Source organism: Nycticebus coucang, chromosome 18, assembly GCF_027406575.1.
Source record: "Nycticebus coucang isolate mNycCou1 chromosome 18, mNycCou1.pri, whole genome shotgun sequence".
Taxonomy (NCBI): Eukaryota; Metazoa; Chordata; class Mammalia; order Primates; family Lorisidae; genus Nycticebus; species Nycticebus coucang.
Window position 1 is genome coordinate 54,545,426 of NC_069797.1, and position 214,668 is coordinate 54,760,093.

Sequence of the window (214,668 nt, forward strand, 5' to 3'; positions counted from 1 at the left end):
TATGTCCTCCCCAGCCCCATCCCTTGGCCACCCCATCCCAGCGCAGAAACCAAGATAAGCAGCCAGAAACTGGCGTCACCATCCCCAGTCCTGCAGACGCTCGTCCCACCGCCACCACCTGTGAGCAACCATTCCGGGGCCTGACATTCTGTCGGCTTCACACCACCTCCCGGAGCCCCAGCCAGAAGCACTTCCTGGATAAACTATTAAACATGCAAATCTGAGACAGTGCCTTAACGAGCGACAGACTGCACGACCACAGCCTGGCAAACGAGACGCACGACGTCCGGGGGTGGGGGGTGAGAGGTATATATAGATATAGACTTTGGATCTATCTGCGCGATGCATGTGTAAGGCAGAAAACAGCAGGGATGGAAAACTACCGCAGCATCCTCCAGCTGGGGTGGCCTGGGGTGGCCTGGGGTGGCAGGTGGGAAGCAGGTGGGAGGCAGGTGGGGAGGGAGTGTCTGGAGGAGCCCCAAAGCCTGCCTTAAGCTGGGGATGACAAAACCCCAAGCATTTTGTGCTTGGATTCAATGTGCAGGGAGCCAGAGATACATGGCAGGGGAGTGGGCACTTGGTTTTGGAAAAGGAAGTTGTTTACAGGCAAGGCCTCAGAGTGGAAGCAAAGAAAGGGAGAGACAGAGGAAGCAGAGACTTGGGGGGTCACAGGGAGGTCGGGTGGGGCCTCTATAATAGGACACCAGTTTGCCCCAGCTGCCATGAAGCTCATGTGGAATTGGGTGAATAAGCTTCCTGCCTTGGTCCAGGTTGGCATGAAGGTGACCATGGTGCCTCTGAAACTTAAATGTGCACGGTCACCAGGGATCTTGCTGGTAATGCATGTTCTGCTTTAGGAGGTCTGGCGTGGGGCCTGAGAGTCTGCATTTCTAGCAAGTCTCAAGTGACACCAGTGCTGCTGTCAGTGATGCCAGTCAAGTGTTGAGGGCCTACAAGGAATAAGATCAACAAGAAGCTGGCATTGGCTGAGGAGGACATAGCAGTGAAACGTGTCTTGAAACCCAAAGGCATTGGCCTAATGAGAGGTTCACAGGATGCTGAAGAAAACGGTGGCTGTCCATGGTGTCCAGTGAGTCAAGGAATTAGGACCATATAGCACCTGCCTTGGCCCAAACTGACCCAGACCCCCAGCCCAGAGTATTGAGGAGCCTACAGTGGTCCACACTAAAACAGGACCCACAGGGCCCTGACATGGAGCCCAAGACACTGGGCCTGATGGACAGGGCACCCCTGTTGCTTCAGAGGGATTGTCCACAAGAGATTCGACTGAAGCTCACAGTGGCCACAGGACTCTGGACTGACTCAAACCACACGAACCACCAACCAAAATGATGCCCACACGGGCTCAGGGTGACATAGAGTTCACCAGGACTTGGACTGCTGAGGCTCCAGAACAGCCCCAGGCGGCAGCAGGGCTCTCTGTGGAAGCTTCAGGATGCAGAGACAGGAAGGGAGGGGCAGGAGGCTGCTGGGAGAAGGGAGGGGCAGGCGCCAGGGAGCTCACCAGCTCCGGGGCTGCTGTGAGCCTGCTCTGCTCATCGTGGGCTGGGTGCTACTTGGCTGGGCCCCGGGTTGGAAGGTGCGGAGAGAGAAGGTGCTGTTGCTGCCACACAGCTCAGGCAGAGGAGGAAGTGGGAAGCTGGAGGCGGGCGGGCACAGGGCCCAGCATGGAAGAATACATCCTCCGGGGTGAAGCTTGGCACTGGGGAGGCCCCACTACCCTACCTGGGACCCTAGCATTTAGACTCTTTGTTGCCATTATCCACAGGGACACAGGGGTTATAGGGTCAGGGCTATGGACCCCAGGTCAAGGAGTATCCAGCATTGGGGGAACAAACAAGCATCTCCCTGGTTGGAGGACTCAGGGTGCAGAGGACTAAGGATTCTCACTCATTGGGGTTGGAGGTTCTTTCCATGCAGCCAGGTCTCTGGGCGGGGTGCTCTGAACCTACTGTGTCCTTCCTCGGGGAAAAGAACAAAAACAATGCAGGGTGCCCTTGTCCACATCCCTGGCAAAGACCCCACCAGTATCTGGAGATAGGTGCCCGTATCTCTGTCCTGACTAAATCCAGCACTTCCTCCCCCGTCTGATCAGATCCTCTTCCTCACGAGGAGAGAAGCCCCTCAGATCCACCCGCAGCTGTTTTTGCCCAAGTGGATGTAGAGGAGGCTGGGAGGGAGGGATATGTTGCTATGGAATATTGGTACAGCAGGTGTGGTGGTATCAGGCAGGAGGAATATCAGTCCCTTTTCCAAGGAAAAAAGCATTTTTTGTGGCCAAAGCCACAGACAGCTATTCTAGGCAGCAGCTGGTCCCCCACTCTGTTAGCCCCAGGTCAGGATACCCCCTCTCTGCCTGCCTTCCCCACCCTGAATTCCTGGTGTGATAAGGTTCTCTCCTCCTATCCCCCTCTTTCCTGGCCCCTCCCCCCAGGGCAGGTGTCAAGAAGAGACTAAGGGGCTTCCAGGTCCAGGGGTCCCTTCCCTGCCACCTTTCCCCATCCAGCTGGATACTGCTGGAGAATCGATCCTAATTCATTCCTGCCTGCACAGCTCCAGGCTGACCTACTTTCCACTTCAATGCAGAGGGACACATGCCTACACACTCCTAGACACAGAGCTGTGCATAGCCAAGAGATGAACACTCAATGCACAGGGAACAGAGGATACAAGCGCTGACACACTCAGGCTTGTGCACCCACACACGCATGTCCAGAGACACCTCCCCAACTAAGCAACATGCCCAAGGACTCCCTCATGAATACACACACAGCGCTCCCTGTTCACATAGACACACGTGGACAGTCGTGCAGGCCCCCATAAACCACAGATCGGATTCCCCACAGGGGCCTCCTACTCTCTCCTGTTCCCAGGTCTCCATCCCCTAGGCCAAAGATTTCCAACCAGTGTGCAGTGAAAGGATCTTAGGTGTGCCACCAATTTATTTTTAAGATTACTAATTAAATTATTTTCAAAGAAATTCAAAGCACAGTAAATATATATATATATATATATTTTTTTTTTAATGGTAACATGGGTTTCTTTATTTGATTTTTTCTTTCTTTCTTTCTTTCTTTCTTTTTTTTTGCAGTTTTTGGCCAGGGCCAAGTTTGAACCCATCACCTCTGGTATATGGGGCCAGTGCCCTACTCCTTGAGCTACAGGTGCCACCCCGCAGTAAGTATATTCTTGTTTTTGACTCTTTTTTTTTTTTTTTATCAACATCATTTAAGTGTGCCGTGGAAGTTTAACTATAGGTTCAAGTGTGTCATGAGATAAAAAAAAAAGGTTTAAAAACACTGCTCTAGGCCATGAAAACACCAGAGGAGGCCCTGCTGTCATGCTGTGGGATCAGGGATCACCCCAAATCCAGGGATGGGCCCCAGTTTCCCCTCCTCCTTCCACTGTGCTGCCTTACAGAAATGCAGGTGGGCTACTTACCCACAACCCTCTACCTCCATGGGAGAGACCAAGAGTAGGGGACGCATTCCTTATGCTTTCATAGCAACCAAAGGCTTGTGGCCACAGTCTGTGGAGCTCACAGGATGCCAAGACAACACCGTGGGACTGTCCTCCTCAACCTCTCTCAGCTGTACCTTGATTCAAATGACTACTTAGCCAGGCACAATGGGTCATGCCTGTAATCCTATCGCTCTGGGAGGACGAAGAGGGTGAATCACCTGAGTTCAGGAGTTCAAGACCAATCTGAGCAAGAGGGAGACCCCATCTCTACCAAAAATAGAAAAGTTAGCCAGATGTTGTGGATAGCACCTGTAGTCCCAGCTACTCAGGAGGCTGAGGCATGAGGATCACTTTCCTTGAGCCCAGTTTTCTTTTCTTTCCTTTGCTTTTTTTTTTTTTTTGAGACAAAGTCTCAGTATGTCACCCTTGGTAGAATGTGTGGCATCATAGTTCACAGCAACCTCAAATTCTTGGGCTCAAGTGATCCTCCTGCCTCAGCCTCCTAAGGAGCTGAGACTACAAGCACCTGCCACAGTGCCCACCTGTCTTTCAGAGATGGGGTCTCACTCTTTTTTTTTTTTGCAGTTTCTGGCTGGGGCTGGGTTTGAACCCGCCACCTCTGGCATATGGGGCCGGTGTCCTACTCCTTTGAGCCACAGGCGCCGCCCTGGGGTCTCACTCTTGGTCAGGCTGATCTGGAACTCCTGAGCTCAAGCAATCCACCCCGCCTCCCAGAGGGCTAGGATTACAGGCGTGTGCCACTGAACCCAGGTGTTTGAGATTGCTATGAACTAGGCTGATGCCACAGCCGTCTAGCCTGGGCCACAGAGTAAAACTCTGTCTTTTTTTTTTTTTTTTTTTTGTAGAGACAGAGTCTCACTGTACCGCCCTCGGTAGAGTGCCGTGACGTCACACGGCTCACAGCAACCTCTAACTCTTGGGCTTACGCGATTCTCCTGCCTCAGCCTCCAGAGCAGCTGGGACTACAGGCGCCCGCCACAATGCCCGGCTATTTTTTTGTTGCAGTTTGGCCGGGGCTGGGTTTGAACCCGCCACCCTCAGCATATGGGGCCGGTGCCCTACTCACTGAGCCACAGGCACCGCCCCGTAAAACTCTGTCTTAAAAACAAAACAAAACAACCTAAAAAAATTACTTCCTTAATTTCTGAACGTGAAAACCCTCCGTAAACAGTCAATCTTTTCTTCTTTTTTTTTTTTTTAATAATTTAAAGAGGCTTATTTATTTATTTATTTTTGCAGTTTTTGGCCGGGGCTGGTCTTGAACCCACCACCTCCAGCATATGGGGCTGGCGCCCTACCCCTTTGAGCCACAGGCACCACCCAACAGTCAATCTTTTCAATCATCATTTATTCTTCTGCGGATGTGTGTGGAAGGAAGTCATTCAGTCCAGGGGGAAGATGGGGACTGAGACCCAGCAAAGATAGGCCTGGGGCAGAGGGAAGGGGGAAAATCACCCTAGGAGGCTACTGTCACTATTCACCTGTTTTCTCAGACACACCATTCATACTTCAAAGACACTGGCTCATGACTCCCAGAAAGCCACCCTAACCCAAGCCCTGCTGCTATCCTAGGCAGATTTGTAGTCCCTACAAAACTGAAAAAAGCAGCAGCACCAGCACGCCTGCCAAGCCTCTGCCCTTCCCCCTCCTTCCCTGCACTTTTCAACTTTCCATTGAAGTTTTGGTCCCTCCCACCAGTCCCCTAACCCTGGCTTTAGCTTCCTTCCTTGACCAACCCAGACCCCTGAGGCCATCACTTCATGTCCTCACTCTCCTGGCCCTTGACCTCCCCACCCTGGCCAACCCAACTGCCTGCTGTGCTCCCCCATGCCCAGATAGTGCTTCCACTAATTCCAGGTTTCCGAAGGTCTATGTATGGTCAGTAGATTCCCTCTGTCAACCTCATACTTTCTCCCAGCTCCTCTGTCTTCTAACCCCGTGGTCCCCAACATTTTCAGCACCAGGGAAGAATTTCACGAAAGACAATTTCTTCACAGACCAAGGGGTGGGGTGGGAGGATAGTTTAGGGATAATCCAAGCACACGACATCTCCACCTCGGATCATCAGGCATTAGATTCTCATAAGGAGTGCGCCACCTACATCCCTCCCATGCGCCATTGACAGTAGGGTTCGCACTCCCATGAGAATCTAATGCTGCTGCTGATCTAACAGGAGGCAAGAGCTCGGGCGGTGATGGGAGCATTGGGGAGCTGCTGGAAAGGAAGATGAAGTTGCATTCACAGCCTGCTGTGCAGCCCAGTTCCTAACAGGCCACAGACTGAGGTTTGGGGACCACAGTTCTAACCTACCCATGTTCCTCCTGCACCAAAGAAAGCCCATTTTCTCAGGAAAAATGGAAGCTATCTAGAGCTATCTACACGCTATTTCTTATCTCCCTGTACCTGCAGCTGCCAACTTGCCCGTTTGTTCCTGGCATCTCCCAGTTCTTTGATCCTCAAGGTCCTTCCCCAGGCCCACTGTTTCCTCTTCCTGAAACACTTCGTTCTCCTTTCCTTGTTGTTAAGTCCTAGTCATCCTCCCAAGCTTGTCTCACTTCTCTAAAGATGCCCCTTCTGCTCTCCCTGACCGGGGCAAATCCTGCTGCATGGCCCCTGGCCCTTCATGCTCCTCTCCTTTGCAGTACTTGTCACAGCCCAAGATTATCAACTACGAGCTGTGCCCCCCACTGCAAGACTGAGAGGGCCAGGACTCCAGGCTCATTGCTCTTATCTCATGCAGGTGTGCACGTGTGTGCCCATGCACATATTCATGGGTGTGCATGCACGCACAGGAGCAGGAGTCTCAGCCTGTTCAGGAACACAATTCCCCTCATTCCCCTGCTGTCCATCCAAGCCCTGGGCCCCAGCCCCTGCCCTCCATAGACACCTCTCTCCCTCACTCTCTCTTTCTAAGTGTCCTCAACCCCTCCCTCCCACTTAATCCTTCTGGAGCCTTCCCCATCTGTGCAACATGCAACACTGTACCCGCACTATCTCCTTCTCCATATGCTCCTTCTTTGGCTCCTGTATTAGTCAGGATAAGTTATGTTATATTAAGCTAATGTTATGTTTTAATCTTCTATTGTGTTAGGCTCATTAGTTATATTAGCTGAGTTGTGCTAAACTGTATTCACTTAGTTAGGCTAAGTTGTATTAGTTAGGTTAAACTCCTAGAACAAAGAGATCCAAAAAAGGATGGGGCCTCAGGATATAAAGTGTATTTCTTTCTCATATTCTCAGGGATCAGTGGAGAGCTCTCACTGGGAGAATCCAGGTTCTGTCTTGTGCTGCCCCCAAGAGCACTGTCCTCCTTGCTGGGCTCTAGCCAGCAGGAAGGGGCAAGGGAGTGTGGAGAGGGCATGTCTCGAGTCTTAGAGCCCACGCCAGGAAAGGACACACACTTTCCCCCAGTGTTTTCAACCTTTTTATCTCATGGCATACTTGAACATAAACTACTGTGGCTCACTTAAATTATGTGGATCAAAAATAGAGAGAGAGAGAAAAGAATATACTTACTGTCCTTTGAACTTCTTCTGAAAATAATTTAATTAGTGATCTTTAAAAATTTTGCAGCACACCTAAGATCCCCTCACAGCACACCAGTGTGCCACAGCACACTGGTTGAAAATCATTGCTTCACCCCTTCGTAGCCCACCGGCAGGAGTGAAATCACATGGCCATACCTGACTGCAAGGGAAAGGAGTCTACCTGGGCAGCCATGGGGAGCACAGATTTTGGCGGGCAACTAGCAGCGGTTGACAGAACTTCCTTGGTGTCCCTTCTTGCCCCACCCATTCCTCTCACTTTCCTTAATGTCTCTCAAGGTGCTATCCTTGGCCCTCTTCTCAGCCCACACACTTCCCTGGTCATTCTTGTCCAATCCTGTGCTGATGACTTCAACCAAATGCTTCTACCTACAGCCCAGGTCTTTCTTTCCAGTGAGGAGCAGACCTGCCCAGGCACCAGGGCTGAAATCTGCGACTCAAGCCAGACTCCTCCTCTGCCTCACTCCACACTTAATCTGTCACCAAGGCTGGTGATCCTACTTTGCAAAGGCCTCTCCACTGAGGCTCCCCTCTCCTCTTCCCTGCTGACCTCGCCTGTTCTCATAGCCTCCCTCTCTCCTCTCCATGCCACCCGACCCTCCCCGCAAAGTGAGCAGCAGGTGTTCACCCGGCCCCGTTCTGAGCCCTCCTTGCATCTCTCTTCCCCTTTCAGTCTTTCCCTGGGCCATGATATCCGCCTCCTGGCTTTCATTCCCACAGACACTCAGGTGACTCATACAAGTAGCTCTCTGGCCCTCACATCTTCCCTGAGCACCAGACTCAAATATCCACTTGACATTTTCACTTGGATGCCTCAAAGGCACCTGACTCTACATGTCCAAATCTGAGCTCAGGATGTCCCCTATATCTTGTCTCTATCTTTTTTTTTGAGACACAGTGTCACTTTGTCTCCCTGGGTAAAGTGCTGTGGCATCATAGCTCACAGTAACCTCAAACTCTTGGGCTCAAGTGATTCTTTTGCCTCAGCCTCCCAAGTAGCTGGGATTACAGGCACCTGCCATAATCCCCAGCTATTTTTAGACATGGGGTCTCCCTCTGGCTCAAGCTGGTCTCGAACTCCTGAGCTCAGGCAATCCACCTGCCTCAGCCTCCCAGAGTGTCAGGATTACAACTGTGAGCCACTGTACCCAGCCTTATCTTGTCTCTATCATTGTCATCTCTGGTTTTTAAAGCCAGAACCTGAGACTCTTGTCATCCCCTCATCTTCACCATATTAGGTCAGTTGTACCTGTGTCCGTACCCTGTCCCCATCCCCCTGGCCCAAGCCACCATCACTATGACAGTGGCCTTCTAGTCAATCTCCCCACATCTCCTTTTGTCTCCAAGGTCCATGTTAATGTCATAGTGATCCTCTCCAAACACAAATCTGACTGTTACTGCCCTATATCCCAGTGCTCTCAGAATAAGCCAAAATCCTTACCTCGGCCTTAAGGCCCTGCCACAGCCTCCCCCTCCCCTGCTCTCAGCTCAGGCCATACTGGTACCTCCCAGTTCTTTGATCCTCAAGGTCCTTCCCCAGGCACACTGTTCCCTCTTCCTGAAACACTTCGTTCTCCTTTCCTTGTTGTTAACTCCTAGTCATCCTCCCAAGCTTGTCTCACTTCTCTAAAGATGCCCCTTCTGCTCTCCCTGACAGGGCAAATCCTGCTGCATGGCCCCTGGCCCTTCATGCTCCTCTCCTTCCAGGTACTTGTCACAGCCCAAGATCATCAACTACAAGCTGTGCCCCCCGCCCACACTGCAAGATTGAGAGGGCCAGCACCCTGCCTGTTTTGCTCACCATAATTTCCCAGTGTCTAGCACAATACCCAGTACATAGTAAATGCTCGAACTAATATTTATTGAACAAAGAATAAGTAAGGCATATGGCTACTTCAGTCTGATAGAGTCACCACTCCGGGGCTCCTTGTTGCCTTCAGAATGAACTTCTTGTCTTGACAGACAGACCTTTGTGATCTGACTCCCGTCTACCTATCTCTTGTCACATATACCCTGTGCTATAGTCTTAAGAGTCTCACACACTCAAATCTCAGCCTTTGCATATGCTCTGTCCTCAGCCCCACCTGGGCCTCCTTCACTTCATAAATTCCTACATATCCTTCAAGACTCAATTAAGATATCTCCCCCTCTGAGAAGCCCCGGCGGGCCTCCTGGTATAATACTACACAGTGATGAAATGAATTAACTACTGCTTCACACAACAGCATGGACGAATCCCACACACACGATGCTGAACAAAAAAAAAGGCAGAACCAAAAAAGCACCTTCCATTTCCATGCGGGTCAAAAACAGGCAGAATGGATCTGCGGTGACAGAGGCCAGTATGGTGACCATCTCTGGGTGGGGGTATCAACTGGGAGCGGGGCCCACAGAGCCTCCCAGAAGCTGGAAATGCTGCTTCTCTAGATCTGGGTGGTGATCCAACGGGTATGTATACGTAGAACATTCATCAAGCTGGATTTTTGGTGCACTTTAGAGTAGGTAACTTCACCTCTACTTTTAAAGTGCTAAAATTTTGGGTGGCGCCTGTGGCTCAAGGAGTAGGGCGCCAGTCCCATATGCCGGAGGTGGTGGGTTCAAACCCAGCCCCGGCCAAAAAAAAAATAAATAAATAAAGTGCTAAAATTTTGTAATAAATCACCATGGATGACTGATCTCCTGTGTTGGAGAGTCACTTACTGCTATAGAGTTCCTGGATTTTAGGTGGTGATGCTGAGGCTCAGAGAGGGTAAACCATTTTCAGCTAGAGTTGCTCCGCACATCTCCAGAGAGTCCACCCTCAGGAAGAGACTGCCTTGTTTTCCCTCATGCCACTGTAAGCGCCTCAGAGGCAGGCTGTGTGTCGTTGGGTTTCTGGCACAGAGCTCTGTGACCTCCAAATATTGATGGGGGCTGCTCTGCCCCATGACTGGTTGTTGCTGGAGCAGTAAAACATGGTAGCCCTTGGTTAAGAGCCCGAACTCAAAGGGCACAATTCCGTAACTGTAGGGGCTTATCCTCTGTGTACCACAGTTTCTTCATCTGCAAAAATGATAGTACCCACTTCATAGCATTAAATAGTATTAAGTAATTAAGCACAAAGCACTTAGAACAATGCCTGGCTCCAAGTAAGTGCCATTCCCGCTCTTAGGGGAAAACCTGGTCACACAGAACAGACCTAAACTTTGCCCCTCCACTGGCTGTGTGACCTGAGGCAAGTCAATTAACTTCCCTGAGCCCCATTTCCTCATCTGTTAAATAGGTAATAATATCTATCTATCTTATGAAAGCCAAATAATGCACTCAAAACACCTGACACCTGCCTGAAGTTGCCCATGTCAGGGGACCACATTTTGCACAGTCCCCCTCAAGCCTTTAGCACAGGGCCCAGCACCAAAAGGCGTTCAATTGCTTGGGAAAATTAATCCCTTCCCCACCCACCCTTCACGGCTGATCTTCCTCCTCTGGTGCGAGCAGACAGCAGCATCTAGTGGACAAGCTCCAGAACTGCATTCTGGCCAAGGGTCACTCTCCACGCTGCTGTGCAGTACTTCAAAATAAGCCTTTTTAAATATGCACTCCGCCTTGGACAAGTATTCATTACGTTACTGCTGTGCACAGGGCACTGATCCAGGACCTTAAAAATGAAGTAAGAGATACAGTTTTGAGAAAAAATCAACAAATAATTATAACTTTGTTATTAATACCCTAACTTTCTATCTTAAATTAAACAAAATATAAATATTTTGTAGGAGGACTTGGCACACTGGACAGGGTCTTCTCAGGAATAAGACAATTACGGGAGTGATTTCGAAGTGGCTATCATGTGTCAAAGACTCTTGGTCAACTCTGAGGCCATAAAACAAAGGCTTAGGTCAGACAAATTCTGCCATGTGCACACTGATGGCACTTTCCATAGAGGGGAGCGGGAGTGTTTAGCTCCAGGGCCACACTCTCCCTCCATGTTCCACATTCTTTCCTTCCCAGACACAGAGGAGAGAAGAGGGACTAGAGGTGGTACCTCCAGCTGGAGAAATCAAAGAAGATTTCATGGAAGAGATGGCATTTCAAATGAGCTTTGGAGAATGAAGGTAAAGATGGAGAGGCTGGGAGAAGCAGTGCATTCCAACATGGCAGGCCACAGGGTGTATAAAGTAAGGAAAGAGGGATGAGGTCTGATCTCAGAGGGCCCCAAAAGACAGACCAAGGAGGTTGCATTTAATAAAATCAGGGGACCCACTGAACAAGAAGGCAACTTGATCTGAGGGGATCAGGGGAAAACCAGAAATTGATTAGGTGGCTTCTGCAGTAAGGAGACTAGAGGTAGTGAGCACTGCACTAGGAGGCAGAGCAGGTAATGGATGCTAGAGATACTGGGGAGGGGAGAGGCATGGGAGGTTTGAAACTAGATAGCTGTGGGTCAAATGGGAGGACCCAGCCGAAAACTCAGGGTGCTCAGGTGCTGAATCTGAATCTCCAGATGGTAATGGAGAGAAAAGCAGAGCTGTGACCAGAATGTAGAATTGACCAGGGAGACCGATATGGGCAGGGGGTGGGGTGGGGTTGGGCAGGGACAATGAGTTTGGTCTTCAACACAGAGCTATGAGTTGCCGGCATCCATGTGGAGATATGGGATCAAAATGCAGGAGAGGCATTGGAGAGAAAAAGAGACAGGACCCTGAGGATGCAAGAGGCAGACCTGGGAGAGGAAAATAAAGGGAGGCCAGGGGGAGATGGGGCAGAGGGCAGGTGTCACCTGGACTTCATTGGGCTCCCTCTGTTTAAAGTTTCTTGAAGACAGAATGAAGAAGAGGAGACAGAAGACAAAGGAAGGATCTTTGGGGAGAGAAGACTAAGAGACCTTCAGGAGTGCCCAACAGTGTCACAGGCCACAGAGAAGTACAGGGGCGGATGGTGCAGTGGGGGGGGGGGAGACTGCAGTTGAATTTGTGTTTGGAAGCTGTCAGTTTCAGAGGCAGAGATCAGGCTATAAAGAGTTAAGGGTCAAGAGGCAGAGGGGCTGAGGCTCCCAGGAGGAGGGAGGACATGGTAAGTGGGCTGGACTTGGGCGAGCAAGTGAGCTCACCCTCAGAGTCCTGTAAGAGACCCTGATGAGGATGGGCAGAAACTCAGAAGCCAATGAGAAAGAGACTCTCTGAGACTAAAGGAAAAGAGATAACCCAGTAAGAGAACTTAGAGACCCAGCCAAAAACTAAGACCCTGCAACCCCTGCATCCTTAACAAATAGCAGTGGTTGGTGGATGGAGGGGAGGGGAGGGGTGTAAGCAGGGCCCTTTCCAGGTCCTAGAGAAATCAGGAAAGCCTATGAAGGCTGGGAGAGGAGCTTCCACAGACACTCTTGGGGGCTCTAGTGCATTGAGGGGTTACAGCTTCCTCAGAGTGAGCCAGGGAGAAGCAAGGGTCAGATTCTCCCCTTCCCCAGGTTTTTCCCTTTTGAGGACAACTTGCCCTGGCTCTAGAGCAGCGGTTCTCAACCTGTGGGTCACAACCCACAGGAACTGTATTAAAGAGCTGCAGCATTAGGAAGGTTGAGAACCACTGCCCTAGAGGGACCAACCCTGAACACTCAGAAAAGTCTAGGTAAGTTTCTTCTTTCTGGGATTTAGTTTCTGTGTTGGGCTAATGGTGAAAGCCAAAAAGATCCGTCCATGTCCAGATCCCCACTCCCACCACCCCCCAAGAACTGTAAATATGACCTTATTTGGAAAAAGGATTTTTGTAAATGTAATTAATGAAGTCAAGAAGAGAGCATCCTGAATTATTAGGTGGGCCCTAAAGCCATAAGTGTCCTTCCAAGAAACAGACAAGAAGGCCACATGAAGACATAGGCAGAGATTGGAAATCTGTAGCCACAAGCCAAGAAGCTGGAAGAGATAAGTAAGGAAACTTCCCATAGAGCCTTCCAAGCAAGCACAGCCCTTAATTTTGGACTTGTGGCCTTCACAATTGTGAGGGAATAAATTCCCTATTTTCTTAAACCACTAAGTTTGTGGTAATCTGTTGAGGTGGTCCTAGGAAAAGAACATAGTTCCCCGTACCTGACTAGGAAGTTTCTTGGGATGCTCACAGTCCTGAGAGTGCCCGGAACTAAACTTCACTTAGCAAGGAGAGTTCTAAGTCTGGCCAAGAGGTATGTTTTTTAACTCACTGCCCCATCTCCTTCCACGTTGAGGTTTAACCCTTTCACTTGTACAGGGGTGTGGGAGTGGTACAGGGAGGAAGGAAGCATCATCTCCTGCTCCACAGAGAAGAGTCTGCTGAAAGAAAGCACTTCAAGCCCACCTCCCCTTCCTCCTCTGACTGGCACTCAAATCATCATCCCGTGCCCCAGCTGCAGGCAGGTTGAAAGGGCCAAAGTTGACATGGAGCATATTACTAAAAGCAGGGGGCTTTTTAAAAACAGGGAGTCTGTCTGCCTTTCCCAATTTCTACTGGAAAACATCACCCCATCACGATCCTCTCCCCACCTCTTGTTGACTTTCTTCTTCCCCTTCTCTATTCTTGGGGGAGTAAGATAAGACTGATACCCCTGAGCACAGGATGGAAGGCTCTCTCATCCCTCCTTCCTCCTCCCCTCAACACAGCTGGAGGGGGGAGGGGAGGTCAGCAGGGTTCACAAAGGCCAGATGTTAAGGAAAAAGAGAGCATAGCCCACCTCACGCCCACCCACCCCACCCCCACCCTCACTCCCAGAGAAAGAAAAATGAAAGGAGACAGTTTTTAAAACAAACAAAACTTTTGTGGTCCAAAACAGTTTTTCTCAAGAATCTGCTCTATGCAAACAATAACAACTTTTTACAAGGCATTTTCACAGAAAAGGAGACAAGTCCTTCCCCAGCATAGTATGTGGGAATTGTTCCTCCCTCACCCCGTTTTAAGGGAAAGAGGGGATGCTATTCACTAGTGCACACAGAAGGGTCACTGGGTCCCTCAAACCCCCCCCCCCAGCTTCCCTTCACACCTCAACTTGGAACTTCCCTAAGACCTAACCTCCCCAGACCTCACCTGGGTGGAAGAGAAAGTGATTGCATCCCTCTCTGACTCAAGGGGATCCTCCTAGCCTGAGGGGCTGAGGGTGTGATCCAGGCCTCTCTCCCCTTCCCTAGAAAACAGAATCTCTGACCCCAAACCTAAACTCCTGGCCCTGCCCCCTTCCAATCGGTCAGATCCTGACAACTCCCGCAATGCCTAAAGTTGGGGGGTGGGGGAGAAGATGAAGGTACTTCTACCCAGGTCTCATCCCAACCCAAACTTTGCCTCTTCAAACCCCAGTGGACCCTTTGCAGTAGGGCCAAGAGCCTTTTCATTTTCTCTCTCTGCAAAGAACAGCTTGTTTTGTCTCCATCCTTTAAGGGAGTTGAGTTTGGGTATCCAAAGAATGGACTTAGGCCTGCCGTCTACCTCCATCCCCTCCTATCCATAAATCGGTGGAGAGGACCTCGAAAGGCGACTCGTTTGGTCTGATTTTATTGATTTCTTCTACCTTCCACTACTTTCCCTGGGACAGTTTCTTGTCCCTTCCCCAGGCAAAGTCTGCACTTTCAGGGCAGAAGGTCTTTAACAGTGAGGAGTAAACTGGAGGAGGGGGGTCTCTTTTACCCACCAAACCTTATAAAATGAAAGCAAACAGGGAAAATCGAAGGGCTTCTGATACTGGACAAAAAGGAAAGGTTAGTGACTGAGACTGAAGATCTCACCAATTAGAGGTCACTTGAACTGGGGGGCCTAGGAAGGGAACAAGAAAGGGTTGATCTTTCCCTTGCTCAAACTGCTCCCTCCCCCATTAAGACTCAGGTGGTGCTAAGAGCAATAGGGAAGGCCTAAGGACAGTGAAGGGTTAAAGGCCTGGACGTTGGGGGTGGGGATACCCCCAGGGAGCTGCCAATCACCTCCCTATCTCCACCACAGCCCCCACATCCCCAGCCTTCCATAGACACAGAAACAACCGGTTTGTCCATCACAGAGGTCTCTCCTCTCCCCCCCTACTTTGGTCTTTGAGTGGTAGCCTCCTTTACTACCACTGGGGTGAAGGCCCTGCCCCCAGATATCCAAGTTGGAAGAGGGGAGGGAATGGAATCTGCGTCATTCAACTTTTTTTTTCCGGTTAAGCCTTCTCCCATCTCCAGCCCTAGGTTCCTCTGCAAAGGATGAGGGGTAGAGAATGTCACCCCCAACCAATTAGGTGCTTGAAGATCACTGTCATTTGAGGGCCCTCTATCCACAGCCCATAAAACATAAAGGAAGGGGACAAGCAAATGTGAGGAACGGGGCTCTCTCCTTGAGCCTACAGTTTGGCCACGGCCCCAATTTTTCCCCCTTAAGGAAGAGGTCCCAAGCTCAGATTTCCTCCATGTTGATCCCCCAGAATTTGAGGCCAGGGGGCTCAGGGACAGCAGGACCCCCGATCTGCCACCTCCACAGCGGGTGGGCAGGCGGAGGCTTTGAGTCTCCCTGGAGGCGAAGCGAGGATGCTGGCCCTAAGTCTCCATCCTCTCCCACCACCAGGGCTGGGGGGCAGGGGAAGCAGTCGAGGAGGCTGAAGGTGCTCGAGGTGGGGAGCGTCGGTGCAGGACGGCGGATCTGCGCGCTGCGCTGAGGAGGCGCTGGCCGCCGACGTTTCTTGGCTGCTCCCCGGGGCGGTCCTTTAGCTAATGGCCTCTCAGGCCCCCGGCGCAAGCTAGGAGTGTCCAAGGCAAAGCCCTTCGCATAACACCAAAGTTTCGACCGGCGGATCAGACGATCGAAATGTTCCTGGCGGAGATCGCCCGGCGTGGCCGGAGCTGTGCTGGCCGTCGAGGGGCTGGCGGCCGGTGCCTCGGGGGCGGCTGACGAGGGGTTTCCATCCACTGCGACTGTCTCGTTCGGCAGAGACCGCTCCGGCGGCACCCCGGGATCCGCGGGCTCAGTGGAGAGGCCCACAGGTGGCGACTGAGGCCGGGAACTGGGCTCCTGAGGCGGACTGGCAGCTGGGCCAGGCTGGAACTCAAGCCCCGGGGTTGGCCTAGGCGGGGCCGAGGCGAAGCTGGTCGTTGATTCCCGTGGGCGCCGGGGCGCGGGGCAGCGGTCCGGAGATGCACAGGAGCGAACGCCGAAGTGAGAGAAACTGCCTCTGCCCTCTTCCTCCTCTCCCGCACTCGGGTACACTGCGACATCGGCATCCTTGCTGGCTGGGGACTTTGGATCGCTGGACGGCCCAGCCTGTCCCCCAGTGCGCTTCAAGCCATCCGGGGCCCAGCCACCAGTGCACAGGGGGGCACGAGGGCCCAGCAGCACCGGGGCCCGCGCCTCCACCTCCCCAGGCCCCAGGCCCAGAGAGGACGCCCGGGGTTTGGCGAGGGCACAGAAGGCAAGGGCACGCAAGCATAGCGGAGAGAACTCCTGGGTCCCCCGACGCGGCTTCCGGGGTGTGGGGGAGCAGGGCGACCCTCGTGGGGACGTCGGCACTGCCAGGCGGGGAGCGGGGCACAGAGTCTCCATGGAGCAGCCTGAGGTGATGCCCACTGAGGGGGCCCCGGTCCCAACGGCGGAATGCCCTGGCTGCCCGAAAAGCCCACGGGCGAGAGGAACATCGCCCCCCCTCGACGGGGAGGTCTCTGCTCACAGGCGCCCCCGACCCGCAACCCAGGGCCGCAGAGCTCTGACTCCCTCTTCGATCTCGTCACGCGGCCCTCCCGGCGGCCGGACTCCTGGGTCCCTGCGTGTCCCGGCTCGGTCGGCCGTCCTTCTTGCCGCCGCGTTCCCCTGCGAAGCGCCAGCAGGAGCCCCTCTCGAGTCGCCCGAAACGCAAAGGCGGGGAAAACAAAGCGGCCGGCAGCTGCGGGAGGCGGGAAGGACCCAGGGCCCGGCACCCGGTGCCCGGGCCCAGGCGGCGGGGAGGGCGCCTTCCGCCCGCTCGGCTTCTTTCTTCCCCGCTGGCTCCCAGAGACCGCGTTATAGAGAACTGCCCCCTAGCTGCCCCAATACCAGCGCCCGGGCCGCGAGCCCGCCGCTGATTGGGCAGCGCTGCCGGTGACGTTGGCCCGGACCCCACCCCTCCGGCGGCACCGCCCCCGTCCCCATTCCGCACACAGACACACACACGTGGACCCGGAGCAGCGGTGGCTGGGAGGTAGCTAGGGAGGGAGTGTGCGCGGGTGGGATCACTAGGGGCCGAATGCGCGGCTGCACGTGGCCCGGTAGCGTGTTGAGATTTAGTGTTTGCAGAGCACATTTTTCACTGAGCAGTCAGTTTTTGCATCTGTAAAATGGGACTGTTCATATCTGCCCTCTTGGAGCTAAAAGAGCCGCGTGAATCAACATAGATGAATCTCAAAAACGATGTTGAGGGCAAAAATAAAATGAATCGATGGCTGTTGACAGGCTTTGCGAAACAGGGACTCCTGCGGGCCGAAAAATTTCCTTCCCTATCTGTTCCCTGCCCCTAGAAGAGTGCCTGGCCACAGCCGGCTCAAAAAATGTCAGTAGAATAAGTACTTAAGAATTCAGTGCAAGAAGAACAAAGGAAAAAAACAATTTGGGGGGGAGGAGTATTATTACACTCACGGAAGGCGACAAATAGGCTTTCTCAGTGCCTATTTTCATTTCTCTGATGTACTAAACACCCCACGTCCGTAACTAAATTCTGAGGGGCTGGCTGTGCAGCTGTTCCCACCCCCAAACTCCAGGACTCTGCCCTCTGAGGCTTGAGGTGCCAAAATGGGTTAAAGAGGCCAGAGGAGAGGACCCACAGACCGTCACTTTTATCTTCCCCAGAGAAAGCAAAGAAAAAGTGAATTCCCAATTAAAATCCTAATAATGCAGCACACACCCCTCCAGCACCTTCTATCACCTCACCCTTCTTTAGTGTCTGCATAGGTTATTTTACTGGGAAGTCAGTGGATGCAGCTTTATTCTTGAGTGTCTGGCTCTCCCATTGTTCTGTAAATGAGTTAATGAGGACTTTGTCTTTTTTTATTTAGAAGCTAATCTGATTTTATTTCTTACAGTGTGTTTGAAGTGCTTCAGATTTCTTAGACCTCAGTTTTCCCTTTCGGAGAACCCATGGAGAAACGGGAAGCTAAATATCCCGAATAATTGCTCTCCACATGCACTGGTGTGTTGGAGGAGGCTTGTACTGGCTTGTAAGACCCTATTTTTAATTTTCAGGAAATTTGTGATCCAAGAAACTTCACATTGGTAGCTTCAAATTTGTCCAGGGTGGGAGTATTTATACCATGGAAATAGGCTATGCTACAAATCAGAGTTGATTGTTAAACATCTACCAGCATACCACTGTATGTGAAGTATTTGTAAAGGACTTTGTCTTGATCATTACTGCATCACCCCTGCCTGGGACAGTGACCAAAGCATAATAGGTGCTCAATTAGGATTTGTGAATGAATGCATCCCTGGGATATTTTTCTCATGATAAAAATCAGGTTTTGGAATATGGCTGTTTCCCATCTGTAGAAATATAGAGATTGTCAGTGGCATGGAGTAAAGGCATAGGAGGTTGCTAGGAGGGCCATAGAGAAAAATATCTCATTCTGAGGTCAGGGACAAGTGGTCAGGGACAGCTTGCATGCTGGCTCTCTGGACAGTGATAATAGAGGCATTGTTTTCCTATAAGTCATCAGATAACATCTGGAAGGAAAGGGATAAGGAGGGTCTGCCTCACCCACTCACAGAGACCACAGCTAGAGCCCTGAGGGGAGGCTAGAGAAGAGGGCGTGCTGTCCTATTGCTCAAAACACTCCCTAAGAAATTCTGCAGAAGAGCTCTTCAGCGCAGTTGTTATGGAGTTGGGGCAGGACAGTCCTGAGGTGCTGCCAACTCCCCAGATCATAATTGCCCCAAGAGCCTTGATCCCATCACACACACACACACACACACACACACACACACACCTGTGAGGAAAGTTTTGGAAAGACTGTCTCTTCTAGGGGATGGTGCTGAGGACTCTAACCCTCAGACAGCATTGCCAGATTTCTTTTGCTGTGGGCTGAAGGGTATCTTCTTCAATCCATCCTCTTCGCAGCTGAGATGCCTGAAGAGAGAGGTTGGGCCCCCTCTTCAGGGATGTGGGCTCCTTTTATGCCCTCGAGCAGTGTTTTTCAACCTGTTTTAACTCACAGCACACTTGAATCTATAGTTAAACTTCTGCGAACACTTAAATGATGTTAATTTTTAAAAAAAGAGTAGAAAAAAGAATATACTTAGTGTGTGTGAAACTTCTTTCAAAAATAATTTAATCGATGATCTTAAAAGTTTCCAGGCACACCAGTTGAAAAATCACTGCCCTGGAGTTGAATTCCTATTTGCATTCCCCTGCTGAGGACAGTGTCAATACAAGGAGTGAAAGCCCATGAAACTTTCAGAATGAATAAATGAATGAATATCACAAAACAGTGATCCAAAAGCTTCCGTTCCCTACCCTGCATGTGAGTTGGGGGGATTTATTGAGGAGTCATTAGTATTGAGGATCTTTCCTTCTGCCTCCCATTTTCTCTTCTTCCCCTCCTCTAACCAGGTACCCCAGAATATAGATAGCCAGTGGGATGAACTTCACAAACAGTAGGGGTTAGTCTGAATATCTCTCCAGATGAAAGGACCCACAGTCACTCCACCACCTTTTCGGAAGCCCTGGACTGGGCATGCCAGATGTGCAACCCTGGGCAGGTCACCTAGACCCTCTGAGTCTCACTGTCCCTCTCAGTGAAAAGCAGACAACAGTGACTTCATCACAACATTTGTCAAGAAGGTTGACATACGATGTGAGTGGTCACCATTACTCATGTGGGTTGGCCCAGTTGTTGCAATCCCCATTGCCTACAGCAGAGGACACTCAACCCCATCCTCAGTTTAAGAGATGAGGGCGGCAACATCCTTCTCAGGAACCTCTCCTCTTCCCCATTGGAGGAAAAGAGGGACAAAGCTAGATCCAATAAAAGCTAGATCCAATAATGCTGGAATAAAGGATAGAAAGGGCCCCTCAGGACCAGCCCTTCCCCTTCCTTGGCCTATTCAAATCTCGCCCATGGCAGTAAGGACTACATTCAAGGATTTTGAAGCAGGGAAACTGCCCAACTGCCCATTTCCCCAGGAAAGATCACAGGGAACTATGCTCCATATGTCCAGCCCTGTAATAACCTTTGTAACGTTTACCCCAAGCCAATCTCTGTTCCAACCCTATGTCACTTTATCCCCATAACAATCCTATGAGAGATATACTATATTTTTAAATGTACACACCACACATAACCCATTTAAGTATCCAATCCAATGATCTTTAATAAATTTACAAAGTTATACAACCATCATCATAATCTAAATTTAGATTTAGATTTTCTTTTCTTTTCTTTTCTTTTCTTTTTTCTCTTTCTTTTTTTTTTTTTTTTTTTTTTTTTTTGAGACAGAGACACACTCTGTCAACCAGGCTGGAGTGCCATGATGTCATCACAGCTCACAGCAACCTCAAACTCTGTGCTCAAGTGATCCTCTTGCCTCAGCCTCCCGAGTAGTTAGGACTATAGGTGTGCACCACAATGCCTGGCTAGTTTTTTCTGTTTTTGGTAGAGATAGGGTCTCCCTCTTGCTCAAGCTGGTCTCTGACTCCTGAGCTCAGGCAATCCACCCACTTCAGCCTCCCAGAGTGCTGGAATTACAGGCGTGAGCCACCACACTGGGGCCAGAACATTTCTTATCCCCACTTGCCTAACCCTTGGTGACGAATCTACTTCCTGTTGTAGCATATTAACAAGTCTGTTTTCTTTTTTTTTTTGAGACAGAGTCTCACTTTGTCACCCTCACTAAAGTGCCATGGCATCTCACAGCAATCTAAAACTCTTGGGCTCAAATGATTCTTTTGCCTCAGCCTCTCAAGGAGATGGGACTACAGGCCATAGTGCCCAGCTATTTTCAGAGACAGGGTCTCACTCTGGCTCAGGCTGGTCTGGAACTCCTGAGCTCAAACAATCCACCTGCCTTTGTCTTCCAGAATGCGAGGGTTATAGGCATGAGCCACTGAGCCCAGCAGCAATCTGTTCCTTTTTTTTTAATTAATTATTATTATTTTGTAGAGACAGAGTCTTACTTTGTCACCCTCAGTAGAGTGCCATGGCGTCACACTGCTCACAGCAATGTCCAACTCCTGGGCTTAGGCAATTCTCTTGCCTCAGCCCTCCGAGTAGCTGGGACTACAGGCGCCCGCCAGAACACCTGGCTATTTTTTTGTCGCAGTTTGGCCGGGCCGGGTTTGAACCCACCACCCTCGGTATATGGGGCCAGCGCCCTACTGACTGAGCCACAGGCGCCACCCTTTAATTAATTATTATTTTATTAAATCATAACTTCATTATTTTATTAAATCATAACTTCAATGTACATTGATGCATTTATGGGGTTCAGGGTACTACTTCGATATACAGTGTGAAATGTTTACATTGAACTAAGTAACACATCCATCATAATTATACTCATTTCTTAATAGTTTTGAAATGTACCATTGCATCATGCACATTAGGTGAGGTCTCCCCAAATACCCTCCCTCCTCCCATATCCCCCTCCCCTCCCCTCTCTCTCCTCTTCCCTGTTCCTTTTTATTGCTGAGTTAAGTATACCACATTTTGTTTATCCAATCATGTTTGGGATTTTTGTTGTTGTTGTTGTTGTTGTTTTTGCTGTTTGGTTACTATGAATAATACTCTTACATGAACTCTGGTGTATAAGCTTTTTGTAGACATATTTTCTTTGGTTGTTGGGGTTTTTGTAAGAGATAGGGTTGTGCAGGTTGTACTTGAACTCCTGACTCCCAAGTCAGCCTCCTGAATAGCTGGGACTATATGTGCACATCACTGAGCTGACATATGTTTTTATGTTATATTTTAAAGTAGACAGTTAAAAGTGGAATTGCCAGGTCATGTGGAACATTCATGTTTAATTAATTTATTTATTTTTCAGACAGAGCCTCAAGCTGTCGTCCTGGGTAGAGTCCCATGGCATCACAGCTCATAGCAACCTCCAACTCCTGGGTTCAAGTGATTCTTTTGCCTCTGCCTCTCAAGTACCTGTGACTACAGGCGCCTGACACAATGCCTGGCTATTTTTTGGTTGCAGCCGTCACTGTTGTTTGACGGACCCGGGCTGGATTTGAAATCACCAGCTCAGGTGTATGTAGCTGGCGCCTTAGCTTCTTGAGCCATAGGGGCCAAGCCATGTTTAATTTTTTAAAAAACTGCCAAGCTGTTTTCCAAACTGGCTATACCATTTTATATTCCTATTAATAGCCATGTTATAAATGAGGAGATTGAGGGAGAGAAGTTATGTGATTTGCCCAAGTCATGCTGCTAGAAAGTGGCATAGCCAGGACTCAAACCTAGCTAGTGGGCTCACAAGCCTATACAGGGCTCATAACCATAAGCCTAACCCTCAGTGACAATGAATCAAAGAGGGAAACCCTTTCTTTTTCTTTCTTTCTTTCTTTCTTTCTTTCTTTCTTTCTTTCTTTCTTTCTTTCTTTCTTTCTTTCTTTCTTTCTTTCTTTCTTTCTTTCTTTCTCTCTCTCTCTCTCTCTCTCTCTCTCTCTTTCACTTTTTCTTTCTTTCTCTCTCTTTCTTCTTTCCTTCTTTTCTTTCTTTCCTTTCTTGCCCTTCCTTCCTTCCTTCCTTCCTTCCTTTCCTTCCTCCCTCCCTTTTTCTTTCTTAGAGTCTCACTTTGTCATCCTCAGTAGAGTCCTGTGGTGTCACAGCTCACAGCAACCTCAAATTCTTGGACTCAAGAGATTCTCTTGCTTCAGTATCCTGAGTAGCTAAGACAACAGGCACCTGCCACAATGCCTGGATATTTTTTTATAGATGGTTTTCACGCTTAGTCAGGCTGGTCTCCAACTCCTTAGCTCAAGCAATTCACTGGCCTCAGCCTCCCAGAGTGCTAGGAATTACAGGCATGAGCCACTGCGCTGGCCCCTCAGCCCCTTGGCCCCTCTAGAAGCCATTTCTTGACCCTACCACACCCTGGTCCAGCCTCCATTTTAGTCCTTTTTGCTTTCAGAATTTCCTAAATTGGCAGGGAAGGCTACATCACTCCCTAGAATACATCCACTGGAAATTTGCACCTAAGGTTAACAGCTTAAATTCTGACTCAAATGAGTCTGTTTACATTCCAGGCTCATCATTTTATCAGCCGTGTAACTTTGGGGCAAGTTACTTAACCTCGGGAAGCTTTAGTTTCCCCATCTATAAAATAGGAATAGCATCTTCCCTCATGCAATCAAAAAAGTGTTATATTTTGGAAATTTTCAAACCTAGACAAAAGTAAACAGAAGAATATAAATTAACCTCCATATACCTAATACTTGGCTTTAACATTTATCAACTCATGGCCAGTCTTTTTCATTATTATCCCACTGATTTCCTCCTCTACTCCAATTTTTAAAAAATCAACTTTACTGAACGATGATTTACATACAACAAAATGCATATTTTCAGTATATTTTAAGTGTATCGTTCAAATGGTTTTGACAAAGGACTACACTCCGGGCTCAGTGGATCACGCCTATAATCCTAGCACTCTGGGAAGTTGAGGCAGAGAATCCCTTGAGCTCAGGAGTTTGAGACCAACCTGAGCAAGAGCAATATAAATATAAATTCCCCCTTTAACTCTTTTTCCCCCCTCCCTGCAACTCAGTCATTGAAGATACTAGATTGCCTTCTAGACCTCCCAGTTTGGAATTTACTAATTGCATCCCCACAGTGCCATTAAAATATAAGGGGGAAAAAAACAGATTAGCGAGCGTTATGGTGAGTGCCCATAGTCCCAGCTACTCAGGAGGCTGAGGCAAGAGGATCACTTGAGCCAAGGAGTTTAAGGTTGCTGTAAATTATGTTGACACCATAGCACTCTACGTAGGGCAATAGAGTGAGACTCTGTCTAAAAAAGAAAAAAAAGAAAGAAAGAAAAGAAACAAGAAAGAAATATGTATTGAAATATTTAGGTGTGTGGGAGGGTGAGGCAGGTGGATTGCTTGAGCTCAGGGGTTCTAGACCAGCCTGAGCAAGAGTGAGATCCCATCTCTACTTTAAATAGAAAAACTAGCTGAGCATTGTGGCGGCCACCTGTAGCCCCAGTGACTCGGGAAACTGAGGCAAGAGGATCGCTTGAGCCCAGGAGTTTGAGGTTGCTGTGAGCTATGATGACACCACAGCACTCTAGCCTGGGTGACAGAGTGAGACTCTGTCTCAAAAAAAAAAGAAAAGAAAAGATAGAAAAAAATAAATATTTAGGAATGAAATTATAGGATGTCTGAGATATGCTTCAATATAATATGAGGTATATTCTATATCTGAATTGTGGTAACATGGGTGTATTCCTTTGTCCAGGGGTTTTGTTTTTGTCTGAGACAAAGTCTTACTGTTACCCAAGCTAGAGTGCCATGGCATCAGTGTAGTTCACAGCAACCTCAAACCCTTAGACTAAAGAAATCCTCTTGCCTGGGGCGGCGCCTGTGGCTCAAGGAGTAGGGCGCCGGTCCCATATGCCGGAGGTGGTGGGTTTCAAACCCAGCCCCGGCCAAAAAAAGAAATCCTCTTGCCTCAGCCTCCCAAATAATTGGGACTACAGGCACTGGCCACAGTGCCTGGCCATTTTTTGTTGTTGTTGTTGTTCCAATTGTCATTGTTGTTTAGCTGGCCTGGGCAGGGTTCGAACCCGCCAGCCTTGGTGCATAACCACCGTGCTACAAGCACCACGCCTTTTATCATTTTTTTCTTCACAATTTGTTTACTTTATTTGAATTAGGATCCAAAGAAGTATTTCAAACTGTTAATATGTCTCTTAAACTCTCTTTTAATCTATAAATTCCCCCTTTAACTCTTTTTCCCCCCTCCCTGCAACTTAGTTATTGAAGATACTAGATTACCTTCTAGACCTCCCAGTCTGGAATCTACTATTTGCATCCCCACAGTGCCATTAATCAAGCAATACTTATTTGACAGTATTTATTAAGCACCCTACTATGGATACGATTGCCATATTTAGCACAAAATGTACAAAACATACTTGTACTTCAAAATATTATTTGTTGTTTATCTCTAACTCCAATTTGAGTGGACATCCTGTTTTATCTGGCAGCCCTCTGTGCCAAATGCTATTCTAGAATTAGAGGCACAGTAGTAAGCAAGACAGACAACCCCACCCCTGGGAGTTTACATTCTGGTAAACTTGGGGAGCCACATAATACACAAGCGGACAATATTCCTTCTGGACATACTGTAAGGATTAAATGGTTTTATAAAACTCCACAGTACCTGGTCCACAGAAGCCCTTGGTCACCGTAAACGCTCTTGGCAGTAGCGCCCCCCACCTTCTGTCCTCCCCCTCTTTCCTTCTTTGTTCCCTGCTCCATATTCCTGCTGTACATATGTCCATGATTAGTTCATTCATCTCTTCACCCCACAGTTGCTGAGCACCCAACACGTGGCAGGCTCCAGGCCAGCCCCTGGGCACTCAGAGATGATGAAACACAGTCTGGTAGGGGAGATGGACGTTACAGGCTGATTTGAGAAGTAGCAACAGTGGCATGACCAGGGCCCGTGGAACCTTAGAGGACTGGCGACCCTACAGGAAGAGGAAGGACGTTTTTTTAAAGAAGGTAACCTTCCACCTGATCTAAAGGAGCCTGGAGAGACAGATTCCACCCGCAGAACAGAATGAGCAAGGAACTGAGGCAAGCAAGTGCCTGTCCCGTGTGCTGCCAAGAGGCAGCCATCCCTACCTCGGCCTCCTTTTAAGTAGAGGGGTGTCCTGGCTTGGTCCTCCCCTCTGCCATCCCAGAGCCATCTCATCTCTCTTGCATGTGTCCCTCCGCAACTGCGTGTCTCCCGCATTAAGAAGCCAAATCTTCCTTGACCCTGGAGGCTCCAGGCCCCTCCCTCTCTCCCCTTCAGAGCCAAACTCCCCGGAGCGCTGTCTACACACGTCGCCTTCCTTTTCTCACTTCCCACTTACTCCTCAACCCACTTCCATCTGCTTCCACCCCCATCCGCCACCAAAATAGCTCCTGCTGAGGTCTCTGTGGCCTCTATCTCATCGAAACTGGCAGGCTCCGTGACCTCTTGAAGTAGCCCACATGATTGGCCACTTCCTCCTAGAAACGCCCCAGTCCTCTGCCCCTGGGCGCTGCGTTCGCGCTGTCCTTCTGCCGACTGGCTGTTCCCTCTTGGTCTTCAGCGCAGGCTTGTTCTCCCCTTCTCAGCCCAAAATGTTGGCATTCCTCAAGCGTCTGTCTAGAACTTTCTTTTCTCTCCCGACACTCTTTAGTGTCCATTTTGCAATGGCTGTTGGTCCCTAGGACTGGGCCTGTACCTATCTCCTCAGCTCCGCTTCCAGGGTAACCTGTCCCGAAGTATGGCTCCTCTGTCCATCCATTGCCATGGCCAGGCACCCAGGCCTCATCCTGACAATTCCAAGCCCCTGCCTTAGCAAGCCTCCTCATCCTTACACCTGAGTCATCTTTCCAAAGCCACAAATTAGATTGTGTTACACTCTTACTCAAAACCTTTTAATGGTATCCTGTTTTCAGGAGAAACGCTAAAATCCTTAACTAGGCTCACAGTAGCATTACCTAAGTCTGACACCCCTCCACACAGGTCCTGCTCAAGAGGGGAACAGGGTCCCTTACCTTCCACCCCTACTGCTATGTCCTCTTTCCCTTCATCCACCAGGCCTCCGTTAGGCCTAAAGGAACAAGTTCCCTCCTCTCCCTCCTTGGGCACTTGCTGTTCTTTCTGACTGTAAACCTTTCCTTCACCTCCCTTCTCCTGGCCAACATCTGCTCCTATTCAGGGCAGCAAGTGAGTCATCCCTTCCTCTGAGAAAACCTTTCCCAACCCTTCCAGACCATGACCAGGACAGTTTCCACTGTTACCCTCCCTTCCACAACAGGGAGTCTGTCTTTCAAAGCATTTCCAAGCACTCATCACTATTCATTAGTGTATTTATTAGTATATCTGATTGATCACCTCTTCCCTGACACACTCTATTTCATGGGGACAAGAATCACATTGAATTTTATCTTAGCTCAGTGACTGGCATACAGCTAGCACTCAAATACATTTCTTTAAAATCCTTTTAAAGCTGGCAGAGTGGCTCATGCCTATAATCCTAGCACTCTGGGAGGCCAAGGCAGGAGGATCACTTGAGCTCAAGAGTTCGAGAACAACCTGAACTAGAGTGAGATCCTGTCCATCATTATTAAAGACAGAAAAATTAGCTGAGTGAGGTGGCTCAGACCTGTAATTCCAGCACTTGGGAGGTGGGTGGATTGCCTGAGCTCACAGGTTCAAGACTAGCATGAGCCAGAGTGAAACCTCGTCTCTAAACAATAGCCGAGCATTGTGGCAGGTGCCTGTACTCCCAGCTACTTGGGAGGCTGAGGCAAGAGAAGTGCTTGAGCCCAAGAGTTTGAGGTTGCTATGAGCTGTGATGCCATGGCACTTTACTGAGGGTGACAAAGTGAGACTTTGTTGCAAAAAATAAATAAATAAATAAAATATAAAAAAATAAAAATAGGCTCAGCATCTGTAGCACAGTGGTTACAGCATGAGCCACATGCACCGAGGCTGATGGGTTCATCCTGGCCAGCTAAACAACAATGACAATTGCAACAACAAAAAAAAATAGCCAGGCAGGGCGGCTCCTGTGGCTCAAAGGAGTAGGGCGCTGGCCCCATTAGCCAGAGGTGGTGGGTTCAAACCCAGCCCCAGCCAAAAACTGAAAAAAAAAAAAAAAAAAAAAAATAGCTAGGCATTGTGGAGGGCACCTGTGGTCCCAGCTACTTGGGAGGCTGAGGAAGGAGAATCGCTTGAACCCAGGAGTTGGAGGTTGCTGTGAGCTGTGACGCCACAGCATTTTACCAAGGGTGACATGGTGAGACTCTGTTTCAAAAAATAATAATAATTAATATTATTTATTATTATATTAATAAATATAAAACGTAAAAATAAATAAAAACAGAAAAATTAGCTGGGTATCATAGTGGATGCTTATAGTCTCAGCAACTTGAGAGGCTAAGAGAGGATGACGTCTTGAACCCAAGAGTTTGAGGTTGCTGTGAGTTAGGCTGATGCCAGGGCACTCTAACCTGGGCAACAGGTTAGACTGTTTCTCAAAAACAAACAAACAAAACTTTAAAACAGACTCTTTCTCAAAAACAAACAAACAAAACTTTTTAATATGCACATTCTTACACTTAAAAATATAGTAAAATGAGCCCCCATATACTCATCACCTAGATTCAATAATTAACATTTTAGTATATTTATCATTTTTGCAGAAATTTTTTTTTTCAGGGGAAAGTGCAAATGCAGTCCCCCACTACCATAAATTATGCGGTCAAGTTTCCCACATTTGGGGAAATCACTGGGGTCTGGAGTGCAATGGATGAGCCTCGCCCTGGGAAAACCCTTCGTGATCATGGCATCTCCCCTGCCAGGTAAGTACAGAAATATTTTTAAATGATTTGGAGTTTGCATTGCAGCTCACCCCTAAACACTTCAGGAAGTTTTCTTACTACAATATTATCACACCTTACAAAATTAACAATAATTCCTTAATATCGACTAACACCCAGCCCATATTCAAATTTACCTACTTGCCACTTCGAAATGCTTTCTTTTCATTTGATTTGTTCTAATCAAGATCTAAATAAGTTTTTCACACTGTGTTTGGCTATGTCTTCTTTTTTTTTTTTTTTTTTTGAGACAGAGTCTCACTTTGTTGACCTGGGTAGAGTGCCGTAGCATCATAGCTCACAGCAACCTCATACTCTTGGGCTCAAGCGATCCTCTGCCTCAGCCTCTCAAGTAGTTGGGACTACAGGTGCCCACCACAATGCCCAACTATTTTTAGAGATGGGCCTCACTCTTGCTCAGCCTGGTCTCAAACTTGTGAGCTCAAGAATCCACCCATCTCAGCCTCCCAAAGTACTGTCTCTTAAATCTCATTTAAATCTAGAATAAATTGGGCTTGGTGGCTCATGCCTGTAATCCCAGTGATTTGGGAAGCTGAGGTGGGAGAGGAACTGCTTAATACCAAGAACCTAACACCATCCTGGGTAACAGAACCAGAGAAACTTTATCTCTAAAAATTAGCCAGGCACATGCCATAGTCCCAGTTCCTCAAAAGATCACTTGAGCCAAGGAGTTCAAGGCTGCCCTTGAGTTGTGATCAAGCCACTGCACTCCAGCCTGGGTAACACAGTGTGATTCCATCACTAATAAAATAAAGTAAAATAAAATAAATAAAGCTAGAATAATTTATTTCCTCCATGCTATTGACTTGTTGAATTGTAAAGGTATTTTTTTTTTTTTGAGGCAGAGCCTCAAGCGTCGCCCTCGGTAGAGTGCTGTGGCATCACAGCTCACAGCAACCTCAAACTCTTGGGCTTAAGTGATTCTCTTGCCTCAGCCTCCCAAGTAGCTGGGACTACAGGCATCCACCACAACACCCAGCTATTTTTTGATTGTAGTTGCCATTGTTGTTTGGCGGGCCGGGCTGGATTCGAACCCGCCAGCTCTGGTGTATTTGGTTGGCAGCCTAGCCGCTTGAGCTACAGACGCTGAGCCTGTTAAAGTATTTTAAGTAAATTACACATATCATGTCCCACCTTCTAGATTTCTCTGATTGCTTCCTAGTGGTGTTGTTTATCCTGTATTTTCTATAAACTGAAAATTAGATCACAGGCTTGATTAGATTCAGGTTGACTATACCAACAAGAACGCTTCACGGATAATGCTTCCTACTATTTACTGCACTACATCAGCATGTCCTCAATGCCTGAGTTCCACTGTTAGCGATGTAAGGTTGATTGGTTGGTCCCCTGGGTAACAGCTGATCCCTGTATGAAAACACTGCATTTTCTCCTTTACGGCCAGCAAGTAATCTGTGGGATGATACTTTGGAATGATTGCATTTTTAATAAATAAATAAAGGTGGGTGGATTGCCTGAGCAAAAGCAAGACCCCGTCTCTAAAAATAGCTGGGCATTGTGGCGAGCACCTGTAGTCCCAGTTACTTGGGAGGCTGAGGCAAGAGGACCACTTGAGCCCAAGAGTTTGAGTTTGCTGTGAGCCATGACGCCATGGCACTCTACCGAGGGTGACGAAGTGAGACCGTCTCAAAAATGGATGAATGGGGCGGCACCTGTGGCTCTAAGGAGTAGAGTGCCAGTCCCATATACCAGAGGTGGTGGTTCAAACCCCTCCAAAAATTGCAGCCCCAGCCAAAAATTGCAAAAAAAAAAAAAATGAATGAATAATACATGCATGAAGTAGGTCATTATGGGTAAACAGTAGGGAGAGCAGTGGATAGGAACCAGAACTCAAAGTGCCAAATGCTTTCATAAGAAATTTGCACTTTGGTGGCACCTGTAGCTCAAGCGGCTAAGGCACCAGCCACATACACTAGAGCTGGTGGGTTCAAATCCAGCCCGGATCTCCCAAACAATGACAACCACAACCAAAAAATAGCCGGGCGTTGTGGCGGGCACCTGTAGTCCCAGCTACTTGGGAGGCTGAGGCAAGAGAATCACTTAAGCCCAAGAGTTTGAGGTTGCTGTGAGTTGTGATGCCAGGGCACTCTACCCAGGGTGATAGCTTGAGGCTCTGCCTCAAAAAAAAAAAAAGGAATTTGCACTTTATCCTGTGGAGTGGGGAATTATATACCAGTTTTAAGCCAGAGAAGTCATGTGATCAGACTTGGCAAGGGGGAGGGATGGAAGCATGTAGGAACCAACATTTTCTGATGCTCAGGTTGAACCCAACTATATGCTAGATATTTGACATTCTTGATCTAAACCCTTCACTGTGCTTAAAAGAAAAATCCTTTTTTTACAGATGAGGAAATGAAGGCTCTGCCTTATTTAGTTACTCGCCCAAGGTTATGGTAAGAAATGGTGAAGACCTAAAGAAAGGCAGTGACCACGGGAACAGACAGGTATTTGAAGGAGAATCAGCAGTATCTGTAACCATCTGGCTGTCGGAACGAGGGAACTAGTGCCCTGGCCAAAGCTGAGTCTTCCCTCACATCTCTGGTGGGGCAGGAGACCCAGCAGGTAGGAAGGGAAGAAAATGAGCTCAGGCTCCCAGCTGCCCAGATGTCTCCAAGTGGCTCTCTTGAGAAATTGGTGTTTATAACATGACAATGTCGTAATTTGGCTTCTGCCATGACTTGATAATTAGCTTAAGTTATCCCTCATTGGCATTTCATTCAAAGCAAGACATTCTTTCATTCATTCTGATGAGGCCTGTTGTCTGTGAAGGTTACAGGGTAAGTATGAATCAGGAGTTGGGCTGTCTCTCCGTTTCAGCTGACATGAGCCAGAGACCAAAGTCAGAGGGTGGGTGAACTGCCTGCTGTCTTGGCTAGAATCTGTCTCTGGGACCTGGGCATGGGCTCCCCCTTGGAAAGGAGTTGGCTGAGGGTGGGATGCAGGGACCTGCATATTCCTCAAGGCTCTGTCTAGAACTTTGTTCTGTCTCTGGACACTCAATTAGAGATTGATTTCTAAGCACTGCAGTGATGAAGGACCACAGTTCACTTGGGAGGCAGCTACAAAAGGCTGTGTTTAGGGGAAATGGGAATGCTTTCAGACTTAAGAGTAATTGACAAGGTAGATTCTGTGGGACTTAATGGCTAATTCAGAGAGTGAGGCTCAGCCTGTAATCCTAGCACTCTGGGAGGGTGAGGAGAGTAGATCACCTGAGCTCAGGAATCTGAGACCAGCCTGAGAAAGAACCAGACCCGTCTCTACTAAAAACAGAAAAACTAGCTGGGTGGAGTTGCATGTACCTGGAGTCCCAGGTACTCGGGAGGCTGAGACAAGAGGATCACTGGAGTCCAAGAGTTTGAGGTTGACATAAGCTATGATGCCACAGTACTCTACCCAGGGCAACAGAGTGAGACTGAGTGAGATTCTGTCTCAAAAAAAAAAAAAAAGGAAAAGAAAGAAAGAAAAAGACAAAAACTGCATTTTCTCCTTTAGGGCCAGCAAGTAATATGTGGGCTGATACTTCAGAATGATTCCGTTTATTTTATTTTAATTTTTATTTTTTGGCCAGGGCTGGGATTGAACCTGCCACCTCCAGCATATGGGGCTGGCACCCTACTCCTTTGAGCCACAAGCACCATCCATGATTGCATTTTTATTTTATTTATTTATTTATTTATTTTTGTAGAGACAGAGTCTCACTGTACCACCCTCGGGTAGAGTGCCATGACGTCACATGGCTCACAGCAACCTCCAACTTCTGGGCTTAAGCGATTCTCTTGCCTCAGCCTCACAAGCAGCTGGGACTACAGGCACCCGCCACAAGACCCGGCTATTTTTTTGTTGCAGTTTGGCTGGGGCTGGGTTTGAACCCGCCACCCTCAGCATATGGGGCTGGCGCCCTACTCACTGAGCCACAGGTGCCGCCCCATGATTGCGTTTTTAATAAATGAATAAAGTAGATCACTATGGCTAACCAGTAGGGAGGGCAGTGGACAGGATCCACTCCAAAAAGAAAGAAAAATAAAAAGAAAAGAAAAAAGTTAGCCAGGCTTGGTGGTACATGGCTGTAGTCTCGGCTACTTGGGAGGCTAAAGCAGAAGGATCACTGGAGTCCAAGAGTTTGAGGCTGCAGTGAGCTATGATGATGACACTGCAAACTAGCCTGGGTGACAGAGAGAGACCCTGGCTTCTTCCGTGTCTTGTGACAGAGAGGAATCACATACAGTCACAGCCCCATGAGCCAGGAAGCAGAAAGTACAACTGTCTCTCAGCAGGAGTAGGACACAGGAAACAGTAGGGCATGAGCCAAGCCATCAAGAGTGTCCCTAGCCTCTATTCTGATCACTTGTTCCCCAAAGCAGAGCATGAAGGTTATGAGGCTGGCACAGTTTGGGCCACATCTCCATACCTTGGGTGCCCAGAAGACAGAGGCTTAGAATTCCTTCAGTTCTTTCTGTAAATATTTATTGAGAACCTAGTATGTGGCAGGCACAGTTTTAGGCCCTAGGATACAGCAACAAAATTCACAAAGATCCCTGTCTTCATGGCACTTACATTAGAGGGGAAAGAATGACAACAAACAATAGATGTAAATACATGAATAATGTAAAAGGTTAAGCACAAAGCATAAGGTGGATCGGGAGAATGGGGTGGGGTGAGAACAACACGCAGCTTTAAATAGGGTGGTCCAGGAAAGCCCAACTGAGAAGGCAAGCGCTTGCCAGGATCAAGGAAGCCAGAGGCTATTGGGAGACAGGGGAGGGGTGGAATGGAGATGAGGCCAGAGGGACAGAGAGATTGGGGTAGCAGATCATATAGGACTTTGTAGGCCCCTTTAAGGCTTAGGTTTCCTTCTAAATGCAATGCGAACCTGAGGAGGACTCTGTGCTCAGGGATGACCTGACCATCTTAGAGTCTAATAGGATCACTCTGGGGCCAGGTGCAGTGGCTCACACCTGTAATCCTAGCACTCTGGGAGGCCGAGGCAGGTGGATTGCCTGAGCTCAAAGGTTCGAGACCAGCCTGAGCTAGAGCGAAACCCTGTCTCTAAAAAAAAAGCTGGGCATTGTGGCGGGGGCCTGTAGTCCTAGCTACTTGGGAGTCTGAGGCAAGAGAATCGCTTGAGCCCAAGATTTTGAGGTTGCTGTGAGCTATGAGGCTACAGCACTCTATTGAGGGTGACAAAGTGACACTTTGTCTCAAAAAAAAATTAGGATTGTTCTGGCTACTGTGCAGGGAACAGATGGCAGTTGCAGGGAGATCAGTTAGGAGGTGACCACAATACTCTAGGGTAGAGAAGGATGGTGAAGATGGTGGGAAGGTATCAGATTCTGCACATATTTTGAAGGTACAGCTGACAGGATTTGCTGACAGAGTGGCTGTTGGAGAGCAGTCAGGGATGATTCCAAGGTTTTTGGCCTGAATAATTGGAAAGGTGGAGCTGCCAGCAATCGGGATGGAGCAGGCTGCTGGAGGGTGGCAGAGGGAGGCAAAAGTAGACATAGGAGGGGGGATGCTGGACAACCACAGTCTCCTGGAAGGATCCATTGCAGTGTTACTGGTGACCTGTAGCAGAACAAGTTCAGAGGGGTGAGGAGGAGCCGGAGAGTGGATGGGAGCTGAGTGTGCAGAGGCAGTGCTCCTGAGTCAGAGAGATCTGGAGAGAAGGCCCAGGGGCTGGTGGCCTGGTCCCACTGGGAACTGAGGGACAGGCGAGAGCGTAGATTAGGATAAAGAGGCTGCACCTGGGAGAGGAGAGACGGATTCTGGCCGAGGCTGGAAGGCAGTGGGTCAAGCTCACAGCACTGAGGGCCTGGACGGGCCTCAGAGAACAGGGGGAGGGACATCAGAGACATCAGAGGTGGCCAGACTAAAGAGTGGGAGGAGTCAGGCACAAGTCCAGGATTTTAATCTCAACTCCTGCCAGCATCCTGAAGGCCTCTGTGCACCTCTGAGTCCAGCCCTCCTCATCTCCACACCACTTCAGCCCCAGGCCCTGCCCCACCCCTGCCGTGACCGAGGCCTGTTGCACCCTGGAGTCCTCAGCTCTCTGAGCACAGCCTCACACCTGATCCCAAATGCCCACAGCTGCTTTCTCTGCTTTTGTGACAGGCCACAATCAGGGAATACTGTTTGCTGGCCCCCAAGCCTGTCTGGCCCCTCTAACCCACAGACCCCTAAGGTTACCTCATCTGCCCTCCACTAGAACCCCCTTCTCAGCTTTACTTCCTGTTTCAAAGAGAAAATAGTGCTGAGCACACAAAGCTGAACATGGAAGAGTACATATTAAATACTTTCATGAAGTTTTCGGACAAGCAAAACGAACCTTGTGATCTAAAGTGACAGAAATCCCAGATTAGTGTTGCATAGGGCTGAGGGACTGATGCCAATGGGATATGAAGGAACTTTCCAGAGAGATGGAAATATTCTATATCTCTCTATTGGGCTGGTGATTACATGGCTGTATACATCAGTCAAAAGTCATCACCTGTACATTGAAAATGCGTGCATTTTATCATAAATAAATTATACCATGATAAAGTTGATTTAAACAAATAGAAAACTAAAACTTTTTTAAAAGAGAAAGTATATGCTATTGAGCAGAAAAGTCCTACACATACACACTCATCTGCTCCCATCCTTCACTTCCTCCCTTCTCTTTGGGAAAGCAGAGTGCCCCTATGGTCCATGCAAGCCCTCATAGCCCAGACTGTCCCACTAAAAATGCACACCACCCTTCCTCTGAACTTGTATCCCTCTTAACTACTGTCTTGTCTCCCCATAGCTCACAGCCCAGCTCCTAGTATTGTCTGTGCTCCCCCTTCACCATGCTGGGTCAGTCACCTCTCCCTGGAATAACTATACTGAGGGCCCACTATCTCTCCCATTGCTCTCTCCTGTCAGATTCCCAGGACTCCACTTTCTCTGGGGTTCCTCCCCTGGTTACTCCTCAATCGACTCCTCTCCTTCTTCCCCCTCTTAAGTGCCCATGTTCCCTGGACCTCTGGCCTTGGCCTTCTGCTCTCTTCTCTGCACCTGCACAGCCTCCTGGCATGACCTCATGCACTGCAGGGCTTCAGTTACCATCTACTGCTGACTACACTCAATGATGCCTCCAAATATTTTTTTCATAGTACCAAGGATGTGACAGAAGAGGTCACAGAGCATTATATATGCTTCCAAAGCATTTTACAGTTTTGTTTTTTGGGGATACCATCTCACTCTGTCACCCCAACTGGAGTGCAGTAACGTCATTATAGCTCGCTGCAACCTCAAACTCCTGGGTTCAAGGGATCCTCCTGCTTCAACCTCCTGAGTAGCTGGGACTGCAAGTGCTTGCCACTGCACACAGCTGATATTTTCTATTTTCTGTAGAAACGGGGCTCACCCTTGCTCAGGCTGGTCTCAAATTCCTAGCTTCAAGCAATCCTCCTGAATAGCTGAGACTAGAGGGGTGCACCCCTACACCTGGCTACATTTTCCTATTTTTTTGTAGAGACAGGGTCCCACTCTTGCTCAAGCTGGTCTCAAATTCCTGGCTTAAGTGATCCTCCCACCTTCGCCTCCCAAAGTGCTAGGACTATAGGCATGAGCCACCCCATCTGGCCTACATTTTACAATTTTTAAGAAGATTTATTAAGTCTTCTGGCATAGTCCACTAGACCTCAAACTTACCAAGCCCCAACCTGAACTCATCAACTCTCTGCCAATCCTGCTCTTCCTTCCCTCTTCAGGATTCCAGTTGTTTAAGACAGAAACCTGGGAGTCACCCTCACGCTCCATGACCACCAACTGTCAATTAACCCCTTCTCCTGATTTCACCTATAAATCCCCTCTCTCCATTCCTACAGACACTCCCAGAGTCCAGATCCTTTTCCTCACACCCAGAGATGCTTTTCCATTCCTCCAACAAACATAAACTGAGCACCTACTATGTGCCAGACACTGATCCAGGTGCTGTAACACAACACATAAAAATCACTGCTCTATGGAACTTCCATTCTAGCACTTGAAATAATTTCAAAAGTCACTCCACCTTTCACCCTAACTGCTCTGATTTTTTTTTTTTTTTTGCTTGGGTTTTTATTTATTTTTTTTTTTGTGGAGACAGAGTCTCACTTTATGGCCCTCGGTAGAGTGCCGTGGCTTCACACAGCTCACAGCAACCTCCAACTCCTGGGCTTAAGCGATTCTCTTGCCTCAGCCTCCCGAGTAGCTGGGACTACAGGCGCCCGCCTCAACGCCCAGCTATTTTTTGGTTGCAGTTTGGCCGGGGCCGGGTTTGAACCCGTCACCCTCGGTATATGGGGTCGGCGCCCTACCGACTGAGCCACAGGCGCCGCCCTAACTGCTCTGATTGCCACCTCTGTTGCAACTACAGTGAACTTCAAAACACAGCAAATAGTGATTGATTCAATAAATGACAGTGAATTAACATTATTGACACAAAGAGGGACAGGCTTGGGGAGGAGGAGATAATGAGTTCTGAATTAGCCCCAGAACAGCCCCCTTATTGATAATATGAACCAACCCATGGACACATGGTTAAAAGTAAGGCACAGGCCAGGCATGGTGGCTCATGCCCGTAATCCTAGCACTTTGGGAGTCTAAGGTGGGAGGATTACTTGAGACCAGGAATTCAGGACCAGCCTGAGAAACTGGGAGACCTCATCTCTACAACACATTTTTTCAAAAAATTAGCTGGGCAGAGTGGTGCGTGCCTATAGTCTCAGCTACTCTGGAGACTGAAGCATGAGGATCTCTTGAGCCCAGGAATTTGGGGTTGCAGTGAGCTATAGCAACAGCACTGAATTCTGGCCTAAGCAACAGAGTGAGACCCTGTTAAATAAATAAGTAAGTAAATAAATAAATAAGTAAATCAATAAAAGCAGGGTACAAATCCTGCTTCTATACCCACTAGCTACTGTGCCCTACTGTGCCCTAGGTGCTCTTTGGGGCTTTCTGAAATTGTTTCCTTCCCTGTAAAATGGGAACAAGAATGCACATAGAACCTACCTTAACGTTGCTGTAGGGAGCATGTTACATGCTTAGGACAGTGCCTGGCACACAATAAACTCTCATCAACAAGGAGCTATTGCTGTTACCATTACTATTGTCACTATCACCACATCACCATAACCATGTGTCCATCCTGGCCTCCTGATCCTCCCATCCCCCTAGTGCTGTTCTCTACTATTTCCTCCCTTCTCACCTCCCAACTCACACTTAGCCCCCTGTGGTCAGCTTTCACCCTCACCAATGTTTGGAACTTTCTAAACTGAGGTCACTAGGGACCTTCTCCTTGCAGAACCCTTCCTCCCCCTCACATGTTCCATGGCATATGACCCTGGCACTGCTTCCTCCTTGTTAAATGTCCCTCTTTCTTGACTTCCATGAACTCTCCCGCCAGTCAGGATGGCCTGCCTGCTCTGGACCCAAATAGTTAACTGACTACTGAGCATCACCACTTCTTGTGCCATAGATTCCCAAAGTCAGCATGTCCAAAGTGGTTAGTTACCAGCTCCATCACCTCACTCCACTCCTGGGTTCTACTGGTGAGTGCACAGATAATCCCCACCCACCAAATCTGCTAGGCTGCACCCCTGGGAGTCCTCCCTCAGTCCTGCTTTAGCAAGTTTTCCCAGTCTCACCTTCTTAACATCCTCCCTTTCTCCCCTCCCCTCTGCTGCTGCCAGAGTTAAGCTGTCATCTCTCACCTGGACCCTAACAAGTCTCCTTACGCCACCAAGTGTGCTCTTTGGACCAGCAAGACAGCATTATGTAAAAATGTTTTTTAAAAATGCTGGATCTAAGAATCTACCCCAGACCCAGAATCTGCATTTGAACAAGACCCCCCAAGAGAGTCACATGCACTTTAAAGGTTGAGAATTGCTGTTCTAACCAATCTCCCAACCTCCAGCCATCCCCTAACCCTGACTTGACAACCACTGTGTAAATATGCTGGTGCCCCTTTTACTTAAAAGCCCACAGGCTTCCCACTGCCCTTAGCATTAAGTCCAAACTCCTTAGGGAGCTATCCAAGGTTCCTTAATCAACTTTTGCCTTATTGCCTCCTATCCCTCTAACACTTGCTCCTGCTCTCCTATCACACATACCACTGTATGGTTGCCACAATGCACAACTTCAACACACACTTCATTGGTTCCTACCTCTGTGCCTTTGAACATGTTGTTGCCCCCACCTAAAATGCTCTTTTGCCCCATACCTGCCCACAAAGCCTCTCTTACTGTTTGGGTGCCATCTCAGGCCTTCCCTTACCCTTTATACACAGTTACTTCCTCCTTGCAGTGGTGGCATTGTTCATGGCACCATCATAGCCTTTTTCATCTTGAATTGAAGTTACTTCTATGTCTGTCAGCCCCACCAGCCTGGGTGATATCTCTGTATCTCCCAAGGCTGGCCCATGATTCAGTGAGTTTCTGCTGAAAGACTAAATAATAAAACTTCTTTAGAATCTATCCTAATGATAACTATAGCAGGAGAGATAAAGATTAGATTTAAGAGGAACTGGTAAAGAGGAACATAGCAGGCAAATGTGCTAGTCATCTGTCATCCCTCAGCCGGGAAACTTCCCCAGGAGTAGCATCATCAATCTACAGAGTGTTAACTCCAAGGGGATTTTCATGAGCTTGTCACCCAACCAACCACCAGAGAGTAACTGGTTTGCCCAAGGTCACACTGCTGCTTAGAAGCAGGGCTGCACCTAGACTCCAAGTAGCTCTGGGAAAAGTTTGAGCAGATGGCCACCTTATCCCATGAATTTCTTCTCTTTTTACCTATCCTAACTCCCTAAAGGATGTCCCTGATTTCTAACATGGTCAGGGGAACTACTTGGGCCTACTCATGACTCTTGTGGGAACTTGGTTAGCTGGAGTTGTCAAAATCCTGCAGGTTGGAGGAAGGGATTTAATTATCATTATTTCAGAGATTAGCAAACTAAGGCTGCTAATGGCAGAGGCAAGATTTGACATTAAGTAATGTTCTTCTTGTAGAAGAATCTGAAAAGCCAAAAACCCCACATGTGCAGTCACTATTTACAATATCATGACTGCTGATTTCCTAATGCTGGGGGAATCCCCTAACTCCCACCAGTTCCTCCTTAAATGGAACCTCCATCCATCTCAAATGGGGTGTCTAATTTAGGAAAGAACCTGAATATCCATCTTTGCAAACTAACCAGGCCTACCAGACTATGGCCACATCATTACCTTTAATGGGGAAATCACCCTTCCCTGTGCCGGGCTCTTGACAGTGTCACTGCTCACATCAACCCTGAGGTGGGGTACTCTGGTCTGAGGTGAAACTGAGGATCCCAGATAAAGCACTACTAACCCATGGTCAAAGCCAGTAAATGGCAAGGCTGAGACTCGAACCCAGCTGTCTGACTCTAGCGTCCCCAACCCCCACCGTGCTTTCTACTCGACTATGCCAGTCATTCCCACCAAGCAGATAGACCACTTGAAACCTTTCACTGGCTGGGTTACTTTGACAGAAGTAACAATCTCTCCCAACGTCGCCAAGGTCAGAAGCTTTGCTTTGGGGGTCTGGAGGTTGAAGAGGAGAAAACGGTGCGAAAACGAAAAGCAAAAGCAACGCGAAGCCCAGGGCGCCGACGCAGCCTTTTTTCTGAGCCTGAGACTGTCTAATAGCCAAGAGGAGTGATCGCACCCCTGACCCCTGGCACCTGCGAAACCATGCGCCGGGTTGGCTAGCAGAAGCGAAACCTCAACACCCTCCAGCCTCCCCCGCTCGGTTCCGGGAACCGGCGAGCCAGGGTTCACGGAAACTTGCCCGGCGGCAGCCGCCTCCGGCCCTGGGACCGCCCCGACCACAACCCGCAGCCCGGGGCTGGGAGGTGCGGGGGCCGGCGCGGTCGGGCCCGAGCAGCAGCGCTACGCGCGCTTCCGCCCCGCTCGGCTCCAGCCGCGGCCGCGGCGGCCCCACAATCCCCTTCTGGCTCCGGGGACGGGCGGGGCGGGGTGGGGCGGGGCGAACGGGCGGAAATAATTTTCTGTTTGGTCGTCTCTGCCCTAGTCTTTTAGCCGCGGGACGCGCGAGACGGGCGAAGATGCGGGAGGCGGGAGGCGAGAGGCGGGAAGCGGGAGCGGGAACGCGCTGCTCTGTTAAGCTTAAGGCGGCAGTGAGAGAACTAGCAAGATTGAGCGCCTACTGTATGTTTCTGCGCTTTACAAAAGAATTTTCGTTCGGTCTTAACCACAGCTCTTGCCAGAGGGTATTAACAACCCATTTATGGAGGGACAAGCTGAGCTTCGAAGAGGTGAAGTCATTCGCCGAGAGTCACGGAGCCAGGACCTGGGTGACACCTCAAATCAGTGTTCATTTACGCCACGGAGAGTACGAGGAACTTGAACCACTTGTTGGCCGAGTCCCGCTCTTGCTCGTTTTTTTTGCAGATAGGCTCTTGGTGGGCGTTCAGGAGAATAAATGTTGGAAACCTGAGAATTAGCCTGACAGCTCAGCCTTGGGTACCCCTGCGAATTCAGCCCAGCACTCGGGGCACCGGGTTTCCCCAACCTTGGAAGAGAACATTTTATGGATGCGCACTTAGAGGAGACACATCCCAGTTCCCCCACAAGCACACGACGAACACGTGGTTGCGGAGCGGAAGGGAGGAAAGATTGGGTTCAAATCATGACTTTGCTGCTTTCAAGTTGTGTGACTTTGGGCAAGTCATTTCTTCCATCAGAACCTTAGTTGCTTTATCCACAAAATGAGGCATTTTAACCCCACTCTAACGCGTTTCGGAGAATTAAACGAAACAATGTTCCTAGAACAGTAAACACACAAGTGTTGTCACCCGATCATTCCACTAGCTTCAAGGGGCGCAGCAGACGCCAGGTGACCCGCGACAAAGGCTTCCCGGCTCCTGCCTCCAGGTCGTCCACTCCTGGGAGCAGGGACCAACGGGCCTTCCAGTGACCTCTGTCCAGCGAAACCAGAAACTGGCCCCTTGGCGGTAGTCGGTCCGCAAAGCAAATATTCAAATATTCTTAAACTGCGCAAGGCTAGGGCTGACATCTTTGAGTTTATTTTTCTTGCAGTTTTATTCTTGCTGGTAAAAGTAATTCGTTAGAAACTCTTAAGTGAGGTTCTCCTTTGTGTCTTGTTTAACTTTTCGCATAAGTGAAATCCACAAATCCGACCAAGAAACTAGAGCGTGGCAGTCCTCCCCGGAATCCTGGCCCTTGGCAATAACCTAGCTCCCAGTATCTCACCCCCAGGCACGAGGCTGCATTCTCAGGCTTCTCCAGCTCCACCCGCTTAGACTGATCCTTTTACGTCTCAGCAACCCTCCGGGATTCCGCGTGTCCACACTGAAGCGAGGGGAGGCGGAGGGCTGGAGCCCAGAACTCGGCTTTCCCGACCTCCCCAAACTCCCGCCTCACCAGGATTAAGAGAATAAATCCCCGACGCCACAGACCAGGTCAAGGACAAGTTCTCCCCCTCCTTACTCCCCCCTCCTGGGCGGGCGATTCACTCTCCCTAACCGGATGAAAGGTACTAAAGACAGGAGGTGAAGGGGGGCATGGCGGCGGGCCCCGGCCCTTGATGTTCCGGTCGAACAGGTGCTGGTGAAAAGGAGGCGGACCCAGCGGAAGAGTCTGCTAGGGGGGCAGTGGGCTGAAGGTGGGCCGGGCCTCCTCTACCCCTAGTACCTCTACGGGTCTTCCCCTCTTCTGTCTACCCCTCCCCCGCAGGAAGCGTTCTCGGCGCTAGGTCTTTGAAGTGCAGCTGAAGCCCCTAGGGCTGCCTTCTCCCCTCTGGCACCCCACCTCCCGCTGGGGGATGACCTTTGGTCCCCGCAGGCGTCGAAACCCTTCCTTTAGGAAACGTGTATGGGTCACATCTCGCCCCCCCCCATCGGTCTTGGAGAAGCTGATGCCCCTTTCTTCTCCCCCAGACATTAATCCTTTGGAGTGCTGCGTGTGAGTTCTACTGTGTTTGCGGTTTTGCCTAGAGGTCAAGTGTAACTTGTTCATGAGCACCTCCGTTGTTTCGAGTCCCTAACTTGCGTGGTCTCTAAGCGCTCCTGTGGGACTGGAACTGGGGTTTGTGTCTCTGGGAGGGTCAGGTGGTGTGGCTGTATGAAGCTGGGCGTGAGTTTCCCTGTCTGTGGGTGCCTAGGTGTGGTTGGAGTTTGAGTCCCTGTGCGTGCGTGTCTGTAAACTCGACGAGAAGCTCCCCGAGGGCAGCAATATCTATTTTGTTCACTATATCCTAGCTGGGGGCACATAGTAAATTATGTTAAGTAAATATTTGTCGAATGAATAAATGTCTGCCTGTTAGTGTCTATCCTCCAGAGTGGAGTCCAAGGAAAGGGCCCATGAGCGGCCATCCAAAATGACCACCCCCCGACACGGAGGGGCTAACGGCCCACGTCACTACTGTTCCTTCTAGCACCCCTTCCCCTTGTCTCCACCCCTAAGTTTCCCCGAGGTTGAAGAACAGACCTAGAGACCAAGACCTGCGTGTAGGGGGTCGGAGAGTCTGAGCCGCGGGGCCCAAAACGGAAGGACAGGCAGAGGGAGGGCTTGGGAGCAACAACCGAGAGCTATAAAGCGAAAAAGAAAGAAGGAAAAGATGAACCGAGCGAACAAGCGAAAAGCTCCCTACCAAGCCAGGCTTTGTTCCCTGAACCTAAGACTTTACCCGGCGGCGGGCGGCGGGCCGGGAGCGAGCGGAGGCGCGCGGCCATGGCTGCCGCGGCCGGGCAGGGGGGCCGGGGGGGCGGCGCGTGAGCGGGCGGCGCGGGGCGGCGCGGGGCGGGCGGGCGCCCGCGATGTGCCACTCGGCGCCTCCCCCGCCGGGCCCGGGCTGCGCGGCGGCGGGGCGGCCCTAGTAGCCGGGCGAGCGGCGCGGAAGGGGCAAGCCCGGCGTGCGAGTCTCATTGTTGGGGGGGGGGGCCCGCCGGGGCATGAGGGCGAGAGCACGGCGGGGGGGGCGGCCAGACAGAGCGAGCAAGGAAGAGGAGGAGGAGGACGCGGAGGAGGAGGAAGGAGGAGGCAAAGAAAAGAAGCGGCGGCGGCGGAGGAAGAGGAGGAGGGGGCGAGGAGGCGCGCGGCCCCCCCGCTCCCTCCCTCCCCCCTGACCCCCGACCCCCGCCGGCCGGCCCCCAGCCCCAGCCCCGGAGGGAGCTCATGGGAGTATGAAGGAGATGGTAGGAGGCTGCTGCGTATGTTCGGACGAGAGGGGCTGGGCCGAGAACCCGCTGGTCTACTGCGATGGGCACGCGTGCAGCGTGGCCGTCCACCAAGGTACGGTGGTGGCCCGCGGGGGGCGGCGGGACCCTGGGGGCGGCGTGCGCGGGGCGACCGGGGCCGCGCCCTCCGGAGACCTCCCGGGGCTCGCGCGCCCCTCCCCCACCCCACCTGAAGGGAAGGGAGGCGTGGGGGCTCCCCCCGCCGGGTCCTGGAGGACCAGGTCAGGCATTGTTTTCTTGCCTATTGTTCCAGTCCTGCGCCCCCCACCCCAAGTTGAGGGAGTTTGGGGAGAGTCTAGGGAGCATTGAGTGAACTCCCCACGCCCCATTCCGCCAGTGTCTGGGCTGCTGGGGGAATGTTTACCTGCGAGGTGTCCCCTCCCGCTCGTTTATTTTGGTCCTAGCTCCGGGAGGAAGAGGTCAAGGGGGGGGTCATTCCCCCCTCGCTTCCGGATACTGGGAGGAGCGGAATTGGGAAGGGAGGAGAAGGGTCCCAAGGACGAGGGGACTCCTACAATTCTCCAGGGAAGAGCTGAGGATGGGAGAGAGGTTGTGCAGGGGGCCAGAAATCGAGAAGAGAGAGGTTTGGAGTTTCCCCCAGCAGCACATGGTTCGAGAGTTAACTCCTTGAGGAATCTTGCCGAGGGCGCAGGCTGGCATCTCCCGCCAGTCTGGCACACGCAGCTGGGCACCCCTCTTCCTGGGACAGCCCTTAATGCTGTGGCTGCGGGATCTTCCCGCCACTCTCCTCTTGGTTACCAGCACTGCACCTGCCCCCAGCTTCAACTTTTGACCTGTACCTGTTATAGTTAGAGGCAGAAAAGAGGTCCCTAAACTCCTTACTTCCCCGCCTTGTCCCTTACTGGCCCTTTAAGGAATCCCCCCCCCCCATAACAACAAACCGTGTTTGCGTTTCTTGACTGTTGTCCCCACTGGTTTTCTCTGTTCCCATGCTGAGGACTAGTCCCAGGCAGGAGCTGCGATACAAGTCCAGAAAGGGCATGAGGGGAGGATCTTCTAGAAGTTTAAGGTCAAGGACTCAGATTTCCCCCGCTCCTGTTTGGAGTGCTTAGTTTAGTGGTTAAAGGCTGAGGTTGTGCTGTTGGTCATTGCTGAAGTCCTGCTGATTAGTGAATGACTCCCCCCTGCCAGAATTGGCTCTGGTCCTTTAGAGGCATTCCCTTCCCCTGTTACTCTGGGAAAGTGCCACTGGCTGACAGCTTTGCTCAGTGGCTCAGTAACTCTCCTTCCCTACCCTAGCTTGCTATGGCATTGTTCAAGTGCCAACGGGACCCTGGTTCTGTCGGAAGTGTGAATCTCAGGAGCGAGCAGCCAGGGTGGTGAGTTTGAGGCTGCCTCTCACTGCTCCCCTCATCCCCCACCCCCAAACATCTCCTATTGAGCTAGGGGAGGCTAAGGCTAGGGTGGGACTTAGCTCTGTCACATGGACTTCCTGTTTTCTGCGAGTCTACCGCTAACCCCTCTCTCCCTTAGCCCTTCCCTCACTCTGCCTCACCTCAGGTATGGGGTCTTTGGTTTTTATTTGTTTGAATTTTTTATTATGGAAAGTTATCAGAGCATGTGAAAGTAGAGGGAATACTATAATGAACCTCATGTCCCCATCCTCATATCAACTAATTATCAACTTATAGCCAATCCTGTTTCTGCTATATCCCCACCCACTTGCCCTAGATCTTATCGTTTCATCCCGGGGCCCTTTGAATGTGTTCAGGGAGGGCCCAGCTCAGCAGATCACCCACCCCTGTGCCCCCTTGCATTGGCAGAGGTGTGAGCTGTGCCCACACAAAGACGGGGCATTGAAGAGGACTGATAATGGAGGTGAGGTGGGCTCATCTGCTGAGGTCCGCAAGACCCCCAGGCAGGGTCTAGGAAGGCAGGTGTGGACTGGGGTTGGTGGAGGCTGAATTTCCTTTCCTGGCTAACTCTGGGATCAAATGGGAAGACTATGGAGAAGGGGACAATCTGTAGCATGGGGTTGTGAGGGGTAGGGTCTCGGGCTTGCCATCCGCAGCTGAGGCTGGCTCCACACTGCCCCAGGCTGGGCCCATGTGGTGTGTGCCCTCTACATACCCGAGGTGCAGTTTGCCAACGTGCTCACCATGGAGCCCATCGTGCTGCAGTACGTGCCTCATGATCGCTTCAACAAGGTCAGCAGCCCCTGCCATCCCCCACCAGTCCCCTTCCTGGCCAACCATCCTTGGGTCCCTCTAGCACTTTCTTCATCTAGTATAATTTGATTCTGTCCACCCAACACTTCCAGGGGACTCAGGAGGTAGGTAGTCATCCTTCTATTGACAGACACACACTCATGCTCTGGAACTCGAGGATAGACCTTCGAAAGTAATTCAAACATTAATTTTACTGGTACATTTTATTGAGTGCCTACTATGTGTCATGCCTGCCCAGTGGAACTCACATTCTCCTGTGGGCAGACTAAGTATCAATAAATAGGCAAATGGGGCGGTGCCTGTGGTTCAAGGATTAGAGTGCTGGACCCATATACCAGAGGTGGCGGGTTCAAACTCAGCCCCAGCCAAAAACTGCAAAAAAAAAAAAAAACAAAATAAAGAAATAGGCAAATAAATTAAACACAATTTGTGATAAGTGCTGTGAAGAAAATAAGGCACTGAAATAAAGAATACATGGTAGAGGGCTTACTTTAGATCCAGTACTCAGCTGAGCTCTGGAGCAGGAAAATGAGCTAGCCTTGAGGAGGGTGAGGTCCTGGGTTCTAGGCAGAAGAAAGCAGAGCAGAGGCCCAAACGTGGGAAAAAGCTCCCCAGTGAGCAAGAAAGATATAGTCCCTGGCCTTTTAAAGCTTACTATCCAAACCTGGCCCCAGCGAAAACTGCAAGAAAAAAAAAAAAACTTGGGTGGCTGCTGTGGCTCAAAGTGGTAGGGTGCCAGCCCCATATGCCAGAGGTGGTGGGTTCAAGCCCAGCCCCGGCCAAAAACTGCAAGAAAAAAAAAGAAAACTTACCATCCAAGGACTGTGCTGTCTAATACAGTAGCCGCTGGTCATATGTAGCTATGTAAATTAATTAAAATTAAATACAATTTAGAATCTAGTTCCTCAGGCACACTAGCCACATTTCAAGTGCCAATAGCTCATATGACTAGTGGCTGCTGTGTTAGTGTAGATTATAGAACATTCCATCATTGCAGAAAGTTCTATTGGGTAACATTGATCTGAGATTATGGGGAGAGGATGGAATAAAGGGGGGAGGACAAAGGATCCATCAGGTAGAGAAGGACAGGGGCTCCCTGGAGGAGGGGACAATTGCACTGTGTCCTTCAGACATGCTACATCTGCGAGGAGCAGGGCCGGGAAAGCAAGGCAGCCTCAGGAGCCTGCATGACCTGTAACCGCCATGGATGTCGACAGGCTTTCCATGTCACCTGGTGAGACCCTGCCCCGCCTCCCTGCCCACCAAGGTTTGTCATGGATGGCCACCAGTTGGGCTCATCCAACTGCTATCTCTCTGGTGTGGTGGCAATGCTTCCCTTGGATGGTCTTGGCTTCACCTCAGCAGGGGTCCAGAAGGGTAGGAGGAAGGTGGCTGGTCTGGTCTGTGGCCACCGCTGTCTCAGGCTGACCTCTCCCGGTTAGTGCCCAGATGGCAGGCCTGCTGTGTGAGGAAGAAGTGCTGGAGGTCGACAACGTCAAGTACTGTGGCTACTGCAAATACCACTTCAGCAAGATGGTGAGTCCTGGCTATCAGTGTACAAGCCAGTTAGTCATGGTTTAGAGGGCGTGGGCTCTTTGCCAGGCCAGTGCCTGGTGCTAGAAGGGCAGAGAGGGAAAGAACCCAGTCATTGGGGAATAAATTCAGGGGTATGAACCAGAGCTGAAGTAAGCAGCCCATCACAGAAGACAGAGTTCAGACCCTGCTTGTCAGAATCTATGAGGCTTCAAGGAAAAGCTAGCATTTAAGCTGAGTAGAGGTGAGAATAAACCAACAATTGTGTGGGAATCAATATTTACTATCCCCTACCCTCTGTGTGATCCTGCCACCAACCCTAAGAACTAGGAGTACAGTATTTTCCCCACTTTACAGATGAGTAAATTAAGGCTCACTGAGGATGTGAAACTTTATCTCGAAGCTGGTGAATGGGATTCAGTAGCCTGTTTTGAAAGCTCCTTAGGAGTCTGCCAAGAGAAAAAGGAGTCACCCCTCTCCCCAACCCAGCAGAAGCACTGGTGTGAAAACTGGCATGCAGGAATGGCAGGAGAACAGGGTGTTTGGTGGTTTGGTGGGGAAGATGCAGGAGGTGAGAGGAGAAAGCCTAAGCAGTGCCAGAGCTGGGCTTGCTTCTGCCCCAGGCTTCAGGGGCCTGTGGAGAGGCTGGAAAGTGCATTCTGCGTGATTTGCATATCCCAAAAGCTGTAGGTGTCCTACAGCTTAGACTCCCCCACTCCACCCCCTACAGGCCACAGGCTCCTAAGGCTTGTAAGCAGGAGAGTAACATGATCAGATTTGTTTTTTAGGAAGATTACCCTGGCAGCCTCTGTGAAGCTGGATTGGAAGGGCCAGGCTGGCAGCCTGAGAGACAGCTGCGAGATGGGGGGATGGAGGGGTGAGGTTGGATGCTTGAACCGTTCTAGGTGAACTTGCCTAAATGTGCCTGTGGCTGGGAAGCACAACTTTAGGTTACTGTATAAGATCCAGGTTCCAGTCATTGACTGGGTTGTTGGAGCTTGAACACCCAGGGGTTTGCTGAAAGGAAGGTGTGACTGGGCTTTCATAGAGTGAGCTTCCTGGTTTCTGCCTGTTGCCTGGTATAATGACCAATAGCTTCCCTCTTCATTTTCAAAGTGTCCTGGTTTGGATCGTAAATTATATCACCTTGATTTTAGAGTTCCATGACAACTTAAGAGAAGGTAGGGAGGTTGGTTTGGTTCACAGGAGGTGCCACGTAGACATTCAGATTTTATGGAGATGGCAGTGGCAGCACCAGGCTTATAAGACTGGGGATGGAATCCCCAGGGTGTCTACAAGGAGAAGGTGGGCCCCAGTGGATGAGAGGGGAGGCAGGAAAGAGACCAGTGTCCAATACTGGGGAGCCATTGAGCTAGACAAGGCCTGAAATTAGCCCTTGGATTTGGCAGTTGGGAGGTAGTTGGTGACCTTAGAGGGAGCAGCTACAAGCCTGGGGTGAGTGAAGCCATGAGACTGGGCCCAGGAGAGTGCCTGAGTAGTGAGAGGAGTGGAGGAGGAGGCATAAAAGTTGGGTTTCTATTGCTGTTGATACTCGCTTCAGGTAACCACTTCAGGTTAAAGGCAGCATATCCTTTGGGACAGGAGCAACCAGTGGAGGGGAAAAGCCAGGAACAAGGGAGAAGCAGGTGATGGCTGGAGCAGAGTGTCTGGAGGGGGTGCTGGGATGTGGAATGCAGGAGAGCATGGGCTCCCCCTGAGGGTCCCTTGCACATCCTATAGCCCAGAGAAAGAGGTAGGAGTGGGCCATAGTTCAGTCTGCCCAAGATAGGCCAAGAGATCACTATGGAAAGAGCAAAAATCTTGTGCCTTGCTGAGGCACAAGACATGTTCCTGCCTCTTCTGGGCCTCATTGTTGAATCTGTACATTGGATAAGCCAGATGAGTAAGTTTTAGGATTTTCAGACTAGAGAATGTCCTTCTACTGTGCAGGACATCGTGGAGGACATGAGTATTGAATGGTCAGGGCACATGGGACTGGCTCCCAGGATCATTTGACCTTCAGGAAGCTTTCCCTAAGCTAGTGAGAGGAGGATTTGGCAACTTCTTTCACTTCTCTTCCCTAGAAGACATCCCGGCACACCAGCGGGGGAGGAGGAGGAGGAAGCAGCAGCAGCAGTGGCACAGGGGGAGGTGGCAGTGGCTTCATCTCTGGCAGGAGAAGCCGGTCAACCTCACCATCCACCCAGCAGGAGAAGCACCCCACCCATCATGACAGGGGCCAGAAGAAGGTAGAACCCTTCTGCCCATCTCTCCTGCCCATACTCTCACACATATCCATCTCAAAAAGCCACCATGAGGTACCCCAAAAATCTTGGCACTGCCCCTTCCTTCCTTTGAGGTCAGGAGTGGCTAAGGAAGTGGAATGATGAAAATCCTGGAGGGGATCTGGGGGCCTGACTTCCCAGTGGCTTTCTGTGGATCCTCTGGGTCCTCTCTATGACATGACAGTGTCCCTAAACTCCAGACACATGGCCTTGCACTGCACACACCGTCCCACAATCTAGTTTGTACCTGCACATGCCTGTGTACCCTCCCGCCACACAACACATATGCCCTGCTCCCATCCCCCTGCACAGCTGTCCCAGGTGGACACCCTTGCAGGTGTGTGCTCACGTGTGTGGTGCTCTATGTCACTGGTGTAATAATGGGACAGGCTATTTTTAGTAAGCAATGAGCGTGGGGGGAGGAGCTGTTGGTTCAAGCTGAGGAACTTGCTGGAGCTACTTCTTCCAGCCATCCCTGCCCATGGGGACATGACACCACAGAGCCTTATCCTTGAGAGGGGTTAGTTCCCCACATCCACACTTCATGTTTGTCCTTGCCGAAACAGCCCCCAAAATATTATATGGTCACCTCTCCCTCCTAGAGTCGAAAGGACAAAGAACGCCTTAAACAGAAGCACAAGAAGCGGCCTGAGTCACCTCCCAGCATCCTCACCTCACCTGTGGTCCCTGCTGCTGACAAGGTATTACTATCACATTCAGGAGGGATGGGGTGCTGGTCTGCGATGGCAGTAGAAGGGAGGAGCAGTGTGGAGGTCAGGAGCCAGAGACCTGGGTGCCCTTCCCAAAGCTCGAGATTAGTGGGATGCCCTTTTGCTGCCTGGAGGGGCCTGTACTCTTCAATCCTGCCACTCACTCAGCCACTTGCTACCAAATATTGACGTATGCCTCAGTCTGTCCAGAAAGGGCCTCAGCACTGGTCTCTTGTCTGCAGAGAGTGAGGGTACAGCACTCAGGCCTGTTCTCCAAACTCCTAGGACTGAGGAACCTCCCCCCACCCCCAAAACCTGTCACTTAACCAAAATCCCATTCCATGCAAATTGGAGAGGCTGAAAGTTCTAACCAAGAGGATATAGAGGGCAGGCTCCTGTATAACACTCCAAACCCCTACTCTACCCTTCCCAGCAGGGGTGTGGCATGTTAGGGCTGTCTCCTGAAATGGGCAACATCTGGATGAGCCATGAGCAGACTCAGAGTCTCTAATCCAAGCCACAGCAACTCTACCTGCTTCTTTCTGTAACCTGCTGTCCACATAGAAGGAAAACCCTGGGGGCCTAGGGAAACTCTTTGCCATTCTTGCCTCTTCACTTCCATTCTGTCTTAGATGGTTGGCAGAGCTCTGGGCATCTGAGCAGGAGGCTCAGGTATCAGGTTTCCAGGGTGGTGTTGCTGTGGCAACTGCCCCAGTAACCCTCTCCCTGCTCTGCTTCCCAGAGTTCACCTGGAAAGCTTGTTATTCATGCCCTCTGACCTTCTAGGGACCTGCAGACAAGTAACAAGAAGGGCCAGAGATCTGAGAGGTACCCCAGTAACTGGGTGTCCTTTGGACATGCCAGAGAATTTTGCCCATCTCCCTCCACCCACCCCAGCATTTCAGCTACCCTTCCCCCCAGTCCCTCTCTTCCCCTACTCTCAGAACCACATCTGGCTCCCTTCAGAACTCCAGCTGTTGAAAAGAACAAAGAGGAAGACAGAGATGAGGGCTCCGCCCCAGAGGGGCAGTGCAAGGGTGGCTCTCATTTCCCCCATCCATTCTCCCTCCAGCATTTGTTTGTTCAACTCAGCACAATTTACTGAATACCTGTTCCCTACCAGGAGGAAAAGTGCTGTCTCTGGCAGTAACATGAAGCACGAACTCACTTACCACATGCAGGCTTCCCCCTAGAATCAGGGGATGGAAAGGGTGTGTAGGAATTAGTTCATTTAGTGCTCCAAATAATCCAATGAAATAGGTATTTTATTAACCCATAGAGTAAACAAAGAAGCCGAGGCACAAAGAGGTTAAGTAACTTGCCTGAAAGCACATAGCTAGTAAGTGGTAGAGTGGAGATTTGAACACAGACAGTCTGGTTTGAAGGCCACATAGCCCCTGGCACTGTGGAACATTAATCGCAGCTTCTGCTGTCAGAGTTATCATCATTATTGACCCCATACCATGTATCTGGCATTATGTTCCTTAAAACTCTCCAGATATGCATAATTCACCCCGCAAGGACAGTGAAACTCAGTGAAGTTGAGAGGCTGCACAACATAACATGGTGGTGAAGGGCACCAGCCCATGCTCCTTCAGCTACCACCATGCTGCCCTTAGAGGGCTTCAGACAAAGGGACAGTATGTTTCAATGCAGAGCACCAACTGTTGACGGGCAGATGAGTTAACATGGTGCTCTGGAAATAAGAGGACAGAGTGTCTTGTTCCACTCCATGCATCTAGGGAAGCTTCATGGAAGAGGGACTTCCCAGCTGGATTTTCAAGGATGAGAAGTGTCCCAGGAAGAGTAAGGATAGGTTCTAACTGCATGCACGCTTAGTTGATCTAGGAAGAGTACCGAGTGGTCAGTGAGTGGGCTGGGAGCCGGGTGGCTGCAGCTTGCAGGAGCAGGGAAGGTTGGGGGCCCCTGGAGGGCCAAGGTAGGGACAGAGAAGCCCATTCCTCTGTGGTTGCCCTCCACTGCCCACGTGACTTCCCACCTCCAGCTCTGAGGCCTCTCAAGTATGTAAATGGATGAATGACCAGATGAGTAAAGCAATAGAAATTCTGGGACTGTTTTTCTCTCTCCCTCACCCTTCCTTGTTCCTGCCTGAGTCAAAGAACAGACACCTTCTTGGGTTGAGTGCACTCCCCTCTGCCTTACATGTAGAAATCCCTCAGCTGCCTCCCTGTCTCCCTGGTCTAGGAGGAATCCCCACTCTCTCTCTCTCCCTGAAGCTCACTCCAGGCTCTTCCTATGCCCTCCTCCACTCCCAAGTCAGGGTGAGCCCAGGCCCAGACACCTGATGTTGAGCCTTCCTCTCTCCTCTCTTCCCTCAGGTCTCCTCCTCGGCTTCTTCTTCCTCCCACCATGAGGCCAGCACGCAAGAGACCTCTGAGAGCAGCAGAGACTCAAAGGGGAAAAAGTCTTCCAGCCATAGCCTGAGTCATAAGGGGAAGAAACTGAGCAGTGGGAAGGGTGTGAGCAGTTTTACCTCCACCTCTTCCTCCTCATCCTCCTCCTCATCCTCCTCCTCTGGGGGGCCCTTCCAGCCTATAGGTGAATGTTGGCATCCGGAAGAGACTGGGAGCAGGGATAGACTTTTGTCCTGAGCTTTGCTATAAGGGCCTTTGTATCTCATTTACTTTTAAGTGGGTTCAGGAGAAAGGGAATTCCCCACCAAGTGACTCCTCCCCAAGCCCTCCCCTTAACCCTTCCTTCTTGAGTCAACCAATCCTATAACAATACTCATTGTCCCCTACACTTGTGCTTCAAGTTGCCAATTTTAAAGCTTCCACATTACTGTTATCTCCTATATAATCTGTACAGTCCTGCAGTGAGGTCAGTACAGTGGGAGTTACTCTATTCCCATTTTATGGCAAGTGGGGAAGCTGGAGGGGTGAAATACTCATCCCAGGACACAGAGACAGTGGCAGAGCTGAGACAGGAAAGCAGAGTGTTCTTTCCCCAGTGCACGTGGGAATGGGAGAGGAGTTAGGGGATCTGGGATAAAGCTGTAATTCTGTTCTCTTCTGTGCACAGTCTCATCCCTGCAGAACTCCCCTGACTTTTCTGCATTCCCCAAGCTGGAGCAGCCAGAGGAGGACAAGTACTCCAAGCCTTCAGCCCCGACCCCTTCAGCCCCTTCCTCTCCCTCAGCCCCTGAGCCCCCCAAGGCTGACCTTTTTGAGCAGAAGGTGGTCTTCTCTGGCTTTGGGCCCATCATGCGCTTTTCCACTACCACGTCCAGCTCGGGCCGGGCCCGGGCCCCCTCCCCTGGGGACTATAAGTCTCCCCACATCACAGGATCTGGGACCTCAGCTAGCACACACAAGCGGATGCCCTCACTAAGCGCCACCCCTGCACCTGCCGATGAGACCCCTGAAACGAGCCTGAAGGAGAAGAAGCACAAAGCCAGCAAAAGGAGCCGACATGGGCCAGGCCGTCCCAAGGGCAGCCGGAACAAGGAAGGCACTGGGGGCTCGGCTGCCCCCTCCCTGCCCAGTGCACAGCTGGCTGGCTTTACTGCTACTGCTGCCTCACCCTTCTCTGGTGGTTCCCTGGTCAGCTCTGGCCTGGGTGGTCTGGCCTCCCGCACCTTTGGACCTTCTGGGAGCTTACCTAGCCTGAGCCTAGAGTCCCCCCTGCTGGGAGCAGGTTTGTGACCCCCTCAGTATGGAGGGCATTTTGGGGCCCAGCCAGTCTAGTGAGGGGACAGGCACATACATGTAGTTAGAAGGAAATGTGATAGAAACTCCCTGAAAGGACAGAGGTAAAGGATGGAGGTGACATTTACCTCCAAGACACATCCCTGTAGCAGCCTTCTAGATGGCTGTAGGGGGAAAGATTGGGGTAGATTGCCAGCAGGACTTACTAAGTTTTGAGAAGGGGATTAGAAAAGCTAGGAATTCAGGCAGTGCCCATAGCTCAGTGGGTAGGGCACTGGCCACATACACCAGGGGCTGGCAGGTTCAAACCCGGCCTGGGCCAGCTAAAACAATAATGACAACTGCAAAAAATAGCTGGACATTGTGGCAGACGCCTGTAGTCCCAGCTAGTTGGGAGGCTGAGCCCAGTAGTTTTAGGTTGCTGTGAGCTATGCGGCCACAGAATTCTACCCAAGGCGACAGTTTGAGACTCTATCTCAAAAAAAAAAAAAAAAAAGCTAGGAATTCCCCAGCCCTCAACAGAGCAGTTAGATAAGCAGGCACATCAAGCAAATGTCACCCAGGCAAAAAGCAAATCCTTGCAGTGAAAGGATAAGACTGGTATGTTTAGCTAGATCCCTGGGTATATACTCCCTGGGGAGGGGCTGTCCCAGCTGCCTGACTGAGAAGGAGTCTGGGGTGGAAGGTGACTGAGCTTCCCTGTGTGTCCTTGTGCCTGTAGGCATCTACACCAGTAATAAGGACCCCATCTCCCATGGTGGTGGGATGCTGCGGGCTGTCTGCAGTACCCCCCTCTCCTCCAGCCTGTTGGGACCCCCAGGGACCTCAGCCCTACCCCGACTAAGTCGCTCCCCATTCACCAGCACCCTCACCTCCTCCTCTGCTTCTATCTCCACCACTCAGGTGAGACTTTGCATCTGGGCTCCTCCTTCCCTGGGTAGGTTGGGGACAGACTTTGGAGAACCCCAGTTCTGCCTGTGAATTGGAGAGATTGGACTCAATTGCCACCAGAACACCCCAACCCGGTCTTCTCTCCTCCCCAGCATGCCTAGTGCCCCACACCTCAGTCACACAGTTGTGCCCTAGATCCAAGAATAACCACCAGGCTGCATTCTACCTCCCTTCCCTCAGGTGTTTTCTCTGGCTGGCTCTACCTTTAGCCTCCCTTCTACTCACATCTTTGGAACCCCTATGGGTGCCGTTAACCCCCTCCTCACCCAAGCTGAGAGCAGCCACACAGGTATGTGAGTCTCTTGACCCTGTTCAAAGGCCTGAGTGACACCTATCATTTGCATGTGACCTCAGAAAGGATGGGAGGGCTTTCTGGCTGCCCTCTCCCTCTGGCCATTGGCATGGAATGGGGTGGGAAATTTATACACAACAAACCAGGGTACACACTTTCAAGTTAACGCTGTCAGTGGGTAGGCAGGGCAGAATTACTGCTATATCTCACAGAAGAAAAAAAGCAGAGGAGGCCAGGTGCGGTGGCTCATGCCTGTAATCCCAGCACTTTGGGAGGCGGAGGTGGGCGGATCACCTGAGCTCATGAGTTTGAGACCAGCCTGAGCTAGAGCAAGACCCCATTTCTAAAAATAGCTGGGCGTTGTGACGGGCGCTTGTAGTCTCTGCTACTTGAGAGGCTGAGGCAAGAGAATCGCTTGAGCCCAAGAGTTAGAGGTTTCTGTGAACTATGACGTCGGGGCACTCTACCGGGGCTGACAAAATGAGATTCTGTCTCAAAAAAAAAAAAAATGGCAGAGGGATAAATGACTTGTTGAGGGCGGTTGAGGTAGGGAATGGCAGAGCCAGATCTCAGATTCTGGTCTCCTTCCTTACTCCTGGCTGCCTCTTTTTGTGTCCTCGGTGTTTGAGATCAACAGTTGGGAAGACCAGTTGAGCAATCTGCTCTCCAGGTATTTAGGAGTTAAGGGGGCGTGCCATAAACTCCCCGCCCACTCCCTGGAGAGTCGACCCAGCCCCAGAGAGCTGATTGGTGCATACGCACCAGCGGTCCGGTAGGGGGTGGGGCTTACTGCCTTGCGAGTAAAAGTTAACCTTAAAGGAGCCAAAATAACAATTGTAGGTAAAAGACCCAGCAGGTAGGGTGACTACATTTTCTTAACTGAAGTTGGGATTCTGTGGCCCAACAAAGGGTTTTGCCTTTTACCTTTTATATGAATATAAAAATTCCCCAGGAGTTTGAGATTGCTGTGAGTTATGCGGACCCCATAGCATTAGAGCCTGAGCAACAGAGTGGGAGTGTCTCAAAAAAAATAATAAAATAGGGCGGCGCCTGTGGCTCAGCGGGTAGGGCGCTGGCCCCATATGCCGAGGGTGGTGGGTTCAAACCCTGCCCGGGCCAAACTGCAACCAAAAGATAGCCGGGCGTTGTGGCGGGCGCCTGTGGTCCCAGCTACTTGGGAGGCTGAGGCAGGAGAATCGCCTAAGCCCAGGAGTTGGAGGTTGCTGTGAGCTGTGTGAGGCCACGGCACTCTACCGAGGGCAATGGGGTGGGACTCTGTCTCTACAAAAAAAAAAGAAAATAAAAAATAATAATAATAATAAAATAAAAAGTCATGCAAAGATAATTATGATAATAGCTACAGTTATTAAGGGCTTTCTGCATACCAGCTTAAACCCTTAAGCTAAACACATTTATTATCTTCTGTTAATCCTAATAATGGTCACTTCAGAGAGGCTAGTTACAAATCCAAGGTCACACAGCAAGTTAATGTCAGGTTCAGGTTCAGTCCAGATATGTCTTGACCTCAAATTTCTATAACTCTGAAGCTATTGGGGAAAGAAATTGGGAGGTGGAGCTGAAGGTGGCCAAATAGTGAGAGCCTTTCTGTCCAGAGAAAAGGAAAGAGAGCAGATGCCAAGGCTTTGCCTCCCATGGGGCAGAGTTTCCAAGCCAGAGCCCTAACGCCTTGGCATCGAACTGCCAGGCTGGGTTAGGAGGGTCCTGGGGGAGGGAATCTGCAATGAGGTTCCAGATCCTTTACTCTCCCCCTCACTAATAGCTGCTTTATCTTCTCCTTTCAAGAGCCAGACCTGGAGGACTGCAGCTTCAGATGTCGGGGGACCTCCCCCCAGGAGAGTCTGTCTTCCATGTGAGGGAGGAAGCGGTGGCTTGGGGAAGGGCTGGGAGCCGGGCAGGAGGGACACTCAAGGGAGGACAGAGAAGAGACTGGAACTCCTGAGTAGGGAGGAGGGGGGAATCCTGGAGTGGTCAGGTCAGCCTGCAGTCTGGTTTTCCCTCTGACTGCAGGTCCCCCATCAGCAGTCTCCCGGCACTCTTCGACCAGACAGCCACTGCACCCTGTGGAGGCGTCCAATTAGACTCTTCTGCCCAAGGGACAACTAACATGGAGCAGCTGCTGGAGAAGCAGGGCGATGGGGAAGCCGGTGTCAACAGTGAGGAGGGGTGGTGCGGGGGCAGGGAGACCTGCCCCAGGGCCCCCTTTCTCCCCGTGGTCCCCTTACGTCTTTGAAGTTCCTCCAACAGGCACCGCCTCAGCCTTGATTCCTGCTGACCCCTAGCCTCACCTTTAATTAACGCTTGCTAGGCCTTCCTCTTGGTCCCACCCCTCAGCACCCCACCCCCATTTTGGCCCTCTTGGCCTCCTGGTCCAGACCTAACAAACCCCAAAGTCTTACTTCCACATACCTTTTTTCCAATCTCATGGTTTCGCCACCCGAACCGCAGTCCCTACCCGTGGCCTCACACGTCTGGCTCCCAGGTCCCACATCACCCCTCCGAGCTTACCTGTGCCCGTCATTATTAGGCTGGCGCCTTTTTTCGAGGTCTGAGTGGGCTTTCCCTCCCAGACCCCGCCCCCTCCTCTGGCCCCGCCCCACCTAGCGCTCACTTCTCAGGCGCCTTGGCTCTCTCTGCAGTTGTGGAGATGTTGAAGGCGCTGCATGCGCTGCAGAAGGAAAACCAGCGGCTGCAAGAGCAGATCCTGAGCCTGACCGCTAAGAAGGAACGGCTGCAGATTCTCAACGTGCAACTCTCTGTGCCCTTCCCCGCCCTGCCTGCCGCCTTGCCTGCTGCCAATGGCCCGGTCCCTGGGCCCTATGGCCTGCCTCCCCAAGGTGAGGGGATCCTTCTCAGCCCGGGAATAGTCCATGCTGGCAGTTCGAACTGGCCTTGACTGAACCCCCTGACCTCCCTCCTTCAGCCGGCAGCAGCGACTCCTTGAGCACCAGCAAGAGCCCTCCAGGAAAGAGCAGTCTAGGCCTGGACAATTCGCTGTCCACGTCTTCCGAGGTGGGTGCTGGGAGGAGTGGAGGCAGGGAGGAGGGAGGAGAGGGAGAGTAGGTCGCCAGGTCCCATCTTTACCCTACAACTGGCTGAGCGATTGTTTGACTGATTCATTGGTTCATCCCTCAATCAAGTAATATTTATGAGGTGCCTACTTAGTGCCAGGCACTGGCTAAGCAATCAGAGGCCAGCGTAATCCTGCTCCTGAAGATAGGCTAAATCCAAGAAAACCATAAATAATTACAAACTGTGAGAAGTGCTAGGTGGAAGTAAGTTTAGGACTATGAGAGAATGGAGGAGGGGACTTTCCTGTGGATACAAAGTGGTCAAGGAAGGTCTTCTTGAGAGTATTTGGGAAGGGTTTATTATAGCACCTCACACAAAATAATACCTGTGTGATTGGTGGTGGTTAGAATAGCATTTGCTATTGTTGTGTTGTGGTTATTTTGGGAATTCAGCAAACTGGGTTCTTATTTTCTTTTTGCCATTTATTAACTGTGTGACTTGGACAGTAATAATCATAACAATAACTAGCATTAATTGTATAGTTGCCCTTTGTTATGCCCTGTGCTAAGATTTTAAAGGGTTGATTTAGTTTTTCTGATAACCTAAAGAATAGGTACTACTGTTACTCCCAGATTATGACTGAGTAAACTAAGAAGGGAGGTTGAACCCAGCTAATACCACTCGAGCCACTGGATTGTGGAGATAGTATTTTAACCTGAGCCTTTCACTCCAGCTATAGTGCTCTTGCCTACAGTTACTTAACCTTTCTGAGAATCAGAGGCTTTGCCCATAAAATGGGAATAACAAGATAGCACAGGCTGAGAACTAAACCCTGCATCTGCTTCACCAGATGGTCGCTATTATCATCATCATTGTTCGTTATTAAATAAGGATGATGAGGGATGCTGGGGCCCCAGGAAGGGGTCAGGAAACGCGATCTCTGAAGCCCATTTGGATCTTAGCCTTCATCCCTGGGCCTTGCTTCTTCTTCCAGGATGCCTGGGGGTGAGGTGGGGATGACTGTGCTCTGTGAGAATGCTGGTGGGTGTTGGGCCAGGGGACAGAAATGTCCTGCTGACCCCTCCTCTCCCCCTCCCCAGGACCCACACTCAGGCTGCCCCAGCCGCAGCAGCTCGTCGCTATCCTTCCACAGCACGCCCCCACCGCTGCCCCTGCTCCAGCAGAGCCCTGCCACTCTTCCCTTGGCCCTGCCTGGGGGCCCTGCCCCGCTCCCACCCCAGCCGCAAAATGGGTTGGGCCGGGCACCGGGGGCTGCAGGGCTGGGGGCCATGCCCATGGCTGAGGGGCTGTTGGGGGGGTTGGCAAGCAGTGGGGGCCTGCCCCTCAATGGGCTCCTGGGGGGGTTGAATGGGGCCGCTGCCTCCAACCCTGCGGGCTTGAGCCAGGCTGGTGGGGCCCCCACGCTGCAGCTACCTGGTTGTCTCAACAGGTGAGGGAGAGTTCAGCCCTGGGGAAGGGAACAGGGAGGATGGCTTCGGGAGGGGCTCCCCTCACAAACATCCATACTCCCCCAAAAGGAAAATGTCCTCCCCTCTCACAGGGTGTATAATCCTAGTCATCTGCTGACTAGACTATTAGCCATGAATGTCTAGGTGATAGCTAGATTTCCCCTCTGGGGAAAGTTCTCCCATCTCTCTCTTATCCCTCCTGCTGCACCCTCTGAGCTCAGGGTTCTGAGATCACACATCTCTGCTTCTCCTCACCTGGGCTCAGGGAATCTGTGGGCTTGTGGGAGTGGGAGAAGGATGTTTCCTTAGCCATTCCCCATGGTCTGTGTGTTGTTCCCCACCTCAGCCTAACCGAGCAGCAGAGACACCTCCTTCAGCAGCAAGAGCAGCAGCTCCAGCAACTGCAGCAGCTCCTCGCTTCTCCACAGCTGACCCCGGTAATGCCCTCCCTTCCCTGGCTGCCTCAGGTGCACCTTGCTCTTCCGGTTCACCAGCTCTGCCTGGAAGGGCTGATCTCAGAGGACCTGGGCTGGCCCAGGGAGAGCAGGAGCAGAAAGGAAGGAGGGAAGCTCCAGGCTGGACTGAGACTGAGTCTGTGGGACTGGGACTGGCCCCCATGGAACATCGTGCAGGCTAAGGGGATAAAGATTGTTCTTAGGATAGGGCTGTGATAGTGGCCCTCACGAGTGAGAGGACCCAGGGAACAAGTCCTCTGTTAACTGAGTATTTTAATCCCCAAAGATCTTCTAGGGTAACTCTTAGGTCTGTGTGGAGAGGTGGTTGAGCAGATGACACCCCCTCAACCAGAGCACCTTCTTTTGGGTCTGACTTAGACGTTGGGTTCTGCTTTGATTGCCTTTGGAGAAAAGGAATTTTGCCTTTTAATGTTGAGGGTCTTTGAACCTATTCTGGTTTGGGGGACTACCCAATCTACCAATGAAAAAGAAAAATAGGAAAAAGAAACATTAGAAAGACAAGAAACCAATTCAACTGGTTACCTATAGAGGCCAGATGGGAATAAGCATAGGAGCAAGAGCCAAGCAAGGTGGCTCATGTTTGTAATCCCAGCATTGTAGAAGGCCAAGGCGGGAGGATCCCTTGCGCTCAGGAGTTTGAGACCAGCCTGAGCAAAAAGGAGACACCGTCTCTACTAAAAGCAGAAAAATTAGCTGGGTGTTGTGGCGCGTACCTGTACTCCCAGCTTACTCAGGAGGCTGAGGCAAGAGGATTGTGAGCTAATATGATGCCAAGCACTTTACCCAGGTGGACAGAGTGAGATTCTGGCTCCAAAAAGAAAAAAAGAGTAGGAACAAGTTTTCTTAAGGTTTAAAGTTTGATATATTATTTTGGTTTTTAGGATACTGACAATGTTTAGCCTATTCAAAGCAAAATAATTTTTTTTTTTTGAGACAGAGTCTTACTCTGTCACCCTAACTAGAGTGCTGTGGCATTATAGCTCACAGCAACCTTAAGTTCTTGAGCTCAAGTGATCCTCTTGCCTCAACTTTTCTATTTTTAGTAGGGACAGAGTCTTGCTATTGCTCAGGGTGGTCTTGAACTCCTGAGCTCAAGTGATCCACCTGCCTCAGTTTCCCAGAATACTAGGATTACAGTTGTGAGCCACTGCACCTGCCCCCAAAATGAATGATGTTAAATGATTTAAAAAAAAAAAAAACAAGAAAGGAAATTGAAAACTATTGACCTAGTTTAGTGTTTTTCAACTTGGGTTGATGTCACTCTTTGGGGCATTTGTAGTTGTCTTAGCAACTGAGGAACTGATCAAGTGGGCAGAGAGGGGATGTTAAATATCCCACACCTGGCCGGCCACGCTCCAGCTGACACACACTGATGGAATGTGGCCATTTTCTTGTCTGTATGAGCAAACTGAGGCCCGGAGTGGAAGGTGAGAGACAGAACCTTGACTGTCTCACAGGTCTCCTGCCTCGTGGTTCCTTGTGCTGGGATGGGACCCAGGTCAAGCAGGGGAGGCAGACAGTGGGGAAGAAACGTTGGGGACCAGTGGCCAATGAGCAGTCTGGCCCCCTTGCAGGAACACCAGACTGTGGTCTACCAGATGATCCAGCAGATCCAACAGAAGCGGGAGCTGCAGCGCCTACAGATGGCCGGGGGCTCCCAGCTGCCTATGGCCAGTCTGCTGGCAGGAAGCTCCACCCCGCTGCTGTCTGCGGGCACCCCTGGCCTGCTGCCCACAGCATCTGCCCCACCCCTGCTGCCTGCTGGAGCCCTAGTGGCTCCCTCACTTGGCAACAACACAAGTCTCATGGCTGCAGCAGCTGCGGCTGCAGCAGTAGCAGCAGCAGGCGGACCTCCAGTCCTCACTGCCCAGACCAACCCTTTCCTCAGCCTGTCAGGGGCCGATGGCAGTGGCAGTGGCCCCAAAGGAGGGGTGAGTAAGGGGTCTGAGGCCTTCCTATCTCTCTTCTGAGGGATGGGCAGAGATCGACTGTCAGAGGTATATCTTCAGATGCATGAGCAGGGGAAGGAAGTAAGCCCTAGGTCGGCAAAATGCGGGGCCCAAGCCCCCAGGGCCTCTGCTTGTCTATGGGTGCCCTCCTGCAGGGCTAAGAAAGATCCAGTCTGAACATAGGCTAATAAGTAAAGGACCAATTAGAAACAGCCTTCAAAAAAAAAAACATGCAAACTAGAAAATAAGCCTTCTGGGAAGACCCATTAGAAAAGGCCATTTCCTTTGTGAGCAGACCAGTCAGGAAAAGATGACTCTCTGGGTGATCAGTGTGAAAAAGGCCTTGGCTGGCTCACGGCCACTCAGCTGGGTTCCCTTTGGCAGGGCAGTATCCCCACCCCCACACATTGACCCTGGTGTGCACCACCAGCACCCAGGCTGGAGGCTTCAGCCAGTCCCCCTCAGCCTACCTCATTATTCTTGGCCCAGGAAGCTGTTCTCAAGTAGATGTTAGGGCCAGACACCTCTAAACCTCTCACCTCATTCAAACCGCCAGCCTCCCTTCCTCTCTTTGCAGTCTGCTGACAAAGGAACTTCAGCCAACCAGGAAAAAGGTTAAATCTACCCACACCCCTGCTGACCCCCCAGTGGAGGGGGTAGATCCTGGCCTGAGAGGTTCTGGCCTGGACCAGATACCTGCGCCCAGAGCCTGTGTGGAGGTCCAGGGAGTGTACAGAGCTCCTGGTGCCAGTGATGAGGACTGAGACTGAGAGAAGAGCCCCTTCCATCTGGGCTCCTTCCCTCTGTGCACCTGCCCCTCTGTGGGGAGCTCATAGGAAGGACAGGCTCTGAGCCCACCTAGGCGCGCCCACCCTCATAAAATGTTTTGGGGTCCCCCAGAAAGCATAAGTAGGGCGCTGGTTGAACCTGTCACATAATATGGATCAGCACTTGAATGGGAAGAAGTAAAGGGACAGGCCCTGGGCCTGCATGGAAATCTTGTATGGAAAAAGGGCTGGCCCGACTTTACCTGTGGTTCCTTCCCAATTTGGGCAGATGGCAGAAGGGATCCCATGGACTGTTTCTCACCATCCTTCCCCAACAAGGGTCACAAGCTGAGCTTGTAAAAGCCCACAGGCGGAGGTGGCTGAGGAAGGGGCAGGATAGCATCATACTCAGTCCCAGCCTCCCTGTCTTAGGGCCCCAGTGATGGGGAGGGGAGGAGAGGGCTGGTGGGGGAGGCCTCAGCCTTCCTTGGTACCCTGCGCCCTGTTTGCACTATTGGATTAGGAGTGCCGAGGGTGGGAAGATGGAGCTGCCCAACTCAGAGTGTGAGTGATGGCGTGCATGTGTGTATGTGTGTGTGTGTGTGTCTGTCTGTCTGTCTGCCTGCCTGCCTGCCTGTCTCTCTCCCCTGGACCTGGGTCAGCCACAGGCAGGGATAGGAGCAATGGTCAGATGATGCAGCACCACAGGGGGGAGCTTCCAGCTCTCATTTGCACCCTCACCACCTCACCAACTTTGGTCCCTTTCTAGGGCACTAATGGTTAACAAAAACCAGAACAGTACTCCAATACTGGAGAGTAACAGGGCTGGGGGCTTTGAATCAGGGTAAAATCCTGCCTTCTTTCCCCCAGGTCTCACATGATCTCAGGGCCCCCTTAGGGCCCCCCATCTCTATTTATAATTTGGTCCTTCCCTGGCACAAGGGGAGCCCCAGGACTGGGGGGAGGGGGCAAAGGGGGGTAAAGTGCCACTTGTTTTAGCAAAATTCTCCCTCCCAAGAATTAGCCAGCCTGCCTCCAGCACCCCACCACCAACCAGGGGAGCTGCTTAAGCTGACCTATCAACTATCCCCTCACCCACCAGCTATTTCCCTAGGGTGTAGTGGGTAATTCTCATCCTAAAAGAACCCCCACCTGCCCAGGGCCTTCAAGGCAGAGACCAAGTGGGGTGGCCAGGAGAGCGGCCAGGCCAGGCCTATGTTCCCATTCAGTTGCACTGGGTCGGAGTGGAGGGTGGGCGTTCCTGCTTTCCTGATGCTCCTGTCTTGTCAGTCTCTTTGCATGTGTGGTTTTTTTTGTGTGTGTGCGTTTCTGTTTGGGTTTTTGTTGTTGGGGTTTATTTTTTTGTTTGTTTGATTTTTTTTTTTAAATAAAGAAAGAAGATGTGTATATTTTTGGCAACGACAGAAATGTAGTGCAGATATATTTTTGCCTGTGCTGCTCAGCTGTTTTTTTTTTTTCTGATACTGAAAATAATATTAATATTCCTGTTGATAAGACTTTGTAAGATGTTAGGGAGCTGATAATGGAAGGGGTGGGTGGGAGTCTTTCAGAGGCAATTTCTTAGGCACTTGCAAGGGCTTGGGGGAGGGGGAGGCAGTTGTGATGACCCCAGAAATACTCACTTTTTATTAATGCTAAGTATCAGTTAGAAAGAAATGATAGAATTCAACATTGTATCCATCTTAATCTATTAAGCTCTGTTACTCCCTGCCCCCAAACCACTGAAAAGAAAAAATAACCTTCAGAGATTCTTAGAAGAGTTGCTCATTCACACCCCACCCTTGCCCAATGCTGGCCTACTTACAGCTGAGGTTACTTCTGTTCTGGATAGTAAGGGAAGTAAATCCACCTCAAGGCTGCTGCGTGGAAGAGAGTGGTCCTAAAGATTTAGTGCACTGGAACCAGGACCCCCAGCTCATCTGCCCTTTCCCAACCCAAAGTCTGGGGTTCTCTCCAAGAGTCTGTGGTCTCTATCTTTCCCAAGCCTTTTGCATTCCCCCTACTGGGATGCTGTGGCAGATTGCCGGGTTAGATTTGAAGAAGGAGCCCAGGCTGGGCATGAATTGGTGCCCCCCACCTATGGCTCTTAGGAGAGGTAGAGGCATTTCCTTCTGAGGAAGCTCAATAATAGAAAAGATCTGGGAGATCTTTGGGAGGAAGCAGGATGCCAATGCCAAGGGTGGCTGTAATGACCTCACCCTCTCCCAGCCTCACCCCCTGCTTTGACAATGAATTTGGATTAAGGGGTGGGAAGGGACACAGATTTTTAGATCTCTAGGGGAGGGGAAGGATGTGGTTTGCAGAGCGGAAGCCGGTTGGAAGATGCATAAGAGTGGAGCTCTGTGTAACAGGAGGGTGGGTGGGTGTGCATGCAGAGCCACTGTCTGCCGTGGGGTGTCACAACTGGTGCAGTGTCAGAGGTAGAAAGGACCTGTCTTTCCAAGCCTAGCAGGGGCAGGGTTTCAGCAGAGCCAGGACTAGCCTCAGGACCAGGGCCTCCTGATCTTTGGCTCCCCTGCCCCACTGCATGGCCGCCACATGGTTTGCTGTCTGTCCCTGTGTGTGTGACGTGTGAATGCAGGTTTGTGCTTGGGTGGGAGAGTGTCTACATAGCACTGACAGTCTTAGCTGAAAGCTGAGGGATTCTCTCCATAGACAACTATACATGAAGGGTCCTTTTGTTTTTCCTGCTTGTGGGTCAGGCTCCTGGGTCTACTGCTGCCTCCTGATGTCCTGTCCTTGAGGCTGATGAGGGGACCTCTGCCCATTTGGTACTGAGTTTTAGGGAAGTGCTCACCTCAGACTCTTAGGAAGGGGAATGTGGGGAGCCCATGCCCAGGGCCAGTTTTGAGAAAGGGTAACCTCCACACTTCTCTATCCCACACTGGAAATGAGAATAGGTTTTCAAAGGCATAGGCTTCCCCTGCCAGCTTCCAGCATCTTCCTTGGTTTCCGATGGATCAGTGTCAGGGTAGGCAGCTTGCTCCTAGTTCTCCTTTACCCCAGTTTATTCCCAAGGAAGAGGTACCTAAAGGGACTGAGGTGTCTTCATCTGGGAACCTAGAGGAAGGTGGGGAAGTAGCCTTGGTGCCCTCCTGCCATATCAATCCTGATTAAAAGTGTGTCTAAGCTCCTGACCACTTTGTCTTGATCTACTGAAAACTTGGGGACTGACAGATACTCTCTTTCCCCGTTCACTTTCTCAATGTGGGACTTGGGTGGTGGGATTGGAGACCCAAGCCCTGGCTCCCACCCACCCACCCTTCCATCCCAGCCTGTTTCCATGTAGCAGACCTTCCTAGGGAGCGGGAGGGGAAGCCACAGATTGCAAACCCAGGGGTTCCTTTTTCATTCTTTCTAAAACCTCCTTTATATCCTCAGCCCAAAAGGCAATGCCCCTTGCCACCTCCAAGCCTGGAATTGTGCATAACCCGGATCTTGTATCTTTGTATACGGATGTTATTTGTACGAAGGGCAGTTCGTAAACAGCACTTGTTCTTTTAATAAAAGAATGTTTTGCAAAAAAATTTCAAAAAGCCCCTGTTTGGTCTGGCTTTATTGAAAGGAAATGGAGGTGGGTGCCTACGACTGGAGTTTGCGGGAAGGCTGGGAGCGGGTATGGTTGACGACGCTCGGGTCAGCACTCAGAGCAGCGGTTCACACTGCTGGGCACACCACATCCCCGGGGGCGTGTGCAAAGCGCAGGTAGCCATGCCGCACCCCATCCTCGCCCCGGGACGCAGGCTGTGAAGCCCTTCCCTGGGTGATGAGATGCGCCTCCACTGAGCTTCTAGAGGCCCGGCCTTAGACTCTCCGGGGAAAACCGGTTCCTAGGAGGGTTCAGTGCCGGTGTTCCGCGCCGGACCTTCCACAAACGGGCCCGTCCCAAAGTGAGTCGGAGGAGGGGCGCCAGAAGCAGCCCGCGCCACGCCGCGGGGACCCGAGAAGGCTGCGGGGCAGGCACTGCGGCTCGGCTTCCGGACCCCGCAGGCCCCGGCCCCCGCCCGCGCGGAGCCCCGCGGCGTCTTCCGGGCCGAGGCGTGGTCAGGCGGGCCGAGAGGCGGAGGGAGCGGGAAGGTGACCGCGGCGGGAGGAGCCAGCGGGAGCGCGTTCGGTGGGCCATGCGCGGCGTGGGGGCGATGCTGTGGCTGTTGGCGCGCGGCACCTGGGTGAGCACCCCCAGCCCAGCCCAGGCCTCCTCCCCTCCTGGCTCAGGGACCTGCCTTTCCAAGCCCCGCCCATCCCAGGCCCAGCGTCCCCAAGCCTGCGAGCGGCCGCTGGCTTCGCAGCCCTCCACTACGCAACCTGTCCCTGAGCGCCTGCTGGTGCTAAGATCACCCCAGCAAGACTTCTCTTGTGAACCCTTTTTCTGACCCTCATTTCTCCCATGTCCCATTAGCCCTTGTCAGCTCTTCCCTCCTTGATAGCCTCCCGCGGCTTCCCCTTTCCAGTGATTTTATTTTTCTATTTACAAACCACTGTCTTGTGATGCCTGTGTGCCTTGCAGAACCTGAACCAGAAGCAGCACATCTCCTCCTGGCTAGTAAGTACCTCCAGCCTCCCCGCCTCCTCACACAAGACCCCTAGGCCCAAAGACCTTAAAGTCAGAGACCAGGGAATGGAAGCAGGAAGAATACAGCCCTATTCATCAGATTCCTGGCTCCCTACGCCTTGCCTCTGTGACCCTGATGGCTCTAAAGAAGGTGGAGTGGAGCAGAGGGCACTGGGCAGGGAGCCCAGCTTCTGCACTAAGGATAGCAGTGATTAACTGAGCCCCATGTGTGGGTGGCTCTGCCCTAGGCTGACAGGATCCAGGTCCTCCCTCCCTAGAACTCAGGTAGGAGCCAGGGTTTGAGGGAAGGCATCTGGACCCTGAAATCTGAATGCCTGTATGGCCTTAAAATCTCTTCTCTATCCACAGCTCAGGGTCTTTATAGTGCCCTGGGGGAACGTCCTTGCTGAGTGGCATCAGATAAGCCTCCTATGGAGGAAACCTGCCCCACTCCCAGGCCAGTGGGCAACTGGCAAGAAAGTGATTCTAGTGTTTGAACTGACCCTGAGCCCCTCATTTTCCCTGGCCCCAGGCCCGGTGGTTCCCCCAAATCCCAGCCAAGCCCGTGGTGGCCCTGAAAACACCCATCAAGGTGGAGCTGGTAGCTGGGAAAACCTACAGGTGGTGTGTGTGTGGCCGCAGCAAGAAGCAGGTGAGAAACCCTGTCCCACCTTCTCATTGACCTGTGACACCTCTGATTATAGGACAGCATGGTGTCTCCTGGGAGTTCCCACCCAACACGGTCCTCTTCTTCCCACACATACCTGAGGGATGCCAAGGGGGCTTGAAGGTGAAAGAATACTCCAAAGGCCAGTGCCACCAGCAGCCTTGAGCTCACTTGTCTGTATCTACCTCTTGAAATAAAGCTGAGGGGACAGAAACTCAGTCACTCAGCCAGATTGGTAGAATCCAGCTTCTGGTCTCTTTCTTTCTCAGGTACCTTCCTGAGCTCCCACATCTAAGCCACCAATAGGCACATCTGTCTGTCCCTCTCTCCTTCTACCTTCCAGAAAGCATCTGAGCCACAGGTTCCCAGGCCCTAATCCCCAACATTAGGAAGAGATTCTGCCCAGGCTATCCTGCCCCCAAAGCTTCCTAACCTTTCCCAGTGCCCTTCTCCAGTCCTCTTCCAGAAAACCCTTCGCTTTCTGTTGACAGTTGATGTGACATTTCCTGGTTGCCCACCACAGCCTGCTGTTTTCTCAGCCTTGTTGCCTGCCTCACATCCCGTCTCCCCTCTGCCCCAGGAGCCATTCACCCCAGCAGAAATCCTGCCCGTGTACTCAGGCTGAGCCCTTTCCTTCCTGAGCTAAGCACTGAACTGTGTCCCTCCAAGCCATGTGGTGTGGTGCCGGCAACCCAGAGTTCCAAATCCCACTTAGGTGCACCTGCCTTTGCAGGTTGCTGATTTCTATTTGCACATTTCTCTTACCTCTCCTCCCATCTTCACCTGGCTCCAAGGACAAGTCTTGGCTCCAGCTCATCCACTAACTAGCAAGGCTCCTCACCTCTTTGGGCCTGTTTCCATCAACCTGTCTCTGCTTAAACAGCTTCTGGAGATGGACAGGGAGTGCACTCCTGCACTGGGCAGCAGGCTTGCTATGGGACCTGCCCTCCTCCCTGAAATGTCCACTCCCTTTCATATGCCAGATAGAGTTGCTATTGCCTTGTGAAGGTATACAGGTGCTCTCCAGTCCAGGGGACATGAGAAGGAAATAAATTTCATGAACCATGGAGACTCAGAGCCACTAAAAAAAAAAAAGCCTATCAGTGTAAACATTGCTGATACCGGAGGTCTCATTTCACCTTGAAAATTGTCCTATGTCCTGGCTCTCTGGATCCCCCAGAGACTAGTGTTGTAAAGATTCATGCTTACTGAAAACTTACTATGGGCACAGTGCACGATGACCATTATTTTATTTCCTCGTGACAACTCTAGTTGTTATCCGTGTGTTACACATGAGAGAGGTACATTAGTGAACCCAGATAGTCTGTGAGTCTGAGCCCCAGCCACTCTGCTTTCCTCTCCCTGAGCTCTAACACCTGCCCTGCCCTGACTGCCCTAGCAGATGGGGTCAGATCTTTGACTGCCCTTTCCCCCGCCAGCCCTTCTGCGATGGCTCCCACTTCTTCCAACGCACTGGCCTATCCCCACTCAAGTTCAAGGCCCAGGAGACCCGCGTTGTCGCACTCTGTACCTGCAAGGCCACCCAGAAGCCTCCGTACTGTGACGGCACCCACAGGAGTGAACAGGTGCAGAAGGCAGAAGTGGGCTCCCCACTGTAAGGGAGAAGCTGCCACCCAGGCCTACGTGACCTTGGCTCCAGGCCGGACAGGAACCCTTTGTGGAGAAGGAAACTGAGTGCTGAGCTCAAGAAGGGATCATCCAGAGACCCCAGCACCCACACTAAGGAACTGTTCCCCATAACCTGAAGTCTCCATTCTCAAGCCATGGAGAACAGGCCCCCTGTTCAGCATCAGGGGGCATTAAACATGGCATTAAAGACAATGGCATTAAAGCATCCCCATCCAGGGTGGTGTTTTTGTGGTCATTGGTGTGAGGCACATGTCTATCTCCTGCTTCAGACTATAGCCTCAAGTGTGTGGGCTGAGGGCACTTGACCAGCCGCAGGGCCAGGGAAGTTCAGATTCATCCTATATAGGGCCCCCAAGGCAGTTGAACCCAGGGACAAGAGGCATGATGAGGCTAGGAGACCTACCCACCCTTCTACCACAAAAAACTACAGACTCCATAGAGTATGCAGCATTTATTACAAAGCCAAGAGATACAAATATCCTAGGGCAGGAAGAGGGTACAGTCACAGGACCTCAGACACAGGACAAGGTGCAAACACAAACCCAGAGAGGGGTCCCAACCCCCACGCTTAGGTTCTGATAGAATCTTGACTATTACTTCCTCACCTCCTCCCAGATCTATGTACATTTGAGGAAACCAGGTGGGCAGGGATCCTCAAGGGTCTGTCCCTATGGAGGTGACTCACTAACCTCTCGGGAATGGGGTTGGGGTCAGGGCTTACAGGTCTTCTTGTGCTTTTAGATGCCTCCCGTGCTCCATCCTGCCTGGGCTGCCGGTGAGGGTGGAGAGGGAACTGAAGGACAGTTTGCCTTTAGCAAAATCTGGGGTCTGTGCTTGTCTGAGGTTAACCCCAACCTACCCCCTCCACTCTATTCCCCAAGGAGACTTCACCACCAGTCCTGCTAGTGAAAGTTCTTGCAAGAGGGCAGGGGCCAGGAAGGGCTGAAGTGGTTCACCATGCTAAAGCCACAGTGGAATTTCAGGAGCTGAGGCCTCCTGTGGCTTGAATCTTCCACAAGATAATGATGAAAAGGCCACACACACGAGAGAGGGGGAGAAAAAAAAGAGGCAGAACTACCAATTCTTTGCACAAAGTTTCCATTGCAAGAGGAGGCGAGGGAGTTGCCATCCCTACTGCCCACTTGCTCTTGGAACCAGAGGTACACTGCATTTTGTGAAAGGCACTGTCTTAGCAATTCTCTGGACATTCAACAATGGGGGGGCGCTGGTCAGGGGCAGGACAGCAGCCAAGATAGGTAGAGAACAGGGTGCACCCCTACATGCACCCTGTGCATGTAGCCAGTCAGAATTGCAGCCAGTCAGAATTGTGCCTAAAACTTTGGGGGATGGTGGGGACCCCCAACCTCCCATCTGCTTTGGGAAACAGGGAGGGTTGGACAGAACTTTACTGGGCCTCCTGGGCCCCTCCAGTCTACGTCCAGGCAGCCCCCAAAAAGAGAGGAGAGCAAATTACACAAGACCCCTAAAAGTGAACACCCCATCCCTCACACATACACACACACATCAAGTTTGTTTCCTGTGGCATTTAAATTAATCTGGTTGGTCCATAGAAAATAAGTATGTATATTTGGTTTTTCCTATGTACATATATATAGAGATTTATTTATAAAACCCTCCCCCCACCCCCAAGGTGGGAGGAGCTGGGGAAAGTAGAAGAGATGGAAAAAAAGGGCCCAGAAAAAGTGGAGGGAGTGGAGAGGCATGGCTGGAAAGAAGGAACGGGTCCCTTTCCTCAAGTTAATGGGGGCACGGGCGCTCCATTGACAGTCATCTTGCGCCCCCTGCTGGCGGAGGATGGTGTCTGCAGGCAGTTCGAGGTGCTCCCGTTGGCAGCTGTGGTGGCCCCACTGGCTGTCGAAGGGGGAGTCGGGGAGGTAGGGTGGGTGGCAGGGGGCCCATGGGAGCTGGGAGAGCCATGGGAAGGGGTGGCTGGGCTGGGCAGAGAGGAAGAGGTGGCCGGCAGGGTGGCAGGGCTGGGAGCCTTGTCGCTGACAGACTCACACTCGGATGCCCCACTGGTGTTGGTGCCCTCAGAGGGAGTGGGCACTGTGGGCAAGGTGAGCCGCTTGCAGGCCGGCTGGACTCGGTACTTGAGGGGGAGAGGCCCATTCTGCCAGGAGAGGAAGGAGGAGAGAGCCAGGAAAGGGGAAGGTGTCAGGATCAAATGGCCAAACAGGGAACCACCCAGTTCTACCAGGCAGTGCCCAGACAAGAAAGGGGAGGTACATTGTCTTGGAGAAGACAGAAACACAAGGGCACAAGAATACCCAGAAAGGTGAAGGCATAAAAGCAGAGACTTAGAGAACGAAGAGAGAAGCAAAAATGCAGAAAAACACCTATGTCTGACCCCAAATCAGGGTAATTTGCCAAAGGAACCTTTCTTCTAGGGGCGGCGCCTGTGGCTCAGTCGGTAAGGCACGGGCCCCATATACTGAGGGTGGCGGGTTCAAACCCGGCCCCGGCCAAACTGCAACCAAAAAATAGCCGGGCGTTGTGGCCGGGGCCTGTAGTCCCAGCTACTCGGGAGGCTGAGGCAAGAGAATCGCTTAAGCCCAGGAGTTGGAGGTTGCTGTGAGCTGGGTGAGGCCACGGCACTCTACCGAGGGCCATAAAATGAGACTGTCTCTACAAAAAAAAAAAAAAAAAGGAACCTTTCTTCTTACATGTTTAGGCATCAGCAAGAAATGGCCCAGAGACTGACCTGCTGGCAGGTCACCCTGGACATGCCAGCTCATGGGGTTAGGGATGTAGTATCTGTGATTAGAGGAGAGTATCCCACATGGCCACAGACCAATGCCAACCCCTGCAGGCACGTGCTCCTGCCTGCCCCGCCCCACCCCACCCCACCAAGCTCACCCGCCGCCAGGGGTAGATGTAGGCAATGTCCATGAGGGTGTAGTATTCCTTCAGCGGCTCATCCTCATACAGAACCTCCACCTGGGAGGAAAGCACACAACACCAGGACCCTAAGCCAGACTCAGACCTCCAGGTTGGGAGTCTTGGGGACTGGGAGGTGGGGCAGTGGGAAGGGTGGATTTGCAGGTGGTCCCTTATTCCTTTGGGGTTTCAAAGTCAATTTGACTTCCCTAACAGTGCTGTCCCAACATAACCCCTGATCACCAGGTGGAAAGGGATCCAGATAAGATGCCTCCATGTTAACAACCCCCACCATCCACACTGTTTGGGTCTCCTCTCTCCAGCAGGTCTCCCAGAGGAGCTAAAAAGGCTCGGGGGAATCTCTGGAACTCTGCCTTTCACCCCTGGCTGCACAATGGGATCACCCAGGGAACTCTAAAACAATATGCTTATGCTTACATCTCACCCCAGAGACTTTGACTTAGCTGCTAAGATGTTAGTCCACTCACATGACTTAACATGCAGCAAAGTTTAGGATCCACTCGCCTAGAGCCTCACTACTCAAAGTGTGACCCATGGACCTTCAGCATCTAAGGAGCTTGTTAAAAATGAAGATCTACTGAATCAGAATCTGCTTTTCACCAGTGTCTCCAGGGGGATCCTATATACATTGAATTTTGAGAAACAGAGAAATTCTTCTCTGGAATTTCAGACCAGTATTCCTGCAGCCAGCTGGCCCCAGATAAGGTCCTATATGCTTGCACACCATACACTCTTGTTCCCATGCACCTCTGCATGCTGACTTCGACTTCAACAGACCTAGACTGCCCCACCCTAACTTGGTTTCAACCACCCTTCAACTTGGGCTCAGTTACATAACCATGCAAGTCCCGAACAATGGCTGGGATGCAGATTGTCAGACACACCCATGCACAGACACTCATTTTTTGAAAGGTTTGGGGACCCACCTTGTACTTGCTGGGCACATCCATCTTGTTCCGAAGAAACTTGGCAAGATGCATGACCGTCATGGCTGCCGGGCATCGCAGGAAGCGCACCCCTGTCTGCTGGGGCAGAGGTACCCATGGGGGGCATCCGTTCCATGCTCCTCTCTTCCAGCCCATATCCTACCCTCTGGGGAGGCCCTAGCACTCACCTTCTCCTTGTCCCCATCCCCATTCTCCAGGGGGCCCTTCTTCTCTTCCCGGTCCCTGGGGGAGGAGAAACAAGCTAGGGGAGACAGAAGCAGGCAGGACCCCCGGGCACACATCCAGAGGGCCCTCCCAGGGCTATGGGGCCAGGGCAGAGAAGTGGGCAACCCAGCCTAGAACCCCCAAATGGCCCGGCCTGGACCAGACTTGCCTGGCACCTTCATAGAACTCAATGGAAAGGCTGACAATCTCGTCATCACTCAGAGCCCCCTTCTCCTGCTCTAGTACTTCACCGCGGTCCTCATTGGAGCCATTGGGGACTGCAGAAGGAGAGAGCTCTGAGGGGTTGGCTGAGGATGGGGTAAGGGAGCCTATCAAAGACCCAGGGTTCATGGACCTCAGCAGGATGATCCCTCTGGGTTGGCAGTCTGCAGCAGGAAGGGCGAGTGGAGGCTGCGCTACATATCCACGTGGTCCCCAGCACACACACATGAACACACTCACCCTCTGTCAGGGGGTATGCTGCATAGAAATCCCGTCGCCGTTTCATCTCGTCTGGAGGGAGGAAGAAGGTAAGGAGAGAGCCACAGGCTGGGAAACAGGGGCAGTGGGCAACAGGGGTGTGCAAATACCTTTAAAAAGCCCAGGGACCAATTTGTAGACAATGTCTTGGAGGGTTTTGTCAGATCTGGGGAAAAACGTACAGGGGCCCGTTAACAGCCACCCCTCCTCCATGTCCCCTGCCAGGGACCCCCTCTTCTCGCCCTACTTCCTTAGACCAACCGCCCAGGCACTGGGGTCCCTATAGGCCTGGTCTTTACCCCGCTAGTCTCTTAGTCCATGACAAGCTGGGTACAACCCAGAGGCAGGGAGAGGCCTGGATCCACACCTGTGTTTCTCCCACATCTGCCACCTTGGTTGCAAGAAGCCAGCCAGGGTGAGGGGGACAGAGGGTCGCTGACTCAGAGGATGGGCCCAGACAGAAAGGGCAGCGACAAGCCCACCTGATGCTGAGCAGTGGGCGGGTTTTATGGACCTGCACATCACACATGGGGCAGTACTTGTTGGTCTCCAGGTAGCGCACGATGCAGGTTTTGCAGACTTAAGGGTGCGGAGAGAAAAAGGAGAGTCAGAGCTCCTTCATACCCCCAGACCAGACTCCACGTCCCTCCTTAAATCCCAACATCCCTTCTTCTCCACCTTGTCCCTGCTCAAAGGCCCAATGTGGTTATGTGTGTTTGGCACATTTGGCAACTACCCCTTCTAATCCACCCTTGGGGAGGACAGATCTTTTTTTGTTTTTGTTTTTTGAGACCGAATCTCACTTTGTCTCCCTCAGTAGAGTGCCGTGGTGTCATAGCTCATAGCAATCTCACTCTTGGGCTCAAGCAATCCTCTTGCCTCAGCCTACCAAGTAGCTGGGACTATAGGTGCCCGCCACAATGCAAAGCTAGTTGTTGTTTGTTTTGTTTTGTTTTGTTTTGCCTAGAGACAGGGTCTCGCTCTTGCTCAGGCTACTCTCGAACTCCTGAGCTCAAGCAATCCACGGGCCTTGGCCTCCCAGAACACTAGGGATTACAGGTGTGAGCCAACATGCCTGGCAAGACAGATCTTCATGTGTGTGTATGTATCTCTCTGTGTGGGTGTCTGTGTGTATGTGAGAGAGAGAGAAAGAAATAGTCTTATGTCTTACCTAACACATAAGGTAAACCCAAGTCCCAAACCCCAAAGCTAGTCTGTTGGATACCTCCCTGAGTCCAAGCCAATAATGCAAACAAGGAGTGAATTTTCAGCCATAGAGATACAAAAGAGAGCTGAGATTTCAGATGTAAGTCCTTGAAATGAATTGGGCTGAGACCCCCACTTCCCGCACCCTCCAAGTAGCCTCTCTGTGGAAGTCTTTGCTCTTCAGGGCAGAAGCTTGTGTTCCACCTTCCCTGAGCAGTGTACCCCCAACCTGAGCAGAGACTACCCACCCTGAGAAGCACCCCCTCTACCCAACTTACAGGAATGCAAGCACTCCACAATGGTAGTGGCATCAATGAAGTACCCCCCACAGAGGGCACACATGAGGTGAGGGTTCAGCTCCGTGATTTTGATCCTTGTGGTCCGATGCATGATGCCAGGGTCAGGGTGGGGGAACTGGGGAGCGTCACCCTGGGAAATGGAAGTGGAATCAGAAACCCAGAGATCCAATAGCCCCTCCCATGCTTCATTCCAATTCTCCTCCCTCCCACCCCCACCTTCTTTCCCTGAATCTGAGGCCCTTCTCTGCCTTCTAGGCAGGCCTGGAGCATACACGTGGCTGCTTCTTTCTAGCCCCCTGAGTGTTCACTGGATACACAAAGCTTGAGCAACAAGGTCATGCTCCATCCACAGAGCAACAGGAAAGACTGAAGTTAGATCAAAGAAAGTACCACCGAATTCTCCAGCGCATGTGGGAAGGCAGAAAAATGGAAGAGAACAGGGTTTTTAAAAATCCTCCTAATCCCAGGCTGGGCAAGATGGCCCAAACCTGTAATCCTAGCACTCTGGGAGGCCACAGTAGGTGGATTGCTCATGAGTTTGAGACCAGACTGAACCAGAACAAGACCCCATCTCTAAAAACAGCCAGGCATTGTGGTTGATACTGTATTCCCTCCCAGCTACTTAGGAGGCCGAAGCAAGAGAATCACTTGAGTCCAAGAGTTTGAGGTTGCTGTGAACTATGACACCACGACACTCTATCCAGGGCAACCAAGTAAGATTCTGTCTCAAAAAAAAACTCCCTAATTCCAATCCATATTCACTCAAGTGGTCACACATTCAAAGAATATTAGAAGCTATGAAGAAACTTAAATAAATAAGCCAATGCCCCAAACTTCAAGGAACAAAAGAAGGGAAGAATATATTATCCTTGCTCTCTCCACCCAGGTACAAGGCCTCAGCCATGTCTTTCTACTCCGTCCTACCCTTCCATTGCATCTACTCCTCCTCCACCAAAGCCTTCCCTGGAAACACCATGGCCCTAAGTTTGAAGGTGGCACCCATCACTTGTCCATCTGGCTCTGTGTCCAGCCTAGGTCCTAGAGCGCTTTCCTCCTCTAAAGACTGCCAGATATAGGCTAACTCCCCGGAAATCCACCACTGGGAATCAGGCAGGGAAAACTGAAGGTTGTTACATGAGCAAAGCTGGGAACACACAGCTCTAGCCCAAACCCAGGCCCAGCCCTGCACTGTACAGTTAATAGCAGTCAAAGAACTTAGGCAAACAGACTACCATCCCTGCCACAGGAATTCCTGCCACTATGCCCCTGATAGTCCTCTGCCCAAGTACCCACTAGCACAGGCACAGTCCATGATCTCCCTTTCTTTGTTTTTTTATTTATTTTTTTGAGACAGAGTCTCACTCTGTGCTATGGTGTCCTAGCCTTACAGCAACCTCAAACTTTTGGGTCAAGCGATCCTCTTGCCTCAGCTTCCCAAGTAGCTGGGACTATTGGCACCCACCACCACAGCCACTCTTTCCATTTTTAGTAGAGACAGGGTCTCATGCTTGCTCAGGCTGGTCTTGAACTTCTGAGCTCAGGCAGGATTACAGGTGTGAACCATCGCGCTCGGCCCATGACCTCCCTTTCATGCAGGAATTTCTCCACTTGTGCACTACTATCCTCACACGGTCCCCTGCCCTAGTGATACCTTGGCCACTTGATCACAGGCTGTCCAGTGACAAACCACAGGCTCTCATTTTCTGTTCCCAGCCACCCAAGCACCTTGCTAGGCCTGGCAGGATCCAGTGACATTAGTCAGAGTCCGACTGTGGACTGGCTCCTGTCTGGGCTTACTTCTTAGTACAGAAATCAAAATCAAAACTGCACCTGGAAGGGATGGCCCCTCCCTGCCTCTTCTTTCCCAGAGTAAAAGTCCAGAGGTGGAGCTTGGGAGGGTGGCCAAGCCCCACCGCTCCGTTACAACATACTCATACCCTTCTCTCCTTTCCAGAAACAATTCAAAAGCCACCACACAGGGTTTTCTAGGACAAGAAATTCACAGCCAGGATCAGCAGTTTCTATAGAGACCCCAGGATGAGTCTGGCCAGGACCCAAACAGCCAACAGAGACCCAGGGAACCTGGCCAGAGACCGAAAGAGACCGAGAGGCACAAAAGCCACACGTGGGAGAGAGACCAAGTTGCAGGGCAGAGAGAGAACAAGCCAGCCTCACAGCAAGCCCAGAGACCCAGCGGAGAGGCAGTGGCCCCCAAGACCTGAGGAATGGAACGGGTTCCCGCCCCACATAGGATGGCTTTAGCCAGCCCTCCCTGCATGGGTCCCCCATCACAATTACGCAGAAGGCTGCCGCTACTCCACTGTTTGGTTGTTTCCATAGTAACCCTGTCCCTGGCAAGATGCCCAAATATTATTACAACCATCCAAAGGAGAGAACAATCCAAGTGGCTGTCTCTGAGTGTGCATAATATCCATCGTACATGTATGTGCCGTCTGCATCTCCAAAGGTACTTCCTGTGACTGCCTGCCCTGTGTCTGTGTCCAGAGGCATCTATGTATGTGCATGTGAACTGCCAGGGACAAAACATGCTGGAGGTCCAGGGTGCTGGGGGTAGATCTCACACCCTCACCTCTCTCTCATGTGTGTGCGCATGCGCATGCACACACTCACTCACATGCAGGCTCTTCACACTGCCTCAGCCACCTTATTCAAACACTTGCTGAGTTTTCTAAACAGACACTTGCTCTTAAGAACCACACATGCAGGAGCCTCACACTGCAAATGGTGGTGCCCCTAACCCTCTCACTTCCCCAGCATTTGTGACAATTCAGACTAAGCCTATCCCTCAGGCCCCTTTTGGGACATAAGGGCACAGGACTCCTATTGAATCAAATGCTCCTCTTTCCTCTGTTTAAGAAAATGAGCTCCTTGTCACACTCCCTGCCCACCCCCATCCCCATGGGCCTCCCAACGTTACCTCTGGGGCTGGGGGTGGGGAGAAACACTGATTGGCTCCCTACCTGATTGCCATGGATATCTGCAGGGCCCTGCCAGCAGGTGCCAAGGGCAATGTAAACAGGAGCTCTGTTTCCCCAGAGCAACCTCTCTCTATCTCCCCCTACCCATGAAGGGGGGGTCTCATTCCTGACACCCAGTTCCTCCCTGGCTCCAACTGGCTGGTGCATTGAGGGAAGGTGAGGGAAGTCGACTATCATCACTACAGGGAAGAGGCTGAGAGATGGGAAGGACTTGAGAAAAGAGTGGGAGAGACAGATACTAAGCAGCAGCAAAGGGAGACTGAGGGTCATTGCAAGTAGCCTCTGTGGAGCTTGGGGGCTTTAACAGGTCAGTCCCAACTGTACCTCCTCACCAGTGGACCTGAGGAAGTTCCCCTACAGGTATTCAAGCCCATCAAGATCTTCTGCCCCTATCCACTGTCTGGGCCCGAGGCCCTGGATCTGGCTGGCTATAGTAGCAGGAAAGGAGTTTGATTGGCATCCAGCACCCAGTTTTGATTCCTCCCTGCCATTCAAGTCTGGCAGTTGTCTTTCCCCATCCTCAAAGCCCCCTACTGATAAGAAACACCCCCGCCTCTCCATTTTGATCAGTCTCTTTCTGGAAGCTGCTCTGTAGTTTGGGCCTCCTGCGGATACTGCTGGGTTCTAATAACCCAGGGACCCAGCTGCTTCAGATGGCAGTTGTCACTTCACTTTGCCTTTCCTCCAGAGAATTAGCCCAACTCCCTTACTAGAAAGTCTCCAGGTCTTAGGAAAAGTCACTCAATGTCACATCCAGTTGTCAAGAATTGTAGAGGTGAGGCTCGGCACCTGTAGCTCAAGCTAAGGCTCCAGCCACATACACCAGAACCGGCAGGTTGGAATCCAGCCCAGGCCTGCCAAACAACAATGACAACAACAACCAAAAAATAGCTGGGCATTGTGGTGGGCACCTGTAGTCCCAGCTACTTGGGAGGCTGAGGCAAGAGATCGTTTAAGCCCAGGAGTTGGAGGTTGCTGTGAGCTGTGATGCCACGGCACTCTACCAAGGGTGACAGCTTGAGGCTCTGTCTCAATAAAAAAGAATTGTAGAGGTGAAAGGGGTCTTAGAATATACCTTGTCCAATCCTTTCATTTTACTGATAAAGAAAGAGAAATGACTTGTCTAAGGTCACACATTAAAGCAGTGGCAATCCTGTGATAAGATACTGCCTGACTCCCATCCCAGTACTTTTTACATCCTGGCACCCAGGCCAGGCTCACGCATCTAAGGAAGTAATGCCTGGCCCACCTCCATCCCAGCAAGTATGAGGGCCAAAGGGCAGTTACCCAGAGTAGCAAGAAGACCACTCAGTGAGTGTTCTGGGAGCGAGTCACTTTGACCAAATAATGCCCATTAGTGCACATTCTCACCTTGCAGTAGGAAAAAAGAGAGGAAGACCCTAATTGTCCACCCACTTCCTTAGGACAGATGGGAAAACAGAGGCTCCCTGGAAGCACAGTGAGCCAGAGCATACATCAAGATCAGACCCCAGGGCTCAGCTTCATAGGCTCTGTGTGTTTGTATTGGGGCCATGGGATCTGCCTGGGATACTGTGAACCTCTCAGCTTTTCCTAATCCCGGACACTGGCATGAGAATTTGCTTCCTTGTTCCCCAGACATCAATAAAGGCCTCTAGCTTCCTGAAGCCAGGCGTATTCTATCCTCTCTCCCTCTCTCTTCTACCTCTCAGCTCCCCAAGATCAAAGACCCAAACCCAAAATATACACTCTGAGAAACACAATACCAGATACACACACATACACAGCCAGAGACATACTTACTCCAGTTCTCACACTCACAACAGCCAAAGCCAGATAGACATGACACCACACACAATACACAACACACACACAAACACACACACACTCAGACAGACGCTTGGGCAGACACACCCCACCACACATGCAGCCAGACCAAGAGCCAGGCCCACATTTGCCAGATGCACAAGCCATCCCCACCCACCCATCCAGAAGCACACAGCCGGACATCTCTGCTTGGAACCAGACCTGCAAACACACATCAACCTTTTGTGTATCCCTGGTTTACCCAGGATAAATGATAAATCCTCCAGCAACAAAGGCAGTTCAACTCCCAATCTCTACTCTGGGGGGCCAGAGGCTGGAGGGATGTGGTGGGCATCTGACCGGCACAAAGATGTAACCTCTTCCTGTTCAGGCTCTCTCCATTCCCATGGCAACAGCTCCATCAACCTAGGTCTCTCAGGCTAGGTCAGGGGCAGCTCAAGCCACATACACCCTGCCCACCCACCCCCAAAGACTTCAACTTGAACCCTACCCAGCTACACCTGGTCTGGATTCTGGAGTCAGTTTCCTGTCTCATTCCAAAGACAGTTCTAAGGCCTCAAACCCCCCCAGCCCGCAACCAGGAGAACCCCTGGGAAATCCTCCCCACCGAAAAGCTGCAACAGAGCTGGCTTTATACTTCTTCGCCCAGTAATAACACCTGGGGGTGGGGTGGGGGGGAGAATTCAGAGTTTCAGGAACAGAAACAAACTACAAGAAGCTCAGAGGAGGTCTCCTGGAGAGACCACCAGGAGGCATCCCTCCCTTCCCTAAGCGACAGGAAGCTTTAGAGAGACTGAGGCAGCGTGGGGAGTGAAGTGGGCGATTCTGAGACAAAGACCACGGAAGCGCGGAGTAACACTCCCATAATATTTATAGGCGAATTCCCACCCCTGCCCTCCCCCAGGCCGCCTCCTCCTCAAGCCAACCGGAGCAATTCTGGGCAGACGCGGGCAGTGGGGGAGGGGAGCATACCTGGGCCCACCGTGCAGACAGGAGGCATGTCTGCATGCCCAGGGGTCTCACCCTCTCAGAGACAGCAGCAGGAGGGCTCCCCAGTAGAAAAGGGGCCAATTCCTCAGACCCCTCTGGCCTCCGCCGGCGTGAGAAATATCGCGACAAATCCCCCTCTCATTATCATTCCTCCCCTCCGCCCGGGCTCCCCCAAGAGCCTGGGTCAAAGCATCAGGGACCCCAGTTACCTGGTGGCCGCTCCCACCTTCCCCAGTGCCAAACTTTCGGCGGGGCCCGGGAGGGGTGCTACGGAGAAAGAGGCTCAACAGAGGTGCTTAGGGAGGGGGCGGGGCGCCCAGTGCCGGGACCCGGGCAAGGGGACCGGCTGGGGGAGGTGCCCAAGAGGACCCGGACCCGGCAGGGAAGGGCGCCCTCCCCTGGCCTCGCAGCAATCAAAAAGCACGTCCCCTCCCTCCTGGCCTCAAGTCCTCGCGGGTCCACGACGCCCCAGTGTCCACGGGAAAGGCGACCCCTGCCCAGACCTAAAAGGGGTTGACGGAGTAGCGCCACGGGCGGCTCAGGCTCGCGGGGAGGGATGGGGGGGCAGTGATCCAACCCGGCGCGCACCCCTAAACCTCATGGCTGCCCTGGACCTTTCCTCTAGCTACCTCGGGAGCAGGGTCTATGAGGGGGCTGCCGCACAAAGAGGTGGTGGTCGAGGGAGACGCCAAATCGTTAAAAAGGGGAATCCACTTCGGCCATCTTGGAAGGGAGGAAAGGGAAAAGGGGGCAGAAAAAAAGGAGAAAGGAAGGCGGACGGGGCGAGCTAGGGTAGGGGCTGGCGCGGCGCGGGGCGGGGGGATGCGAAAGCAGGCTCCGCTCCTAGCTTCCCCCCAACACACAGAGGTTTGTAGGAGGGACCGGCCCCCTATCCCAATCCCCAGATCGTTACAGGGTAGGAGAAGGAAAGGAAGGGTGAGTCCGCGTCTGCTTACCTGGGTTCGGGGTCCGGTGGTCTCGGGGAGGGGGGGATGGGAGGGAGGGAGGGAGGGAAGGGAGGGGAGGGGGGACCGCAGCCGTGTGGCTCGCTCGGGCAGCGGGAGGGGAGAAACCTACGGTAAGAAAGGAGTTTGTGAAAGCCGCTTGGGGTGGGAGGGAAAGAGGGGAGGGGAGGAGACGGGGGGGAGGGGAGGGACCAGAGGTGGGGGGGGAGACAAAATGGCTTTTTCCTCCAGACAAGAGTAGTCCCGCCCACTACTCACCCACGTGACCTCATTCCTTCAGGGTGCTTGCGGAGAGGGAAAGAGGGGGAGAGGCTAGCGCGGCTTCTCCCTGCCATCGGGTGCCGGACCCCCTAAACCCGGACAAGTCCCCTCCCCTCCCAGCCTCCCTGACCCTGGAAGATGAATCCAGTTTTCTGCTACCCTTCGTAATTAGAGACCTCCCCTCAAAATATGTGCGCCACCACCCCACTGACCTGAGATCCCCACCCCTCGCTGGGGCTCCCGGAAAATGGTGAAAGGAGGACTGGACCTAAATGTAGCTCGCAGTCCTCCACACCCCGGTCTAGACCAAAGGGCACAGAGCTCCAGCGAGAGACGCGACGCTTCCAGCCACGCGTTGGGTGATTTTCATTCACTCCAAGTGACACTCCCTTAAAATTAATAGCTGCATCAGCAAGAGAAACAGTATCCTTCCTACTCCCTTGACCGGATAGTTGGCTCTAAAACGCCGCGCAGCTGGATTCAGCCTGCGAGAGAGCGCCTCAGAGGGAGCAAACAGCGAGAGGGCAGTGGAGGGTGGAAGCTGAGGCCAGGGTTGCGGGGACGCATGGCGGGGTGGGGGGTGTCTCAGTTTGCTGTGCTGGAGCCTGGCGCTCCCGGCGTGCTCCGGCAAATAAGAATGGAACGTAACCCGGGACCGGGAGACCGGCTGAAGATGCGAACTCAACTCCGGGTCTGGGATTCGTTAACTGAAGGCGAGAGGCCAAGATGGACTAGAGAGCGAGGCGGTGAGGCTCGAAAATGGGCCCGCGCTTTTTTTTTGAGCCTTGAATGTTTCCCGCATTTTTCGCTCCAGCTCTGTGCTCGGCGCGGTTAGTGCGCCTACCTCGCAGCCGAGGCGGGAGGAGTCGGCAAGCGCAAAAGCGGCTGGAGCCCGCGGACCCCGACTGTCGCTCCCGGCTCCACGCGGAGCTGGGGCTCAGGTCCTCACTGGTTCCGGCCGGAGGGAAAGGAGCCAGAGGCAGGCTTGGAAAAGCCGGGAGGAGTGGTGAGGCCGGCGCCGGAGAAGCGAATCGATAACGCGTTACGATGACGATCGTGGGCCTCATTAGGACGATCGATTCGCTTATACGTTATGCACGATTTATTAGGGATAGTCACCGTGCCTGTCCCTCCAAAGAGCTCGATTATCCCGCCAGAGCGCCATTAAGCGCACTAACGGTGGGTGGCTCGAGTTAGGAAACGAATCTGCCAAGCTTCGGAGCGCCTGTCTCTTCCTTCCCTCCTTGTTGGCAGCCAAGGCAGCCAAGGCAGCCCCGAAGCTGGGGGCCCCGAACTGAATACTTTTGCCCACTGACCGGGCGACCAGTAGACCTGCGGGCACCGGCCGCCAAGTGACCCCAGCTTCATTCTTCAGTCTGCACTGGCTGAATGGGCGCAGGGAGGAAAAGGAAGGGCAGGAGAGATTTCCGCTCAGAGGGAGTGGTCCGAGAACCAGCGGGAGAAGGACCAAGGGAGGATCCGGTCACCTGCTCCACCGTTTCTGCACGGGAGACGGCGAATTCACCGGCCTCTGTGGAAAAGAGGTTCCTGGAGTGGACACGCCCACTGTCCCCAGAGCCAGTTTGTCGCCAGCAACCTAGTCTTTGCCAGGGAAGACTCATGCATCCACTCGCTCTCCCGGGACGGAAGCGCGGCAGGGACTCCTGGTTTGCCACCCCTTTCGGTCTTCAAGACCCGGAGCAAGAGAAACTTTTAGGGGCTTCGCGGAGATGTCGGTCCCTTTCATGATCCACACGACTGGTTCCTCTGAGTCCCGACTGAGGCCGATTAATCCTGGCAGAATGTGACTGGCAGGCCCCCCTCCCCAGGGGGGCCACTGTGCTAAGCGGATCCATTCACTCATCTCTCAGTTATTAAGCACCATTCATGAACTAGAAGGAGCATGCTGGAGACCTTACTACCTTCTAAAACTCTAATCTCTTCCCTCTTGGATGACCAGTCTCCATATCCCTGGCCTTTCTGGTTTATCAGAACCTTCTGACCCAACTCTTCCCACGTCTGATGTTCTCTGGTTTTCCAGTCTTTATCAACCGACATAAAAGCATCTGTCATGTGCCAAGATCAAATATTGCCCTAGGCACTAGAGACAGAAAGCAGATGAGCGGGGCTTTTTGCGCTGGGCGCTCATGGGCCAATGGGGGTAAACCCGAAGGACACACAACCTATCCAGTTAGCTTCCACGCGTCTGGTGTGAGCTCCAGCTAAGGGTGGATGAGCACTGGGAAGGGTCTCCAGAAGAGGCTTCTTTTGAGACAAATATTGAGAGACCAAGTGTCAAAGAGAACTGCTTAAGAGCACTTTGCCAATTCTTAACAAAGGTTGAGGCTCCCATTCTGCTCCCTGGAACACGTCTCTGCCAACATTAGAAGCCTCTTGATTTTGTGTTTCTATCTCACAAGGTCCTCTAGCTGACAAGTACTTATCAGAAGGGTCACTGTGTCCATCACAGACTAAAGGCTGTCAGAGGGCAGGAACGTGAGAAATGTAGGTAATTACTTCCAGCACATACTCTGCGCTATTGTGAGGACAACAGCCCTTTTGAAATGACTACTCTGGTAGGAGAGGGTGGCTCTTGTAGTTGTTTCATGAATGTCTTTATCTCTGTGTCCTTTACACCTGTTCTCTGCAGAAAACAATGTCCTTTGTCAGTTTTATGCTTATTTCCCCATCCTCCTGCCCATTTCTCCATAATTTCTAGGAAAGAAGAATTGTTCTTTTCTTTTCTGATGCTTCTCATGTTAAATTCTTCTCTTTTTCCTCTCTCTATTTTCTTGGGGGTCTTCCCTCTCTCGCTCCGCCTATTCCTCCGTGAAGTCCCCTCTTTCTCGCTATATTGCGGGTACAGTCTTCCTTTCTCACCTTTGTTTCTCTTCGTCCTTCATTTGGTCTTTGCCTTTCTTCTCACTACTCTATTCCCCTCCAAATATTATTTCGAGATTGTAACATCGACCGAGGCATACAACGTGAAACTATCTAGCCTCCCACTGAAAATTCATTCTTAATCCTGCGAAAAATGTATCCTGAAACGTGTTGCACAGTGAGACAAAAAACCTGTCTTTGGGTTTCCTGCAATCCAGCTTGGAGGCGGGGCGAGGAGGGGGTGGAAGGAAGTGCTGGAGAAATTATCCCATCATTGAATGAACAACAACGAATTTTCAACCTCAATGACTTTCTATTTGCTATAGAAAAAGTATTGCCGCTACTATTTCAATTTAAAACTTTGGCTTTTGAGCCGTTGTGAGCAAAAGCCTTTAGTTTCCAATTCCCAGAAAAAAACAAAACAGCGTCCCTGGGTGGGCTCGAACCACCAACCTTTCGGTTAACAGCCGAACGCGCTAACCGATTGCGCCACAGAGACCGCGGCGACTGCAGGGTGGCAGTGAGCCGAGTCAATAGGAGCGAGCCTGGCTCGCACAGAAACTGCTGCAGAAGTCTCGATATCAGATGAAAAAAAAAAAAAATCGAACTCGGGGGAGAAAAGGAAAAGGTTCCGATCTCCAGAAAGGAGCGGCAGAATTGGGAGAGAACGACGCGAGATGTGCACGCTTTTCTTTCATTCTCACTGCGAGGGGTCGGCATGAGCTATCTTCAGGTTCTACCTTAAATCTAAGGGCCCAGAACATCTCTTTTTAGGGTGACCTGAGACTTGGGGATACGTGAAGTTGATCTACAGGAGTTCCCAAGACACAAACCACTATCAAAACTCTCCATTACCCCCTGCAAGCCGCAGAATACCCTTAACGCCCGCCCGCGTCTCCCCCGTCCTGCATCATTAAATTTGCACTTAATGGGCGCCTCCTATATACTAGACACTGTTCTGGGCCAGTGATAATCCAGAATCTAGCAATGTGCCTGGTACACAATAGATGCAAAGATTTCTAGAGCGAATAAATAAGCTAGCATGAGTACTACGCCAAATTCATATACCACGTTGATAAGTACCATGGCGTCCCTCCAGCTGGGGCCACAACCCGCCCCCCCCACAACCCAGTTTCACAAGCCCAAGTGCGAGCAGGTCCCGCCCCCGGTCACAGCTGTCCAGCGTCCTGGTCCGCCGAGATCCCAGAATGCACCTTGACGCTAGGCTCTTCTTCACTCGCCGTGACTTTTCACTTTCCGCTTTCCCCGCCTCCGTTTTGGTTTCTCAACCGAACTATGCTTTAACCGGTGACTGATAGGAATGTACAACCAATAGAAAACCAGTGTCCAGAAAGAGTTGGCCTATCAGCCAATGGGGAGAAAGCAGCGAGAGCGGTTGCGCAGAGAAGACTGAAACCGATTTACTGGAGTTGCACATTGAGGGTCCTAGTACATCGCAAATATGGTGAGATGGGGAGCAAGGAGAAGAGTCTTTGGATAGGGATTGGGGAGGGGGTCAGGGGAAGTTTGGGGGCTGAGTGGGCGTAGGTGGTCGATGAAAGGAAGTGGCTTTGGTTAGAATGGGAGTGGACAGTGGTGAGGACCAAGCAGGTGAGTGCGGCTCCTCGCTGCCGCACAGTGCACATCTGAGTTGGAGTTTCGGAGGTGCAGGCACTTCCAGGATGGAGAACGGGGCCTACAGGAGTCTCCGGATCAGGGAGCTGGGTCGGGAGTTGTGGCATGTTTGACCCCTCGCTCTGAGCCCCTCCGCTTTGTCTGCCCCAGTCTATTATGTCCTATAATGGAGGGGCCGTCATGGCCATGAAGGGGAAGAACTGTGTGGCCATCGCTGCAGACAGGCGCTTCGGGATCCAAGCCCAGATGGTGACCACGGACTTCCAGAAGATCTTTCCCATGGGAGACCGTTTGTACATCGGTCTGGCCGGCCTCGCCACTGATGTCCAGACAGTGTAAGTTTCATGGGTCCCCGCCCACATCCAAGCCTCTTATTGGACCATCTTTGCCTGACTTGCTGAGCGGCTTGGTTGTCAGTCACCTACCAAACACCACCAGTGAGTCCAGAAGTTTGCCAGATCCCATAGCTATACAGACATGTATCCTAACCAACTTTTACTAGCATTTACTCTGTGGAAAGCATCGTACTTTCGTGGACTCATTTAATCCTCGTTTAGATATCACCATGTTGCTGTCCTCTTTTGCAGATGAGGAAACTGCCGGGTCTCAGAGAGTGTCTTGTGCAAGATGCAAGTTAATGAGCCAGGATCCCAACGCAGGTCTAAGGCCAGAGTGGGTGCACAGTCCCTAAAGAATTTCAGGTCTAGTTGGGAGAAGAAGACAGGCATACAGAAAGATAACCAACCCTTGACGGGTTAGTGCATATTAACTGTCATAGTAGTTATCTAGTTGACAGTGGTTATGTGATTTGAGAGAAAAGAGTCTATGGGATGAGATAGGTAGCTATTATGATGGTCCTGCTGTGAGGGTTGTGGTCCTTATGGAGCAGTAGTGGTGGGAAAGGAAAGGAAGACATTTCTGAAAGTTGTTGCTGACCAGTAACTACTTAGATAAGATGGGGCCAAAGAAAGAACCATCAACTGAGGTGAAGACCAGTGTCTTTATTACGAGGTACTAATATCTAGACTGGTACCTGACATGTAGGCAGTCCAGATAAGTTTCAAAGATGATTGCTGTTTTGAGCATGTTGACTGAATTATAGGCATTAAAAGGAATAGTTTGGAAGCAAAGATGATGACTTTGATTTTGACATCAATTTTCAGTGGACAAGGCAAGCCAAATAGAAACATCTTGCAAGCTGGGGTTTTGAAATTACATCTCAGGGTTGGAGAGGCATTGGTGATGTGTTAAATCTGTGAGAGCAGATTCTGGAAAGACAAAAGTTTGTAAAGAGGGAGAAAATAAGCTGCAGTTTGAGAGCTGAACCTTATATTTAGCAGTCAGGGAAGAAGAGAAGCCAGAGATATTGGTCTGCTCTATGCAGCGCCCTATCCTGGGGCTCTGAGATGGCACTGGGCCTTTTTTTCTGAGGCACCTTCCAGTCCATTAGCACAGCAGCTACTGCTTGTTAATGCACATAAGACTTTGCAACTTGGGCCGTGCCTGTGGCTCAGTGGGTGGGGCACCGGCCCGTATACCGAGGGTGGTGGGTTTGATCCCAGCCCCGGCCAAACTGCAACCAAAAAAAAAAAATAGCTGGGCATTGTGGTGGGCGCCTATAGTCCCAGCTACTCGGGAGGCTGAGGCAAGAAAATTGCCTAAGCCCAGGAGTTGGAGGTTGCTGTGAGCTGTGACACCATGGCACTCTACCAAGGGCGATAAAAAGAAAAAAAAAAAGACTTTGCACCTTTCTCTTGGCAAGGACTGAGTTTATAATCTCCTTATATTCCACCTGAATTCCAGAGGGTGAGCACTAGGAGACATTCAGCAATGACTTACTAACTTGCTTTTCTCCTACCACAGTGCCCAGCGCCTCAAGTTCCGGCTGAACCTGTATGAGTTAAAGGAAGGTCGGCAGATCAAACCTTATACCCTCATGAGTATGGTGGCCAACCTTTTGTATGAGAAACGGTGAGTGGACGTATAGCCTGGGAATAAGGAAATACATAAATCTTTGAATATAGTATGGAGGAGGTACCAAGGAAGGACATTCTCTTTACTTATTATTTATTTACTCTATTGAGACAGAGTCTCCCTTTGTCACCTTGTCACCCTTGGTAGAGAGCCATAGTGCCATGGCATCATAGCTCACAGCAACCTCAAACTCTTGGGCTCAAGCAATTCTCTTGCCTGAGCTTCCCTAGTAGCTGGGACTACAGGTGCCTGCCACAATGCTGGGCTATTTTTGTTTCTGTTTGTTTGTTTAGCAGGCCTGGGCAGGGTTCTAACCCACCAGCCCCAAAGCATGTGGCCAAAACCCTAACCACTAAGCTACAGGTACCTGACCCTCTACTTATTGAAAATATTAGCCGTTAGTTATTGAGTATTTTATACAGATGCTTCCTCACCTTATAACCCATTGTAAGTTGAAAATAGACATTTATAGACATGATGGGATACAAAACCACAAAACACAATATCTGAAAATGGTTGCAACAAAGAACACTAGAGCATCAGTTGTTTGCCCTTGTAATCACATAGCTGATTGGGAGCTATGGGTCTCTGCTGGTACCCAGTATCATGAGAAAGAATTATACCGCATATTGCTAGTCTAGGAAAAGATCAAAATTCAAAATAGTTTCTATTACATGTTTGTCACTTTCACACCATCATAAAGTTGAAAAGTTGTAAGTCACATTGTTAAGTCAGGGGCCATCTCTATACAAAGACCAGGCCAGGTGTGATGGCTCATGCCTGTAATCTTAGCATTCTGGGAGGCTGAGGCAGGATTGCCTGAGCTCAGGAGTTTGAGACCATCCTAAGCAAGATCAATACCCTATCTCTAAAAAATAGCAGGGCATTGTGGCAGGCACCAGTAGTCCGAGCTACTCAGGAGGCCTAGACAAGAGAATTGCCTGAGCCCAAGAATTTGAGGTTGCTGTGAGCTCTGACGTTACAGCACTCTACCCAGGGCAACAAAGTAAGACTCTGTCTCAAAAAAAAAAAAAAAATCCTTAAGACCATTGCTAGAATTTCTGATGAGACTGAGAGTAACCCAGCACCCTGAGTATCCCTCTTTGCCTTGACTGCTAGGAAGCACAGAACAGAACTTTGTGTTCAGTCCAACTGTTTTGTCTTTTGTTTTAATGGTTTCGTTTTGTATTTCTGATTTTGCTATAAACTGCTTCAAACTTTTTTCCTAAAGGAGTAGAAGTATAAGTGTACAAATACAGGATCGAATGGTGATAGGAATTTGGATTAGGAGAGGGAAGATTAGAAGAAAACAGAATTCCCTAAGACAGGAAAGGTAGTGAGGGGTAGGAATGAGAAGGCTATGAATGTGTCAGAGGAAAGAAGATGAAAAAGTCTTGGAAAAAAAAAGGAAAAAGAAAAAGTCTTGGAAGCTGGGCACCCATAGTTGAGTGATTAGGGCGCCAGCCACATATACCAAGGCAGGCGGGTTTGAACCTGACCCAGGCCTGCTAAATGACAACTGCAACAACAACAACAACAAAAATAGCCGGGCCTTGTGATGGGCATCTGTCCTAGCTACTTGGGAGGCTGAGGCAAGAGAATCACTTAAGCCCAACAGTTACAGGTTGCTGTGAGGTGTGACGCCATGGCACTCTACCGAGGGCAACATAGTGAGACTGTCTCAAAAAAGAAAAAGTCTTGCAGCATTGTTTGATGCTAGGAGAGGGGAAAAGTGTTAAACAGAGCTGGCCACACGGAAAGATGATCTTTCAAAACAGGTCCTCCATTTTCCCCTCTGGCTCTGGGCCAAGACTTTGAATAGGCCTGAAAATGAAATTGAGTGCTCATGAGTTCTGGTTTCTCTTTCTGGTGCTGGCCCTCACAGGTTTGGTCCCTACTACACTGAGCCAGTCATTGCTGGGTTGGACCCGAAGACCTTTAAGCCCTTCATTTGCTCTCTAGACCTCATTGGCTGCCCCATGGTGACTGATGACTTTGTGGTCAGTGGCACCTGCGCTGAACAAATGTATGGGATGTGTGAGTCCCTCTGGGAGCCTAACATGGTGAGTTGGTGGCATGGAGCAGGGCTGGGTTCTCGGGGGAAAAAAACATGTTTATGTGAAATGAAACAGGGAGAATGGTATAGGGCGGAGAGAAAGCCAAAGCTCCTGCTTCGTGGGAAGATCTCCTAAAACTCTGCCTGCCTGGGCAGACTGGCATTAAAGGAGAGAGCACCTTCTGTTAGGAAACCCTAGTCAGATATTTGCTACAACAATAATTATTCCTTATATTAGGTTTATAGGGTTCTCATACCCTCTCATTGAACAGGCCTTTAACAAGGTGTAGTGCTAGAGGCAGCCATACAGAATGGGGTTAGAAGCCATATTTTCTATTGGAAACCTGGATCCACCTGCCACTTAGTTAATGTTCTTGGGTAAGTCACTTTACCTCTCTCTGCCTCCCTTCTCTCTGCTGTAAAATGGGGATAATAATAGAACCTACCTTAGAAGTGATATTGAGGAAAACATGAAAAGGGATCTGACATTGAGGTTTGGCTATTATTATTGCTGCCAACTCTGCCAGATTTTGAGGAAATCAGAAACACTCTGCCTTTGGGGACTTTACTGTGGTCTAATAAAACAAGATAGATACCCAAATATCTGTTAAAATGCCATTTGTTGGGAAAAGGAGGAGAGGAAAGGTCTGATAGCTGAAAGAACAGCCTGTGCAAAGGTACAGGATGGGGGGCAGCACCTGTGGCTCAAGGAGTAGGGCACTGGCCCCATATACCTGGGTGGGAGGTTCAAGCCCAGCCCCAGCCAAAAACTGCAAAAAAAAAAAAGAAAAAGGTACAGGGTGGGCCAGACATGTTCAGTGACTGGAGAGAGCTGGGAGTGGATGGAGTGTGGGTAAAATGTGGGGTGAAATGATGCTGGAGATTAAGATTGGGGTAAGACTTCCAGAGGGCCTGGAATGCCATGTGGAGGAGTTTGAACTCTCCCTGACAGTAAGGAAGCTGAGGAATCAGAGGCCTACAGGTGGATGTGATAGGCTGTTATTACCTGTAGGAGGCGCTGAGGCCCTGAGCAAAGATAGTGGCTGTGGGGAGAGGGGAGGGCAGCCAGAGTCAAGAGGACTTGGTCATTTAAAACAGAAGTGGAGGAGGTGGAGATACAAGGGATGGCTGAGTTTTTTAGGGAGGCTAACCAACACACAGAAAATGCAGGGGGGCAGCGCCCGTAGCTCAGTGGGTAGGGCCCTGGCCACATAAACTGAGGCTGACAGGTTTGAACCTGGCCCAGGCCAGCTAAACAGCAATGACAACTGCAACAACAAAAAAATAGCCAGGCATTCTGGCAGGCGCAAGAGAATCGCTTAAGCCTAAGAGTTTGAGGTTCCTGTGAGCTGTGACACCACAGCACTCTACTGAGAACAAGAGTGAGACTATCTCAAAAAAAAAAAAAAAGAATGAAGGGGAGAAATGGGTTTGTGGTATGCACAAATTGATTGAGTTTTGAGGTTCCTGTTAGACATCTAGGAGGAAAACCCATTAGGCAGCAGATAAAGCACACTGGAGTCAAATAGGGTTTGTCTCCCTGTTTTACAGAAGAGAAATTGAAGCTCAAGAAAGTTCATATTTGCCCCAGGTCACATCACTGGTTAGTGGAAGAATTTCAGGGCTTGAAGTCTCTTTCACTTCTAAGAAAGGAGCGTGGGGTGGGGTCCCCACTTTCCAGAGACCCACCCTTTAATTCAGTTAAGGCAGGGACCAGATGTGGGAACCTCAAGCCTATAAAAGAGTTAAGGGATACAAGTACTATGTACCCATAATATTTAAAAATTAAAAAGAAAAAAAGAGTTGACTTGGTGCCTGTGGCTCAATGATTAGAGCACTGGCCACATACACCAGGACTGGCCAGTTTGAACCCAGCCCAGGCCTACTAAATAACAATGACAAGTACAACACAAAAACAATAGGCGGGGGTTGTGGCAGGTGCCTGTAGTCCCAGCTACTTGGGAGGCTGAGACAAGAGAATTGCTTAAGCCCAAGAGTTGGAGGTTGCTGTGAGCTGCGATGCCACAGCACTCTACCCAAGGCGGCATAGTGAGACTCTTATCTCAAAAAAAAAAAAAAGAAAAACAGTTAAGAGACCAGACCAAGTTAGGGCCCAAGGCCTAACTGAAAGGATTCTACTCTGTTGGCAGGATCCAGAACACCTGTTTGAAACAATCTCCCAAGCCATGCTGAATGCCGTGGACCGGGATGCAGTGTCAGGCATGGGAGTCATTGTCCACATCATGTGAGTATGAACTTGGAGAAGTCCAGAAGCTTTGGAGACACTTGTCTCTCTACTCCCTTATCCCCAAGCACACACCCTGTCTTCCCAGCCCCCTGATCAGGGAAGAAATAAGAAAGGTGCTTTTGTCAAGTACAAGTTTAGCAGGTCATACTTCCATAAAGGTGGCACTGGGGGCCTTCCCAGATTCCCCTGACCTCTGTCAGGTGAGGCTCCATGACCCTGACTCTTCTCCCCTTGCTCACAATAGACATTTCTTCTTTAATGGTGTCCCCAAAGTCTCGTGAATCTGTGTAGAAGCAGTTCCCCATCTCCTTCCCCAACTCCTACCAGCCTGGAACCTAGAACCGTGTGAACTGAGTTTTGGGGACCATTTTCCAAGCCCCAGCCAGCTCCCTAAGTGACATCTCCCCATTCCCTTTATTTAGGGCTGTCACTAGGAACCTATAGTAATTGGATAGAATAGAAAAGTGTCCTCCCAGCTACTTTCATACATTCCAGAGTAAGCATTTGGGTCCTTATGGGATAGCCTCCTTAATTACCGGGAAAAAACACAGAATTTTACCCCACAAGGTTCTCTTCTATTCATTGTGGTGAAGCCCACCACACTTTCTCTTTGTTCTTGTTATTTGTTCTCTGGGCCTGGGGAACTCCTTCCCTTCTCTGGAGGCATTCACAGCCCAGCCTCGAATCATTTTCTGGAAAAGCTTCCCTGGGGTGGTTTCATTTCTGGAAAGTCTCTGTTCTTCCTTCCTCATGGCAAATGGAGAAGACAAGTTAACATGGCTGTGCTGGAGGACAATTGGACTCTGAGTTAGCAGGGCAAATGTCTGTTCTGCTTCTCTGCCTGGGGCCCAGGGGTTGGAGCTGAGGGCTGGAGAGGGAGGAGCAGTCAGTCTAGATGGTACAGAGGTTTTCTTGTCATTTTTTCCCTTTGCAGTGAGAAGGACAAAATCACCACCAGGACACTGAAGGCCCGAATGGACTAACCCTGTTCCCAGAGCCCACCTTTTTTTTTTTTTTGAAATAAAATAGGCTTTCATTCCTGCTTGTCTTTGATGCTTTCCCACTGATCTCTGCCCCAGCTGGGCAGTTACAAACAGCTACTCAGTTACAAACGGGCCGCACATACACCAGTGTGAGTAATCTGTGAGTCACTGGTGCATCCCTGCTGTATGCTAGGCCCGACACAAAGTGCTTCTAGAATTTAATCATCATGATGATTTAAAGTAATTGAGATTATTTTTGTTTAGAGATGAAGGAGAGTTAAATAACTTATCCAAGTCCATGTTAGCAAGGATATAAACCCATTTCTGTTGACTTTAAAGCCTAAAACCCATTTCACTAAACTCTACTGGAAAACCCTTAAATCTTCTTTGATTCAGGTAGAAATTTGGCTTAGTACCCACAAGTAGGTTGAGGTAAGATGAGGTTTTTTTAACTTGGCCTGCACATTAGTCATCTGTGGAGCTTCTAAAACACCAATACCATGAACTTATTCCTCAAGATTCTGACTTTTTAGGGGGGCTTAGGCACCTTTTTTTTTTGAAGACAGAGTCGCACTTTGTTGCCCTCGTAGAGTGCTGTAATGGCACAGCTCACAGCAATCTCCAGCTCTTGGGCTTAGGCGATTCTCTTGCCTCAGCCTACCGAGTAGCTGGGACTACAGGTGCCCACCACAACACCCGGCTATTTTTTGTTGCAGTTAGGCTGGGGCTGGGTTCAAACCTGCCACCTTCGGTATATGGGGCCGGTGCCCTACTCACTGAGCCACAGGTGCTGCCCGGCACCTGTCTTTTTTTTGAAATTCCCCAAGTGATTGCGGGCGGCGCATGTGGCTCAAGGAGTAGGGCGCTGATCCCATATGCCGGAGGTGGTGGGTTCAAACCCAGCCCTGGCCAAAAACCACCAAAAAAAAAAAAAAAAAAACTGCAAAGACCCAAGTGATTGCAACCTGCAGGACAGATATAATAAGCAAGTGGATTGTTTATATAGCAGAGTGGTTCCCAAATGTTACCTCCAACAGAATCACTTGGAAGATTCAGTAGATCTGGATTAGGCCCTGAGAATTTGCATTTCTGACTCCCAGATGCTACTGGTAACTGCTCATTCAGGAGCCACACTTTGACAACCACTAGATTTTTTTTTTTTTTTTTTTTTTGGTTTTTGGCCGGGGCTGGGTTTGAACCCGCCACCTCCGGCATATGGGACCGGCGCCCTACCCCTTGAGCCACAGGCGCCACCCGACAACCACTAGATTTTAAGTGTCCAGATGGACAAGATGAGGTACACAGAAGTGCCAAGTTCAAAGTCAGCTACATAGCTAATTAGAGGAGAGTTGGGCCTTTAAGTTGGGTGTTGGCTCCTAGCCAGTGTTGGTTCTATACCACTGGAGGAGTGAAGGAGAGGGTGGCTTGTCCATCCCTCCATGTGGACAGTAGTAACAGCTAACAGGCAGACCCCAGTGCTGTGTTTTTAACCACTGCTTATGAATTGCATCTGAAACGGGATATCATTGACCACATTTTTTTATCTAAACTCAAGCCGCCCAAAATGCCTCTAAAACTAGGACCAAAACCTTTTAATTCTGGGGGTTGGAAGTGAGGAAGCCATTTCCAAAGGACTCACATAACAGATATACACAAAGCTTTTTGAGTTTTATTTTCCTCAGGTTGGAGATTCATCTTAACATGCATGCATTTTAAAACAGTAACAGAGTCTCAAACTGTTTAGAGCAGACATTAGACAAGCACAAGGGGTTGAAAATTCCTATTTAAAAAATGTAAATTGAAATGGGAAATTGAGAAGTCACACACATATGATGGGATGGTTTGTCCTGCTTTTCCAAAAGTTGAATCTAAACATCATTCACATTTTTTTATTACAATGATGTGACCTGATGCCGGGGTGTGCTGAGCAGCACTGGGCCTTCCCCTAAAGATTTTTGGCTCCCACTTCCTTACAAAATGGCTCTGGGCAAGGACAAGGGACTCCTGTGGGTGTATTCTCCCTATTCTCTTTCCTGGGATCTCAGCACAACCTGTTGAAGGACAGCTGAGTCTCCTTTTTCCTTTGGGGGCACTATAAATGGCACATCTCAGAGGAGGGCTAGGACCATGTTACTGCCCCCTGTGTAGATGGCTGGTAGATTCGGGGGCAGTTGTCTGAATGTGTTTTCCGTATGAGGAAGCCCCTGCCCACATTACTACCAGAAAGAGGTGAGGTCTCTAGACTTGGGGGAACCACAGGTTTAAGGCCAGAGCTCTGAAGGTTGTTTAAACATACTGTCCCTTCTGACCCCCAACACTTGAGTATTTCAAATGCTGGAGACTGCTGAAGTTTTTTCTTTCTCCCATCCTGAATTGGTAAAAAGACAACCGGGGGGTAGGACTGGCTACTGAGAAAAGTCCTGGGTCTTTGGTCCACCTCCCAAGGCCCTGGCAGACCATAGAGGGGAAAGTCACCAGGGCAGAAATCTAGTCTCACACCCTGAGCACTACCAGATCCATTCAAGCCTAAAGCATAGGCAAGAGAAAAAAGTGAAGTAAGAAGAGAGGAGGAAGAGCTGCCTGTGGTGGGAACTTAGAGAGTGCCACTAAGAACAGGCACTGGGGCAACTCATGACACCTGCCACAGACCAGTGACCCCTGAGCTAGATAAGGAAAGATGGAGCACTGCTTCAGCCTGTGTGCCTAGAACCGCTGCTTCCTGGCGTGCCCTGTAACGCCCAAGCTGCAGGGCACAGGGAAGGAGCTTGTGCTGGGGGACACAGACCTAGTGGTTAATTAACAGGAACAGGGCCACAGGCCATCTAGTGGTCTTCTTAGTGGAGTTTTTAGGACACTCCTCACTTGGGGCAGAGACTCTAGTTTCTTAGCTGTGGACCTTTGGAAGGAGAGAGGCAGGAACTGGAGAAGGTGAGACTGGATGCTGCCCCATACGTGGGGGAATGAGGGAATAGGGAGGAATCCTGTTCTTATGCTCATCCTGGCCTCACCCAATCAGCAATGTCCTCCTTCTCATACTCTTTTTCTTCTTGGGAGATCAAAAATTGTTCTGGGATGCCCTAAGAATGGTGAGCTTTCCTGCATGGCCCCAAGGAGTGAGGCTGAGGGTGGTCACTTCCCCTCAGATACCTTCTATTGCCCAGAAGGGAATGGTGGGGTTCAGGGAGAAAAGCATTAGGGCAGATGATTGTTCGGGTATCAGTTCACTTCCTCTACATTCAGACTGCAGACCAAATAGAGCATCTTTATCATGAAACAAGAGAAAGAAAACTTGTATAAACCAAGATAAATAGCTTTCAAACATTTGAATGCCAAAAGAATTCGAGAGCCAAAGGTTTTGAAGATAGCATAGAAAATGACATTTAAAAAAAAATCTACAATCCACCAAGCCACAGCTCAAAATGTTTTGATCCAATCAACAATACTGTCATAAGACAAAAAGCATTTGAAACAGAATGCTACCTCTTAAATGTAAACAATATACAAAAAAAAAAAAAAAACCAAGTCACACATACATACATACATACACACACGCAATGTTAAAACAAGTTAGATACCTGGTAGGGTAGTCTTTAACTGTTAAGATTGTGTTACACGTTTCATACACATTATGGCAACATGATCAGCAGACCAAATGCAGAAAAGCCGGTGGGCATCCAAGGCTGTGGAGGCTGCAGGAAGATAGCCTTCCACGCTTGGGAGATGCTGGACCTGACTAAGAGCAGATCCAAATTTTCATTCTTGATTATGAGGTGGGGAAATCAAGTCCAGACATTATTCCTTATATATTCCCTTTCCTAAGTCAAATTTGTTTCCATGAGCCACTAGATTCCAAGTTCCCCAAGTCACTTAGTGGTCTTCCCACAGTTGTTCAGAGCTACCTGTGACCCCTTGCTGGGGCAAGGGCAGTGGTTTGAGTCCCATCTGCCCCTACCAGAAGGGCTCCCACCCCATCCAGCAGCCTCAGTGATATCCTCAGTGTGCCATCTCCATTCCTTCCTAACCTATGTACTGTGAGTAGGGCACAGACATAGTGCTGGTTCCTACTCCAGAAGCTGAGCTTGGCCAGGTTTGGAGAGAGCCACAGGAAACCAATCTATCCATTCAAAATGGTTCCACAAAACATCTTCACATCCTTGGGGTTATCTACAAGTCTCACCATATCTCATCCCAAATCCCAGGTTCCTGGTGAGTGGCTGAGAAGATGTAGTAATGTACCTCCCCCCCCAATGCAGAGCAACAGGACCACTTTCTCTCCTAGCCAGACCAGACTCTGACAGCATCAAAACGACACATGTAGCTCAGTTCTGAGGGCCTGGGTAGCAGGCTCTGAAGGTGAGTGGAAAACCTGAAGGAAGTTGCCAGGTGCCACTCCTTCCAAGGATACCTGTGGACTGCAGATGTGCTAACAGTCTAGATGGGGGCAATTAAGAAAAGTCCTGTGGAGTGAGTAAACCCCACATCAAGCCTCCAAATTGGATTTCTTAGGTCACATTCTCAAGTGACTCAGAAGCAACCTCAGGCTTGGATGCCACACTCCAAATTAGGGGATGCCTTGCTGGCTGTAACTGTCCAGGTGACAGACTGCAGGCACAGGGAGGCAGATTACCCACACGGGAGTCCTGGGGCTTGAAGAGGTATCTCTGCAAAGAGCACCCCAGGTGCTTGGAGCTAAAAGCTCAGCCAGAGTGAGGGTGCCTGGGAGGAGGTCAGAAGGAAGCAAATGGATGGAGGGCGTAAGACCTCATTTGAAACTCATCAGTTTCTGGCGTTTTCCCAAAGGGAGACAGCCATTTAAGCATGAGGATCCTAGTAAATCCAAAGGTACTTTCTAGTTCCTCTTGACCCAGTGGGAGGCAGGCTTTACAGAGAGGACATCTGAACTCCAGGGGCTGTGAACCTGGGGCTTGGGTGATGATCACGGGGTTCTCTGAGAACCAGATGTCCGAGAACCCAGCAGCTCCCCCCCTCACCATCCCATGAGGATGAACTCACTCCCCTCTGAGATGCTTGGTGATGATCTGGAGTACTTCTTTGGGAGGACAGGATGGAGGAATAATTTCAACGTGGATCCGAGGTTGAAAAGTGGAGGAAGTTGTGCACAATACTCCATAAAATTAAAAAGTTAATCCAGAGAAGATCAAATGCAGCAGGGCTGAGGCGTCTGATCTCTCCAATCTGTCATCAGAGCACCTTGCTCTGAGAGGACCCGTGTGCTGGGTCTACCGGGTACCTCTTATGGAAGGGAAATGAGGGCTGGGCAGGGGTGGGTAGGGTGGATAGGGTGAAGACATACGTTATTTTAAATAACAAACCTGGAGCAATGAAATTTCAGAAAGAAAGCCCAAATAAACCCACAAAATCATATCTACCCAAAGGTATCTTAAAAAGGTTACAAGGTACCAAAAGGGGAATCCCTTTTTAACAGGGGTCAAATGTGGTGAAAAAAAAATAAAGGGTAAGCAGAAGGTGAGGGTACATCCTGTGAGCCATCCCCCTCCTCCCCAGTTAGTCTCTTTCAGTGTCACAGGGTGTAGTATGATTGCTAAAGCTCTCTCCCAACCCCCCTATCTGCACCCCACCCTCCCATAGCCCCAGTGCACCCTCTCCCTCTCCCGATCCCTGGCCCCATATCCAGCTCTGTGGGTCTGGCTGAAGGTAGAAGATAACTACGTCAGAATGTTGGACATAAACTCGTTGAAGCGTTTGGAGTACTGCTCGGGGTTCACAGTTGAGATCTCGGCCCCTGCCTGTAATACACAAAAGCCAATTCAGGTCAAGTTCCTTGGCCTTAATCAGGAGGCTGCACCTGGGAGGAGCCTGGGTCTTCAGGAGCCTCTTGTTCAGCATCAGAGCTGAATCAGCTGGACAGACTGAGCAGACCACCTTAGGAAGTGGTTCACATGTCTCAAATTGTCCCGGCCCCAATCTGATTTATAGCCCCAGGCCTAACTGAGGTAGAGGAAAGGCAGTGGGGAGGTAATAGAGAGGCCCTGTGTGGAAAACAGTGGCTTCAAGTCCATGGGGAAACAGGCCTGTGGGAAGCAGTGTGGGCATGTAAACAAAGCTATTACTGGCCATTCAACAAGATGCACAACATGCCCAGTAGTCCCAGGGGAAAGAAACTGGCAGGCTCAGGGCCCTAAGGGCCAGAGAACTGAGGGAAAAACAAGTTGGGCATATTACTTGGCCTGGCAGGGAGAGGGCGGGGTGCAGATGGCAGGGAACACAAGGTAAGGTAGGCAGACTGCTCTTCTAGTTCTCTACCCTGGGAAGGAGCGGGTGGGGGTGTCTCTTCGAGCAAGAGGCCTGAGCCTGCCCTCTCTGGGGGTCTGAGGGGAGCACAGACACACCCCATTCACTGGGCTCTGGACAAGGAAGAAAGGACTCACCCCATGTTTCACTGTTTTGGCAGCATGTGCAGCTTTCTTCTTAGCGTCATATGGCGTGAGGATATCAATGATGGCCATGAAATAGACCTCCTTCTTGGGTGCACCTGAAAGACGAGGGAAGCAGGGAAGGACACAGTGGCAGGGAGAGGAGCAGAATGCAGCTGGAACACACTCATAGCCCTTCAGACATGAGGTTCAGATCTATCCCTATCACTCGGGAGCTGAAAACAGGAATATCTGTTGGGCTCTTTCTCAGAAGCCTTCATAGTTCTTCTCTGATCTTCACAACTACTCTGTGGGGTTGACATGACAGTATATACACACATACAAGGTTTTGTCTGTCCCATGAACTCAAGCAGAACCTCAGTCATCCAGGACAAGCAGAGAAGTGAAGGAAAGCCAGACAGAGAAGGAACCCCAGAGCCCTGGTGACTGGTAGTGACCCTGTACAGAACCAGGAGGCTAAAGTCAGCAATGAATGAAGTGGAGGTCTAGACACCCACAGAAGTGTCTGAACAATGAGCCTGAAGGAGGTAAGATGAAGGCAGGGCTGGACAGGACAGGCTCAGGTTCCTACTTACTTTCATGGCTTTTCATGGCATAGACATCAACAGAAGGGTCGAATTCCCCAGGACCAAAGAACCGAGGGAAGCTGAGGAGATTGCCAGGACTATCCGGAGGCGTGCCGTAAGAACAGAGCAGGTTGCCACCCACCCCATCATTCTCACACTCCTCGTCCTCTGCCCGCTCCTCCACCTCCATCTCCTCCTGCTCGGCTCGGTCCACATCATGGATGCCCACTAGCAGGCTATAGTCCATGATCTTCAGCTGGGCCAAGAACTGGGAAGTGAGGGACAGAAGGATGGAAGAAAGAAGTTACATGGGACATCCGAGCGGCATCTGGAAAGCAGGGAAAAGGCATTTCTTTCTATAAACAGTTTCATTTCAAAGGCATTTCAATTCTATAAACAGTTCTGAAATACCCAATATAGTGGGCTAGGACTAGGATATGTTTATTATTATTAAATACAGTAGTCCCCAGTATCCAATTTTACTTTTCTCAGTTTCAGTTTCCCACGGCCAACTGTGGCCCAAAAATATTAAATGGAAAATTCCAGAACTAAACAATTCGTAAGTTTTAAATTGTGTGCCATTCTGAGTAGCATGATGAAATCTTGCTATGTCCTGTTCTGTCCACCTATTCTGTCACATCCATTCAAAGGCATGTGAATCATCCCTTTGTCCAGCGTATCCACGCTGTATACACTACTTGCCCACAAGCCACTCAGAAGCCACCATGGTTATCAGATCAGCTGCAGTGGTATCACAGTGCTTGTTTTCAAGTCGCCCTTATTTGACATCATAATGGCTCCAAAGAGCAAGCAAGAGTAGTGATGCTGGCAACTCAGACATCCCAAAGAAAAGCCATAAAGTGCTTTCTTTAAGAGAAAACGTGAAAGTTCTCAATTTAAACAAACTTGTAAACTAAGGTTGCTAAGCTCTATGATAAGAATGAATCTTCTACCCATGAAATTGTGAAGGAGAAAGAAATTTGTGTGTAGTATATATAGGGTTCAGAACTATCCATGGTTTCAGGCATCCACTGGAGATCTAGAAGGTATCCTCCTTGGATGGGGGAACTACTGTATGATAAAATAGAATAAAAAATAATATCATAAGGCTGGGCACAGTGGCTCATGCCTATAATCCCAGCACTCTGGGAGGCCAAGGCAGGTTGACTGCCAGAGCTCACGAGTTTAAGACCAGCCTGAGCAAGAGTGAGACCCCATCTCTAAAAATAGCTGGACATTGTGGCAGGTGCCTGTAGTCACAACTACTCAAAAAATAATAATAACAATATCATAGTGCATAACACTATGTAGTGGTACACAGTGTTTCAGTTGAATGTGTGTAACCATTTGTTGAGTTGACAGGTAAAATGTACTTCTAACTGGAACCACGGGTAAAGTTTTTTTTTTTTTTTGTAGACAATCTCACTATGTCGCCCTCGGTACAGTGCTGTGGCATCACAGCTCACAGCAACCTCAAACTCTTGGGCTTAAGTGATTCTCTTGCCTCAGTCTCCCAAGTAGCTGAGACTACAGGCGCCCACCACAATGCCCAGCTATTTTTTTGTTGCAGTTGTCATTGTTGTTTAGCTGGCCTGGGCCGGGTTCGAACCTGCCAGCCTAGGTGTACGTGGCTGGTGCCGTAACCACTTTGCTACAGGTGCCGAGCCACAGGGAAAGTTTAAAAAACTATGCAATTTGGCTTCTTAACCCGTCAAGGTAAAAGTGGAAAAAAAGGAAAAGGGAATGTTACATAAGAATGGCAGCCATGGGCGGTGCGGTGCCTATGGCTCAGGGAGTAGAGCGTTGGCCCCATATACAGAGGGTGGTGGGTTCAAACTCAACCCTGGCCAAACTGCAACAAAAAATAGCCGGGCATTGTGGCAGGCGTCTGTGGTCCCAGCTACTTGGGAGGCTGAGGCAAGAGAATTGCCTAAGCCCAAGAACTAGAGGTTGCTATGATCTGTGATGCCCAACACTCTACTGAGGGTGACAAAGTGAGACTCTGTCTCTAAAAAAAAAAGAATGGCAGTCAGAGCCAACCAATATTTTCAACCCATTCCCTGAAGGTCAAAAGAGGCTGTGCAGTACCAAGGGAAATGCTGGAACCCTCCCTTTGTACTGTGAGACTCCCTTCGGCAAACCTCAGTTTTCTCATCTGTATAATGAGTGCTGTGAGCAGGATGGTGCCTCAGGTCTCTTCATCTAGGATTTCATGACATGGAGAATAATAATAATATAGAATGGAAATGGCTAGCCATCATGCCAGTTTACCTAACAATGAGGCCAGAGTCCAGTCACATCAGTCATGTGCCAGGCATTCTGCCATGGTCACAAATTGAGCCTACAGCACTACCACACTGCCAGACTGACCACTGTGCTAGGGGACCAGGAGATTGTATGAGAAGAATCATCACAGGGGCAGAGTCATTCTACACACAGGCTCAGAAAATGACTAAAAGCACAAGAAGCCCTAGTGATGGGAGATAAACAGAATCTCTTCAAAAGAGGAAGGCTGGGAGGGGCACCACTCTAAGCACCTCTGGACAAGGCCTTCCCAAGGCCCAGGGAGAAAGGGCCAGGATCCCAGAGGGAAACCATCCCCCTCTACCTGAGAACATTGATAAAACAACTTGCATTGATAACAAAATGAATTGAGTAAGTTGCCTGAAATTCTTAGAACCAGACTAGGGGGAAAGGTAGAAAAGGCACAGGAGAAAGACTATGGACAAACTGAATGTTGGGTTACGAAAGACAGAATGAAGAAATGAACATAGTTGGATTAACTAAAAAAAAGCCTCCTAACAGAAAGAAGTTTACGACACTCATATTCACAATAGCTACAAAGCGGAAACAATTCAAGTATGATGGTTAATTTTATGTGTCAACTTGACTGGGCTACAGGGTGCCCAGACATTTGGTCAAGCATTATTCTGGGTTGCCTATGAGGGTGACTATAGTAGGTAAGATTAACATCGAATTGGTGGACTGAATAAAGTATATTGGATTGCCCTCCCTAATATGAGTGGGTGTCATCCAATCAGTTGAAGGCCTGCACAGAACAAAAAGGGTGACCCTCCTAAGAGTAAGAGGGAACTCCTTCTGCCTGAGTGCCTGAGGCCTTTGGGCTGGAACTACATCATCAGTTCTCTTGGGTCTTCAGCTTGTTGACTACAGATCTTGTCAGTCTCCGTAACAATGTGAGCCAATTCTTCATAACGAATTGCTTTCTAGATTTATGATGTATCCTACTGGTTTTGTTTCTCTGGAAAAATCTGACTAATATATGTAGTATATCCAAACAATGGACGATTATTCAGCCTTAAAAAGAAATTCTGCCTCAACATGGATGAACCTTTGAAGACATCATGCTAAGTAAAATAATGCAGTCATAAAAGAACAAATATTATATGATTCCATTTATATGAAGTTCCTAGAGTAGTCAACTTCACAAGGGCAGAAAGTAGAATGCTCATTGCCAGGGTCTGAGGGAATTGAGAGTTAGTGTTCATTGAGTACTGAGTTTCAATTGAAGAAGATTAAAAAGTTCAGAAATGAGGCCAGGCACAGTGGCTCACATCTATAATCCTAGCACTCTGGAAGGCCAAGGCAGGTGGATTGCCTGAGCTCAGGAGTCCGAGACCAGCTTGAGCAACTCTGAGACCCCATCTCTACTAAAAATAGAAAAACCAGCCAAGCGTGGTGGTGCACACCTGTAGTCTCAGCTACTTTGGTGGCTGAGGCAAGATCTCTTGACCCCAAGAGCTTGAGGTTGCTGTGAACTATGATGATGCCACAGCACTCTAGCCTGGGCAATAAAGAGAGACTGCCTCAAAAAAAAAAAAGAAGGGCGGCGCCTGTGGCTCAGTTGGTAAGGCGCCGGCCCCATATACCGAGGGTGGTGGGTTCAAACCCCGCCCCGGCTGAACTGCAACCAAAAAATAGCTGGGCGTTGTGGCGGGCACCTGTAGTCCCAGCTACTTGGGAGGCTGAGGCAAAAGAATAGCTTAAGCCCAGGAGTTGGAGGTTGCTGTGAGCTGTGTGAGGCCACGGCACTCTACCGAGGGCCATAAAGTGAGACTCTGTCTCTACAAAAAAAAAAAAAAAAAGAAAAGAGGCTGCTCCTACTCTATTCACAGTAGAGACCTTGTCTAACCAAGATGAAAATGAGTGTTAGGACATACCTCTACATCCCGCTTCAGCTTCTCCAGGAAGTTCTTTTTACTATCCTCTCCCACATGTAGCTTCTGCCCTTCATTGAGGAAGTCATTGTCTTTGAAGGTTGGTAAGTCTTTAGCCTGGGACAGCAATAGCAGTATTAGGCTGGGTAGGCCTGATTCACTCACACCAAGGAGAATAAATTGTTCTACTGGGAGCAATGGTATAGAAAGGGGAAGATTCTTCAGCACACAGACACCCAACCTGCTAAATTGACAGTCCAAGAGCCTATAGTCCCAGGCTTTGAGCAGACAGGGATGGCAAATACATGTCATTTATCAGACAGTAAATACTAATCAGCCGATACTGATTTAGGCTAAGCTGCAAGAAGGAAATTGTCTGACATCCCAGACAGGACTATGAAGAACCTAGTGAGGCCAGAGGAAAAAAGCTGGAGACCAAGGCCCTGATAGATCTAAAACAAGGACAGGCAGGTGCTTAGTGTCTGGGAGCTGGACTAGGGGCTGCAGAAGGGGAGGGATGACAAATAGGTATTGTTTCTCATTCCAAGTGACCCTTCCACAATTGCTGTGCACCAGCATACCTTCTCTTTGTCGCTTGCTTCTCTGGCAACAGTAGAACCCTGAAAGGATAAGAGCTATCAGAAGTCCAGCTGAGGCAGATTCAATTGAGCAAACAGACATGCACCAGTCTTTAGTGAGAGCCAGCAGGGGGACTCAAACAAACTGATTAGAATCCTAGAGGAACCAGGAGGCAGCAACGTGCTCATTACTGTGTCACAGCAAGTTACAGAGCTCTGACCATGTACAAGGTACATGTTAGATCCTCAGCAAACAAGACTGCAACTGGTGAGACTCAGTCCCTGCCCTTAGGGCTCTTCCCTTCTAATAGGGAGACAGATTCTAACAGGGAGGCCGTGGTTACATAAGTCATTCATTCATTCTGGTTCACAACCATAAGTGTGTCCTTCTTGGTGTTTAGAAATGCACTTGTGCCGTCAGTGCACAGGGCCCTGGACACATGCGGGTGTGTGTAGCAGCACTGCCTGACCCCATGCTGCTGCCCATCCCACAGAGGAGAGTTGAAGAGCATCAATTGTTGCATAAATATGGTACAGTTAGGACATAAATAACTTCTTATCATTGTCACCTGGCCTTTAAACAGCCTTTGGTCCATAAGAATTAGAATACCCATGCTAGAATCACCTGTCCATGCCAATACATAATCCCCGGCTTTCCTAATTACGTGGAAGCTAGAGTAGTGGCCCTTCTAAGCCTTACTGAGAGGGCAGGCACAGTGCTGGCAAACACAGAGCACTTTACCTTGAGGTCATACTTGCGATGTACATTGAGTCGATGGCTGAACACATTCCTGGTAACTACCATGTAGGTTTCCACACCATCCACAGTCAGGCGGTACATGCCCAGGAACTGTGGCAAAAGGGTGTTGCCATGACATTCCACTATAAACTAGAATGCAAAGGAGGAAAAGAGGGAAGGCTAAGCACCACGAAGGGGCTCTGAACGGATGGGGCTCTCTTCAGGCTAAAATGCTCCCTGGGATTCTAACCTCTAGATTAGTGGTCTTCCAACTGGGTTCTATGATGTAATAGGGGTTTCTCAGATTTACCATAAGCAATAGCCACCCCCACCCCCGGCAGAGGGACAGGTGAGCTGAGTAGGTAGTGCAGAGTCCCTCCGAGTTCTTATTATTGGGATCCTACCTAAGATTTTGTTTGATTCTTCCTCAGGAAAATCACTAATCCATCTTGCAGCTCCTCTGCCGCAAGAGCAGAGGGGTGCAGAGGCAGGGCTGGATCCGCTGTCTCAGTGAACAGAATGGCTCCACGCCCACAGTTCCCACCTGTGACATGCCCCAGGTTTCTCCTCTAACTTTCAAAAGACCTGAAGTTCCTTTCAACACTTTTTAGGTACCCCAGAAATGAAGACCAAAGAGGTTTTGGAAGGCACTGAGATGGTGCCACAGCGCTTTCCTAGTGGACAGGTTCCAGATCAGTGGAGAGACAGAATGGGAAAAACAACCCCGCCAAGCTGACAGGACCTCCTTGAGAAGATGTGAGGCAGACGCTAGAGTGTGAAAACTTTACAGCTGGAACTGAGTCAGCGATGTGTCTTCATGTCTCCTTTTTTCTTTTTTAAAGGAGCCGTTTCACCACATAGAAACTGGGTTGCAGGAGAGGGCCCACTGCTCAGTTATCAGGAAGCATCCATCATTACCAGAGAGGACAAACCCTTCCCTGAGAAGCTCCACTGGCCACTGGGGCTCTCTTCTTCCAACCCATCTTCCACAGCCCAGGCTTGGGACTCACCGTACCTGGTGATATTTCTTTAAGATGTTGTGCATCTCAGCCACATCCTCACTGGACACAGTCTTGATGACAAAGCGCCGGTCGTAGGTGGTGAGGAAACGCGTGCCACACCGGCCCTGGCTGTCACTGTTGATGGGGGCGCTTCGCGTCACTGAATTCTGATAGACCGAGACAAAAGCAGGCTAGGCTTGGCAGAGGAACAAGAATTCTGACTTTCCCTCTGAATCTCATCTTATGGGCTGGATTGCTCAAAAGACAATAGCACTGAGATTAAGGGACTCCCAAATTAGACCTTACCCACCCCTTTCTTATGGGGTGTTCATATCCCTCCCTAAAATCTTCCTATGGAGTGACAAGAGTTGTTCCCTTACCACCTGCACCTAATCCCAGAGAGCTACTCTACGAACTAAAATTCTGCCTCAGATATTAGAGGGCTTGGTCCTAATCCTGACCCTCACATGCAATGACCTTGGTTGAGCCATTCAGCTTCTCTACCCTAAGTCTCTTTGGAAGGGACAAAAGGAGGCAGACCAAGCTGATTTTCCCAGTCTCTTAGTGTGACAAAGATAAAACTTAGGAAATATTGTATTCAAGACATCTAACATGAAGAAGCAATGGAACAGCAATGGAATCTCTTTTACCTGTATTTACCCTGATACTGGAAAACCCTTCCAAAGCAGGAAGTTGGTCCTCATCTCTCTGCCTGATGCTTGTCCCCTCACCTCAGCCTCCTGTATGACTGGGCAGGGCTGGGAGGTAGTTCTGGGGGGCTTTTCTGGCTCTTTCCCTGTGCCTCCTTAAGGTCCCACTTCCATTAGGATCAGAGAGCAGGAGAAGCCTCAAGAGGGAGGATGGGGAAGGTCTGAGTCAACCAAAGGGATGTGTTCACCAAGCAGATGCCAGGTGAAGACCTTGGAGAGGCAAGGCTGAGGGGAGATCCCAAACGTCCCCGTTGCCAAGAAAACACGTATGGGGATCTATTTGCAGAAAAGCTACCTCTCCAGCCTTTTCCTCATTTCCCAATGAGGATCCTACTCTTTTTTTCCTTTTTTGAGATGGAGTCTCACTTTGTCACCCTCTGTAGAGTGCCCTAGCGTCATAGCTCACAGTAACCTCAAACTCTAGGGCTCAAGCAACTCTCTTGCCTCAGCCTCCAGAGTAGCTGGGACAACAGGCGCCCACCACAAACAATGCCCGGCTATTTTTGTGTGTGTGTGTGTGGTTTTTGGCCAGGGCTGGGTTTGAACCCGCCACCTCTGGCGTATGGGACCAGCGCCCTACTCCTTGAGCCACAGGCACCGCCCTATTTTTTTTTTTTTTAAGAGATGAGGTCTCACTCTGGCTCAGGCTGGTCTTGAACCCGTGAGCTTAAGCAATCCACCCGCCTCGACTTCCTAAGTGCTAGGATTACAGGCATGAGCCACTGCGCCTGGCTGAGGATCCTACTCTTAACCTTCATCTAATGCCTCCTCACAAATCCCAGTGGAGTTTTCACCACCTTTATGGCAGAAACTAAAATCTGAAGTGGTGAGGAGCTCTGGGAGTTCCTCAGCAAAGGTGCTAACTTTAAGGAGTACTCCCCCGCCAACAAAACAGATTGTGGTATCCCTCAATCCAGAAATGTTGAATAGGCTACGTGACAAAGTGCCTCTTTTTCCCAGCCTGGCCCTTGCAGACTCATGGGCTGCAAACCCAGTTGATGGGTCTATCTAGTTCTGTTCCTGCCTCACGTCCAGGCAGCATCCTCTGACTCCCTAGGTCGCTGATGGTTTAAAAGAACAGAGCCCTCTCCTTGAACACCATCCTCCCTGCCCTCACTTCAGAGCATGGGCGTGTGCTTACAAGGCCATTACAGGCAATATGCAGACACTGAGAGAGGATGTGGTTAGACGGCCGAGGGGAGAGGAAGGAACCACACAGAGGGAAGATGAGCAACTTGGGTTCTAACAGTGGCAAGAAGTTTTCAGAAAACTTCAAGCTCCAATTAGATCATGAATTAGTTCAGGATTCAGTCCTAACAGAGAGGGCAGGAGGAACCTTCCAGTACCTCTCAGACATGGACATGTCTGGGTGTTCAAGCTCCTGGCATCTCCTCTACTTCTTATATCCCCTTACCCTCAGGATACCTGTCTTTGCATGTAGGCCTCCAGAGTGGAGGAAAGAGGGGAGGGAGACTCTTACCTAAGGCCCAGTCTGCTTCTGTAAAGTATTTGTGAAAAACTTACTGAGGTGGGGTGGTGGGACTATAATGTTTGAAAAGATTTGGGCACCATTTTAGATTTTACTGGGCTATATACTCCTTTTTCTCCACAGATGACTGAAAGCTTTATTTCTTCCTGCTATGAAGGTGAAATGGAAACTTCACCCATCTTTACTACCAGGCTGTCTGCCAGGGGAGGAAAGTCCATGAAGTGTGAGGTGGTGAAGTGACAGAAACCACAAACTACAGTCAGTCTACAATGTTTCTGAAATTGGGACTGATTCCTCCTAAAAGGGCAACGGCCTCTATAACATATTCACCCCATGAAGGGTGCAGTTGCCCGGGCATACCTACCCCCCTCCCACCACCAGGAGAGGGGACAAGTTTAGGAGGTGACACTCATACCTGGCAAGAGGTTATACTACCCTTGAAGTCTTCCTTTTCTAATCTGTCTTATCTGCTTTAACAGGCCTCATCTCTCGCTGGCAACAATTCTCTCTCTTTTAAGTCAAACTACGAAGGAGAAGGGTTCTTCAGCCTAGACTGGGAATGTCAAACTAAAGTGAAGCAGCTCCCTCAGAGCCCTCTCCCTCCCGCCGTGCTCCCTCCCAGGGCAATGGGCCTGAGCTGAGAGGCATTCTCAGAAGCGCTTCCAAAGCCCTTGTCCTCCACAGCCTCTACCAGGCTGAGACTGCCTGGGCTGGGACATGACAGGGAAACACAACACAAGAATAGCAGGCACTTTTCTTCCTGTTTGTCCTGTGGGTTCCTAACCCCACTCCATGCCCTAACCCTCTGATTTTGCCATAATACCCCGTACCTGGTAATCCTGATCATCAATCCCAAACCTCTCTCGAAGATTTCGGAACACCATGGGGCAGTACTCCTTAAACTTAAAGCGGCTGGGGAGGTTCTCCCTAAGGAAAAGCAGAGATACGTCTTTGTGAGCTGCCCCTTGCTCGTCTTAATTCTGACTTAGGAATCCCCCCAAGTGAGGTCCACAGATCACGTGGATTTGAATAGTTTGCAATGCTTAAAATGTAGGTTTCTGGGCTTCAGGAATTCTGGAGGTGAGTCTGGAATCTGCACTTTTTTTTTTTTTTTTGAGACAGTCTTACTTTGTCACCCTCGGTATACTGCCGTGGCATCACAGCTCACAGCCACCTCAAACTCCTGCGCTCAAATGACCCTCTTCCCTGAGCCTCTCAAGTAGCTGGAACTATCAGCACCTGCCACAACACCAGGCTATTTTTAGAGATGGGGTCTTGCTCTTGCTCAGGTTGGTCTCGAACTCCTGAGCTCAATCCATCCACCCACCTCAGCCTCCCTTAGTACTGAGATTGCAGGTGTGAGCCACCGTGCCCAGCCTTGGAAATCTTCATTTTAAACAAATATTCCAGGTGATTCTGAGCACATAAAGGTTTAAAAATTTTACATTTCTTTTTTTTTTTTTTTTTGTAGAGACAGGGTCTCACTTTATGGCCCTCGGTAGAGTGCCGTGGCCTCACACAGCTCACAGCAACCTCCAACTCCTGGGCTTAAGCGATTCTCTTGCCTCAGCCTCCCGAGTAGCTGGGACTACAGGCGCCCGCCACAACGCCTGGCTATTTTTTGGTTGCAGTTTGGCCGGGGCCGGGTTTGAACCCGTAACCCTCGGTATATGGGGCCGGCGCCTTACCGACTGAGCTACAGGCACCGCCCAAATTTTACATTTCTTTTTTTTTTTTTTTTTTGGTTTTTGGCCAGGGCTGGGTTTGAACCCGCCACCTCTGGCATATGGGACCAGCACCCTACTCCTTGAGCCACAGGTGCCACCCCAAATTTTACATTTCTTGTACTCACTTTGTAAAAATCAATCCAGCTGTATTATGATGATTGTGATTTTTTTTTTTATTGTGATTCTTTTATGTGCGTTTTCCTTCAAAAAACTTAGAGAAAAAAACTCTCACCCACTGCCAGTGAGAATGAGGGTAAGCCCCACATCACAAGCACTGTACTTGATACAGGTGGGTGGCTGCTAGTGGACATCTGCTGTTGGGTCAGCATCAGTCTGATTGCTATTGGTTAAGACCTTTCTCATCAGATGGCCCCTTTCTTCTGGTGATGTTCCTGTCGAAACATCATGAAGATCCAGGCTTCTATTGGGATGTACAAAGAAGGTGCTTTAGATCGAAGAGGACCTCAGTCAATTGAGTAAGATACCAAAGCCTTGCTTGCTGGCTAATGGCACCATTCTCCACCCTCCGCATTCCTTATTCAAGCCACAGACTCCCAGGAAGACAGAATCACCTTGAAATGATGGCTCCTACCAATCCTCCATCTTTACAATGGCCACACTGCTTAAGGACTCCCATTCAGAATATGTCCCAGGATAAATTCTACTCCAGGATGATAGACTTTAAGGAAATACAAAGAATGCCTTATCATAAAGGAAGGGGCCTAATCTGCCTTATTTACCCCATATTCTAGTAAACAGGACTATAGTCTAATGTCTAATAAATAGCACACAAACAGTTATTGAAAGGAAAAAAAGAATAAAGATAAAAGAAAATAAGAGATTGAGGCTCTGCTTTGCCAAGATGTCAAAGTAGTAGAACTTCACCAAGGCCATGGACCTTGAACTAAGAAAAGGCCTAATGCCCACCTCTGGAGCCCTGACCTCTGCAACAGAACAACCTCCTTTCCTTCCTCTGAGTTGAGGGCTACCTCGCCTTTCTCTGGTGGACATTTAGCAGGTAGCAGTTATAAAGACAGACAGCTTCTAGAACAAGATGTTACTACTTATTATGGCAGCAGGAGGCCACTAAGGGACATTCTCAAATTGATCTTCTCCTTTGGGGTAACAGTCTGGGGAATGGTGGGGTAACAGAAACCAGCTGGGGAGGTGGTGGGTTCTGTGAGACAGGAGAGGAAAGAACCAGTGGAAGTAGAACCAGGATTCACATGCAGAAAGGAGAAAAGTGTGAGCAGCAAGCAGTTCCACGGTGGGATGAAAGAGCAAGGCCTCCAAAGGCCTTTGGAGGGGCCTTAGAACAGGCCCCTCACTATGCCAGATGACATGGTTGCTGGAGTGTCTCCAGTAATGTCTGAGACAACCTTCTGGCACTGGTACTAATCCAAGAAGCCACAACAGACAAAAATGGGAAGAGCTACTTAGGTAATGCCCTTGAGCACCATGCTAAACAGCTGTTCATATACCAAGAGAGTAAAGAGCTTGGCTACATCTCAGGCCAGAAACATGTCTGGCAGCTTCCTGCCTCAGACTCAGACCAAGATAGGGCTGCTACTGCAGCCTCAGCTCCTGAGCAGCTCAATTCTACCTGAGCTGGTCCCAGGTGAGTCACCTTGGGCCCAGCCATACAGCCCAGGGGACACTGGAAGTAGGCTGATAAAGGAGTGAGAAGACAACATGAGGGGAAAGGCACACAGGGAGAGGCACGTAATGACGGCATTTCCCCAGCCAGTCTGTCTGTGACCCAGCTGTTGCTGTCACACCCTGCCAGGTGCTGACTTGCCCCACACTCTCAGGTAGACAACTTACTTATTGAAGAGATGATTGTCCACCTTGATCTTGCTGTAGGCTTTGAAGTCGTCAGGCATTAGCATGACAGGGACTGGGACATTGCTCAGCTCATTGATCTGCAAAGTAAGGGCACAGTGAGATTCTCAGCCAGGAGGCCACTTGCCTCAGAGAGAAATTGTGCTACCATGTGGATGCCACCATCTTTCTAAAACATGTCCACAGACTCCCTCCCTATTTTTATTTCTGCTCTTCTCTTCAATTAAGTTCCCAGCTTCATCACTACCTATTTAAATTCTCCCTATCCAATAAGGTCCAGCCCAAAAGGCATCTTCAGCTTTCTAAGTTCTCTAGACCATAGACACTCTTTCCGGGATTCCTAGAGCATTGTTTGTATCTATCTTTTGGCCATCTTACAGCTTCCTTTTGTAGTTTATAAACCTTGCATGCCTGCTACTCTGAAGCTGAGTAATACCGCACTACTTATCTTTCTAAACAAAGATCATCTAACTGATCTTTGAGGGTTCCACAGTGCTTGGCACCATGATTTGCACACAGCAGGTATTCAATTACTATTTGTCAAATGCAATAATAAATGGATCAATGGATAAATGTCCCCCTTGCTAAGTGGGTATTAAGGCCTTTAAACATCTTTATACAAATCATGGGTCACTCAAGAATTACGAGGCTCAAAGCAGAAAAAAAGATAGGTTTGTGTAGGTATGCAACTTTTTTTTTTTTAAGAGACAGAGTTTCATTTTATCGCCCTCGGTAGAGTGCTGTGGCGTCACAGCTCACAGCAACCTCCAACTCTTGGGCCTAGGCAATTCTCTTGTCTCAGCCTCCGGAGTAGGTGAGATCACCAGCACCCTCCACAAAGCCTGGCTATTTTGTTTTTTTTTGCAGTTTGGCTGACGCGAGGCCCAAACCTGCCACCCTCGGTATATGAGGCCAGGGCCCTACCCACTGAACCACAGACGTGTCCCAAGGGTATGCAACTTATATACCTAATGTAAATCAAATTTGAGGTAAGCAAAAGAGGTAGCAATCTGGCCATTGGCCCGTTCTGATGCAAGCTGGGCCAGCTCCTGATGCCATGACCTACCTTATGCTGAACCTGGGGAAATGAGGTAGGATGCTCTCTCCCTACTAACAAACCTTCCCATTGTCTTTCACCCCTTCATGGAGCTGCATCCTGGACAAGGAGCTGGTTTCCTATTTGTGCAGAGCCCAGAGGGCAGATTCTGCCCTTCCCCACCCTCAGTTTAGCCAATTAGTGGTCTAATTAGCCACAGATGTCCTCTCCTAGCATAGCAGAGTATTTGACATTTGACCCTCAACCAGTTGCCACTAATGCATTCAGGATTTACAGAAGAAACCTTAGTCCTGACTGACTTAATGGACTGGGGGGAGGAGGCATAGCCTTGTGTCTCCCAGACACTTTCCTTGCAAATCCTATTATCTCAATGAGGCCCCAGGTGGCAGTGAGGGGATAACCTAAAGTCATTAGGACTCCTCTAGGAGCATAAATGGGGGAAATGACATTTAATTTGCTGCCCCTTCTATTTTACAAACCTTTATTATTTAGAAATGTTAGAGGATGGAAGAAGTTCAAGTTAATGCAATAAATGGGCTGGGGAACTATACCTTCCCACCATTGGTAAAAAACTCAATTTACTCAGGGGGAAATTAGACAAAGTGTAGGAGTGCATGTATATGAAGGGGGGAGGGGTGTAGTAGTATCAGTAGGCAAAGGAGTACAGACTTAATAAACTGTTGGCAAAAACTGGCATAGATATAAGAGTATGCCCTATCTGATTCCATTTACATAAAGTTCCAGAACAGGAATCTAGAGTGTGAGAAATCAGACGAGTTGCATGGGTAAGTTGGCAGAGACAAGAGAATTGCATGTCAAGGAATATGAAAAGTATGATTCTGGGGTGACAGAAATGTTCTACATGTTGTTTGCAGTGAAGGTTACATGAGTATATACATTTGTTGGAACTCATCAAACTGTACATTTAAAATGTGTGCACTTGGGTGGCACCTATAGCTCAAGCAGCTAAGGTGCCAGCCACATACACCAGAGCTGGTGAATTCGAATCCAGCCAGGGCCTGCCAAATAATGACAACTACAACCAAAACACAGTCGGGAGTTGTGGCAGGCACCTGTAGTCCAGCTACTTGGGAGACTAAGGCAAGAGAATGGCTTAAGTCCAGGAGTTGGAGGTTGCTGTGAGCGGTGACACCACAGCACTCTACCCAGGGCAATAGCTTGAGGTGCTGTCTCCAAAAAAAAAAAAAAAAAAAGTGCACTTTACTGTATGTAAATTATTTCTCAATAAGGTTGATTTGGGGCCAGGTGTGGTGGCTTATGCCTGTAATCCTAGTACTCTGGGAGGCCAAGGCAGGTGGATTGCCTGAGCTCATGGGTTCAAGACCAGCCTGAGCCGGCCTCATTTCTAAAAATAACCAGGCATTGTGGCGGGCACCTATACTCCCAGGTACTGGGGAGGCTAAGGCAAAAGAATCACTGGAGCCTAAGAGTTGGATGTTGCTGTGAGCTGTGATGCCATGGCACTCTACCAGGGGTGACAAAGTGAGACTCTGTTCCAAAAATAAAACAAAATAAAATAAAAATAAAAATAGTGGTTGTTGTGGCAAGTGCCTGTAGTTCCAGCTACTCAGGAGGCTGAGATAACAGAATCACTTGAGCCCAAGAGTTTGAGGTTACTGTGAGCTAAGACTCCACAGCACTCTACCCAGGCACTCTGCTGAGACTCTGTCTCAAAAAAATAAATAAAAAATAAGGTTGATTTTTAAATTCCCAGCATCCAAGTTTGTAATGCCATTCATTGGCTGAGCCCTTTCAAAAGCCAAAAACAAAAACCAAAAAACAACCATGCCAGTTCCCATTCCAGGGGGGTGCTCACAAGAGAACTTGATTGTCAAATCTGTGCCTACAGAGGAAACCGTTCCACTTCCTTGTTTTTCTGCCAACAGAAACAATTCATGGTGGCTGTCCCATTTCCTTTTTCCTAGCATATCAAATCTGGCTCTGAGAGTTAAAGCAGAAATAGAGACAAAGAGTTCAGGGCTCTTAAGCAATTCTGCCTTTTCTAGCTCATACCTTCATGCTAGAAAGAACACACCACTGGCTCAAAGTGTATGGTTTTATACCAAAACATTACTGTATTACTAGAGATCAATTTCGGGTTAGTCCAATATCCAAATTCACTGCCAAGACCAGGCTTGATATTGGAAGAACAAGAAAAAACTAAAACACTTGCTTGAGGGGGGTCAGTTGCCCCTTAGCCAGGATGAATTATTCTAACAGGAACTATTTAGGAATGTTCTATTCCTTAATTTTTTTGTGTAACTCTTAGAGCAACATACTTTTTTTTTTTCGTAGAGACAGAGTCTCACTTTATGGCCCTCGGTAGAGTGCCGTGGCATCACACAGCTCACAGCAACCTCTAACTCCTGGGCCTAAGCGATTCTCTTGCCTCAGCCTCCCGAATAGCTGGGACTACAGGCGCCTGCCACAACGCCCAGCTATTTTTTAGTTGCAGTTTGGCTGGGGCCGGGTTTGAACTCGCTACCCTTGGTATATGGGGCTGGTGCCTTACCGACTGAGCCACAGGCGCCACCCAGAGCAACATACTTTAAATCAGTGGTTCTCAACCTTCCTAATGCCACAATGTATTTTCATTGTTAAAAAGAGGTAGTGACCCACAGGTTGAAAACCACTGCTTTAAATGATTTAAACTGATAAACTTTTTTTTTTTTTGAGACAGTGTTTCATGATATTACCCCAGGCTAGAGCTCACGGCAACCTCAAACTCTTGGGCTCAAGCAATCCTCCTGCTTCAGCCTCCAGAGTAACTGGAACTATAGGCGCCCATCACGATGCCTGGCTAGTTTTTCTATTTTTAGTAGAGATAGAGTCTCACTCTTTCTCAGTCTGGTCTCAAACTCGTGAGATCAAGTGATCCATAAACTAGTAAATTTTTAGTTCTCATTTACCTCTATTCTTGATCATACAACTCAATAGCAGAACATTTTTACCTCAGATAATATATTGGTGAACAATTCATATATTCAACTAGATAGACTCACCCCTCATTTCCACTAGGCCATATGTAGATGATTCACTCCTCGGATTAGCTGTACTATTTTTTTTTAGTTGTGCTAAATTTTATATTCCAGAGAGTTCTATTCCATTTCGATTGAACAGTACTTACTAAAATAACTTCTTCATTCTGTGTTAGGTGCATGTGTGGGACGAGAGAGATGCAAGTGGGGGAGTGGGGGTGTACTGTACACAAATAAGAAATAGGAGGCTTATCCTGTCGTGGAAATTAGACAAACCCGTGAAACTTGAAGTCAAAGCAATATACAATTAAGGGAGAACACAGGGATAGAGACAGCAGGAATGTCAGAGGTCCAGAGGACAAAGCTGGTAAGACCAGAGGGTCAGATTCCCAGCCCTCACGCATCAGAAGCAGGCACCTAATGCCTCTCCCGGTAATGCCAAGAGCACTTGACACTGGAAAAGTCTAAAACAAGATCATGTTACACTCCTATTTAGAAATCTTCCATAGTTCCTCACAACCTCAGGGTAAAGTTTTAACTGCGTAGTCTGACACTCAAAGCCTTTCCTGGTCTGGCTCAGACTCTGCCAAAGTTCTACTCAATGTACTTCTACTCAATGTATCAACAGCCTTACTACATGCCAATACAGTGCCAAAATCTGGGGGTACAAAAACAAAAAGACGTCTCCATGGAGCTGAGAACACAGACAATGCATAACTAATACAATGTGAATTGGAAAAACAGATGAAGATATGACTGATTTTGCCTGGAAGTGGGAGTTAGAGGGCTGGTTGCTAGAGGAAGCTATGGAGAAATATGGGCCTAGTATGGTAGTTATCACAAAAAAAAAAAAAAAAAAGAGGAAGGGAACCCCAGGCCATGGGAACAGTCAGAACTAAGCCTCAGAGCTGTGAAAGTATACTGTGTGTGTGGGGGGTCGATGGGTGGGGGATAGAGGGCAGCAGTGTAGGACAAAGATAATAAGGAACAGAGAGAGAGAACTCAGGAAAGATAGGTGAACAGTCTAACACAATATCAATAAATACCCATTGCTTCCATTTAGTGAAAGCTTGTTTTTTTTGTTTTTTTGTAGAGACAGAGTCTCACTTTATGGCCCTCGGTAGAGTGCCATGGCATCACACAGCTCACAGCAACCTCCAACTTCTGGGCTCAAGCGATTCTCCTGCCCCAGCCTCCCAAGTAGCTGGAACTATAGGCACCCGCCACAATGCCCAGCTATTTTTTTGGTTGCAGCCGTCATTATTGTTTGGCAGGCCGGGGCTGGATTCGAACCCGCCAGCTCAGGTGTATGTGGCTGGCACCTTAGCCACTTGAGCCCCAGGCGCCGAACTGACAGTCTTACTATGTCGCCCTCGGTAGAGTGCTGGGGCCTCATAACTCACAGCAACCTCAAACTCTTGGGCTTAAGGGATTCTCTTGCCTCAACCTTCCAGGTAGCTGGGACTACAGGTGCCCCCCACAATGCCCGGCTATTTTTTTGTTACAGTTGTTTAGTTGGCCTGGGCCAGGTTCAAACCTGCCACCCTTGGTGAATGTGGCTGGCGCTGTAACCACTGTGCTATAAGCGCCGAGCCAACATGCATTCTGTTTTATGCTATTATTTCTTTTTATTTATTTATTTTTTTGGGGGGGTGTAGAGAAAGAGTCTCACTCTATCACCCTCGGTAGAGTGCTGTGGTGTCATAGCTCATAGCAACCTCCAACTCCTGGGCTTAGGCAATTCTCTTGCCTCAGCCTCCCGAGTAGCTGGGACTACAGGTGCCTGCCACAACATCCGGCTATTTTTTGTTATAGTTTAGCCAGGGCCAGGCTTGAACACGCCACCCTTGGAATATGGGGCCGGCGCCCTACCCATTGAGCCACAGGCACCGCCCTATGCTATTATTTCTAATACTTAATAGTCACCTAAAGTATTACTAATCTGACTTTGCAAAAGAGGTTCAGAGAAGTTGGAACCTTACTGAAAATCACACAAACATTACATGCAGAGACAGGACTTGATCCCAGGTCTGCTTGGTGCCAAAACCTGGGCTATGCAGCCTTTCTTCTGGATAGCTACCATGACTAAGGTAGTGTTTTCCATTCCTTGTCTCTATCCTGATAACCCTGCAAAGAAAGTGTTATACTCATCTTATAGGAAAATAAAATGAAGATCAGCAAAAAAAATTACTGCCCCAAACATATACTATTAATAAGGGCAGAACCTGGATTTGAACTTAGGTTTGTCCACTGTATGATAATTTAAAACTGACTATGCAGACAATGAGAAGACCTCTTAGGCTTAAGTCTGGGAATTCACACAATCAGATGAGTGATACAGGAAAGTAATTCTGGGATAAAAATCAAGGGAAGGATAAAGAGCAAAAAGCCCATTCATTTATAAAGCCATTACAACTGCTCAGGTGACAGACAATAAGACAGGTAGTAAGATCGGAAGAAGGGACACAGCTAAGAGAATCACCCAAGAGCTGGCTAAATGACACTTCCTCTGTCTCCTCTAGGTTGAATTAACTACTCATTTCTTTGTACATCTTTATGTCCTAAATATCACATTCATTTGGGTAATTACTTGTTTACATGTCTGATTACTAGGCTGGGACTCCCCAAAGGCAGACTATCTCAACCATTTTTATGTCCCTAGCACAATGATTTGCACACACTAGTTGTTCAATAAATACTGGAAAGAGGGAGGATGGCTGGAAAAAAGAAGGGACGTAGAGACTGAAAGATGGTGAGCACTAGAATGAACAGAGAAAAGAAACAGCAAAGCTGGTGTGAACATGCCAAAGGCTCATGGTGCAGAAGCTGGGATACAAGGTTAAGGTTAGCTACTAAGGCTATGACCAGACTGTACAGAGTCTTAAATGCCAAGGAAAGAATAATAAAGTCTATCTGGTAAACAAAAGGGAGCAACTGAACTTTTGAAGGTTCTGACTAAAGCAACGCTTTAGGAAGATGTGTCTTTCCTTTACTATCTCTAGCACTTTTCTGGGCCAATCTCTTTCACCTTCAGCAGGAGTACACTTGTGGAATGTAAACTCATTCAACTAGAGGCTAAATACAACACATTAAGAAGGTAAGTCTGGATGTGAGGGCAATCTGGCATGACATCTGTCACTCACTGATCACCAGGGTTGATTCAGCTGATCTGGTTGACTAGGCAGGTGTCCCCTTCCTCCCTCACCACTCCAAGTGTGTCCCTCCCAAAGCTTCATGCTTGCTTAAAGAGGACGACCTTCCCCAATTAAGAAACACCATTCTGGGCGGTGCCTATGACTCAGTCGGTAAGGCACCGGCCCCATATACCGAGGGTGGAGGGTTCAAACCCGGCCCCAGCCAAAACTGCAACCAAAAAATAGCGGGGCGTTGTGGCAGGCGCCTGTAGTCCCAGCTGCTCGGGAGGCTGAGGCAAGAGAATCGCTTAAGCCCAGGAGTTGGAGGTTGCTGTGAGCTGTGTGACGCCACAGCACTCTACTGAGGGCCATAAAGTGAGACTCTGTCTCTACAAAAAAAAAAAAAAAAAAAAAGAAACACCATTCTTCAGTCAAGGGTATACAAGTAGCTACGCTTCCCTGCTACAACCTCTAAACACTCAAAGAAGGTATGTCAGTCGTATCTCATGTCATGCAGTGGGTTTTGCATTATCCACATGATTAACTCCAGGAGCCATCAGCATAAATAAGGAGGAGGCTAAACAAGCCAAGTGAGAAACAACTTAGGAGCAGAGAGCTCACTCTATGCCAATCTAACTAGAGATGAAAATCAGTAGCTAGTTCTAGTCTGGTGAACTTCTGCATCCAGAAGCCTCAATTTCCCTGTATGACCTTCATAGCCTGGGCAAGGCATGCAGGCTTCCAGACATGTCCAAGGCTCTGTTGGTGGCTCAGTCATGGGTCAGCCACCACTAGCATACCTGCCACCATCAGAAAATATGATGTGTTGGAAACATACTCCCAGGACCAAGGAGGTCCAAGCAGGTCATGAAACTCTTAAAAAGGAAAAGAGGAAGAAGAGAGGGCCACACAAGCCAAAAAAATCTACCTGTGTTCATTCCTCCTTTTTACAACTTGGTTTTTCTACTCTGCTGTTTGAGCCCCACTATCCTCTGTGAGGTAGGAAGGCCAGGGGAAGGACAGATTCATCCAAAGGCCTCCTAAAGCAGAAATACTTACTAAAGATTTTAAACCAGCAGGGCAAGAAAAAAAAAAAGGTAGGCAAAGGAGGTCTGGGGTCAGCAGTAAGCAAAGAAAATGTGTGGAGAGAACAGAGATGGAATCTAGGAGAGAAGCTGAGCAGACATAAGAATGAATCTGTCGCTCATACCATACACAAAAAATGAACTCAAAATGGATTATAGGCCTAAATGTAAGAGCTAAAACTATATGTACTGCAGCACTAGTCACAAGAGCCAAGACATGAAAAAACTTAAATCCATCGACAGATGGATAAAGAAAATGTGGCAAACAATGGAATACTATTGCACCTTAAAAAAAGGAGATTCTGCAATATGCAACAACATGACCCTCAAGGTCATTATGCTAAAGTGAGACAGACAGGCCAATTACAGAACAATACTGTATGATTCCCCTTACATGAGGTATCTAAAATTGTCAAATTCATAGAAACAGAATGGAATGATGGCTGCCAGGGGCTGGGGGAAGGGGAAATAGGGAGTTAATCAACAGGCATAAAGTTTCAATTAAGTAAAATGAATAAGCTCTAGAGATCTGAGTATATAGCTTTGTACCTATGGTCAACAATAGTGTATTGTATACTTGAAAACTTGTTAAGAGGGTAGATCTCACGTTAAGTGTTCTGACCATAAACAAAAGTTTTGGGCCAGGGATAGTGGCTCAAAACTGTAATCCTAGCACTTTGGAAGGCTAGGAGTTCAAGATTAGCCTAGGAAGAGCAAAACCCTATCTCTAAAAAAAAATAGAAAAATTAGCTGGGCATGGTAGCACATGCTTGTAGTTCCAGCCACTCAGGAGGCTGAGGCAAAGAATCACATGAGCCCCCAAATTTGAGGCTGCAGTGAGCTATGAGGATGTCACTGCCTCTAGCCTGGGTAACAGAGAGAGACCCGGCCTCCAAAGAAAAATTTCTTTTTAAAAAGAACTATAACTGGCTGGACACCCGTAGCACAGTGCCAGTCACATGCATTGAGGCCGGAGGGTTTAAACCCAGCCCAGGCCAGCTGAACAACATAACAACTACAGCAGAGAAATGGCCGGGCCTTGTGCTGGGCGCCTGTAGTCCCAGCTACTTGGGAGGCTGAGGCAAGAGAATCACCTAAGCTCAAGAGCTGCAGGTTGCTGTGAGCTGTGACACAATAGCACACACTCTGAGGGCAACAAAGTGAGATTCTGTCTCTACCAAAAAAAAAAAAAAAATTGGCAAAGGGCAGCGCCGACCCCATATGCCAGAGGTGGTGGGTTTAAACCCAGCCCAGGCCAAAAACTGCAAAAAAAAAAAAAAAACAGGCAAAAAAAATTTTTTTAATGAGTAAAGGTTTTCATAGACATTCTTCAAAGAAAATATACAAATGGCCAATAAGCACATAAAAAGATGCTCTACATCATTAGCCATTAGGGAATATAAATCAAAACTGCAATGAGATACCATTTCTCACCACCTAGAAAGGCTATAATAAAAAAGACAGACAAAAAAAAATAAATAAAATAAAAAAGACAGACAATAAATGTTGACAAAACTGTGGAGAAATTACAACCCTCATACACTGCTGAGGAAATGTTAAATGGTACAGCCATGTTGGAGAACAATATGGCAGCATCTCAGATGGTTAAACACAGGGTGACCATCAACTGCTCCTACTCTTCTGATCCCTGTGATGAGTGTTCACACATACCTGGTCCTATATTGGCCAACAAGTATCAAGCCAGGTCTGCCTCCCTGGTCTCCATGCTCCCCTCCAAGGCTATCTCTTCCCTAATTCACATTTCATCCACTAAAACACTGTTTTTCTCCTTGTACTAGTTCTCTCCTGAACAATGTAGTCTTCTGCTTTTTATCCTTGTTTCCTACACATTCTTCCTCTACAAACTCCATGAGTTGCATCTCTTGTCCATGAGAGGAGTTCCTGTGACAACGTTGAGTTCCAAGGCCCTTCTTTCTCTTTTTCCACCCAGAAGTAAACCAACTACCTCATAAGAGGGTAACTGATTTTTGCTGTACATAAAGACATATCCATCCTGGCTCAGCACCTGTAGCTCAGTGGCTAGGGCGCCAGCCACGTACACCAAGGCTGGCAGGTTCAAACCTGGCCTGGGCCTGCCAAACAACAATGACAACAGGGCGGCGCCTGTGGCTCAGTCGGTAAGGCGCCGGCCCCATATGCCGAGGGTGGCGGGTTCAAACCCAGCCCCGGCCAAACTGCAACCAAAAAATAGCCAGGCGTTGTGGTGGGCACCTGTAGTCACAGCTGCTCGGGAGGCTGAAGCAGGAGAATCGCCTAAGCCCAGGAGTTGGAGGTTGCTGTGAGCCATGTGATGCCACGGCACTCTACCGAGGGCAATAAAGTGAAACTCTGTCTCTACAAAAAAAAAATAAATAAATAACAACGACAACAACAAAAAAATAGCCAGGCATTGTGGAGGGCATTTGTAGTCCCAGCTACTTGGGAGGCTGAGGCAAGAGAATCACTTAAGCCCAAGAGTTTGAGGTTGCTGTAAGCTGTGACAGCACGGCACTCTACTGAGGGTGACATAGTAAGACTATGTCTCAAAAAAACAAGACATACTCATCCTTCACATACACCATATACATATGATATACCAGTAGCAATAAACTAACATGCCTAAATGGGTGACAAACTAAAAAAATCATAAAAAAGTGAAATCTTAGATGGCAAAAAGTTGCAATAGGCTTCTGAAGGAAGGGGCCTTCCTAGAAAAGCTAGCAATCCAGCAAGAGCAATACGGTCCTAGATCTCCTAGACAATTGCAAGATGTTACACTCTTCTTCTGGGTAAATGTCTTCATTTCCCAGATGGGGACACTGAAGTTCTAGATCTTTTTGCAAGGCACAACCAAGCAAAAAAACTTGGGACTAACTGACCTCGAAGTTTAGCCTGTCCAGGGCAGTGGTGCTCAGTGCTTTTCCTTGCAGTGCATGCTCATCATGCCCAGAGACATGGACCTTGCTTGAAGTCAATACTTTCCCAGCTAGCCCCTTAGACAAACTTTTATCTTAAAGTGAGTAAAGGACGAAAGTAACCACCTTGTCCAAGAGAGTATTAATCACAGGTACTCATCCACTTGCCATTGAAAGGGTTCCATCAGATGCCTACATCTGAACAGATTCACTGCCTACCTATCTGGACACAAGAACCACACACACTCACAACCTGGCATGCACGGGCACATAACCCAGAGCATACATCCAGATTCTCTTAAGAAGACTATAGTTCTTGGGGAAGGGGGTTGGGCGGGTTCCTTCTCAGCACTAACAATGTGCACGTATACGGCACACATCCTATGTAAGGGATGTAAATACAACCTAAACTTTGCCTTACAAATCCAAGCAATGTGGCCTAATTGTATGTACTCTCACATGAATTAAAAAAAAAAAAAGACTATTGTTCTTGTCTATCCTGAGACTTGGTTGAGAGAGAAAAAGAGAAACAGGGGGCAAAGAAAATAAGGCCTGCCACTCAGGCACCACCATTAACTGACACAGCCCATGATGCTGGACAATGAGCTACATCTCTTGCTGTGACACAGGCAAGCTAATCCTCCACTTGGGGACTCCAATTTCTTCCTGTGTAAAATAAGGGACACAAGATTCCTTCTGGCTAGATATAATACTCTTGACTTTCAGGCCTCTACCAGTTCTCTACACAGACAAGATGCTTTCTAGTGATAAGCAGGATACAGCACAAAATCAAGGAATGGCTTCCAGAAAGGGACAAGGGTTCACATTTTGTTGACCCAGGTTCCCTAGAAATGTTGCCCCTGAGGCAGCAGGAAGCAAGAATAACAAACTCCTGAGGACTGCTAGTCTGAAGCAGCTCCTAGAGGTCTGGGCATTATACCAGTGGTACTCCCTACCCTGGCATGACCCTCATTAACCCCAGTGATGATACTGAAAACAGTAATGTGTGCCTAAGACAAAGAAACCAACAAAGACCTCACCATACACACGTACTTTTCTATATTAGATGTAAAGATAGGAAACCTTGGGCGGCGCCTGTGGCTCAGTGAGCAGGGCGCCGGCCCCATATACCGAGAGTGGCAGGTTCAAACCCAGCCCCGGCCAAACTGCAACAAAAAAATAGCCAGGCGTTGTGGCAGGCGCCTGTAGTCCCAGCTACTCGGGAGGCTGAGGCAGGAGAATCGCTCAAGCCCAGGAGTTGGAGGTTGCTGTGAGCTGTGTGACGCCACAGCACTCTACCAAGGGCAATAAAGTGAAACTCTGACTCTACAAAAAAAAAAAAAAAAAAAAGATCTGAAACCTTAGTTCAGACACCTCCACCAAAAGGCATCAGTTCCTCTACCCAAGCAAAGCAAAGTCTTGCTGACCATCTTTATTATAATTTGTCCTGTGGGCAATTTCAAGTTCTCAAAAGGGAGCCTAAAGAATGGAAATCCACAGGAAACCCAAGTTGATCTTCCTCAATCCAAACTTCTACTTGGTGAGTTGCTATTTCAGGTTCTTTTATTTCCTCTCCTTCTTCCTAGCATTGGGACTCACAAAGGTAGTAAGTCAGAAGGCAACAAGCAAGTCAACCAACTGTGTCAGGATCCAATTTCCTGGCAGAAACTGTTAAGAATCTTAAAACACCCCATGAAACCAAGGGATCTCTCTCTCTTTCACCTAGGACAATAATCGTCATGCATCATCACACACCTGAGGATCATACAGTACATGAGAAGTCAACTTTGAAATGCACAGCACAGGAGAATATGAGAAGACACATTATTTCTACTATGGATAGTCTCTCCTTAAACTCAAGCCTCCCCTTCTCTCAGATAGCTACATTCTCTCCTCTCCCTAACCCAGGGAGATCCTGGTAAAGTGTCAGTGGTTCAAGGAAGCTTTTGCTTCTCCAGTTGATACATACTGTTCACGAAAAAAAGAAACCCAGGGAGGATTTCCATAGCCAGGAGTAAGAAGGCCTGCAGAATGGGAAACTTTGAACAGCCACTCCAACTAAACGACAAAAAAATAGGGGACTACTGAGGACTATTCAGGCAGGCCAATGCCACTTGCCCTGTCAACTGGACAGTGACCTGGCAGCCGGCTATAATAACAAGAAGGAATACACATGCAACTAACAGGGTGAGTAGAGAGGAAGAAGGGATGAAAGCGATTCCACGGCACCTAGGCCTTCCCCTCAGCGCTCCAGGGACTACCCAAAGCCAGCACATCAGACGCAGGGAGCCAGAGGAGCTGGAGGGAAGGAAGCAGGCGACAGCAAGCATACCACGGAGACATCAGGCCTCGCGTGGCGCGCGGGGAGTGCACACCGGGCCGGACGGGTGCAAGGGTGGGGTGGGCGTGCAAGTGGCTTGGCAAGGGGTAGTGGGCGTCGCCAGCAGGGCCCATGGGGCGAGGGCACGGGGCTGACGGGGGCGTGAGAGCGCGCGGGGCCGCGCTAGGAGGGGCGCGCGCAGGGAGCTGGTTACCGTGTGGTTCACCCCCCACATCAGGACGCTGAGGATCGGCTCGCTGGCCCGGAATAGCTTCACTTTCTGGCACACGAAATGCTTCTTCTTGGTCTTGGTCTTGCTGGCGCTGAGCGGCGCCACCGCCACCGCCGTGGTGCTGGTGCAGTTGGACGACATGCCCGGGGCGGCGGCGGCGGCGGCGAAAGGGGGGGCGGCGGAGACAGCGCACAAGCCAGCGGCCCCAGGCCTCCCCCTTACCGATCCCCACCCCCGCTCCCTCACCGCGCCATGGTCGCGCCCGTCCCGTTACCTCCCCACCCCGCCCGGGTGGTTCAGTCCGCCCCACGCCCCGCCCTCCCCCGCCCGCCCCGCCCCGCCCCGCCCCAGGTAGTCGGCCCGCCCGCTCCGCACCCCGTTACTAGGGACCCTGTCCTCCGCGCCTGGATGGTACTGCCCGTCCCGGGGAGGCAGCGGCTGCCCCACCCGCCCCTCCTCCCCGGGCCCGACAAGAACCAGGCCGGCCTCTGCAGGCCTCAAAGCCCAGTACCAGAGCGGGGAGGGGAAGTGGTATGGGCAGGCCTCGCTGTGTACCGCGGGAGGGACTCCCTGCTTGGGCTCCCCAAAGCCAGCGTTTGGCTCTTTCCCTCAACCTGATGTGCCAAGATGGCGGCGGACCACAGCTTCGGGAGCGGAGGGGCGGGAATGCGAGGAGGGTGGGCCGTACCATCCCCACCCCGGGGGAGAGAGGAGAAACACAGCAAGGGGAAAGGGAAGTCAAGCCTAGAAAACTAAGGAACGCCCCCTCGCTCCATCCAAGCGTGGATGTTCCCACTCCCCTGGGTCTAGGGCGGGCTTCACCCGCAAGGCACGCCTACTTCCCCCAGGGCCAATGAGAGGAGCAAGTCGAGAGCCCTGGGTTTTATGAATGGGCCCCGCGCCCACCCACCTGTCACCTAGCCTCCACCCGACAAAGGGTCGAGTTAAAGAGACAGGCAGTACCTCCAGACACTTCTCTAATAATCTTACGATTCTCTGGTTCATTTCATTAAATCTTTGAGCTAACAATCCCATACTTTGTTACATAAAATTTCTAGGATGAAGGATCGCCACATATTCCACATAAATCATGAGTTAACATTGTTCGGTATGGAAATTCTCAAACGCACATGGTCACTCTACAAAGTTACAAAAAGAAATATACCCTTCATTAATAACTAATAAAATAAACACAATTAACCCTAGCATAGTAAAGTGTGATGAGATGATTAAATGAATAGCAAGCGTATGTTAATTCTTTCTAGTAAAAGACTTGGGTTTTAAGCACGGCAGAGCCTGGCATCATAAGTGCTCAAAACAGAAATCCAAATACATTTTAAGCAGAATCAGTAATTAGAAAAACAAAGAAACTGCCCAGCTAATGTACAGGTCAAAAAGGCCTAGGCTCCAGGCATGGTGGCTGACACCTATAATCCTAGCACTCTGGGAGGTCAAGGTTGGAGGTTCACTTGAAAGCAGTTGGAGATCAGCCTGGGCAACATAGTGAGCCTGTGTCTCTGAAAAAAAAACAAAAAGAATAGAGAACAAAAAGAAGAGAAAGGCATTAAGACAGGAGAATGGGATCGTGGCCGGTAAGTACAATGGTTACCACGCCAGCCACATGCACTCAGGCTGGTGGGTTCAAGCCTGGCCCAAGCCAGCTAAACAATGACAACTGCAACAAGAAAATAGCCGGGAGTTATGGCCGGCGCCTGTAATCCCAGCTACTTGGGAGGCCCAGGCAAGAGAATCGCTTACACCCCAGAGTTTGAGGTTGCTGTGAGCTGTGACACCAAAGCACTTTACCTAGGGCAACATAGTGAGACTCTGTCTCAAAAGAAAAAAAAAAATAGCTGGGCATTGTGGTGGGTGCCTGTAGTCCCAGCTGCTTGGGAGGCTGAGGCAAGAGAATTGCTTAAGCCCAAGAGTTTGAGGTTGCTGTGAGCTGTGACGCCACAGCACTGTACTGAGGGCAACATAGTGAGACTGTGTCTCAAAGAAAAAAAACAAAGACAGGAGAATGGCCCTTGAGTTTTTGTTGTTTTTGTTTGTTTGGGTTTTTTTTTTTAAATACTAGACTAAAAAACTATTAGTAAACAATTCCTGAAAATCTAGAATTGTATTAACGCAAGGTTACTACAAAAAAAAAAAAAAAAAAAGCAAGGGCCAGGTGAGGTGGCTCATATCTGTAATCCTAGCACTTGGGAGGCAGAGGTGGATGGATTGCCTCAGCTCACAGGTTCAAGACCAGCCTCAGCCAGAGCAAGACCTTGTCTCTAAAAAATAGCCAGACATTGTAGCAAGTGCCTGTAGTCACAGCTACTTGGGAGCCCGAGGCAAGAGAATTGCTTGAACCCAAAAGTTTGAGGTTGCTGTGAGCTATGACACCCCATACTCTACCAAGGGCAACATAATGAGACTCTGTCTCAAAAAAAAAGGAAGAAGAAGAAGCCATGAAATAAATAGCTTCCGTTTTATTTTCCTTTAGGAGCCAGGGAGCATATTGGCCATTTGGTCTTGACTCCTAAAATCATTTGGCTACTCGGCTGTTCTGCCTACATTACAGAACCCAAGCAGCAGAAAAGGATGATACCCTTGATCCTATCAATGAGAGAATGGAATGCAAGAAGCAGAAAAGGATATCCTGCATCCTATCAGTAAAACCAGGCTCCTCCTAAACCAGCCAAATTCAAAGAGAAAAACAAGTTGGCCTGCCTCAATGTATTACTTGCTAACAAGGTTCAAGGTAATTCTATTACATAAATCATTATGTAAAGTCATTAATCAAACAAAATATTCTTACAAAACTAAATTTTTTTACACTAACTTTTTTTAAAAGCATGTAAAAATTTTACATATGTACATATATACATTACACTTTTACAGTTCCAAAGTCCAAAGTCACAGTTCATTTAGGGCTTTTGGGGTTGTTTTCTCTTCTATGTTGTCCGTCATCCCTTTGGCTCTGCCCTGACATCATTCTGTCACATTATCTACTAAATCAGGTAAATGTTCATCTATCCCAGTAAGCACAATCTATCTGGGTAACTCTGGAGAGAGGTTTCTGAAAGGTCCGGTCTATAGTGAAGCAGTCTGGCCACATAGGTGAGAGAAAAGTAGCATGATAAATAGTACAACCCCAGGGAGCAGCCTCCTTCCTCATACCAAGATGGTTCAGTGCCCATCCACAAAAACAGTCAAAACCCACTCTGCACCCAGCAAACATTACTAAGAGTCCCATAAAGCAAGTCACACTGGTTCTCAAAGGAAGTGAGCTGTTTCAGGAATCAGTGGAGGAAGGTCACTTTGAACAGTGGTGGTTTGATATCTCTGGAAGAAGTCATTCAAACTCTTATAAAGAGAAGTTTTAAGGGGTCAGCAGCCTCCCTGAAAGTTTCAGGAAAACCAGTAAAAGAAAGAACAATTTTCATCTTTTCATAAAGTTCTTCTCCAGAGCTACTGAGGTTCTCTGTAGAGAGTAGATATTCCGCTTCACCCGGTCCTCCAGGGAGGAAGTAGATGCACTCTCTAGCTTCATGCGGCTAGGAAAAGAAGACAGGTGAGTGGAAGTCAAAAACATTTCGCACTTGGTCAACTATCTGGCAGAACTAGAAGAAATGGGTTGCTAGCCAAAAAAGCAGCTAGACAAACAAAAGTTATTTGAAGCCCTCATAGATACCCTTCTCGTGATATATCCGGAACCAAATTTTTTATTTTTCTTAATATAATAACATTATATTAATTTAATAATATTTTTATTATTTTCTTTTTGACATAGTCTCACTTTGTCACCCTGGGTAGAGTGCCGTGGAGTCATAGCTCACAGCAACCTCAAACTCATGGGCTGAAGTAATTCCCTTGTCTCAGCCTCCCAGTAGCTGGGATTGCAGGCACCTGCCACAACGCCTGGCTATTTTTAGAGATAGGGTCTCGCTCTTGCTCAGGCTGGTCTCGAACCTGTGAGCTCTGGCAATCCACCCGTCTTGGCCTCCCAGAGTCTGGGATTACAGGCGTGAGCCACGGCGCCTGGCCAGGAACCAAATTTTTTTTTTTTTTGTACAGACAGAGTCTCACTGTACCGCCCTTGGGTAGAGTGCTGTGGCATCACACTGCTCACCGCAACCTCTAACTCTTGGGCTTACGTGATTCTCTTGCCTCAGCCTCTCGAGCAGCTGGGACTACAGGCGCCCGCCACAACGCCCGGCTATTTTTTTGTTGCAGTTTGGCCGGGGCTGGGTTTGAACACGCCACCCTCGGCATATGGGCCGGCGCCCTACTCACTGAGCCACAGGCGCCGCCCAGGAACCAAATTTTTTAAAACCAATTTCCATAAAGGAAAATTTATCTATGTTGGAAAATAAATCAAAACCTCTTTGGAAAAAGGCTTCCTGAGCCATGAATTCTTTTTTTTTTTTTTAATTTTTTATTTTTATTTATTTATTTATTCATTGTGCAGTTTTGGCTGGGGCCAGGCTTGAACCCTCCACCTCTGGTATATGGGGCTGGCGCCCTACTCCTTGAGCCACAGGTGCCACCCGAGCCATGAATTCTTATTTCAAAGGAAAGCTAAGGAGTTTCGAGGATTTAGAAAATACCAATTCACTTCCTCTCCCCTCAAACCAAAAACATCCCACTGTTAGCCAGAAGCTGAGAGTAAAAAGGTGGTCTGGAAGCTGAGTTCCCTGCCAAGACACAGAAACTCATAGAACATGATGAACCAGCTGCCAGCCTGCCTCCTGGAAACCGTGAGAGGCCCCAATATGAAAAAGATGCACTCACTGGATAAATTTCCCATCCCGGGAGTCCAGCTTCTCTAGCCGCTGCTCCCGCTCTTCATCCTTAGCGTGTCTCTTGAGAGTGTTCAGTCTCTCTTCCTCCCGCCACTTGGCATTTTCCATCATTTCTTGCCGTTTTCGCTCTAGTTCCTCTGCTGAGAGTTTTCTATTCAGGACAAAAACCATCCAATCAGCAAAAAAGCAGATGCAGCACAGTGAACACAGAAGTTAGATCAGGTAGGGCCCCAGGTTCTCCAGCTCATTGCTTTCTCCAAGAGAAGCCCAGCCCAGTGCCACGCCAGCCTGAGTTTCCTTCCTTCCTAACATCTTGGCCAGGTGGTTTCATCTAAATTTCAAAGGCCATTAGTGAAGTATTCCATAATCTCAGTGATATCTAGAGTGATTATTCTTAAACATTAAATATGTAATAAATTAAAACTAATCAAGGCTCGGTGCCTGTAGCACAGTGGTTGCCACGCCAGCCACATACACCAAGGCTGATGGGTTTAAACCTGGCCAGGCCAGCTAAAGCAACAATGACAACTGCAAAAACAACAACAAAAAAAGTAGCCAGGTGTTGTGGCAGGCACCTGTAGTCCCAGCTACTCAGAAGGCTGAGGCAAGAGAATTACTTAAGCCCAAGAGTTTGAGATTACTGTGAGCTGTGATGCCACAGCACTCTACCGAGGGGGACATAGTGAGACTCTGTCTCAAAAAAAAAAGAACTAATCAAGAGCCTACACATACAGCAAGTATATCCCAATTGTTTCCTCAACAACTTAAAAGAACATAAGACTGACCATGTAACTGCTGACATCTATCATCTACCTACTGGAAATGCTTAGACATTCACGATACAGCCCATTAATACACTATTTAGGATTAACCTTGAAGCGAGAAGCCTAAAGGATTCAACTTTACCTCTGAAAGTAAAAGGTACAGCACCAGCCACATACACCATAGCTGGCAGGTTTGAACTGGGCCCGAGTCTGCTAAAAACAATGACAACTACAACAAGAAAAATAGCCGGGTGTTGTGGCAGGCGCCTGTAGTCCCAGCTACTTGGGAGGCTGAGACAAGAGAGTCGCTCAAGCCCAAGAGTTGGAGGTGGCTGTGAGCTGGACACCAGGGCACTCTACGAAGGGCGACATAATAAGACTCTGTCTCCAAAAAAAAAGTAAAAGGTAGTATTGTCCTCAAAGTATAGGACTAAAAATTAGAAAAAGAAGAGAATAGGGCGGCGCCTGTGGCTCAGTCGGTAAGGCGCCGGCCCCATATACCGAGGGTGGCGGGTTCAAACCTGGCCTCGGCCGAACTGCAACCAAAAAATAGCCGGGCGTTGTGGTGGGCGCCTGTAGTCCCAGCTACTCGGGAGGCTGAGGATCACTTAAGCCCAGGAGTTGGAGGTTGCTGTGAGCTGTGTGAGGCCACGGCACTCTACCGAGGGCCATAAAGTGAGACTCTGTCTCTACAAAAAAAAAAAAAAAAAAAAAGAAGAGAATAGGTAGTCTGTGGAAGTAAAGAGGCTAAACAAAAAAAAAAAAGGAAAGTAATAGGTAGGTCTTCTTGTCTTCCCTGGCACTCATGGCAAATGAAGTTAGAGGAGATGAACAGCTTAGTCGCTAGTTAACAATGGCAGACATCCAAATCTATTGATTCTGAAAAGGACATGATGTACAGATCCCTATAAGAGGGAAAATAATTATCAGAGTCTCATAAGAGAGTGGGAGCCCCATATGCAGACATAAACTCAAGCTATTAAAACCTGATATTTAGTAAAAAAGATAAAAATAAAAAAAATTTAAAAAAGAAATCCTGTTAATATAGTGGTGAGTAAAAATAAATAAATAAATAAAACCTGATATTTAGGCAGCACCCATATCTCAGCAGGTAGGGAGCCGGCCACCTACATGGAGGTTGACGGGTTCCAACCCAACCCAGGCCAGTTAAAACAACAATGACAACTGCAACAACAAAAAAAATAGCTGGGCATTGTGGTGGGTGCCAGTAGTCCCAGCTACTTGGGAGGCTGAGGTAAGAGGATGGCTTAACCCCAAGAGTTTGAGGTTGCTGTAAGCAGTGATGCCACGTAAGTCTACCTAGGGTGACGTAATGAGACACTGTCTCAAAAAAGAAAAGAAAAATAGCGGGGTGTGGTGGTGGGCGGTAGCGGGGGAGGCTGAGGCAATAGGATCACATAAACCCAAGAGTTTGAGGTTGCCGTGAGCTATGATACTATGGGATTCTACCACCCAGGGCAAGAGTGAAACTCTGTCTCAAAAAGAAAAGAAAAAGAGGGCAGTGCCTGTGGCTCAGTGGGTAGGGCGCTGGCCCCATATACCGAGGGTGGCTGGTTCAAACCCAGCCCCGGCCAAACTGCAACAAAAAAATAGCTGGGCATTCTGGCGGTCACCTATAGTCCCAACTACTTGAGGCTGAGGCAAGACAATCACCTAAGCCCAGGAGTTAGGTTGCTGTGAGCTGTGACACCATGGCACTCTACAGAGGGCAATAAAGTGAGAGTCTGTCTCTAAAAAAAAAAAATAAAGAAAAACATATTTCTTAGTTGGTCCAGAACAATTTAAAAAATTTTACCTCCATATTTAAAGTAATTATTGCAAAGGATAACTCCATTTTCTGTTTTCTATTGCTACTTTTGTTCTGAGACATTTATAAGCCCCATAGGAATTTTAGCCACTTTTAGGGTGTGATCAGATAGTAGTTGGCTTTTGTTTTGAGCATATATATATGTGTATTTATAATTTTTAATTACAAAAGTGTTATACTGCTTGTAAGAAATTTAGAAAGTAATGAAAATGATGAAAAATAATTATTTTATAATTTATAACTAAATGAAAATCACCCACCCCCCCAAAAAAGTTGTAAGGGAAAAATGTCTAAAAAAATTACTTTAGGGCGGCACCTGTGGCTCAATGGGTAGGGCGTCGGCCCCGTATATCAAGGGTGGCGGGTTCAAACCCAGCCCCGGCCAAACTGCAACAAAAAAATAGCTGGGCATTGTGGCAGGCGGCTGTAGTCCCAGCTACCTGGGAGGCCGAGGCAAGAGAATTGCTTAAGCCCAAGAGTTTAAGGTTGCTATGAGCTGTGATGCCAGGGTACTCTACCAAGGGTGACAAAGTGAGACTCTGTCTCAAAAAAAAAAGAAAAGAAAGAAAAAGAAAAAGAAAAGGAAAGGAAAAGGAAAAGAAGAAAGAAACTGAGGTTCAGCACCTGTAGCTCAAGCGACTAAGGCACCAGCCACATACACCAGAGCTGGTGAATTTGAATCCAACACGAGCCTGCCAAAGAATGATGACTACAACCAAAAAACAGCTGGGAGTTGTGGCGGGCGCCTGTAGTCACAGCTACTTGGGAGGCTGAGGCAAGACAATCGCTTAAGCCAAGGAGTTTGAGGTTGCTGTGAGCTATGATGCCACTGCACTCTATCCAGGGCAAGAGCTTGAGGCTCTGTCTCAAAAAAAAAAAAAGAAAGAAAGAAATTGAGAAAACTCAACACAAAAGAGAAGCTTCATCTTTTCTTTCTTCTTTTTTTTTAAGAGACAGAGTCTTACTTTGTTGCCCTCAGTAGAGTGCCATGGCGTCACAGTTCACAACAACCTCCAGCTCTTGGGCTTAGGCAATTCTCTTGCCTCAGCCTCCCAAGTAGTCACAACGCCCGGCTATTTTTTGCTGCAGTTTGGCCGGGGCCGTGTTCAAACCCACCACCCTTGGTATATGGGGCCGGTGCCCTACCCACTGAGCCATAGGCACCGCCCAAAGCTTCATCTTTTCAACTGATAAAAAAGTTGTTTTAGGGCAGCGCCTGTGGCTCAGTCGGTAAGGCGCCGGCCCCGGCCAAACTGCAACCAAAAAATAGCCGGGCGTTGTGGCGGGCGCCTGTAGTCCCAGCTGCTCAGGAGGCTGAGGCAAGAGAATCGCTTGAACCCAGGAGTTGGAGGTTGCTGTGAGCTGTGTGAGGCCACGGCACTCTACCGAGGGCCATAAAGTGAGACTCTGTCTCTACAAAAAAAAAAAAAAAGTTGTTTTAGGCCAAGTGTGGTGGCTCATGCCTATAATCCTAGCACTCTGGGAAGCCATGGTAGGAAGATGACTTGAGCTCAGGGACCAGCCTGAGCCAAGGGTGAGACCTTATTTCTTTTTTTTTTTCTTTGTAGAGACAGAGTCTCACTGTACAGCCCTCAGTAGAGTGCTGTGGTGTCACATGGCTCACAGCAACCTCCAGCTCTTGGGCTTCCGCGATTCTCTTGCCTCAGCCTCCCGAGCAGCTGGGACTACAGGCGCCCACCACAACGCCCGGCTATTTTTTTGTTGTTGTTGTTGCAGTTTGACCGGGGCTGGGTTTGAACCCACCACCCTCGGCATATGGGGCTGGTGCCCTACTCACTGAGCCACAGGCGCCGCCCAGGTGAGACCTTATTTCTACTAAAAATAGGAAAATTAGCCAGGTATCATGGTGCGCACCTATAGTACCAACTACTTAAAAGGCTTAGACAGGAGGATTGCTTAACCCCAGAAGTATGAAGTTGCAGTATGCTGACTGCCTGACACCAAGCCACTCTATGGGTGCTGTACCCTAGGGCAACAGAGTAATACATTGTCTCAACAAAAAAGTTGTTTAGGTCACCCCTGTGGCTCAGTGAGTGAGCCCCTGTGGGACAGTGAGACTATGTCTCTACAAAAAAAAATTAAAAAAAAAAGAAAACACAAAGGGCCTTGTGGTGGCTCACACCTGTCATCCTAGCACAAGGTGGGTAGATTGCCTAAACTCATGGGTTTCAGACCAGCCTGAGCAAGAGCAAGACCCCCGTCTCTAAAAGTAGTCGGCGTAAGCCAGGCACGGTGTCTCACACCTGTAATCCTAGCATTCTGGGAGGCAGAAGCGGGTGGATTGCCTTAGCTCTCAGATTTGAGATCATCCTGAGCCACAGTGAGACCGCCTCTCTAAAAATAGCCGGGCATTATGGTGGGAACCTGTAGTCCAGGTACTTTGGAGGCTGAGGCAAGGGAATTGCTTATGACCAAGAGTTTGAGATTGCTGTGAGCAGTGAAGCCATGTACTCTACTGAGGGTGACAAAGTAAGATTCTGTATAAATAAATAAATAAAGCCAGGTGTTGTGGACTTTAAGGTTGCTGTGAGCTATGACACTACAGTACTCTATCAAGGGCAACAAAATAAGACTCTGTCTCAAAAAATAAAATAAAAAAATAAAAAATAACTGGCTCGGGGGGGAAGGGGCCTTGGTGTGTGTCACACTTTATGGGGGCAAGACATGATTGCAAGAGGGACTTTACCTAACAATTGCAATCAGTGTAACCTGGCTTATTGTACCCTCAATGAATCCCCAACAATAAAAAATAATAATAATAATAACTGGCTCAGCAGCTAGGGCACCAGCCACATGCATGGGATTTAATTATTTTAGCCAGGCTCAGTGGCATGGGCATGTAAACCCAGCTACTGGGGAGGCTGAGGTGGAAGGATATCTTCTTTTTTTTAGAGACAGAGTCTCAGTTGTTGCCCTTGGTAGGGTGCTGTGGCGTCACAGCTCACAGCAACCGCCAGCTCTTGAACTTAGGTGATTCTCTTGCCTCAGCCTCCCGAATACCTGGGTAGTTTGGCCAGCTGGGTTTGAACCCACCACCCTGGGTATATGGGGCCAGCGCCCTACTCACTGAGCCACAGGCGCTGCCCTGGAAGGATCTCTTGAGCCCAAGAGTTTTAGGCCAGCCTGGGTAACGTAGCAATATCCCATCTCCAAGAAAAAAAAAAAGGTGTAATTCTTTTATCTGACAATTTTTCAAAATATGTGACATATTTCTATGCCTTCCCAGAATATTCTATGCATAACTTATTCTTTTATTAGTGATGTGGGGCCAGTTCTTCAGCTGAACTGTAATTCACACTGCCCTTGGTGATGCTTTTGAGAGCCTTTTTTTTTTTTTTTTTTTTTTTTTTTAATAGAGACAGGGTCTTCTATCTTATGCTGGAGTATAGTAGTGTGATTAAAGCTCATGGTAACATCGAACTCTTGGGTTCAACCTCATTCTCCCACCTCAGTGTCCCAAAATGTTGGGATGACAGGTGTGAGCTACTGTGCACAACCAGAGCTTTTTTTTTCTTTTTTTGCAGTTTTTGGCCAGGGCCAGGCTTGAACTCACCACCCCCGGTATATGGGACCGGCACCCTACTCCTTGAGCCACAGGCACCGCCAGAGAGCATGTTTTTTTTATATTTATATGTTAAGTGTTTTGGTCAGCATCTGACCATGCTTTTTCAGATTCTGTTTTGTTTCTCTCTCTCTTGCCATCTGCCATCACTTGGATTTGTCAGCCTCTGTTATATCCCTTAGAATTTATTTTGAATTTTGTGATTTAAAATGAATCGGAACCCTGAATACCTTTATCTTACATGAGTAAAAACACAAACTTTAAGGCAAAGATTTTATGATATCTTTTCTGTCTGTTTGGCTTTGGTGTTCTATGTAGTTGAGGCTGTTTCATGTTACTAAGCTGACTGTGAATTAATACAAAAAAGAAAAAATTATGTGTATAAGACTTTTCTTAGCAATCTAGCACTATTCAATCAATGTTTCTCTGGTTGAAAGGTATTGGATATATTTTCAAGGCCCTCAGAATACTTTGAGAACATAAAAATTTTTGTTTTGTTTTGTTTTTTTCTGAGACAGCGTCTCACTTTGTCATCCTTGGTAGAGTGCTATGGCGTCACAGCTCACGGCAACCTCAAACTCTTGGGCTTAAGCGATTCTCTCACCTCAGTCTTCCAAGTAGGTGGGATTACAGGAGCCTACCACAATGCCTGGCTATTTTTTTTGTTGTAGTTGTCATAGTTGTTTGGCAGGCCCAGGCTGGTTCGAACCTGTCCCTGGCTAAACTGCAACAACAACAAAAAAAAATAGCCAGGCGTTGAGGTAGGCTGAGGAAAGAGAATTGCATAAGCCCAGGAGTTGGAGATTGCTGTGAGGTGTGATACCACAGCACTCTACCAAGGGCAAGAAAGTAAGACTCTGTCTCTAAAAAACAAAAAAGAATTAAAAGAGGCTGGGCATGGTAACTCACACTTATAATCCTAACACTTTGGCAAGCTGAGTCAGGATGATCACTTGAGATTAGGAGTTTAAGACAATCCTGAGCAAAAGCGAGATTTCCATCTCTACAAACATTTAAAAAATTAGCCAGGCATGGTGGCGCACACCTGTAGTCCTCGCTTCTTGGGAGGCTGAAGCAGGAGGATTGCCTGAGCCCAGGAGTTCAAGGCTGCAGTGAGCTATGATGACACCCCTGCACTCCAGCCAGGACATCAGAGTGAGACATTGCCTCAAAATAAACAAAAAACAGGGGCGGAGCCTGTGGCTCACAGGCGCCGGCTCCATATGCCGAGGGTAGCGGGTTCAAACCCAGCCCCGGCCAAACTGCAACAAAAAAAAATAGCCGGGCCTTGTGGCGGGCGCCTGTAGTCCCAGCTGCTCGGGAGGCTGAGGCAAGAGAATCGCATAAGCCCAAGAGTTAGAGGTTGCTGTGAACCGTGTGACGCCATGGCACTCTACCCGAGGGCAGTACAGTAAGATTCTGTCTCTACAAAAAAAAAAAAAAAAACAACAAAAAACAGTTAAGGAGATCTCAGAGTTCACTCTCTTCTAACAACACAGTGAATAGAGCTTGCTTCCCAGTATTGGCTGCACATTGGTCATCGGAGATTTAAAAGTACCGATGTTGGGGGCGGCACCTCTGGCTCAGTCGGTAGGGTGCCGGCCCCATATACCGAGGATGGCGGGTTCAAACCCGGCCCCAGCCGAACTGCAAAAACAAAAACAAAAAAAAATAGCCGGGTGTTGTAGCGGGCACCTCTAGTCCCAGCTACTTGGGAGGCTGAGGCAAGAGAATCGCTCAAGCCCAAGAGTTGGAGGTTGCTGTGAGCTATGTGATGCCATGGCACTCTACCTAGGGCCATAAAGTGAAACTGTCTCTACAAAAAAAAAAAAAAAAAGTACCGATGTTGGCTTGGTTCCATAGCTCAATGGTTAGGGCCAGTCACATGCACCGGGGCTGGTGGGTTCGAACCTGGCCCACGCCTGCTAAACAATGACAACAACCAAAAAGTAGCCAGGAGTTGTGCCAGGTGTCTGTAGTCCCAGCTAACAGGGAGGCTGAGGCAAGAGAAATGTGGGGCCCAAGAGTTTGAGGTTGCAAGAGAAATGCTGGGGCCCAAGAGTTTGAGGTTGCTATGAGCTATGACACCATGGCACTCTACCAAGGGTGACATAGTGAGACTCTGTCTCAAAAAAATAAATACATACATACATACAAAAATAAAAATACCGATGTCAAAATCAAAGATTTTGATGTAATAGGGCTGGGGTATAACTATGGAATGGGATCTTTTTTTAAGCCTCCCAGATGAATTTTTTTAGAGTTGGGGGTCTTGCAATATTGGTCTGGAACTTCTGGCCTCAAGCAGTCTTCCCACTGAATAACTGCTTCCCAGATAATTCTAATGTACAGCCAATTTGTTTGGAAATGCTGGTCTATACATCCCCTGGGCAGTAAAAGGATGTTCACAAAAGTTACCTACCTCAACTAAACTTCCACTAAGAGCAAGACTCCCAGAGACAACCACTAGACTCCCAGAGACAACTTTCACGGACACAGCCACCTTTCCTCAGGTCCCAGGGCTACACGCCCTCATGCTGTGACCCACTTCACACCCAACTCAAATGCACAGGACATCTGCCCTCAAGGAAAGCATTCTACTTCCCTTTCAGCTGACACCTTGAGAAAGAAACATTCTCTAAGAAATGTTAAGAGAATGTGTGGAAATCTATGAGGATGAACATGTTCACACATGGTGAGAGACAAACACAAATATTTTCATTATGTACGCTCAAACTATTTTTCTTGTTCTCTCCATGTGCCTCACATGGTATGTGTAGGGGGTGGCACACTTTTAAAAGTTGACATAATAGGCCAGACATGGTGGCTCACGCCTGTAATCCTACTATTCTGGGAGGCCAAGGCAGGCGAATTGCTTGAGCTCCAGAGTTCCAGACCAGCGTAAGCAAGAGTGAGACCCCTTCTACTAAAAAAAAAAAAAAAGAAAGAAAGAAAAACTAGCCAGACTCGTGTTAGGAGACTGTAGTCCCAGCTACTCAAGAGACTGAGGCAGGAGGATCTTTAGAGCCCAAGAGTTTGAGGTTGCTGTGAGTAGCAACCATGGCACTCTACCGAGGGTGACATAGTAAGAGTCTGTCTCAAGAAAGAAAAATAAAACTTGACAAAATAAATAGAAGCTAGTTTGCCAAAAATGTAATATCAAGTATCCATCTGCCCTGATTTTTAGCCTCCTCTAGATTCAGGCTTGCAAAAGTGAATTTAATACACTGGGCTCCTGACTCACCTGGTGTATCCGGAAGTGTGCCGCCTTTGGTAGACCTCTTTTTTGGGTGATGGGCTTTTACTGTGACCTCTCTCTCTCCTGTTCACCTTAGAATTATGTCTGTAATGGACATAAGAGGACAGAGAGGTTAAAGCCATTTCATGCCAGGGTCTTATGATATGTCCCTCAAACAATGAAAGACACACTAATAGTCTTAGAATTATAATCCGAATGGAAGACAGGAGAGAACGGAAGTGTGAGAATAGTGAAGACACAGGGTACATAAGCTTTCATATTAGTCCAACCCATTGTCCCCTACTATAGTACACAACGATAGGTACGTGGTTCTAGGGACCTGAGCTTTATACTAAGATGACAAAAAATGATGTGAAGAAAATAACAAAGAAATATAAGAAAATCGATAGTTAGACATCACCAAAAGCAAAAGCCTGCTGTGACAAGACCCTCACAGTCACAGGTTAATTCCCAGTGAATCCCACACTCACAGTTTGCTAGGCCTTGGGGACCGTGACCTTCTCCCTGGGGATCGAGACCTCCTGTCCCGGGACCCCACTTCCCTGGTGCTCTTCTTGCTGGTATGTCTGGGGGGTGAGTGGGAGGAGCTTCTGGATCTGGAATGGTTCTTCATCCCATGCACTCTCTTTTGCTCAGACTTCAGAGGACCCTGTAGTCCCTGGTTATGGTCAGAGTTCCTAACCTAAGGAAAGGAAGAGAAAAGACAGTAGTCACAAAAAGTCCAGGAGTTTGGGAGGGAACTCGGTGAAACAGGAGATTCTGTAGGGAGCCAATTGAGCACACCAATCCCATCACAAAGAATTATCAGAGAACTGTACAAACTCGGGACTATTATCTTCAGAATCCCCTGAGAGCATATACTTGGCTTGGAGTTTCACTACAGACTACAGAGCAGAAGCATGACCAACAGGACCCAGGTCAAAATTACAGAGGGCAAAATAATACAGAGGGTGCACATTTGTTAAAAGTTATCAATCTATACACTTACATGCAGAGGGGTGGGCAGAGTACCTGAATGCTCCACTGGTGGTTTCGCCTCCCCACTGAGGGGGCCTCTGCCGTTAGGACAAGGTTCAGGGGAGGGATGGGCCTGTCCCCACAATCCCACAAGTCACTCCGAGGAGCCCACATCCCTACCTGTAAGCCATATCCAGGGACTTTAGACAAAACAGAAGAGGAATTTGCCATCTTCTTCTGAGATCTAAGAAATTAAAATACACGCATTTACTGAAAAAGAAAATACATAAAGGTCCAGTTCAAATCTCTTATGCTGGCTAGCCGAGGTGGTTCATGCCTATAATCCTAGCACTCTGGGAGGCTGAGGCAGGTAGATCGTCTGAGCTCAAAGTTCAAAACCAGCCTGAGCTAGAAGGAGACCCGTCTCTATTTTTTTTTTTTTTAGAGACAGAGTCTCACTTTGTTGCCCTCAGTAGAGTGCTGTGGCATCACAGCTCACAGCAACCTCCAGCTCTTGCCCCAGCCTCCGAGTAGCTGGGACTACAGGGGCCTGCCACAACACCTGGCTATTTTTTTGTTGCAGTTTGGCTGGGGCCGGGTTCGAACCTGCCACACTCGGTATATGGGGCCGGCACCATCTCTATTACTCACTGAGCCACAGGTGCCACCCAACCCCATCTCTATTAAAAATGAAAAACTGGGGCAGTGCCTGTGGCTCAGTGAGTAGGGCACCAGCCCCATATACCAAGGGTGGCAAGTTCAAACCCGGCCCCGGCCAAACTGCAACAAAAAATAGCCAGGCTTTGTGGCAGGCGCCTGTAGTCCCAGCTACTTGGGAGGCTGAAGCAAGAGAATCGCCTAAGCCCGGGAGTTGGAGGTTGCTGTGAGCTGTGTGACGCCATGGTACTCTACCGAGGGCAACAAAATGAGACTCTGTCTTTAAAAACAAAAAAATGAAAAAGTGAAGCAAGAAGACCTCTTGAGCCCAAGAGTTTGAGGTTGCTGTGAGCTATGATGCCATGGCACTCTACCAAGGGCAACAACGTGACACTCTGCCTCAAAGAAAAAACAAAATAACAACAAAAAAAATCTCTTATGCTAAAAACATGCTTCCTGCTTCCACTGTGACCTTTCCCACTTCCCAGCTGTTACTTGGCAGTAAGTTTCTCTATTTGGACTATCTCTTCTGGAAGATGCATCAGCACAGGCAAATGTTTCTATGAGAATCCGTGGGCCTCACTTCTCAGCCCCAACGCTGAACACATTCTCCTCTCACCTCATGTTGCTATTCCAGGAGCTAATAGTGAGTCTGCAGCAACAGAGCTGACTGCTCCCACAGGCAAGACTTGCAGAATGGGCCCACATGGGCCTGCTAATCCATTAAAAAAGAAAACAAAAATCCCACTTTGGTCCTAGAGGAATCATAAGCTCTGATCAAACACAGTCACACCCAGGATGGCTGACTTAAAACCTACCCAGCTAACATCAGCTCTAATCAGGGTCTCTCTCCAGTAGCATGCCAAGAGACTCACCCACATTTAACGTCTCTAAGGAATTCTAGTGCTAAACAGCAAGCTCTGCAGGCACAGGGCTTGTGTCTAAGTATTCACCACTGCAAGCCCAATACCTGGCACTTGGGCAGGCAGTAAGTCAGTAGATGTCTGGGAAATGAATGAGTGAATAAGCAAGTGATTCAATAATGATGGCGCCCAGCCTCCACATGCTCACCTCCCCCGGCTGTGCTCATCCTCACTGTTGGAAAGATCGCTACTCGAGCTTCTGTGCTTGTGTTTCTTGTGCTTCTTTTTCTTATCTTTCTTTTTCTTCTTCTCCTTTTTTTCCAGACTCATTTGCAACTAGAAAATTCCCAGAACGTAATCACACAAGATTCCTGACCACCCCTTGTCATCCTCCCATGAGGGGACTGGGTCATACACAAACTGCCTCACTCTATGCCACACATTGTTAAGGGTTCCCTGTCCACAAAGGAGAGGTAGGATATTAACATTGGCTGTGCACAAACAAAGCTTCAACTACTGAACAGAATCTGCGATAGGGCGGGGCACGGTGGCTCCCGCCTATAATCCTAGCTCTCTGCAAGGCCAAGGCAGATAAATTGCCTCAGCTCAAGAGTTCAAGACTAGGCAGAGCAAGAGCAAGACACCATCTCTAAAAAATAGCGGGGTGTTGTGGTGGGTGCCTGTAGTTCCAGCTACCAGGTAGGCTGAGGCAAGAGAATCACTTTAATGCCAAGAGTTTGAGGTTGCTGTGAGCTACAATGCCATGGCACTCTACTGAAGGTGACAAAGTGAGTCTCTGTCTCAAAAAAAAAAAAGAATCCCTGGGCGGCGCCTGTGGCTCAGTGAGCAAGGCGCCGGCCCCATATACCGAGGGTGGCGGGTTCAAACCCAGCCCCAGCCAAACTGCAACCAAAAAATAGCCGGGCGTTGTGGCGGGTGCCTGTAGTCCCAGCTGCTCGGGAGGCTGAGGCAAGAGAATCGCGTAAGCCCAAGAGTTAGAGGTTGCTGTGAGCCGTGTGACACCACGGCACTCTACCCGAGGGCAGTACAGTGAGACTCTGTCTCTACAAAAAAAAAAAAAAAAAAAAGAATCCCTGATAGGTGATGCTATGACTTTGCGTTTTTAAATGGTTGCCAGAACCCCTACCTAGAAGTTGCCATTCTATGTCAAAAGTACTCCAACTCCACTGAAAGTAATCAGTGACTGCAAGGTCAATCTTTAATCTTCCTTACTGACTGATCTAAGAAATAATCACACAATATGTCATGTGAAAGATAAGTGGGTCCTAGAAGCTTTATACCGTGACCAAAGGCATACTCTGATATCCAGAACACACTGCATGATAATGATTCACACAGACATATCCTACATCCTCTTTTTCTAGAAAAATAACATCTCATGGTGTTTTTGTCCAACAAATAAAGGAAGAAATCAAGTGTAATTAAGGTCAATACATTAAGATTATATAAATTCACCAGTGGTGGCTCATGCCTATAATCCTAGCACTCTGGGAGGTTGAGGGAGGAGCCCTTGAACTCATGAGTTCGAGACCAGAGCAAGAAGGAAACCTCATCTCTACTAAAACTAGAAAAAATTGGCTTGGTGCCTGTGGCTCAAGCAGCTAAGGCACCAGCCACATACACCTGAGCTGGCGGGTTCGAATCCAGCCCAGGCCTGCCAAACAACAATGACGGCTGCAACCAAAAAATAGCCGGGCGTTGTGGCGGGTGCCTGTAGTCCCAGCTACTTGGGAGGCAGAGGCAGGACAATCACTTGAGCCCAGGATTGTCAGAGGTTGCTATGAGCTGTGAAGCCATGGCACTCTACCCAGGGTGACAGCTTGAGGCTCTGTCTCAAAAAAAAAAAAAAAAAAACTAGAAAAAATTAGCCAGGTGTTGTGGTGGACACTGCAGTCCCAGCTACCTGGGAGGCTAAGGCAGGAGGATTGCTTGAACCGAGGAGTCTGAGGTTGCTATGAGCTAGGCTAACACCACAGCACTCTTGCCTAGACAATAGAGTAAGACACTATCTCAGAAAAAAAATAAAAATTTCCTAGGGGGGGAAAAATACAAAAATGATTTTTAAAAAAAGTTAAGAAAATCACAAGGAGATGGTCTCTAAAAGACAAAACAAGAATTTTTTTAAAGCTTTTGTCTGCAACTCAGGGTCATTCACCTCTTTCATGAATTTCAATTTATAATACACTGTCTTTTTTTTTTTTTTAAGATAGTTTCAATCTGTCACCTGGGTAGAATGCTGTGGCATCACAGCTAACAGCAATCTGGTTGCAGCCATCATTGTTGTTTTGGCAGGTCTGGGCTGGATTTGAACCCGCCAGCTCAGGTGTATGTGGCTGGCACTTTAGTCACTTGAGCCACAGGCACCAAGCTGCTAACAGCAACCTCAACTCTTGGGCTAATGCCTTCTTCTGGCTACTTTTTCTATTTTCAGTAGACACAGGGTCTCCCTCTTGCTCGGCTGGTCTCAAACTCCTGAGCTCAGGAGATCCACCCCCCTCAGCCTCCTAGAGAGATAATGAGTAACCATGACCAGCCTTGTCACTCTTTTTTCGTGTACAGCTATAAGGTCCCTTGTTTGTTTCAGAGAGAGAGTCTCGCTGTGTCACCCAGGCTAGAGTGCAGCAGCCATAATAGTGTACTACAACCCCAAATTCTTGAGCTCATCTCAGCCTCCCAAGCAGCTGAGACTACAGTCGTGTACCACCATGCCTGGCCTAAAATAGAAAAATTTTAAAAGCCATTGTTTTTCTTCTGATAAGGTAAGAATAAACAAAGAGAAGGTCTCACACGGCTAAGAGATATTCTTGGTGCTTATTTGATGCACTACTTACCAATTCCTTGATTTTCTTCATTTTCACAGGATTATTTAATACCTCTCTTTTTTTCTCCTCCTCCTTCTTCCTAAATAAAGAGAGGAATTTATAGAAATTATGACTATTTCGGCTCAACACCTGTAGCTCAGTGGCTAGGGTACCAGCCACATACACTGGTGCTGGCGGGTTTGAATCCAGCCCAGGCCTGCCAAACAACAACTACAACAAAAAAACAGCCGGGCGTTGTGGTGGGCCCCTGTAGTCCCAGCTATTTGGGAGGCTGAGGCAAGAGAATCGATTAAGCCCAAGAGTTTGAGGTTGCTGTGAGCTGTGACCCCACAGCACTCTACCCAGGGCGACAGCTTGAGACTGTCTCAAAAAAAAAAAGAAAGAAAGAAATCAGGGGGCGGCGCCTGTGGCTCAAGGAGTAGGGCGCCGGTCCCATAGGCCGGAGGTGGTAGTTTCAAACCCAGCCCCAGCCAAAAACCATAAAAAAATAAAAAAGTCCCAGCTGCTTGGGAGGCTGAGGCAAGAGAATCGCATAAGCCCAAGAGTTAGAGGTTGCTGTGAGCCGTGTGACGCCACAGCACTCTACCGAGGGCGGTACAGTGAGACTCTGTCTCTACAAAAAAAAAAAAAGAAATCATGACTATTTCTTTTGGAATGGAGATTAAGTCATTCTCCTCTCCAAATTCGTTGTAAGCTTTTTCCCAAATACATGAGGACTGACCCTATGTTGAAATTCATATGACATGGGCGGCGCGTGTGGCTCAAAGTGGTAGGGCACCGGTCCCATATGCCTGAAGGTGGCAGGTTCAAACCCAGCCCCGGCCAAAACCCACAAAAAAAAAAAAAAAAAAAAAAAAGAAATTCATATGACAATGTGAAAGCCAGAAATCTTCATCAAATCTGCATAAGAGATTTCCTATTATGGGGAAAGTCCACACTGGTTAAGGGCTGTGGAAGATAATGAGTTTGGTCTCTTTGTTAAGCTTCATTCTCCAGGCTTCTCAACTGGTGAGTAAACATGTCATCCTGAGTTATCAACTGGATGCAGCATTTCAAAAACCACCTCCACTGTTTAGCATGATAACCACCTGGGAAACAAAGAGAATGGATTCCTCTTTCAAGAAGTCTTACTCACACATACTGTTCCTAGGAGGGTGAATTCCTCCTGGCAACGCTTATCAGAGCCTTCCCATACTCTTCAATCTCACAAATTCTACCTCAAGAATTTGATACTGGGGCTCCCAGGGGCTCATGCCTCTAATCCTAGCCCTATGGGAGACCAAGGCAGGTGGACTGCCTGAACTCACGAGTTCAAAACCAGCCTGAGTCAGAGAGAAACCTCGAGACCTCACCTCTAAAAATAGCCAAACATTGTTGGGGGAGGCTGAGGCAACAGAATTGCTTAAGCCCAAGAGTTTGAGATTGCTGTGAGCTGTAATGCCACAGTACTCTACCAAGGGCAACAAAATGAGACTCTGTTTCAAAAAGAAATTGAAACTATAAGGAAATAATCAAAGGAAGTCACTACAAAGTTGTTCATATTGTAACAATAAAAATTTTGAAACAAGTTAGAAACCCGGGCAGCGCCTGTGGCTCAGTGAGCAGGGCACCGGCCCCATATGCCGAGGGTGGCGGGTTCAAACCCAGCCCGGGCCAAACTGCAACAAAAAAATAGCCAGGCATTGTGGCGGGCGCCTGTGGTCCCAGCTACTCGGGAGGCTGAGGCAGGAGAATCACCTAAACCCAGGAGTTGGAGGTTGCTGTGAGCTGTGTGATGCCACGGCACTCTACCAAGGGCAATAAAGTGAAACTCTGTCTCTACAAAAAAATAAAAATAAAAAAATAAAAAACAAGTTAGAAACCCAACCAAAGAATGTTACTAAATTATGGCATATGGACATAATATAGACCTTAAAAATTATGTCATTGAGGCATAGTGAGATAGAAGGATATTCTGTATGCATGATTGAGTTAAAAAAGGAGTTTATAGGGGCGGCGCCTGTGGCTCAGTCGGTAGGGCGCCAGCCCCATATACCGAGGGTGGCGGGTTCAAACCCGGCCCCGGCTGAACTGCAACCAAAAAATAGCCAGGCATTGTGGCAGGTGCCTGTAGTCCCAGCTACTCGGGAGGCTGAGGCAAGAGAATCGCTTAAGCCCAGGAGTTGGAGGTTGCTGTGAGCTGTGACGCCATGGCATTCTACCGAGGGCCATAAAGTGAGACTTTGTCTCTATAAAAAAAAAAAGGAGTTTATAAAACAATATGCACAGTATTTGTACCCCAGTATTCATAGCAACATCATTCACAATAGTCGAAAGGTTTAAATGAGGGCGGCGCCTGTGGCTCAGCAGGTAGGGCGCCGGCCCCATATGCCAAGGGTGGCGGGTTCAAACCCAGCCCCGGCCAAACTGCAACAAAAAAATAGCTGGGGGTTGGCGCCTGTGGCTCAGTCGGTAGGGCGACGGCCCCATATACCGAGGGTGGCAGGTTCAAACCCAGCCCCGGCCAAACTGCAACCAAAAAATAGCCGGGCGTTGTGGCAGGCGCCTGTAGTCCCAGCTACTCGGGAGGCTGAGGCAAGAGAATCACTTAAGCCCAGGAGTTGGAGGTTGCTGTGAGCTGTGTGAGGCCACAGCACTCTACTGAGGGCCATAAAGTGAGACTCTCTCTACAAAAAAAAAAAAAAATAGCTGGGTGTTGTGGAAGGCGCCTGTAGTCCCAGCTACTTGGGAGACTGAGTCAAGAGAATCGCCTAAGCCCAAGGATTTGGAGGTTGCTGTGAGCTGTATGACGCCACGGCACTCTACCAAGGGCGATAAGGTGAGACTCTGTCTCTACAAAAAAAAAAAAAAGGTTTAAATGAGCTGAATGTCCCACTAACAAATGAATGAAATATGATGTGTTCGGGCGGCGCCTGTGGCTCAAGGAGTAGGGCGCCGGTCCCATATGCCAGAGGTAGCGGGTTCAAACCCAGCCCTGGCCAAAAACCAAAAAAAAAAAGAAATATGATGTGTTCACACAATGGAATATTATTCAACCTTCAGAAGAAGCAATTCTGACATGTTTCAACATGGATGCATAGAAGACATTATGCTAAGTGATATAACCCAGTCACAAAAGACAAATATTGTATAACTTCATTTTTACGAGGTAAATAGAGTAGTCACACTCTAGAAACAGAAAGCAGAATGGTGGTTACCAAGGGCTCTGGAGCAGGAGGAAGAGAGAAGCCATTGTTTATTGGATATAGAGTTTTACTTCAAAATTATTAGAGTTCTGGAGAGGGAGAATGGTGAGAGTTACACATCATTATGAAGGTATTTAATACCACTGAACCATAACATAAAAATGGTTAAGGTGCGGGCGGCGCCTATGGCTCAGTCGGTAAGGCGCCGGCCCCGTATACCGAGGGTGGCAGGTTCAAACCCGGCCCCGGCCAAACTGCAAACAAAAAATAGCCGGGTGTTGTGGCGGGCGCCTGTAGTCCCAGCTACTCGGGAGGCTGAGACAAGAGAATCGCTTAAGCCCAGGAGTTGGAGGTTGCTGTGAGCTGTGTGAGGCCACGGCACTCTACTGAGGGCCATAAAGTGAGACTCTGTCTCTACAAAAAAAAAAAAAAAAAAATGGTTAAGGTGGTAAATATTAAAAAAAAAAAAATAGTGGTAAATATTGTATTCTGCTACAATAAACTAAGAAGATGAGAAAATGGGACAAAATATTTGCCTTATATTCAATAGCTTTAATAGATATATAACTTCAAAGAGAATTTGCAGAAGAAAAATATAAATGACACATAAGCTTTTTTTTTTTTTTTTTGGCTCAGCACCCGCAGCTCAGTGATTAGGACACTGGCCACATACACTAAAGCAAGCGGGTTCGAACCTAGCCCAGGCATGCTGAACAACAATGATGACAACTGCAACAAAAAATAGCTGGGCGTTGTGGCAGTAGTAGCTGTAGTTGTTGTGGCAGTCCCAGCTACTCGGGAGGCTGAGGCAAGAGAATCGCTTAAGCCCAAGAATTGGAGGTTGCTGTGAGCTGTGACACCACAGCACTCTACCAAGGGCGACATTAGTGAGACTCTGTCTTAAAAAAAAAAAAGGAAAGAAAAGAAAAGAAAAATAAGTTTTGTTTTTGTTTTTTTTTTTGTAGAGACAGAGTCTCACTTTATGGCCCTCAGTAGAGTGCCGTGGCCTCACACAGCTCACAGCAACCTCCAACTCCTGGGCTCAAGCGATTCTCTTGCCTCAGCCTCCCGAGTAGCTGGGACTACAGGCGCCCGCCACAACGCCCGGCTATTTTTTGGTTGCAGTTTGGCCGGGGCCGGGTTTGAACCCGCCGCCCTCGGTATATGGGGCCGGGGCCCCACCGACTGAGCCACAGGCGCCGCCCGAAAAATAAGTTTTTAATTTTCAATCTTACACACTAAAAATAAGGCAAATTAAATAAAAATAAATAATAATATGCAAAGTATGATCTCACTTAGTGCCCAAAATGCAGCTCTACTTTTATCCATTACATATTAGGGTTTCAAGTAAAATTCTAAAGATTTTAGTTCTGCTACTCCAACTCACAAAAAAGGCCTGTTCACCTACCTAAACAACTTCAATCATATACCCAAATTTCTAAGACGCTGCCAACCATTTTCACTAAAGGTGAATGAATAAATCTGGTATGATACATTTGCCAGTATCTTTCCATATGGCCTGACCAGGCACCTTTAAGGAAGCCTCTTTCCCAACCTCAGGAAGCCCAAATGGAGCCCAAATGGAATCCTGTTACACAGCAGATAAAGCAAAGAGGAAATCTACAGTAACGGCCACACAATGAATGGCCTTAGCAGAGTCTCAAAGCAACAAGCCCCTTTCCCAGCCCCTTATCAGTACCTGATGATAAAGAGTGGGTCCTCCCGGATTTTGCTGGCCATGTCTAGCAGAGAATTGGCACCTGATGGGGCAAAGATAGATCCTGGGAGGAGGCCTGTCTCAGAAGAACAGCCTGCCTCCTTCTCTTCCATCTTCTCAAAAACATATTTGTCAATGGGCCGCCCCAGCAGGTACTCATCACGATTCACCATCCCACCAGGACCCTGGTACATCCAGTCCAATTTTTCTTCTTTTTTCCTAGTTCAAGGAAAAAAATGCAATGAAACAAAATGTTGGCTGGGCCACAGTAGTTCATGCCTATTGGGAAGCCAAGGCAGGAGAAGAGTTTGAAAACAGAAGTTCAAGACCAGCCTGGGCAATATAATGAGACCCCTATCTCTACAAAAAATAAAAAAAAATGGGTGGCACCTGTGGCTCAAAGGAGTAGGGCACTGGCCCCATATGCCGGAGGTGGTGGGTTCAAACCCAGCCCTGGCAAAAAAAAATAAATAAATAAATTAACTGGGCATGGTGGCAGATGCCTATAGACCCAGCTACTTGGGAGGCTGAGACAGGAGGATCATTTGAACCCAGGTGTCTGAGGTTATAGTGAGCTATGATGATGCCACTGCATGACAGCCCAGACAACAGAACAAAACCCTGTTAAAAAAAAAATATATATATATATATGTATGTATGTATATATGTATGTACGTACACACACACACACACACCATCCATAGACCTTATTCCCATGAGAACACATTGCCCACCCCCCCCCAAAATGAGCCTGCAATATGTCGAAAAAGCAGGACTGAGGCCTTGACACATAATGAAAAGCAGGCAAGAGTCAACCATCCTCAGCCAGAGTTATTTGTCAACCATCTACTTTGGGCTTGGCCCACACTAAGTCCTTACATACTAACTCATTTGATTCTCAATAAGCTTTAGGAAAGACAGCTGAGTACGGGGGCTCACGGCTGTAATCCTAACACCCTAGGAGGCTGAGGCAGGTGAATTGTTTGAGCTCAGGAGTTCAAGACCAGCCTGACCAAGAGCGAGATCCCATCTCTACTAAAAACAATAGAAAAAACTAGCCAGGCTTTGTGGTGGGAACCTGTAGTCCCATCTACTCAGGAGGTTGAGGCAGGAGGATTACTTGAGCCTAAGAGTTGGAGGTTGCTGTGAGCTATGAACCCACGGCACTCTACCCAAGGCAAAAGAATGAGACTCTATCTCAAAAAACCAAAAACAAACTTTAGCAAAAAGTTACAGCCAAATGTGGTGGCACATGCCTATAGTCCCAGCTACTCAGGAGGCTAAGGCAGAAGGATTGCTTGATCACAGGAGTTTGAGGTTGCTGTGAGCTAGGCTGACACCAGGGCACTCTAGCCTGGGCAACAGAGTAAGACTTTGTAACAAAAATCTTTAAAAAAGCAGAGAGAGAGTGAGAACTTCGGTATATCATCATTCCCTGGTTTTACTGAGGTAAACAACTCCCCCAAACTTGCTCCCAGTACATAGCTGGTACATGCAAAGCCAACCTTAGAATGTAGGTCAGTCAAACTCCAAAACCCACGTCCTTAACCACTTAGCTACTGTACAACAACCAGATGACGCACCTGTAGGCAGTCTTGCAAGTCCCTACACACTACGACACCCCCAGCTCCCTGCTTACTTGACAGCCCCAACGTCCTCCGCATAGCGCTGCATCTCTTCCCGAGCCCTCTCCTCCCGCAGCTCCCGCTGAAGCTCCTCAATCTTCTTCCGCTCAGCCTCATGCTTCTGTTCAGCCTTCCACACTTTCTCCACATTGCGGAGGGTCTGTGGATGCCAGCTCTTCTTCAAATTCTGCAGTAAATGAAAGAAGAAAATAATTGAGAGAGTGGGTAGGTGGTGAGTATCATCAGCCCTGCCTCACCCACCCCTTCATACTCAATTCATGCCAAGGCAGCCAAGTAAGAAAAATGTCTTATAACAATGGCAAGGTTTGGGGCGGCGCCTGTGGCTCAGTTGGTAAGGCGCCGGCCCCATATACCGAGGGTGGTGGGTTCAAACCCGGCCCCGGCTGGACTGCAACCAAAAAATAGCCGGGCGTTGTGGTGGGCGCCTGTAGTCCCAGCTACTTGGGAGGCTGAGGCAAGAGAATCGCTTAAGTCCAGGAGTTGGAGGTTGCTGTGAGCTGGGTGAGGCCACAGCACTCTACCGAGGGCCATAAAGTGAGACTCTGTCTCTACCAAAAAAAAAAAAACAATGGCAAGGTTTGTGTCCAGTAACCTCTCATACATCTTGGGGGCAGGGGGTATTCAAGTACATAAATCTTTGCAATAAAGCTTCACATAAAGCTTCTTCTTGGTTCCCTTCAAACAGTTTTTTTTTTTTTTTGTGGTTTTTGGCCGGGGCTGGTTGAACCTGCCACCTCCAGCATACCCCCTTCAAACAGTTTTAATCAGACCGGGCGTGGTGGCTCACACCTGTAATCCTAGCACTCTGGAGGGCCAAGGCAGGTGGATTGCCTGAGCTCACAAGTTCGAGACCAACCTGAGTCAAAGTGAGACCTCATCCCTAAAAATAGCCAGACACTGTGGCAGATACCTGTAGTCCCAGCTACTTGGGAGGCTGATGCAAGAGAATCGCTTAAGGGCAGCGCCTGTGGCTCAAGGGGTAGGGCGCTGGTCCCATATGCTGGAGGTGGTGGGTTCAAACCCAGCCCCGGCCAAAAAAAAAAACAAAAAAAAAAAAAAGAGAATCGCTTAAGCCCAAGACTTTGAGGTTGCTACCCTGTTTCCCCAAAAATAAGACATCCTCCGAAAATAGACCTACTTACAGGAAAGATAAGACGTACCCTGAAAACAAGACCTAGCACATCTTTGGGAGCACATCTTAAAATAAGACACTGTCTTATTTTCGGGGAAACGGGGTATGAGCTATGACACTATGGCACTCTAGGGGAACAAAGTGAGACTGTCTCAAAAAAATAAACAGTTTTAATCTTAAAGGTATACAAGTCATCCTTCCCTTTACCATGCATAAATGGGAAGTGATAATAACAAGACAGGAGGAATGGGGCAGGGAGGGGGTACAGATATATTCTGAAAGGCAACAGAGCTTGAGAAGTGTTGGCACTGGACTTTTTTTTTTTTTTTGGCAGTCTCACTTTGTCACCCTTGGTAGAGTGCCGTAGCGTCACATCTCACAGCAACCTCAAACTCTTGGGCTCAAACAATTCTCTTGCCTCAGCCTCCCTGGTAGCTAGGACTATGGATGCCGGCCACACACTGGCTATTTTTAAAGACAGGCTCTCACTCTTGGCAGGGCTGGTCTCAAACGCCTAAGCTCAAGCAATCCACCCACCTTGGCCTCCCAGAGTACTAGGATTACAGGCATGGGCCACCACACCTAGCTGGACATTCCTTCTCAATCTATTTCATGTGCCCTAAACTTACATGGATTACAACTTACCTTTCTCACGTTTCCCTCCCAGGAATCTCCCCAAGTTTCTTTTTTTTTTTTCTTTTTGTAGAGACAGAGTCTCACTTTATTGCCCTTGGTAGAGTACCGTGGCGTCATAGCTCACAGCAACCTCCAGCTCCTGGGCTTAGGCGATTCTCTTGGCTCAGCCTCCCCAGTAGCTGGGACCACAGGCGCCTGCCACAACACCCAGCTATTTTTTGTTGCACTTTGGCCGGGGCCGCGTTTGAACCCACCACCCTCGGTATATGGGGTCGGCGCCCTACTCACTGAGCCACAGGTGCCACCCTCTCCCCAAGTTTCTAATCTCCCCCCTTCACCCTGAAAAAATGCTTCTCCTCTCTCTCCTCCCCAACAGCCACTGCTTTGATTCTGTTTCCCAGTCAGGGAAAGTTTCCTTAGTAACATCTAAGGACAATTGTAAATTAGCCTAGTGATGTGGGAAGGGGAGCGGGGGTGGGGGGGGGGAGGGGCGCGCGGGTAGGAGGGTGGCTTTCCAAACAGAGAGAACAGCACACATGACTGCAGTCCGAGGGGTGTGAGGAACATAGCAGGAATCATTCAGAGTGACTGGAGATGGAGTCCAAGCTGATGGGATGGGGCGCAAGATGAAGCCAACTATGAAAGGAGCAAAGTAAGGCCTTGTAAACTATGTTAAGGAGTTGGATTTTCTCCTGTTGACTGTCAGAAATACTCAACAGTTGTATACAGGTGAGAGGCAGGACTAGCTATCATGGAAAGAATGGACTGGAGAGGGCCAAGATGGGAAACCAGGAGACCAGTTAAGACTAAATAACATCATGCACACAAGGTACCTGGCAAGTGGGAAATGTTCACTCAGTGAAAGCTCCCTTTTCTTCCTTTTCTCTCTCTCTCTCTTTTTTTTTTTTTTTTTTTTGAGACAGAGTCTCACTATGTCACCCTCAGTAGAGTGCTATGGCATCAACACTCATAGCAACCTCAAACTCTTGGGCTTAAGCAATTCTCTTGCCTTAGCCTCACAAGTAGCTGGGACTATAGGCCGGGCTATTTTGTTGTTTGTTGTTGTAGTTGTCATTGTTTAGCAGGCCCCGGCCAGGTTTGAACCCACCAGCCTGGGTGTACGTGGCTGGCGCCCTAGGCACTAAACTACAGCGCTGAGCCATTCCTTTTCTCTCTTCCCCCTTGTCCTCCTCCCCCTTGTCAGGTCCTTTGATCTTCCCTTCCATTCTTCCTCCCCGTACCACTCCCACCTTCTCTTACTGGTTCCCCCCCTTTCCTCCCTCCTTCCACTATAGGTGATTTTGTCCCCCAGGGGACAGGTGGTAACTTCTGTAGACATTTTGATTGTCACAATTGTGGAAGAAGGATGCTACTGGCATTTAGTGGTTAGAGTCCAGGGATGCTGCTAAACATCCTAAAATGCATAGGACAGCCCAATCACCACCATCACACACACACACATCTAGCCCAAATTGTCAAGAGTGCTGAGATTGAGAAACACTGGATTAGAGATTTCCTGTCCTTAAATACAGTTCCCTGCAAAAAATACTAAATCAGATGATGTCTTATCACCTCCAATCACCACCACCACCACAACCATACACACACACACACACACACACACAAATTATCTAGCCCAAATTGTCAAGAGTGCTGAGGTTGCTTAGTGGTTAGGGCGCCGGCCACATACACTGGCTGGTGAGTTAGAACCTGGCCCAGGCCTGCTAGACAACAATGACAACTACAACACCAACAATAAAATAGTCGGGCATTATGGCGGGCGCCTGTAGTCCCAGCTACTTGGGAGGCTGAGGCAAGAGAATCACTTAAGCCCAAGAGTTTGAGATTGTTATAAGCTGTGACACCACAGCACTCTACCAGGGGCGACATAATGAGACTCTTGTCTCAAAAAAAAGAGTGCTGACGTTGAAAAACACTGGATTAGAGATTTTAGGTCCTTAAATACAGTTATCTGAAGAAAATACTAAATCAGATGAAGCCTAATCACCACCAATCACTACCACCACACACAAATATGTAGCCCAAACTGTCAAGAGTGCTGAAGTTGAGAAACACTGGATTAGAGATTTTCTGTCCTTAAATATAGTTACCTGAAGAAAATACTAAATCAGATGATATTGAAGGAGTCCTGGAACTCACTCTAATTGAGGCTATTTGACAAACTCTAATAAGGCTACTAGACCAATGGTTAAGCTGATCTATTTTCTGTTAGCTACACTTTCAGCAATTTAGCATTTTCCTGATCTTGTACCACATTCTTGTAAGTAAATTTATCCTATTTGAGGCTTTTGTCCCTACAAATGAACTATAAAGTTTAAGAGAAACTGACACATAATTTATACTAAGTGCTAAGAATTCAGAAGAAAGTTCTGTCACTATGGATCAGAATGCAGCATTGAAGGAGGAGTAGAAGTCAGAATGATGGACGTGAAGATCCCTTCTGGCTTAAAATGGATTCCATAGCATGGCTCGGGGGTAAGGAGGATGGGGCACAAACCTCCCCTAGTACAGCCCAGGACAGGACTCTGAACTCCTACTTAAGGAAGAGAGATGTGTCCCAAGACAAGATACACAAAGCCTTAGTGATGCCTCCTTGTTATCTGCCTCCTTTCCCAGCCAAGGCTCTAACCACTCCCTCCCCGGTTTCCCTAGAATTTCCAGCCGGTGGAGCCCTCATCAACAAACACACAAACACCATCTGCCGCCATTCCTGACACAAGTCGCACTTTCCAAGTCTCAGCCCCGACCCTCCGCGGCTCTTAACGATCTATTCCCCTAGCCAGGGTTACCGCCCCCTCCCCACACACCTTTTCCTAATTTCCCTCCCGACCCCCAGTCTCCGGCCTCAGCCCTTCCCCGCCCAGGCCTCTGTCCACTTACCAGGTCTCCGCCCCCCATGATGGCGGGAACGTGTCCTCACTACGTGGATGCAGAAGAGTCAGGAATGATCGAAAGGAAATGAGAGAAAAGGTTCAGGGGCGACTTCGCAGAATCCGCTCCCCGAAGTAATAGCTGCCACTTTCACAACGCGATCTGTAGGCCACTTCCGGGAGGGGCTTAGTTCGCAGCACCTCGGTGTCGCAGAACGATGACGTTTACTCTGTCGCACTATGTTACCGTAGCGTCACGTGCGGTTTCCGCAAATCTTCGGGCCTTTCTGTTGGGAACTCTGGGATTTCATTTTGGCTGCTTCGCTTTGCTACCTCGCCTGGTGTATTTTTTTTTTTTTTTTTTGAGACAGAACTTCAAGCTGTCGCCTTGGGTAGAGTGCTGTGGCACCACAACTCACAGCAACTTCCAACTCCTGGACTCAAGAGATTCTCCTGCCTCCGCCTCCCAAGTAGCTGGGACTACAAGCGCCCGCCACAACGCCCGACTATTTATTTTCTGGTTGCAGCCGTCATTGTTATTTGGCGGGCCCGGGGCTGGATTCGAACCCGCCAGTTCATCGCTTGATGTCTTGAACTGTCGGTTGAAACGCCACAGCTCCGTTCAGTTATCTATAGCCGAGGCCCTCCTCCCCCCCGCCCCCCCCGCCATCTGCTGCTGTGTCAGCGCCCTAGGGAAGCTCAACTCGCCTGTCCCAAGGAGACTCGGGAGCGGACGGCCTAGGCCGCCCCCGCAACGCCACCCCCTTCTCAGCACATAACCTCACACCCTAGTTTTTCAAAATAGCTTTTCAAACCAGCTCTCTCCTCAAACTTTGACTCACAGCCAACCTCCTTATTCCAGGCCTGGTTTACGGAGATAATCACCAAAATTCCATCAACTTCCCTGCGTCAAAACGTTAAAATTTGCTAGCTTCCCACTATGGAAACAGGCAGATTCCTTTCCTTTTGGTCCGTCCTGTGTATGGCCGGGCAGTTGTCCGGGTCTCATCACTCAGACATCTATTGCTACTTGAGTCTTTCTTCCTCTGTTCTGTATCTCCCTCAATACTCTGTCGCCAGGCAGCAGTTTAGACATGCTCACTTGGGCGGCGCCTGTGGCTCAGTGAGCAGGGCGTCGGCCCCATATACCGAGGGTGGCGGGTTCAAACACAGCCCCGGCCAAACTGCAACAAAAAAATAGCCGGGCGTTGTGGCGGGCGCCTGTAGTCCCAGCTACTCGGGAGGCTGAGGCAGGAGAATCGCCTAAGCCCAGGAGTTGGAGGTTGCTGTGAGCTGTGTGACGCCACGGCACTCTACCGAGGGCAATAAAGTGAAACTCTGTCTCTACAAAAAATAATAATAATAATAAATAAATAGACATGCTCACTTGATCCTTAAAAAGAAAAAAAAAATTTATGCTTAAGTGCTGCGATCTCTTCATCTTAACCAAACTTGAAATGAGTTGTCTCCACGCAGGGTCGGGTTCCACTTCAACTTGGGTTTAACCTCATCACTCAACTATGCTTCTGCTGTTCTTTGGTAATCCCTTCTCTTTAAAATCAAATTGACAGCCAGGCGCAGTGGTTGGCAACTGTAATCCTAGCTCTCTGGGAGGCCCAGGCGGATGGATTGTTTGAGGTCATGAGTTGGGGACCAGCCTGAGCAAGAGTGAGACCCTGTCTTTAAAAAATAGCCAAGCTTGGGAGGCGCCTGTAGCTCAGTGACTAAGGCGCCGGCCCCCTATACCAAGGGTGGCAGGTTCGAACCCGGCCCCCCCAAACTGCAACAAAAAAATATCCGGGCGTTCTGGTGGGCACCTGTAGTCCCAGCTACTTGGGAGGCTGAGGCAAGAGAATCGCCTGAGCCCATCGAGCTGGAGGTTGCTGTGAACTGTGATGCTACAGCACTCTATCGAGGGTGATAAAGTGAGACTGTCTCTGAAAAAAAATAGCCAGGGTTAATGTTGCGTGACCGGAGACGCGCCGTTGTGGTGGGTGCCTGTAGTCCCAGCTACTCAGGAATCTGAGGCAAGAGAATCACCTAAGCCCAAAAATTGGAGGTTGCTGTGAGCTGTTATGCTACAGCGCTCTACCCAGGGCAACAAAGTGAAACTGTCTCTTAAAAAAAAAAAAATAGCCAGGCATTGTGGCAGGCACTTGTATTCCCATCTACTCAGGAGGCTCTTGCGATCGCTTGAGCCCAGGAATTTGAGGTTGTTGTGAGCTGACTCTACAGCACTACACAGGGCTCCAAAGTGAGACAGAGATAAAAATAAAATAAAATAGACACATCTATCCTCATCTTGACCACTCCTAGTCATGAGAGCTTACCCCTTATTGAAAGGCCTTTGCATTTACATCTCCCCCACCACTTTCCAGATTTTTGTTTTCTTCTATGGATTTTTTTTTTCCACTTTTTCATTCTGTTTCTCTACTTCTTAGATTTTATTGGTTTTGTTTAAAGAGAAAGGTATGCTGTTTGCTATGTTCCCAAGGCTGGTCTTAAACTCCTGCCTCAAGCAATCCTCCTACCTAGGCATCCCAAAATCCTGGAATGGCACCACTGCATTCCAGCCACAGAACAAGACCTTGTCTCTAAAAAACAAGGGCGGCACCTATGGCTCCCGAGTAACTGGGACTACAGGCACCCGGCCACAACACCTGGCTATTTTTTTGTTGTTGTTGCAGTTTGGCCAGGGCCAGGTTCGAACCCGCCACCCTTGGTATATGGAGCCAGCGCCCTATTTCTGGATTTTTTTTTTTTTTGTAGAGGTAGAGTCTCACTCTATGGCCCTCAGAGTGCCATGTGGTGAGTGCCATATGGTAGAATGCTGTAATGCCACAGCTCACAGAAACCTCCTACTCCTGGGCTCAGGCAATTCTCCTGCCTCAGCCTCCCGGGTAGCTGGGACTATAGCCACCTGCCACAACGCCCAGCTATTTTTTTGTTGTTGCAGTTCAGCTGGGGCCAGGTTTGAACCTACCACACTCGGTATATGGGTCTGGTGCCCTACTCACTGAGCCCCAGGCACCGCCCATATTTCTGGATTCTTTATTCCATTTCTTTTTTTTTTTTCTTTTTTTTGGTTTGGGGTACAGAGATTCACTCTGTCACCCTGGGATTCAGTCCTATGACATCATCATACCTCACAGCAACCTCAAACTCCTGGGCTCCAGTTACCCTTCTGCCTCACCTTCATGAGTGCCTGGAACTACAATGCCTGGATAGTTTTTCTATTTTTAGTAGAGACAGGATCGCACTCTTGCTCAGGCTGCCCTCTACTGCTGAGTTCAAGCAATCAGCCTGTCTCAGCCTCCCACCTGGCTTTTTTTGTTTTTGAGACAGAGTCTCACTATGTGGCCCTCGGTAGAGTGCCATGGTGTTACAGCTCACAACAACCTGAAACTCTAGGGCTTAAGCAATTCTCTTGCCTCAGCCTCCCAAGTAGCTGGGACTACAGGTGCCCTCCACAATGCCTGGCTATTTTTTGTTGCAGTTGTCATTGTCATTTAGCAGGCCCAGGCTGGGTTCGAACTTGCCAGTCTCAGTGTATGTGGCTGGCGCCTAACCACTTTACTACAGGCGCTGAGTCTTTTTTTTTTTTTTTTTTTTTGAGACAGAGTCTCATTCTCTTGCCCAGGCAAAAGTACCATGGCCTCAGCCTCACAGCAACCTTACAGGTAGGTCCTAGCAATCTGGCTTCAAGCAATCCTCTTGCCTCAGCCCCCTGAGTAGCTAGGACCACAGGTGCCTGCCACAAAGCTTGCTAATTTTTCTATTTTTAGTAGGGATGTAGCGAGGGATCTCTCAGTTTTGCTCAGGCTGGTCTCAAACTCCTGAGCTCAAGGGATCCGCCTGCCTCACCTTCCCAGAGTGCTAAGATGACAGGTGTGAGCCACCTGCCTGGTCCATAGTTTTGTTTTAATGATTAGTCGGCTTACTTCTCCCTCTTTTCTTTGCTTTTTCATTTTTTTTTTTTTTTTTTTGGTTTTTGGCCGGGACTAGGTTTGAACCCACCACCTCTAGCATATGGGACCAACGCCCTACTCCTTGAGCCACAGGTGCCGCCCTTTCTTTTCTTTTTTTTTTTGAGACAGAGTCTCACTTTGTTGCCCTTCGTAGAGTGCTGTGGCATCATAGCTCACAGCAAACTCAACGTCTTGGGCTCAAGCGATTCTCTTTGTTTTTGTTTTTTTTTTGTAGAGACAGAGTCTCACTGTACCGCCCTTGGGTAGAGTGCCGTGGCGTCACAAGGCTCACAGCAACCTCTAACTCTTGGGCTTACACGATTCTTTTGCCTCAGCCTCCCGAGCAGCTGGGACTACAGGCGCCCGCCACAACGCCCGGCTATTTTTTTGTTGCAGTTTGGCCGGGGCTGGATTTGAACCTGCCACCCTCGGCATATGGGGCCGGCACCCTACTCACTGAGCCACAGGCACTGCCCTCAAGCGATTCTCTTGAGGGGACTACAGGCACCCACCACAATGCCCAGCTTTTTTTAGAGATGAAGTCTTGCTCTGGCTCAGGCTGGTCTCAAACTCGTGAGCTCAGGCAATCCCCCTACCTCAACCTCCCAGAGTGCTAGGATGACAGGTGTGAGCCACCGCGCCCAGCCTAAGTGAGAGCCTTACTGAAAAGTGGAATCACCTGTTTCCTTCCTTCTCCTACGTTGCTACCAGAATGCCAGCATCAGGTAATATACTCCAGAAAGGGAGGAGAATTGCTTAAGCCCAAGAGATTGAGGTTGCTATGAGCTGTGATACCCCGGCACTCTACCAAGGGTGACAAAATGAGACTGTGACAGCTTTGAGATGGTGAGACTGTCTAAAAAGAAAAAAAAAAAAGAAAGAAAGAAAGAAATATACTCCAGGGAGGAGCTCTCAGGATTTTATATGGAGAAAGTAAATAGCCCAAGGAGCCAGGCGCAGTGGTTAATTCATGTAATACTAGCACTCTGGGAGGCTGAAGCAGTGGATTGCTTGAGCTCACAAGTCCCAGACCAGCCTGAGCAAAAGCGAGACCTTATCTCTACTAAAAATAGAAAAATTGAAGCAAGAGGATCTCTGGAGCCCAAGAGTTGGAGGTTGCTATGAGCTGTGATGCCACAGCACTCTCCCCAGGGCAACAGCTTAAGACTCCGTCTCAGAAAAAAAAAAAAAAAAAGTAGCCCAAGGAGTTGAGGGATGGTGACCACAGATACAGATATTTGGAAGTCACCAAATGAAAAGGTTGACTCACTGAAGGACTACTCTTGAGGAAGTCCACCAGTCATCACGTCCTGCCCAAGGACACAAAGCTTCCCGTGGCCTTTACCCTATAGAGTGCTAGTTATCTGGTAAATGCCCTCAACACAAGAGTCCAAGACCAAAGAAAAGAACAGGAAAAAGGACATTGAGGAATCAGAGACAATACTTGGAAAAGAAAAAATACTTCAATGGGTGGCGCCTGTGGCTCAAGGAGTAGGGCGCCGGTCCCATATGCTGGAGGTGGCGGGTTCAAACCCAGCCCCGGCCAAAAAAACTACAAAAAAAAAAAAAAAAAATACTTCAAAAGCAACCATAACTTTAAAGAAATAAGAGAAGTAAAAAAAAAAAAAAAGAAAAGAAATAAGAGAAGTAACTATATCCATGAAATGGGAACTGAATGTAACAACAAAGGAGCAACTGGAATATATGAGAGAACTAAGATTAAAGAGCCAACAAAAAAGTTGAAAGATAAGTGGGAGGGAGGATTAAGAAAATGTGATATTAAAAAAAAAAAAAGAGTGGCTCGGTGCCTGTGGCTCAAGCAGCTCAGGTGCCAGCCATATACACCCTGAGCTGGCGGGTTCGAATCCAGCCCCGCCCTGCCAAACGACAATGAGGGCTGCAACCAAAAAATAGCCAGGCATTGTGGTGGGCACCTGCAGTCCCAGCTACTTGGGAGGCTGAGGCAGGAGAATCACTTGAGCCCAGGAGTTGGAGGTTGCTGTGAGCTGTGATGCCACAACACTCTACGGGTGACAGCTTAAGGCTCTGTCTCAAAAAAAAAAAAGAAGAGGGCGGTGCCTGTGGCTCAGTGAGTAGGGTGCTGGCCCCATATACCGAGGGTGGCAGGTTCAAGCCCAGCCCCAGCCAAACTGCAAAAAAAAAGAAGAAGAAAAGAAAATGTGTAGCTGGGTGTTGTGGCGGCCACCTGTAATCCCAGCTACTGGGGAGGCTGAGGCAAGAGAATCGCCTAAGCCCAAGAGCTGGAGGTTGCTGTGAGCTGTGATGCCACAGCACTCTACCAAGGGCAACAAAGTGAGACTCTGTCTCAAAAAAAAAAGAAAAGAGGGGCGGCGCCTGTGGCTCAGTTGGTTAGGCGCCAGCCCCATATACCGAGGGTGGCGGGTTCAAACCCGGCCCCGGCCTGTAACCAAAAAAAAAAAAAATAGCCGGGCGTTGTGGCGGGCGCCTGTAGTCCCAGCTACTCGGGAGGCTGAGGCAAGAGAATCGCTTAAGCCCAGGAGTTGGAGGTTGCTGTGAGCTGTGTGATGCCACGGCACTCTACTGAGGGCCATAAAAGTGAGACTCGTCTCAAAAAAAAAAAAAAAAAAGAAAAGAAAATGTGATACACACACCCCGTGGAGTCCTCCTCAGCCATAAAAAGGAATTAAATAATGTCTTCTGCAGCAACTTGGGTGAAACTGGTGACCGTTATCCTAAGTGAAGTTATCTCAGGAATGGAAAAACAAACACATGTACTCTCTAATAATTAGGAGCTAATCAATGAGCACAGATGAGCACAAAAGGTGTAAAGGTCATCGGAAATCAAGATGGAAGGTTAAGGGCGGGGCCTGTGGCTGAAGGAGTAGGGCATCGGCCCCATATGCTGGAGGTGGCGTGTTCAAACCCAGCCTTGTACAAAAAACTGCAAAAAAAAAAAAAAAAAAAGAAGAGTTGGAGGCTGCTGTGAGCTATGAGGGCAACATAGGAAGACTCTGTCTCCAAAAAAAAAAAAAAAAAATTTAGAGATGGGGCGGCGCCTGTGGCTCAGTCAGTAAGGCGCAGGCCCCATAGACCTAGGGTGGCGGGTTCAAACCCGGTCCCTGCTGAACTGCAACCAAAAAATAGCCAGGCGTTGTGGTGGGCGCCTGTAGTCCAGCTACTTGGGAGGCTGAGGCAAGAGAATCGCTTAAGCCCAGGAGTTGGAGGTTGCTGTGAGCTGTGTGATACCACGGCACTCTACCGAGGGCCATAAAGTGAAACTCTGTCTCTACAAAAAAAAAAAAGAAGAATTTAGAGATGAAGGTTGGCTTGGCCCCTGTGGCTCAAGCGGCTAAGGCACCAGCCACATACACCTAAGCTGGTGGGTTCGAATCCAGCCTGGGCCTGACAAACAACAACAGCTGCAACCAAAAAAAAAAATGGCTGGGCATTGTGGTGGGGGCCTGTAGTCCCAGCTACTTGGGAGGTGGAAGCAGGAGAATCACTTGAGCCCAGGAGTTGGAGGTTGCTGTGAGCTATGATGTCACCGCACTCTACTCAGGGCAACAGCTTGAGGCTCTTTTTAAAAAAAAAAAAAAAGGGTGGCGCCTGTGACTCAAAGGAGTAGGGCACTGGCCCCATATGCCGGAGGTGGTGGGTTCAAACCCAGCCCCAGCCAAAAACTGCAAAAAAAAAAAAAAAAAAGAAATGAAGAAAGGTAAAGGAGGTAGAAGGCACCCTGATTTCAGCTGGGGACCTCCTGATCCGCAGTCAAGTGCTCAACCTCTGAACTACACCTCCCGATTTATTATGGCTCTTCTTTGTCCTCTTATGGTAACTCAATACACTCAGGTTCCACTCACACTAGAGTACTGGCACGTTTTGTATTCTATTAAAACCCATCTTCCTTTGTGTCCAGTATCTACTTTGCCTTCTCTCCTGGCCACCAGTGAACTTAGTGGGAACACCTGAAAAATGACATTCTGGAAAGTAGTTGACCAGGAAGTTGACTAGCAGAAGCAGAGAAAATATTCACAAATACAATATTACTATGTCAAAAAAAAACAAAACAAAACAATATTACTATGTCAGAATACTTGGGCTAAAAAGCACCCCAGCTATCATCTTGTTCTGTGTCTAAGGCCGGACACAGTGGCTCACACCTGTAATCCTAGCATTCTGGGAGGCTGAGGCGAGTGGATTGCCTGAGCTCATGGGTTCGGGACCAGCCTGAGCAAGAGCAAGATCCTGTCTCTAAAAATAGCTGGGCGTTGTGGCAGGCGCCTGTAGTCCCAGCTACTTGGGAGGCTGAGCCAAGAGAATTGCTTAAGCCCAAGAGTTGAGGTTGCTGTGAGTTGTGACACCATGGCATTCTACTGTGGTGACAAAGTGAGACTCTTTCTAAACTAAAAAAAAAAACACCATCTTGTTCCACCTCTTGATGAATTGAGGGTGGAAAGTAGAAGGAAGATGTTTGTTCTTTTTTTTTTTTTTCTTGCAGTTTTGGCCAGGACTGGATTTGAACCTGCCACATCTGGCATATGGGGCCAGCGCCCTACTCCTTGAGCCACAGGCACCACCTGGAAGATGTTTGTTTTTTTGGACAAGGTACCAACAGGGCCGCTTTGGATGGGATGACTATCAGGAAAATCAGGAAATCCTTCTCAGAGCAACCAATGACAATTGCTGTGGCTACACTGCCTATTCTATTTATTTTTTTCTCTTTTATTGATATGTAATAATTATATGTTTATAATTATTTATTTGTAATTATATTTATGGGTACAACGTGTGTGTTCCACGCATAGAATGTGTAATGATTGTGTAAACAGTAGACAGCTTCTGACCTGGGGTCCTGTTGGTACCTTGGGAAGTGCTCTGTTGAGGGGTAAGTAGCGTGTGTGGCTCCTTACCACGCTGGCAGGGGAGAATGGAGCCCTCTCCTTTCAAGCCTGGTGCTCATTGGCATGGAGCACAAGGCATAGGCCTGAGAAACCCTTTGTCCTCTTACCTCCTCTCTACCAGGTAGAGAAGCTGAGGGTGGAGAAACTAACTTGCTCTCTCCTCCAACCTCAGGAAATAAATGGCACACTGGGAAATACAAAGTTTTTTATATATAAAATAACACTGAGTTCATTTAAACATCTGTCTTAGAAATTCAGGACAAGTATTGTGAAATGAAGATAATCCTGTTAGAAGAGAGAGAATTGGGTGACTTCTCCAAAGACAGATGGGCGCTGGCGAAGGGCTGGGGTGTTCCTGCGGTAGCCAAACCGACCATTGAACCCGTTGATTGGTCTCAGATCAGCATTGTAGTGGTCATGCCCAGTCACCTGCTGGAGGGAATGCCCTTGGGGGCAAAGATAGAGGGCTAAGCCTGAATTCAGCCCCCTTTTACCTTACCTGCTCCATAAGACTGATACCGGATGTCCAGCCAGTTATAGTCACTATGATCCCCTGAGCCACAGCTTGAGTGTGCAGTTTGCAGCTGCACACTCAAGCTGCAAATGTCTTGAACCTCCGGACTGAAAAGCCAATGACTGGTGAGGTCGAAGAGACAAAAGTCTTCCTGGGCGGCGCCTGTGGCTCAGTCGGTAAGGCGCTGGCCCCATATACCAAGGGTGGTGGGTTCAAACCCGGTCCCGGCTGAATTGCAACCAAAAAAATAGCCGGGCGTTGTAGCGGGCGCCTGTAGCCCCAGCTACTCGGGAGACTGAGGCAAGAGAATCACTTAAGCCCAGGAGTTGGAGGTTGCTGTGAGCTGTGTGATGCCACGGCACTCTACCCAGGGCCATAAAGTGAGACTCTGTCTCTACAAAAAAAAAAGTCTTCCTGGAAATCAAACCCCGTACTTGGAATTATTGCAGGAAGACTGTGAATGGGACAAGAGAAACTTCTGGGCTTGGCTAAGCTTGCCTTGCTCCCAAGAGAAGTAAGCAAATCTCCTCCTTGGCTCGGCGCCTGTAGCTCAAGCGGCTAAGGCGCCAGCCACATACACCTGAGCTGGCAGGTTCGAATCCAGCCCGGGCCTGCCAAACAACAATGACAACTACAACCAAAAAATAGCTGGGCATTGTGGTGGGCATCTGTAGTCCCAGCTACTTGGGAGGCTGAGGCAAGAGAATCACTTGAGCCCAGGAGTTGGAGGTTGTTGTGAGCTGTGATGCCACAGCATTCTATCCAGGATGACAGCTTGAGGCTGTCTCAAAAAAAAAAAAAAAAAAAAAAAAATCTCCTCCTTGCCTCTGACCATCAGGAGAGATAGGATGAGATCAATTTGACAAATGGTGCAAAGGCCCACGTGACTAGTGTATGGCCAAGGATGGTGGTATTGGGGTGGGAGGAGAGTTCACCTTGCCAAGTATCTTTTAAGTCTCTCTTTCCTGTGGCTGCTAAAGCAAGCCTGGAAAATGAGCATGATACAGCTTGCTTAGGGAGCAGTAAGAGAAACACAGGCTTTAGAGTTGGAAAAAGTGGAATTCTAATCCTAGTTCAACCCTTCTTGGCAAATCACTTTATGTCAATAAACCTGTTTCCCCGGCTGTAACGTGGGAGAGTGTGACAAAAGGGCCTCGCATACAGTAAATGCTCAATAACTAAATACAGGGTGTCCATAAAGTTTGTAATTTTAACAAGTATTTCATTGTAGGGTGGCGCCTGTGGCTCAGTGGGTGGGGCGCTGGCTCCATATACTGAGGGTGGTGGGTTCAAACTGGGCACGGCCAAACTGCAACAAAAAATAGCCGGGCATTGTGGAGGGCACCTGTGGTCCCAGCTACTTGGGAGGCTGAGGCAAGGGAATCGCCTAAGCCCAAGAGATGGAGGTTGCTGTGAACTGTGATACCACTGCACTCTATGGAGGGCGACAAAGTGAAACTCTGTCTCTTAAAAAAAAACAAAAAAAAAAAACGTTTTTCACTGTGGCTGGGCGCAGTGGCTCATGCCTATAATCCTAGCACCCTGGGAAGCTGAGGCAGATGGATTGCTTGAGCTCCAAGTTTGAGAAGAGCCTGAGCAACAGCAAGACCCCATCTCTACTAAAAAAATACAAAAACTGAGGCAAGAGGATCACTTGAGCCTGAGTTAGAGGTTGCTTGGAGGGTCACTTGGAGGCCCTTCTGACACCATGGCACTCTACCCAGGGTGACAGCTTGAGACTCTGTCTCAAAAAAAAAAAAAAAAAGTTTTACATTGTAAATTGCACACGAACTTCATGGACACCTGGTTTTTTGTTTTTTGTTTTTTTTTGAGATAGAGTCTCCCTTTATCGCCCTCGGTAGAGTGCCATTGCATCACAGCTCACAGCAACCTCCCACTCCTGGGCTTAGGCGATTCTCTTGCCTCAGCCTGCCAAGTAGCTGGGACTACAGGCACCTGCACAATGCCTGGCTATTTTTTTGTTGTAGTTTGGCTGAGGCCGGGAAAAAACCTCCACTCTCAGTATGTGGGGCCGGCGCCCTACCCACTGAACCACAGGCACCACCCAATACCTGGTATTAAGGAGCCCTATGATGCCCATATGTTCACATGGAGAAGAAAAGCTGGAAGGATGCAGTCCCTTGACCTCTTCACCCTCAACAGGCCTCTCCAGGGCCCAGTTTCTTTCTCTGAATTGTGGAATGCATGCTACTCTCCCTCACTGAGACCATGGTGAGGCCGGAAAGGGAGGTGGCACTTGCCTGCCCCTGCCCAATTTCTCCTGTTGAGGTATCTCTGTCCTTGTCCGAAGATGTGGAAATAATCTACTATCCAGCCATCTCTTCCTGTACCACAGTGATCCTGCAAGTAAGGAAGAAAACACAGAAGACTCTCAGCCACCACGCTGAGAGGGGCACAGTGCAAACTCCCCTCAGCTCTTTGAGGAGAGGGAGAAGAGTCAGAGCCTGGCAGCTTGATGTAACTGGGCAGACACACTAAATATGCCTGGTAGCTTGGTGGGTAAGGGATCAGACTGGCAGACAGACTGGGTTCTAATTCCAGCTCAGCCCTCAATAAGCTCTGTGCCCTTGGGCCATTCACACAGATTTTCTGGGCCTCAATTTCCTCATCAATGAAAGGAGCATTACTGTGACATAGTAAAGGGCCTGGCAGAGTAAAGGTTTAATAAACATCTTTATCTAAGTGAAAATACCTACCACAAAGGGTGGTTTTAATGATTGAAGAATACTTTAAAAAATTAAACAAAGTTAAAATACGTGCACACAGTATTTCAAGTTTTTAAATACACAAGTTATTCAAGTTACTCCCTTTCCTCCCCCACCCCCAGATTCTGGCTCCTTCTGATACAAAAGTTACATAAGTAAAAAAAAAAAAAGAAAGAAAAAGAAAAGTTGCATAAGTAGACACCCCAATGTGTGTTCATGTCCATGTACTGCACACACATGTGTGAACACAAATATCTGGGATCACAAAAAACCTGAAATTTGTTCATAGAGTAATCCTGTAAGTTTTCTTCTTTTTTTGCAGTTTTTGGCTGGGGTTGGGTTTGAACCCACCACCTCCAGCATATGGGCCGGCACCCTACTCCTTTGAGCCACAGGCACCGCCAATCCCATAAGTTTTCTTTTCTTTTTCTTTTTTTTTTTTTGAGACAGAGCCTCAAGCTGTCACCCTGGGTAGAGTGCTGTGGCATCACAGCTTACAGCAACCTCCAACTCCTGGGCTCAAGAGGTTCTCCTGCCTCAGCCTCCCAAGTAGCCAGGACTACAGGTACCCATAACAACACCTGCCTATTTTTTGGTTGCAGCCATCATTGTTTGGCGGGCCTGGGCTGGATTTGAACCTACCAGCTCAGGTGTATGTCTGGCACCTTAGCCACTTGAGCCACAGGTGCCGAGCCCAGTAAGTTTTCTTTTCTCTTCCCCACACCACTAATGTATATATAAACGCAAATACTGGACGGCTGGGCACAGTGGCTCACGCCTGTAACCCCAGCACTCTGGGAAGCCAGTTGGGTGGACTGCCTTGAGCTAACACGTTCAAGACCAGCCTGAGCCAGAGCCCGTCTCTAAAAAACAGCTGGGAATTGTGGCTGGCGCCTGTAGTCCCAGCTACTTGGGAGGCTGAGGCAAGAGAATTGCTTAAGCCCAAGAGTTTGAGGTTGCTGTGAGCTGTAACACCACAGCACTCTGCGATGTAGTGAGACTCTGTCTCAAAAAAAAAAAAAAATACCAGAGGCAAAATGTTGGAAAATAAAGTGGAAACGTCAGCAAATAACTTCAGAATCTGTGATCCAGCAGAGGTACTCAGCTGGGGTTGGGCAGCACCCAGGCGGGAAAAGGCAGGGATAGAAAAAGAGGTCTGCAGAGGTCCAGGGGCTTCCTTCCCTTTAAGCCCTAAGGTCCCGGAGGGGGAGCCCCGCACCCGGCAACTATTGTGTCATAGGGAGAGGGTGACCTAGCCGGTCAGGTCGAATCAGTTCCCTTTGTCTTGCTCAGTGAGGTCACAGGGATTCTCAGATTCTGGCCTATTTAGAGAATTTGAGGCGTGAGGTCATCCTAAAGGGGGGGCTGTGATGTCAGGAAGGATAATGTTAGTACAATGAAACCAAGTAGTTTGGGAGAGGCGGGTTTTGAGTCCTAGTCCCAAGCCCTGCAGATGCCGGAAAAATGAACGTATTCCCAAGTTGAGGGCCGGAAGGTCTTTTGGCCATTCGGTGAGCTCAGCTTGCATTTAACACCTGTCACACCGCTTTTCCAATTCCCGGGTTTCATTAAGAAAACGGGGCGCGGGTGGCGCCCGTGGCTCAAGGAAGTAGGGCACCCGCCCCATTTGCCGGAGGTGGCAGGTTCAAACCCAGCCCCGGCCAAAAACTGCAAAAAAAAAAAAAAATCCCTCTAGTAAAGAAAACGGACGCGGTGTAATCAGGCCTGTAATCTTAGCACTTGGGAGGACGGGGTGGGGTGGGGGGGGTGGGGGTGGGTGGATCGCCTGGGCTCGAGAGTTCGAGACTAGCTTGAGCAAGAGCGAAACCTCTAAAACTAGCTGGGCTTTCTAGGCTGAAGCAAGAGGATGGCTTGAGTCCAAGAGTTTGAGGTTGCTGTGAGCTCTGACGCCACACCACTCTACCCAGGGCAACAGAGTGAAACTCTTTTTTTTTTTTTTTTTTGTAGAGACAGAGTCTCACTGTACCGCCCTCGGGTAGAGTGCCGTGGCGTCACACGGCTCACAGCAACCTCTTAACCCTTGGGCTTACGCGATTCTCTTGCCTCAGCCTCCCGAGCAGCTGGGACTACAGGCGCCCGCCACAACGCCCAGCTATTTTTTGGTTGCAGTTTGGCCAGGGCTGGGTTTGAACCCGCCACCCTCGGCATATGGGGCTGGCGCCCTACTCACTGAGCCACAGGCGCCGCCCCAGAGTGAAACTCTTAAAAAAGGGGAGTGGGGATGGAAGGAGTGAAGGAGTCTCCTTGGTGGCGAGGGCGCTGGAGTGAGATGCAGGGATTTGGGGAGGTGCAAGAACTCTCCTGGCGTGAAGTTCTTATAACTACCTGTTCAGTTTTCCGCAAAACCGGAGGAACCACGCGGCTCCGGAAATAGCGGTGGGCGTGGTAGTCCTGCTGCGCGTTGTAGGGCGGGATTGCCGACCACAACTTAGGCCTGGTGTGCGCATAGGCGCGGGCCACTGTGCTCACCGCCACCCCGTCCAAGATAAAGCCCTTCTCCAGTCTCAGAGGACACTCGCACATGTATGCCATCTCAACCACCGCAGCCCAACCACCGCAGCCGCAGGCGGAGGGCCTTTCTGGTGGGAGACTAGGGCCCTAACTGGGGGCTCCCCCGCGCATTGTTACGTCAAGGACCCCTGTGACACAAACCCGACTTCCCCCACTCAACCTGGGTTGTCAGGGTGGGTCCTTATGACGGCAGAGGAAGTACCTTGCATGGGCCCGAGGTGAGGGTGACCTGGAAACTGACTATACTAGAGGGTATGAAGATTGAAGAGGAGGAGAGGATTACTAAACGTGAGCGAGTGCAGTCAGGTCCAACTTCCCAGTTTTTCTTTAAGAACAAGACAGGAGGCTCTGCCCCCAGTGGTAGGGGCTGGCGGGTTCAAACCCTGCCAGGGCCTGTGAAACAACGACAACTGCAACAAAAAAATAGGCGGGCATTGTGGCGGGAGCCTATGGTCCCAGCACGTGGGAGGCTGAGGCAAGAGGATCACTTGAACCCGAGTTTGAGGTTGCTGTGTGCTAAGACGCCACAGCACTCTACCAGGGGTGACCAAGTGAGACTCTGTCTCAAAAAAAAAAAAAGGAAGAAAGAAAAAAAACCCTGAGTGTTAGAGTGAGGTAAACAAGTAAGATTTAGTTAAATGGACATTAAAGATTCCTCTAGTATAGCCGGGCGTTGTGGCAGGCGCCTGTAGTCCCACCTACTTGGGAGGCTGAGGCAAGAGAATCGCTTAAGCCCAGGAGTTAGAGGTTGCTGTGAGCTGTGTGAGGCCACAGCACTCTACCGAGGGCCATAAGGTGAGACTCTGTCTCTACACACACACACACACACACACACACACACACACAAAAAGATTCCTCTAGTAAATCATTCCTAGGCTTTGCTCAAAGAAACCTAATCAGATGGTTAAGTGATATTGGCAGTTTCAGAACTGCAGACATAAATGTGTGAACAAACTTTGTAATCTATTTTTTTTTTTTTTTTTGGTTTTTTCAAACCGGGGCTAGGTTTGAACCCACCACCTCCGACATATGGGACCGGCGCTCTACTCCTTGAGCTACAGGCGCCACCCCAAACTTTGTAATCTAAACTATTGACCTGCATGTTTACTTTATTGTAAATGATGGTAAACAGTGGCCAATAGTTTTATATTCCCTCTCCCCCCCCCGCAAAAAAAAGAACAAGATAGGTGCTCTCTTTCCCATGCAGTTCATTTTATTTCCTAAGTTCAATTGCATTGAAAAGCTTGCACCCAGAATTAATCAGAACAAGATCAGGTGGCATCTACTTCCCACTCTTATTTTATAGTGCTAAAAGTTCCCCCAAGAGGTTCCCCAAATCCAGTTAGCTGCAGAACCAGAACCAGAACTTGGGAGCAACATGCCCTCACTTGCTCTACTTAGCGAGCACTTCACAGCCCACCCCAATTCTTTTCAGTAGCTAGTATTCATCCTCCTTTCATAATAAAATAAAAAGTACACTTGGTCCATACACTTTACCATACCTTTTGTTTGGCTATTTTTTTAGGGGGTGGGGAGGAGGAGGGCAGTCTTACTATTTTATAACTCCTGGGTTTAAGGAATTCTCTGGCATCAGCCTCCCGGTAGCTGGGACTTCAGGCACCTGCCACAGTGCCTGGCCTACTCTTTAGGAGACTAGTGAACAACTATCTTAGTTATTATGACTACAGATGATTATTTCCTTCTTTATTCTATTTTCCCAATTTTTTCTCTCCATATTAATAAAACCCTTATATTATTAAGCAACCCATATGGATGATTTATATATCAAAGCATGTTATACAAACTCCTGGGCTCCTCACACCAACCCTATGAGGTACCATTAACCTCACTGGACAGAAGAGGCCCAAAGGGCGACGCCTGTGGCTCAGTGAGTAGGGCGCCGGCCCCATATGCCGAGGGTGGTGGGTTCAAACCCAGCCCCGGCCAAACTGCAACCAAAAAAATAGCTGGGTGTTGGGTGGCGCCTGTGGCTCAGTCGGTAAGGCGCCGGCCCCATATACCGAGGGTGGTGGGTTCAAACCCGGCCCTGGCCAAAACTGCAACCAAAAAATAGCCGGGCGTTGTGGCGGGCGCCTGTAGTCCCAGCTACTCGGGAGGCTGAGGCAAGAGAATCGCTTAAGCCCGGGAGTTGGAGGTTGCTGTGAGCTGTGTGAGGCCACGGCACTCTACCAAGGGCCATAAAGTGAGACTCTGTCTCTACAAAAAAAAAAAAAAATAGCTGGGCGTTGTGGCGGGCGCCTGTAGTCCCAGCTGCTCCGGAGGCTGAGGCAAGAGAATTGCATAAGCCCAAGTTAGAGGTTGCTGTGAGCCATGTGATGTCACAGCACTCTACCCGAGGGCGGTACAGTGAGACTCTGTCTCTACAAAAAAAATAAATAAATAAATAAATAAATAAAAAGAAGAGGGCAGCGCCTGTGGCTCAAGGAGTAGGGCGCCGGTCCCATATGCCGGAGGTGGTGGGTTCAAACCCAGCCCCGGCCAAAAAACCAAAAAGAAAAAAAAAAGAAGAGGCCCAAAAGCTCAAGGAAGGATTTACTTTTTTCTTTTTTTTGAGACACAGCCTCAAGTTGTCACTCTGGGTAGAGTGCTGTGGCATCATAGCTCACAGCAACCTCCAACTCCTGGGCTCAAGTGATTCTCTTGCCTCAGCCTCCCAAGTAGCTGGGACTACAGGCACCCACCACAATGCCTGGCTATTTTTTGGTTGCAGCCATCATTGTTGTTTGGCGGACCCAGGCTGGATTCGAACTCGCCAGCTCAGGTGTATGTGGCTGGCACCTTAGCCACTTGAGCCACAGGCGCCGAGATGGAAGGATTTACTTTTGTATCCACCATTATTTTTATTACATGAAAACAAATGTATTGCATTTTGAACTAGAAAAAGGTTGCATTACCTGTACAGAAAAATCACTAACCCTCACAATTCACTACTCAGGAATATCTGTACTGGCTCCACACCTGTAGCACAGTGGTTATAGCACTGGCCACGTACATCAAGGGTGGTGGGTACAAACCTGCCCTGGGCCACCTAAACACTGACAACTGCAACAAAAAAAAATCTTGGCGTGTGGCAGGCACCTGTAGACACAGCTACTTGGGAGGCTGAGGCAAGAGGATCGCTTAAGCCCATAGCACTCTACCAAGGGCGACGTAATGAGACTGTCTCAAAAAAAAAAAAAAAAATCTCTGCTGACAAGCAAGCTACTATAAATCAAATCTGAAATAAGTCTATAGTCCTTTTTTTGAGACAGAGTCTCAAGCTGTTGCCCTGGGTAGAGTGCCATAGCGTCACAGCTCACAGCAATCTCAAACTCTTGGGCCCAAGCAATTCTCCTTGCTTCAGCCTCCCGAGTAGCTGGGACTACAGGCGCCCAACACAATGCCCAGCTATTTGTTGTTGTGGTTGTTGTTGCAGTTGTCATTGTTGTTTTAGCTGGCCTGGGCCAGGTTTGAACCTGCCAGCCTCAGTGTATGTGGTCAGAGCCCTACTCACTGAGCCATGGGCACCGCCCAAGTCTATAGTCTTGAATCCTTTTTTTTCTTTTTTATTTTTCCTTTAAATCTCAGACCATTTGAGCAGAACTTGAATCCTTTCTATTAAACCCATAAAGAACTTACAGGACATAACAAACAATGTGTAATGTAGATAAGGTTTCAGTCCAAGTCAGGAAAATAAACCTCTGAAGAATAAAATTTATAGCAGCAGCCATTAGGGATACTAAGTAAGGATTATACATTATCATTATACAAATAAAAATAGGCATAAAATATAAGGGTTCACTTTAAGTGGTTGGCCTGGAGAGTTCAGATCACACTAAAGCAGATTTGAAATTCATCAGAATCAGACTAGGGAAGGTCCAAATCTCTAAAACTAGTAGATTTAACACACCTAAAACCCAGACTGGCTCACCCAAGCCAGGCAGTGTCTCACACTTGTAATCCTAGCACTCTGGGAGACTGAGGCAAGTGGATCGCTTGAGCTGAGTTCTAGACCAGCCTGAGCAAGAGCAAGACGCTCTCTCTACTAAAAATAGAAAAATTAGCGATGCATTGTGGTGGGCGCCTATAGTTCCCAGCTACTTAGGAGGCTGAGACAAGAGGATGGATTGAGCTCAGGTGTTTGAGGTTGCTATGACAGGCTACCCAGAGTGAACAGTGAGACTATTTCAAAAAAAAAAAAAAAAAAAAGCTCGCCATATACACCGGGGCTGGAGGGTTTGAATCAAGCCCATGCCTGGGCGGCACCTGTGGCTCAAGGAGTAGGGCGCCGGTCCCATATGCCGGAGGTGGCGGGTTCAAACCTGTCCCCAGCCAAAAAAAAAAAAAAAAAAGCCCATGCCTGCCAAACAATGACAACTACAACCAAAAATCAGCGGGGCCTTGTGGAGGGCGCCTGTAGTCCCAGATACTCGGAGGCTGAGGCAAGAGAATCGCTTAAGCCCAAGAGTTTGAGGTTGTTGTGAGCTGTGACGCCATTGCTCTCTATCAGCCTAGACAGAGCACTGGTTCTCAGTCTTGGTTGAACCATGAAATCTCCTGGGAGCTTCAAAAAAACTGATACTGGGCTCTGGCACTTGTGGCTCAAGCAGCTAAGGTGCCAGACACATACACCTGAACTGGCGGGTTGGAATCCAACCTGGGCCTGCCAAACAACAGTGACGGCTGCAACCAAGAAATAGCCGGGCATTGTGGCGGGCGCCTGTAGTCCTAACTACTTGGGAAGCAGAGGCAGGAGAATCACTTGAACCTAGGAGTTGGAAGTTGCTGTGAGCTGTGATGCCACAGCCTTCTACCCAGGGTGACAGCCTGAGGCTGTCTCAAAAACAAACAACAAACAACAAAAAAAGCTGATACTGGCCAGGTGTGGAGACTCACACCTGGGAGGCGGAGGTGGGTGGATTACCTGAGCTCACTGTTTCGAAACCAATCTGAGTCACAGAGAGACCCTGCTTCTAAAAATAGCTGGGTGTTGGGGCTGGCAACTGTAGTCCCAGCTACTTGGGAGACTGAGTCAAGAGAATCGCTTGAGCCCAAGAGTCTGAGGTTGCTGTCATTCTCTTGCCTCAGCCTCCCCTGTGGTTGGGACAATAGGCACCTTCCACAAAGCTCAGCTGATTTTTCTATTTTTAGTATAGATGGGGTCTTGGCTCTGGCTCATGATGGTCTGGAACTCCTGAGCTCAAGAGATTTTTCACCAGTGGCTCAGCGCCCATAGCACAGTGGTTATGGCGCCAGCCACATGCACTGAGGCTGGTGGGTTTGAGCCCAGCCTGGGTTAGCTGAACAACTGCAACAAGAAAATAGCCAGGCATTGTGGTGGGCACCTATAGCCCACCTACTTGGGAGGCTGAGGCAAGATAATCACTTAAGCCCAGAAGTTTGAGGTTGCTGTGAGCTGTAGAGTACCCATGGCACTCTACCAAGGGAAAGATAGTGAGACTATGTCTCAAAAAATTTTTTTTTTCACCTCAGCTTCCTAGATGGCTAGGATTATAGGCAGGAGCCACTGTGCCCCACCTTCCATATCTAGTTTTACTTTTTCTTTTTTGAGACAGAGCCTCAAGTTGTCACCCTGAGTAGAGAGTGTCGTGGCATCACAGCTCACAGTAATCTCCAATTCCTGGGCTCAAGCGGTTCTCCTGCCTGTCTCCCAAGTAGCTGGAACTACAGGCGCCTGCCACAACACCCAGCTATTTTTTGATTGCAGCTGTTGTTTGGCAGGCTTGGGCTGGATTAGAACCTGCCAGCTCAGGTGTATGTGGCTGGCACCTTAGCTGCTTGAGCCACAGGCGCTGAGCCCCATATCTAGTTTTAGAATAAAACATGGTAGCCATCTCACCAAGTGAATATATGCAGGTCTCAAGTCCTGCATTATACCCAACTTACAGTTAGGTCTGAGTATTTGCAGATATGGGCATACAGCAGAGATTTGCAACTGGTGTGCTTTGAGAGGATCTTAGGTATGCTGCAAAAAACTATTAAGATCATTGATTTCAAAACTTCAAAGCAGTTATTGCTTCTACCTCTTTTTGTCTCACTTTATCACAGTAAAAGTGAGACAAAAAGTCTCGGTAGAGAGCTGTGATGACACAGCTCACAGCAACCTCCATCTCCTGGGCTTAAGCCATTCTCTTGCCTTGGCCTCCCGAGTAGCTGGGACTATAGGCATCTGCCAGAATGTCTGGCTGTTTTTTTGTTGCAGTTTGGCCTGGGCACCCTCAGTATATGGGGCTGCCACCCTACCCACTGAGCCACAGGCACCGCCCCTCTACTTTTTTTTTGAGACAGAGCCTCAAGCCGTCACCCTGGGCAATGTCGTGGCATCACAGCTCACAGCAACCTCCAACTTCCGGGCTCAAGCGATTCTCCTGCCTCTGCCTCCCAAGTGGCTGAAACTACAGATGCCCGCCACAGCACCTGCCAGGAGCCAAAACATCTCACAAAAATGCCCCTTGCTAAGCCTGCTTGATTTGCGGTTTTATGAGCAAACTACTCTCAGGAATTCAACCATAACAGCAACGGTACTTTCCGCTTGCGTATCTCTTCCGAAATGCACTCCCCGCCTTAGGGTCCTTCTCCTAGTAATTCTCCAGAAACTAGCCCCCTCCCCGCCCTGTTAGGAATAGCCCTTAGTTACTTCTTCGTTCCAGCTGAAAAATAAACTCGACGGAGCTTGATCAGACTCTTGACTTGCTCTCATTCTTTCGTGTCTCTTGTCCCCTCATTCGACTGACCCCTTTGTTTCCCAGGTCCCCATTGAATTCCCCGCGGGCCGGGGCAACTCCTGGCTATTTTTTGGTTGTAGCTGTCATTGTTGTTTGGCAGGCCCAGGCTGGATTTGAACCTAGCACTGGCTGGCGCCTTAGCCATTTGAGCCACAGGCTCCGAGCCTACATTTTATTTTTTATCAATATAATTTAAGTGTGTCGTGAGATAAAAAAGGTCAAAAGGCTCAGCGCTTGTGGCTCAAGGAGAGAAGGTGCCAGCCACATACATCTGAGCTGGCGGGCTCGTCTGCCAAATGATGACAGCTATAACCAAAAAATAGCCAAGCGTTGTGGCGGGCACCTGTAGTCCCAGCTACTTGGGAGGCAGAGGAAGGAGAATGGCTTAGCCCAGAAGTTGGAGGTTGCAGTGAGCTGTGATGCTACAGCACTCTACCCAGGGTGACAGCTTGGGACTGTCTCAAAAAAAAAAAAAAAGTCAAAAGACACTGATACACACTGTGGATGCAAGCCTTCATCCGAAAACCTTTAACTTCCTCTACATTTCTGATTTTTGAGCCACAGGCGCTGCCCCCAAGTAACTTTCTTTTTTTTTTTTGTAGAGACAGAGTCTAACTTTACCGCCCTCGGTAGAGTGCCATGATGTCACAGGACTCACAGCAACCTCCAGCTCTTGGGCTTCCGCGATTCTCCTGCCTCAGCCTCCCTAAGGACTGTAGCCTGCTTAGGGGATGTCAAGAGTCTAGAAATGGGGTGGCGTCTGTGGCTCAAGAGACTTGGGCGCTGGCCCCATATGCCGGAGGTGGCGGGTTCAAACCCAGCCCCGGCCAGAAACTGCAAAAAAAAAAAAAAAAAAGTCTAGAAATTAACAGGGAGGCAAGCACTTGGGATCATACATGTTTTAATGTTTTCTAGAAATATACTGGAGAATCATGCAATGCTGCCAGCATTGGAGGCAATCCTTGGCCACAAGTCTGCACACTCCTTTGCAACTGGTCCTGTAATGGCAGAACCTGCATTAAAAAAAAAAAAAACGTGAGGAAACAGGTTAAGACATCAGGTCCTTTGCCTATAGTTCCAGAGTTAAACCATCCAAACTCAGATCTAAGCAACAACCTGGGTTGCTTTCCTACCTTTCATTTCGCCTTTATTGTTTACTATGACCCCTGCATTATCTTCAAAATAAAGAAACACACCATCTTTTCTCCGGTATGACTTCCGCTGTCGTATTACCACTGCCGGATGAACTAAGAAGGGACAAAAGGACAGAAGACATTAACCTGTCAAGTCCTAGCACCACCGCAAAAACAATTTACACCTGGAGAGAAATGTATACTCATTAGCATTTCATCCCAAAAGCAAGTGTGAGAGAGTGCAAACACTGGTCACCCTTTAAGGAAGACTATATTCACTTTTAAGTCAAAATCAACAGTATTTTCTTTTTTTTTTGCAGTTTTTGGCCGGGGCTGAGCCTGAACCCGCCACCTCTGGCATATGGGGCTGGCGCCCTACTCCTTTGAGCCACAGGCACTGCCCAACAGTATTTTCTAACAAGTGTATAAAGTGTAAATTTGTACTCTTTTGAAACTTGCTAAGCACTCTCTATAACTTTTCCCACTTCACTTAACAGGTGGATAAGAGTAGGATTCCAGTATCATAAAATTGGGAAGGAAACACCCCTCCCCCCAACGAGTGGAGAAGCCAAGCTATCAACCCCATATTACGCAATATTCCACTGAGTATATATCAAAACCTGAGAGTGGGCCAGACACAGTGGCTCATGCCTGTAATCCTAGCATTCTGGGAGGCCCAGGCAGGTGGATTGGTTGAATTCAGGAGACAGACGAGCCTAAGCAAGAGTTAAGACCCCATCTCTACTAAAAATAGCTGGGCATTGTGGCAGGCTTCTGTAGTCCCAGCTACTTGGGAGGTTGAGGCAAGATTATGGCTTGAGTCCAGGAGTTTGAGGTAACAGATAAGACTGTCTCAAAAAAAAAAAAAAAAAAAAAAAAACCCAGGAAAGTATATTTCTTGACCTAAAAATTACAAAAATTGCTGGAATTTGTTGGAATTAACCATGTTAGGTGGGCAGCGCCTGTGGCTCAGTCGGTAAGGCACCGGCCCCATATACCGAGGGTGACGGGTTCAAGCCTGGCCCCGGCCGAACTGCAATCAAAAAACAGCCGGGCGTTGTAGCGGGCGCCTGTAGTCCCAGCTACTTGGGAGGCTGAGGCAAGAGAATCGCTTAAGCCCAGGAGTTGGAGGTTGCTGTGAGCTTTGTGAGGTCATGGAACTCTACTGAGGGCCATAAAGTGAGACTCTGTCTCTACAAAAAAAAAAAGACCCATCACCATCCAGATTAAGTTCCCATGGTACAGATACATATATATTTTAAAGAAAAAAAAGAAAAAAAAAAAATGAACTATGTTAGGTTTTACAACATTAACTCACCTGCCAATTTATCCTAACAAAATCTGTAACTGCTAGTGTACATATATGTACACTCCTTAAACTCTTAGTGAGTATGCCCAGGATCTTGACCATACCTTTTTTTTATTATTATTATTGGGTCGCAGTTGTCATTGTTGTTTAGCAGGCCCTGGACCAGGCTCAAATAAGCCAGCCTCGGTGTATGTGCCCGGCACCATACCCACTGAGCTAAGGGTGCCAAACCACTGGACCATACATTTTAAAAATATGTATCATTGGGCGGCGCCTGTGGCTCAGTCAGTAAGGCGCCGGCCCCATATACCGAGGGTGGCGGGTTCAAACCCGGCCCCGGCCAAACTGCAACCAAAAAATAGCCGGGCGTTGTGGCGGGCGCCTGTAGTCCCAGCTACTCGGGAGGCTGAGGCAGGAGAATCGCTTAGGCCCAGGAGTTGGAGGTTGCTGTGAGCTGTGTGAGGCCACGGCACTCTACCAAGGGCCATAAAGTGAGACTCTGTCTCTACAAAAAAAAAAAAAAAAAAAAAAAAAAAAAAAAAATATGTATCATACCATTATGTTACACCTTTCTAACCGTGAGACATGTTGATTTTCTTTTTTTTTTTTTGTAGAGACATAGAGTCTCACTGTACCGCCCTCGGGTAGAGTGCCATGGCGTCACAAGCCTCACAACAACCTCTAACTCTTGGGCTTATGCGATTCTCTTGCCTCAGCCTCCCGAGCAGCTGGGACTACAGGCACCCGCCACAACGCCCGGCTATTTTTTTGTTGCAGTTTGGCCGGGGCTGGGTTTGAACCCGCCACCCTCGGTATATGGGGCCGGCGCCCTACTCACTGAGCCACAGGCGCTGCCTGAGACATGTTGTTTTTCTTAAGAGACAGAGTCTCTGTTGCCCTTGGTAGAATGCCATTGTCAACCAACTCCTGGGCTTAGGGGATTCTCTTGCCTCAGCCTCCTGAGAGGCTGGGACTACAGGCGCCCGCCACGACACCGGGCTATTTTTTGTTGCACTCTGGCCAGGGCTGAGTTTGAACCTGCCACCCTCAGTATATGGGTCTGGTGCCCTACCCACTGAGCCACAGGTGCCACCCAGCATATGTTGGGTTTTTTTTTTTTTTTTTTTGAGACAGAGCCTCAAGCTGTCGCCCTGGGTAGACTGCCATGGCATCACAGCTCACAGCAACCTCCAACACCTGGGCTTAAGTGATTCTCTTGCCTCAGCCCTCCCAAGTAGTTAGAACTACAGGTGCCCACCACAACGCCCAGCTATTTTTTGGTTGTAGCTGTCATTGTTTGGCAGGCCCAGGCTGGAATCGTACCCAGCAGGTCAGGTGTATATGGCTGGCGACTCAGCCACTTGAGCTACAGGCGCAACTAGGGTGCCAACCACATACACCGGAGCTGGCGGGTTCGAACCCTAGCCCGGGGCCTGACAACTACAACAACAACAATAGCTGGGCATTGTGGCGGGTGCCTGTAGTCCCAGCTACTTGGGAGGCCGAAGCAAGAGAACTGCTTAAGCCCAAGAGTTTGAGATTACTCTGAGCTGTGATGCCAAGGCACTCTACTAAGGGTGACATACTGAGACTGGCTCAAAAAAAAAAATGAAATAAAAAATAGGCTCGGGGGCAGCACCTGTGACTTAGTCGGTAAGGTGCTGGCCCCAGATACCGAGGGTGGCGGGTTCAAACCTGGCCCCGGCTGAACTGCAACCAAAAAATAGCTGGGCATTGTGGCGGGCGCCTGTAGTCCCAGCTACTTGGGAGGCTGAGGCAAGAGAATCGCTTAAGCCCAGGAGTTGGAGGTTACTGTGAGCTGTGTGATGCCATGGCACTCTACCGAGGGCCATAAAGTGAAACTCTGTCTCTACAAAAAAAAAAAGAGAATAGCTTAAGCACAGGAGATGGAGGTTGCTGTGAGCTGTGATGCCACGGCATTCTACCCAGGGTGACAGCTCCAGGCTCTGTCTCAGAAGAAAAAATAAAACAAAACAAAACTTTGGAACCAGCCTGAAAACAGGCATACATTGGAATTTTGTGCAACCATTTAAAATGCAATTTTTTTTAGTTTCTTCTTTGTTTTTTAAAATGCAATTTGTTTTTGAGAATCTCAAACTGTAGCCGAAGTGCCATGGTGTCATAGCTCATAGCAACCTCCAACTCTAGGAATCAGGAGATCCTTTGCCTCAATTTTTTTTTCTATTTTTTAGTAGACACAGGGTCTCACTTTCCCTCAGGCTGGTCTCAAACTCATGAGCTCAAGCTATCCACCCACCTCCACCTCCCACAGTGCTTAAAATGCAATTTTTTTTTTTTTTGTAGAGACAGAGTCTCACTTTATGGCCCTCGGTAGAGTGCTGTAGCCTCACACAGCTCACAGCAACCTCCAACTCCTGGGCTCAAGTGATTCTTCTGCCTCAGCCTCCCAAGTAGCTGGGACTACAGGCGCCTGCCACAACGCCCGGCTATTTTTTTTTGGTTGCAGTTTGGCCGGGGCCAGGTTTAAACCCGCCACCCTTGGTATATGGGGCCAGCGCCCTACCGACTGAGCCACAGGCGCTGCCCAAAATGCAATTTTTTTTTTTTTTTAAAGAGAGTGTCAACTTTGTTGCCCTCAGTAGAGTGCTGTAGCATCACAGCTCACAGCAACTTCCAGCTCTTGGGCTTAAGTGATTCTCTTGCCTCTGCCTACGGAGTAGCTGGGACTACAGGTTCCCACCACAATGCCCGGCTATTTTTTTGTTGTAGTTTGGCCGGGGCTGGGTTTGAACCCACCATCCTTAGTATATGGGGGTGGCGCCCTACTCACTGAGCCACAGGCACCGCCCTTAAAATGCAGTTTTTAAAAAATCTGCAAGTCATTTATGATGAAACAACAAATATGGGATGGTAATGGTCCATTTCCACAGGAAAAAGCTAACAAACTCGAGCGGCGCCTGTGGCTCAAAGGAGTAGGGCACGGGCCCCATATGCTGGAGGTGGCAGGTTCAAACCCAGCCCAGGCAGGCCAAAAACTGCAAAAACAAAATAAAAAAGCTGACAAGCTCAATTTTTGCATAGAATTCAGGAAAGGACATACAACAAAATAATAACAATGATCATCTCTCTTTTTTTTTTGAGAGTCTCACTTATTAACCCTCAGTAGAGTGCCTTGGCCTCACAGTTCACAGCAACCTCAAATTTAGACTTAAGTGATTCTCTCCTCAGTCTCCCAAGTAGCTGGGACCACAGCGCATGCCACAACGCCCCGCTATTTAGAGACAGGGGGTCTCACTCTGGCTCAGCCTAGTTTCGAGCCCTTGAGTGCAGGCAATCCACCCACCTCAGCCTCCCAGAATGCTAGGATTACAGGTGTGAGCCATTGCACCCGGCCCACAATGATCATCTCTTGAAGGTCTAAGAGTTGGGTAACTGAATTTCAACTAGTATTTCGTGTGTAATTAATTCTATGTTTGATTTTTTTTTTTTTTGAGAGAGAGTCTCACTATTTAACACCCTGGATAGAGTGCTGTGGCATCACAGCTCACAGCAACCTCAAACCCTTGGGCTTAAGCAATTCTCTTGCCTCAGCCTCCCAAGTAGCTGGGACTATAGGCACCCGCCACAATGCCTGGCTATTTTTTTTTTTTTTTGTAGAGACAGAGTCTCACTTTATGGCCCTCAGTAGAGTGCTGGGGCCTCACACAGCTCACAGCAACCTCCAACTCCTGGGCTTAAGCGATTCTCTTGCCTCAGCCTCCCGAGTAGCTGGGACTACAGGCACCCGCCACAACACCCGGCTATTTTGTGGTTGCAGTTTGGCCAGGGCCGAGTTTGAACCCGTCACCCTCAGTATATGGGGCCGGCGCCTTACCGACTGAGCCACAGGCGCCACCCTATTTTTTTTTTTTTTTGATGTTGCAGTTTGGCTGGGGTTGGATCCCTGGCTATTTTTTTATTGCAGTTATCATTGTTTAGCAGGCCCAGGCTCACTTTGAACCCGCCAGCACTGTGGCCAGCGCCCTAAGCACTGCACTACAGGTGCTGAGCCTGAACAGCTATTTTAGAGTCAGATGTACCTGGGTTCAAATTTTGACAGATACTAATTTGAAGACCTTGACCAAGTTAATTTATCTTTGGGAGCTCAAATTTTTCTTTTGTAAAATGGGGGCAATAATTACATTCCCACAGCTCAGCACCCATAGGTCAGTCGTTAGGGTGCCAGCTACATGCTCTGGGTTAGCGGGTTTGAAGGCGACCAGGGCCTGCTAGACAATGACAATAACAAAAAAAATAGCTGGGTGTTGTCCAGTGTGGCAGGCGCCTGTAGTCCCAGCTACTTAGGAGCAAAATAATTGCTTAAGCCCAGGAGTTTGAGATTGCTATGAGCTGTGATGCTACAGCGCTCTACTGTGGGCGACATAGGGACTGTCTACCAAAAAAAAAAAAAAAAAAAAAAAAATTACATTTCCACATTTAACATCAAACGCTAGAAATACAGGATATTTATAAATACAGGAAATAGGACTTTCCCTGAAGCAAGTACTAGATAAAAAATATTTAGGTAGGCAGTGCCTGTGGCTCAATGAGTAGGGCGCCGGCCCCATATGCCGAGGGTGGCGGGTTCAAACCCAGCCCCGGCCAAACTGCAACAAAAAATGGCTGGGCATTGTGGTGGGCGCCTGTAGTCCCAGCTGCTCAGGAGGCTGAGGCAAGAGAATCACGTAAGCCCAATAGTTAGAGGTTGCCGTGAGCCGTGTGACGCCACGGCACTCTACCCGAGGGCAGTACAGTGAGACTCTGCCTCTACAAAAAAAAAAAAATTAAAAGAAAAAAAAAATTTAGGTAAGTAGATACCCTCTGATCAAGATAATGAGATACACACCAAGGTAACTTTTACGTGCAAGCCATCTTCTGTTGGACCCTCATACTTCTGAACCATTTAATTCTCACAATTGTATCATGCAGACAAAGCCCACGAACACAGGACTTTTTTTTTTTTATAAACACCTGTTTTTTGTTTTTTTTTTGCAGTTTCTGGCCAGGGCTGGGCTTGAACCCACCACCTCCAGCGCCCTACTCCTTTGAGCCCCAGGGGCCGCCACAAACACAGTACTTTACAGGGGCCTGTTACTTACAGATTTAAGTCCAAGGCAAGGGGATGTATTTATTTAGCAGAAACAAGAACCAAAAAGACATCAATAGAACTGGGAATTCAACACTGGCTTTAAATCCATAAAGTGTTGTCTGGTTTGTCCGACCACTAATTTGAGACCAAGTCTATCTTCCTGCCACTTCACCCATTAAGAGATGACCATTTGCTCTGCTCTTCTGACAACTCCATGGGCCACTAATCAGACCCAAGGAGAGCTCCCTGGGCCACTAATCAGACCCAAGAAGTGTTCTGAGAAGAGGGAAAAGCCTGTGCAGTTAAATCCTCATCCTCTGATTCATCAGTGTTTAATCACAACCACAGGGCTACTAAACCCTCAAATAAATTATTAATATTAAAGGCAGGGCGGCGCCTGTGGCTCAGTGAGTAGGGCGCCAGCCCCATATGCCGAGGGTGGTGGGTTCAAACCCAGCCCCGGCTAAACTGCAACAAAAAAATAGCCGGGCGTTGTGGCGGGCACCTGTAGTCACAGCTGCTCTGGAGGCTGAGGCAAGAGAATCGCATAAGCCCAAGAGTTAGAGGTTGCTGTGAGCCGTGTGATGTCATGGCACTCTACCTGAGGGTGGTACAGTGAGACTCCGTCTCTACAAAAAAAAAATTAAAGGCAAACAAAGTTGGCTTGGCACCTGTAACTCAGTGGCTAGGGTGCCAATCACATCCACCTGAGCTGGTGGGTTTGAACCCAGCCAGGGCCTGCCAAACAACAATGACAATTACAAAAAAAAAAAAAATAGCCGGGTGTTGTGGTGGGTGCCTGTACTCCCAGCTATTTGGGAGGCCGAGGCATAAGCCCAAGAGTTGGAGGTTGCTGTGAGCTATGATACCATGGCACTCTACCAAGGGTGACACAGTGAGACTCTCAAAAACAAATAAACAAACAAAAAAAAAAAAAGAAAGAAAAGGCAAACAAAGTAGATTTCTGACCCAAAGGCTAAAAATGTGCATGGAGATTGTGTGCTGGTGTAGGTACATAAGGAGTTACTCTAGTACATCACATTTGTACATAGGGGGATGGCCAGGAATTCTCTGGAACAGCAGGACATCCCAGAGTAGAGACAGACTCAGCAGGCACAGGGAAAAAAGTTCAGGAACTGAAGTACACTGAATATTGGAAGTTCTAAAGCCAGGAAATGACAAGTAGTGTGCCAGAGGCCTCCTCCTTCAATTCATATACCTGGTGGGAAAACTTGTGAGGCCAGCCCAAGACTAAAACAACTCCCTGTTTTTAGTTTCAATCTCATCTATAAAAAGGACCTGCCGGGCAGCACCTGTGGTTCAGTCGGAAGGCGCCGGCCCCATATACCGAGGGTGGCGGGTTCAAACCCGACCCCAGCTGAACTGCAACCAAAAAATAGCTGGGCGTTGTGGCGGGTGCCTGTAGTCCCAGCTACTCAGGAGGCTGAGGCAAGAGAATCGCTTAAGCCCAGGAGTTGGAGGTTGCTGTGAGCTGTGTGATGCCATGGCACTCTACCGAGGGCCATAAAGTGAGACTCTGTCTCTAAAAAAAAAAAAAGAAAAAAAAAAAAGAAAAAGGACCTGCCTTCCTGTAGGAAGAAGGCCCACTGCTGTTTTGTGCTTAGCAAATGCTAGCTAACAGCCCAGATGCTCTATGTGGCTCAGCTCTTCACCTGAGTCCCACAACTACTTGAGAAAGTGAACACCATTCTTCCCTTTTAAGTCAGTTCACTCAAGAAAAGGAAACTTGCCTTTAGTGACACCATAAGCCTTAAAGCTGTGACCTCTCATGGTCTAGTACTAGGCTGCCTATCAAGAATATATTGCTGTGTTGGTTCGACACCTGTGGCTCAAGCAGGTAAGGCGCCAGCCACATACACCTGAGCTGGCACGTTCGAATCCAGCCCAGGCCCACCAAGCAACGACGGCTGCAACCAAAAAATAGCTAGGCATTGTGGAGGTTGCCCTAACAGCTACGTGGTAGGCAGAGGCAGGGCAATCTCTTGAGCCCAGGAGTTGGGAGGTTGCTGTGAGCTATAATGCCAGGGCACTCTACCCAGGGTGACAGCTTGAGGCTCTGTCTCAAAAAAAAAAAAGGAAAAAAAAAAAAAGAATATATTGCTGTGGCTTGGTGCCTATAGTTCAGTGGTTAGGGTGCCGGCCACATACACTGTGGCTGGTGGGTTTGAAGCTGGCCCAGGCCTGCTGAACAACAAAAGTAGCCGGGCATTGTGGCAGGCGCTACTCGAGAGGCTGAGGCAAGAGAATTGCTTAAGCCCAAGTTTGAGGTTGCTGTGAACAATGACACCATAGCACTCTACTGAGGGCAACACAGTGAAACTCTGTCTCTATCTCTCTCTATATATATAATATACACCACTGTATTATTTATACTGCCTCATAGGAAATCAAACCATTAAGATGCCTGGAGAACTGTACATCAATGTTCCGTTTTCCAACAGCAAGAGAAGTCCCCACAATAGCCACCAGATAAGGAGGATCCAGTGCATACTCACCCTTCTTTCTGAGCTCTGGTTTGCCTTTCTTAACTGTAGCCATCACCATGTCACCCACACCAGCAGCAGGAAGTCTGTTGAGTCGTCCCTTGATCCCCTTCACAGAGATGATATACAAATTTTTGGCTCCTTTACAAGGATGTAAACAAAAATTAATTTTTTTTGAGCATTTACTGCGCAGTTTCACAGTACACTATTTTGGAAACACTTCAAGAGCCTCTCCCTCGACTCAATGCCTAAGCCCTTAGTTCCCAAGAACATGTTGTTACACCACCGATTGAAGTAAAACAACACAAAATGCTGCCACTTCACCCAAAAGCGGTGCTTTTAATCTGCCCTTTCTTGACGGCTCAATGGGTCATTAGCAAAAGGCCCATTGAGTGCTTTTAAAAGGGGAAGCGTAGCAGGGTGCAGTCAAAGGACTCACCTGTGTTGTCAGCACAGTTGATCACAGCTCCTACCGGAAGACCCAGGGAAATCCGGAATTTCGCACCAGAGGACCCACCGCGTCCTCGGGGTAGAAAGGGAAAAGAAACGGAATAAAGAAATCACTATCTAGATATGGTTAGGAGTTCCTCTCACGATCGAGCCATAAATTCACTGCATATGTTTTGGAAGGTTGCATAACAAATTAACTCTTCCTAGATCTCCTCCTATACTCTGTTTCAAGGGTAAACAGACAATTTTTCACTATTACCGCCCTTACGTGGAGATTAAAAGGACCGGAGGCCTTAACTTTCACACCTTTTGCAACACACAGTTCCTCCTGCAAAGTAGAAGGCCGTACAGGTCGCCAAATTAGAACCTGAGCCAGTTCAACTTCAACCCATTACCGCAGCGCTATGTGCGGATTGATCTCGCCGAGCTTCTCCAGAATCATGTCAGGATCCTGCCAGCTCCACTCTCCACCCTGCCTTATTCGGGGGGCCTTTCCAGTGCCTTCACGGTGCCCATCCTCTCCTTCCGGTCCAGAAGACAGCAAAGCACCCCAGCTGCCCAAGGCTGCCCATCCCGGGGAGGCTGGCAACAACCGCGCGGCAGATGGGGGACGATCCTCCAAGGCCAAAACCTCACCTCGCTTCGACATCTTGGACGACCGGAAAACGACAGAAAGGAAGTAAGCATAGAGGACGCTGGGATATAGATCTTTGTCGCCCCGCCCATATCTCATCACGTGATTGGGAGCTTGTTAAACCCACCTCCCTAGAGCGCTGTTTTATGACGTAGCAAAGCTAAGAAGGTAGCAGTGCCCTTGCTTGATGGGTGGGCCATAGAGAGGGAGAGGCGAGTGAGTTCCAGAGTCTCTAGTCTACGAGCTGGAAAGTAGTTGGAGCTGATTTGCCCGATTACTTACCTCTTTTGAGCACTTAGTACGTGTTAGGTACTTCTTACAACAGTATAGAATAATAAAACACGCTTTGTGTAGGAGTCCCGAAGAACAAAGGGAGAAGTGGGAGGTGAGCGAGTTCTAACTTCACATCCATTCATTCATTAGTATGTGAGGATAACAATGGAGAAGTATTGGAGGCGCCTGTGGCTCAACGGAGTAGGGTGCTGGCCTCATGCCGGAGGTGGCAGGTTCAGCCCCGGCCAAAAACTGCAAAAAAACAGTAAAAAACAGTGGAGAAGTACTATCGTAGTGTTACAAATCAATCCATCTATGTATGCACGATAGCACCATGCCATTCTTTACATATACAGTATTGCTTTATTGATGCCCTTTTCAGTTACAACCTCATTCATTCTCATGGCTTTTCTTCCTTCCATAAATTTATTCAAATACTTAGTGCCTATTTTATGCCGGATCTGTAACTGATTCCATAAGCAAGAAAGCATTTTTTTTTTTTATGTAGAGACACAGTCTCACTTTTTGGCCCTCGGTACAGTGCCGTGGCCTCACACAGCTCACAGCAACCTCCAACTCTTGGGCTTAAGCAATTCTCTTGCCTCAGCCTCCCGAGTAGCTGGGACTACAGGCGCGCAAGAAAGCATTTTTTTTTTTTTTTTTGTAGAGACAGAGTCTCACTTTATGGCCCTTGGTAGAGTGCCGTGGCCTCACACAGCTCACAGCAACCTCCAACTCCCGGGCTTAAGCGATTCTCTTGCCTCAGCCTCCCGAGCAGCTGGGACTACAGGCGCCTGCCACAACGCCCAGCTATTTTTTTGGTTGCAGTTCAGCCGGGGCCGGGTTTGAACCCGCCACCCTCGGTATATGGGGCCGGCGCCTTACTGACTGAGCCACAGGCGTCGCCCAAGAAAGCATTTTTAAAATAATTTTTTTTACTTCTCTTACGTTTCAAGTTCCCAGGCCAGTAAGACTTCTTGCTACCCAGAGCTTTGTAACTTTCTATTGCACTGTTGCATTCCTTTTTTTGTTTCTTTCCCAGGAGGCAGAACCTCCTTATAGCCATGAGATAACTACAGCGCCTTAATTCACTTGTTTGTCCAGAAAAGATACCAGAAGTGATACACCACCCCAGATTGTGCCCAAGGATCCACTGAGCCTGCATACAAGACTGAAAAAATGACCACTATTAACTCCTAGCTCATTATAACACTAAAAATCCCTGCTCTTATCCACCAATTTTTTGTTTCACAGGAAGTATGTGCTAGCCTGAGTTTCTCACTGAGCTTGCATGTCCTGCACTTCACTCCAAACCTGTAATGATGTTCACTTCCCTCATAAATAGTTTATTTTCACTTCCACAAAAAGCCCTGACTGTTGGTGAGGGAGGTTAGATTTGAGGCAGTTTGTGCCTCCCCTTCCCAGCAGATTCATGTCTTGCAATAAATCCTTTCCTTCTTGACAATCTTTGTTGTCTCTGTAGTTGGATTTCTGTACCCAAGCAACATGAACACCCACTGTGGGTTCATTAACAGATTCTGTCCAGGGTACGCATCGGGTTACATCAGGTAACAAAATGGATAAACATTCTTGCCCTTATGGAGCTTACGTTCTGCCAGGGTGGAGGTGGAAGAGGATATTAAATTCTAGACAATAGATATAATAAATAATTGCCGTATACTGTATGTTAGATGGGGATAGATAAAAAGAAGTAAAAGTAAAACAAGGTAAAAGGGATGAGAAGCACAGATTACAATTAAAAATAGAGGGCGGGACGGCGCCTGTGGCTCAGTGAGTAGGGCGCCAGCCCCATATACCGAGGATGGCGGGTTCAAACCCGGCCCGGCCAAACTGCAACAAAAAAAATAGCCGGGCGTTATGGCGGGCGCCTGTAGTCCCAGCTGCTCAGGAGGCTGAGGCAAGAGAATCGCCTGAGCCCCAGAGCTGGAGGTTGCTGTGAGCTGTGTGACGTCATGGCACTCTACGGAGGGCGGTAAAGTGAGACTCTGTCTCTACAAAAAAAAAAAAAAAAGGAGGGCGGCGCCTGTGGCTCAGTAAGTACAGTGCAGGCCCCACATACCGAGGGTGGTGGGTTTAAACCCAGCCCTGGCCAAATTGCAAAAGGAAAAAATAGCCAGGCATTGTGGTGGGCGCCTGTAGTCCCAGCTACTCGGGAGGCTGAGACAAGGGAATCGCCTAAGCCACGACACTCTACCAAGGGTGATAAAATGAGACTCTGTCTCAAAAAAAAAAAAATAGAATGGTGGGCGGCGCCTGTGGCTCAGTGAGTAGGGCGCCAGCCCCATATGCCGAGGGTGGCGGGTTCAAACCCAGCCCCGGCCAAACTGCAACAAAAAAATAGCCGGGCTTTGTGGCGAGCGCCTGTAGTCCCAGCTGCTCGGGAGGCTGAGGCAAGAGAATCACGTAAGCCCAAGAGTTAGAGGTTGCTGTGAGCCGTGTGACGCCACGGCACTCTACCCGAGGGTGGTACAGTGAGACTCTGTCTCTACAAAAAAAAAAAAAAAAATAGAATGGTAAGGCTAGGAATGGTGGCACATACTTGTAATCCCAGCACTTTGGGAAGTTTAGGCAGAAGGATCGTTTGAGATTAGGAATTGGGAGGGTGCAGCAAACTATATGATGAGGCCAATGCACTCTAGCCTGGATGACAGAGGAAGACCTCAAAAAAAAATAGATTACTAAGAAATATGAATAAAGAATTCTTCCTCTGTTGCTCTGGATAGAGTGCCATAATGTCCTACCTCACAGCAACCTCAAACTCTTGGGCTCAAGCCATCCTTTGGCTTCAGCTTCCCAGGTAACTGGGACTACAGGCACCCACCACAACCCTGGCTAGTTTTTCTATTTTTAGTAGAGACGGGGTCTTGCTCTTGCAAATGGCTGGTCTTGAACTGTGAGCTCCAGCAATTCACTGGCCTCAGCCTCCCAGAGTGCTAGGTTGGAAGGTATGATCCACCTCCCCTGGCTAAGACATTTTTTAAAAATTAGAAAAATAGGGCGGCGCCTGTGGCTCAGTTGGTAAGGCGCCAGCCCCATATACCGAGGGTGGCGGGTTCAAACCCTGCCCTGGCTGAACTGCAACCAAAAAATAGCTGGGCATTGTGGCAGGCGCCTGTAATCCCAGCTACTCGGGAGGCTGAGGCAAGAGAATCGCTTAAGCCCAGGAGTTGGAGGTTGCTGTGAGCTGTGTGATGCCATGGCACTCTACCGAGGGCCATAAAGTGAGACTCTGTCTCTACAAAAAAAAAAAAGAAAAATAGGCTGTGCTTGGTGACTCACGCCTGTAATCCTAGCACTCTGGAAGGTGGATGTGGGTGAATTGCTTGGGCTCACGAGTGCAAGACCGGCCTGAGCAAAAGCGAGACCCTCATGTCTAAAAAATCCAGGTATTACGGTAGGTGCCTGTAGTCCCAGCTACTTGGGAGGCTGAGGTAAGAGGATATCTTGAGCCCAAGAGTTTGAGGTTGCTGTGAGCTATGATGCGACAGCACTCTACCAAGGGTAACAAAGTGAGACACTGTCTCAAAAAAAAAAAAAAAAATTGGGCCATGCCTGTGGCTCAAAGAGTAGGGCGCTGGCCCCATATGCTGGAAGTGGTGGGTTCAAACCCAGCCCCGGCCAAAAACTGCAAAAAAAATTGCCAGAGCTCAGGAGTTGGAGACCAGCTTGAGCCAGACCTAGACCTCATCTCTAAAAAATAGCTGGAATGGGTGGTGCCTGTGGCTCAAAGGAGTAGTGCGCCAGCCCCATATGCCAAAGGTGGTAGGTTCAAACCCAGCCCTGGCAAAAAAAATAAAAAATAAAAATAAATAAAAATAAAAATAAAAAATAGCTGGAAAATGGAAACCTAATAAACACATGTATATGTAACAATAAAAAAAGTTTACATATTACATTGCATATATTCTCTAAGCAAGATTTGTCAGCAGTAATGCTGTAATCACTACCACAAATTTATTAAGTCCTAAAAAAATTTTTCTTTTTTTTTTTTTGTGGTTTTTGGCCAGGGCTAGGTTTGAACCCACCACCTCCGGCATATGGGACCGGCACCCTACTCCTTGAGCCACAGGCGCCACCCCTAAAAAAATTTTTCAAACTGTTAAATTGCCATGATTATTACATAGTTCTAGAGAATATGCTTTCATTTGTTGCATGGTATTTTGATAATCTAATGTCTTGTCATAAATTCACTAATTTAGTTAGCTATGTCTAAATGAACCCAAAGAATTTTTTCAGGACCCATTACACAGGCCAACTTAGACCTTTTTCTTAGAAAATAGACTTTAACTCGGGCGGCGCCTGTGGCTCAGTGAGTAGGGCTCCGGCCCCATATGCCGAGGGTGGCGGGTTCAAAACCCAGCCCTGGCCAAACTGCAACAAAAATATAGCTGGCCATTGTGGTGGGCGCCTGTAGTCCCAGCTGCTCGGGAGGCTGAGGCAAGAGAATCGCGTAAGCCCAAGAGTTAGAGGTTGCTGTGAGCCGTGTGACGTCACGGCACTCTACGGAGGGCGGTACAGTGAGACTCTGTCTCTACAAAAAAAAAAGAAAATAGACTTTAACTCTCACTCTAACTATCTCCCTCACAAGTACATGTTTTCTCCTAAAAATGATTATTGATTAATACATCTGTATTTGGAATACAATGCGAAATTAAAATTATCATTTTGTCTAATTGGAACAGCAGTTCTTTTTTTTTTTTTTCTTTTTGAGAAAGAGTTTTACTCAGTCGCCCTGGGGTTCAGTGCCCTGGCGTCATAGCTCACAGCAACCTCAAACTTCTGGGCTTGAGCTATCTTCTTGCCTCGGCCTCCCAAGTAGCTGGGACTACAGGTGCTCACCCCAATGCCAACCTAGTTTTTCTATTTTTAGTAGAGACTGGGTCTCACTTTTACTCAGGCTTGTCTCAAACTCCTGAGCTCAGACAATCTACCCACCTGCCTTGGCCATCCAGAATGCTAGGATTACAGCATGAGCCACTGTGCTGGCCACCAAATCTTTTTTTTTTTTTTTTTGTAGAGACAGAGTCTCACTTTATGGTCCTTGGTAGAGTGCCATAGAGTGCCACACAGCTCACAGCAACCTCCAACTCCTGGGCTTAAGTGATTCTCTTGCCTCAGCCTCCCGAGTAGCTGGGACTACAGGCGCCCGCCACAACGCCCGGCTATTTTTTTTTTTTTTTTTTTTTGGCCCGGCTATTTTTTGGTTGCAGTTTGGCCAGGGCCGGGTTCGAACCCGCCACCCTCGGTATATGGGGCCAGCACCCTACAGACTGAGCCACAGGCGCCGCCCCAAAATCTTTTTTAATATTCAAATTAAATAACCATAAGCTCTACCTCTACTGTGAAAATGTATTGCCTCCCTCTACAGGGCATCTCACCTCCTATGCTAAGAGAAAGAACTCAAAGAGGCTTACTCAGCCAAAGAGGTCAGTCCCGGTCACTATCCTCATGATGGAAGAAAGGTGGGGAACTATGAGTTCATCCACAGAAGGATGCCAGGATCTGGTGCAGCTGCTGCTGACAGACTGCTTATGGAAAGCAGAAGGATTGATGGTGAGATTCACGCTCACTGCTGTAAGAGCAGTGGTGATTTAAAATACCTTGCTAGCTACCCATCCACTGAAGAAAGGGACCTGGGTGTCCAGGCCCATACCAATGCCACTCGTCTGGCAGAAGTTTCTCAAGGTAGAGGATAAGAAAATAGAAAGACATGTTAAATCAACAATATTCATTACATGACAAAGGCAGACTTTCTAGTTACCTGGCTGAGCAATCATACACAGATGTTTTCCAGAAATAATGTCTACAGCGCTGGGAAGGCAGCATCAGAAGGCACCTTACAGCCTCAGCTGTATATTATGCTCCAAGCCAGCTCTTTCCTTGACCATCCAGCCTTGGTTCCTTTCCCTCCTAGTGAAATTACCTGTCCACCAATTGACCCTCAATCTGAGCCACACCAATTCATCATTAACATTAATCTGCAGACAAAGGTTGCAGTGAACTCCGGGCGTAGCTAAGAAAAATCGTAGGTGGCTGCAGCTCCTGAGAGAAGGAGAGCATAAGGCTCAAGATGGAAAATCAGGGCGGCGCCTGTGGCTCAGTCGGTAAGGCGCCGGCCCCATATACCGAGGGTGGCGGGTTCAAGCCCGGCCCCGGCCAAACTGCAACCAAAAAATAGCCGGGCGTTGTGGCGGGCGCCTGTAGTCCCAGCTGCTCGGGAGGCTGAGGCAAGAGAATCGTGTAAGCCCAAGAGTTAGAGGTTGCTGTGAGCCGTGTGACGCCATGGCACTCTACCTGAGGGCGGTACAGTGAGACTCTGTCTCTACAAAAAAAAAAAAAAGATGGAAAATCATAAACCAGATGATACTAAGGAAAACCAAACACATTTCATTACCACAATGAGAAAAATTAACCAGCTTCCAGAAACAGAAAGGAATTTACTTGAACACGGATCAGTATATATTGGACTTAATGCTGCTCTTTGTGGCCTAATATCAAACAGTTTTTGACGCACGTTGAATGTGACAAAAGCTCGTATTGCCGCTGGCTTACCAATGGCAGTGCTTCCGTTTCTGACAACAGATATAGCTTACAGAAGTTTTGTAACTTTACCTTTGACTATAAGTGAACTAAACTGTGAAACCTGTACTGTAACCCGGAGTTGACTGACTGGTCTTGTTTTTGGTGGTCCGTATTCTATTTTTTTGGCTATACCAGTGAATGCTGGCCTTGTAGCCAGGTATCAGTCAGCTGTGCTACCAGAAAAAGGAAACATCTTAACATACTGGATTAGAATTTCTCAGCCTATCTTTAGAAAGATATTATTTCCCATTTTGCTCCAGACTCTGTTTACAGAATACCTTGGATCTAGACAATATAAACTACTTATAAAGTCCCTTCAATTACCTGAACCTGGCCTAGAAATTCACTAATTTTAAGCAAATGTGTACACATACAAAAATAAAATTGCAAAAAAAAAAACATTTATCTGCAAAAAAACAGGATATCAGAATCTCCATCCTATTTCTTCTAGGAAGTTCTTTGTTGTGCAAATTGCTCTTGTGCAACCCAGACACAAACCCTCGCTGAGGAGAATTTCTTGGGGTCCTGATAGCAAAGAGATGGTTCATGTGTAGCCTGAAGATAGTCAATAAAATGACTATTTAAAGATGCACAGAGGGCCAGGCAGGGTGGGTCATGCCTGTAATCCCAGCACTCTGGGAGGCTGAGGCAGGTGGATTGCCTGAACTCATAGGTTCAAGACCAGCCTGAATCAGATCCAGACCCCATCTCTTTTATTTATTTATTTATATATATATATTTTTTATTGTTGGGGATCATTGGGAATAGCACTTCTAACACCCTAACTGTAGAATCGAAAAAAAATAAGGCTCAGCGCCTGTGGCTCAAGCGGCTAAGGTGCCATCCACCAGCCACATATTCCTGAGTTGGCAGGTTTGAATCCAGCCCAGGCCCACCAAACAACAATGACGGCTGCAACCAAAAAATAGCCGGGCGTTGTGGCAGGCACCTGTAGTCCCAGCTACTTGGGAGGCTGAGGCAGGAGAATCGCTTGAGCCCAGGAGTTGGAGGTTGCTGTAAGCTGTGAAGCCACAGCACTCTACCCAGGGCGACAGCTTGAGGCTCTATCTCAAAAAAAAAAAAAAAAAAAAAAGAAAAAGAAAAATAGCTGGCTTTGTAGTGAGCACCTATAATCCCAGATACCGGAGAGGATGAGGCAAGAGAATTGCTTCAGCCCGAGAGTTTGAGGTTGCTGTGAGCTGTGACACTATGGCACTCTACTGAGGGCAACAAAGTGAGACTCTGTCTCAATAAATAAATAAAATAATTAGAAAAATAGAGTCAGGGGCGGTGCCTGTGGCTCAGCGGGTAGGGCTCCGGTCCCATATGCCGGAGGTGGCGGGTTCAAACCCAGCCCCGGCCAAATTAAAAAAAAAAAAAAGAAAGAAAAATAGAGTCAGGCATGATAGCTCATACCTGTAATCCTAGCACTCTGGGAGGCAGAGAGGATGGATCCCCTGAGCTCAGGAGAGTTTGAGATTCTGTCCCTGCTAAAAATAGAAAAGTTAGCCAGTGGGTGGTGCCTGTGGCTCAAAGGGGTAGGGCACCAGCCCCATATGCCAGAGGTGACGGGTTCAAACCCAGCTCTGGCCAAAAAAAACACACACAAAAAAAAAAAGAAAGAAAAGCTAGCCAGGTATTGCAAGTACCTAGGAGGCCGAGCACAGAGTTTGAGGTTGCTGTGAGCTATGATGCCACAGCACTCTACTCAGGTGACAGAATGAGACTCTGTCTCAAAAAAAAAAAAAAAGAAAAGAAAAGAAAAAAATTAGAAAAATACAATAGAGGCCCAGGAGGGTGGATTGCCTGAGCTCACAGGTTCGAGACCAGCTCACAGCAGCCTCCAACTCCGCCCCTCACAACATCTGGCAAGTGCAAGACCCTGTCTCTAAAAAATAGCCAGGTAATCCTAGCCCTCTGGGTGGCCAAAGTGGGTGGATTGCTTGAGCTCACGAGTTTGAGACCAGCCTGAGCAAAAGCAAGAAAGACCCTGTCTCTACTAAAAAGTAGAAAAGCTGAGGCAAGAGGATTGCTTGAGCCCAAGTTGGAGGTTGCTGTGAGCTATGACAGGAAAGCACTCTACCCAGTGCAACAAAGTGAGACCGTCTCAAAAAAAAAAAAAAATGGGTACGGGCGAAACTTACTAAATTCAGAATACAAATGCCTATATACAGTAACTAAGAAAATGCCATGAAGGCTACATTGAACAGTTTGATGAGAATATTTCAGATTGGGGCGGCGCCTGTGGCTCAAAGTGTAGGGCGCCGGTCCCATATGCCGGAGGTGGCGGGTTCAAGCCCAGCCCCGGCCAAAAAAAAAAAAGAGAATATTTCAGATTGTATAAGAAACCCGCACATTGTACTCCTTGATTGCACTAATGTACACAGCTATGATTTAACAATTAAAAAAAAAAAAAGAATGGGAAAACAAATGCCCACTTATACTCAGTACTAATATGAAGCCAGTAGATGAACTAATGCATGTCTACACAAGAGAAAGACTCAATTCAATTCAAGCTGAGGGAAGGGGGAGGAGATGGGGTAGACGGGAAGAAGGAGGAGGACTATGTGCTCCCATCTAATGGACACAATGTAAGGGTATACGGCACCCCTCCTGGGTGCAGGACACAACAACAACAGAGACCTTACCTAACAAATGCAAATATTGTGACCTAATCATTTATACCCTCGTATTAATCTGAAATTTTATTTTATTGTATTTATTTATTATTATTTTGGGGGGATATTATTATTATTATTGATATTTATTATTATTATTATTATTATTTGAAGTTTTTGGCAGGGGCTGTTGAGCCTGAACCCACTACCTCCGGTATATGGGGCCGGCACCCTACTCCTTTGAGCCACAGGTGCCTCCCTATTATTATTTTTTTAAGACAGAGTCTCAAGCAGTTGCCCTGGGTAGAGTGCTATGGCATCACAGCTCACAGCAACCTCAAATTCTTGGGCTTAAGCGATTCTCTTGCCTCAGCCTCCCAGGTAGCTGGAACTACAGGCGCCCAGCTATTTGTTGTTGTTGTTGTTGCAATTGTCATTGTTGTTTTAGCTGGCCCAGGCTGGGTTTGAACCCATCAGCTTTGGTGTATGTGGCCAGCGCGCTACCCACTGGACTATGGGTACCACCTAATCTGAAATTAAAAAAAAAAAAAATTTGGGTGGCGCCTGTGGCTCAGTGAGTAGGGCGCCGGCCCCATATACTGAGGGTAGTGGGTTCAAACCCAGCCCCGGCTGAACTGCAACCAAAAAATAGCTGGGTGTTGTGGCGGGTGCCTGTAGTCCCAGCTGCTCGGGAGGCTGAGGCAGGAGAATCACTGAAGCCCAAGAGCTGGAGGTTGCTGTGAGTCCTGTGACGTCATGGCACTCTACTTAGGGTGGTAAAGTGAGACTCTGTCTCTACAAAAAAAAAAATAATAATAAAAATAAATAAATAATTGTTTTTTTTTGCAGTTTTTGGCCGGAGCTGGGTTTGAACCCGCCACCTCCAGCATTTGGACCGGCGCCCTACTCCTTTGAGCCACAGGCACCACCTAAAAAAAAAAAAAATTTTTTTCTTTTTTTTTGCTAAAGAAGTGGTTTCTCTAACAGGATAATGTCAGATGGCCTCCGCAGGGCTGCCTGCTGTGGCCAGCACCTCAGTGAAGCCCATTTTCAGTAGGGACGTGAACAAGGCCAAGCAGAGGGTGCACAAGCTCTACTGAGCCTGGTGTGGGGAGGTGCCAAACACTGTGCAGTTAGATATCCTTGTGACACAGGGATAAGATTAAGTCCAAAGAATGTTTTTTTGTTTGTTTGTTTGTTTTTTGAGACAGAGCCTCAAGCTGTTGCCCTGGGTAGAGTACTGTGGCATCACAGCTCACAGCAACCTCCAACTCCTGGGCTCAAGTGAGTCTCCTGCCTCCACCTCCCAGGTAGCTGGGACTACAGGAGCCCGCCACAATGCCTGGCTATTTTTGATTGTAGCCATCATTATTGTTTGACGGGCTTGGGCTGGATTCGAACCCGCCAGCTCAGATGTATGTGGCTGGCGCCTTAGCCACTTGAGCCACAGGCTCTGAGCCTAAGTCCAAAGAATATTTATGAAGAATACCCATATCACAGACCCCAGGGTGGTTGATTGGTCATTAAGGGTGTCAAAGGAAAAGAAGCCATATTCTGTAAAATAATTTAAAGAGCCACATTTGAGGACCATGGCCCAGAGCCACAGCCAAGACCCCTCGAGCAAGTGGACTCCTTGTGGTGGTGTTACAGTTTGGTTTTATACATTTCAGAGTGACAAGAATTACAGGTAAAGTCATAAATTAATACATAAAAGGCGGGCGGCGCCTGTGGCTCAGTCGGTAAGGCGCCGGCCCCATATACCGAGGGTGGTGGGTTCAAACCCAGCCCCGGCTGAACTGCAACCAAAAAAAAATAGCCGGGCGTTGTGGCGGGCGCCTGTAGTCCCAGCTACTCGGGAAGCTGAGGCAAGAGAATCGCTTGAGCCCAGGAGTTGGAGGTTGCTGTGAGATGTATGATGCCATGGCACTCTACCGAGGGCCATAAAGTGAGACTCTGTCTCTACAAAAAATAAAAAAAAAAGTTAAAAAAAAAATACATAAAAGGCATTCATTGGTTTGGCTCCAAAAGGTGGGCGATCTCAAAGTGGTTATAGGTGGGATTAAAGATTCTCTAGCTGAAAGAGTTAGGCTTTGTCTAATAGAACGGGAATCAGTGAAAAGGAATGCTGAGGGCAGCACCTGTGGCTCAGTGAGTAGGGTGCCGACCCCATATGCCGAGGGTGGCGGGTTCAAACCCAGTCCCGGCCAAACTGCAACAAAAAAAAATAGCTGGGCGTTGTGGTGGGCGCCTGTAGTCCCAGCTGCTCAGGAGGCTGAGGCAAGAGAATCGCGTAAGCCCAAGAGTTAGAGGTTGCTGTGAGCCGAGTGACACCACGGCACTCTACCCGAGGGCGGTACAGTGAGACTCTGTCTCTACAAAAAAAAAAAAAAAAAAGAAAAGGAATGCTGAGTTAAAATAAGGGTCTGTTAATCAGAAACAAACTACAGGACAAATGATGGTCTCAAGTAGTTTGTTGTGTATACTGAGTACCTGTAGCAAGTCTTGTATATAGCCTTAGGCCTATTAATGAGTCACAAAGGATGCCTCTAAGAAGGCAGGGGACATGATGAGGTGTTTCTGATCTCCTTTCTCACGGCTAGCAACTCAGTTTTAGGGGAACCCGCTTGGCCAAGACGGGGTCCAGTCAGTCAACTTCTGAGGAGGGGCCTTAAGATTTTACTTTAGTTCAGAAGGGAAAGATGGAATGGAACTGAAACAAAGTATGGAAGCAGCAGTCACATATTATGTGATTCTTCCATGAAACAGAAGCACAAGGCTTGGCCATACACTGGAGCTGTTGGGTTCGAATCCAGCCTGGGCCCACCAAACAACAATGACAACTACAACCAAATAATAGCCAGGCATTGGGGCGGGCGCCTGTAGTCCCAGCCACTTGGGAGGCTGAGGTAAGAGAATTGCTTAAACCCAAGAGTTGAGGTTGCTGTGAGCTGTGACTCCACGGCACTCTGCCCAGGGCTACAGCTTGAGACTCTTTCTCCAAAAAAAAAAAAAAAAAAAAGAAACAGAGGCACAAGTTTCGAAGGATTTCCTGCCCAAGTTCTTTTTTTTTAGAGACAGAGTCTCACTTTGTCACCTTTAGTAGAATGCCGTGGTGTTACAGCTCACAGCAACCTCCAGCTCTTGGGTTTAGACGATTCTCTTGCCTCAGCCTCCGCAGTAGCTGGGACTACAGGTGCCTGCTACAACGCCTGGCTAATTTTTATTTTTTTATTATTCTTTGTTGTTGTTGCAGTTTGGCCATGGCTGGGTTTGAACCCGCCACCCTTGGTATATGGGGCTGGCGCCCTACTCACTGAGACACAGGCGCCGCCCCCAAGTTCTTTTTTGTTGTTGACTTTTTTTTTTTTGAGAAAGAATCTCACATTACCCAGGCTAGATTGTCATGGCATCATCATAGCTCACAGCAACCTCAAATTCTTATCTTTTTTTTTTTGAAGTTTTTTTTTTTTGGCCAGGGCTGGGTTTGAACCCACCATCTCTGGTATATGGGGCCGGTGCCCTACTCCTTGAGGGACAGGCACCGCCCAGCAACCTCAAATTCTTAGGCTTGGGTGGCGCCTGTGGCTCAGTGAGTAGGGTGCTGGCTCCATATTACCGAGGGTGGTGGGTTCGAACCTGGCCCTGGCCAAACTGCAAACAAAATAAAATAAAATCTGTTCAGATAAAAAAAAAAATCTGGGCGGCGCCTGTGGCTCAGTGGGTAGGGTGCCAGCCCCATATACTGCGGGTGGTGGGTTCAAACCGGGCCCAGCCAGCTAAGACAGCAATGACAATTGCAACAAAAAATAGCCGGGCATTGCGGTGGGCACCTGTAGTCCCAGCTACTTGGGGGGCTGAGGCAAGAGAATTGCTTAAGCCCAAGAGTTTGAGGTTGCTGTGAGCTGTCACGTCACGGCACTCTACCGAGGGCAACTCTGAGTGCCCTGAGACTCTGTCTTTTTTTTTTTTATTTTTTTATTTTGAGACAGAGCCTCAAGCTGCCCCCACTGGGTACAGTGCTGTGGAATCACAGCTCATAGCAACCTCTAACTCCTGGGCTCGAGCGATTCTCTTGCCTCAGCCTCCCAAGTAGCTGGGACTACAGGCGCCCGCCACAATGCCTGACTATTTTTGGTTGCAGCCGTCCTTGTTGTCTGGTGGACCAGGTCTGGATTCGAACCCGCTAGCTCAGGTGTATGTGGTTGGCACCTTAGCCGCTTGAGCCACAGGCGCTAAGCCGAGACTCTGTCTTAAAGAGAAAAAGAAAAATCTGCTCGGATGTCATCTCTTCCCTGAGCCATCACACAACCTCAACATTCTCTCCCAGATCTACCTCGTTACTTGAAGCAGTTGTTCTCAAATATTTTCATCAGGAGTCTGAGACCAGCCTGAGAAAGAACCAGACCCGTCTCTACTAAAAATAGAAAAACTAAAAAAAAAAAAAAAAAAAAAGAAAAACTAGCTGGGTGGAGTTGCAGGCACTTGGAGTCCCAGCTACTCAGGAGGCTGAGACAAAAGGGTCACTTGAGTCCAAGAGTTTGAGGTTGCTGTAAGCTATGATGTCACAGCACTCTACCCAGGGTAACAGAGTGAGACTCTGTCTCAAAAAGAAAAGAAAGAAAAAAAGCCAGGAATGGTGGTTCAAGCCTGTAATCCCAGAACTCTGAGAGGCCGAGGGGGGCAGATTGGCTGAATACAGGAGTTTGAGACCAATCTGAGCTAGGATGAGAACCCCCATCTCTAAAAATAGCTGGCCAGGTTTGGCGCCTGTAGTTCAAGCGGCTAATCCACCAGAGCTAGCGGATTCAAATCCAGCCCAGGCCTGCCAAACGACAATGACAACTACAACCAAAAAGTAGCTGGGCTTTGAGATAGGTGCCTGTAGTCCCAGCTACTTGGGAGGCTGAGGCAAGAGAATCGCTTCAGTCTAAGAGTTGGAGTTTGCTGTGAGCTGTGATGCCACAGCACTCTGCCCAGGGCAACAGTTTGAGGCTCTGTCTCAAAATAAAATAAAATAAATAAATAAAAAATAAAATAAGAATAGCTGGCCATTGTGTGTGTGGGGGTGCCTGTAGTCCCAGCTACTCTGGAGGCTGAGGCAAGAGGATCACTTGAGCCCAGGAGTTAGAGGTTGCTGTGAGCTATGATGCCATGGCACTCTACTGAGGGCAACAAAGTGAGACTTTATCTCAAAAAACCCAAACAATTTCATCTTAGACCCCCTTATATTCTTAAACTATTGAGTACCTCAAAAGATTTTTTAAAAGAATTTTTGTTTATATAGGTAATATCTAATAACATTTACCAAAATTCAGCAGCGCCTGTGGCTCAGTGAGTATGCTGAGGGTGGCGGGTTCAAACCCAGCCCCGGCCAAACTGCAACAAAAAAATAGCCGGGCGTTGTGGCGGGCGCCTGTAGTCCCAGCTGCTCGGGAGGCTGAGGCAGGAGAATCCCGTAAGCCCAAGAGTTAGAGGTTGCTGTGAGACGTGTGACACCACGGCACTCTACCTGAGGGCGGTACAGTGAGACTCTGTCTCTACAAAAAAAAAAAAAATTTACCAAAATTCAAAAATTGAGAATAATATATGTTGAAATATATATTAATTCATTTAAGATAATAATAAATCCATTATCTGCTAATATAAATAACATTTTTAAATGAAAAATACATTTTTTCAACTTACTAAATGCAGAATACAAATGCCTACATACAGTAACTAAGAAAATGCCATGAAGGCTATGTTGAACAGTTTGATGAGAATATTTCAGATTGTATATGAAACCCGCACATTGTACCCCTTGATTGCACTAATGTACACAGCTATGATTTAACAATAAAAAAATTAATAAAGGAATAAAAAAAGAATCATGAAAAAAGAAAAATACATTTTTTCAAACACAAATATTTAACAAGAAGAGTGCCTATGCTTTACCTTTTTTTAAGAATCCCATTAATATGTGTATCTGACTTAATGAAAAACAACTGGTTTTTCATATATTTCTGTATCTAATCTGTTGGGATATCATAAGTCATGTAATGTTTTTTTTTTTTTTTTTTTTGTGGTTTTTGGCCAGGGCTGGGTCTGAACCCGCCACCTCTGGCATATGGGACCAGTGCCCCACTCCTTGAGCCACAGGCGCCGCCCATCATGTAATGTTTGGAAAACTCTCCTGTATACTCATGAAAGAAAAGAGTGAGATAGGAAAATAGAGTCTTAGTACTATTATGAAAACACAGTAATACTTTCCTCTGCACAGAAAAGGGTCTCAGGGACATATTTCCCCGTATACTCTTTGACAACCCAAGCTTCAGAGGTTGTCCCAAAAAATGGAGATATCACATTGTACAGTAACTTCTGTGTTTGCATGTTATATTGGATACTAGAGATAATGATGTACATGGAGGTAAGGGGGGAATATACATTTCAATTATTTTTTTTAATTTTTTTTTTGAGGCAGAGCTCAGAAAAAAAAAAAAAAAGCTGTCGCCCTGGGTAGAGTGCTGTGGCATCACAGCTTGCAGCAACCTTCAACTCCTGGGGCTCAAGTGATTCTCCTGCCTCCACCTCCCAAGTAGCTGGGACTACAGGCACCTGCCACAACGCCAAGCTATTTTTTGGTTTCAGCTGTCATTGTTGTTTGGCGGGCCTGGGCTGGATTCCAACACGCCAGCTGAAGTGTATGTGTGTATGTGGCTGGTGCCTTAGCTGCTTGAGCCACAGGGGCCAAGCCATCTTTTTTTTTTAATTTTTGAAGTTTTTGGCCGGGGCTGGGTTTGAACCCATCACCTCCTTTGAGCCACAGGCACCACCCTTTTTTAAAAAAAATTTATTATTTGGGCGGCGCCTGTGGCTCAGTGAGCAGGGCGCCGGCCCCATCTGCCGAGGGTGGCGGGTTCAAACCCAGTCCCGGCCAAACTGCAACAAAAAAATAGCCGGGCGTTGTGGCGGGTGCCTGTAGTCCCAGCTACTCGGGAGGCTGAGGCAGGAGAATCGCCTAAGCCCAGGAGTTGGAGGTTGCTGTGAGCTGTGTGATGCCACGGCACTCTACCGAGGGCAATAAAGTGAAACTCTGTCTCTACAAAAAAAAAAAAAAAAAATTATTATTTATTTATTATTTTGTTTAGACACAGAGTCTCACTTTGTTGCACTCGGTAGAGTGCAGTGGTGTCACAGTTCACAGCAACCTCCACCTCTTTGACTTAGGCGATTCTCTTGCCTCAGCTTCTCGAGTAACTGGGACCACAGGCGCCGGCCACAATGCCAGGCTATTTTTTTGTGGCAGTTTGGCTGGGGCCAGGTCTGAACCAGCCACTCTCAGTATATGGGGCCGATGCCCTACTCACTGAGCCACAGGCGCCCCCTCAATTTTTTGTTTTTTTTTGAGACAGAGCCTCAAACTGTTGCCCTGGGTAGAGTGCTGTGGCATCACAACTCACAGCAACCTCCAACTCCTGGGCTCCAGCGATTCTCCTGCCTCTGCCTCCCAAGTAGCTGGGACTACAGGTGGCCGCCACAACGCCTGGCTATTTTTTGGGTGCAACTGTCATTGTTGTTTGGCGAGCTGGACTGGATTCAAACCCTCCAGCTCATGTGTATGTGGCTGGTGCCTTAGCCGCTTGAGCCACAGGTGCCGAGTCAATTTTTTTTTTTTTTTTTTTTAGGGGGAGTGGTCTCCTTCTTGCTCAGTCTGGTCTGGAACTCCTGAACTCAAACCATCCTCCTTCCTGGGCCTCCCGGAGTGCTAGAATTGCAGATGAGAGCAATCCCCCTCCCATTTCATTAAATTTTGTTTTGTATTACTACAACACACACCACATAAAATGCTTGGTTAGTTATCTTACTTGCCCGCCATCTTTTTTTTTTTTTTTTGTAGAGACAGAGTCTCACTTTATGGCCCTCGGTAGAGTGCCGTGGCCTCACACAGCTCACAGCAACCTCCAACTCCTGGGCTTAATCGATTCTCTTGCCTCAGCCTCCTGAGCAGCTGGGACTACAGGCGCCTGCCACAACGCCCGGCTATTTTTTGGTTGCAGTTCAGCCCGGGCCGGGTTTGAACCCGCCACCCTCGGCATATGGGGCCAGCACCTTACCCACTGAGCCACAGGCGCCGCCCTCTCACTACCAATTTTTTTTTTTTTTTTTTTTTATAGAGACAGAGTCTCACTTTATGGCCCTCAGTAGAGTGCCGTGGCGTCACACAGCTCACAGCAACCTCCAACTCCTGGGCTTAAGCGATTCTCTTGCCTCAGCCTCCCGAGTAGCTGGGACTACAGGCGCCCGCCACAACACCCGGCTATTTTTTTTTTGTTGCAGTTCGGCGGGGCCGGGTTTGAACCCGCCACCCTCGGTATATGGGGCCGGCGCCTTACCGACTGAGCCACAGGTGCCGCCCATTACCAATTTTTAATAAAGTCTGTGACTTCATTTTTCTCATTTTCAGTTACCTGCCTCTGAAGTCCTGCTACTTTGCATTTGCTTTCTTGACTGTGGACTGTTGGTTATTTTTTCTCTTTGGAGTATGCGTAATATATCTTATTTCTCCAATAAAACTGTAAATTCTGGGCGGGGTGGCTCACGCCTGTAATCCTAGAAGTCTGAGAGGCCGTGGCGGGAAGGTCGCTTGAGCCCGGGAGTTTGAGGTTGCAGTGAGCTATGATGACACCGTCATTGCATTCTGCTCAGGGCAACAGAGCAAGGCTTTGTTTAAAAACAAAAACCCTCCCAGCTGCTCGGGAGGCTGAGGCAAGAGAATCGCGTAAGCCCAAGAGTTGGAGGTTGCTGTGAGCCGTATGACGCCACGGCACTCTACCCGAGGGCGGTACGGTGAGACTCTGTCTCTACAAAAAAAACAAAAAACAAAAAACAAAAACCCATAGCCGGGCGTTGTGGCAGGCGCCTGTAGTCCCAGCTACTTGGGAGGCTGAGGCAAGAGAATCACCTAAGCCCTGGAGATGGAGGTTGCTGTGAGCTGTGTGATGCCACGGCACTCTACCAAGGGTGATAAAGTGAGACTCTTTCTCTACAAAAAAAAAAAAATAATAAAAAAAAATAAAAACAAAAACCCTGGCTCAAAGGAGTAGGGCGCCAGCCCCATATACTGGAGGTGGCTTGTTCAAACCTGGCCCCAGCCAAAAAAGTGTAAAAACAAAAACCAAAAAACTGTTAAGTTCCTTGAAGGCAGAAGTCATGATGCCTTTTTTGCATTCCCTAAAGTACTTGGCACTGTGCGTGGTTCACTGCAAGGCCTGGCTTGTATTTGCCACTCAACCTAATTAAACTCCACTGTGGGGGGCGGCGCCTGTGGCTCAAGGAGTAGGGCGCCAGTCCCATATGCTGGAGGTGGCAGGTTCAAACCTAGCCCCGACCAAAAACCAAAAAAAAAAAAAAAAAAACTCCACTATGGGGTCACGAAAAGCCTGCACCCAAGCAGTTGAGTGTTGTTAAAGGAAAGCTCATGAGTTAGTGTCATTCTGCCAAAGTAAAACAGGTCTCTGCCTGCCATTCCTGTACTACTGCCCTAGTATGTTCACTTTCTCACTCTCTAAAATGACTATCTCACACATTTTCTCCTGACTCGAACCTTCCTGTACCATTTCACAAGTTGGGCAGTGCTGGTTTCGGTTTACCAAATTGAAAGCAATTAACTCAAAAAATTTCTGAAATTTAACCATCAGTTCTCTCAAGCTAGTTTGAGCTGAATCTGGCGCGCTACTTTTTTTTTTTTTTTTGTAGAGACAGAGTCTCACTTTACCACCCTCGGTAGAGTGCCGTGACGTCACACAGCTCACAGCAACCTCCAGCTCTTTGGCTCAGGCGATTCTCTTGCCTCAGCCTCTGGAGTAGCTAGGACTACAGGCGCCCGCCACAATGCCCGGCTATTTTTTGGTTGCAGTTTGGCCGGGGCCGGGTTTGAACCTGCCACCCTCGGTATATGGGGCCGGCACCCTACTCACTGAGCCACAGGCGCCACCCTGGCACGTTACTTTTCATCAGATATCATCTTTTTGTTGTTGTTGTTGTTGTTGCAGTTTGGCCGGGGCTGGGTTTGAACCCGCCACCCTCGGCATATGGGGCAGGGGCCCTACTCACTGAGCCACAGGCGCCACCCATCTTTTTTTTTTTCTTAGAGACAGAGTCTCACTTTGTTGCCCTCGGTAGAGTGCCGTGGCATCACAGCTCACAGCAACCTCCAGCTCCTGGGTTTAGGTGATTCTCTTGACTCAGTCTCCCTAGTAGCTGGGGCTACAGGCACCTGCCACAACACCTTGCTATTTTTTGTTGCAGGTGCAGCCCTGAAAAACTTTTCTTTTTATTTTTTTTGCAGTTTTTGGCCAAGGCTGGGTTTGAACCCGCCACCTCCGGCATATGGGGCCGGCGTCCTACTCCTTTGAGCCACTGGCACCGCCCCTGAAAATCTCAGGAAATTATACTACCATCCAACTAGATGGTTAAACAAACAAACAAAAAAAGTCCCATATCATTCTTGATTCTTCTCTTTCTCTCATCTTCCTATTTGTGGTAGACTAAATTATGGCCAACTAAGTCCACATCCCAATCCCCTTGTGAATCCACTTGTAAATATGTTAATTTACATGATAAAAGGGACTTTGCAGATGTGATTAAATTAAAGATCTTGAGATGGGGAGATTATCTTAGATTATCCAGGTGAACTCTGTGTAATCAGAGTTTTACCTTGGGCAGGGGAATCAGAGTCAGAGAGAGAGAATATGCAAGGATGGAAGCTGAGGTCAGAGGGAGAGAGGTGACATGCTGCTGGCTTTGAAGATTGGGGAAGGGCCTATGAGCCAAGGAATGCAGCAGCCTCTAGAAGCTGGAAAAGTCAAGGAAACTGATTCATCCCTAAACCTTTAGAAGGAATGCAAGCATGCTTACGCCTTGAACTCAGTGAAACCAATTATTCGAATTTTGACTTCTAGAACTGAAAGATAAGACATTTGTGTTGTTGGCGGTGCCTGTGGCTGAAAGGGGTAGAGTGCTGGTCCCATATGCCAGAGGTGGTGGGTTCAAACCCAGCCCGGCCAAAAACCACAAAATAAATAAATAAAAAGAAAAGAAGACATTCGTGTTGTTTTAAGCAAATAAATTGTGGTAATTTGTTACATCAGCAAGAGGAAACATATTAGTATAACACTGTAGTCTAAGTCATTGCCATCATTCCTGACCTGACCTGTATTATTTATTTTTTTTTTTTTGTAGAGACAGAGTCTCACTTTATGGCCCTCGGTAGAGTGCCGTGGCCTCACACAGCTCACAGCAACCTCCAACTCCTGGGCTTAAGCGATTCTCTTGCCTCAGCCTCCTGAGTAGCTGGGACTACAGGCGCCCGCCACAATGCCCGGCTATTTTTTGGTTGCAGTTTGGCCAGGGCCGGGTTTGAACCCGCCACCCTCGGTATATGGGGCCTGCACCTTACCGACTGAGCCACAGGCGCCGCCTCTGACCTGTATTATTGTAACAGATTCCTAATTGGTGTCACAGATTCCTAATTGGTGTCTTTCCTTTCTTTCTTTTATTTTTAATTAAATTTTTTTTAATTTTAATTTTTTTATATTTTTATTTCATTTTATTTTTTATTGTTTCAGGTTAACTGAGGGTACAACAAATTAGGTTACATTGTTTGCATTTGTTAAGTAAAGGCCCTCTTACAATTTTGTCCTGCCCCCAAGATGTGTGCCATTCACCCTAACGTTGTACCCATTAAGTTGGAGCACACCCATCCCCCACCCATCTCCCCTCTCCCTGCTCCCTTGTTCCTACACCCCACACCTTGAATTGATTTGAGTTTTCCTCCTTTGTGGGCGTGTATTAGACAGTGTATTAGACTGTCTACTGGCTTCATATTAGAACTGAGTACATGGGATTTTTCCTTTCTTTTTTTTTTTCAAATGTGATAAGAGCACTTAACATGAGATCTATCCTATTAACAGGTTTGCAAGTGTATCCTATAGTATTGTGAATTAGAGGCACAATGTTGCATAGCAGATCTCTAGAATTTATCCATCCTCTTGCGTAACTGAAATTTTGGACTCATTGACCAACAATTCCCCCTAGTCTCTGGCACCACCATTCTACTTTGCTTCTGTGAGTTTGACTAGGTTAGGTATCACATATAAATGGAATCATGAAGTATTTGGCTCATATGACTAGCTTATTTCCCTTATATAATGTCCTTGTTGTGGCTGATAGTCGCAACGAGGACATTATATAGAAACTGATAGTCCCCAAATACGACATTTTTTTATTTCTTTTTTTTTTTTTTTGTAGAGACAGAGTCTCACTTATGGCCCTCGGTAGAGTGCCATGGCCTCACACAGCTCACAGCAACCTCCAACTCCTGGGCTTAAGCAATTCTCTTGCCTCAGCCTCCCGAGTAGCTGGGACTACAGGCGCCCGCCACAACGCCCGGCTATTTTTTGGTTGCAGTTTGGCCGGGGCTGGGTTTGAACACGCCACCCTCGGTATATGGGGCCGGCGCCCTACTGACTGAGCCACAGGCGCCGCCCCCAAATACGACATTTTGATATGCTGAACTGAAGAAGCCTCTAAGTCCTCTGACCTCCCCCACTTCTCTTCCAAACAGGATTCTCTCAAGTTTCCTTATTTCCTAAAGTCCAGATGTAGCAAAGAAGAAAACAGTTACCTCTTCCCACACCTTCTCTGAGTTTTCACTAAGTGAACCCATATTGCAGGAAGACTAAAGTCTATTATCAAACCTGGACAAACTTTTGTCACAAGCCATTGTCCACTCTATGGACCCAACAGACATTGCCCCAGAACACTGTAAGTTCTTCAAGCCCATTCATTCAGTTCTCCCTATTAATTATTTATTGCCTCTAAACAGAGTTCTTTCCTCATCCTTTACCATAACCTGTTTTGCCAAGATCCAAGTCCCTATTCTTTCTGTAATTTCAAGACAGCATGCAAGCTTCTGCATTGCACTGGGGGACTGAGTCTTTATTCTGAAGCCTCTATATATGCATGTTAAATAAATGTGTATGCTTTTTCTCCAATTAATTTGCCGTTTGCAAGTTTCAAGAAAATTTCAGAGGGGGCTTGGCACCTGCAGCACAGTGGTTACATGCCGGCCACATACACTCAGGCTGGCGGGTTGGAATCCAGTCCTGGGCCAGCTAAATGACAATGACAACTGCAACCAAAAAAAAAATAGCCAGGCATTGTGGTGTGCACCTGTAGTCCCAGCTACTTGGGAGGCTGAGGCAACAGAATCACTTAAGCCCAAAAGTTTGAGGTTGCTGTGAGCTATGACGCCACACCTAACCGAGGGCAACATAGTGAGACTCTGCCTCAAAAAAAAAAAAAACTTCAGAGGGGGCAAGAGGACTCCTTAGCTCTTATATCTTCAAGTTTCATCCATGATGTTACTTATTGCAAGATGTTTTTCTTTCTTAAGGCTGAATAATATTCCATTGTGTGTATTCTCTGAATTGACTCCTGACTTCTTTTTGTTTGTTTTAGACACAGAGTCTCACTGTGTTGCCCTTGGTAGAGTGCTGTGACGTCCCAGCTCACACCAACCTCCAGCTCTTGGGCTTAGGCGATTCTCTTGCCTCAGGCTCCCGAGTAGCTGGGACTACAGGCGCCCCCCACAACACCCGGGTGACTCCTGACTTCTTATTAACTTCCTTCAAAATAGTCTGGGTGATGATTTCAAATTCTCCTGCTCAAAACTGTCCATTGACTTTTCATCCACTTAGTAGAAAATCCCAACTCCTTACCTCAGCCTGCATGGTCCTCCATAGCCCTGGCTATTTCTCTCTCTCTCTTGAATTACTCTCCCTCTGGCCCACCTTCCTCCAGCTGCTGTGGCTTTAGGGTCTTTGTAGTAGCCATTTCCTCTATCTGGAATGTCTTGTAATTGTAAGATCACCTACTCAAAAAAGGCCTTCATGTTCATCTGACTTGAAATAAACCTGTACAAATGGTCTATAAATGCAAACATTTATGTACACAGCTATGATTTAATAAAAAAATAAAAATAAATAATAT

General features: G+C 48.7%; 9 protein-coding genes, 1 long non-coding RNA gene, 2 other non-coding genes and 3 pseudogenes across 18 annotated transcripts; 6 read left to right on the forward strand and 9 right to left on the reverse strand.

The window, feature by feature from the left end:
- The first annotated feature begins 1,576 nt into the window (after positions 1–1,576).
- LOC128570359 (uncharacterized) lies at positions 1,577–11,944 on the forward strand. Its single transcript, XR_008375551.1, has 4 exons — positions 1,577–1,710; positions 3,113–3,198; positions 11,037–11,140; positions 11,837–11,944. It is a non-coding gene; the product is annotated as an uncharacterized LOC128570359 (long non-coding RNA).
- A 1,843-nt stretch (positions 11,945–13,787) lies between these two features.
- EPOP (elongin BC and polycomb repressive complex 2 associated protein) lies at positions 13,788–16,973 on the reverse strand. Its single transcript, XM_053569402.1, has one exon. It carries the CDS (start codon positions 16,545–16,547, stop codon positions 15,408–15,410), a length of 1,140 nt encoding a protein of 379 aa, XP_053425377.1. The 5' UTR covers positions 16,548–16,973; the 3' UTR covers positions 13,788–15,407.
- An 11,417-nt stretch (positions 16,974–28,390) lies between these two features.
- LOC128571496 (uncharacterized) lies at positions 28,391–28,544 on the reverse strand (annotated as a pseudogene).
- Positions 28,545–40,676: 12,132 nt separating this feature from the next.
- MLLT6 (MLLT6, PHD finger containing) lies at positions 40,677–66,701 on the forward strand. Of its 3 annotated transcripts, none has more exons than XM_053569400.1 (20): positions 40,677–43,889; positions 45,095–45,174; positions 45,619–45,673; positions 45,893–46,002; positions 47,154–47,257; positions 47,466–47,559; positions 49,644–49,805; positions 50,444–50,542; positions 52,891–53,110; positions 53,594–54,208; positions 54,941–55,122; positions 55,351–55,459; positions 57,266–57,332; positions 57,491–57,636; positions 58,120–58,317; positions 58,404–58,492; positions 59,593–59,942; positions 60,308–60,398; positions 62,012–62,368; positions 62,964–66,701. In XM_053569400.1, the coding sequence occupies exons 1-20, from the start codon at positions 43,781–43,783 to the stop codon at positions 63,003–63,005; spliced, it is 3,279 nt and encodes a 1,092-aa protein (XP_053425375.1). In that variant the 5' UTR covers positions 40,677–43,780; the 3' UTR covers positions 63,006–66,701. The 3 variants fall into 3 exon arrangements, with proteins under 3 accessions (XP_053425375.1, XP_053425373.1, XP_053425376.1); XM_053569398.1 differs by having other exon boundaries at positions 40,678–43,889; positions 49,641–49,805; XM_053569401.1 differs by having other exon boundaries at positions 40,678–43,889; positions 49,641–49,805; positions 52,891–53,029.
- A 272-nt stretch (positions 66,702–66,973) lies between these two features.
- Positions 66,974–70,250, forward strand: CISD3 (CDGSH iron sulfur domain 3). Its single transcript, XM_053569404.1, has 4 exons — positions 66,974–67,343; positions 67,682–67,717; positions 68,259–68,378; positions 69,833–70,250. Exons 1-4 carry the CDS (start codon positions 67,296–67,298, stop codon positions 70,010–70,012), a joined length of 384 nt encoding a protein of 127 aa, XP_053425379.1. The 5' UTR covers positions 66,974–67,295; the 3' UTR covers positions 70,013–70,250.
- A 1,322-nt stretch (positions 70,251–71,572) lies between these two features.
- PCGF2 (polycomb group ring finger 2) lies at positions 71,573–82,966 on the reverse strand. 2 transcript variants are annotated; one of them, XM_053569406.1, is made up of 11 exons: positions 82,850–82,966; positions 76,078–76,228; positions 75,076–75,172; positions 74,704–74,759; positions 74,576–74,626; positions 74,283–74,391; positions 74,077–74,131; positions 73,889–73,984; positions 72,921–73,001; positions 72,066–72,174; positions 71,573–71,915 (listed from the first exon to the last, which is right to left on the reverse strand). In XM_053569406.1, exons 2-11 carry the CDS (start codon positions 76,187–76,189, stop codon positions 71,797–71,799), a joined length of 885 nt encoding a protein of 294 aa, XP_053425381.1. In that variant the 5' UTR covers positions 76,190–76,228; positions 82,850–82,966; the 3' UTR covers positions 71,573–71,796. The 2 variants fall into 2 exon arrangements, with proteins under 2 accessions (XP_053425381.1, XP_053425380.1); XM_053569405.1 differs by having other exon boundaries at positions 71,573–72,174.
- Positions 82,967–84,212: 1,246 nt separating this feature from the next.
- LOC128571110 (uncharacterized) lies at positions 84,213–84,836 on the forward strand (annotated as a pseudogene).
- A 1,588-nt stretch (positions 84,837–86,424) lies between these two features.
- TRNAN-GUU (transfer RNA asparagine (anticodon GUU)) lies at positions 86,425–86,498 on the reverse strand. Its single transcript has one exon. It is a non-coding gene; the product is annotated as a tRNA-Asn (tRNA).
- An 852-nt stretch (positions 86,499–87,350) lies between these two features.
- On the forward strand, positions 87,351–94,951 carry PSMB3 (proteasome 20S subunit beta 3). 2 transcript variants are annotated; one of them, XM_053569407.1, is made up of 6 exons: positions 87,351–87,464; positions 87,785–87,969; positions 89,498–89,605; positions 91,494–91,671; positions 93,815–93,909; positions 94,847–94,951. In XM_053569407.1, exons 1-6 carry the CDS (start codon positions 87,462–87,464, stop codon positions 94,893–94,895), a joined length of 618 nt encoding a protein of 205 aa, XP_053425382.1. In that variant the 5' UTR covers positions 87,351–87,461; the 3' UTR covers positions 94,896–94,951. The 2 variants fall into 2 exon arrangements, with proteins under 2 accessions (XP_053425382.1, XP_053425383.1); XM_053569408.1 differs by lacking the exon at positions 94,847–94,951 and adding an exon at positions 94,335–94,830.
- Positions 94,952–96,544: 1,593 nt separating this feature from the next.
- PIP4K2B (phosphatidylinositol-5-phosphate 4-kinase type 2 beta) lies at positions 96,545–128,550 on the reverse strand. The gene is made up of 10 exons (XM_053569412.1): positions 127,866–128,550; positions 114,124–114,221; positions 111,403–111,499; positions 108,388–108,540; positions 107,376–107,522; positions 106,637–106,675; positions 106,059–106,172; positions 101,887–102,145; positions 101,306–101,409; positions 96,545–100,663 (listed from the first exon to the last, which is right to left on the reverse strand). The coding sequence occupies exons 1-10, from the start codon at positions 128,022–128,024 to the stop codon at positions 100,583–100,585; spliced, it is 1,251 nt and encodes a 416-aa protein (XP_053425387.1). The 5' UTR covers positions 128,025–128,550; the 3' UTR covers positions 96,545–100,582.
- A 307-nt stretch (positions 128,551–128,857) lies between these two features.
- Positions 128,858–158,839, reverse strand: CWC25 (CWC25 spliceosome associated protein homolog). Of its 3 annotated transcripts, XR_008375552.1 has the most exons (11): positions 158,645–158,839; positions 153,969–154,141; positions 152,312–152,548; positions 147,437–147,506; positions 144,793–144,920; positions 143,245–143,308; positions 142,578–142,789; positions 142,093–142,191; positions 132,663–132,824; positions 130,747–131,425; positions 128,858–129,400 (listed from the first exon to the last, which is right to left on the reverse strand). XR_008375552.1 is itself a non-coding variant. In XM_053569410.1 (10 exons), exons 1-10 carry the CDS (start codon positions 158,660–158,662, stop codon positions 129,370–129,372), a joined length of 1,194 nt encoding a protein of 397 aa, XP_053425385.1. In that variant the 5' UTR covers positions 158,663–158,839; the 3' UTR covers positions 128,858–129,369. The 3 variants fall into 3 exon arrangements, 2 of the variants coding, with proteins under 2 accessions (XP_053425385.1, XP_053425384.1); XM_053569410.1 differs by lacking the exon at positions 130,747–131,425; XM_053569409.1 differs by lacking the exon at positions 128,858–129,400 and having other exon boundaries at positions 130,706–131,425.
- Positions 158,840–167,773: 8,934 nt separating this feature from the next.
- C18H17orf98 (chromosome 18 C17orf98 homolog) lies at positions 167,774–173,278 on the reverse strand. Its single transcript, XM_053569414.1, has 3 exons — positions 173,072–173,278; positions 170,261–170,360; positions 167,774–167,931 (listed from the first exon to the last, which is right to left on the reverse strand). Exons 1-3 carry the CDS (start codon positions 173,276–173,278, stop codon positions 167,774–167,776), a joined length of 465 nt encoding a protein of 154 aa, XP_053425389.1.
- Positions 173,279–180,915: 7,637 nt separating this feature from the next.
- RPL23 (ribosomal protein L23) lies at positions 180,916–191,224 on the reverse strand. Its single transcript, XM_053569415.1, has 5 exons — positions 191,146–191,224; positions 190,499–190,582; positions 190,072–190,200; positions 181,137–181,250; positions 180,916–181,016 (listed from the first exon to the last, which is right to left on the reverse strand). Exons 1-5 carry the CDS (start codon positions 191,156–191,158, stop codon positions 180,934–180,936), a joined length of 423 nt encoding a protein of 140 aa, XP_053425390.1. The 5' UTR covers positions 191,159–191,224; the 3' UTR covers positions 180,916–180,933.
- On the reverse strand, positions 190,332–190,467 carry LOC128571456 (small nucleolar RNA SNORA21). The gene has a single exon (XR_008375865.1). It is a non-coding gene; the product is annotated as a small nucleolar RNA SNORA21 (small nucleolar RNA).
- Positions 191,225–197,778: 6,554 nt separating the features above from the next.
- LOC128570366 (transmembrane protein 126A-like) lies at positions 197,779–198,369 on the forward strand (annotated as a pseudogene).
- The last annotated feature ends 16,299 nt before the right edge of the window (positions 198,370–214,668 follow it).

Coding starts and splice junctions, on each gene's coding strand:
- EPOP (XM_053569402.1), bottom strand. CDS start 16,547: ATGGAGACTCTGTGCCCCGCTCCCCGCCTGGCAGTGCCGACGTCCCCA.
- MLLT6 (XM_053569398.1), top strand. CDS start 43,781: ATGAAGGAGATGGTAGGAGGCTGCTGCGTATGTTCGGACGAGAGGGGC. Junction 50,543..52,890: donor TGGTCCCTGCTGCTGACAAG/GTATTACTATCA, acceptor CTCTTCCCTCAG/GTCTCCTCCTCGGCTTCTTC. Junction 58,493..59,592: donor CGCTGTCCACGTCTTCCGAG/GTGGGTGCTGGG, acceptor CCCCCTCCCCAG/GACCCACACTCAGGCTGCCC.
- CISD3 (XM_053569404.1), top strand. CDS start 67,296: ATGCGCGGCGTGGGGGCGATGCTGTGGCTGTTGGCGCGCGGCACCTGG. Junction 67,344..67,681: donor TGTTGGCGCGCGGCACCTGG/GTGAGCACCCCC, acceptor TGTGCCTTGCAG/AACCTGAACCAGAAGCAGCA. Junction 68,379..69,832: donor GTGGCCGCAGCAAGAAGCAG/GTGAGAAACCCT, acceptor TTCCCCCGCCAG/CCCTTCTGCGATGGCTCCCA.
- PCGF2 (XM_053569405.1), bottom strand. CDS start 76,189: ATGCATCGGACCACAAGGATCAAAATCACGGAGCTGAACCCTCACCTC. Junction 74,627..74,703: donor GGTCCCTGGGCTTTTTAAAG/GTATTTGCACAC, acceptor TCCTCCCTCCAG/ACGAGATGAAACGGCGACGG. Junction 73,002..73,888: donor ATGTGCCCAGCAAGTACAAG/GTGGGTCCCCAA, acceptor CTTTCCTCCCAG/GTGGAGGTTCTGTATGAGGA.
- PSMB3 (XM_053569407.1), top strand. Junction 89,606..91,493: donor AACCTTTTGTATGAGAAACG/GTGAGTGGACGT, acceptor TGGCCCTCACAG/GTTTGGTCCCTACTACACTG. Junction 91,672..93,814: donor CCCTCTGGGAGCCTAACATG/GTGAGTTGGTGG, acceptor CTCTGTTGGCAG/GATCCAGAACACCTGTTTGA.
- PIP4K2B (XM_053569412.1), bottom strand. CDS start 128,024: ATGTCGTCCAACTGCACCAGCACCACGGCGGTGGCGGTGGCGCCGCTC. Junction 111,500..114,123: donor GACAATCATCTCTTCAATAA/GTAAGTTGTCTA, acceptor GCTTTTCCTTAG/GGAGAACCTCCCCAGCCGCT. Junction 106,676..107,375: donor ATCGCAAGTATGACCTCAAG/GTAAAGTGCTCT, acceptor TTATCCTTTCAG/GGTTCTACTGTTGCCAGAGA.
- CWC25 (XM_053569409.1), bottom strand. Junction 147,507..152,311: donor GACCCACTCTTTATCATCAG/GTACTGATAAGG, acceptor CTCTTTATTTAG/GAAGAAGGAGGAGGAGAAAA. Junction 144,921..147,436: donor TGAAGAAAATCAAGGAATTG/GTAAGTAGTGCA, acceptor GGAATTTTCTAG/TTGCAAATGAGTCTGGAAAA.
- C18H17orf98 (XM_053569414.1), bottom strand. CDS start 173,278: ATGGCATACATGTGCGAGTGTCCTCTGAGACTGGAGAAGGGCTTTATC. Junction 170,361..173,071: donor TTTTGCGGAAAACTGAACAG/GTAGTTATAAGA, acceptor CCTTACTTGCAG/GATCACTGTGGTACAGGAAG. Junction 167,932..170,260: donor GAGAAATTGGGCAGGGGCAG/GCAAGTGCCACC, acceptor TTTGCCCCCAAG/GGCATTCCCTCCAGCAGGTG.
- RPL23 (XM_053569415.1), bottom strand. Junction 181,251..190,071: donor ACCAGAGCTCAGAAAGAAGG/GTGAGTATGCAC, acceptor GTCCCTTCTTAG/TTCATCCGGCAGTGGTAATA. Junction 181,017..181,136: donor CAATAAAGGCGAAATGAAAG/GTAGGAAAGCAA, acceptor TTTTTAATGCAG/GTTCTGCCATTACAGGACCA.